A 210,383-nucleotide genomic window follows, 5' to 3' on the forward strand; every position below is an offset into this window, starting at 1 on the left:
CATTTCTGCCTTTGAAATCCCGGTAATATCCGGGACGTATGGCAACCCTAGTCTATCTAGCCTACTTCTGTCTGCTGCGAGTGGCCGCTTCCCATGGGTACAACAACAACAATTATTATAATAATACTTTTCCTCAGCCACTCTGGGAGGGTTACTAAGTCAAAGGCTTTCCCCAGCCCCTGCTTCCTGATGTTCTTTTACTTGGAGATGCCAAGAATCGAACCTGGGACCTTTCTGCGTTCAAAGCATGAGCTCTAATTCTAAGCCTTCCTTTAAGATTTGTCCTGTTACCATGGGGAAATCAGAAGGGGGAATGGAAAGGCAGATGTAAAGCAACGCCACAAAACAAATAAAAAGCTATAGGCTTTGTACCAGAAGTTTATTAGAAATTATGTGATTCTGATAATTAGGACAGGAACTTAATATATATATACTTTCCTTGACAGTAGGGACATTTTGAAGAAACCTGTGAACATAGGAGGCTGTGAACATGTCTTATGCCTGTAAGTAATTCCATACAATGCTGTGGTGCAATAACTCTTCTTCTCGCTTATTGGTGAATGTTGAAGATCCTTTCTTCTTCAGTATGCTTTTAGTCATAGAATCATAGAGTTTGAAGGGTGCTGCAATGCAGGAATCTCAAGTAAAGCATCCATGACAGATGGCCATCCAGCCTCTGCTTTCTGTGTTCTTGCTTCTTTTTTAAAATGATCTGCTCTTCTGTCTTTGGTGTTTTTTGTTTTTTTTATTGCTTATTTTAAACTTTTATAAACCACACTGTTTTAAAAAGTGGGATAATTGTACAGGAAACATCAATTCACCCTACTTAGGAGTTAATATTTGGAGTCTGCTGGGCTCAGTAATGACTGTTGGATGAGTGTTCTACATTAGGTGCAATAGTTTGCTGTTGACTAATGAATTATATATATTTGTGGTTGCCTGTGAAGTTGGGCCACTTTCAGACCAAAATAATTGACATGTTTGTTTTAAGAGCTGTTCTGGGTTGCATAAAAACATGCATACTTTTAAATCAATACAGGCTGATCCACTCCAACTTCTCTTGGATAAGGCGTGATTGATAATTTTAATTGATAATTTTCTTGATTAGCTTCCGTCAGGATTTAGGCATAGTTTTGGCACATGAACCGCCTAGGTCACCTCTGTGATTTTCCTTGATCTTTCACATAGCTTTCAATACCCACAACCTCCTATAGAGGCTGCCCTTAGGGTGGTTCACAACATCTAGCCATGTAAAGCGATAGTTTTTGATAGTAACCTTTGGTAGTGGATCCTTGTTCATTTAACCTAATGCCCATACAATAAAAACCAAAATGTCTTACGCCATTTGATTTTTGTGGGGATTCTTTAAAGATAATGTGTAATATATTTATCTGAAAATTATGGTATCTGTTGCATCATCAGCCATAGTTGAAGCAACTGTCAGTTATAAAATCCACCACAACATTAGGATCTGAACTTCTGAATCTTGAGAGTTTTTTTAAGTGAATAAAACTAAGCTTCAGGAAAGGAGTTCTTGTTTTCAGTTTTGCTGAGCTTATATTAAAGGGAAATGCAGTCATTGACCTGCTCTGATATGCCCTCATATTGAAGTGTATATATTGGTTTGCTCCCTGTTGTGTGGTGCAGTAACAAGTGTTTTTGTTGGCTTACCTTTAAAACATTGCAGGTGGATAAGATCTCCCTGAGGTCCGGATTATCTGTTTTGAACAGACTGCATACTTAGAATCTGATTCTAAAACAACCTATTCCAGTAAGCAGATGCTTTGGGAGAGAGCATAGAGGCTGCATTTTTCTGTAACTGCACATAACATTGCTTTCATTTTACATGTATGTAACCAAGCACAAATCCTGGGTCACCTCCTCTTCAGTGGCAGCAGGTTAATTGTGAAGTTGGCAGACAATCATGTGTCTTGCATGCCTGTAAAATATGAGGACTTACAGGGTGCTCCATTTCTAGAGTTTGCAGTGAAGGAACAGGCAAAAACTGAAAGCAAACAAGTAGATCTAAATCACTGTGCTTGCTGTATGGTTTTTAAAGCCCAAATCATACCTTGGAACATAAGCCGTGTAGTTAGCACAAACCGTGGTTTGGTGTGTTGTCTGAAAATTGAGCTTATGTGGCCTGTGTGTTCCTTCTGCTTACCTTATTTTGCCGTTTCTGCCCATCACAATGTTAGATCCCCTTTAATAGAAAGCTGTAGCTATGGAGACTTTTAAAAGAAACAGCAGTAAGATGCATTTTTGTTGTTGTTTAAATGAGCCTCCAGAAGTAGTAAACTAAAAGGTTGCAATTAAACATTGTCTATAAGGCACCTGGCAACATTTATCCTCACATCATTTGTGGAAAGGTTCCAAAGTGACTCCAGCTGCTGAAGCATCTTTTTGGCCTTATTGGTAAAGTAGGAGAGGAAACCTTTACAATGTCCTTAAACTGGTGTGAGTTTGTAAGCTTTGCTGGTTCCATAAGTGGCACAGCAGTGGGCTGCATTATAAGTTTACAAAGGCGTTATAGGTTTCCAAAGGCATGCAAACATAAGTGAATGCAGGGGAGTTTATATTCTGGGGTGATGGGATTGGGTTATGCAGCCCCACCCATGTGATTTATATCCTCTAGCTGCTGTGGTTGCCCCCATTAAATTGTCTGACACATTTCAACATATGTAAGCATGAAAAGCTGTCATACTTTCAGGTGGGCCCCTGATCTATCTTGCCCAGGCTGGCAGCATCTCACATTGAACTTGGGCAGGGGTTTTCTTCTCAGTCCTGCTACCTGGGACTCCTTTTAAATAGGAATCTCTGGGGACTAAATCTGTGAGAAGCATTCACACTACCACTGAACTGTTTTCTCACTATTCTTGAGTTATTTTTAAATTACTCTGGAAATAGTTCTAAAATGTTCCACAGTGCTAGTTCCTTGAGACTCTTTAACTGAAGTTCTCTTGCCCCTTTCCATGTGATCTGCACCATACAAACTGCTTAATTCCTGCTTTCCTTCAGTTCCCCAATTCACTTGGACTTATCACCTGATCTAACAGAGTCTACAGTGCCATTCATGGTTTAATTCCCCCACCTCCCCACCTAGTTTTTACCTTTCTTGGAATGTCCCACCACAGTGGCTCCTGCTTCCTTCTTTATTCACATCCCCTTGACTCACTTTGTACCTTTTCTCCTTCCTTTACTGCTTCTACCAAGGCTCCTTGTGTTGGAGACTTGAGTGAGGGAGAGAACAGAGTGTGCCATATGAGATGGCAGGAGGAGTGTGTCTTAAATTGGCCATTTGACTATTTAAATATTGTTGAAATTAGTCAATTCGTAGAACTATAACATGCTTTCATAGATTTGCTCCAGTGACAAAGACCCGGATTAGGTAACTGGTATGGAGACAGATTACATTTTAAACTATTGTAATCCACTGCTGACAGGTGAAAATATCATGCAAATATAAATATTTGTGTGAATAATAGAAGACTGAGCAGTCGTCTTGGCTTTTATCCTTGGAATCCAGGGACAGCCCAAGCAATAACAATTTAAATGGTATGGTGGTTTAAATGCTATCCAACTAACAAAATGGACTTGAATCCACAAAAGCTTATGCTATAATAAATTTGTTAGCCTCTAAGGTGCCATAGGACTCTCTGGGTTTTATGTTTTGCTTAAAATGAAATTAAACAATGGCACATGGAACCAATAAAGACTTGTGGGGGGAGGGAAGAAAGTTAATTTCTTCCCTGCTCCCTGGCATTGCATGACACTCCCAAGGGTTTCCCACTCTTCCAAGAGGCATTGCCAGGGGTCCAAAGGGCTGCACAGAAGTGAGTGAATATCTGTGTGTGGTTCCATTTATAATACAGGACAGAGAGTGCCTAAACTTCAGTAAAAGTGTGCATGGAATCAAGCTCTTGTAAGGCATAGAAAGCTCCCTTGCACTTAAAGTTTTAGCATTGATCCATCTAGCTCAGAAGTATCTGCACCAAGTATAGGGAATATTTTTTCAGCCCCTTCAGGGCACACTGTGTTCAAGGCAACCTTCTGGGGGGCCACTTTCCAGTGGACGGAGGAGCCAGAGGCAGAGAAGTGGGCTGATCAATATATGTGAAATTTTCCTTTGTATAGTAAACTAGTCTCATCACACTTGCACATTCATCTGCATCCTCTATCCAGGAAAGCAAAATGCACTATTGATGCTCAAGGGCAAAGTTTCAGCCAGGCAAAGACGCCCCAGAAGGGTTCATAGTGCAGCCAGTAGAGAGTGTGGCCCTGGGGAGACTCCTGAGGGCCAGATCGGCCCAGAGGACTGAGGTTTCCCCATTCCTAGTTTATACAGAGGAGCAGCGACCCTCCAGGGTTTCAGTCAGGCAGTCTTTCCTATCCCTACCTGCAGATTTCAGGGGTGGAGCAACGGCTCTGTCCCAGTAGAATCGGCAGTTTTGCCTTTGCTTTCTGATGGGGCTACTGAGGTGTGTGTAAAACAGCAAACTACCTGCTTAACACTATTCGTCAATTGATTTACTGATGTATTAATCCTCACATGTCCACTAAAAGAAATCTAGATCGCTGAAGCAGGGGAGGTGATTTGGAACTGAGACGTATGGATACATTTCCCACTATATGTGTCATGGAGACTCTTTCCAAATCCCAAGTATTGGCATTTAGCTGAAAGCAAAACTGTTGTCTGATCATCCCCAAGATAAATTTCTTAACCCGTAGTTTGGCTGTCTTCCTAAGGGAGAGACTAGCATCTGGAAAGAGTGGGGGAAGGAACTCCTGACCTCAAAAATCTCTTCTGAATCAGCAGACAAAGATCCAACATCCAGCCTTGCTTTAGAAGAGACTGATTTTCGTTCCCCAGGTGTCTTAAAGAAATGATTCTAGTGTGCTCTTCTCATGGTTGGAAGAAGGTAGCTTTGGAGAAAATATAACAGCAGCAACAACAAAAGCTCTTTTTATGCTGTTTCCTCTTATTGAATACAAATGATAGTCGAGTCTTCCACAGGAGTACGCCCTGAACACTGCTTAGGGTAGTTAAGTCAGCTGCAGTTAGTTTTCCAAACCAAGTCAGCTGCAGGTCAGACCGAAATAGTTTTGCTGCGGCATAAACTGTTAATGTGCCTGGAGAGGGGCGGAAAGTAAGAGGTGACTGATGTATAAGAGGAGAAGTGTGTGGAAGCAACAAAACGGCAGCCGCTGGGTCATAAGGGGTCTCTGAGCACTGGGTAACCTTTTCTGAGGCTTGAACAAAGCTGGTCCCTGCAGCGCTGCAGTTTGGTCAAAGGTAACTTCTGAAAGCTGCCTATGGTTAGCATGCATGACATGCCACCTGAAATTTAGTGCATTCTGACATTTGAATATGCCCTTGAACATCGGTCTTTTAAAAATCACTGTAGTTGTACCAGCAGGCTCTAACAGAGGTCATTTGTGTTGTCCAGACTTCCTCAAGAGGCAGGCCTTGCCCTATAAAAAGAGAGAAAAATCCTGCTTAAAATCCAAATAAAAAGTGGATCTCTTGGGAAGCAGAAGGTGATAACTGCTGGTGCAGTTTGTTCTTTTTGCACTGTGGTCATTAGAAACTTTCTTTGGCGCAATTTTAACCCATTCTGTCTTGCTCTGTCCCCAGGTTTCAGGACAGTAGTTGTTCTTCCATGTTTTTATGGATGTTTCAGCACTCTTTGTATTCTCTTCTGACCATCTGCAGTGTCCTATAAGTTCAACATTTCCATTTCTTCAGTTTCCTCTTGTATATTATTTACTCTTTACTATTATTGTAGTTTTCTCTAGTCCTTTACTAGTGTATCTGTGTTGTTCTTGGACTTTGTCTAGCAGGACTGAACACAATGTTCTTTATGTGCTGTTGTTGGTAGTACAGAATACAGCAAGATGTCCCTGAGATTTGACCAAATGTACTGAGTAGAATTTAACATATTGATATTGTTTGTTTTATTTTCTTCCATTTATACCCCACCTTTCTTCTGTCATGGAACCCAAGGTGGCAAACCAAGTGGCCACTGATCCAGGCACTGACCAGACCCAGGCCTGCTTTGCAAGGTGTTTGACACATGTGCTTTTAGACCATATCCTGCGTCATCAGTTTTTGTGATTTCACTCCCACTCTGCCCCCCACAAATGGTTATTTCTCTGAGTGCAGGGATCCATTTGTGTGCCTATTAGTTGCTCCTTCTAGCTCACAACATGTATGAGTTATCCAGAACTTCAGACAGAAAGGAAAGGTAATTAATTCTCAAAAAATTGTATAGCTCAAAGATGAGGAATTTGTGCCCTCCATATATTTCTGTCATCTTCCCTGACCCCTGGCCATAATAACTGGGTCTGACAGGAGTTGGTGTCCAATAATAACTGGAGGGCCAAAGGTTAGCCATCCTGGTATAGAGCAAGATTTATTGCTAAGGCAAATATTTGATTGATTCTGATAGGTACTCACAAAACTGTTAGGCTATGATCAAGCCAAAATTAAGCACTTAAAGTCTCATGGAAGAGTATTAAGCAGGTGCTGAATGATTTCAGCAGGAGAATTAAGTGTTAATGAATTGGGCTTCCCTGCCAGCTTCCCCCGCCAGCCAGCCAGCGGGCAGGCTGCTCCCTGAGCTGCTCCCATTAAAGAGCGCACGGCTCTTGCGGGAGGTGGGGGAAGTGACAGAGCGAGGCTCTCTGACTTCCCCCACCTCCCGCAAAAGCCCCCAAGAGCCGCGCTCCCTTTAAAGAGCCACGCGGAGTGTGTGTGTGGCTCTTGGGGGGCTTTTCCCCAAGGAGGGAGAAGGGCTGCCCTTCTCCCTCCTTGGGGAAAAGCCTGCAAGCTCCATGCGGCTCGTGAAAGGGAGCGCTGAGCAGAGCCGGGGATGCATACGGGCTCTTCTCATCGCTCCCTTTAAATAATATTTTTTTTCTTGAATTCCCCCTCTAAAAACTAGGTGCGCCTTATATATGGTAACTTGAAGCACATTTATCCTGCGGTATGACTGTATTATATTCTTGGACACCATTCTTCTTGGATGGATGCTTGGTAGAGTTGTAATGCTTAAAGCCTACTTCAAACCAGGAATTATCCTCCTAATTTGTATTTGACCCTTAACCATGTTTGGGTATCCATACTTTAACATTTTAACTATGATTAAGTCTTATATTTTCATAGGGCCATTGTCACAGGCTGGATAATCTGTAGCCAGATAAATTTGTTAAAAGGTGCATGAAATATGTTCAAATCACTGCTTTCATAATTTATTGCAACCTGTTATTTAGTCAGATTTTATTAGGCTCTTTTAGCTATTGGGCTCTTACTAGCTGGAAAGATGTGGTTTTCGCTGGTTTATAACTTATTCCAAATGTCTGCTATCTTATCCAGCATTACAGACAAAATGTAAATAATTCATTTATTTATTAAATTTATATGCTGCCCTCCCTACCAGAGGAGCTCAGGGTGGCAATGATTGCCTTGCTTTGCCATATTAGTACTTCAGTACTTACATAAGACTTCTCTTAAGCCACCTATCTTGAAAGCTGTTTCCAGTACTCTGTGTGAAAATGTTTTTGCTCATATCTGATTTGCAGAAATTGTGTGGGTGACAGCAGTGGAACAGCCTGCCCAGTGTGTCACGTGCCAGCCATGGTACAAGATGTGAAAGTAAACAGGCAGCTGAACAACATTGTCAAACTGCACAGCAAACTGCAGAGTCTGTGGGGCAGGGACTTATCAGGTAAGTGGAAGGATGGCTGTTTAAAGCATGTGGGGCAGGCACATTTCTGAAACGCTATTAAATGTGAGATCTGGACATTTTATAGCAAAGTATGAACCTCATCCTCCTGAAATCCACTGAGATCTTCGTTAGAATAAAGGGTAAAGGCTAATGCAGCATTTATACCTGCAGTTCACTAGAATCTCTGTTGAAGTTAGATGAAAATGTCACATTTTGCAGATGTGTGGGGGCCTATCTCCTGGGGAAAAAAAGCTTAATAAAACTATGGGGCTTCTGTATTCTCATCCTTGCTTAAGGTTCTGAGGGTCAGTTTTCTCATTATGTATTCCAAGCATGGGCCCATTCCTACAACACAGTGCCCTGTTTTCATGATCTTGAAAGACCTGTGGTTAGGTAAGACGTGCAGTCTGCTTTCTACAGAGCTTTTTATTGTAGAGTAGATGTTTGTAGCCCTGTGCCAGGGAACATGGTTTGTAGGTAAATTGAGTATACTTATGCATATTTCCATGCCATGTTTTCTGGTTATAAAATTACATTCATGAACAAATATTATTCATTTGGAGACCAGCAAACATAGTGCGAGTATTGGCTCTTAGAGTGCAGTCAAAACCAGAATCTGTTCATATAAAGCCTTTTCAAACATTAGTATTGAATGCAGTTCATTCAGTGCTCTAATCCTAGAGGATTGTTCCCCAGGTTAGTGCTTTCCAGATGCTTTGAACTACGGCTCCCATCAAAACATTCTGATGCAGCTGCTAAGATCACAGGCCATTCATTACTGTTGCATTTACATTGGATAACTGGCATTTGTATTTGGTAAATTCCCCCTTCATTTGCCCACCAAACTCCGTGTGTGGCCTTAAACTAAGTCGCTTTCACGGTAATTGAGGTAGAAAGGAGTGTACCTACATTGACATGGGGAGATTACAGTGGTACCTCGGGTTAAGTACTTAATTCGTTCCAGAGTTCCATTCTTAACCTGAAACTGTTCTTAACCTGAAGCACCACTTTAGCTAATGGGGCCTCCTGCTGCTGCTGCGCCGCCGGAGCACGATTTCTGTTCTCATCCAGAAGCAAAATTCTTAACCTGAAGCATTATTTCTGGGTTAGCAGAGTCTGTAACCTGAGGTGTAAGTAACCTGAAGCGTATGTAACCTGAGGTACCACTGTAATTCAAATGCTGGCAAAAACACCGTTGCTGTGCTCTCTGCCAGCCAGTGTGGCACTTCCTTGCCCTGAGCATGTTCGCATTGTGGCAGCCTTGCCGCCTTGTCCTTGCGCATTGCCCATGCGCAATGGCAATACAGGCCACCAGATGCCAGATGAGTGCTGCTGCACCACCCTGCTATTGATCTCCGCACTTGCAGAGTGCACCAAGTGTTGGTTTGGATATTATTTTAAATGGAAGTGGCTAATTGTGTAGCTCTTCAGCCCTAACAAGCAAGGCCAGTCATTGGGGGTCGTGGAAGCTGTAGTCCACTGGTGTCTGAACAGCCACAGGCTAGCCTTTCCAGATTTTAAAATGGCTAGAATAGTAGCTTTGTTAATCAGTTTCATCAGAAACGAGAGTTTCTGTGTGTCAGAGTCCAGTTGAGCAGATGCAAGTTCTTCAGTCCTGTAATATTGTTGTCAGGATGGACATGGGGACAGGATATCAGCCACAAGGTGTGGGTCCTTGTTCACGTCCTCATTTTCCAAGTGTGATATGTGCCCTTCTGCTTTCTATGCTGGAAAATAGTTTGGTTTCTATGCAAAGGAAGAAAGTGCAAATCTGGCATCAGAAAAGATAGCATTTTAAAACCAATAGGAGAACATTTTAATCTCAAGGCTTTCTGCTCTTAACCAGCATTCGGCTAGAGTTCCTTGGTTTGAACATAATGGAACAATGGCTTAATAGAAATCAGAAGCTTTGCACAGTGATGCAAAGTCTTATACCATGGTTTTATGAAGACTCATATAAATTGTCAGAACCAGTTCATGGTGAGTGCAGATCGGAGCCAACCGAGCTCCACTATTTTTTCTTTAAAGAGCAACTATTACTTGCAGATTTGCTTATGTTGAAAGTGTAATTCCGGACATAAGACTGAATCAGATCCCCCCCCCCTTTGTTATTAAATTGCATGGTAGACCCTTTTATTAGTTTCTTTCTTCTTGAGTAAAAAATATAACTGTCCGCTGGTTCATTCTTCTAGATTGAAAAAAATGCTAGCAGTCTGCTTATATAAAGGTTCACGTGTTACAATTTTAAATTAAATTAAAGGAAAACTCCTTCAATGCAACTGTTTTGTGTAGTATCTCATGTATTTGGATGTTACCTTCTTAAGATGACTGGTAGGCAATTTGAAAATTAAATCTTAGAAGGCAAGTGTTAACGAAACCATCTTCAAGTGACAATCAAAATATGTTAATTAAGTAATTGAAAAAGGAAGATTCTTTTTAATTTACATGTAATTAAATTCAGACTAGGGAAGACTTAAATGCCTTTCCTGATGAGCTAGTATTGAACCACAGTGCTGCTGCTTTAGCAAAGAAGGGGTTTGTTTTGTCATAATCTTTACTCAGGGTTTTTGCTGACATATTGAAATCTCTGTCTTGCCAATGCAGTGACTCATGGGAAACCTGCAACAGTGTCTGCATATCAATTGTGGATCCTTTGTCTCACAGAATTGAACCAAACTAGACTTTAGGAAACAATCCTTTGCCTTTTAGGGGTCAAAACAGATGTGATATGGGAGATCCATGATTGAATTTCCCAGGTTTTTATTGCTTTAAGGCAGGGACATGTGGGGGTGTCAGATTTTGATCAGAGCAGCAGACAACACTTGAAGAATGGTTCCAAGTGCTGTTCCTTTATCACTTAACTGCTGCAGCTATTAGACTTGCAGAAGAAAAAAGACAGTGCCATTCTTGAACAAAGAATTTCAGCATGAAATGGTGAATTGCAACTTAGCAGCATGGTGGATAAAAATCAATGATTTAAAAAATATATATATATCAAAAATGGGATTTTTAAAATTTAAATCAGATTTTTAAAAATAAAATGCTTTTGAGGAAAATTTTTTCTAAAGATAGTTTTCTATTTAAGTTACTTTATAGTCTAAAGGCTATTCATCAGGAAATAAGGATTTGTTTTTAATTATGTAGCATGAGGCTTTATATGCAATGTTTATTTATTTATTTATTTTTTGGTAAATGAATTCCATTAATCCATTCACAATGTCATGTTCTTCCAGAGGTTTCTGTAAGATTATTTGGGGCAGTTTTTCTAATGAGAAGATATTATCACAGACACTTGTTTTTGCAGTTCTCGAAAGTGTGAATTTGTGTCTGCAGAGATAACATGCCTTTTCTTCACAGGAAAAAACCTTAATCCCATTGTTCCTTTGCAAATTTATATACACAAAATCAGCCCCTTACCTCTTATATGCTAAGTTCCAAGAGGTTCTGTGAATAGATGGTTTGGAGTGGAATAGATCTGCACAAGTAGCTAAGTGTGAAGCAGTAAAAAATGAAAGTGCAACCTTGTGAACAGAATACTCCACAAGTCTTGGGATCTTTGTGTAATAATTGTGCAAGTCAGTTGCATGTCTGTGCAACTCAGGCTTGAGGCAAGTGCTGAAGGCACTTCAGGGCTGCAAGCCTCTTCTCAAACCCACTGGGTTCCATCAACTGCACTAACACTTAACTGTATAGAATAGGCACCTGAATGTAGAAGCAAATCCAAAGGGGTGTTTTTGGAGGAGGAAATAGTAACTGGGATCTTTAAGTCCTTGGCAAGACCTTGAAGTGCTTGCCAGTCAACTAAGAAGACTGGTTCACTGGTTCCAGGCTCTTCTTCCCAGGGCTCGCCGGACATTCTCCAAACAATAAAGTCTCTACTGGGAACTTCAGTCCTGCCTGCAGCAGGAATCCCTGAAGTTCTCTGCTCCAGTCCTTGGTTCCCCTTTTCCAGCTTTCCACCAGCCTGTTTCTCCTCGGCCTGCTCTTACTGCAAGCCTCTTCCAGCCTGGGCCTACCATCTGTATCTCTCCCCCCCCTCCGAAAAAGGAAGGCCAGTCTCTCCAAAGCCAGAGCTGCTGGGAGATATAGCCCCTATAAACAGTTAACTTATTAAACCTTACAATAATTTCATAATTATCTATGTATTTCTAATAGTATAACCAAATCAGTAATTTTTGATATAACTCTAGAAACTACTCTGAACAATTATTATTCTGAAAATAAAACCTTCATCTTGTTGTAAATATTAAGATTATACCAGCAAGAAGGAATCTGTAAAAAAATTATTTAAAACAAGTCTTACTGACTAGTGATTTAAATCGTGATTTAAATTGATTTGATTTAAATCAAATCCACCCTGCTTAGCAATAAGTTTGGTTCTATCATCTGTGGCTTTAATCATGATAATGGCTTCCTATCACACAGCAGGGTTTAATTACCTTACAAATGCTAGGATATTCAGTTTATCAGTTACTGTTGTGAATGGTTACTGTGTTTGTTTCACCTTAACATAATTGTCACATTTCATTTTCATGTGATCTGTTTTTTTCTTCATACTTGTGTCATCTGAAAATATCACTATACCTGCTCTCTGAGGAGATCATTCCATGTGTCTAGTGAGGTACTGTATTTTTCACTCTATAGGACACACTTTCCCCCCTCCAAAAATGAAGGGGAGATGTGTGTGCGTCCTATGGAGCGAATGCAGGCTTTTGCTAAAGCCTGGAGAACGAGAGGGATCGGTGCGCACCGACCCCTCTCGCTCTCCAAGCTTCAGGAAGCTATCCGCAAGCCTTTGGAGCCTGGCGGGAGTTCTCGCTGTCTTGGCTTCTTTGCTCTTTGGGGCTTGGGGGGGTTTCTTTATCCCCCCCTAAAAAACCTAGGTGCGCCCTATGGTCTGGTGTGCCCTATTGAGCGAAAAATACGGTAGATTCCCATCCACAAAAGATCATGCCATAATGTTGATGTTAGTCTTTAAGGTGCCACATAACTATTATGGTTTGTAAGAAGTGGGAGGGTGTCAAGCCCAAGATTATAAATTCAAAAGGGAAAAGAGCCCAGGGGCTATGTCTTCCTTGCTTTCCATTTTTAACTCTTAATCTTGTGAACAAATTGGGGACAGAAGTAAGGCATAGGACTTTAGGAGGTAGCTGGCACAGCAAGCTCTTAAGGCCATTTTTGAAATGCATTTCCCTATACGTTGCCTGTGAGCTGTGATCATCACTAGCAATTTTCATTTGACTCTGTTCTCCTCCTCTTTTCTATGTGCTCAAGTCTTCCTCCCCTCCCTAAATGCATGGGAGAAGGTAAACAGCCCTCCTAAATTATTGTCATTATCGGCTTTGTCATCCCCGAGAGGAGCGAGGCTTTTCGTTCCACTGTCTTTGACAGCATCCTTTCCAACTGAACCTTATTACCTGCATTTACTCTAAAGTGTATAATTACTGTAATTAAGGTGGGTAATTAGGAAGAACTTGTTCAATTGAGGGACATAGTATGTGGCATACTGGAGATAAAGAACTCTGATTTACAGTAATGCTTTCTTCAAAAACGAACTTCCCAGCTACTTTAGCAGACTTTTTTTTTTCTTGGCTCAGTGTACTTTAAAGACACGCAGTTGTCTGCTGTAATCTTTCCTGACCACTGCTTATAGATGATCCTACCATATTCTTCATAACATAGGTTTACTTTCACTGAAGAGCTAAAAGGAAAGCTATTTTCTTTTTAAAGCATGCAGGTGCTGGCCATGTGCTTTTAAACACATGCTGGACCAGGTGTACAGGGCAACAAATTGGACATTGCGGAGGTGTGTGTGTCCCAATTTGGCTGTTATCCAAAGGTGGTGATTTTGACCCCATTTCTGTTATGGATTGCGTGGTGTTGCATGTGTATGATAAGAGTTTTCATAATGGCTCAAAACAAGTGTTTGAATAAGCTGGAAAATCCTCATAATTTTTATTCCCCTAGAGCTGAATGCTTAACATACGAACTAATCATTCTGTCATGAAGGTGCTAATGTTGTGCAGATGGTATCAAAGCACTTCCCTTTGGTTTTTAATAAGGGACTAGTTTGTCAAAGAGATTTCTCAACTTCTGTTCTGAAAACTCATAATAGAGAATAATTTCAGCAGCACGCAATGTGCATCATTATATTCTTTTGATACAGATTAATGATAGTTAAACTAGATTTTCTAATTGCTGCTTTTTCCTCTATAGCTTGTTAGTGCATGACAGGAAAACTGTGGATAAGCAGCACTATAGCTATAAATCTTTTTTGATCTCAAATTTTATCTCATCTGAAGTATCTATCCTTAAGCGTTGTATCAACTGAGAGCGCAAGGAACCTTGGTTCACCTTGTAGAAAATAATTCTGCTTCAGTTTGGGTAGATATTCTTCTTGTACCATTGTATGCAACTAAATATTAAATACAGTGGTAGCTCGGAAGTTGAATGGAATCTGTCCCAGAAGTCCGTTCGACTTCCAAAACATTCGGAAACCAAGGTGCAGCTTCTGATCGGCTGCAGGAAGTTCAGGTTCCAAAGAACGTTTGCAAACCAGAACACTCACTTCCGGGTTTGCAGCGTTCAGTTGCCAAAACGTTCAACTCGCAAGACGTTCAGGATCCAAGGTATGACTGTATATGGCTAATATGTAGCGTAGCAGTATAATGTAGTTGTGCTTTCTTTGTAAAACAATCCTGTACTATGTTAAGATTGGTATGTTTGTGCCCAGTTCTTCAAGTCCCTTGATGAATAAATGCTAGAAATGAGTCTTGACTAAATGCAGTGGGTTTAGTCATGAATTTAGAATCCATTAAATGCATACACAGTTGGAATGCATATTGAAGGGCCCAATTGCTTACTTTCAAGTTGATAGGCACCACCCTTCTAAGTGGGGGTGTAGCTCAAACTAAACATAGTGATTTCAAACTCATCTCTGTTCCACACGTCTAAAGTACAGAGTGGAGATTAAATCTTAAAATAGTGAAGGGGTGCTTAGGCATTCAGAGCCCTCTTTCCTGGTCTCTTGTTTTTCCTCCGGACATTTTCTCCCAGCTAGGTTAGTATCAACCTGATTGGAGCGGGGAGGGGGAGGCGGAATGGGCTTCAGAGGGTGGTCTTCAGCGGGGTAAGAAGACAGGAAAAGATTCATTCTCTTCCCCCCACCCCCTTTTGTTTGTTAAATCACACTACCTTCTTTAGATATTGCAGTGAATCGTAACCTTAGTAGAACCTTTGAAGAACATAAAAATTGTCTTGCTTGATCAGATCATCTAGTTGAATTATTCTTTTAAAGAATTGCATACTGCATTCTTTTCCACCTGTGAGCATTTTAGAATGCTGAAAAAGCACACCAAAACTGCCAGAAATTTTGAATCCATGGGGGAGGTCAGTTTTTTCTTGGGGTTGGGAGGTTATCCAGTCAAAAGTGACTGCTAACAATAATAAAATTACGGTATGTGGACTGTAGACATGTATGTGTGTCTGTAGGTGGATTTAATAATATACATAAGAGATTTTCAGAGAGAGTGTTCCATCCCTTGAACCTTGTGTAATTACTTTTATTTTATTCCTTTTTAGTGTTCTGCTCTTCTGCCCATTTGAAATATCTGAATTCATTCATTGCAGCAGACTATGGCCTATGCTAACCATAGGTTAGACCTTGTAGCTTGCATTTTCAAGTGCATTGTGGGCACACCACGGTTTAGAATTGGTTTTGTGTTGTTGTTGTTTTGCTTCTCCCCGCCAAGGCACTTTTATAGCTAACTTTATGTTTTATTAAAATGTCCAGAGTACTTTATTATAATATTATAAACACAAAAAAATTCTCAGCCTCATAAACTTCCTCTTGCTATTGTTCAGCAGCCTCTGGGGGCAGAGCAGTGGCTTTAGGTATTGTATAGTGCATCTTGTAAATTCAGTTTTGCAACTGGCTGTAGCCTAGGGATTGCCAATTTGGCTGTTGCACCAAACCATAGTCACAGTGCTATCCAATGAATACCCATTGTATTCACTGGAGCTTGGTCTCAGGAGAGTATTATAAGACTTCATCCTTGGGCTTCTTTAGCTAAAGCTTGGCATAGTGTCAGGACTGAGCCAGTGCACCTGTAACAAAATGTATAAACCTATTGTAGAATAAACTAATATGCAGTTAAAATCTTGAAGATGCTTCCTACATTCTGTGACTGGTATCCAGCTTCTCTGCTTGCTTGCTTCCTTCATTTGTGGAATTGTTGAAAGCCCTGCTTATAATCACATACAAAGCTGAGCTGGTATGTCTGCAGTAGCAGTTTTTCCTTCCTTCCCTGAGCTATTTTATTTCTCTCCTGCTTCATGAATGTGAATATTTATATCAAGGTAAATATTTTGCAATTAATCTTGTTGAAGTGTAAACAGAGAAGCTAAGAGTAAATATCATCTGCAGAGTGTATTCTTTCCCAATCTGTTGGCAATCAAAGCGTGTAGATGCTATTGTTCAACTAAAATTAGATCTAAGATTTTATTTGGATGGAAAGCTTCCTGGTGAAGAAAAAGAATGCCTTGTCTCCAGCGCTTCTTTTTGTTCTGTCCTGTGGCTTCAGGCTAGCTGTGTAGGATTTGTGCTTTAATGGACTAGCCTTGGTATACCACTGAGGTACTTAGATTTCTTTATTAATTGGCCATCATCACCTGAGGTTATTTTTCTTCTTCTTGGAGTAGGCAGTGACTGATTGGTGCAACATCCTCTCAGCCAATGCAGTAATTGGAGAAGAATGAGATTTGCATTCAGTCCATCGTATTAAAGAAATTCCTGTAAGAGCTCAGGAAAGTTGCAGTTGTAATGCCCTGTGCTCTGTTAATTTTCTCTGCAATTTTTCATTTGTATTATGGCAACATGGGTTTTTATCTCTCCCATTGCAGGAGCAGTTATGCAGTCTATGCCTCTGGTTTCATGAGAGGGTTAAAAACCCATTATATTCTAAAAAAGAAAAATACAACTGGAATTTTAATGCTGTGAGGTAGAAGTAATGTTAACTGTACTTAGTCTCAAAGGGCTATCATTTTTAAGTATTACACATTTTGATTTGCACGTCCCTGTTCCCAGAATGTTAAGCAGCTAAAATCTGCCTTAGAAGAAAGGATATGTCTTGATCCTTTAAAAAATATTCTATATCAAGATTCATTTATATGTAGTGCATGATTTCTTAAAATTATGATGTGGGGGGACGGGACAAGTTCCCTATAGTGGCACATTTAGTTGCAAGCTTCTCGTGGATGCAATTTTTCTGCATTTTGTGTCCATCTTGAGTCAGCTTATGGATCCTCTTGGAATAAGAGTGACAGTGGGTCAGTTCAGAGGCATAATGCGAAAACATGGCTTTTCACTTCAGGCACAAACCGTTGTCTTGTGTGTTGAATATTTGAAGCTGCTTTATACAGAGTTAGACTATTGCCCCATATAGCTCAGACTTGTCTGTACCGATTGAGAGCATCTCTCCCTAGGTCTTTCCTTCCTCTCCCTGGAATTGCCAGAAATTGGACCTGAAACCTTCTATATGCATAGCATGTACTGTGCCACTGAGCTAAGGCTCCTTCTCTTGGTTTGGAGGGCGATCACTCACCAGAGTTTGATGGTTCAAATGTAATGCAAAACTATGGTTTGTTGTGAACCAAATTGATTGGGAGCCGCCCAGAGTGGCTGAGGAAACTCAGCCAGATGGGCGGGTATAAATAATAAATTATTATTATTATTATTATAACCAGGGAGCAGGCAATTAAGCAGAGTATTAGGGTGGGATGGCAGTGTGTGACTGACCTATGTATGGTTTTAGTGTTGCATTTGAATTGACCTTGTTTGCATGGGTGAATTGTGCCAACTTTTTGCACAATGTCCACAAAGGAGTCTTAATTGTGATTGGTTTGGTGTCTGAATTGACTGTCTGAAGTCACTGTTGCAACTCGCTAGCCTACCAGAATAACAAACCATGGTTTGAAAAAATGAAGAAATTTATTGTAAATGGAAAACTAGTAAACCATAGATAGATGGATGTATAGATGGAAGAAAATTTCAGAATTAATAAAGCTTTCCATCTGCAGTCTGAAGTGGGACAGCCCAATCACTAGTTTGTCACCTCATTGAAAACTATACCTTAGTGTTCCAGATTATTTTGAGTTTAAACCAGGCCACACACAGTGTTATAACGGTTTTTTTGTTTTTTGTTTTACTTATTCCAACTTCCTTTGCTAGGTTCAGGGGAGAACCTGTCTGACCCTGGAGATGCGGTTTGTGAGACAGGAAATAAGAAGCAGCAACTAAAAGAGGACTTCAATCCTCGTAGGAAGAGCAAGAAATTGGCCATGCAAAAGAGACCAGAGAAGACAGAAGAGGCTGTGAAGGGCCAGGATGGCCAGCCTCATGCCCCAGCTTCCACTCATGATTTTTGTCTCTCCCCCACTCAACAGCCTTTTAAAGAGCAAAAGAACCCCAATCTGAAAAAGCTGAGGAAGAAGACTTTAACAGACATCAGCAGCCAGCCGAGATTGCTCAAAGAAAGACAGAAAAAGACCAGTGGACATGATGAAGAGAGCACAAGCGAAGCAAAGGTGGTGTTTTGCAGTCAGTCATTGGATATCCCAAGTCCAGACCCCCAAAGCACATTGGAGCACAAGTCTGTAATGGGGGCAGAGCTTGCACAGGGTGAGAGTGAAGTCATTGTGGATGCCATTGTGAAACTTACAGAGAAGAGCAGCAGGGATAACTCGTCTTCTTCATGTGGTGTTATGGAGGAGAACATGAGTTCTGAAGAGTGCCTCCTCTCTAGAGGGGAAATGGCTCCACTAAAACGTAGAAGGCAACAAAGCAGATTGCCTCCTCCTTTACACAAACAGCCCAGCAGGAAAGAGCATAGCACCCCTGGAAGTTTAGCACTGCTGGAGGTGTCCCCAAGGCCATCACCCAAAGATTCCCTCGAGGATTCTTTGCCCACCATTGACTGTATAAGGTGTTATCCATCTATACCATCTGCTAGCTCTTCACCAACAATGAGAAACTCTGAGGATGCATGTAACCCAAAAGCCTCCAAAGCAGCACATCTGTCCAGTACTGCTTATCAAAAAGAGGCACAGCTAACTGAGTCTTTCTCCAGGAAATCACCCAATAGCCTGCCAGCCAAGAGAAATCATAAAGGGGAGACTTTGCTCCACATCGCTTCTGTTGAGGTAATGTAAGCTTTTTGATTCACACACTGTAAGAGCACTGTAAATACTTTGTTTCCATTTTATATAGCAATTGCAAAATTTATTTAGCCAACTTTATTAGCTGTATTTCTGTTTGGAGTGCAGGCTTCTGAGTTGCACCATTCTGGAGGATTAGCAAAAATTCTGTTGTCATCATTTGTGTGCTGTATATTCATGTGAAGCTTATGGTATACTGCATGGTTTGTGGTTGGAGGGGGTGGGAATGCACATCAGTAGAAGATGCACAAGATTAAGGGACTGAAAGCTACAGCAAACCAGGCATGCTCCAGTTCAATAATTAAACCTGGAAATAACTGAAATTCCAAAGGAATGAATTTTAGAGAAGAGTGAACCAGAGGAAAACCAAGGAATGGCTTGCATGGTGTTTAATAACCCCCAAACCCAGGCCTTGTTTTTCTGAACAGAGTATCTCAACTTGTGTGGAGGTTGTGGGGCTGCAAACACTGTCCTTGTCACAATGTCCCCACAAGGGCTGACCCTGCCTTTCCCACCTTCAACTGTTCCATGTTGTGTGGGAAGGCCAGAAGAAGGTTTATTAAATCTACTTGTGTGAGCGATGCAGGGTTTTTGATGGCGGCGGGGGGGGGGGGGATGACTTATGAACACTTCCTTCAGACCTTCCTGTTCAACTCTGAAAGGTCAGAGGTGGTGCAGATGTGCATAGGCCTTGCTCTAACTTCCCCGCATACATTTCCCCTACATGAGTTGGGATAACCTGTTCCGGAATGATGCTAAATTTATCAACTGATCAGGCTTGGAGAAACCTTTGTCTCCATCTATGATCATCAGGAACGTTAACTGGGTACTTAAACCCAGTTTGCATTTTCTTTAAAAAATGAATGTGCATATGGAATTCACAGAATTCCATATTGGGTATTTGTAGATTTTGGATGGTTTGTCAGTGTAGCTTTGTGTGAATGACATATGGGAGAAGTGAATAGCTGTAGCTCCAGAAAGGGGAATAGATTGTTGTGATGAATGCACATGCTACTTTCCTTTAACCGAAGCCCCATCTGTCTAAATGAATTTGGTGTGATTGCTTCACAATAAATATACATGTGGATTTTATCATAAAAAACTATTTGTCTTCCTTTTCCCTCATGTCAGTATAGCATTTTTTACCATGTGTTTATGAAACCAAACTTTTCACTTTAAATGGAAGTGGAAGCTGCATGTTATTGCATACAAATTCCCTATCTGAAATCACTTATATTTAATTAGTCATTGGGGGACGGAATTGTATCGATGAGAGTGCTTCTGCTTGGAGGGAATTGCTATTCCTTCACTTCATTGAAATCAGCATTTTCTTCATTAAAATGCTGTGTGCCAAGTATCCCAGGACTCTTTCCACAGGGATATTTGTGAAGGAGATGTTGAGCTAGGTTGTTCTGAAAAACTCACTTAGCTTAGCAGTTTTCTCCTAATGAGAGTCCCTTTCCTTTTCAGATTCACAATAAGTTTGTATATTTTAAGGAAGCAAGTAGTTCTGGTAGGAGTGAGATAAAGCAGTTAGGTTATTATTCCAGTATTCAGCTTTTTTGGGGTGGGGGGGGGGGAGAATTCACATGGAACTAGGTGGCAAACAAAACTCGGTTGAGCTTTTCTGCCCTTCAGTGCACCTCTTCATATTTCTAAGTTCTTTATAAAATTAGATTATTATTATTATTATTTAAAAATTGTATTCTGCCCTATACCCACAGGTCTCAGGGTAGTTACAACATAAAATCACAATATAAAAATGCAAAATACTTAATAAAAACAAAAACAAAAGCAACCCAATAACCTGCCCCCCCCCCCCATTTTAAAAGGGCATTGAATGTCAATCAGCCAAAGTCCTGGTTAAAGAGAAACATTTTTGCCTGGTGCTTAAAGGTGTCTAATGTAGGTCTTTTTGTCCAGGACTGTACAGATGTTACCTTGAATGTGTGGAAGGAAGGACAGCATATGCTATCCTACCCTATCACACACAGGTTCAAAGTAACTTCTAAACAATTCAATGGACTGCTTTGTTCAGTTGTGTGTCTGTTGATGTTGAGACTTCTAGTTGGGGTCTTCAGAAACGTGACTTCAGATGATTCCTATATCAAAGTTTGAAGGTTTGGAAATGAATGGCAGGCTTGTGACATTTGAAGTAGGTTTATAACTAAATTTTTGGAGAGCAAGAACTAACTATAGTTTACCAATATTGAAGTAACCTGATTAGTGCCACACAGTGAAATCTTGCAGAGGAGGCATGCCTTCCCACTTGACTTAGGATTTGTATCTCGAGCAGATGCCTAAATCTTGCCCCTCCCACGGTACATTGGTATCATGATTCACACCGTCACTAAAGAAAAAAATCATTAAAAAATCAGGTCTCCTCTGGGCCTGAGTCTTACATATAATCGAGTGCAGGAAATATCAGCCACAGTAACAAATGTAGTGCCCCACCCACTCTGGGTAGCTTCCAACACATACAGTATAAAAACATAATAAAATGTCAAACATTAAAAACTTCCTGATACAGGGCTGCTTTCAGATGTCTTCTAAAAGTTGTACAGTCATACCTCGGGTTAAATATGCTTCGAGTTGAGCGCATTCGAGTTGCGCTCCTGGGCAAACCGGAAGTAACGGAGCGCGTTACTTCTGGGTTTTGCCGCTTGCGCATGCGCAGACGTTCAAAATGATGTCACATGAATGAGCAGAAGCGACGCACAGAATGAGCAGAAGCGACGCAAAGCGACACACACATGCGCAGACGCACCATCGCTAGTTATGTTTACCTATAGATGTGAACGGGGCTCCAGAACAGATCCCGTTCGTATCTAGAGGTACCACTGTATAGTTATTTATCTCCTGCAAGAAGTGAGGTTACAGGAAACCAGGCACAGGGCCTTCTGGGCAGTGGTGCCCTCCTTGTGGAATGCCCTCCTATCAGATGCTTTAATGAGAAACTGTATGTGTTGGAAGCTGCCCAGAGTGCAATTGTTGTTGTTAGGACACAGTTTGGGTGGGCATGCATCATTTCCCATGTATTCACAGCCGCTAGAGGGCTGTGAAAATTTGTGTTCCTGACTTTTTAGACTCGTCTACTCCTGTACTATCTGAAACCAAAGGGGCACTTTGGTTGCCAGATGTGAAATATCTTGGTATTATTTTAAGCTCTCCCACCACACTACACACACACACACACACACACACACACACACACACTGCACATAGAATAAAATTGCATGATACTTAAGCATATGCCTGGTCCTTCTATTAAAGTAAAGGAGTTGGTTGTTGAGGATTAATATTCATGGAAGGAAATCTAGGTGCCCCATTGATCAACTAGCAAAAGTATTTTTCTTTCCTAGTAGTTTTCCTATCAAAGTTTTCTGAATTACTTAACCAGTCGTGTTTCTCGATTTATCTGTGTAATGGAAGCAGTATTGTGGGAGGGTGGATGAGAATTACACTTATTTCTTCTGGGACTTCATTAATTATCAGGATAAATCCATATTATTTTCATTAGGTTGTAGGGCTTAATACACCAAACTTAATGAAAGTTAAATGAGTTGTACATTTTGGACTCTTAAAAGAGAGTATTAACAGCATTAGGCATTTAAAATTAAGTATGTTGTGTTGTTCCAGATCAATTTAAAATGGAATTGCGGGAAGGTCTTTCCCATTTTACTACTTTGACACTCATAATAAACATCCTAAAAGCACATTGGCTCTGAAAAAGAATCCTAGAGTTAGATGAGTTTGAAGCTGAAATGCATTAATAAATTGAAACAAATGTAGCCATTTGCCTAGTAAACTGGAATCCATGTTTTTTTTATGACCCACCATACTCATTAAAGGTAGAATAAAATTAGTTAAATACAAACAGCAACCTCTTGTACTTCATGGGGTGAAAATAATCAAAGATAGTTGGGAAAGCTCTCTGTCACAAGCTTAGTCAATTTTAATTATCCAAATGTCATTCCCATAATTATCTTAATAGTTTTTTTTCTGATAAGCAGGGAGTTAGTTTTTGATATAATACTTTGCTGTACAGCTTTAAGTTAAAGAAAAGTTAAAGTTTATATCTCAAATGATATTGTGTGTAGATTTATATATCAAATGATATTGTGTATAGATAGTTTGTTTTAGGGTATTATGTATCCCCTGAGCTGAAGGAACACATTTTGAGCCCCTGCTACCTAAGGTATAGCTCTAAGAGAGGCAATGATGGTGGAAAAGTTTGTTTGGAGTGTCACTCGATATGTTTTGAGTCCTTATATTGTGCTTGGTCACTCCGAGTCTGCTGCGGACACCGTAGGTGCAATCCCTGTGACATAGAATCATAGAATCATAGAGTTGGAAGAGACCACAAGGGCCATCGACAAGCAGGAAACACCATCAGAGCACTCCTGACATATGGTTGTCAAGCCTCTGCTTAAAGACCTCCAAAGAAGGAGACTCCACCACACTCCTTGGCAGCAAATTCCACTGTCAAACTGATCTTACTGTCAGGAAGTTCTTCCTAATGTTTAGGCTCATGTTTAATATTCCCCAGTGTCTTTAGTTATTCTCATGCCCCTGCCCATTACCCACCCAATAGGAATAAGGGATGTGAATGACCCCCCCCCATCTTCACCCTATAGAAGCAGGCCCCATTATACTGCTGACGTGTCCATGATGCACCTTTCTCTACCTGCCTAACCATTGTGACTGCCCTCCCCTCCCTTGACAGATAGGAGCACATTTCACAACTCCATCATTCTGTGGTCCACATTTTTAATTTGCTAGTAGAAGTATGTGTATGGGATAGCATACATAATCTACATCTGTGTCACAGTTAAGAAAACAAATAATAAAAAAGCATGTACACCGACACATTTTAGAGCATTTATTACAAACAGCATTTTTGCTGCATCTGTTCATTTACATGTTTAGAAAGAGGCATTTTTACAGATAGGCACTGCAGCATTTTTAGGTACTCATGTGCATACAGTCCCCTCTGGTCATAAAACAAACCACATTGTGGTGTTGAGAAACAAACACATGCATTGTAGACCTAGAAAACTCAATTCTCCAATAAAATATTTATGGTGTCCCCACTTTGCTATGAACTCTATGTGCTTGCACCTTTTTAAAAAAGTTCATTGTGGTATACATGTCAAATTTATTCTATAAATATTGAGAAAATAACACCCTTAACTATCTTCTGAGTCAATTCGCAAAAGTTATGAGAAGCAATGAAAACTGAATATTTTAGTCACTTGTGCTTGTTTTTTCTGCTTCTTCATAATGTGCGAAGAGAGAGGACTTTAATATCTTGTTGCAATAGTGATGTATTTAAGGGTTGAGTACCATTTAAGTGTCTCTTGTCATTTTTAGGCTACTATGTGACAAACCAAGATTCTCAGTTACAATTTCAGCCTTTTTGAATCAAAGCAACATCTAACAGGCAGCTTAATGTATCTATAAAAGGAGCAGAAGGCCCATAAATGTAACATAGCACTCTCGCTCCCAGTTACTGATGTTTGTGCCCCATAATTTTATGCACTTCATTCACCAATATTTACTTTCATTTGAGGGTAGGTTAACAGCTTTGAGGGTGGGTTAAAGCCTCAGCACCTAGGACTTGCCGATCGAAAGGTCGGCGGTTCGAATCCCTGCAGCGGGGTGCGCTCCCGCTGCTCGGTCCCAGCGCCTGCCAACCTAGCAGTTCGAAAGCACCTCCGGGTGCAAGTAGATAAATAGGGACCGTTTACCAGCGGGAAAGGGGACGCAGGTGGCGCTGTGGGTTAAAGCCTAGGACTTGCCGATCGAAAGGTCGGCGGTTCGAATCCCTGCGGCGGGGTGCGCTCCCGCTGCTCGGTCCCAGCGCCTGCCAACCTAGCAGTTCGAAAGCACCTCCGGGTGCAAGTAGATAAATAGGGACCGCTTACCAGCGGGAAGGTAAACGGCGTTTCCGTGTGCGGCTCTGGCTCGCCAGATGCAGCTTTGTCACGCTGGCCACGTGACCCGGAAGTGTCTTCGGACAGCGCTGGCCCCTGGCCTCTTAAGTGAGATGGGCGCACAACCCCAGAGTCTGTCAAGACTGGCCCGTATGGGCAGGGGTACCTTTACCTTTACCTTACCAGCGGGAAGGTAAATGGCGTTTCCGTGTGCGGCTCTGGCTCGCCAGATGCAGCTTTGTCACGCTGGCCACGTGACCCGGAAGTGTCTCCGGACAGCGCTGGCCCCTGGCCTCTTAAGTGAGATGGGCGCACAACCCCAGAGTCTGTCAAGACTGGCCCGTATGGGCAGGGGTACCTTTACCTTTACCTTACCAGCGGGAAGGTAAATGGCGTTTCCGTGTGCGGCTCTGGCTCGCCAGATGCAGCTTTGTCACGCTGGCCACGTGACCCGGAAGTGTCTCCGGACAGCGCTGGCCCCTGGCCTCTTAAGTGAGATGGGCGCACAACCCCAGAGTCTGTCAAGACTGGCCCGTACGGGCAGGGGTACCTTTACCTTTACCTTTTAACAGCTTTCTGGGATGTTTTTAATCAACTAAGATGTCAGGTGTGATCCCCCACAGCTGCTAATGAGGATGAGCATTGAAACTGGATGAGATCTCCTCTCGCTATAGACACACGCACCATTTTAAAATGTGTTCTAGATAGTTAAACCAATTCAGAATCTTAATACAAGGTGCGCTGCCTACCCAAAGATCATAAAACAACTGCCCCGATCCACTTCTAAATATAGCCTCTGCTGTAATCAGGAGTGTGAAGGGGGCCAAATATTTAAACTACCCCATTCTGCGCACCCCACCTCCAGCCCCTTACCCCTTCCAGCTTTCTTTCCCCACCCCAAGCTTATCTTGCTGTGGTGACAGGCTATCAATCCTCCGTGGCCTCTTGAATACTGCAGTGGCAGCATCACATTGTGCTTCTTTAGAAAGCTTATTTTCCATGCTAGGAATTTAGGAACACTGTGGAACTATATTTTGTGCAATGCCTGGGATGCTGCCTCTGTAACATTAAGTACGGATGGAAAAGATGCAGAGGGACCGCTTCTCTGCTGCAGCCTTTGGGGAGATTTGTGGGAAAGAGGTGCCTCTAGTGGTGGGCTATGTGTTCCAGCAAATTCATGACCCAGGCCCATGAGTTTTTTGAGTTTGTGCTTTGTCTCAAAATGAATTCAGGGTGTGTTTGAACTAGTAAGTTTGCCATTTTAGGCCTCTGAATTCTGAACTTTAGTTTCATTGCAGGTTAGAGGCTAACCCAACTTACCAGCTGTCAACTGGCCAGCCATTACAACTCTCACTTACTGTCCTGTTCTGACTGGACCAACTGTTTGGCAGCCAGGTGCCCTCTATATATTTTGGATAAAATCTTGCATCAACCCCAGCTAGCACAGATGGCTGGGGTTGTCATTTAAAACATCTGGAGGGCATCAGAGCAGTTCATTTCTAACCTATTGATACTTCATTCTTACTTGTGGTGTCTCTGAAAGCCACGAGGAATTTGAGGAGGTTGCTTCTCTCCTAGTTATTTTGTTCATTTGTTTTTGTAGTGCATATATAAGAAGAATCAGGGGAGAGCCAGTTGAACATGTAGGGGTGTCAGGCTCTATGTCAGGAAGGGGCTGGACTAATATGTTAGCAGTAGACTGTCAGATGATCTCCTGAATTGTTTTCATTTCTAACAAGCAGCTCATTGTATGTGCCAGATGAAGGCCTGATCCACATTTCCCCCATGGATTTGAATTTCAACATGCGTAATATATTCCATCCTAAGGAAGCTGAATGTATTTTGTTAAAGATGCAAAATGAAAAGGGATGGCTCCTGGGAGAGCTTTTGCAACTTCTTTGGCCGCTGCTGACATTTTCCAAAAGCAGCAGATGGAGGAAGTTTAAGTGACTCTTGCTTCTGGGTCATATCTGAAGGGGGAGATGTGCCCCCTTCTCTGGAGATGTGCTTCTCCTGCTTGGGAGACAACTTTCATTCTCCACCCCCACCCCCACCATGCCATAAAGTGTTGTGTAAAGCAATCTTATTGCTTCTGCAAAACAGCCACAATAGCCCTTAATTTCAACTTGAATTTCACACAGCTATGTTACTTTACCATTATGGACAATCTAGATTTGATTGAGTAATGGTTTTTTCCGAAGCTTCTTTTGTTTAATGTTAACTACCATGTACAGGTTAGATGACCCAAGGTGTGTGGTTTCTTTCCCCATATCATTTTTGGAAAAGAAGCTCCTTTTTGTTGCAGCCTCTGAGATGTGATCTACTCATAATGCAAGCACAATCACACACACACACGCACACATCCACACCCTGCTATTTATGCACATTTAAATGTATCAGCATCTACCTAATATAAAAATTAAAATAAGTTATTACTGAATACTAATCTGCAAAGTGCATATCAACATTGCAGTCCATATCTGAGCCTAAGGGAGCCCATTGGAACTTTCCACAGCCCTCTCCAGGCCGCATTACAAACACTTCCTGAAATGGGATGAAAAAGCCATGTCTGATATTTTTGTGCGAAGTTCAAATGTATGCATGATGAGAATAATGACCAGATGATAATATTTGGCAATAACAATTCTTGCAAGGCAGTAGCATGTTAATTTTAACACCCCTAGTGGGAGAGAGGGGTGTATAGGGTGATAGGGGAGGGCTAGTACCTCTGGACTAAGGTATGCCATGCTCCTTCTGGAGTAGTCTGTCCACCTTTGGTCCCTACCTTGCATTCAGCTCTCACCTTTGGCTCCTCGAATCTGTAAGCATGGAGCAGTGGCCACACCTCAGGAACAGCTTAGGAGAAGGAAAACTCTGATCCTAAGTCCTGTTGTCTGGCTGGCCCAGGGCCTCCATACACACTGGCCAGGCTTGCACCCCAGGGAGGTCAGTTTGGTGCTGCGAATGCAGTCGTTTGACTTCAACCCCAGAGGTGCACTCCACTGTCTCTTGAGACTGATGGATGCCAACAACAGTAGAGGGAGAAAGATCTTGTGTCTCTCAGTTGCCTCAAACTGTAAATTAGCTTTGCATAGATGTTGCAGACAGCACCCTTGTGTTTCTTGACCTTTGACCCCACAGTTAGCATCTCCCCAGCCCTCACTTGTATTGTACATATATGGCAACTGATTATACTTTTAATATATCTGATGACTAGCCAATGAAAAGCTGATGCCACAAATCTGTTAGTTTAAGGTGCCCCAAGCTTTGTTTCTCTTGTTTCTTGTATTCTGCCTACTAAGTAATTTATGTATTTTGCCTAAGGATGGAGACAGACCTTGTATTTCCAGAGATGGACGATTGGCCACTGTTATGCTTCTTGTTCTAGCAGGCCTTGGTGCAACATAACATCTATATGAACATCACTTCGAACGTTTGCTACGCTTCTAGCATACCATCTTAAGACTGTGACCAAATGCAGTCTTCAGCTTTCTGGCTTCAACATCAGCAAAACAAAAATTTTAGCACCAAATTAGTCTGCTTACCATAAAGCCTACTGAAGAGTTCTAGAGAACTCAAAAGCTTGCACATTATTTTGTGATATTTTGATTAGCCCAATAAAGGAATTGCTGTAATGTGGACTTTCGCACAATAGCCTGTTTCTTGGTGTAGCAACTTGATGCAACTCATTTGGAATTTAGTTCTCTTAATTGTGGTTGTAGTATTTGCTGTTAACATGGGTTTTGAGACACCCTTGATTAAAATAAATCCTATTTGTGCTTAATAGCTTTTGTTTAATATTTGAATAGTTTAATTCATTAAGAGCACATTAAAAACAGAGTATTTTAACTCTCACTATTTTATTTGAAATGGAGATAGGACACGGGCTTGTATCCATCGTCTACAGGAGCAGAAAACAGGTCATGCAACCAGTATATTTCTCTACAAAAAGGGTACCTCCTGACCCATCCAGGATCTCCCCTGGACTTTCCCCATCAGTTTTGGGTTGTTGTTGTTGTTGTTTTGCTTTTCTGCTACATTCATTTCCCATCACATTTATAGTATTTGAATATTATATATATGCTTGTGTGTGTGTATATATATGGTGCTTTTTTCTAAAAAATGTTTAGGGGTACTCTCATTTTGACTCAAGAAAATCAGCATTTTATAGTTCAAATCGGGAAAAATAAATACAATGAATGGACAAAAATACAAAGATTCACAAAATGTTTAGGAGTATGCGTAGCCACAGAAAAAGCACTGTATGAAAATACTTTTAACTACCTTTCACCAAAGGGGAAAGAGCAGTAGACAACAGTTTGAAGGTTGTTTTTTAAATAAAATAAAATAAATCCACACAACACAAACAGTTTAAAATCAACAAATGAGCATAACAAAAGGCAACAATGCCAAAACACAAAATAAAATCAACCCAGAAGATGAAAAGACAATTCCCAACAAATTTGTTGGAGTAATATGTATAATAATCATGTATGGTAAGTTGCTGCTGCTCTTATTTTTATTTGCTCATAAAATGCCCAAGCTTTTCTAAGTGCTGTACACACATTGAAAGATAAAACAGGCTTAGAGTGATACAAAAGGAAAAAGGGAGGAAGAAGGTGGTTAATGGCTCCTTATTGCAGACAAGTGAGGGGAGCTGAATCTGAGAGGCGTCAAGTAGGGAGTTCATGCCTGAGGGTCATTTTAAACCTTTTAGAATTACCACCACCATTTTTAAAAATTAAACATAGATGCCATCTTTGTTTTCACTGATTTGATTGATTGGTGCAGGTGCTACTTAATTCTTCCTATCGTAGGTTGAGAGAGAGGCTAGGTGCCTTCTGCAGCAGAATGCAAAAGTGTTTGTAGGTAATAAGCATAGTCATTACTTGAAAATGTAACGCTTATCCTGCTTTTTGGTTCCCCACTCCGTGCTTCAGTTTATCATGAGAATATTTTGTTCCATTATCGTAGGATGGAAATGAAATTATTTGGTTAAAATAACTGCCAGTAAGATAAGCAGTGCTGCCATCTCACTATGGATAGTCACTGAAATATTAAGCAGAAACTATCTTGTTTCCTCTGCCTATATTTTTAATCGTGCAATCTGGCTCATTGCTTAATGTGTGCAAACACTTCTGTGGGTATTCTGGATTGGGTAGGGTTTTATTGGTTGGGGGGGGGATACTTTGATGAAAGACACTTAATTTTATGACAAACAGTGAAATGACAGTTGATTTTAACTTGGTGAAGAATACATCTATGCTAACCTGCCCAGTTAGAGTTCTGAATTATTGGAACTGCCAGAAGTGACACTGGGGTGATTCGTACAGTGTGGATGAATGTTGATTCAACCCATCAATTGAGGTGGGTAGTCCAAAACATTAGGGGAGCATCAGGTTGGCAAAACGAGCAATACATGCCTCTAACTTGGAACCCAAACAATAATAATGTTGACTGTTCTTCCCAGTTAATTATTTTGTTCATTTTTTTAATTATAAAAAATAAGATCCTTCTCATTCAAATAAGCTTCACTTCATGTGAGTTTCCATTCCCAAGTGTGGGGCAAGGGTGAGAATTGCAGGTGCCAGTCTTTTGGGGCAAGTGAACCATAAGCTTGGAAGTGTGGGATGGTGCCACTCCAGTGAGCCCTGTGATACGTAAGCAGTCCTTCGCCCCAGTGCCTTTGGGGGCTTTGCTGTCAGGAGTCTCAGGCAGGAGTGCACACTGGAGATTATATTGGCCAGGTGTGTGGGGCCATGCAGCATCACAATCGGCATTCCCACACATTATGCTTGTGCTGGAGTGTTGCTAACCCTGTTTTACATCAGAGGGAACCAATAGTCCATTCATATGTGGCTCTTGGACTGATTTCAAAAGCCCTCTCTGCAAGTAGTTCAAACTTGTAGCAAAAGGAATCTGTCCACTAGGAGCTAAAGGGGTGACAGAAAGAGGGGGACGGTTGCAGAATAAGATGCCTACTTGCATGCAGCACCTGACAGATCACCCTCAGTGTAATTCAGCCCTTGCAGAGAAAGGTTTGCCACCTGTGTTCTATAGTGAGTCTAGGTACCCATCTTTCCTCTCTAAACAGTGGAGATCTGGCTCTTTCTAGTATTCGTTGCAGTGTTCTATGTAACCTGAAAGCTTGTGTCCTTTTTCCATCAAATTATTTTTGCAAATAAAGACACCTTTCACTGAGTGTAGAGGGGAAATGTTAATACTAAGAGGTACAAAAAAGAAGATACTGTAACAGTTTACAAATGCGGTCACAAGGAGACAGTTATAAGTAATTCTCAACTTTTCATATTAACCGATTTGGCGGGGGGGGGGGGCTGGAGTTTTGATTTCCTTCCTGACAGGTGCTTTTTTGTGTTGCATTTCCTTGAGAAATTAAATGTTTCCCTCTCTCCTCTCCTCTAGGGCGATCTTTCTGCTGTTAAGCACTTACTGAAAAGTGGAGCAGATCCCAATGTTAAAGACTATGCTGGATGGACTCCACTGGTATATATCAAGTTTTCTAAACATGTTCATTCTTTTTCATTCTGCGCCACTTTCCTTCTCTCTCTCTCTCTCTGTTGCATTTCAAATGGAAAAAGTGGCTTTCAAATGACAATGCCTTGGCTGGTATGATTTCCCAGGAAAAAATCATGCTGAAGCTTTGCTGGATTTTAATTCAGTACTCCAGTAAACCAGCAGTTTGGGATATGAGGCAGCAGGCTCATTGGTTTTAGAATAGCATGGTTCCCATAGTTCACAGCCAGAGTCCCATGGATATACCAATCTCTGGTGTAGCCAGACGCTTTGGATGGATAGGGGACCCGCAAAGATGAAGACGTTCATTCATGTGAGGCTTCGTGTGTGTTGGCTACACATCAGTTCCCCTTCAAAACTAGCGTACAGAGATTCCCTGCTCTGCAATTTGTTGTTCCATAAGCTTTCCCAGACTATGGTCCACTTCATGAGATGGACCAACGGGGCTAGTGGGCTCTAGTTTGCAAAGGGTCATGTCACGGTAAAGGCTTTATAACCGTCTGTTTCCTACTACAGTAGTCTTTGTTGTGTTTGGTGTAAGAGATTACAGTAGACTAGCTTTCTAGAACTTCGAGTCATGGGTAGCCCATCTGGTACTCCCATCAGCTGCACTACCCTAATGAATGGTCAGTTGTGATGGGAATTGTAAGCCAGCAACAGCTGAAAGGTATTATGTTGGCATCAAAGGGAGAGCTTAAGTAAAAAGTACTTGGTCCTAGGAAACACAGTGTTGAGAACAGTATCTACAAAGGATGTACTGATGGTTTTCGTTAACAACACATGCTGTTGTTATGTTTTCAGATTTTCCTTGTACTGGAAACAATTTTAAAAGGAGATTCTCAGAATTCTTGCAGATATGGCTGGTTGCTGTAAATACACTCAGTCATCAAGGACAGGGAATAGGCCAGTTTGGACATGATTATATCCAGTGTTTTATTATGTACCTGAGCCGATGGATTTCTGTGCTCCCCAGTTAGAGAGGAGTTCACAAGCTTTTAATTTCCAATGTCAGTTAACCACAGTTTAACATTAAGTTGTCATTAATCGTAATTGTGGCTAGTTAAAACAATCTGGTCTCGTGGGTTTGAGGTTGGCTAATTTAACCTAGTTAAAGACTAGCTGCAGTTGTCTTGATTCAGATGTAACACTTAAGTGTGGAAGGGCAAGCTTCCAAACCTCCTCCTCCTCCTCCTAGCCATGCCAGAGGAAGAAGGAAGTAGAGAACAGGCGAGTCTGAAGGTCACTGCATCTCATTTCTCATAACAAGAAGCCATGGTTTATCATTAACATCCAAACGAGGCCAATGTCTGTGACAGCTGATATACTTTTGTATTGCAGTTTCAAACTCAAGGGAAATTGAGTTTAGAAGTAGTCTGTGTTCATCATTGCTAGCTGTAAAAATCCATTTATGATGGATGTTGTATTAAAATGACTTCATTTTTACTGCCAGACTGAGCTCGTTCACATACCATTCCCATCATTTATGTAACAAAGATTCCTAAAATCGATGACCTTTAATTGTTGTAAGCTTCTTTGAGAGTAAATGTAGTGATTTTTAAAAAAATTCCTTTGAGCAATTCTCATGCATTGTCATGGAGATCAAGACTCACTTTTTAATAATGCAGGTTCTTAATGCTTTCTTCTGTGTTTTCCTCTTATCCAATTCAACACTTAGCATGAAGCTTGTAATCATGGACATAAGGAGGTCGTGGAGTTGTTGCTACAACATGGGGCACTCTTGAATGCGGCTGGGTATCAAAATGATTTGCCGCTTCACGATGCTGTCAAGAATGGACATACAAGTATTGTTGAACTGCTGCTTCTGCATGGAGCTTCTCGAAATGTAGTGTGAGTACATGAGAAATGGATTTATCTCTGTATTTTCAAATGAATGACTGGAGGCATATCATTAGCTCCTGGTGTTCAGGAATCTTGGGGAACCTACCACCTTTATTCTGAAGTGGTAAGCATGACTGAAGTGCACTGCTTCATCCTGCAGGTAGAATGTTTTCCCCTCTAATTAAAAAAAATCCTATACATAGTAAGCCAGGGAGAAAACTAGGCTTAGAACAATGCCGTCATCCCCACCTCAGATTCAGGTAGGTGGTCTTGTTGGTCTGACGCAATTGGAAAAAATTTAAAAAATTGTCCAGTAGCACCTTAGAGACCAACTAAATTTGTTCTGGGTATAAGCTTTCATGTGCATGCACACTTCTTCAGATACACTGAAAGAGAAGTCACCAGACCCTTATGTGACCCAGACATCGTGGGTGAGATTCAGCTAACAAATCCTGGTAGCAGCAAGTGCAAGGACTTCCACTAACACAACAGGGCTCTCCTCCTCCCATGCCATCTGAAATTTGTTCAGGGGTGTGTGCCAAGAGAACCCCAGAAGAGCGCACAGGGGGAGGTGAGAGGGGATTGTTCCATCTGGCAAGCTGAATTCCTCCCCTCACTTTCTGTGTGGTGGGAATTTGTATGGAGGGACATCTCATCATGTGGACACTCGGCTGTAGTCTGAAAGTGTATAGCCAAGTCACAGGCTTACCCCTTCAGGGAAGAAAAACCTGACAGGAAGTTGACTTGCTGGAAGCTTCCCAGGGACCTTTGTCATGTTATTAGTTTTGCTTGCTTTATCCCACTCTTCACCTGGAGAAAAAAAGGCTCCTGGAGTGACTTACAGAGGTCAGAAAAAAGACAATCCCTGCTCTCCTCAGACCTGCAATCTGAAAGACATAACACAGAAAGAAAAGGTATGGGGAGAGATGAGGAGGGAAAGCAAACTCCCTTTCTTCAAAGGGAGATGAAAGATCTGATGGAGGGGTTCTGTTTCGTTTCTCTTCCTTAAACTTAGAAAGCCCCAAATGTCTTGCACCTTAATATTGCTTCTTACCTGTCCCTGTTGAGGAACAATATGCTACTTCAGCCTGCCTGTGCTGTCATCAGGCTCCCTGCATCTGCAAGTGCCTGCACCACCAGAGCCAGGCTCTTCAAATAGCAATCTAGCTATTTTAAGAATATCAGGCCTTCAGGTACCTTTTAAAAATGTGTTTGTGCTTTTCTAGTGTGTTTATATAAATTCTTAGTACTTCTGTATGCTTCTTCATTTCTGATTGTGGTGAACACTGTGCCTGAGAAATGTTTCAAATGCAGGTTTTGAAGTGACTTCTCTTTGTGGTCGCCTCTTGGTGTCAATGACCAGCCTGCATTTGATAGCGCCGCCCCCCCCCCCAAGACCTAATTTCTCATTAGTGGTCAGGAAATAATGCCTCCTAAATGCCATATGTAAGTGATAAAGAGCATATATATATATATATATATATATATATATATATATATATATATATATATATATGCTTTCGTAGATTTTCACGGGTACAGGAATGCAGGTTTTGGTGTCCTCGGGTGTCTTCCCGTGTAAAAGTTGGGGTGTCTATGCGACGTTTCGACGAGGTCTCACTCGTCATCTTCAGGCTGGTGCTTTCGGCTTCTTGTTACTGGAACAGAGCAGGATCTCAGTGTTTGAGTTCCTATAAATACTGTTGAGGGGGTGTGGTGTATAGCCTCCAATGTTCTGGGCAGAGAGGAAGTTCCCAGGCTAGTGTGCCTTTTCTTCTTTTGTTCCTTAATTACTTGAGGGATATCTTGAGTGATTTCTTGAGTGATATCCTGAGTACCACTTAGGTGGGTCATTAGGTACACGGGAAGACACCCGAGGACACCAAAACCTGCATTCCTGTACCCGTGAAAATCTACGAAAGCATATATATATATATATATATATATATATATATATATATATATATATATATATATATGCAGGTTTTGGTGTCCTCGGGTGTCTTCCCGTGTAAAAGTTGGGGTGTCTAGGCGACGTTTCGACGAGGTCTCACTCGTCATCCTCAGGCTGGTGCTTTCGGCTTCTTGTTACTGGAACAGAGCAGGATCTCAGTGTTTGAGTTCCTATAAATACTGTTGAGGGGGTGTGGTGTATAGCCTCCAATGTTCTGGGCAGAGAGGAAGTTCCCAGGCTAGTGTGCCTTTTCTTCTTTTGTTCCTTAATTACTTGAGGGATATCTTGAGTGATTTCTTGAGTGATATCCTGAGTACCACTTAGGTGGGTCATTAGGTGTGGATTAGTTGCTAAAGTCTTTGTGTCTTGACCTCTTGAACTTTGTGAAGAGTTTTTCTGAGAAGATGGCTGTACTGCACTTAGTTGTGCTCCGGCTTGGCTTCGTGTATAGGGGCGAGCTGTGGTTTTGTGGCCTGTGTCAGCCAGATCTGTGTAGGGATTGCAGGGGGGTGCAGCATCCGGAGGTGCCACCATGGTTTGGCTACTGGATGGTGTCTGTAATTTATCTGTGGAGAGGGTCTGGGTTTGGGTCTGGTGTGGTTGATTGGTGATAGCGTTCTGTGTGCCTCTGGATCTGGTGTCAGTTTTTGTGGGGAGGGCTAATTTCCAGATGTCTGGCAAGCGGGATGTGTCGTCACGCTTGTTCATGTTGTGAGGGTGTTTCTCTATCTCGATGGCTTCCATGATTATTCTCTTGTGGTGATGTTCCATGTTAAAGAGCAATTTGGAATCTGCAAAATTAATTTCGTGTCCTGTTTCTTTCATGTGTTGGAAAAGAGAGGAAGTTTTTTCTTCTTTTTTGACGGCATTCTTGTGTTCTGCGATACGTGCATTTATTCGTCTGTTTGTTTGTCCAATGTACATGGCTGGGCAATTTGTAATTTGGCCACACGGGAAGGAAAAACTGGATAGCTTCCTCACACATCTCAACAGCCTACACCCCAAAATACAATTCACTATGGAAATAGAAGCCAACAACCAACTTCCCTTCCTTGACGTCCTAATCTACAAAAAACCTGATGGCTCCCTAGGACACACTATCTACCGGAAAAAAACACACACCAACCGCTACTTACATGCACAATCACACCACCACCCTGCACAAATAAACTCCGTAGCCAAGACTCTCATCTCAAGAACCAAACGCCTGGCTGACAAAGACCACTTGACAACTGAGTTACAGAATCTCTCAAATGTGTTAATTGCCAATGGATACCAGCAAAACAGGGTTACGAAGCTAATCCAAAAAGAAACACCCCCCAAAAACCAAGACACAGAAGAAAACAATGGCATGGCCCTCCTTCCTTATATCAAGGGCACTACAGATAAAATTAGCAAAATCCTCCATAAACACAATATCAAAACAGCCTTTTGCACCAACCAAAAAATAGCCAATATCCTCAGAAACCCCAAGGATAAAATCCAGTTGGAAAACCAAGGGGTCTATGAAATACCCTGCAAAGTCTGCCCAGCCACGTACATTGGACAAACAAACAGACGAATAAATGCACGTATCGCAGAACACAAGAATGCCGTCAAAAAAGAAGAAAAAACTTCCTCTCTTTTCCAACACATGAAAGAAACAGGACACGAAATTAATTTTGCAGATTCCAAATTGCTCTTTAACATGGAACATCACCACAAGAGAATAATCATGGAAGCCATCGAGATAGAGAAACACCCTCACAACATGAACAAGCGTGACGACACATCCCGCTTGCCAGACATCTGGAAATTAGCCCTCCCCACAAAAACTGACACCAGATCCAGAGGCACACAGAACGCTATCACCAATCAACCACACCAGACCCAAACCCAGACCCTCTCCACAGATAAATTACAGACACCATCCAGTAGCCAAACCATGGTGGCACCTCCGGATGCTGCACCCCCCTGCAATCCCTACACAGATCTGGCTGACACAGGCCACAAAACCACAGCTCGCCCCTATACACGAAGCCAAGCCAGAGCACAACTAAGTGCAGTACAGCCATCTTCTCAGAAAAACTCTTCACAAAGTTCAAGAGGTCAAGACACAAAGACTTTAGCAACTAATCCACACCTAATGACCCACCTAAGTGGTACTCAGGATATCACTCAAGAAATCACTCAAGATATCCCTCAAGTAATTAAGGAACAAAAGAAGAAAAGGCACACTAGCCTGGGAACTTCCTCTCTGCCCAGAACATTGGAGGCTATACACCACACCCCCTCAACAGTATTTATAGGAACTCAAACACTGAGATCCTGCTCTGTTCCAGTAACAAGAAGCCGAAAGCACCAGCCTGAAGATGACGAGTGAGACCTCGTCGAAACGTCGCCTAGACACCCCAACTTTTACACGGGAAGACACCCGAGGACACCAAAACCTGCATATATATATATATATATACACACCGTATTTTTCGCACCATAGGACACACTTTTTCCCCTCCAAAAATGAAGGGGAAATGTGTGTGCGTCCTATGGTGCGAATGCAGGCTTTCGCTGAAGCCTGCAGAGGGAGAGGGGTCGGTGCGCACCGACCCCTCACGCTCTCCAGGCTTCGCACACCTCTCCGCAAGCAGCGGGAGCCCAGCGCTGGGCTCCCGCTGCTTGCGGAGACTTGCCTGCATGCCGAAGCCTGCGCGCGCTGAGCTCAGCGCGCCCAGGCTTCGCAGACCTCTCCGCAAACAGCGGGAGCGCTCCCGCTGCTTGCGGAGAGTTGCCAGCATGCCGAAGCCTGCGCGCGCTGAGCTCAGCGCGCCCAGGCTTCGCGGACCTCTCCGCAAGCAGCGGGAGCGCTCCCAGGCTTCGCGGACCTCTCCGCAAACAGCGGGAGCGCTCCCGCTGCTTGTGGAGACTTGCCTGCATGCTGAAGCCTGCGCGGGCTGAGCTCAGCGGACCTCTCCGCAAGCGGCGGGAGTGCTCCCATGGCTTGCAGAGAGCTGCCTGTTTGGGGGCTGGGGTCGGGGGAAGCTCGAGCCCTATTTTCCCCCCTTTATTTCCCCTCCAAAAAACTGGGTGCGCCCTATGGTCCGGTGCGCCCTATGGTGCGAAAAATACGGTATATATATTGGCCAATAACTAGTAGAGAAGATAGGAAGAAAACAGAGCACATAAAACACATTATAATACATTAAGTTTACTATTAATTGAAGAGTTAAAACAATGTAAAATACTAAAATACATATATTAAAATGGTATAATTATATAAAAATGTTAAACTAGCATGCTTGGTGGCTAGTTTCCCAAATAGTTGAAGTCACCTGTACTACTTCTGAAACTGGCCCTAAGACCTTTAGAAGTATGTATTTATTGGTTTGGGATTTACTGATAGAAGGCTGTGTGTTTGTGGGTGTGGGTGTGTTTATGCGTGCACATAGATATGTATTTGAAATACAATTTTAGGTCTGAAAATAATTTTAACACAAACGATAGGAATTGCAACATTACAGTAGCGACATAGAAAGTACGTAGGTTGAGAGGTTAAAACGAGTTCTCTGAGTACAAGACCACTTTCAGTTTGCACCCCTTGGAACAGCAACCCTTGGTGCCATTAGCCTAAAACCGGGGGAAGCAGATTGTGATTTATTCAAAGTAAGGTAATAAAAAAAAAGGGTGCTAGGTATGTCTAAACTCTCTGATATACCTAAAGTAGCTCTCTGGATCCCAACCAGTATAATAACTTGCATGCTTATATAGGCTTTAAGCACGTGCATCTTGTTTTCCATGAGGAAAACCAAAATGTCGATTCGGGAACTTAAATGAAGAGAGCAAAGATTAATTCCCCACCCCCACCCCAAAAAAATCTTATTCTGTAAGAAAATGCCAGAAGGCAGATACACTCATACCTCGGGTTACAGACACTTCAGGTTGCGTTTTTTTGGGTTACAGATGTGCTGAAACCCGGAAGTACCGGAACAAGTTACTTCCGGGTTTCGGTAGTCGCGCATGCGCAGAAGCAGTGCTGTGGGTTGCGAATGCTGCGGGTTGCGAACGTGCATCCCGCACGGATCACATTCGCAACCTGAGCATCCACTGTAATGTATGTTTCTCTGGAAATTGTCAAGTTTTAGTAACTGCTTTCCTAGTTTTTTAACCTTTTCTCCATTTAGCAGAGATGTGAAGCTACAAATAGAAAATATTATATGGACCAGTGGACCTATTAATTGCCCTGTTGGCCTAGTTAATTTTTTTAAAGTTAATCTCCTGCACATAGCTAATTCATATTTTATAACTGGATTTTTTTTTATGTGTTTGCTCCCTTGAATTTCCTGTCTGTCTTGCTTCACAGCCAGCCAAGTGACGTGAAAAATTAGCTCTCTGCATTTGCAATTTCAGTTGCTCATAAAGGCTTTCACTCAGATGGACTCTCTTGCCAGTTTTTCCCCATGCACAATAAGTTTAACAATGGTAAAAGCTGTCTTGTTCCCTTTTTTCTGCGTAGAATAATGGCTTCCATCCAATGCAAGTTTGAATTTGAACACAGTCGAGTTGTTGGGAGCATTTGTTTAGGACCAGATAGTGCTTTTTACAACAAATCTGAAGAAGGAACCTCTTCCCTTTGCTTGGAAACTTTTTGACAATCCTTACTTGTCTTTTTCACTTGACTGTACCTTGCGATTCCATATATCATTTGGCCACAGTTTCTATCCCCTTATGGCCATGGACTTTTATCTGCTTGTGGCATAGCTGCTACGGAGTTACTATTGTGTGGAATGGGGAAGTATTTTCTGCAAAGTGGTTCATATGTGGTGTGAGTCCATTTAAATCCAGCCAGTGAAATCCCATGAAAACTGGAAAATAAAATGGTGGCCCGGTTCAACTCTGTTCAGTCTGCCCCTAACCTTAGTGTTGTGAGATCATTTTGTCATCTGAATGATCATTCATAGATCCCTACCTATAAATTGCTGTGCTTCAAAGCGGGGTGGCTGGTTGGGTTCTTTCTGACGTAACAAAATCAATGAACTTGTCCAGCAAATGTTTTATTCATAGTTCTTAAAGTTGCTGCTAGTTAATAATATTCATATTTTACCTTCAGTCATAGGCAATACATGCCTTCCATGGCAGCTTTGTTGACTTCTCACTCACAATGCTATTTTAAAAATGCGGCTCTGAACTGCAATACAAAAATCGAACACCAGAGATTCTCCTAGCTTAAGGGGCTACCTTTAGCATTGGCCAATGCTAGGTTTTTATTAGGAAATATATACAAGATATTTCACGTAGTAAGTTCACTTTGTGCCTAATTCCTCATGTAATTACATAAAATTATCCTTAATTGCTAAACTGAGGGTTGAACTGAACACCTCATTCTTTACCGAATAACAATATCCTACCATCTAGGCAATGTAATCTTCCTTGTTGGCCTTGTGTCCTTTTCATCTTACATAGATTACTGAGTCTTCATCAATTCTGTAGTCTTATAGGACACAGTTGTTGATAATAAATGTTTTAGAATGATTTCCAAGTTGAAGCAGACTTCATTCCATTGATGTAAACAGGTCTGCTCTGAGTATGATCAACACTGCATATTATACTTAAATAAATATAAATATAAATATTAAAGCATGGCTTTGATATTGTGTGTTTGCCTGCTCCTTGCTCCCCTGCCATGACAACTATGTGAGGTATGGTAAGCTGTGTGTGTGACTGGCCCAAAGTCACCCAATGAGTGACTGGGGATTTGAACCTGGATCTCCTCAGCACCTTGACCACTGCACCACACTGATTCCCTTAATTCTTCTCTTACTACTTTTTACAAAATATTTTGCACGATTTAAATAAATCTGACAAATATACCTTCAACGGCTTGAGCACCAGAGCCTGCCTGTAATCTGGGAGCATGGGCATAATTCTGCTTGTGGGGTCCATAGTGATTCAGAGTATGATCCGAAGGCACATGAGGCTGCTACCTTGCTGAAGCTAAGCAGTTGTGGGTCTGGTCAGTACCTGGATGGATGGCCGCTCTGTATGCTGCTTTGGGTTCCAAGGTGGAAGAAATAAAATAAAATGCAAAATGGGTGGTGTTTACTTGGTAAGTGTCTGGATCAAAATGTCTACTTAGACAAGTGTTTCTCAAACTGTTGTTGGACCACAACTCCCATCATCCCTAGCTAGCAGGATCAGTGGTCAGGGATGATTGGAACTATAATGCAACAGCAGCTGGGGACCCAAGTTTGAGAAACACTGAGCATCTGTGGATGCTGCAGCACCCCTGCAGGTGAAAGTATATAGAATCACAGAACTGATCCTTTTGGCCTTGTCCTCAGTGGGAGCTGCTTTCTGAAGCTTCAGAGCCAGTGTGGTGTAGTGGTTAAGAGCGGTGGACTCGTAATCTGGTGAACTGGGTTTGCTTCCCTGCTCCTCCACCTGCAGCTGCTGGGTGACCTTGGGCCAGTCACACTTCTCTGAAGTCTCTCAGCCCCACTCACCTCACAGAGTGTTTGTTGTGGGGGAGGAAGGGAAAGGAGAATGTTAGCCACTTTGAGACTCCTTAGGGTAATGATAAAGCGGGATATCAAATCCAAACTCCTCCTTCAGGCCCCTCCTCCAGCTGCTCTGCGAGAGACTATTAACAGGAGATGTTAGGGATTAAACCCTTCTGAGCTGTGGTCTCTTCCTTCACATGTCAGGGATGGTGTTAAGCCAGTGCTCTTATATGTAAACTAATATTTGCTTTCTCTTCTGGGTATGTCATCTGAAGTCTATTATAGCACTTGATGTTAAATATAGCCCCTAAATTAAAGTGAGGCCAAATGACTGTGCTGGTGATTTATACTGAAATAGAGGCAACACGGTAGTCCTTAGTGGTTTGAAACTCCCAAGAGTGAAAAGGATTTTAAGCACTGCTGTTTTCATCAGACGCATTTATAATATAACCTGCTCCCGTCTTACTGATGTCACTGGAGGCTGGCAACGCTGTGAAATGAGATGTGAGCCAAGTCCTAAGTAAAATTGTTAAGCAGCAGCCGAGTTCATGGGCTGCTGCGTGTGCTAGAAGAGCAAACAAGTTGGTGGCTGAGCTGGAGCAGATGGCAGTGTGGATCTTTGGGTGGTGGTCTTCCTTTAGAGCCCCATGCCTCCAAGCTCAGTCAGAAAAGGAAACGAGACACAGCCCAGGACCACTTGGGAATGAAAGCCACTTAAAACTCTTGGGCAATGTTCTAGAAAATGGTTTTCCTTTTTCTGATCCAGTGAATACTCTTTCTGTATTTTTAAAGCTTGAATTCCCACCATATCAGAAGTTCCAATCAGTGTATGATGAGTGTGCAAGCAGTAGATCATTGGCAAGGACTGGCTTAATTACAAAGTTTCAAGCTTGTGTACCACCTCCTGCTTTTTATGGTGAATGCAGCCGCTTGTTATGCTAAATCCATCTGTCCTAAATTTAGTGCTTTAATTGGGTTTTCATTCAATTTTGCTGTAAACTGCATATTAAGAAGGCAGAAAATATATAGTGCAACTGTTTCCAGATAGTTAAGAGTTCAGTCACAACCCTTATTTACTTGAAATCCATCTGTCCTTGTTTTATTAGTAATATATTTGGTCACAAACCTGTGGATTATGCTGAAACAGAAAATATGAAATCACTTCTGATGCTCCCAGCAAAGAATGACTCTTCTACTACTACTCGGTGTCCAGAAGTAAGTATTAAAACCTTTTTTATTTTATTTTTAAAAACTCCTTTAAACTGAACTTTGGAATTATGTTTTAAACTTAGCTTTATTGATTGTGTATAATGCAGAAATTGAAGCACTCAAGGCACCTTTTAACAATAAAGGCCACACAAAACTAAAACAACAGAAGTTAGGTGGCAATCTGTGAAGCAGAAGCATAAAACCTCATTTAAAATAATAGCCAATCAATAAACAGAGTAAAAAATTAACCAATACAGGGGTAGTAATAATATAAAAGCATATTAGGAACAGGTAAAGTAGCTAAATACTAAGGGGAATAGCATAGCCAATAGCAGCACTGTGAACGCAAGAGTCATAAAATTCCACACAACTGGCAAAAGTGTTTTCTTTGCTAACTAGGTCAAAGCCATCACAGAAATGACCCAGTGGACTTTCTTTGGCAATGAATTCCCCCCAAAAGCTTTCTTAGTCCACTTACCGACGTACTGTATACATATGTTTTTAAAATCTTTTTTGGCAAACTGTCACCCTGAAAGAAGGTACCGTAACTACTTAACACTGTTCCATAGAAGTTTCAGTATTTGTTCACCAGAAGACTGCCCCTCTGATTCACCACATGTGGCTAAGAAAATGTCAGTTCAAAAGACTGCTGAATGCGCTCCTGTCATGGAGCCCTAGATCCCGATGAGTTAGTGGACGTTGCCCCAGTGGATACATCACCCCTCTGGCCCTAAGAGAGAGCTGCTGTGGTCTGTCCTTATGCTGCCAACAGCAGTTGTCTTTAGGTGCTGCCTTTTGGGGTTTGGAAAATGGGACCGTGGGATGAGTGTGCTAGCTCCATTCCACCATTTTTTCCACCACCATCAACTCATGGAGGGCAACTGTGTGAAGTGGGGACCCTCCCATCATATGTGAAGGCTCGCTGTATGTTTTGGAAAGCTGGCGAAGTTTGTACCTTCTGTTCCCCACAGGTACTTTTTGAACTTGGAAATAAGATATTGCCATAATACATATTCCTCTCTGGGAAAGTATTGATAATTTATATGCCATTTAATGCCATAACAGACAATACTATTTAATGGAACAGTCCAGTAAAGTGGAATAGTGGCTTCATAGCTACTTGCAGTGTTGGTGTGATATCTAGCTACATGCAGACAAGTTTCAAAATCACTTACCTTCAAAATGACTACCTAGGATGTGAGAAAGCAAATGTAATGTGTGAGGTTAGGTGCTGTAAGAATCTGCACGAATTAGATTCTTTTATGTACTGATAGAGGGGTTAGCCAGCTTCATTTTTTAAAAAAGACCTGCACAATTTCCTCATTTGCTTAAAATGATCCAGTTCCTTATGTTACTATACATATATTTATCATTAAATGCTCATGAATGTGTCCTCATATGAACTGGAATCTCCATGAATGGAGTTGCCACAGGTCACAGAACTGCCTGCAAGAAGCGACAGCTGTATCTGTGGAGAGCCTAGCTTGTGCTAGACATTCTCAGGGGAGGCAAAATTTATTCTGCTCAGGTCTTTACACGAGGGATGGTTACTGTCTGCATCCTGCCTAAACTGAGGCTTCATGACTGATCGGGAGCCATTAAAAAGGTGATAACACGTAGCAGCAAGGCCCAGCCACGGTGTATTACAAGAGCTCAGCCATAACATTGTACACAATTATTTGTATTTATGTATACAGTACATGTGAAATGAAGAAAAAGGCAGCACTCAATAGCTCCATTTCTTACATCTTGCAAAACTATTTTATTTTTCTTACCATTGAAATGACATGCGAACTCTTAGCTACATCTATATAGGCACCAGGCAAAACCATTCCTCTTCATTCAGGCCTTGGTCTGGCTGAGCAATCTATGGCCTGTAAAATGTGTCTGTGGAGGTTGTTATTATTAGTTGTTGTTTTGTGATGTATTTTGAATTTTTATACCGTAAACTGCCCCGCAATCTTTGGTTGAAGGGCAGTAAAGGTAAAGGTACCCCTGCCCGTACGGGCCAGTCTTGCCAGACTCTGGGGTTGTGCGCCCATCTCACTCAAGAGGCCAGGGGCCAGCGCTGTCCGAAGACACTTCCGGGTCACGTGGCCAGCGTGACATCGCTGCTCTGGTGAGCCAGAGCCGCACACGGAAACGCCATTTACCTTCCCGCTAGAAAGCGGTCCCTATTTATCTACTTGCACCCGATGGTGCTTTCGAACTGCTAGGTTGGCAGGCGCTGGGACCGAGCAACGGGAGCGCACCCCGCCACGGGGATTCGAACCGCTGACCTTTCGATCGGCAAGCCCTAGGCGCTGAGGCTTTTACCCACAGCGCCACCCGCGTCCCAGAAGGGCAGTATATAAATGTAATTAATAATAATGCACCTTGATTCAATTACTGAGGACCAGGTAAAATTGCATTGGGGACCAGTCGTTGGCTGTCCCTGGCTTACACTTCTGCCTTCTGGTATGGGTGCATTTTGTCTCATAATTTTATGCTGATTTTCACAGGCAATGGAATCCAGCATCATGTGAGAGACTACAGCTCTTGCAGTGGGATGTCTCCTTCCTTTCCTACTCCCTGCAGCTCGCTGCTCTTCCCGAAATCTACTCTGGGTCCCCCAATCCTCCAGAGTAGGTTTTGGTGTGTGTGGAGAAGCAGTAGGAGGAACACAAGCAGAAATCTGTTCTGCTCACTCACAGACACCATTGAATTTCACCAAGACATTTTCACATATCTTCCTATTAAAATTGTTGCTAGGTTCAGAAGGCCAGCTATGTAAAACTTAAATGACTGGAAACTGCCATAAGACCCTTTTTGTCCCTTTAGTGCTGCATTGTTAGATTTCATCAATATTTGTTTTTCTGTCTGTTTACGTCCTGCAGTGCTCCCATGAATTATGTTCATGTCAAAATAGTTATTTCTTATTTAATAGAAATGTCAAGTAGAGATTAGTTGCTCCTTCAAAAGGAAAAGATGCTGGCTTTATGTAGGACTTGACGCTTTCCCCTTTTTGTCCTTGCAAAGCAATTAAGCCTAAATCAGCCGAGAGAAGGACCTGTTGTTCTCCTTGGAAGTGGTCTTAATCCAGTTCAGCAGCAATTGTTGAGCAAGTTGGCAAAGGTTCTGAAAGCTAGAATATGTACGGCATTTAACAGCACAGGTAAGTTTTATGACTGTCTCTGCCCTTTTTATTTAAATTTAGTTTGTTCAAGGACTTAAGAACCTCATTTTCAAAATGTTAATTGAAATATTAACAATTAATTAACAAACAAACAAACGGGGGGTAGTATTTTGTTTGCTATTATATGATATATTTAAATTTCCCTTTGATTTTCAGCTGAAGGGCGGTATATAAATTTAATAATTTAATAATTTTAGTTAAACAAACAAAGGGTCCTTAACAGCCACAAACGTTCTAATTTCTGAGGACATTTCCTCCCTTTCCTTGTGTTTCATACTGGTCTTTGAAAATGCCCTTTGTACATTAAGGAGGATATGCAGAGAGATAGTAGGCCAAAGTTCATCTCTCAAAGACCTCCTATCTCTGGGCAATTATAGACAGGGTTTAAAGTGTAGTGGATTTTTCATCTCTCGCCCGCCCCACACTTTGGGCTGCTGGTGAAAGGAATATTTCCTCCTCTTCTGCACCTCTGGAAGTGCTTTCTACTCATAATTGGCAAGCTTGCATCATGGCCTATGTAGAGCTTTTTATTTAGACCTGGATTTTATGAACTGAAAAAATAGGGGATATATATTTTAGCTGTATTTGCTTTACAAAATGAGGGCTGCAATCTTATGCACGCTCTCCTGGGAGTTATTTCTGAATGAACATGCATAGGATTACACAGTAAACCCAGAAAAGCTCTTTGCATATGTCTAGTTGGTTCCCATCCTTTCCCGTTTTTGTCATTTCTATGGACCATATTCAACTAAATTGTTGCACTAGCCGAAGCCAGCACAGTTCCCACGAGTGCTGTGGGAGCTCCTCCCTCTCCTCCCCACCTCCCCATATCTACCCCAGAAGGTCAGGAGAACCCCCAGAACAGTATGTTGGGCAGGGGGCAGAGGACTAGGGAAATGGTTTCATCAGAAAAGCAGAAAGGCTTGTGCAGATGAAAAAAATCTTACTGCTACATTGAATACCTGAGTTTCAAAATTCCTGTGAGCCTTGCTGCATGTGGGGGCTACTTTTTGGAGAAAGGGAGTGCAGCCCTCGCCCCCATAGAGCAAACATGTCATTAGTTGGACGTTCATCTGCGCTGTGTCTTGTAGTATACAATTGGCCCATATGATGCATTTTAAATAGTCTTATAAAGGATTGCATACAATAATTGTGTTTCGGAAGGAAGTACTTCCGGGTGAGTATGCTTAGCCCATTCAAAATTTTTCCAAGTATGAGTAATGATGCCTGCGATAGGATTCTAGTTTTGTTTTGTTTCAATTCTATGGGATGAGTACTTTCAGAAGAAGGATGTACATCGTTATGTTTATCATTTATTGGTTACTTTTTTAATGTCCCGCTGCATTTAAAAACTTGTCTAATAACTTAATTATGGGCTTCTGAAGAGAGATGTTGAAAACCTCAAAATAATAGCCAAGTTCCAAATGGCTCTGTGCGATGGTCTCCTGATGTATGGCAGCCCCCCCCCCAAGCCTTCCCCCCAAGGTCAGAGAGATCAACTCCCCATGGGGTGCAGAAAGCAGCCAGCCTAGAAAACTATTGGTCCTCTCCCTGTGCACTATTTCTCCACTCGTGTGTGAGGATGTTTTGCCATTGAATGGCATTTTCCTAAGGACCTGAAATAGCAGCGGTGACTCCTAAACAGAGATCTGACTTGCATCTTACATTTTTTTACATGATATGTGGCTTAAGTACCGTATTTTTCTCTCTATAAGACACACTTTTCCCCTCCTAAAAAGTCAGGGGAAATGTGTGTGCGTCTTACGGAGTGGGAGGCTCCGCCCAGCGCTCCCTTTAAAGAGCCACACACATGCTCCGCGCGCTCTTTAAAGGGAGCACGGCTCTTGGAGGAGCCTTCCTCCCACTGCCTGGGAGGGGCTGCGTGCGGCTATCCCATAAGCCAGAACAGCATGAGGCTATCCCAGAAGCTAGATTCCTCTTGCTGTTCTGGCTTCTGGGATTCAGAATATTTTTTTTCTTGTTTTCCTCCTCCAAAAACTAGGTGCGTCTTATGGTCTGGTGTGTCTCATAGAGCGAAAAATACGGTAGTTAATATTACTGGGGCTTCATATAATCTGTCTTCCGTTTTAGTGACACATGTTGTTATCCCTGAGAATTCTACATGCAGTACTATGAAGTGCATGCTGGCTGTTTTGACTGGATGCTGGATCTTGACATTTCAGTGTAAGTAACCAGATGGTCTTTTGACAAAAAATGTACATATTTTGACATAAGGGGTAAATACAATATGAATACATCAATAATGCTTTAAAAGCCTGGGGTTCTTTGTTAGGTGAATGACAAGAATTCAGTGCTAAATGTTACTCCATCTGTTGAAAATGTGTAGTGCCTCCTATCATTGTTAATGGAATGCCACTGAGTTAATCAGAGCTTTTTGCTTGTAAGTAGGGAATGCAGCTGTTAACTGCTTGGTTTATTAGACATTTGACAGCTTAAGGGGAAAAGAACGAAAATACAGTGGTTCCTCAGATTACATACGCTTCAGGTTACAGACTCTGCTAACGCAGAAATAGTACCTCGGGTTAAGAACTTGGCTTCAGGATGAGAACAGAAATCATGCGGCGGCGGCGCAACGGCAGCAGGCAGGCCCCATTAGCTTCAGGTTAAGAGCAGTTTCAGGTTAAGAACGGACCTCCAGAATGAATTAAGTACTTAACCCGAGGTACCACTGTAATGAATCTGCTGATGAGCGGAACATCCCGGAGGCTGAGAGCTTTGCTTCCACCTGAGGTTGTTGGCATCTGCCTGTCTCAGGAGACAATCGAAGAGGATGCCTTCAGGAGTAAAGTCAATCTATCAGAGCATTACAGCACATGCTGTGGCTGAGCAGGTTCTAGATGTAAGTAGAACTGCTTTTCTTCCTATATCTTCTTTTTTAGCTGATGCTAAAGATCTGACTGCTGTTTTCAAATGCCAAATGAGCACCACCCCTTTCCATATTAATTGCTCTGTCGTTTTCATTATTGATGGGCTATGACACATTGAAGTGCAGTTTTTAAGATTCAGGGTTACTCCTTTGAGTTGCTGCCCGAAAAGATTTGGCACACAGTTTAAATGAGTGAAGTTCAAGATTTTTTAAAGAACAGTTTAATTGAACAACATAGAATAAAAATAAAATGTGAAAAAAGAAAAGAGAAAAGGTATACTACATCATTATAAGAGTTAACTATTACAATTCCATATATACTTACCTAATAGATAGGTATCATTATTATCTGAATGCATATATGTTTATTTTAAACCTACTATGTTTGTATAAATGCGTTTCAGAGGACATTATTCTTGTCCATGAAAAGTCTATGTTTATAAAACAATCTCTTCATAAGTTGCAAGTGTAGTCATATATTCAACCCATTGATTAAATGGAGCTGTACACATTTTTTTCCAGTGCATCAGTCTTTTGACCATAGTGTGGTGGTGGTGGTGTTGTTGTTAATAATAAAAACACATTTAAAAAGCCATAGATTGTTTAATCAGCCCAAGGCCTGTTTATCGAGAAAGGTTTTTGCCCAGCGCCTAAAGATACATAAAGATACATATTAAAAAATATAAAGCGGTATAGAAATGTAATAATAATAATAATAATAATAATAATAATAATAATAATAATAATAAAAACAGGGAGTCACTGCACAAAAGTCCCATTCTCATGTTGTCGCTCTCTGGACTCATGGAGGGGGCACACAAAGAAGGGCCTCAGCTTGGGTCAGTCATATGGAGAGAACTGGTCCTTGAGGTATTGTCCTGAGCCTTTTAAGGCTTTATAGGTAAAAACCAGAACTTTGAATTGGGCCCAGAAACTATTTGGCAGCCAGTTGGGCCAGGATCGGTGTAATATACTGAAAACATCTTGCATCGAGCAACCCAGCTGGCAAATTTCTGCACCAGTCATGGATCGGTGCCTACCGATCTTGACACCAATGAAGTGGGGAACTTCAGGCCTCTCTCCAGTTCGTAGATGGAGTGTGGTACCACTTTCAAAAAATGCATCCAACATAGAGTTTTATACTCATTTAATGAGATATGGATTTACTTATTAGTCCAGTTCTTAATATTCTCAGCTTAGTAAGCAACATGCTACTTTAAAAAGTCAGTGATTCTCCTCCCTGGTGGGAAATGTTAGGAATAACTCATGGGGTCTGATGCAGCTAAGTGCCTGTAATTAACACCATGGCTCCATCTGTTCCCACCAGTCTTTGTTATTAGTCTTCTTCAGAGTCATTACACATTAAAGATTGTTATAACAAATAATTGGACTCCTGCTGATGAAACATTTGTCTAGGAAAAATGGTTCCCCTCATACTCTTGCTTATTTATCATACCTTCTGTTTGGCAATTGCCAAAGTCCACTTAGACATAACTGAGGAATAAATCTCATCAGAGTGCGCACACAACATTTTATGATCCAATCTTAAGACTTGCTGTGCCAGCAAATAAGTGCTTGGGAAAGGACATAATGGGTGCTGCTTAGAGACACAACTTGCCTAAGTTTAGTTGAAAGCAATAGGATTCCAGCTGAATCCCTTGGTTTCATCCAGAACCTAATGTTTCCTAAAATACTTTCAAACAGCACAGCACTCTTAAGTCACCACATCATGCCAGCATGTCATGGACATCAGTATCTGCAAGTGTTCACTATTGATTTTTTCCTGGTTTGATACTGAAGAACTCATTTAAACAGTGATTGGAATGCTGAAGCCAGGGCATTAAATGAATACAGTGGTACCTCGAGTTACAAATGCCTCAGGTTACAAACGTTTCAGGTTACAAACTCTGCTAACCTGGAAGAGTTACCTCGAGCTGAGAACTTTGCCCCAGTATGAGAACGGAAATCGTGTGCCAGCAGTGCAGCAGCAGCAAGAGGCCCCATTAGCAAAAGCACGCCTCTAGTTAAGAACAGTTTCAGGTTGAGAACGGACCTCCAGAACGAATTAACTTCATAACAAGAGGTATCACTGTACTGGGGTGTGGGGAGAGAGAATACAGGAGCCCAGTGTTTATTATGGCTGACCAGGCACATGTTATTGTATAGAATAATATCTGAGAGCCTGTGCATGATCAGGACTGTTGTTGGGCGCAGCCATGGATTCAATGAGGGCCAATAAAATGAGCTTGAACCCTGGGAAGATGGCGGCACTGTGAGTTGGTAGTTCCCATGTCTGGGAGTTTGGCCAGTTGTCTCTTCTGCCTGAGGTGGTTCTTCATCTGAAAGGAGAGGCTTGGAATGTGTGGGTGCTCCTGGATCCATTTTTATCACTGGAGGCTGAGGTAGCCTCTCTGACTAGGAGTGCCTTTTGCCAGCCAAGGCTGGCATGCTAACTACAGTTGTTCTTAGGCAGTCCTAGTCTGGCCCAGTGGTTTATGTTTTGACATTGATGATTGCAATGTGCTCTATGTGGGCTACCCTTTCGCCTCATCCAGAGGCTTCAGCTGGTGCAAAATGCTATGGCTAGACAGTTGATGGGAGCAGACAATCGCCAGCAGATAGCTCCAGTGTTTAAAACCTTGCACTGGCTGGTCATATGCTACAGGCCCAGGTTCAGGGTTCTTGCATTAGTTTAGAAGGCCCTTGAGAACATGATACCTAAGGCTCCACCTGATTCCTTATTCCCCTGCTTGGTTATTGAGGTCTTCAGGGAAACTACTGTTTGGAGTCCCCACTGGCTCAGATGCATATGCATTCAGTACTGTGGGCCCAATTTTAGGGAACTTCCTTCCAATCAATGTCAGGCAACCCCCCTTCCTGTCAAACTTACAGTATCTTACAGAAGGCTCCATTTTTATTCCAACAGGCATTTTAACTGAGTTCCGATTTTACAATTTTAACTGATTTTTATTAGAAGTGTCTAAATAAATAAACAAACGAATACATTGAATTAGAGCCATCAAAATATTTTTGATAATTTGGGGATCCTGGAACTGCCAGGGGAAAAAAAGATATTGAGTAGCAAAACTGAACTAGACCTCAGATAGAACTGAGCAAGGTGGGCCAACAAGACAGCTCAGTGTTTGTGTTAAAAATGGAGCACGGCTCTCTGGAATCAACAGGGCCAGGGACTTCAGTGCATTCCAAGTCTACTTTTTCTGCTCCCTCAGTCTCAATTTTGCGACAAAGTTACCTTGGCTGCCACTAGCATAGTCAGTCCTTTTTTTGGATGAATGAGCTTCTGCTGGAAGTGTGGCTTCCCCTCCAGTGAGGCACAATGGTTGCATCATATCCTAATCCTCATGGATTTGGATCATGAATCAGTGAACAGTGGTAGAGTATGTTTTGTGATTCCATTATCAACACTAAATGTTCTTAGCATGTGATTAGATGTTGGAATGGAGCCAATGCTTACGGTTGATTTAACTTAACAAATCAATGCTTGGATAACTGAATGCTGCAACTATCTCCAAAATCTCATAGCTAAAATGCAGCCATTATTTAAGAATTTCTTTTTTAAAGAACAAAACATCTTACTTGCATTATGGGCACCAAAGAAGGCTGCTGGTATTATAATTTGTGCTTCTGATCACCTTCCTTCTTGGCAAAAACTCAGCAATGTGTGAAGCTTAATCTCAACCTGGATGCAGTAGAATAATGTATCCTGTATCCTACCCTTAGCATAGTCCCAGAAATAGTCACAACAATGAAATAATGGGAATGAATATAGAAGCCATGCCTCAAGGCAGCAGAGGCCGACGACACTGCCACAAATGAATTTATGTGCCTTTAGCAGTATAGTAGTTACTATACTGCATCAGGGTTACATAGAAGTAGTGAAGAAGAAAGAAGTTGAACCTTTTGTATGACCTGCTGCTTTCCTATCCCAACCACGGCCAATCCAGTGGTCTGCACCCACATGTCTCCCAAAGCTTCTGAGCTCAGAAGTTTCTCAGCTGGAGCCAGAGTGGGGGAAATTGGTAAGACTCCCCTTGTGCAAGTAGAATTTTATAGCCAAGCCAGTTAACCCTTACATTGCTACCATGATTCATACCAGACCTTTTGCTTTTCTTCTTGAACAATGTTTGTATGATACGGAGACAGTACTGTATAAAACACCAGTGCATTCATTGCCTGCAAGCCCTGTCAGCTAAGCTGACCCCCACCCTTCACCATTATGCAAAACTGAATTATTTAAAGTTGATTTCTAATGCAGCAATCCAAACCCATCATCTGTTCAAACATAATTCCTCTTAGGACTAATTATCTGAAGTGCAAAAAGAATCAGTGTGCTAAAAATCATGATCAAGGCCAACTGACAGGTTAGGAGAGTTTGTCCAGAAATAGAAATCCAAAAGCAGACCTAGCCATCAAGGGTGGGCACTCGAGCTCAGGTACACACACTTTGACTTGCAGTTATTTCAATGCCTGTAAAGATTTTTCCAAAACTATTCACCTATCTTCTTTGTTTAGATTGTGTTATGTCCCCTTCATAAATCCCTACTCTTGCTAGTCCTGGATCAAGCACAAACACCTTCCCCCTCCATTTAAGGCCCTCTGTGACACTGCCCACACGATGGCCATTCACATGGGAATGTGAAATATCTCAATATCTGCCTGCTTATGGCATTCTCTTCTTAAGCTTCTCAGGTCCCCTTCTCCATCAAACAACTCTGCTCTTTCTTTGCTGTATGTCTCCTAGAGCCACCTACATGATGCTGCCGCCTAATCTCTTCCCTCAAATCCTACTTAAAATAAAATAAAAACCCTTTTGTCGAGAAGCTTTTGACTTACCACTCAGCCCTGAGAAAAGTGTTGTTGTGGCTCAGTGATGGAGCATGTGCTTTGTATGCAGAATGTCCCAGGTTCAATCTCTGAGTAGTGCTGGGCTATTTAAAACTCCTGTCTGAAATCCTGAAGAGCTTTGTCAGCCACTCTTCTACTGCACCAATGTTTTGACTTTGTATAAGGCAACATGCAGTGTAACAAAGAAGTTCTTCTACTCCCGCTATTTATCCTCTCCTCCTTCCTCCCTTCTTTTAATTTATTTTTTATTGAAACTTTTCAGCATAGACTGCAACAATTGCTTGACATAAGGTCCTTCTTTCAAGCCAACCATATTCCATTCTGTTCCATATCTGGTCATTCTGTCAGGGTTTGATTTTTGCCTTTTGTTTTCAGGATGACTTTTCTTAGTGTTGCCATCGCTTCCTACAGTTTTTTTTTATCAGCATAAAATAAATCACTACATTTCCTCCTCTGTCCATCTTTTCTTCCAAATTTCAGGGGTAGATGCCTGCCTGAAGACGGGTGCTCGGGAGCAAGAAGAGAAGTATGAAATAGATGGTGGCCCACGCCAAGGCCGACTGAACAAAGAGCAGCTGGTGAGAGCTACTTTGTTAACCTTCAAGTTTGTTTTTGTAGCCCATATGATGTTGTTGTAGCCCTTTACTATTTTCCACCTGTGCAGGCTAAGGGAAGTAAAGGTGTATACTTTATTCCAGCACTTTCTTTTGAGAAGTAGTGTATAGCTGCTAACCAAAGCGATTTTGACCTGTTAATGGATTTCTGTTGTCATATATGCTGCTAAAACTTTTCAGTGCTTTCAAGGTAAGTCTGGGAAACATTTATACAAGATGCTGCCAGAACCACCAAGAGCTGAAGCTTTCACCTTTCACCAACCCTTGGTAGCCCAGGGGTTTTGGTTTAGTGTTTTTGTCCTGGTAACACTCAAGTACCAGTTTTCAGTTCTTACTGAGAAGAAATTGCATCTGAAATGGGGAAATACAGCTTAAACCATTTCCTATTTTGCTTTCCATTTGGTTATTTTCTTGGTTGTGAAATCTCTTGAGAGTACTTTGTAACCCTTTTTAGTTAATTATCTGTGACTAGAGGCTAAGATCTGGGTGGTTCTTTTTCATCAGTGTATGAAATTCCGCTCTTCGCACTCTCTGCATGAATTCCCAACAACAACCATTTCTGTTCTGATACTCTATATCAGGCACGTCCAACTCCCAAGACACAGTGAGGGCAGTGGGGGGTGGAGACTTTAAAGTTGTTTTTTTATCACATGATCAATTGGCATCCCAAGATCAACCACAATCATCCAGGGATCTACCTGCTGATTGCGGTTGACCGATTGGACAACCCTGCTCTATATTGTAACGTTTGTCCATTCTATCTGTCTCCCGCCTTTCCCACACCATAGCACAACTCCTCTTCATGTTCCTAGGGCTGCTGAGACCATGATATCTCCTATTGCCCTTTTCCACCACCCTCCTTGGGGTTTCCTGTCAATTAACTCCCCTATTTAATATAACGCTCCCCGCAAGCAGTTCTTAGTCCTTGGCCTCCCTTACCACCCTTAGGCTCCTGCCTCTTGTCTCCTCTCTAACTTCCTTTCAACGGTATTTTCCCCCGGTCAATCTGACCTCATTTTCCAAACAAAAGTTGCGCTGTTTGTCAGTATTCTGTTGCTGAGCAATTGCGTTCCTGCTAAGCAGTTACTTTGCAACCATGTCGGCTACATCAGCCCGTGGCTTGGCAGAGTGACAGGTGGGCAAGAGCCAGCTGCTGTTTTTAAGACTGTTGCTCATACAGAGTATGATGGGGGACTTGACTTTGGACATCAACACACAGAGAGAGTGAAAGATGTATTGTAAGGAAACGGTATTACAGCTTCCGGTTTTTAAGAATATGGCTGTTTGTTTGTGACCAACTCTTCATATTTCCCCCCTTTCTTTATTTCAGTTACCAAAGTTGTTTGATGGCTGCTACTTCTATTTTTTGGGGATGTTTAAGGAGCACAACAAAGATGATCTGAAGGAATTGGTGAAAGCAGGTGGAGGACAGATACTGCTGAGGAAACCCAAATCGGATAGTGATGTGACACAGACAATCAATACTGTAGCCTATCATGCTGAGATTGCTTCTGACCAGAGTTCCTGCACACAGTATATCATCTACGATGGCTCTTCTAACTACAAGCCAGAGAAAATTCGGCAAGGAAAGGTTTGGGAGGCACCGTCTAAGTGGCTTATAGACTGCGTGGTGTCATTTCGGCTATTACCTGTTAAGAAATAAAAAAATCCAGCATTGTGATGCTAGAATCTTTAGCTCCGCCCTGCTTTTCAGACAGATTGAAATTATGTACCTCAGCCTAGAAACAACTATTAAGCAACAGATTCACTTCATTTATATCATGATTTTGGGGGCGGAGGACACACATTCCAGATTTAGTTAGACTTGATACAATTTAGACCCCTTTAGTGGCAGACTTTTTTTTTTTAAAGGAGAATCAATTGAAATGTTAGTTCAAGTTAGGATTCTAATAGCAGTAATATTTAAATTAAAACCTGAGTTTGTGCAGAGGTGAGAAGGTATGGCCCTCAAGTTGTTGCTGGATTCCAGCTCCCACCAGCCCTCGTGGCCAATGATCAGGAATGATGGGAGTTGTAGTCTAGCTGAAGAAGTTGTAGTCCAGCTGAGTTGTAGGGCCTCAGCTTTTCCATTCCTGAATTGAAATACAATTTGCATGCAGTTTATCATAGCTGGTTTTAATAATAATAGTAGTAGCAGCAGAAGTAGAGTAAATTTCTGAGCACACAAGTCAGTTTAAAACTAACATTTTTAAGCCTTTAGCACATGTCTGCACAAAATATCTCCTGTGTGCTTACTATTATGGGGCATATTCTGAAATGATGGTCATTTTACACAGAAATCCTGTGTTTGCCTTTTAAAACCCACCAGTATCACTTTGGCTGCTCTAATCTCTTTATTAGATAAAGCGCTGCAGGCAATGATATAAACTACCTACTGAAACAGTTGTTAAAGCTTTTCCCCCTGTTTTGCTTATAGTGAAACAGACACTAGCATTGCTTTTGCCGAATGTTTAAATGGGTTATTCTTATGTTTGTAATCATGATTTCTGTGTTCTTTCTTATGCTGCGCTTATGTTCAGTATGTCATCAGTGATAAATCATGACTTGAAGCATTGCTCTGTGAGTCTTTTTGTATGTATGAATGCTGTGTAAGTGGCAGGTTGGGGGAGACAGGCAAATCGCCCCACCATCCTTCCAGTCATCTGCCAATACTGAAGTAAATCCATCTCCACTCCAAGACCCTGCTCATTTGGAGAGTTGCTACAGCTCAGAGCTGTCACACCACAAGTAATGCTTGACAACCTCTGTGCATTTTTGGGCTTAGTTTTAGGGGAAAGAATGAGTGCAGCGTCTTCTATACCTTTTCTCCCTTTGATGCCTCATCCCAGAGAGCCTTTCATTTACCCTGAGCTGCTATGGAAGCTTCTGAATCCAGAGCATAATCCTTAGGCAACATTCATTCATATGGGTCCCTGGTGAAACCTGTATCTAGGCTTTACTAAGTCAGAATATAGGTGAGAGCTCACATAGAATCAGAGAATTGTAGAGTTGGAAGGGATCCTGAAGATCAACTAGTCCAACCCCCTGCAATGCAGGAATATGCAGCCATCCCATATGAGGATCAAACCTACAACCTTGGCAATATTAGCATGTTTTCCCCAGCATTTTTAAAAAATAAATCCTGCACACAGGAGACTAGCATGTTGCAGAAGGCTAGGGTAAAACTGTTCTCCCTGACATACTAGTTCTTTATGTGCAGGGAAGTATTCAGTCCTGTGAGTTCCCATCTGCAGTTAGAAGACAGATAGGTTAATACTCTCAATGAGAATTACCGTATTTTTCGCACCATAGGGCGCACCGGATGATAGGGCGCACCTAGTTTTGGGAGGCAGAAAACAAGAAAAAATTATTCTGAACCCCAGAAGCCAGAACAGCAAGAGGGATCTGGCTTCTGGGATACCGTGTGGCTGTTCTGGCTTCTGGGGTAACCGCACCAAGCCTCTTCAGGGCAGCGGGATGAAGGCTCCCCCTGCCCAAAGAGGCTGCGCAGGGCTAAAGCAGAAGCCAGGACAGACGCGTCGCTGAAGAGGCACTGCGCCTTCTCTCTCTCTACCCAGCGCCCCTCCTTCACAGGAGAGGCGCTGGGCAGAGAGGGAGAAGGGGCAGCGCCCTTCAGCGAAGCTGGAGAAGGAACAGAAGGAGACCCTTCTGTTCCTCCTCCAGCTTTGCTGGACAGGCGCGTTGCTGAAGGGGCGCTGCGCCTTCTCTCTCTGCGCAGCGCCTCTCCTTCGCAGGCTGCCGCCCCAAGCCTCACGCGGCCGGCAGGACCTCCCGCCGGGCGCGCAAGGCTTGCAGACACTCACCCAAGTACGGGGAGCCCTCTGGAGGGCTCTCTGTGCTTCGGGCAACAGGCTGCCGTCCCAAGCCTCGCGCGCTCGGCGGGACCTTCCGCCGCTACACCTGCGTACGCGATAAGTTTATTCTGTCACTGTACAGAATAAGCTTAGTTTTACCAGTGGTTTAACTAGTGCTAAGTCACCCTTAAAAATATCAGAGTGCAGTGTATATACAGTGCCTTTTTTTGGAAAAGAAGAAACAGGCTCCTCATTTGTGAGGAGGAACAAGTAGTTTCTCAGTCTCAATCTAACTCCCAGCAGGAGGTCAAGTCTGATGTATCTGAGAAGTGTCAGTGCCTGCTGGGAAGAGAGAGGAGGGGCTGTACCATGCAGCATGGTGATGTTGAAACAGCAACAGGTAACAAGGTGCCACCTATTATTCAGTGCAGCATTTTGTGTTAACTTCTTTCCAGTTCCAAAAATGTGCATGCTTTGTGGCTGTGGCAAGTTGTTTGTATGTGTGTTGAAGATTTTAGCATGGGAGGTGGGGCTCTTTTGAACTAATGCCAACTATACTTAAGGGAACAAGAGATGTTGTAGCTTTCTCTTATTATGTAAAATCAATTTTCTGTTGTAACACACTTGAGAGGTGAGTTCTCTCATTAAGAGAACTTAGAATTTACAACCTATGCATGCTTAAGGAACCAATGTGATGATGCGCACACTCTGAATTTCAGAATCTGGCCTTTTGATACAGAACCTTGGCAGCTCCTGCAGCATACATATAAAAACTTTCAGCTTTCAAATAGAATTTTTAGACACGTGAAAGCATTTTCTGCTTCAAAAGCTTTTCATTTATCAGAGGCAGCCCATTGTTTCCTACAGGACGTGGCCCCACGCACTGCCCTTTCGGCTGGCATAGTATCCACCCAGTCACAAGGGCGCATGGCTATGGCGGCTCAGGATCTCCCCCAGCCTGGCCCCATCAAGCCCCTTCCTTTGGTTGGTTATGCTGGGTGGATTGTTGGTAGGTGTGACTTCTACACGCCAGGCGGCCTGTTGCCAGGTAGAAGAACTTCTGCTGGAAGGGTGGGGCTTACACCAGTGTAGCTTCCCCTCCAGTGAGGGCCCAGTGATTGTACCATGTCCTAATCCTCATGGATTTGGACCATGAATCAGTGAGCAGTGGGAGAGTATGCGCAAACCCAGTTGCATGTTATTAACCGTTCAGTTCTCACCTCCTGCAATTCAGCTTAAGCTTCACAGAAGGTAGGTTTTGTGGAAGCGTTTGAAGGGGAAGAGAGGTGGCAACAGTAAACACTGTTAAGAACAATTGAGCCAACTACTTGTTTCCACAGTCTGTAAAGTGGTTGTAAGGACTGTAGCAGAGATGAGACTGGGAAGACTGCACTAATTAACAACGTGAAAAGGCCAAAATCATGTTTTGCATTTTACAAATTGCATCTGCTGTTGTTGAAACCCATCAGATAAATTGTCTGCATGGGCCAAGAAGAGCCGATTATTTCAGCTTTTTATTTCCTCATCAGTCAGGTGAAGGGCAGCAGCGTTGTCAGCATGGAGTCTCATTAGTGCTGTTGACAGCGGGGTACTCCTTGGTTGCCGAGACAGAGAGCTGCCTTTCAGGATCTACCAGTCTCAATGCACTGCTATCACTATGAATATTCATCCACTCATATTTCTCTGCAATTAAACAGGTAGAAGTACAGATATTCAAACTGAACATCCACTAATGGAACTGGAAGAGCAGGCCACCCCTGATAAACCAAAGTAAACTGAGGACAGTACAGCATGCAACCAACACACACACACACACACACACACACACACACACCCTATACCTTGCTTGCATTCATCCATGAAAGACCAATTCTTTCCCCTCAGCTTCTTTGGCACCCTGTCTTCACCACTGAATTTATTGGGGGAGAGAAAGGAACTAGGGCTTGGGTCTCAAAGCAGCCACTGAGTTGGGTGAGTTTTCTTTTCATTGCAACCACCACCACACACACAAATCCCAAAGAAAGCAAGGGGGGCAAAGGGAGGAAGGGTGCCCTTCATTTCTTTCCCCAGAAGCTGTTTGCAGTTTCCTGTGTGTTACACTAAAGTATGTGAAATTGGAAGACTAATCTGCAAATCTACACTATCTAAAGTGATATTTGGATATGTGAACACACGCACAAGCACCCACTAGGGGCTAAGGGCCACTCCACGTTCCCACATTCCCACATTAATCCCCAGAGCTTCCCTTTCCCACCCCATTAACTCCTTCTCAACCCCATTTCTGGCCATGTCTCTTCTATTCTGCACCCCTTTCTTCACCTTCACATCCACACCTATGTCTCCGGCTTCTCCTCCTTTTGTGCAACCACCCCTTTAAACACAAGCCAGCCCCCATGATAACCTCCTGCACCTTCCCATTCTGCAACTGCTATGCATAGTTTTCAATTTCTACCCAGTTATGAAGCCCCCATCCCTGCCCATTCTGCAGCCCCTTTCATACTCCAGGTTTCAGCTTCACTCCCATTTCCATGCTGTCGCCTCCCTCTTTTGCAGCCCTCCTTTTCCTTCTCCCCTCCTTCCTTTTATGTGAAAGCTTCTCATTTCTTGCTGGATCAAGGGAATACTAACATGGCCGTTGGCGATGCTAGCTGGGATGGATGGGAGTTATAGTCCAACAACATATGTGCTTGTTTAAATTCTTGCAAGCAGAAATGTAGCAGAGCAAGGAGAGAGTGAAAGTAGAACATGCCTCCCTGATTTTATGTTTCCATTTAAAAAACAATGTGATGCCATCACCTGCGGTCTAATGTGGTACAGTCCGTTCTACACTTCACTCAGCTTCATGGTTCTAGTAAAGTTCCAAGAGAATAGCTGGTGGCCAATTAAGTTACATTCATCCCTTTCTTGAAAACATTATTTCTCCTAAAACTATCGTTAGTCATGAGGCTGAATCACGTTTTTTCTTTCTTTCTTTTTCCTTTTTAGCCTGGAGGGAAATAGATCTCTCTCTCTCTCTTTTTCATTTTACAATATTTGATCACTTTCAATGACATGTACCAAGAGCAGAGTAACTAAAACCAGTTATAATTAGACCTCTGTGTGCAATTAATAATGCCTAAGTGAACTATGAATGCTCATCAGAACACCCCTATACTTATTAACACAATTAAAAATAGCATGCTTTGGTGATCTGCAGTGATAATGATGCAACAGAGTTCATGAGAAATAGCCCCCCAAGAGTTCTTTTCCTACTGATGCAAACTTAAAAGATGGTGGCGTTCCAATGGCAAGCTTTGTTAATCTGTACAGCAGATGAGTCAAACAATACCATTTAAATATAACCACAGTCATTAAACCAGGTGGATACCATGTACTAGAGAAGCACATCCTTTCAAAAATCTAATTTGAGTAGTTTACGAGCATTTTCAAATTGGTCTATGGAAAGGGGACACCTGCCAGCTGAATTGAAAGCAAACAGCAATTTCAAGGCGCTTGTTAGCAGTGCATGAATCAAAGCAATCATTTCATCTGTACATTGTTGAACTGTGCCAATACTTTTACTTGAATTTTGTCCATTTGTCTCCCTTAAATGCACTTAGAATTCTTTTTCTAAAACTTTATTATGAACTTTACAAATAATTACAGAAAATGACTCCTTTCAAACCTTACATGTCCATAGCTTGCATTCCGGTAATTGACAAAACAGCAGCCCCCCTTGGACAAAATTTCTGTCCTATTCTTCACCCAACAAGACAGATGTGGCTGGACCCTTTGGATGATCACTAGCAATTTTTGCTTGCCATTCTCAGCTCATTTTTAAAATAAATATTAATATCCAAGAACAGGCATAGGCAAACTCAGCCCTCCAGATGTTTTGGGCCTACAACTCCCATCATCCCTAGCTAACAGGACCAGTGCTCAGGGATGATGGGAATTGTAGTCCCAAAACATCTAAAGGGCCGAGTTTGCCTATGCCTGTCCAAGAAGCTTGACAACCATTCTCCCTCTAAGAAATGCTATGTTAAAAAAAGCCTTTTGCGTGCGTGCGCGCGCGCGCGCGCACACACACACACACACACACACTGCAGTACTCATTGGACTCTCATTATTGATCCAAATTTAGCCCATTTTATCATTATGGGCTGGAGCAAGACTCTACCTTTAGGCTTCCTGTTTCTTTCTATCTTTCTCCAGAGTTATTTCAGCAGCAATCAGCATTTTTGCCAGCCGGCACATAAAGTGAGTAGTTTTATTTATGTCCATCCTACACCAAAAGATCCCCTAAGGGCTCTCATGCCTGGTTGTCACTGAGGTTTTCAAACCTGTGCCCAGGTGAGAAGGCACCACTTCAGACTGTGGATGGGACCAAATGCTCCTCCATATCAGGTTCTTCCCCTAACATGCTAGTTTTCTGTGTGGGGATATTCTGTACAGAGGAGTATTTATTCATGTGACTCCCTGCTCTGGAAACTGAAGCCAAACAGCCCAGACACAGCTTCATCCACCTGAGTGACAACTAGGGAGCATTTATGTGTGTGCATCTTTTAATGCAGTGGGAATTGCCGTGAATTAGACCTACTCAAAGGTAAAAGTAAAGGCACCCCTGACAATTACTGTATTTTTCGCTCCATAAGATGCACTTTTTCCCTCCTAAAAGGTAAGGGGAAATGTGAGTGCGTCTTATGGAGTGAATGGCGCTGCGCAGAGAGGGAGAGCTACGCAAAGCCCGTTCAGCGAAGCGAGAGGAGGAACAGAAGGAGCCCCTGGGAAGGAGAGGTGCTGCGCAGAGAGGGAGAGCTGCGCAGCGCCCCTTCAGCGACGCGCCTGTCCTGGCTTCTGCTTTAGCCTTGCACAGCCTCTTTGGGCAGGGGGAGCCTTCATCCCGCTGCCCTGAAGAGGCTTGGCGCGGTTATCCCAGAAGCCAGAACAGCCACACGGTATCCCAGAAGCCAGATCCCTCTTGCTGTTCTGGCTTCTGGGATTCAGAATAATTTTTTCCTGTTTTCCTCCCCTCCCAAACGTGTTGTGGATTCAGGATAACTGTCTTGCGGTGCAGTGAAGCAAACTAGCTGGTGATGGGGGGGGTGTCATTATTCCTTCTAGGGTGCTTTCAGTTGCAAAAATGCAAGTCAAAATGTGAACAACAGCAGCAAGTCATGTCTGTGGGGGTTTTCCCCACCAACATTCCAAATTTTGGATGTATTTGGATGGAAGGATTTGGGGCTTAGTCTTTGCAGAGTACAGGGACGCGGGTGGCGCTGTGGGTTAAACCATAGAGCCCAGGGCTTGCTGATTGGAAGGTCAGCAGTTCGAATCCCTGTGACAGGGTGAGCTTCCATTGCTCGGTCCCTGCTCCTTTCTTCACACCATGCATAATTTCACACACCCCTGTTGTGTAATCCTTCTTACCCGCCCCTCCTCTAAGCTACAAAGCCTGAGATGCTTTTAGCCTTTCCTAGTAAGAACACTATTCTACTCCCTGGGTCACTTCAGTTGCTCTTTCAGGTTTTTTTCTAAGTTGTCTTAGCAAAGACTAAAGGCTTCTTCTACTATTCTTAACACACTAACATAATTTCGAGTATAACTTGCACATGTTTCCTTAACCCCTCCACCCTCATTACACCTCAGTTCACCTTGGCTTGGGGCACTTTGGCAGACTAATTCTCAAGATTATACCACAGTGCATCGTTTCTGGACATTTCCTACTAATGCCTTTTACATTTGTAGCTAGTATCGGGAAATCTAGTACCAAAAGGTTAATGTATATCCATTAGTTTTGTTAAATGTGCTAGTAGGAGACAACCAATTTCTGTAAATTCATTAGGCCTGAAAAGGCACATGAGGCGCTTGAAATCTGAAGTGCTATTACCTCCATCTTGCCTGAATATCAATGGAAAGCATTGGTTGTTTTTTAAAAAAAGATATTGAAGTATTAGTCTCTAGATTTCACAGCAAGGGAAACCCGATTAATACTAACTGCAGGATACTCTGATGTGGGGCCTTGAAAAGGCTATGATACCAACAGGGCAAGAATCAGGGTTATGGTCTCTGGATTTCTGGTATCTGCTTAGATACAGTAATGCTAGTTCTAGCCCTGTCTGTCTGTCTCTTTATTTAAAGCATGTTTAGCCTGTTCTTCAGCTGGAAAAGCTTCCAGAGTGGCTTCCAGATCAATAAAAACAGGATAGTCTTCAGTCTTACAATCTAAAAAGACACTGCACAAAAGGAAAGGGGATTGGGAGGGAGGAGGAAAACGGCAGCAAACCCAGCAAACTCAGGCACTTAGTTACAAAGTATATTTTCCTAAGAATGGGCTGTCATACATTCCCAAAATGTTCGCTGAACCTATATTGATGAGGCAAGGATGGTGAAATCTGTCACGCCTTGACAGATGGGAAATGGCACCGGATTCTCCCTCTGCTTCCTGCCTTGGTAAAGCAATAGCTGCCCATAAGGCTCCCTCACTATACAACACTCACATGTTTTGCTCCCTCCTGATTGGTAAAGATTTGTGGTATGTCTTCATCTTCTTCGAAACATCCTGGACATCCATGCAGTCTGGTATGCCAGCTGAGAGCTTGCACAGTATAGGCCAAGAGAGGTGGGTGGTGTGTGTCTATGTGTACACCTGTATCATTATTATTTCTCTCTGAGCCTTCATCTGTATTGTAAACCACCTTGTGATCCTTGGATGAGGGGTGGTGTTGAAATTTAATAAACAACAACAACGGCAACAACAATGTCCACTTTAATACATTTGACTGCTTACTGCGAAGACCTGATGGAATAGTATCCCACCTGCCCAGCTGCTCATGTCACAATACAAAGCATTTTGAGCTAAAGGGCATCAGAGGAGGCAGAAGAAGCATAAGCTTAGTGATGTCTGTTGTTTCAGCTTGCTGCTAAGCCCTGCTCCCATGTTAAATTAGTTGTGGGGTCACTGGTCCAAGGGGGAGGAAGGGCAATGTGGTGGCAGTCCTTGCATGCCAAGCACTCACCTTAAAAAAAGTCTTTCAAAATGGTTGCACAATTATAGGATACGAGAACAATGGAATTTTCATTTTGTTTTGTTTACAATGCTAGGTTTGTGTTTCCTTTCTACCCCCTCTTTTGCCTCCTTTGCTTCTTGTGGGTGCTGACGGGGGAAATGGCTCAAAGTGCTGCTGGCACAAGGCAACCCTCTCCTGGAAGGCAGAGTCACAGTGCAAGGTGCTCAGCGCATCGTTTATGCAACCAAAGTGTAGATGAGCACAAAAAGTGACATTACATGAATCCAGTATTCAGGACAAATATGGTTGTGAAAGTGAAGAAGTGGAAGAACACGCACTGTGTGTCTCATTAGACATTGAGGATGTAATCACATGTGTCGACTTCCCATCCTCTTCAGATGCAGCCTTTGATGCCATGTGACACATACATCACCCAAGCGATGCATTTCCCTCCAAGGAACATGGAGTGTTCTCTTGTATCACTTCTCCTCCTCCTCCTCCTCATGCTCACCCAGTTAAAAGACTGATTATCTAAAGGCACACTCCAGAATACTGCATTTGGAGAACTGGAAAGTGGTGGGTGGGTGGGGTCCCTGGCAAATTATTTTTAGGCCCCGGCAAGCAGCCCCATGAACATGGGGGTGGGGGCTGCGATCAGCCCACCGGTGACCTCTTTCATTTGGAGAAACCCTTGCACGCTTACAGAGGGGGAGTTTTCTCCTTGGGAGTCTGCATCTGTGGTCCCTTAGGAGCTGGTGTTCAGCTGTGCTTATACAACTGGGAAGGACCCCTGCTTGAAACCTCAAAGTGTTTCTGCTAGAGAGACAGATGGTCTGCCTTGGTTTAAGGGAGCTGCCCACACACCTATGTTTCTACTCTACTGGATACTCCCAGCCCTGCCTATTTGCCCGTGCCGGGCACTCTAGACAGGGCACGCTGCATAGGACGAAAGGCTAAGAAAGGGACATGTCACGGGGCACCCCTCCGTGAAACTGCCAAGGTCTTGCCATTAGTGCACCACAGTGAATGGGTGTCACTAAGAGGGTGGGAGGCTTGGGTTCTTGTCCAGTAGCCTACTGACTTCACTTCAGGCACTGAGGAACATGTGGCCACCCAGATGTTGCTGAACTCCAACTCCCACAGGCCTCAGTCAGCACGGACAATGGCGTTCCAGCAACCCCTAGAGGTCACATGTTCCTCATGCCTGCTTTACTGATTTATCCTACTTCCTCTGCCTAAATATTGTTTCCAGCAAGGCAATACCCATAAGGTGTTGTTGCCTGCCACCCCAATCTCTGAGCGGTGCAGGATTCCAGGACTTCCAAGCATTTGCCCAGAATTGTGTTCCCTTTTGGAAATGAGGCACAGCAGAGACTGTGGTGTCTTTAGGATATATAGTTCATTTACACATATACGTATACAATCTGAGCCTAGGGTGGACGGGCTCATAGCATTAACACCCCAAGAAGGCCTTGCTTCTGTCATAGCCACAGCCTTGGATTCAAGCAGAAAACCAAATATTCCCAGGGAAAGCTTCCTAAAGCCAGGGAACTGCCCCTGATAAGAGCCCTTTCCCCAGTTACTAGCTGTCTCACCTTGGGAGGTGTTGAAACTCCCAGAAATGGTCCTTACAGAAGGATCTTTTAAGTAAGAGCTGACAGGTTTTTTTACAATGTCAGCCTCTAAGTTCCTGTCATGGACCATCCTATAGGGCCTATGTACAAAAAAGAAAGAGAACCAGAGCTCTTGTGTTAACCTTGGAGATTCAGGATGGCTCAGATTCTGGGTCAAGCCCTTTCTCTCTCCTTCAGAGGCAGCAAGAAAGAGCTCCTTGCAGCAGCAGGGTGCTGGGCAGAGTTCCTTAATAAAATAGCCCAAATCTCTGAGAGAGCTCCTAATTTCTGTTTTAATATAAATAATTAGCAATCGAGAATACTTTCTTGCCAAACGTAATTTGTTCATTTTGATTTGACCACCACAGTATCATTTTAATTATTAATGGTCGTACCTCTTTACAGTCTAGATGTACTATGCAGTATTTCACAAAATAATGAAACCTTCGTAATAGAAGGCTTCATGTCAGCTATTAAATCTTTACTGAGAAAAGGGACAAACTGCACTTGGTGTCTATGAATTATGAAGAGAACAGACAGGCAAAATGTAGATTCTTGCTTAGCTTGACCCTACCTATGTTGTCTTTGAAATTCCCAAAAGCATGTCTTTCTGCACATCATTTCAGTAACTAGCAGTTGCAATCAAAACCCATCTCTCCAGAACGTGGAGGGTACAACTTTTGAATTTATTTTATTTCTTTTCTTTACCAGGTTCCTTAAGCACCCTTCATCACGTCCAGCAATAAGACAAAAAATCATAGACATGGAACATTAAGTAGCAACAAGACATTTCCTCCAAAGGCCTGAAAGAACAGATGTGTTTTAACTTGCTGATAGAGCCAAAATGTCTCCAGATGGAGGGAATTCCGCAGTCAGGGTGCCACAGCAGAGAAGGCCTCCTCCCATAAAACTGTGCTGCAGGCAGGGCTGGCCCAAGACATTGTTGCACTTGAGGCAAACTACAAAATGGTGCCCCCCCCCAAGAAGGGGTGAGTGAAGATCTATATCAGGAACAAGGTGGTGGTGGGGATAAAGAGATGATGATAGATGATAGATAGATGATAGATAGATAGATAGATAGATAGATAGATAGATAGATAGATAGATAGATAGATATAGGTAGACAGATAGACAGATGATAGATAGATAGATGATAGATAGATAGATAGATAGATAGATAGATAGATAGATAGATAGATGATAGATAGATAGATAGATAGATAGATAGATAGATAGATAGATGATAGATAGATAGATAGATAGATAGATAGATAGATAGATAGATAGATATAGATAGATAGATGATAGATGATAGATAGATAGATAGATAGATAGATAGATAGAGATAGAGATGATAGATAGATAGATGATAGATAGATAGATAGATAGATAGATAGATAGATAGATAGATAGATGATAGATAGATATAGATAGAGATGATAGATAGATAGATGATGATAGATAGATAGATAGATAGATAGATAGATATAGATAGAGATGATAGATAGATAGATAGATAGATAGATAGATAGATAGATAGATAGATAGAGTGTAGAGGAGTCTGCTGCTGAGGAGGCATCAGATCAGCCTCCAAAGAGTGCACCACGACTGTTGCTGCTACTGTGGCAGCGGCAGCAGCAGCAATGCATTGCCTTGGCGGCTGGATCTGCTGCCCCTGTGGATCCTGCCACCTGAGGCAATTGCCTCACTTTGCCTCATGGCAGAACCATCCTGATGCAGGAGTGACCATAGCTGGAGCTGAGAACAGACACTCCTTGCCACTGAGACCACCTGGATCTCGAGCGACCATGTTGGATCATCTAGGCATATTCCTAGAGAACAAATGGGCTTTGTCAGGGGATGGCATGACTCTGTCAAAAGCAGGCTATCTATCCAGCCACCACTTACTAGTAGTGCCTCCATCTTGTCAGGATTCAGGTTCAGTTCAATTGATGGGAAAGTTTCATTAATTTCTTCTTTAAATTTACTTTCAGCATTTTGGAACCATGTGGACCATGCTGTGTACAACTTTTGTTGGACAGTGGGCCATAGATCTCTTTGTGCTTATGTGGTGTGGGGTGTGTTTCACAGAAAGGCTGAAGTAGCAGGTTGCCTACCCTGCTCCTCCTTCAAGTTGTTTTACCAGCGGCGTATTCAGCTGCCACATGAAGTGGCCTTCCACATGCCCCAGCGCCTGTCTGTAGGGCTCCTCCATGACAGTTGGGAGCCTGAGGCAGTCAAGATGTGTGGCTGGAGAGGAGCATGCCAGGTAGTTGTGGTTTGGTGGCAGAGGCTGGGGCTGGCAACTTCTTCACATCTGCTTTCAACATATGAGCCTTAGTCTCCAAAATCTTACCTGAACCTACCTTATACCACCTTATACTACCTCAGACCACCAATCAGTCTAGCTCAGAACTGTCAACTCTGGCGGGCAGCGTCTCTTCAAGTCTAATGTCTGAGTTCCTTTCACAGCTGGAGATGCTGGAATTGAAACCTGGGATCTTGCCAAGGCTGGCCCAGGGCAATTTGGCCTCTGAGGCAAACCACAAGATGCTGTGCCCCTGACCAGAGAAGAAGGGTGAGGAAAGATCTGCATCAAGAACAAGGGAGAGAATCAAATGGTTGAACTGGGAATCAAAGGCCATTGTTTGGTGGTGGTGGTGAGGAAGAGGCCTGCTCAAGATAATGCTGGGTGGGTGCATGCCCCAGGAGACCCCAGAGGACAGCCCCTGCCATTTCCTCCCTAGGGATGGGAGACCACCAGCGCCTCCTGTTCTCTGAGAAGTCACTGTGGAGGCAGCAGATGTTATGGAGGAGGCAGCAGATCCAGTCTCGAAGAAGCGCACTGCAGGCATTGCTACTACTGCAGTGGCAGCTGTGGGTGATGTGTTTCTTGGAGGCTGGATCTGCTGCCCCTTTGAATTCTGCCACCCAAGGCACTTGCCTCACCTTGCCTCATGTGTGAGTCGGCCCTGGATCTTGTGCATGCAAAACACAGTAGATGAGAGGTGTGTGTGTGGGGGGGGGTGTGATGTTTCTAGAGAGAACAGCCAAGGAAAACAAGTCACTAAGCTATTACTGCCATGAACTTGGATATGTGAATAGGATATTTAAAAGGGAGCATGGCTCTCTCCTCAGCAATTGCTAGGAGCATTTTAGATGTGGCAAAACACCTAAACAGAAAGCACTTCTCATCACTGTTACTGACTGAAAGTAGATGTGTTTCACAAAGTGGGTGCACATCATCCATGTCACCATGTGGCTAGTCTCAGTTTTGCAGCGCTTGTGACATGCAGGTTACATATCAAATCCACTTGTCACACAGTATGATCTACCTAGGACTTGCACATAAATTCCCTGTTGGTAAAACAATACATGGAGTGCCCTGATATGGATAAAAAAGAGCCAGCAAAGATCTTGGCAGAGTGCTCTTAATAACTTGTGGGCTTTTAAAATCCCTGTTTGAGCATGGAAAATGTAAGTGACCTGAGAAGACATTAGGAGAACTCAAAATACAAACTGGTAATTTCCCCAGCAAAATATATCACTGAGTGAAAGTTTTATGTCCTCTGAGCTTACTGTATTAATTTTATGCATGAGTGCTTTATTTTTGCCACGTGAGATATATCACTGGCTTACTAAAGCAAAATGTCATTTGCCCCCAGAAGGGATTTGGCCACTTACACTTTGTCACCAAGGATCACTGCAGAGAGATAATGCAGGGCTGTGACATGCAATTCCTCATATGTTTATTAAGTGATTATATATCTATAGCTATATCTATGTGTTTGTTTTGTGTGCGCAGGGTTCACAATCTCAGAAAGAGATTTTTAAAAACAAGCTGTTATCATCATGCTTTATTTTGAGTATGAATTCAAGAGAGTATCTCCGGCATTCCAGCCCTGCTACGCATCACCCTACACATGTGACTGCCAGGGAATGAACCTGTGATTTTTCTAGACGCAAAACAGTATTCTACCACTCAATTATGATTCACAGGGCTGCACAGAGGCCATAAAGAAGGAAACAGAATGATTCTTACTTGCAACTGCTCTTCTCTCTATGCAGTCATGCAAGTTGCCTTCCTTCCTTGCCATAAAGTGCTTGTTAAGACCATAGCATCATTGGTCAGGCCACAACTTTTCCTAATAAATTCTTAGCTTCACAATGCCATTCCCATACCCATCCTTCTATTTTAAAAATATCATTACATCAAAGGAATATTTTTATTAAATTTTATTAAATTGTGTATTCCAAAAGGTGACCAATAAATTCCAACTTTGAGCATACTGTTTATGCTTATTACACCCCTCCTTGCCTTAGAGTGATAGAATAATAGAACTGTATAGTTGGAAGGGACCCCAAGGGTCATCTAGATCAACCCTGTGCAACTCCGTGGAGGAATCTCAACTAAAACATCCATGACACATGGCCGTGCAACCTCTGCTTCCAAACCTCCAAGGAAGGAGACTCCACCACCTCCCAAGGGAGTCTGTTCCAATGACAAATGGCTCTTACCACCAGAGGAACACACAGGCTACCACTAAGCTGTTGCTCTTCACCAACGACAAGAAGATGGCAAAGTTTGGAAAAGGAATTTTAGTAGAAGCTACCAAAGCATTTGGATATTCTTGTCACTGCTTATCCCGAACTTGCATGCCCAGTTTCAACCCCTGCTGAGTTTTCTTATTGACTCCAGCAAGAGCAAAATCTAACCTTAAAATCTCATCTTTTCTGAAGTAGGAACCTCATTTACTTTCATGCCATTATGTTAGTTCCCTTGGCCCTGCAGCCATATGAAAGAACATTTTAATACCTTCTTGTTTTCTAAAATGTTCAATTTCTTTCCCTTTCCAGAACACAACTCCCAGGAGTTGGCGTGTTCCGAAAGGAGCTGTTAATAGCTTTTAATGATAACGGAAGGGCTGTGATAACTCTGGGTTTCTCTATAGCAGGGCCCCCAAATTGCTGACCATTGATCCCGCAATATGCATTGGCTTGAGAATGAAAGTAATTTCCTCTTTTTGATGTTCCTTGTGCCTTACAGAGATGGAAAATGTCTGCTAATGCATTATATTTCTAGGCTTGTTTTCATTCCATCTCGTGAAACGTGACACATTATACCATAGGGAATCAGCTCCATGGTGAAATCTCCTTAAATGAATCTGTGATGAAGTGACAAAGGAAAAGTCAAAGAATGAATTTGCTTCATACACCAATTCCCATCAATCCCAGCATATGACAAGGAAATGTAACAACTAATGAAACGGAATAATCTACCCTTGTTAGACGCTTCGTCTTAGCAATTGATGTCTAGGGAAAAGGCATGCAACTGACAAGCAAATCTCTATATTGGTCACCAATCCATCATGACTGCCCCTTGAATTATAACAAGTCTGGATTGGGAATGCCATCATTCTTCTAAAGGCCACATGGAAAGATTGGCTACGCAGCGTTGTATGACCAACTTAGGTCAAAATCGTGGCATCCTCCAGTTTTGAATGAGATATATGACACTTCCAGAAACAATCATTGCATGCTGTGGTTCAATCCTTGCATCTTCAGGCGGAGCTGGGAATGTCCCTTGTCTGAAACCATGAAAAGGGGCCACTAGTCAGTGCCGAAAATGCTGAGCTAGGTGGACCCGGGGCCTGTTTTGGTGTAAGGCAGCTTCCTGTGTCTCAGTGGCCACTTGCTAATGCACAAAATTGTCCCCCCCCCCGACTTCAGTCACCTGTTACCATTGTGAAATCAGGGGGTTGACAGCTGGACAGCTCCACCCACCTGTCAGGTTTGGCCCACAAGGCTCTGGCCTGCAGAGTCAAAAGTGATTTGCGCAAAATCCCCTGTATGATAGAGGATTTTGTGAAAAGGATTTTTATTAGCCTGCTCAGTCCTCTGGCAGTTGGACACAATCTGTCTCCCTGAGGCCTTCTCAAAGTTTTATAGATTTACTAAGAGCGAAACGAAATTATGGCCTCCAGCATTTCTAGGTCAGTGCCATGTGTCAAAGGAGCTTAGCCTTTGCCTTTTGTGGCACTCTCAGCAAAGCCTACCTACCTGTCTGTCTGTCTGTCTGAAGGGTAAAGCTGCCCATCAATAAATATTCTCTGGGTGACCTGCAAACAAAACAGTATTAAAAATTCAATTTAAAATCAATGACGGATGAGTAAATACAGCCCCACAGCTTGCCAATCCTTATAACAGAGACAACATAAAATAGTTTACAGCCTGGATTTAAAACAGAATTAAAAGATCTTGGTGAATAAAAAGGTCTTCCCCTGATGTCATAAAGACCACAGAGGTCTCAGGGTATAGTCTGAAGGCATCAAACTGAGCACCTCTGGGGCTGGTCAGCGTCCAGATGGCAGAACTCTTAGAACTCACATGGATGCCACCTTGTGCTCCATGAGGGGATATAAATGTTAGAAAATAAAATAGAGAAGATGTCTGACGGGCGTCTCTCTGTGGAAGCCACTCCATATCTACCCAAAAGGCAGTCCAGTGTGGGGCAGGTGGCTGAGGCTGGGGGAATAACACTGAAGGCCGAATTTGGCCAGCTGACCAGAGGTTCCCCATTGCTGAGGTAGGCCTATGCAGGAGGCAATGTTCCTTCAGGTAACCTGGCCCTAAGCTGTTTAAAGGTTAGTGCTAGCACTTTAAAACCAGCACTATAAATCCCTTTGTCGATACTGTTTTCTCATTAAGTAGAAGGAGCCTTAAATACTTCGTTGTGCAAGCAGCTGTTTGGGGGATAGATTAGGGAGGCAGTGGTGGCTGAGGGATGGTGTGTGTGTGTTTTCAGATAGCAAAACAGGCTTCATTTCAAAAACATGTTACAGATTTAAATGTCTGCAAAGGGGGGAAAATCAATGCCTGCCTGTTACTTGTCTAGATGTAAAATTAGCTGGAATCTATGGGACTTTTAATAATCCATGACAGTAACCTTGAGTCTTGTGAAAGTGAGGGAAAATTGAAAGCCAGGACTGATACATCTGCAATTGAAATTGGTCCCAGTGCAACCCTATTGCTCTCAGATTCAGCTCATGCTGATAAAATAGCAGAAGACACATAATACAATGGAAAATTGGCTCTTTGGGTATCATAGAATCTAGCCTTAAAATTGCCTTAAAAGTGCCTTAACCTTGGCCTTATGCTTCCTACGGGTCCTGTTGCTCTTGCTGGCATAAGTACTGATACTACCAAGTAGCATATTAGATTTTCCTTCTGAGTAAAATTAAAAATGAAATGTTCAGGATCCTGTTGATTCTTGTATGTTCTGTATGCATCTGGTTGAACTGAAAGGCTTGAAAAAACATGCAGATTTCAATACACAGAGGTAACATTATTTTGACACCATTTGTGCAAGTGTGAAGTGTGTGTCTGTACATGCTTCTTTGCAAATATGTGTGCATAGCTATCTATACGTATACACTAAGTCACCCATTTCTGTTTATTTTTATTTTATTTCAGAGCAACATTGCAATGTGCATATTAATCAGATAACAATCATATAACTCAGAAACTATGCAGAGGGTTCCTAGTTAAATATCAATGGTCACTGAATATCAATTGAACTTCTGGGTTTTACCGGTATATGTTTCCAACAACATGGTCCCCCCCTCACTGGAAGGACAGATTGTGAAGCTGAGGCTCCAATACTTTGGCCACCTCATGAGAAGAGAAGACTCCCTGGAAAAGACCCTGGTGTTGGGAAAGATGGAGGGCGCAAGGAGAAGGGGACGACGGAGGACGAGATGGTTGGACGGTGTTCTCGAAGCTACCAGCATGAGTTTGACCAAACTGCGGGAGGCAGTGGAAGACAGGAAGGCCTGGCATGCTCTGGTCCATGGGGTCACAAAGAGTCGGACACGACTAAACGCCTAAACAACAACAACAACATGGTCCAGCTAATAGCAGATGGAGCTTTAATTGGGAGGGCTTGGTTTCACTCTCTCAGTGCCACGCCTGTAAAATGGGAATAAAAATATCCTACCTTATATGCTATTGTGAAGAAGAACAGTATAAACATTTTAAAGCACTTTGAAAATTAAGGGGCTCAATCAAACCCTAGAAGTCTGCCGCCTTCCCTTTCCCTACATAGGAAGGCTGCTGACAGGCAAGAGAGAGTCAAAAGGGGGACACTTCACCCATATGGAGCAGCACCCAGAGGGCCGAGGAGGAACCTTGTGCTGGTTGGGTGACAGGATCATCTACAAAATTTGCTACAAAAATATTAAATAGTAATACAGTGGTACCTCGGGTTACATATGCTTCAGGTTACACACTCCACTAACCCAGAAATAGTGCTTCAGGTTAAGAACTTTGCTTCAGGATGAGAACAGAAATCGGGCTCCAGCGGCACAGCGGCAGCAGGAGGCCCCATTAGCTAAAGTGGTGCTTCAGGTTAAGAACAGTTTCAGGTTAAGTACGGACCTCCAGAACGAATTAAGTACTTAACCTGAGGTACCACTATAGTGCAAAATGAAAAACAATGACTGTTCTACTTTGTGCTATCCATGTATTACTTCCGCCCCGCCTTGGACACTTCAGCCTTTGTAACTGAATGGGTCGATTCTTGGAGACAAGGCCCTCCATGTTCCTGCCTGTGAATCTGGGAGTATCTACTGTTGGTTGTCTGAACATGCCAAATATCCAGCCTCTAACTATGAGAAGCTGCCGTGCCCTCCAGCTGATGTCCTGAGCCATAAAGCTGCTGGTGAATTGATGGTCCATTGTCTTCTGCTGCTTAGCTAATGGGCAAGGAATAGCTGAGCAATTGAGGGGGGGGGGAGGTTTCATACCTCTCCTCTTTTTTCAGCTGCTCAGGTGATTGGCAGGAGGAGCTACCACGTCACATTAAATTAGATAGCGGACTGTTTGTGGCCTGCAAAGGGTGGATTGCCCACTTCTGAACTAGAGGTAGAAACAAATGGCGTGTTTCTTGGCACCTGAGGCAGACCCCAAGATGGCATCTCACTCACACAACCCTTAGCCTGAATGAAGGAGAGGAACATCCAGTCACATGGGCTTCAACTGCCCTGACCCAGGTGGACATATCTCAGTAACAACTTGGCATTGGATTAGTCAGCTGCCTCAGAATATTCAGAATGATCTGAATAATGCGCAACATTGTCATTTCCATCACTACTGCTAGTGACATCATCATCTCATCTCATATATGTGCCTGGGACATAATATGCTCAGAAACATGCAAAAAGTAAAAGAAAAAGCTTTCTATAATGGCTGGCCTAATTTCGGAAAAAGCTTGCTTTTTTGTTCACAATGAACTTGTCACCTTCTCTGCGGAAATGCCTTTCTAAGGATTTCAAAGGATTCCACCCACTTTCATTTTTTTTTTTTTTTTTGTGTGTGTGTGTGTGTATATATATATATGCAGGTTTTGGTGTCCTCGGGTGTCTTCCCGTGTAAAAGTTGGGGTGTCTATGCGACGTTTCGACGAGGTCTCACTCGTCATCTTCAGGCTGGTGCTTTCGGCTTCTTGTTACTGGAACAGAGAGTTCAAGAGGTCAAGACACAAAGACTTTAGCAACTAATCCACACCTAATGACCCACCTAAGTGGCACTCAGGATATCACTCAAGAAATCACTCAAGATATCCCTCAAGTAATTAAGGAACAAAAGAAGAAAAGGCACACTAGCCTGGGAACTTCCTCTCTGCCCAGAACATTGGAGGCTATACACCACACCCCCTCAACAGTATTTATAGGAACTAAAACACTGAGATCCTGCTCTGTTCCAGTAACAAGAAGCCGAAAGCACCAGCCTGAAGATGACGAGTGAGACCTCGTCGAAACGTCGCATAGACACCCCAACTTTTACACGGGAAGACACCCGAGGACACCAAAACCTGCATTCCTGTACCCGTGAAATTCTACGAAAGCATATATATATATATATATATATTTGGTGGCGATGAACAAAATTCAGAAAGGTTCTTAGAGAGAAGTTAGATGTATTAGAATCACAAATACACCAACTGAGTTATTTTAGGGTATGGCAGAAGGCCTGCTATACGCGTGTATCTGAAGTTATGCATCAGACAGTGGAAATTTTCTGATGCAACACATAAGGAAAGACAGATCCCCTTCCCTTTCTATAGAAAGCCCCTGACCATAGAAGCCTGCTGAGACATCTCCCAAACCAATACAGCCACCCAAATCTACACCGTGGGCTCCCCTTTTCCCCACCCCCAATAATTCAGCAAATTGTTAACAGAAGTACCTTCAAATTCAACCTAAAGGAATACCCTCACCCCAGCAGGCTATCTGACTGGAACATTTGAATTTCCCCCACCTCTTGGAGAGCTCCCACCCTTCACAGAATGATCTAATGTTCTTAGTTCTTTGAAAGATTGGCAGAGAGTCCTGGCCAGAATCTGCAGCCATGAAAGCGGAGGTGGATCTCCATTCACCTGCCTGTCAGCCATTTCGCTGTTAGGTTTTCTGATAAGACGCCAAGTGAGCCTCCCTAGGGAGAGCATTCCACATATCCCCATAGCCACCACAGAAAAGGCCAGTTCTCATGTTGCCACCCTCTGGGCCTCTCATGGAGGGGGCATATGAAGAAGGGCTTCAGATGAGAGTTGCAGGGTCTGGGTTGGTTCGTATGGGGGAGGCGGTCCTTGAGGTATTGCAGTCCTGAGCCATTTAAGGCTTGATAGGTCAGAACCAGAAACTAATTGACAACCAGTACAGTCAGGGTCCATGCTCAAACCATCTTGCCCCAGAAAGCAACCTGCCTGCTGAATTCTGCACCAGCTGAAGTTTCTGAACTGTTTTCAGAGGCAACCCTTCATATAACACATTGCAGTACTGTAATCTAGCCTTGAGGTTACCAGAGCATAGACAACAGTAGTTAGGCTATCCCTGTCCAGATAAGGGTGCAGCTGGGCCACCAGCTGAAGCTGAAGCTCTCGGAGCCACCAAGTCCACCTGAGCCTTGAATGTGCATTAAATATAGGGAGTGTATGTAGCCTTGCTGGCAGCACTAAATGGCCTGCCAGTACAGAGAAACCACAGGGTTGGAGTTCATCAGCAACCTAACCCAGTTCTGTATTAGGACAGGTGTGGGGAGCCTGTGTCTCTTATCAGCCCAGTCATCATGGCTGGTTGTCAGTGAAGATGGGAGTTGTAGTACACAAGTTGAAGGCCACAGGTTCCCCTTCTCTGTGCTAGGAGGCGAGGGCTTGCTAGTGCTGTCAAATGCTGCTGGAGGGACAGCCCAGCGTAGAGCATGGAGGACTGCAGCTCTGTGCCACTCAAAGCTTCCCTGGTAGATTTCAGCGGATCATGCTGGCATTCAAAAGCACATGAGAAGGCTGGTCTTTTGGCAGCCATAATTGTATATGCCTCTAATCAAATGTATTATTTTCATCACGTATGGCATTACTTTAAAAGGCATAAGGGGAGAGCGTCCAGCCTCTTTGCTTTCTTTTATTTTTTGCCCTATAGGGCTATCTGACTATAATACTAATAATGGTAATAACAAGTGTTTATATAAATGTTGTGAATGTTCAAAGCACTCTGCATAAATAACTGTTAATCTACCAGTGGCACCTGGTTGTTAACCAGAAGGTTGGTGGTTTGAGCCCACCCAGGAACAGCTGTGAGCAGGATTCCTTCATTGCAGGGGGCTGAACTAGATGACCCTCAGGGTCCCTTCTAACTCTACAATTCTATGTAGTTGGTGGATAACAAATTGGTCACTCTAAGGGATACCAAGCCTCTGGTTGAGCCCATTTTGGATCTCTTCTGAATGTGCCGGAACTGCTGATTTGACCACAGTCTTGGTTTTTCCAAGGGAAATCCTGGCAGGGTGGAAGTTTGGTCAGGCCCTAAAAATCTCTGCTTTGAAGTGAGGCTGCGCTTTGGGAGTGAGGTGTGTGGAGAGAAGAGGATCAAAAGGGAATGGGAAATCTTTGTTATTTCGCTCCCTTGCACAAAGACAACAGGCAGACAACACCAAAACGCTAAGCAGTATGGATGAAAAGCGCATTTATGCTGAGAATTCAGTACCTGGTGCACTTTGCTGCTTCCCGGTTCATTGTCAAACTGCATTTGCTGCTGCAGCAGCAGCAAGCAGCTCTCCCCTTCCCCGCTGACAGCTAGAATGACTTGATTCTCAGGCTGGCCAGATGAAAGGGAATGTGTGTCATGATCCGGCCATGGAGCCAGAGCACTTGGTGAGTCAGCGACCTGCATAGGGAGCCAAGTGGCCAGTTTCCAGGGGGAGACCGGAGAGAGCTGGGAGGCCTCCGGGCCCCAATGGGCTGAGCCTGAGAGAGCCTGCCCTCAGGGCCAGAGCTCCAGCTGCAAGGGCCAACAAGGGAAATGAAAGATATGAGGAGCAGGACCTGAGAACGGGGTAGCCCTGGCGTGTATTTGCTGAATGAGTGAGAGGGTTGGGAAAACACACAAAAGTTATCATCAAGGACAGGAGTCCCAGTTCTAATTTGGGTCTTTCTTCAAGTGGGAAATTTATAAAACAACGACAATCAAATTTTTATTATAAGGGGTTATTTTTGTAACCCACTATGGGATTGATTTTAATGAAAAGCAGGCTAAACGTGGCTCAAATAAACAGAGTGGCAGCAATCTGCCTGCTTCTCCATGCAATTAAGTGCTTGATTTGGCCTGGGAGAACAATTCAAAGAGCCCTACCTCTGGTCTGCAGTATTAGTGGCAGACTAATTAGTGCAGTATTAGTGGCAGACTGCTGTTGTTGATGCAAGCTACCCTTTCTCAGTACAACTGTCTCCCACCTGGAATAGGGGCATAAGGGGGAACTGCACCACAGGGTTGTTGTATTTTTTTTTTTAATCAACTTATCAACCCAACTGTTGTGTGCAGATAATTTACCAGAGGAAAATAGCAATAGCAGCCATTGGTACTGGGGGTGGGGTGCTAGTCAACATGGCCCCACGGTCCCCTCCACATGTGTATTCAGCTTATGGAGGGGACCCCTGTGTCTGTGTCTGAATATTACAAATTCAGGTAGAAAAGCCACTCTTTTAAAGCAAAGAGCTTGTTATTGTTTAGTCGTTTAGTCGTGTCCGCCTCTTCGTGACCCCCCTGGACCAGAGCACGCCAGGCACTCCTGTCTTCCACTGCCTCCCGCAGTTTGGTCAAACTCATGCTGGTAGCTTCGAGAACACCGTCCAACCATCTTGTCCTCTGTCGCCCCCTTCTCCTAGTGCCCTCCATCTTTCCCAACATCAGGGTCTTTTCCAGGGAGTCTTCTCTTCTCATGAGGTGCCCAAAGTATTGGAGCCTCAGCTTCAGGATCTGTCTTTCCAGTGAGCACTCAGGGCTGATTTCCTTCAGAATGGATAGGTTTGATCTTCTTGCAGTCCATGGGACTCTCAAGAGTCTCCTCCAGCACCATAATTCAAAAGCATCAATTCTTCAGCAAAGAATTATAAAGGAAGTCCATTTAACTGCCCACAAGAATTGACCCACACGCTAATCTGCATGTAGCTTGCTGGTGCCTGGGGGGGGCAGGTGGGGGGCAGCCCAGTCCATGCCACTGAACTGACCCCAGCCCCACCAGAGCAATGCGGGGCCACGCTGAGCCACCTGCCTGCCCCCGAGGTGGCCTTTGGCAAGTGGAGAGGAGCACCAGGCTGGGCCACACTGGGGTTGCCTGTGTGGGTGCGCCTTGTTCGCATCCCCTCAAAAATTGTGTGCTCTAAGTCACTGTCAGGGACGCAGGTGGCGCTGTGGGTTAAAGCCTCAGTGCCTAGGACTTGCCGATCGAAAGGTCGGCGGTTCGAATCCCTGCTGCGGGGTGCGCTCCCGCTGCTCGGTCCCAGCGCCTGCCAACCTAGCAGTTCGAAAGCACCTCCGGGTGCAAGTAGATAAATAGGGACCGCTTACCAGCGGGAAGGTAAACGGCGTTTCCGTGTGCGGCTCTGGCTCGCCAGAGCAGCGATGTCACACTGGCCACGTGACCCGGAAGTGTCTCCGGACAGCGCTGGCCCCTGGCCTCTTGAGTGAGATGGGCGCACAACCCCAGAGTCTGTCAAGACTGGCCCGTACGGGCAGGGGTACCTTTACCTTTACCTTTAAGTCACTGTCCCCCTGGCACCCCCCCACCACGATACCCCTGTTATGTGTCTAAACAAGCATGCTTAACTTTGCCACTCTTACTTTACCGAAAAAGCAATCCAAAACATGCCCTCGATACATTATTCTGTTGGAAATCGGGCCCTCCCAGTAGTGGATGGTGTGACGTGCATAAATGGAAGGAGGGAAAGCTGCCGACGTCCGTCCTCACAGAGCTGTGCCTCGTACCTTCATTATACAGTTTCTGTCATAGGCGGAAGACACACTGCTTTACTGTGGCCTTTGACACCTGAGATGTATCTTTTTAGAACCCACCTTACTTGCGTAATTTAAAGGGTTTTTATACTGTTTTTAATATTGTGTTTTAATTGTTGTGACCTTAGGGTGAATGCTGGGAGGAACAACAACAAGAAGAAGAAGTTCTGTAACCTGTCCTGGGAGCATATGGTGAAGGGCGGGTAAGAAAACTAACTAAAAATAATAAAGTAGCCTTATTGGAGTTCACCGATTGGGTCTGCGTTGCTCTGGGACAGGAGGAAGGAAGTCAAAATGACACCAAGGTTGGTTCAAAGAAAGAGTTTATTCTGCTCTCCGGATAGCAGAAGGCACCTGCGTGGTGAGTCCACAGCAAGTACAAAGAAATGACAGGTTTCATGCAGTTTATATATCCTCCAGGCACCCTCTCACTCCTCCCCTAGGAGCCCAACCACGTCGGCGTACGTACACAGGTTGACATCACATATGTTCCTGCTCTGGTACTCTCAACCATAAAAGGATCTTCCTTCCTGTACTTCTGACCATAAAAGGATATTCCTGTTCCTACTCCTATCTTGGAGCAAGAGGTCACTACTTCCGAGAACATGCTCTGGCGTTAGTCCCAGACTTGGGTCTCTGCGTCATTTGTGGTCAGGACATATGTCTGTGTCTGTTTTACTGGTAAAGCCAAGGCCAGTCTTGCCGTCAAACTGATAAGGGAGAGAGCTGTGTTCTTGTTTTGCATTTGCTCAACGGCTAAAGTTTATGCATTTTAGCTAAGGAGAAATGGGGATTTTGGTGCAGTTTAAAAACTGCCTGCACAGTCAGTTTTGGGGTTTGGGAAACCCATTCCTTCAATAATACTTAATAATAAGAACCCATGAGCTGGCCAGAAATATAAGTGCTCCTTAGAAATAATCATGTATGACCTGAAACACACCCACACCCAAACAATGTACTTGTATGTTTCTGGAGCCTCATTGGGGGGAGTGTTAAAGCAGTTTAGAACTGGCTTTAGTTTATAATGTATTTTGGTCCTGAATATTTTTTTTTGATGGGGGATGGGTCTTGGCTTCCCATGGACAGGGAGAGAACAGCTGATTTCAGGTGTGGGGAAAGCAGCAGGGGCAGGAGAAGACCATTTGCCTTTTGGTCTGTTAAATCCACTACTGAATAATAATAATAATAATGATGATGATGATGATGATGATGATGATGATGCAGCTGTCCAGACTGCTGAGCTCTTAGATTTGGCAATATATGTATCAGTCCCTTGTCTCTTGAGATGACAGCTCTTGGAAGCCAAAGAGAAACCTTTCAACTAGATTAAAGAGGTGCTATTAATTGCTATTGATCATGGGTCAAAAAATTAAATTGCATCTGCAACCACATCTCTGAAAGGTCTAAATGAGAAAAGCAGTTAATGGGTCTGGCTGGCCCCGTTCTGTAATTAATTAAAAGGGATGAGAACATTACTAAAGAGAGAGAGAGAAGATTGAGATCTGAGTGGATAGCTATGGAAGTACCAGAATTAAGACAACTCACATCCACAAAGCAATGTAAATTACAAGTTAATTGTAAGTGGTTTGAGAAGTTATGAAGAGGAAAATGGGCATACCTTTCATTCATAAATTTATTGGAAAGAAGACTGATAAACACCTAAGTGGCTTAGGATAAAAGGTTCCCTACATCTCTTTGGGACTGGCTTGCATCTATTACAGGCAAATGTGCATGGCCAAACCCAAGCGGCCTTTTCCTTCTTTGGGCAAAAGCCATTTTAGGAAAGGGGGAGTTGGAAGGGGGAGGCAGTGGGGAGCCGGTTCCTGCCTGCAACTTCTCTGCTCTAATGTGACCCCCATCAAGCTGCTTGTCTCCCCACTGCTCTGGGGTTCTCAGTGTGGGTTTTGTGACAAGTAAAGCCTTTTGAAATGTAACAAACATGGGGGTGGGTATTTGGACAGAAAGGGATGTTGCCCAAGTTAGGGGCTTTCCCTTAGGCTCCTTTAACTCCACTGGTTCCAGAATCCCACCCATGATATGATGAGGACTGGAATGAGTAAGTTTCCATTTCCTTTTAATTAGTGACCTGGTTATATATATTATGGGTGTGTGTGTGTGTGTGTGTGTGTGTTGTTGCCTGTATTTTTAGAGGAAATGCATAATAGAAAAAAGCAGAAACAAATTTGCAAATGCTAATTTATACATATAGAAGCAACTTTAGAAATCATACTATAATCTAGCTAGAAATACATCTTGCCATAGTGGGGAAGGCCATGACCAAGTGACTTGTCTGCCATAAAAACCAGACCCACCAAGTACCCCTATTTTCCAGGGACAGTCCCACATTTACAGAAGCCATCCTGGTTTCTGATTTGATCCCAGAATGCCCCACTTTTCCTTAGGATGTCTCTATTTTCATCGGAGAAATGTTGGAGGGTGTGGAGTTATGTGACCCCCTGAGCCAAAGAGATAAGTAACTATACAACCTTTAGAAGATATCTGAAGGCAGCCTTGTACAGTGGTACCTCGGGTTACATACGCTTCAGGTTACATACGCTTCAGGTTACAGACTCCGCTAACCCAGAAATAGTGCTTCAGGTTAAGAACTTTGCTTCAGGATGAGAACAGAAATCGTGCTCCAGTGGTGTGGCAACAGCGGGAGGCCCCATTAGCTAAAGTGGTGCTTCAGGTTAAGAACAGTTTCAGGTTAAGAACGGACCTCTGGAATGAATTAAGTACTTAACCTGAGGTACCACTGTATAGGGAAGTTTTAAAATGTTTTATTACGTTTTTATATATGTTGGAAGCCGTCCAGAGTGGCAAGGTATAAATAATAAAATTGTTGTTGTTGTTATTGAATAGGATGCCCCTATTTTCATCAGAGAAATGTTGGAGGGTATGAAAAGCCTTGGAGGAGCTTGCTGGTATTCATCTCTGGCCATGGAGACAGAGCACAGCTGTGTTGCTAGTATCCCTTGATTCACCTCCATGTATTTATCTAATTCTCTTTTAACCACTACCTCTCGTGGGAGCCAATTCCATAGTCTAGCTGTGCACTGTGTGAAGAAGTGCTTTCTCTAATCTGCTTTGAATGCTCCAACATCCAGAGTCCACACGTTCTCATGTTCTGAGACAGGGAAGAAAGCTTTTTCCTATCCCCTTTCTCTGTGCCAAGCATAATTTTATAAACTTCCATTGTCACCTCTTACCTGCTTTTCTCCAAACTAAAAAGTCCCAAATGTGGCAACCATTCTTCACAGGAAATCGCTGCATCAGTCATTTTGATTGCCCTTTTCTGTACCTTTTCCGACTGTACAATTTTCTTTTTGAGGTCAGGTGACCAGAATGCCTGCTGTCCTGGCGCAACTTCAAGGTCTCCCCTGTTGCTCTCCCTTCTTAGGGTTCTCTCTCCTTAAACCAACTTGGACCACACAGCTCTTTCAAATAGAGGACTGTCATATATAAATGCCCGACAGTAAACCTAGGTGACAACTTCTAATTTGAAAGAGCTGCAGAATGCAAAGGATCGATTTTCAACCTTAGGTTTGTGTTATGCAGCCATCATTCTTTAATCCTGGTTCTCAGGCCAAGTGGATTGGTGTAGATAAAATGCATAAGTGCCGGTTCTGAAATCAGGTGCAGACTCTAAATGACTTAAACCTCCTTGCCGCCTCGATGGAAATCTTCTTCCCTGCAATGGGAGGCTGGAAGTGAATAGAATCTGCAAAATCCTGAAATGCTTTGCAAGCACTTTTTAAAACTTTGAGACTTTACATACAGAATCCAAGGATCAGCATGTACACACCAATCCAATGGGCACGGATCCTGCTTCCCCCATTTTGATTTGGAGCCAGCAGCACTCTGTTGTTGCCAGGAGTGAGTGAACATCTGTTCTGCATTGGGAGGCTTGAAACAGTTTTGTTCTTGAAAGAGGCTCACCAGCTCTTGTAAAGTTTGAGGGTACCTGCTTGAATAACTCAAACACGCTCTAGTGGAGCTTGACATTTCTCAACCTTACACAAAATTGTTCTTCCATTTTCATCCACTGCAATCTTCCAAGAACCTCCATTTTCCTATAACAATACAGCAAGACAGCAGCAAAAGCCATTTATCAATCTGGAGTCTTAAAAAACAACAAAAAAACAACAACACCCCCCTCAACAAAGTCTTGTAAAATATGCAGGCATTGCTTGACTCTTTAGCATTTATATAGTGCTTTTGAGCATTCAGAGCGCATAAATAACCCTGCAAATACAATCTGTATCCTTATCCCCATGTTGTGGGTGGGGCAGCGGAGGCAAAGAGGGGCTTGCCAAAGGCTTCCTTGAATTGAAATGGAGGCTTCACAACCGAAGAGTCAGCCTTTTAGACAACAAGCTACACCAGCCTGCAGTGCTGCCCCTAGGAGGCTGCTGACCTTGAGGAGTGGACAGATGCAAAAGGGGACAGGGCTGCTGCCCTTTGATACCAGTGCACAGAGGAAAATCCTAGTGCTTCTAGCTTCCATGATAAGCTACACTTGCTGAACCCCCTAGAATCCACTTTGATTAAATGCCCTCTTTTTCACTGAGCCATCCTATGACCTTGTGGTTGCTCCTCTTTCCCAGCCAGCATGGCCAATGATGGGGGGTGGCAACATTTGGAGGGCTACAGGTTCATTACCCCGGTGTAGACTGACCATTGTCATAGCATTTCATAACCTTTTGGAGGATGACTAGCAGTTGTATGGATACTGCTTAAGTTTGGGGCTTTCATTATAAATGTTTGCTTGTGTTTGCTCAACTGTTCCTTCAACCCAGATGGAAAAAGCCCTAGGGAGGAATTCAACAGCATGCTATGGTGTTTACTGCATAATTTTGCCTTGCCAGATGGAATTGTACTTGCTGTTCTGGCGGTTCCCCTGACCCAATTTCAGGGGGCACATAAAGGAGGTAAGCAGAGGAAGAAGCTCCGTTGTGCAAGCAGAAGTCCTTGCGCAGGGCTTCCACTCTTGGGACTCATTAACTGAATCCTGCCCAACTGAACCTCTTGACAGTTGAGCACAGCCTTGACCAAAACTGGCAGGTATCTTCTATGTAGCAAAGTAGTAGTCCATATTATATATCTCTATCTATCTGTATCAGACTACTGCACATTATATGCTTGGAGCTCCATCTTGACTAGGGCTGCTAAGTCTGTTATGGGTCACAATCCCAAGTTAATCCCATTGCATTCAGCTGACAAAAGCAAGAATTGGTGCAATTGAAGCAAGAAAGCAAATGGCCCCATTGGATAAGGAATAATAACATGAAAGCAAATTGAGATATTCCCTTAAATTGTTCTGAGGATTGTTCTGATAATTGTTCTGTGAGAAATTCCCTTAAATTGGACTTAACCCCTGGATGGTTAAGTCCAGTCAAAGGTGACTATGAGGTGCGGCACTCATCTCGCTTCAGGCCCAGGGAGCCAGCGTTTTGCACCAAAAGCTTTCCAGGTCATGTGCCCAGTCTGACTAAACTGTTTCTGACACAACAGAACACCATGATGGAAGCCAGAGCACACGAAAACATCATTTACCTTCACACTGCAGTGGTATTTATCTACTTGCACTGGTGTGCTTTCGAACTGGTGGGTTGGCGGAAGCTGGGACAGAGCAATGGGAGCTCACCCTGTCACACAGATTCGAACCGCCAACCTTCTGATCAGTAAGCCCAAGAGGCTTAGTGGTTTAGACCACAGCACCACCCACATTCCTTCATAATAACATAAAGACTTATTAGTATCTTATTGAGTCACATTCTAAGGCCATTTTTCATCAATTGTTTTGTGTGGGGCTGTTGACATGGTACATTATTTTCATGTTCTGGAGTTAGGTTGTTGAAAATGTATTTGGAGTTCCAGTGTTTACTATTATTATTTAAAAGATGTATAGTCCACCCTTAGTTGGTACTGATACCTGGTAGTGCACAATCTGAATAGGGGCATCTCTGATTTACAAGGAGATGCTATCTTCTGTTGAGTTATTCCTCAGAGGCACTTTTGCGGGTCTTCAGTTTTCAGGGTAAAGTATTTCTCCAGGATTTCTGAGTAGATTAGAAGCTTTTGTGATTGTGGTAGTGCCTTTGAAAGCTTTCTTCAGTTTCCCTAATACCCAGTAGGCTAAAGAAACCTTTTACATTTGAAACTGAGCAGCCTCTACGGTTAATGTCTGTGATTGGGGATGAACTTTTTGTTGTCTGGGAAACCAACCCTGGAGTGGGATCCCTGCAGTTCACAACAGGGAGGTCAATTGTTTTACCTGAGAGAAATCAGGGAGGGAAAGTGAAAAGGCACAGGCATGAAGGTGGAAAGAAAGCCACAACTCTTCTAATCAGGAGATAAATTACAGTGAGTCTGTTGAGAACTGAGTCCAAGGAGAGTAGTTGTACCTAGATGTGTGGAAGAGACTTTGGGGGTATAAGTAAGTGGAGATGACTGTGTACAAGATGATGTCTCCCTTTGCCCAAATATTTTGAATAACAAATGCCTTTGGGGTGGACTAGGTGACCATTTGCACCTACAAAGTTATGCTCCTGCAGCATGTTGCTATGTGCAAAGCAACTCTCCGTACAAGGAAAATGAAGGGACATAAAACAAATGAGCACTATGCCCTATGGTGGATTTCCATGTGCACACCATCACACCAAACCCACTTTGCCATGTCATGATTCTCACCAAAGAGGTAAACTGGTGATGCTGCTGTACCACTTCAGATTACGAAGCTACATGGCAGAATGGGTCTCCATGCAAACAAACTAAAAACACTATTCATTTATTACTCGTGTTTTTATACCACCTTTAATTATATTCCGAAAGGTTAGGCTAGGCACCTACTTTTCTGGGGAGCAGAGAGAGAGAATTTTGACTGGCGTTCCTCCCACCCTCCAGTTTGATGCCATGCAGTCCAAAAACCACAAGTTAGCCACCGTGGTGAGAAAGTAGACACAAGCAGTCTTCATCAGCATCTTAAACAACCTTCAGCCTTTTTGGACCCATGTTCAGTACTTCAAGACCCACGTTTTAGCATCTATTTGTATAGTGGTAATTCTGCTCTCTGAAGCCACCTTAGGTCAAGCTGCAACCCTGTAGAACAGGTGTGGCTAACCTGTGGGCCTCAAGATCTTGCGGAACTCCAGCTCCCACAAGGCCTAGCCAGCATGACCACGATGTGAGTTGTAGATCAACAATACACGGTGGACCACAGGGATGCAGTAGAGGGTCCTGGCTTAGGGTGGGCAGATGGAAAAGAGGGCAGGGCTATTCCACATTTAACAGTTGTCTGGAATAAGGAAATTTAGCTTGTATGACACCTCCTGAAATTCCCTCTTCTACACAACTGTTACAAGGACACAAAAGCTGTGTAGACATTACCCCAGTCACTTGAAGGCTACCAAACCAAAACATGCAAAGGAAAGTTGCGATGATAGTAACTTTGCAATTTATGCAATATTTTATGCATTTGTAACATCTGTGTTGCTACACAATATAGGTGTGTCAAACTGATAGCTTTTTGTCTAATGTATTTATTTTAACATGTCCCCAAATCAACAAAGAATAATAATGTTTTTATCATATTTAGGGTTGCACATATTTAAAGTACTGTACAAACAGTAGTGATAGCAGTAATTACTCAGCAAACCATTAGTTAGTTTAAATGATTAATGGCACTTCCCATCTTTCCCTAGAGGTATCAAATGCATTCTGCAATGTGGAGGCAAATTATTACTCTGATTAGGCTGCATTAAGGTTAGAAATATGGTCCAGGATGGGAAAAGCTAGCATTATAGATCGAGAAAAAATACTTGGGCTTCTCCTTCACAGTATAAATTTGTCACTGATTTTCAGAATGATCATAATCCAACTATGCAACCCCTAGGGTGTTGTCATACAAGCTAAAGCTGCTGAAATTCCCTCTCCTATTAAAGGTGCAAGAGCGCTCTCATCATTTGCATCTGCCCACCCTAGAGGACAGATGCAGCCCCTATGAATATTCAAGAAATGTAGGCGGTATTGCCAACATGTGGGACACAGGCTGCTAGAGTGTCCGGGAAGTCAAGGAAGATGGGGCTTTTGTATCTTTAATTGTTGTGTAGGAGAAAGAATTTTGGCAGATACAGCTTTTGTCATGCAAGCAGGGATGAGAAAAATGGTGCACTGGCTGAAATTGTCCCCTATTAAGGTATAGAATTCCTGCCCTGCCCAGATTTGGTTACTGTCCTGGCTATAGTAACAAATTTAAAGGTGGAAAGAGAATTGGAAATAAGGTTTTGTGGATTTGATCAAAACCAGTCGGGGATATTCATACTGAGATATTTTGCTTCTTTGTTTTCCTGTTGCAATTTTATTTTGAGCTGTGCTGTAAAACCAAATAAGTGTTTAATTGCATTCTCTCCTGCTTCTCCTAGTTGACAGTAGAATTTTTGTCAGTGCAAGTATGCAGTATATGGGTCACATACGGCAGGAGGCAGTGTTTTAAATGTCTAGACCCCAAGCTTTAGAGGTAAGAATTGAGCCTGGAAAGGAATAGGCAACTACTTTGATTAATTTTGGCACAGCAATCAAAGCTGGTAAAAGACACCTGGAATCCCCTTTGCCACCTGAATAGCTCTGGATCAAAGTGTGTCCCAGACTGCAGACTCAACTCTTCGGGGGGGGGGGGGGAAGGAAGGGTAATGTCCAAAACAAAGCAGAACCCCAATTTCCAGACTGATCCCTCCCAGGAACCAACCGTACCTCCATAATATATGGATTAAGTTTATTTTATTTGTTTTAAGTTTCAGCTTGTTTCATCCCATCCAGTTCTTCATGGCCAATTAGGTTGTGATTGTTTTAAAACAAAATAGCAGGGAAAATCATGAGGAATTGGAAGCATCAGCTGGTAGGTGTGGAGATGATGAAAGACACCAGAGACATTGTTTGCTGGATAACACACTTTATATTTAACAAAATAATTTTTAATAATATATTTTTTTTCAATATTGTATTCTAGAATCCCATTTTTTTACAGTAGAGTGTTTGTTTTTGTTTTCACTAGTTTTCAGGCACACTATTGTTTAAAGGTGTAAAAAAAAAAATCTGGCTCCTTGCTGACAGGCACCCTCTTAGCAAAAGTCCTACTAAACAACCCCCTGCGTTTCAGCAACTGTTTGAGTACACAAGTTGGTCTCTGCAAGTGGGATTTGGCATAGCTGAGGCTGGGGGCACCTAGCTGATGATCTGGCCCTAATGGTCTGGCTTGTGTGCACTGTTTGCCCACCTGATGCCCTCCAGATGTTTTGGACTACAATCCTCATCAGCCCCACCCAGCACAGCAGCTGATGGCAGTTCTGGTCCAAAGTACCTGGAGACCATGAGGCTGGTGAAGGCTGATCTAGAAGCTTAGCCCTGCCTTCCTCCCACCATCACTCCCATATCATGGTATTCATTTGCACACCGACACACATGCTTTGTAACCTTTGAAATTGTTTGACTTAATGGGAAAGTATGTGCAGAGGGATTGAGGTCAGGATCTGCCAATCATATGATTTTCAGACAGGGAATAACTCCCCTGAGTCACCCTGGGTGGGCAGACTTGCAAGCATGGGTTGAAGGCACATGACAGAGCATCATTGCTAGAGCTAAGCAGGTCTGGGTCTGGTTAGTGCCCGGATGGAAGAATGCCTGAGACCACCTTGATTTCCACTACAGAAAGGCAGGATGTAAATGAAATTAATAACCTAACTTGTTGGAATGGTTAAGAAGCATGGCCGGCCCCTGCAAATTGCAACACCATTTCTGGTGGGTTGAAGTTCACACTGCGCCAGGGAGCCATTCTAGATGATTTCTAGATGTTTGCAGCTGTATGAATTTGTGGTAAGAATGCACGGTCATTCAAACAGGGTGGTGTAAGTGTAGCTAGGTTGTCGTTTGAGGTATGACAAATGAAGTGCTTCCACAGCTTTACGCAATCTGGCAGTCCTGTGCAGAAGCCAGAAACCATATGGGACATGACCTGTCTGCCCTTAACTGCACAGTGCAAGAGCCCTGACTGCTACTGACGCTATCCAGCCACCCATGTATTTTGATGGCCATGAGGAGGGGTAACTAATGATCTCCATCTCTGCCTCTCTTATCTTCATCATGCTTCAGAGAGGGTGTGCAGGATATAAAGACATTGTCTCATCAGGGAAGTGTACAAGGTGCAGACCCTAAGGTGGCTCCTGTGGTTGCAGAAACCCACCCACCCATTCAGAAAAACAACCTAGTCCAATCTTTCTGGGGCTGAATCATGGCAGCTGCACGTTTATAGGTTTTCCTCCCACATACAAAAACCTGCTTGCATGCCTAAAGTGTGATGGCTGGGACAGAACCCATCTCCCTGGCATGCTGGCTTTCTGCTGGTGCAGGGAAGCATCTATACTGGCCCTCTGAAGTGGTGTACCTTGTGCTTTTCCTTAAATGTGTAGAGCAGCCCTCAGAGAGGCACAAAACAGGGGAAATGGTGGTATACAAGAACATTCAGGTCCATTTTCAATTATGAGGAGGGTGCTCTTTTCCTTGGAGAAAAAAATGGTAGTGTTTTGCAGTGACCCCTGAAGTGGTCAAATTCCAGGAAAAGGCTCTTTGCTGCTACTCACAGTGGTCCTGCGTAGCAGTTGGCACTCTCCAGCTCCAAGAGTAGCTGCTTTCTAAAACTTGCTTTGTGGTGCGTTCAAGCTTCTGTGCCTCAGTAAATTATTTGGACAGCTCTTAGTGTGCCTGTGCTTTGATGGATCCCAGCCAATTGCATTTTTTCTTTCAGTTCTCCCCCCCCCCCCGCACGCGCCCCGCAACCCCAATAGGACATGGTAGTTCCTTAATAATAGATGGGCCGCTATACTTCATGGCTCCACTTAAGGTTTTCATAGTGTTTCAAACGCCTAGGTATGTCATTTATTTTTTATTCCAGGGAATGAGAATGCTCAGGCCTGCACTGGTCTTAGCTCACTTGTGTGCAGAAGGGGGGTTGGGGTTGGGAGAATGAACAAACCACAGAATGCATTTCTCAGTGAATGGCAAGTGTGGAAATGTTTCTTTCTGCTCTTTGTGGACATGAATAAATCACAAAGGGGGTGAGGGAGGAGGGAAGCAGCTCATGAATGATTTACAAATGCGCATTTGTGAATTAATGGCCACAACAGCAAAGTGCCAACTTTGCTGCAAATTGGTGTATTAGAGAAGGGCTGCCTGATATGATGCAGGATGATGAGGGCCAATGCTGGCTCTGGCTGAGGAAATAAACTTGCCAAGCATCCAGGGAAGCTGTCCTCAAGGCACCTTGAAGTCTGCCTCTTTGCCTGCCTAGCAGTGCCCTTCCCACACCAGAACCCCTTGCTCTCTGCCATGGGAAAAGGTTCTGCAGGACAAAACCTGCCCTCGTGGTCCTCTAAATGTAATGGAACGAAGCACCAGGTAAGTGCTACTGAAATATAGGAAAAGTTGAGATGGGTGAATTCATCAGTTTGGCTTTCTCTCTGTTTCTCATTTTGGTTTGCCCTGTTTCTGGGCATATATGCTTTTTTGAAGTCCACATGGAACTGCGTAGGCACATGTCCAAAAACATGTACATGCACATCTCCCATCGTATGCATATTTGTAACTAGCTTTGCCATTTAATGCATCTTGCAAGTAATTTCCCCCTAACAGAATGCATTTTTGCAGGTTATTTTGGTTATACATTCTTTGGCTGCAGAAACTGTATTGCAGATTTCAGAGAAGTCCAAATTTCAAAGGGCAGCTGCATTTTGGTTTAAACCCCACTGCTGTCCCACTGCCTCCCTTACTCAGGTTGGGAAGCAGCAATGGCAACAGTGGGTTCTGGCAAGATCTCATGTGCTCCATGAGTTCTTGCGAGATTTCAGTGATATTTCATGAGCTCGTGCCAGAAACTGGCACCACTTCTCTGCTAGCAATGGCAGCAGTAGGGAGCAGGGCATCTGCTGGAGCGCTGCCTCTGGGGCTTCTGCCACCCAAGGCAGCTGCGTCACCCTGCCTCATAAGTGAGCTTGCCCTAGCAGGATGAAGTGACCTGTCTCAGGCACACCTCTAAAGAGCAGAGGAAATACCGGTATACGAAGTCAGGAATTGGTGTCCAATATGATTCTTTAAAGTGTTGACTTTAAACTGCTTTAGGCAGCCAAATATCTTGGGTGGGCACTGGGCGATCCTATCCCATGCTGCCAGCTGTCTTATGTTGACTTTTGTGCTGGTTTTGGCAGAACTTCTGTCCTGGTTCATTTCATTGCAGTCAGTTTTGCTAGCAACCCTACCTTTGTTTGCTGGGATTCTTTTTTTCCTCTCTCTCTCCATGTTTTGCCTTCTCCTGTGGGATATATCATAGCTTGCTTGAATCACCAGCACTGCTCAGTGAGACACGCATTTAGGGCTACCAAATACATTTATGATTTCAAATGTATTTCTCCTATGAGCAGAATAGGCAGGGCAGAATTTGGTGGGAGGAGAGCGTTACCAAATCAACTGGGTCACGGGTGGACCCTGGCAGGAGCTAGCTTTTGAGATCCAAATACTGGTTACCTGCCAGAACCTTGTTCTGTTGTTCAGACTTGGCAACTTCACCCTCTGATAGGTGTGCTATGAGTATATGAAATTGCCTTATGCCAAATGGGACTGTCGACCCTTCTAGCCCATAATTGTCTACTCCGGGGAGGCCAACATGGTTCCCCTTAGATGCCCCTGAGTTGCGGCTGATAGGATTTGTAGTCCAATGTTTAGCAAGCCCCATGTTGGCTATTCTTGGTCTACCCTTTTATTTTGTGGTTTTATATTTTGATTTTATTCTGTGAACCGCCATGAGATCTCCAGGTATAGGGCAGTATAATGATGATGATGATGATAATAATAATAATAATAATAATAATGTAGAAGACTTTCTCAACTCTACGTCTCAAAAGACGTTTGAATGAAGTATTAGCTCATGCATGCAAAGCATCTGCACTATTCTAAGCCTCCCATTCCCTGACCTCCTGCACTGCAGGGTCTGGTGTGCTAGAAGCGGGAGGGCTCCACTTTAAGGTTAAAGGTTTGGTTTAGTGATCTTTTTACTGCACCCAGGATTACGTGGCTGTAGTTAACAGCACATAGGTTCAAAAAGCCTTCTTCTATGACTTGATAAACCTTGGGGGGGGGGGCAGCTGAAATCAATGAAAAGATTACTGAGAAGAGGATGCCCTTAGAAAGGGGGAGGGAGAGCTCTGAAGATGAAACGGCATTCTTGCTTGCAGGGTGATGCATGACGCACACTCCAAAATGGGGGAAAATTGCTTGCTTATGTGTGAGCAGCTGCCTACATGCTCCCGACCTGCATGCCAAATCTTACAAACTAATTTCTGTGAACCAACCAACCAAGCAACCAACCAACGAATATATAGTTAGAAACAGGCCCATGTAGAGCTTGTCTGGGTGGGAGTCTTGTCTTGTCATGACAGCGTAAGTCCAAGCGAGGCACCTGGCCAGCTGAGCACTCTGAGGCCAGGGGCATGGACCTGGTTAGAAACAGAAGGATGTGACTTGTGGGGAGGGGAGAAATGCCTGTGGGACTGGACTCATTCAAAACTTAATAACAACACTAACATTGGAATGGTGTAGCCCCAACTGAAAGAAAAGACCAGGTGGCTAGGAAGTGAAATCAAGGTGCTTATTGCATGTTGTGTGTGTATGTGTGAGAGACAGATGAGGGAGAGAAATCATGAATGGTCTGGCAGTCATGGTGAGGAATGGTTGGATCTGTCAATTTTGGTTTCTCTCATTTTTCCATTCTCCACTCTTCTGCATTAATTTCTGAATCTTTTTAAAGTCTTCATGAAAATTCACCAGCATTTTAATGCAAATTTCTCATAATACACACATTTATATGCAATTTTGCCCAATATGCACATTGTTGCAAAATAATGTGATTCATTTATGTACGCTATTTTCACTAATATATGTGTTTTCAGATGCATTACATAGCTGGAGAACTGCACTGCAAAATTTGGAGATATGTGGATTTCAGAGGGTAAGCATCCTTTGAATAGTTTCAGAAAGTGCCAATTAAGTAGGTTCCTCTCTAAATTCAAACGGAATTGGCTTTCTCCACCATCCCTTATCATGGCTTAATGGGGTTGGAGGCAAGACAATGGCAGCTATGGCCTACTGGAGAAATGTGGTTTGTTGAAGCAAGGTGTAAAGGTTGTATTTTAAGCTGGATCTAGTTCCCAACAAAGCAATCCTACCCACAATCAATTGATTTTGAGGAAAACACAACTAATATCCCCTCCATCTCTACAAACATTTGCTGCAGGCTTACTTCTAGTCCTCCACAAACTTGGGCCCTAAATACTTGCCTTCTGTTGCAAAATTGTCCTTCCCACTTAGCAAGATCATCCTACTCTGAGACAAGAAGAAGACCAAGCGCATTCCCAGGAACACAAATCTCTCTCTGTGGAGCATGAGGCATACCTCACCAAGCTCTTAAGAAAAACTGTGGGTTATGTTAATTGTGGACCTGGTTCCAACCTGTTCCATGATGCTGCAAGCTAGCTGTTGCCACTAGGCTTTCCAGAGTGGCTTTGGCAATTACAGGCTTTGGACACTAACATGTTTATTCCATCAAATATTTTACTGCCGTACAAGAAAATGCCAGCAAGCAGAGCTGTTTCCTATTCAGATCTGCTCTTGAGGAAGAGCAGTGTGCCAAAACCTGGTCTTACTGAATTAGTTCAAAATGCCGCCATTACCTTCAGTGAATGCTGGAAATGGCACACAGAGGACCAGTCTTTGGAGGCAAAACCTAGATGATAGTGAAACAAGGTAAATACAGATATAACTCAGGAAAACTGCAGAGAAAATTGCATTTTAGCTCTGGAGGAAATCAACATTGTATTACATGGGATTGTTTACTTTGGTTTCAGACATCACAGATGGTCAAACCAATCCCTTATGTGAGCCTGCTGAAGTCCCATGCTTTAGGAATTTGGGATGGCGTCTATTTTCCATAGTTTCCCCCTTAAAGTACTGATGAAGAATGTAACGGTTAGTCATGGATGGAAACCCTATCATTGATGTTTTCCTGTTCCAACATCATTTCAGATTCAGGTGGATAGCCGTGTTGATCTGTCATAGTCATAATAAAGATGAAAGATGAAAAAATCTTTTTTAATAATTCCAGTGGCACCTTTAAGATCAACTAAATATAAGCTCTGAGACCTTTAGGTATAATATCCAAATTTTTGCATTTGGTTAGAAATAAAATATCAGTCTGTACCTGTGCGAGTTTTTTTTTATAAGGTTGATGGACTTCCATTTCATGCAGCTCAGTGTTGTGCCTTCCATAATTACAGATTCAGGTGGATAGCCATGTTGATCTGTCCTGCCCTTCTCTGTGGAACCAAGTGCCATAACAGTCATCAACAGCTATAAGGTTGAAGCGACCTCTGCTTCAGAGTATCTGACAAAGTGTGTATTACACACAAAAGCTCATACCTTGAAAGCTTATATTTAGTTGATCTTAAAGGTGCCACTGAAATTATTAAAAATATTTTTTCACCTTCCATCTTGTTATTTATTACAACATCATTTCATTTATTATCCCATAAAACCTGTTGACTGCAACTTTCAATATCATGTAACTTGGTATGTGTGGGAGGGCAAAGAAGGTGCCATTATTTCTGGAGTCTACCTATAGCGTCTGGCTACATGCCTCAGGTGGGCTTCCTCTTCCCTTCTCTGATAGTCAAATAGAGGCTGGGAGCAAGCTGGCAATGTAGAAATTTAACGTTTCTTCTCCCCTTTCCTCCCTCACAGAGCCTACAACAAAATAAGTGGAGTGGGAAGAAACAGGAATGCAACATAAGGGGAGGCATTAAGGTATATGGAGGGATGTCAGTAAGTGCTGGCTTTCTTGAGTCACATAAACTATTTCAAGGACATTGAGGTTATCTACCTATATACTGGTTGCCTGACACTTTAGACTGTATCCTTTGTCATTATGGTGTATACATTTCTTCAATTCAATTGTCCCCACGTGGTGGAGAAAGCATAACATATACAGAAGGCTCCTAGGGTGCCTGGTTGCTGTATATCTGTGCATCCATTATATTCTTGAAGGTCCTCCTTCTTCCTGCATCCTCTCTCCCACTGGTTTTAAAAAGTGCATTTCATTTCTGAACCATCCTCATTTAACTTGCGCGTTCCAACTACCCTGGCTCCGAGGAAAAGAAAGAAGATGTTGAAGCTCACAAAACCATGAATGATATTGATGTCACAGATGTGAAGAGCTAAAATGAGCTCTAACTCAGTTGGCAGGTTGGAGGAAGAACCTCTGTAGGATGTCCTTTTGCTAGCCATCAATCTGTGCTGCTTGCCGTGATAGGTTAAATATCTATATAGGGAGAAAACTTGCCCATTAGTAAAATATTCACTTTTGTTAAACCCTTAAAGGTTTTGCTGGTGACCCTATTGCAGCTGGCAGATTTAACATGTGCAGTGTAGAAGCCGTTACATTGGACACACACTCCTTGTTGCTTGGGATTTTGCCCTATGCAGTCAGCTTGCCTTGGCATTCACGTTTGGAACACTGAGCAGGCTTCCACCAGTCCCCGTTGTGGCAGTGACAGATGTTGCACTCATCCACTTTCACCTCGATGCCAGCCGGAATGATGGTGGTTCCTGCAAAGCAGTTTGGACCTGGAAATGTACACACATAAATACATTAAACAGTGAAGCAGATTGGGGAATATGGATATCTTTATGCTGGGTACAATTCAGCCAAAAGTGGTTCACTTTTAAGCCCCACTGATAACAGAGCGCAATAGTTAAGCCCATGCTTAATTCTCTTCCATTGAAACCAGTGAAAGTTACAAGTGCCTTACTTGGGCGGTATTGAGCCCACTGTGATTACCACTGAATTGGACCCCCTGCCCCTTTGTTTGTGCCTTGTTGTCAGGGTAGCAATAGGGCAAATGCCCCCACCCATTTACATTCAGAGTGGCAGCACAACCTTACTAAAATAACAGTGCTAGGACAACAGTCCTCCACCACACCTCAGAGCAGCAATTAACACACGGGGCACATGACATACACCTCTGTGCCAGCTGAAGCCGCTGCCTCACTCTGCCTAATGAACAGTCCTAGGCAGAATAACTGATCATTAAATGCTTGGCAGCCTTGAGCTCCACTGTTCTCACAGCAGAGTGTTGTTTAGGGGCAAAGCTTAAATGCGAACCAGTCTTTGGGTTGGGCAATGTGGTCACAATTTATTAAGATGAAGGTCAAAATCAGGGCTTTTTTTCAGGGGATACTCAAGGACACGCAGTACTGGAACCCCTTTTTGTTGTTGTTAAAAAGTGTGGCACATACTGTAACAACTTCACGGTGAGTACCGGCATCTATTTTTCTAGAAAAAAAAGCATTGGTCATAATTACAGTGCAAACATCTCTTTCTAAACCTAATACTCTATCTACTTTACTCATGATCCAACACCCATGGAAGCAGGGAACAGTGGAAAGGTTCCATGTACCATTATAAACAGTGTGTTGACAAACAGTAGAAAATCAGAAAAAGACTGCTGAGCTGGCATCTAAGTAGACCCTAGACCATATGGTTTCGATCAGGGTCCAAATGCATGAATGAGAAAAGAAGATGCTTCATCACAGACACATTTCCATAGCTGCTAATGGAGCATGTACTCCAGGGGTCAGCAACCTTTTTCAGCTGTGGGCCGGTCCACTGTCCCTCAGACCATGAGGTGGGCCGGACTATATTTTGAACAGAAAAAAATAAACGAATTCCTATGCCCCACAAATAACCCAGAGATGCATTTTGAATAAGCACACATTCTACTCATGTAAAAACACACTGGTTCCAGGACCATCCACGGGCTGGATTTAGAAGGCGATTGGGCTGGATCCGGCCCCCCGGGCCTTAGTTTTCCTACCCATGATGTACGCCTTCCTTGATTGCAAACAGAGTATGGTGAAAGAGTGGCGCAGCAGAAAACGAAATGACGAGGAGCAGGTCTAGAACTATGGGTTCCTGGTTTCTTCTTATGAACAAGGCTATCATGAAACGCTGGCAAGCAGGAAGTGGGACATTACAGAGGCCACAACATTTACCATCACTTTGTCGTTGAAAAAGAATGGTGTTTGATGTCACGCTAAGGTGATTTTCCCACTAGCACAAGTGTTTATGCTGGCCAAATGGAACAATCTCTGGACCCGGAGATAATCCTCTGAGTCCCTTCTTTGTGTGCCTCCTCCATGAGAGGTCTTGAGGGTGGCAACACGTAAACGGACCTTTTCTGCAGTGGCTCCCCATTTGTGAAATGCTCTCCCTTGGGAGCTTCGACTGGCCCCTTCATTAGACACCTTTAGGCGCCTGGTGAAAATGTTCCTCTTCAATCAGCCCTTTGGCTGATTAACATCAAATGCTCTTTTAAGTGTGATGTGGGAGGGGAGAGTATTGGTTTGCTGTTTTTCCCCACTATGTATTTTGTGGTTTTTATTTTGTAATTTCAGTTTGTGAACCACCCTGAGAGCTATGGATGAAGAACAATATACAAATTCAAGAAAGAAGAAGAAGAAGAGGAAGAGGAAGAGGAAGAGGAAGAGGAAGAAGAAGAAGAAGAAGAAGAAGAAGAAGAAGAAGAAGAAGAAGAAGAAGAAGAAGAAATCTCTCCCCCCCCCCCCGGGAGGGTGCAGAGGTCACAAGCAAGGAGTGGGGGGCGGAAGGCTATTGCACTAGCAAGACTCATTGTACTGGTTTCTGCTGGCACAACAAATTAGTTGAGTATGACCCAATATGTGTTGGAGGGGTGCAGTTTCTGAACTTTTCTTTGAAATGTGTATGGCCAGCATCTTTACTGTGATCCTGGACCAGTTATTAACGGCATAGCTGGTGAGAGTGGAACTGAACGAGCTGCAGGATGATCATGAATGTGAAGTCAGTCCACAGCTTTCATGGGACATCTTACCACTTTTTAAAATATAAAAACAGATTTCTAGGTCCTATCATTGTAGAGAAAACAAACCAAGCAGAGGAAAATCATATGGAAAAGCACAAAAACCAAAGCTTAGGGTAGGGCTTCTTTTAGCACCTCCCCCCCTTCTCATTTTCTCTGTGCACAAGTTGCAGACTGTCAAACTCTCTGTTTGCCTTCCTATCTATTCTTCCAGGCCTCAGCAGTCTATATATTCTGCAGATTTTAATTTTCACTCAATTTGGCAGGAGAGAGGAAAAGAGAGCAGGAAGTATATCCTACTTTTGCCATTCATTCTAGTTGCAGAATCTCAGCTTTCAGTTGCAGAATTATGATTTACAGTATAGGAGAAGTCTAGCTTCCCTTTTGTCTGGTCTTCCTCCAAATTCTCTCTGTATATTATGTGAATAAAGTTTCTTTTCTCCAAATGGTTTTAGGAGGAGAAATCTAATAATGAACATGACACATACTGGCAATTTACAGTGATTGCACCCCTATAGAAGTGCTTGCCTACTACAGTGAGAGAGGTGGGGTCAAACTCTCTGGTGATGGAAAAGGGCACAGCTCTCCCAAAATCTCTTTAGAGCTGCAAGCGGGGGGTGGGGGGTGGAATATAGTCCCTGAAAGTGCCTCCTTCCTTCCTTGGTTCCTGCGCTTGTTATTTGAGAACAATGAATTATGTATGGCAGAAATGATTTATTCATACTCCAAACAAGATTTATTATGGATTTTTATTTTATAAAAGAGATTTCTCTAATCTGCTTATTATCTTTCCCCTCCCTCGACTCCATTTATTTATGAGAAAATATCAAAAACCAAACCACTTCTAAGTCAGCAGGAATTTGTCTCTCATTCTCATAAAAGTCTTACTAAAAACAATGGCCCAGATGTTTTTATACATGCATGCTATGTTAATCTCAGACTCACGTATACATAATTGCACTGTGCCTCCGTTAATTCCACAACAAATACAAGGGGAATCAAAAGTAGGAGTTTGGGCAATGCTATTTTATTTATGACTAGGAGCACAGACTGAAACCTGGTGGATCATTTAACTGCTGTTCTCCAGCGATTTAAATCTGCACCCTACTGACTCCCCCTTTCCCTGGCCTAATCTAAGTGCCAACCAGATCGTGGGTGATATTCATCTCTCACTGGAGATGGGTAAGCAGCTGGAGGGTGGCACCTGTGGCCCTGGCTGGTGCCCACCAATCATAGTGAGCAGGAGGGACCAAGGGTGTGACTCATGGGGAGGCAGGTGGAAGACTAACTTGAAGGTCCAGGCAAGACCAACTTGTAGGTCCAGACCTCACAAGTGCCATTTCAGCTGCTCCAGGAGTATCCATACTGGACGATTGTGCTGTCGTTTTGGCATATCTGGCACAAAGGCAAAGAAACAAATAAAAAACGAATAAAATTTTGGGAGTACAAACTCATTGTTAGAAGCCATATTCTGTCTTCTGCAGTGTGATTACATAGAGATTCATAGGTTCACCCCATAGTGACTCGATGGCCCTTGTGGTCTCTTCCAACTCTATGATTCTATGATTCTACTTTCTGAGAAGATAGGCCCTGCCCCTGAAGCAGTTGCAGAAGTCCAATTCCTTTCTCGTTTACATTTTGGAAATGTATTTACACTCGGGAGAGTTGTTTACATTTCTCTTCTTGCTTTTCTGGACCAAAGGCAAAGGAAATGATGATGGATTTCACACTTAGCCCCCTCTATTTTCTGCTCAGAATGCTCACCTGTAAATGGAAACTATTACAGGCAAATAGTTCCCATCTGCTCTGTCTAAATTGTAGATGAGCCTAAATTAGAGGTGCCAGTCTGTTTAATGGGGAAGCAGATCCAAAGCTGTGTTTAGCTTGGTCATACTCACTGGCCTCTGTGCGCCTCTCCCATGTACTTTTGTGAATGGGGTGGGCTGACTGTGGTCTGCTTTCCACGCCAGAGGCATTTACATTTTATAGCATTGGAAACCCATTTCTTTCATCTCATTAACTTTATGATCACCATGGGCTTTATTAGTGCACTTCTACAAGAGCCCAGGTTTTTTAAAAAAGAAAAAGAAAAAGAAACCCCCACCGCAGGCCCCAAGTCTGAAGTTGCCAGTTTTAACTACCTCAATGCAATTTAGATTGCTGTCAGCCAAGATAATGGATGGCTGCTAGATACTGTTCACATTAAAACGATGCCTTCTGCTTTGCTTATAAGCAGCACAATAAATTTTGTTCCCATTTGTATTGGCTTTTACAGCCCACCCACAATAAAACTGTGTGAGTAAGACATCCCCGGGTAACTGTCAAACCATCTTTCTGGGCTGCTTTGCACATATCCATCAGTTCCTGTCCAAGTGGCAGCAAACATATTGCTCAGCACTCTGTCTTCTGCCTATTGTTACAAATTTTGCATGCCCCCCCCCCTCTCTCTGCCAAGTGGTGGCAAGAGCCCAAGGGCTTCCAAGCACTTACCCATGGTCTGTATTCCTTTGGAGAACTGAGACACAGCAGAGACTGTTGTAGCTTTAGGAAATATGGATTATTCGCCTATTTCCACCTTCAGCCTCCATGGAGGGAGTCAAGATCTTACAACATGGTCATTTCAAGAGGGGCTTGTCCCTCACAGAAGGAGAGCCTTGGGGTCCAAGACCTCTCTCCAAGCCAGCTTTCAGCATTTGTTGTCACCTCAAACACACACCCCATCACCTTGGCAACATCTGTCTCCCCAGGCCAAATAATTCCTCTCAGATGGCCCATCAACACCTTTTGTCATGTTAATGGATTTGATCTTCACTAGGCCAGCCAGGGTGGTTTGCATAAGCCAGCCCAGGGATTCCTTGTCTAGCACAGCTCTGCAGCTTGTACTGGCATCCTTTCCCCAATTAATCAAAATCCTACCATTTATTAATTTTTCATGTTTAGGGGGTCCCCCAAAATCTATAACAATATTTTTGTGTGTGGTTGCTTTTCAAGGCATCAGTCACTGGCCCAGATTTTCACACCATACATGAGTTGATCACAGAGTAGTGTTGTTGCCCTATGTGTAGGCCCTGTTATGCAGAATTTTTCTTTTTGCCTGAAACTTTTGGCCAGGAGTAATCCCAACTGTTTCACCACATTTCTCATTTTGCCCATGAAATGTCCTCATTTCAAGAAATTAAGGCAAAGGATGCATTTTCAAGGCAGTTTAATGCAAACAAACAAACAAAAGAAAAACATACCCTGAAACCATATACACAATCTCATTTCTGTACAGTGGAATCTTGGGTTACGTACCGTCCTCCTTATGAACGCTTCGGGTAACAAGCTCTGTTAACCCAGAAGTAGATGCTGGGATTAAGCATCTGATAATATATCAAGAGGGACTGGTTGAATCTTTAGTGGAGTCCCAGGGAAGCATTACTTATGTGTAGGCTGCACTTTCAGCCCTACCCCTGATGTGAGAACTTCTATTTTTATCAACCACACACTGTTTGTGGGTGTCTGTATTGAAAGGTCAACATACAAGTTCCTCCTCATATGTTGGGCCTACGCAATTGGTACACCCACACAAGTAAATATACCAATTGCATAAGACAGGATGTGTGGTGGCCTTTTTGGAGAGAGACGAGTGTGCTCAGTGTGTGGGTGTTAAAAGAAGACTTGGTGTCAAGGGTATGAATAATGTGTTCCTAGGACTAAAGTTAATGGAACTGAGCCAAAAGTAGCCCTCCTTGACCCTGACACTGGGGTCACCAAGGGCAGAGTGCCAGTCCAGCTCTCACTCCAATGATACCCCTGAGTGCATGCTGGACAGGGGGATGGCTTGAGTGCTTGGTGCATACATGGATATGTGAGGGTGTGGAGTAACTGTGATTACCTTTTCTCTGCAGCCACTAACAGCATGCAGCCTCCAGCGGGATTGCAATGAGGCAATGCAGCTCTCAGGCTGAAAACAATTCCCCTCCCCCTTGCACCAGCAGACTAGGCTAAAAATGACCTATACTGTGGTATCTCAGGTTACAGATGCTTCAGGTTACAGATTCTGCTAACCCAGAAATAGTACCTCGGGTTAAGAACTTTACCTCAGCATTCTAGGCAATACATTCATCTTAATAACAGCAATTCGGCCTAACAAGGAGAGTCTCAACCTTGACCATATTTCTAGATCTTTCTTTACTTCTGTCCAACATTTTTCATAATTATCCTTAAATAAGTTCACATTTTTAGATGTTAAATTTACCCCCAGGTACTTCACTTTTTTCGTTATTTTTATTTCAGACGTTGCAGATTTTGGATAAGATGGACTGTTTCAAGAGGTGGCAGAAAGACATATCTAAATTTGTCTGGCAGGGCAAAAAGCCCAGAATAAAATTTAAGATTTTAACTGATGCAAAAGATAGAGGGGGCTTTGCCCTGCCAGACTTAAGACTCTACTATGAATCGGCAGCTTTTTGCTGGTTGAAACACTGGCTACTTCTTGAAAACACAGACATTCTGGATTTGGAAGGGTATGACAATAGCTTCGGTTGGCATGCATATTTATGGTACGACAAGGCAAAAATCTATAAGGGTTTTAAAAATCATATTGTTAGGAAAGCATTATATATAATGTGTGGACGCGGTACAAAGATTTATTGGAAAGTAAAACTCCCAGGTGGTTGTCACCAATGGAAGCTAAGGAGGTGAAAAAACTTAATATGGACTCTAAATGGCCAAAATATTGTGAAATTTTAGAATATGACGGTGAAAAGGTTAAATTACAGAGTTATGAGAAATTAAAGTCCAAAGTACGAGATTGGTTGCATTACCATCAGATAAATGAGACATTTAAACAGGACAGGAAAATAGGATTTCAGAAGGAGAGGTCAAAGTTAGAAACAGAATTGTTAGAAAGCGTGTTCTCATAAAAGAAAGAGCACGTGTTGCGGATGGGGCCGAACAAAAACCTATTTAGTTGCTAGGTCATTGATGGCAATGGGCCTGGAGTTTGGTTGATGTTGTTACTGGGGTAAATTTGATGTTGCCAAGTTGGGGGTGGGCCTAACGGCTATATATAAACAGGGTCCACAGCTTTCTCTTTCTCTTTCGCTGCGGACATCGGATCTGGTGGACATCGGATCTGCACACAGCGAGAGTTGGTCGTATAATCCTTCCTATTTTCCCGTTTTCTCTTTTCCCCTCAGTTGATTATTATTTATTTTCCTCATTATCCTAATTTTGTTCTGTTTTGTTTTGTTTCTTCTCATTTAATTACCTCTTATTGCTTACCAGTCTCTCCTGGCCCAGGGTTGGCTCACGGTCCGGTTCTCGGCCGGGCCCGAGGACGCGGGCCAGGAGAACTCCCTCTTGTTCCCTTTCCCTTCCCCACGAGGTCCTGTGGGCACCAGGGGATTGCCTACGGCCTAGCTTGGCTCGGCCTGGGCCTTGCTCTCTTCCCCTTGCCCCCCCCGCATACCCTCCCGGGTTGTCGGAGTCCCGGGGAGGCCCTGATCCGCGGGTGCGGCGTGCCGCGCCGCGCCTGGAGTCGCCCGCCGCTTCGGGGCCTGGGGGTGCGGGGGATTGTTCCGCGGCCGCTGGGGATTGCCCCGCGGCCTGGCCTGGCCCGGCGCGGCCTTCCTTTCCCCCCGGCCTCCCCTGCAGTCCGCCCCCATCTTCGGGGGTGCCTGGAAGAGGCCCGATTCCCGGGCGCGGCGCGTGCGCGGGCTTGTAGGCCCGGCGACCGCGCTGCGGCGGGAGCCGCTGGCTTGCGGCGCGGGGGGCCTGCGGCCGGCGGGGGTCGCCGCGCGGCTGCTTGGGATCGCCCCGCAGCTCGATCGGGCCTGGCTGGGGCCTTCTCGTTCCCCCCCTGCCTCCTCCGCATTTCGACCCGGTCCCCGGGTAGCGCCGTAGGAGGCCCTGATCCCGCGCGCTCGCGCGCGCGGTGCCGGTGCGCCTCGGGGGCTCCCGGTTTCGCTGGCCCGTCGCTTGGCGGGGCCTGCGGGTGCTGGGTCGCCCCCACGGCCGCCGGGGGCCGCCCCGCGGCCTGGTGCGGCCTAGCCGCGGCCTTCTTTACCCCCTCTCCCCACCCCCTTGAATTTGGGCTTAGGGGACGCGTGGGGGACGTCTGGTTGGCGCGGGCAGCTTACCCCCTATTGCTGGACTTCGCTGGCTGCTCAGGGGCCTGGCGTCTGGCTGCTGAGGGCGCCGGTGCTTGCAGGCGGCTGTAGGCCTTGCAGCCTGAGGCTTTTGCCTCCTTGTAGGGCCTAGTGCTGGCATCTAGTGGCCAGGCCTTGCAATTGCAGGCCTAGCTCGAAATTGAGTGGCGGCCTCTAGTGGCTGCAACTGGAAAGGCAGTGTCTAAATCCTCAAATTACTCTCTTTGCCTCCCGATACTGGTGACAATTTTCCACTGTTTGCAATTACTGCTGGAGTTTAATTTAGCGTCTAATCTTTATTTCAGTGATTTAGTTCCTGCTTTCTGTTATTAAATTTTATTAATCTGTAATTTATTTATTTATTTTATTTTATTATTTTCGGACTTGGTCTTTATTTTACTTATTTATTTAATTTTGCTCCAGTAGTAGGTATGGCTTCAAAGAAAGCAGCAAGGAGGCCTGGTCCTGCCACATCTGCAAAGCGCCCTATTAAGGGCCCGTCTCAGGCCTTACGTTCTCCCGAGCCTGGCCAGTCGTTGAAACGCATCCAATCCATGGTTTCTAGTTTGGCAGGCGACCCGCTGGCTTTGGCAAGGGTGGAGGCAGAGATGGATGGGTTGATGCATCGTTGCTCAACCCCGTCGACATCCTCAGCGATTCCAGCTCCTCCTGTGGGTGCCTCTTCTCCAGCATCGTCATCCAGTGAAGATGAGAGAGTATATTTGTCAGCCGAAGGTTTATTACCTGACGTGCGACCGGCCCAGTCCCCTGCCCTGCCTAGGCCACAGGTTATCACGCAAAGGGGGAGGGGGCGTACTAGGGTCGGGGCCAGCAGAAGGGCTTCGACGCGGGGCCAGGTTGGTCGTGGTTCCCCTGTACAGCCCTCCGCGGTACCTCGTTCTATCAGAGGTCATTCACAGGTTGTTTTTTCTCAGTCACCTCCAGGCACGGTGCAGCAGGGTGATGCTTCGGAGTCTTCTGCGGAGGACAGCCTTCCTCTACCTCCAAAAACATCTTCTGGTGGGCTCCGCCGCCGCAAGAAAAGCTCCAGGAAGCGCGCCAAGAGGAGACGTAGAGGCACCTCGTCTTCTTCTTCAGGTACTTCCTCCCAGAGTTCTAGTAGTGATGAGGAAGCGTCCCTTAAGCTCTATTGGGGGTTCGGGGAGACCTCGGGGCTTCCTAAATGGGTGTGGGAGCGGAGGGCCAATTCCCATCGGGCCAAGTACGGGGCGGTACAGGATTGTCGTGATGGGGTTCTGGTGCCTGACGTTAAAGTCTCCACCAATTCTGCCAGGGATATCATCCCTGGGGCCCACCTGTCTGCTAAACTGAGGTCCAGGATCCTGGATGGCCGCTACGTCGATATTTTCTGCCTTGCCCCTCCGCTTGAAGGTCAGGAGCCTTTGGACAAAGGCCTGCCGGTGTCTAAGAAGCGGCCAGCCTTGTCAAAAGCGGACAGGACCTTTGAACGTTGGCTAGATAGTTTCCAGGTCTTTGCTGGCGTCGTGTCCGCAGCTTATCCCAGGAGATCCCTGCATCTGTGGGTGTATCTGTCCATTGTCCGTTCGGCCTTCACAATGGCCGGGGAGTCTGCTGCGCTGGCCTATGATCAGAATTTCAGACGTAGGGCAGCCAAAATCCCCACAGCCCGCTGGGACCGAAAAGATTTGGACGTCTGGACCACTTACGTGGCCCCCCGCATTGATAAGAAGGTCCCCGACTCGCAGAAATTTAGGGTCGCCCCGGCAAGGTCGGGCCGCAAGCCATTCTGCTGGGACTTTAATAAGGGGGCCTGCTCACGACAGTCGTGTAAATACGCGCACGTGTGTGAGAAGTGTTCAGGGAACCATTCTGCATCCACTTGTGCGGGGGGCCGCCGGCCCTTTCGAAGGGGGGGGGCTCCCAACAGCCCCCAAAAGTTGTTGCCCAGGTCCCCGCCGCTGGAGCTGGAAAGTAGTGTCTTATGCTCTCTGGCATACACCCCGGTACGGTTACAACCGTTACTATCTTTATTAGAGTCTTACCCTGATACCAAATCGGCGTCCTATTTGCGTGAAGGTTTTTCTTTAGGTTTTAGAATCCCGGTGGTTTCTTCCCCGGTGGCCAGGAACCCTGTTAACCAAAAATCGATCAAGGATTTGCCAGAAGTGGCGCGCAAGAAAATTGAGAAAGAACTGGCTTTACGTCGTATGGCTGGTCCTTTTGCTGCCCCCCCCTTTCCCAATTTGCACATTTCACCTTTGGGTATAGTTCCCAAAAAGGCCCCGGGGGAATTCCGCTTAATCCATAACCTCTCCCATCCCTCAGGCACGTCAGTAAATGACGTGATTCCCCCGGAGCTCTGCTCGGTGAAATATGCTTCCCTTGATCACGCGATCAAGATGATACGGAAATTTGGGCCGGGCGCCTTAATGGCAAAATGCGACATCGAATCGGCCTTTCGGCTGCTTCCAATCCATCCTGATGATTTTTGGTTGCTGGGATTTCAGTTTGAAGGAGGATTTTACTTTGATAAGGCTATGCCCATGGGCTGCTCTGTAGCCTGTGCGGCTTTTGAGTGTTTTAGTTCATTTTTGGAGTGGGCCCTGCGTGACAAGACCGGGCTGGGCGGAGTCACGCATTATCTCGATGATTTTTTGGTTGCCTCGGCAGGCAATACGGGGGACTGCGTGGCGTTGTTGCAGGCCTTTGCTTCCTTAACAGAAGATCTGGGCGTCCCTTTAGCGGCTGGAAAGACCGAGGGTCCTTCTACGCAGCTGACTTATTTGGGTATCTTATTGGATACCGTGGCTCAAACCTCTAGCTTGCCGCCTGAGAAGATTACCAATTTGAGAAAGATTATCAGGGATCTTATGCCCTTAAAGAAGGTTACCTTGCGGCAGCTTCAGTCGTTGCTGGGCCACTTGAATTTCGCCTGCAGGGTGGTCTCCCCGGGGCGGCCATTTTGCTCCCGTTTGGCTAAACTTACCGCGGGCTTACATGCCCCGCATCACAGGGTACGCCTTCCTAGTCAGGTGCGGGCTGACCTTGATATTTGGTTGGAGTTCCTGGAGGACTTCAATGGGGTGTCCTTGTGGCAGGAGACACTGAACCTGCGCAACGACTTCCAGGTGCATTCTGATGCTGCGGGATCCTTGGGGTTTGGATTGTTTTGGGATGGCAGGTGGTGTGCTGAACGCTGGCCCCCCACCTGGCAGGGGCAGGCTATTACTCGGGACCTAACATTTCTTGAGTTTTTTCCCATTGTAGTGGCAGTGCACTTGTGGGTCGAGCATTTCAGGGATCATCGTGTTTGTTTCTGGACTGATAACCAGGCGGTGGTGAAGGTACTGGCCAAGCAGTCTTCACGATCCCCTAGGGTATCTGCCCTTCTACGGGCCTTCGTTTTGCATTGCTTGCGTTTTAATATCGTTTTTTCTGCTCGTTTTGTCCCAGGAATTTCTAATGAAATTGCTGATGCTCTGTCCCGTTTTCAGATGGAGCGATTCAGGTCCCTGGTGCCAGTGGCTCGAGACCGTCCGGAAATTTTCCCGGATCATCTCTGGAACCTTGGCAGGACTTAGTTATACAGGGAGTAGCTGCATCTGTTGCACCCTCTACCTTGAGGTCTTATAAAAAGGCCTGGGCGGATTTTTTACTGTTTAATGGGCAGTCTATTGTGGAAGTCACCACCTCCCATTCCACCTCTCAGGTGCTCCGGTATTTGGCACATTTGTTCCAGAAGCGGCGGGCGGTCAGGACCCTACGTCTGCACTCTGCAGCAATCTCATTTTTTAACAGGGCGTATTTTGATAAAGATCCGTGTCGGAAATTTGTGGTCCGTAGGGCTCTGGAGGGATGGGGGCGACTCACTCCTTCTAGGCCCGTCCCCAGACGCCCCATTACATATGAATTGCTGGCACAGTTGCGGTCCAAACTGCGGGGCATCTGTTGGTCCAAATTTGAGGCTCGTCTATTTTCTGCGGCCTTTTCGTTAGCCTTTTTTGGGGCCCTGAGAGTTGGTGAGGTTGTCCTCGAGTCCAAAAGGGATGGAGGATCGAGGGGCTTACTGGTGGAGGACGTTAGTGTGTCTGCAAGGGTCCTGCTGGTTAAGGTTAGGAATTCAAAGACGGACCAGCTAGGTAGGGGCGCTGTTCTTACGCTCCCTGCAACTTGTGAAAGTGGCCCTTGCCCGGTCAAAGACCTTACGAGGTATTTAGCATTGCGCCCCGGTGGTGAAGGGCCCCTGTTCATTCATGAGAATGGCCGCCCGCTAATGAGACACCAGTTTTCTAGTGTGTTGCGCAAAGCTGTGGCGGCCTGTGGCCTCCCGGCTCTTGAGTTTGCCCCTCACTCATTTAGGATCGGAGCCGCTACAACTGCCGCCCACTGGGGTTTATCAGTAAAGAGGATAAAGGACATGGGGCGTTGGAGATCGGATGCATTCAAAGCTTATGTGCGGAGTTAATGTGTTGTCTGTACTCACATATGTGTGTTTTAACCCTAGGTCGAACTGCTATCCGTATCTGGATAGTAGGGCACAGTATTGTGCACTGGGCCGCGGAAAGAGCTCGCCAGTCTGGACTGGGTGATGGCCTGGGATTCCCGCAGCACGTTCAGGTGTCCTGGATCTGCAGAAGGGGGATGCTTTGGTGGGAATTCTTACCTCTCATGCGAAGGCGTGTCCTCCAGTTTGGCCCTCCTTCGGCGATCGTAGTGCAGCTCGGGGAGAACGATATGGTTTCTTCTTCCTGCTTTGGGCTGCGTGCTGCTATGTTACAAGACCTTCGGGAGCTGGCGGCACTGGTGCCGTCGGCTAGGTTAATTTGGTCACAGTTGCTTCAACGCCGCATCTGGCGGGGTAGTCATTGCCCAGATGCCACTGAACGCATGAGGAAGCGAATCAATTCCGCGGCTAGCAAGCTGGTGGTGACGTTGGGCGGCTGTGTGATTCCGCACCCTCTTATTTCTTTCAAGGCGGTTGAATTTTATAGGGATGATGGGGTGCATCTCTCTCCAGTTGGGAATGATGTGTGGTTGGATGCCGTTGTGTCCAGGTTGAGGGTGTGGTTTGATTTGTGAGTGGTTGGCGGCGAGCGTAAGGGCTCGAATGGCGGTTAGGCATTGGTTAAAATTGGTTGGTGGAGGGGTATGGATTGGCTGTGCCTGCCCCTCCCATGCTGCTGCTGACGGGTATTCCGTTAAAGGAATTCTGAAGCTTACCATCCCCTTCGTCCAAACCCTGACGGCAGGGTGCGGGCCGCGTAAGCTTCAAGGAACAAGCGCGGAGTAGCTGAGGGCCTGAATCGCAGCTCCAGCTGACTCTGACCTTGTTCCTCCGGGACTGACTAGGGAGTCAGTGCTGTCCCCCAAGGCGGGGGGTGACAGCTAGTCATAACCAATGCCTAAGCAACCACTCTCAATTTGTATGGAAATAAAGTTGTGGCCAAAAAATTATGCCAAAAAAAAAACCTTAAACAAAAATTATGTGTGATGTCTGAGTTATTGGGGAAGGGTTTTTGGGGGACCTCAGCACGCAAAGCGTGTTCTCATAAAAGAAAGAGCACGTGTTGCGGATGGGGCCGAACAAAAACCTATTTAGTTGCTAGGTCATTGATGGCAATGGGCCTGGAGTTTGGTTGATGTTGTTACTGGGGTAAATTTGATGTTGCCAAGTTGGGGGTGGGCCTAACGGCTATATATAAACAGGGTCCACAGCTTTCTCTTTCTCTTTCGCTGCGGACATCGGATCTCCCGCCCGCCCTCCCTTGTTTGGGCTTCGCTTTGACCTTGCTTTGCCTGTCATGGGGTCGCTCGCCTTGGTGCGGGGGCCCAGTAGGAATTTTTCCAATTGGCTGATTAGTGCGTGCCTTTTGGGTTTTGCCTACTGCTTAGCAAATCGTCACAACTTGTAAGGTTGGCGGTTAGGCATTGGTTAAAATTGGTTGGTGGAGGGGTATGGATTGGCTGTGCCTGCCCCTCCCATGCTGCTGCTGACGGGTATTCCGTTAAAGGAATTCTGAAGCTTACCATCCCCTTCGTCCAAACCCTGACGGCAGGGTGCGGGCCGCGTAAGCTTCAAGGAACAAGCGCGGAGTAGCTGAGGGCCTGAATCGCAGCTCCAGCTGACTCTGACCTTGTTCCTCCGGGACTGACTAGGGAGTCAGTGCTGTCCTCCAAGGCGGGGGGTGACAGCTAGTCATAACCAATGCCTAAGCAACCACTCTCAATTTGTATGGAAATAAAGTTGTGGCCAAAAAATTATGCCAAAAAAAAAACCTTAAACAAAAATTATGTGTGATGTCTGAGTTATTGGGGAAGGGTTTTTGGGGGACCTCAGCACGCAACCCAATACCCAATACTAAGAATCTGTCAAGAATGTATAACTTGCTGTTGAAATGGAATACACAGGATGAAACGGTGAAATCAGCTATGATTAAATGGGCACAAGATATCGGTCATGACATTATGTTTGCGGACTGGGAACAGTTATGGACCACTGGTGTTAAATTTACGGCATGTAATGCCTTAAAAGAAAACATAATGAAAATGATCTACAGGTGGTACATGACCCCAGTCAAGCTTACAAAAATTTATCATTTGCCCAATAATAAATGCTGGAAATGTAATGAGACTGAAGGTACCTTCTACCACCTTTGGTGGACCTGCCCGAGGATTAAAGCCTTTTGGGAAATGATCTATAATGAAATTAAGAAAGTCCTTAAGTGGACCTTTCCTAAGAAACCTGAGGCTTTTCTCCTGGGCATGGTGTGCCAATTGGTGTTGAAGAAGGATAGGACGTTTTTTATGTACGCCACCACAGCAGCAAGAATTCTTCTGGCAAAGTATTGGAAGACGCAAGAACTACCTACTCTGGAAGAATGGCAGACAAAGGTGATTGACTTTATGGGACTGGCAGAGATGACCGGCAGAATCCGTGACCAGGGGAAAGAGGCAGTGGAAGAGGATTGGAAGAAATTCAAAATATATCTTAAAAACTGTTGTAAAGTTGAGGAGTGTTAAGATGTCAAGGAATAAGAAATAGAGAATTACAGCTGTAACTTATAAGTTAAAGAAAATTTAATGAAAGGGAATCAAGAAGTTAATTGACTGGAGGAGTTGCTAAAGAAATGTAAAACAAGGATGCAGCGAAAGGGAGGTATGGGGAAGTCAGGGGAAAGAAGGTACATGAAAATAAGAGTATGAAATTATACATGTATAAATGTTTGTATGTCTTTGTTTTGTGCTTTGTTTGTTTTTTACTATGTGTTTGGAAAATGAATAAAAATTATTTTTTTTAAAAAAAAAGAACTTTACCTCAGGATGAGAACAGAAATCGGGCGGCAGCAGCGGGAGGCCCCATTAGCTAAAGTGGTCCCTCAGGTTAAGAACAGTTTCAGGTTAAGAATGGACCTCTGGAACGAATTAAGTTCTTAACCTGAGGTAGCACTGTAATTCTGTGCTTAGCCCAGAATACTGGGCTAATTTTTGGTGAGGTGATAAACCACCACAGACTGTACACAATTCTCTGCCCCTAGAAAACTAGTATGCCAAGGGGAAAACTCAGCTAGAAACCTTTCCTCTGACATGCTACCATTTTCTATATGATTTGTGTTTTGTAAGGTGGAGCCTTCAGTCCTGTGAGTTCCCATCTGCAGTCTGAAGTGGTCCAGCTCAGGCACAGATTTTCTACCTCAGTGAGAAATGGGCCCTTGCTGCAGTGCTGTGATGCCATTCTGATTAGGCAGACACATCTCCCGCTTTTAAATGCCTTGGGTCAAATAATCTAGGAAAGGCAATAACTGTTTGTAGTTGCTCTGCGAGCAGCCAAGCCAATTACCTGTGCCACTTTAATGAGAGGCATCCTGATTGCTTGCCAGATTGCCAACAAAAGGAGGCTGTAGTAAGGTTCCAGCTGTCATGTGTGGGGGTCTCGGGCAACAGCTACTCAGCCAGCTCACTCGTCCCTGGGATACTGAGAAAAATCCTTTTCATTAAATCTAAGAACAAAAAGATTCCTCTGGAGATCACATGAAGACGGAAAATAGGGGACAGAAGAGGAGGAGACTGTATTTTCTGTGGTTGCCCTCAGGCAGGCTGTTAATTATTTTATTGGAAAATTCAATATTGCTCAGACTCCCACACACAGTTGAAGAGTTCTCTTGGCACTTAAAACTGTGATTTGCTGCATTGGCCTCCATTTAACTATGCCAAAAGGAATAAAGGGAGGAAGCTGGGATCCTTTTTCTCTTCCCCACCCCCTCCATTCTGTGACAAGAGGCTGAGGGAAACCTCTGCCTGGCATATACTGGCGCTGCATGCCTTTGCACCCGTTGCCCGCCTCTCTGTAGCAAAGCCTCACTACCTAAGGAGGCCTTTGGCCATGTCTCTGGCACCGAATGTTGTGGGGGCCAGATGAGACAGTATTCCAGGCCCGCCAAGCTTCTGTCGTGATCTGGATGGAGACGGACATTTGACACAGCAGAATCAGAGAGGGTGGTACATAGCAATCAATTGGCATACTGCCTGAGGCATATATTTTAAGGACTGGAGCCCAGTGATTAAACAGAATGCAAAAAAGGGGCAAAGGGCTAGGCCAGGGGCCTCTAACCTTGCCAGAAAAATGGACACATGTCCCAATGTTTTCTTTTATTCTACCATCTACTCTCTCCCCCAACCCCTTGTTTCTGTAGTTGTGTTTTCTCCTGCCTGGCACTGCAGTGGTGTAGAACGGGTTGCCAGCACCCAGAGCCAAACGGGCAGGGGGTGGATGGGAGGGAGTTGGCATACACATGCTCATTCAATGGCCTAACAGCACCCACAACATGCAGGAGATCACAGCTGCATAGATAAGAAAATTGGAGTTGTTCCATTGTCTGGAGAGGTCATTTCCTGGTTCACACAGAGAACCTATTTTCAAAGGAGCCCAGCGGCAGAAGCATGCAGCTGCACTGAGGCAGCTCCGGGTATTTTGCACCAGGGGCAACCACCCCCGTGCACCCTCCACTACGTCACTATGGCATTGTCCACCCTACAGTGGCCATGTGTCCTGGTTCACAGAAGGCAGGCCTGTCTGGTCCAGGTCTGGCTTAAAGATGAGGTATTCTAAAAAAGGGAGCTCCGGGGCTTTGAGTTTGCCATCAACACATTACAGGAAGATAATGTAGCAATGTTATTTGTGTCCAATGAAATTAGCAAAAATGTATAAAAGTGTATCAAATATCTGTTGGAAATGTAAGGGAAAGGAAGGTACCTTCTACCACATGTGGTGGACCTGTAGAAAAGTAAAAGACTTCTGGGAAATGATATACAATGAATTGAAAAATATGTTTAGGATAACCTTTGCAAAAAAGCAACAACCCAGAGGCCTTTTTACTTGGAATAACAGGGGAGGGAATTCCAATGGAGTTAAAAACATTATTTATGTATGTGACAACAGCCGCAAGAATATTGCTCGCTCAGAACTGGAAACAGGAGAAGAAACCAACTAAAGAAGAATGGATAATTAAGATGATGGACTATGCTGAAATGGCAAAGAGGACCTCGAAGATCAGAGATCAAGATGAGAAAAAGTTCGAGTTGGAATGGAAGAAATTTATAGACTATTTGAAAGACCAAACTATATTAAAACGCTAACAGGTTTGATATAACATTTATGCAATTATATAATTGGAATTAAGATAAATTAGAGAAAATAATGATAATTGAGATACAATTAGATGCATGATTTTTTTTTGTGGGGGGATTGGAATCCGGGGTGGGAGTGGGGAAGTCCATTTTGTTTTATATTTGGAGAAGTATTGAAATGATGAATTATTGTGATTATAAAAACTTTGAAAATAAAATGTTTTTTTTTTTTAAAAAAAAAAGAGAGATTGCCACCAACACTTAGCAGCACCTGGTCAGCAGACTGAAAAAGCACATCTGCTACCTGGCTGGTTCTAAATGTGCGCCTATGCGTATAAATGATCATATGCAGATTGTTCTCCTCTTTTGTCTTTTTTTTGTGAGGTAGTTTTTATTTTTTGGTAATGCATAACTAGCCACCCCTAGTCAATTTCCTGTAATAGTTAAGGAATGTCACACCAGAACTGGGGCTATGCAACCTCCCCTCTCATCCATGAAGCCATGACCTAAATTAAAGGTAGATGAAGGTAATGATAAATATATTTTTAAAAATCAATGGGCTATAAAATAGATTGAGGAGGAAATGGGAGGGTTCTAGGAGATCTGGAGCAGGGGACCACTCTCAATGGAGCCAAAGTTTCACTTAAAGATCAAACCTCCTTAAAGGCTTCCAGCTTCCCAAAATTTATCCGTTCAATCAGCACTAGGTCTACCAGGTTGCCAAGCCAGCCTTGACCATCCAGTGGACATTTCTATATTTAGCTGCCAACACTGCTCTGTATCCAAACCAACAAGCCAGAAGAGGGTCTGCCAGGGTCAATAGTGGCAGCAAGAATCCAAACACTGAATATATAAAATGAAAACCAGGAGCAATGCCCGTCTCTAAATGTGTATACCTAACACCGAAAGATTAAGCCAGCAATGACAACCATTGCCCTCACTTCTTTGTTCCCAAAGAACTGGCAGTTCTCAGCGCCTGCAGCTGTGCAATTATTGGCAACCCTTTCCAAATACCTATGAAGTGGCCAATCCAGAAGCAGAAATGGAAAATGTAGCATGTTGGGATTTAATGTGGAATTGTGCTGTTCCTTGGAGGAGTGGCTGCGGTTGATGGATGGGTATTATGTATTGTAGTTGCACCCAAGATAAGTGGGCGGCACTGTATGTTGTGAAACTTTGCATTTTGTAGAGTTAATTGCTGGGGTGATATTGTGTATAATTTGACACTGCTGCTTAGTGTGTATTCATTATGCATTATGTACTATTAGGGATTATTTATTTCCATTCATTGCTCATTATTATGAATTGTACTTACACAGTCATTTTAATTATTTGTATCGCATGGGTATTATGATATGTATTGACATACATTGTTTATTAGGTGAGGGAGAGTCATTTTGTTGTTGCCATTATTAAACATTTAGGAGTCAGAAACCTTTGCTCATCACTCAGAGATCTACCAATAGGTTACAAACTACCTTGTACAATGTATTCAACTTCTAACATTTTCACTCTGATCCAGAGACTCCTGTTGTGCCTGGGCTTCTGCACTCACTTTGACTTGAAGGACTTAACCATTGAGTGCTCTGATCTGTCTCCACCACTGAAATGAATAAGGAAGCTTCTGCTCTTGCAAGAGGTTTCTTCAGCTGTCAGAACCAGACAGATCTGAAGCAGTCTATGTGTGATTTGGGAATGATTTGGTTTATTACTAATATATAAATATATTAAAGCTTGAATGAACTATTTCTGGGAGACATTTCTCTGATATAAATTATGCCATGATAACAAGTATCATATTATTTGGGGCCATCATAGCAAGAACTATGTCCCCCATGAATCCTTTCAGGAAGCAACCTTGATAAACTAATCATTTCTAGAGCCAAAGAGGATGGAACTGCAACAGTTGATCTAAGAGGAAGAACAGGCAAGTGGTGTCTGTTGTTCATGTCAGTGAATTTATTAGGGTTCACAGAATAACCCCAGTTAATGGGAGCAATTATTGTTAATTATATGGATATTTCAATGCAGACTTTTCTTCACTGCCGTGCACATTTCCCTGAACACGATGCATATTTTTTGGATTGCACATTCTGGCCTTTTGGACACAGTATGCTCATAAGTTATGCCATGTTACTGAAAATTGCAGCGGAAGTTCTAAAAATATTCCAGCAGAGGTTATCATTACTTTATCTACCCTAGTCCTGACTGGTAATAACTTTACATTCAATGGAGGCACACTATCTGCAACTACAAGGCACAGCTATGGGCACTTGAATGACTTCATCTTACACAAATCACTTTCGGGCAAAATTTAAACAAGAGATTCCCCATTGACTGCTGGATATTGTTCCCAGACAGAAACAAGATCACACAGCCAAGGCATCAGGATTTCATCCCCACTCATTTGATGAGTGGTGATTGAAAAAAGGTAAAGGTACCCCTGACCAACAGGTCCAGTCGTGACCGACTCTAGGGTTGCTCGCTCATCTTGCTCAAGAGGCCGGGAGCTGGCGCTTGTCCGAAGACAGTTTCCGGGTCAAGTGGCCAGTGTGACTAAGCCGCAGCTGGTGAGCCAGCACCAGTGCAGCACACGGAAACGCCGTTTACCTTCCCATTGGAGAGCGGTCCCTATTTATCTACTCACACTTTGAGGTGTTTTCGAACTGCTAGGTGGGCAGGAGCTGGGACCGAGCAACGGGAGCTCACCCCGTCGCAGGGATTCGAACTGCCGACCTTTCGATCAGCAAGTCCTAGGCTCTGTGGTTTAACCCACAGCGCCACCCGCGTCCCTTGAGTGGTGATTAAAGCCCCATGCAAAAGCACTCTTTGAAGCAGCTTTCACGTGGGAGCCAATTCAAAGAGGGTCCCGTCCCCCTGCCAAGGCTTTAATATACCTCATGAGCTCCTGTGTGCTCAAAGGCCATCTTAAAGCCTTTTTCACATCTTCCACCTTCCCCATTAAGTTCTGGACACTGGAGACACGGGAGTGGGGTGGGGATTTGGAAAAGTCTTTGCAAGTCTCCTTCCCTCCTCCCTTCAAATCCCTGATGAACTTAAAGTGGGAATTGAGGAGACTTGCAAAGGCTTTTCCAAGTCTCTCAAGCCCCCAATATTTGGGAATTTAATAGAGGTAGAGGTGGGGACGTGGAAAAGTTTTCCTTCTTTCCCTTCTGCCACAGGGATGCAGGAGAAGCTTTCTTCCTCTGCTTTGTCAGGGTTGAAGGAGAGGAAAAAGCTTCACTCCACTACAATGGGAGGGAAGGAAGCCAGAGGGTTTCCAAGCAAAGCGCCAGAGAGAACTTCTTTCTCACTTTTCTGCAGCCGCAATGGGTGATAGGTTGTTAGGTGGGCGGGGTCTGCCCTCTTGTCAATTGCATGATGCCATAATAATGATATATGATTGACAGATGGGTGGTTACACCTTCCTTCCTGTCCAATTTGGCCTGCAAGTCTGATCCTGATCCCTGACCACTTTAGAGAGTAAAGGCGTTCTGAACATTCCAGCTGCAAAGCTCGTGTCACTGCCACTATGGTTGAATACGGTAGGTAGAAGTCCCTGGGACTTTCACCAAGTATAAATCCCAGTATTCTTTCTGTTAAGTAAAAATTGGTATCTGCTCCAAGAAACCACTAGCATGGTAGGATCCAAATTCCTGCTTTGAGGAGACTCCATTGTCTTCAGCTACGTAGTGGATTGTGACTCAGAACTGGATCTTGCCCTGACCCTGCTGGTCAAAGGCTCATCTCCTTTCTCTCATTGGTCCACCAGTTGCATATGGGAAATTCACAAGGAGGATATGAATACAAGAGCAGCCTCTCTACTTCTTATTCCCAGCATACTGCCTCTGACAGTGGATGTAATGCAGAGCAGAGTGTAGGAAAACCGAGAGAAGGAGTGGGGGGGGGGAGAGAGAGCATGCTACAGCTAAACTTAAATAAATAAAAGCTGGCCTGATCTTACAGGCAGGGGTCAAAGTTGCCCTAAGACTGAAACAGAAAGACAACCATAATCTATTTAATTTTGTACTGTCAAAGGAAGCCTCCCTGTTACTTTTTTTTTGGCTCCTGTTTTTTTTTACTCAACAAAGTCTCAAATAAACCATCACAATGCTATTTCTAGCTCTGTCAATAATCAGTGTGCATTCAAATAATGGCATTATTAAAGAAGAAGCTGTATATGTTGGTAACACAATGGGGTAGTTTGCATCCACTGAAGACATTTTATTGAATTAAAAGCCTGTGTATTATTCCACTGAGGCAAACAAACAGGCTTCCACAGAGACCCACTGCAGGTCTTGTTTTCTTAATACACCAGGGAGCAAGCCCTGACTGGATTTCTATACAATCTAGTGGAGGATTAGCATGGACTGGGGGGGGGGGGAGAGGGGGGGAGAAAGAAAACAGTGCCATTCCAAGCAAGGCAGGAGAGCTTCTTCCTTGCACTGAAGTCAGAATAATCAAAGCTCAGGGCTGGCAATAGAAAATCACCAGAGCAGATTTTAGGTTCAACCTGAAAATATACATAGAATTTGAACTGTCCAAAACAGAGGGAAAGGTGGGGGTCAGGGAATGAAGAACACTGGGAAGTAATATGAAGGTCTGGAAAAAGAATGCAATACAAGACACTTTACTATCATACAGAGAACATATAAGCATGTATTTAAAAAAGAAAGAAATCTGAAAACAAGTTTAAAATATTTTTAAAAAAACACTTTCAGCATGTTATTCAGTGAAATGATATCTGTTATAAGAATTTTAAGGTCATATATATATATAACCTTATATATACCGTATACACCACATGTCTGAAAACAGTACAGGAAAAAGTCCTGAAACCATTTTGTTTCTCCCAAACTCACCTCAAATGTTTTTCTGCAAGGAGGGAGAAAATAAGAAAGATATGAATAGGGCAAGCCTGTAACCTGGATACAGGAATTGAGTAGTTATCACAACAAAAGAGTGGCCAGGATGCCCAAGTAATCCAATCAGGTAACCTGACAGACAGGATAAAAACAACGCACTCAGATTTCTGTTGTCCACCCCTTCTGTGATGTATGTATGATATATGGAGGGGTGGTCTTGGGCTCCAGGGTGGGCAGAGCAGAAGTCTATATAAGGGCTTGCACACCTTTGTCCTGGGTCCTCCTCCCTCTCCCACATGTGGGGGGAGGGAGCACCCTGTTGCAATAGTTTTAATAAAGATCAGGCTTACTAGCTGCTTTGCTTCTCAATATTCTCTGGTTGGCCTCTGTGATTTTCTCCTACCAATAGGGAACCTAAAAAAGGACTCTATATGGGCTCTTGGGTACCACATAAGGGAAAATGAGCAGGTTTTGCTTATAACAATTTGGCGAGCCAGGCAACATGAAAACCCCCAGCATACAAAGTATGATGAAGAACAGTAGTTGTAACTGCCACACGTGTTTCAGTTTTATGGTCTTATTCAGTGGCATATATGCTGTATGGGATAAATTGGCAGCTTTTCATTAAAAAAACACACCAAGATGTGTGAAATGTATCATCCATCTTGACTCTGGATTTCTGTGAAAAGTTTAAGCGAAAAATGATTCCATGGTGTGTGCTGCACTAAAATACAACTCACTTAGCTGAAAAGGGAGCTAAAGTGGATTTACAGTTTTGACCAAAAGCAATGGATTCAATTTGGGGTGGGTGGGTGTTGAAAACTACCCCTGGGCAGCTAATGTCTGCTTCAAAGAATGGAACTTCAAATAACAGTCTCTGTGACCATCAAAATATTGCATTTGCAAGCCAACCAAATCAAAGCCACATGGCACCCACATTGCTAAAATAACATTTTAAAATACCACAATTAAAGTATTCTACTTCCCTTTCGTGAGCCCAGAGCAAGCACCATAATTGAGGGCAATTGTGCTAGAACAAGCCTATTTTGTTGACACTAATGCTTCTTTCAAAGTAAAATATGAGTCAGTCCCAATCCCTGTTAGGTTTCATTGAGATGCAGAGTAAATTGTCAGATTGCTATGGCATCTTGGAAGGACTATGTGTGAAAGCAAGCTGGAAGCAAAAGCATCTGGCTTAATTGTCTTTAGAGCACTGAGCATATGGCATTGTGCTGGCATTGCTCACATTTAAGCGGTCGCATGCCAAATGCCATGACAAATCCTAAACGCATTGGCAGGTTAAACATCCCACTCTTACAAATCTCAGGAAAGCCTATAGAAATCAATGTGTTTGCTCGAGGGCTCCACCAGTACAGAACCTGACCTTGGCTGTTGGATTGAATTCTGGTATAAAGGAAATCAAAGAGTAAACACAATGGAAAATCAGGGTGATGCCCTCAGCATTGAATAGTACATTGCAGAGTTAAGAATTAGCCCCGGGAGTTCTTATGGAATAAATCACTTTTGAGCATTAGTAAAAGCATCACAGCCTGGGCCTTGATGTGGCTTTGACCCCATTCCTGGAAGCAAAGGGATTTCCTGCAGCTGAGTTGTTTGTATTCAGCTGTTTTGTTTCTTTGTTCCTCAAACATAACTATTAGTGATATGATGGTGTAGTGTTACCAAAATGTTGAGGATCCCCCTCTCTAGCTACTAACTGTGGCGGACCCCACCTATGTAGACTCTATATATAACCACCACGGCTTATCTTTTGGTTTTTGTGTGAGGGTAAATTTAAATCCTTGGAGACTCAGGCAGACGTGGAACAAATAAGAACAAAGCTGATAAAACAAAGGATGTGTCAGGAGTTAATGTTCTTTCAGGAAACAGTTAATAGGGCTTTTTTTTCTAGAAAAAGAGGCGCCAGAACTCCTCTCCCCCCTCCCACTTATTAATAATTATACTAAATCTAGTGGATGTACAGGCTTCTAAACAAAGTAGTAAACACACAGCTTCTTTTAAATGTCAGTTGCTTAATTCAGTTATTACTTCTCAGTTTGACGTTACAGGTATATAGACTAGATGGTAAATTCTTAGTTCCTTAACTTAGCTGTTGCATAGGTTTTACAGCTTAATACTTTGTTTTTTTTAAAATAATTTTTATTAAGGTTTTCCAAATTAAAACAAATAAAATCCAATTCATAAACTTTTTCCAATATCCAGGACTTCCCCTCCCCACCCCCTCTTGTGTTCCAAATCTTCCAAAAAAGCAATAATATTCAACAAATTCTTATTCCCAAAATACACTCATCATCAATAACTCAATTTATCCAAATTTCCATCCCCTAAGGTCGACCTATTCCCTTCCACGAGTTCCCCCCTTTCAAATATAATACAGATGAAAATAGAATAAAAACAAACAATAATTTTACAACCTTTGGATTCCAAATTTCCCTCCCCTCTTTCCCTGTTGCGTTCCCCCTATCCCTCCACTTCTAGTGTCTTCCTGATGAACCCACCTTTCACTAAACCCACATCCCTCTGGTTCTTTACCGGTCTTTTTTTTTTAAAAAAATAGCATATATTAAACTTCTGGCATTTAAAATTACAGATGTCCAATCATAGAAGGAGTCTATCAAAGGGGGCCCATTTCTTCTATCCAGATTTTTATATCCAGGAGTATAAACTCCAATTTTATATCCATAAGCTTGTCAAATCTGGATATCCCAAATGTTCCCACTCCAATTCTGTCCAGTTCTTGTTGTTTCCTTGTTCTTGTCAATCACTCTCCTCCTTTTTACTTCCCAGTTCCCTCACAGAAATGTTCTTTTTCCAAAGGCTTCTAGTGTCTCTACAGAGGCTTGTTATTCAGGAGCAAAACATTACATCATGTTCCTTTCATTTTTCAACAGATTAATCCATTGTTTCCAGTAAAGTGTAGGCCTCTGTAGACAAAATAATGTTCCATTTCTGCAGTTTCCCAGGAGATTAAAAGTTCTATCCAACTGTTCAAGTTTCCCGTCGAAAACACATGCAATGTCCCTCAGCTCCTCTAGGTGGATTACAATAACAAAGTTCCCTTCCAGATCACATCCGCCAGTCCAAATAACTTATAAATCCTTATTTGAAACAATTTATCTCCAATTTATAACAAATGTAGCCGGCAAAGTCCTCATAACAAAGTCTCAATTTCATTCTTCCGTTTTGACAGCTCTTTGACAGCTGTCAAAACCTCCGTTGTTCTTCTCCAGGCATTTTCACGAATCGCTCCAGGGATTCCGGGGGGGTTACTTTTTAATACAAATTCCACTTTTCTCCTCCAGCTCAATCTTATAAATTTCCCTCGCGAAGTTGCTAGTTCGGCAAGATAAGGTTCTTCTCGATCTTAGTTATCCAGTCCTTTGTTTTGGCTCTTCTACAATTTGGGGGGGGGCTGACTTCCTTTTTTCCACCTCCCCCGTTCGCTCCAAATTCTAAAAATTTATCCCTCTTTTTAGTCCATATTCCAATTACTCACGGGTTCTTCTTTTGGGTCCAAATTTTCAATAGAAGAAGTCAGCGCTCTCCGCCGGATGGCATGCGGCTGCGCTCGGCAGGGATAGCAGAGGACTCAAAGCACCACGCTCCTCCCCGGCACCCGATCCGTAGCCTTTAAAAAGGCTCCTTCACGAATCGAGAGGGCGCTGACGGTGCCAGCCGAGTCTCCATGTCCACGGCCTCCGTGGCCGTGGTTTTTAAGGGTCCCCGCATCGCCGGTGCGGTAGGACCCAGCCCCTGCCGAGCAGGCTCCCTCCGGAGCTCGGAGGGAGCCCGCCATTCGGCGATGGCGCCGACCCGGAAGTACAGTAAATTCTTAGTTCCTTAACTTAGCTGTTGCATAGGTTTTACAGCTTAATACTTTGGTTCTTAAACAAGGTGGTACTTTCTGTCTGTCTCCCAACCTTTTATCAGTGAGGTACTTCAGGCAGTGTAACAGACCCAGGGGATCCCCACACCCGCCTTAACTGGCCTGGGAGTCTTCTCTTTCTAGAAGATCTCTCCCCTCCTGACTGACATGAGACCAAAGGAGACTTTATCCTCACAACTTCTCCTTCTCAATCTCAGCCTCCCAGATAACTCTTGTCTGAATACTTTCTCAAGACACAACACTTTTAAAAATCTGCATAATGTGGACATGGAACAGAACAGAACAGACTTATAAACGTGAACATGTGAAATTGACATGGGCCTGAAACATGCAAATCTCCCTCTTCCCCATCTCTAATTCCAGCATTATGGTATGGCTAAGAACAAGTATGCACATTCATAAACATGCAAAATCTCTGAAGTTCTGCCCTGGGAAGAGATGTGCATCTATACATAAAACTGTAATGCAGAAACGTGAGCAGTCTAGGTAGATCTGACCAAAGGGCTGTCTATTCCAGCATTCTGTTTTCAGAAGCAGCAGTAGCCTCTGGAAACTCAGAAGGAGGGTGTGAAGGTGATCCATCTTATTGTTTTGCAAAGAGCCAGGTTATTTGATCATGCAAATATTTTTGAGCCTGCTTCGGTAGCTAGCGGATAATCCCATGGTTTATTATACAGTGTTTTGGACGTGTCCATCATATCGCTAATAATATGTTGAGGAGTCATGTATAATTTACTCAGTCATGAATAATACAATGCAGCAGCCAGAAAGGCACTGCATGCCTACTGGAACACCCAGCAAAGTAAACAATATCCAAAAAATGTACCTAAGAGCTGAACAGCACAGCCACTCTCTTGGCAGAGTAGCTAAATTGCACCTAGGAAGCCAAAGCTTTCCTTGAAATTAAAACAAAGTCCAAATCCTTTTTAAAATATTCAAAAAGCTTTTACTTGCAGAAAATATATCTAAAGAAGAATGTATGCAAAGTGTTTACATTCACATCCAAGTATGGGCTTAGTTTTCCTTAGATTACAGCTTCTTCCTGAAACATTCAAACAAATGTTTTGTCTTTCTTTCAGTACTTGCACTCAGCCTTCTGGACATTACCCAGCGAGGCCGTGCAGTTCCTTCAGAGAAGTTTCCACGTTCTCCTTCCAGGAGACTTCTCCTGACTGCTTCTTTGGGAGAACCTCAACTTCCCTACTTCTTTCTGTCACACACATTTGCACAGAAACATTAGCACTCCTCTCCTCTATTGTGTTGAGAGAGAGTTCTCTAACACTATCTCTTCTTCAGTGTTTACAGAGATACAGTCACTCACACACAAAACAAAATGAAAAATGTAATCAAGACACCTCCCATGTAACCAAAATGAACCAATCTCACAAGAGTTACTGGGGAACATTCCAGAATTAAACACACAGCAATGCATTTAGGTAAAGGTATCCCTGGTGGCGCTGTGGGTTAAAGCCTCAGCGCCTAGGACTTGCTGATCGAAAGGTCGGCGGTTCGAATCCCTGCAGCGGGGTGCGCTCCCGCTGCTCGGTCCCAGCGCCTGCCAACCTAGCAGTTCGAAAGCACCTCCGGGTGCAAGTAGATAAATAGGGACCGCTTACCAGCGGGAAGGTAAACGGCGTTTCCGTGTGCAGCTCTGGCTCGCCAGAGCAGCGATGTCACACTGGCCACGTGACCCGGAAGTGTCTCCGGACAGCGCTGGCCCCTGGCCTCTTAAGTGAGATGGGCGCACAACCCCAGAGTCTGTCAAGACTGGCCCGTACGGGCAGGGGTACCTTTACCTTTACCTTTATCCCTGCCCGTATGGGCCAGTCGTGTCCGACTCTAGGGTTGTGCGCTCATCTCACTTAAGAGGCCGGGAGCCAGCGCTGTCCACAGACACCTCTGGGTCACGTGGCCAGCGTGACGAAGCTGCTCTGGCGAGCCAGCACCAGCGCAGCACACAGAAACGCCGTTTACCTTCCCGCTATAAAACGGTGCCTATTTATCTACTTGCACTTAAGGGTGCTTTCGAACTGCTAGGTGGGCAGGAGCTGGGACCGAAAGACGGGAGCTCACCCCGCTGTGGGGATTTGAACCACCGACCATATGGTTGGCAAGTCCTAGGCACTGAGGTTTTACCCACAGCGCCACCCGCGTCCCTAGCAATGCATTTAAGTATTCCCAAATTCAGTAAATTAAATCACTATACTTAGCACACTCTGCCTACAGCCAACTACTTTGCCAGCCTTACTCATGGCAACCAAGGTTATTTGCAAATGGGTCCTCAGTGGTGGCAAGCAAAACTGTAGCAAAGGCCTGGAGGCAAAGAAAAGTGGTGGACCATAAACAACATGCTGATTTCATTTGGGGCGCAGTCTGTTTTAAAAAGTTCTATCATGCCCAGAATTGGTCCTGCCTTGAAGCAGACAGTGTCTGTGAGGGTATGTGGATACAGATGAAGACAGGAGCGAGTATTGGGATGGTGCAGACTGACTTGTGAAATGGTTGGCCCTAGCTGGGATGCGAGTGGGGTCATTTGGACTCTGCTTCAGACAGCTAAATGTCTTGCCAGCCCTACTGCCGTTAGGCAGAGTGAAGCTGTTGCCTCAGGTGGTAGATAGTGAGGGCTTGAGAATAAACAACTGTGTGAGCCATGTGGCCTGCCTTGTACCACATCTAGTAACCAAACATCCAGGCTAGCTTGCTGTCTTCAAGAGTGTCAGAGTCAACTGCCCATGGGGGATGCACAGTCTTGGCTTTCCCTGCAGGCAGAACAATACCTTGATCCTTGCCCTGGCCTTTGACACATGAGAGATGTGCTTTCAGATGTGTAGTCCTGTGATCGCAATCTGCTTTAACTGTTTTTAATTTAAAATTGTTGCAACTCACTCTGGAACCTGCTGTTGAAGGACAGGTAACAGATCTAATGATAGTGACGGTGATGAAAATTATGCCTTATTATTATTATTATTATTATTATTATTATTATTATTATTATTATTTTATTCTATTCCCAGGGTGGCTAACACATGCACATAAACATAAAACAGAATTAAAACAGAAACAAACAAAAAAACTAGGGAATTAGAATATTCACATATCGGATAAAAGCAGCAAGGCTATATCCGTCACAGGAGTGGAAAACGATGGGTGAGTGTGCCTGGCTGCTGGCCAGAAGGTTGGTAGTTTGAGTCCATCCAGGGGCAGCTGGATTCCTGCATTGCAGGGGTTTGGACTAGATGCCTCTTGGGGTCCCTTCCAATTCTACTATCCTGATACTATGATTCTGATCCTGATACAATCCCATTATCCCTTCCTGTGATGGTACTGAGAACCAAAATGCTCCCTGAGTGGGTGCACACAGAGGAGCAATTCTGTGGAACTTCAGCAAAGAAATGAAACAGGTGATGTCTCTACAGACTGGAGGTGGGCAAATGTTGTCCCCATCTTCACAAAGGGGGAAAAGGAAGACCCAGGTACCATAACTACTGACCGGTGAGTTTGACATTGATACCAGGGAAGGTCCTAGAACGGATTATTCAACAGTCGGTCTGTGAGCACTTAGAAAAAGATGCTGTGATTACTAAAACCCAGCATGGATTTCTCAAAAATACAAGTAATGCAAAACAAATCTTACTACATTTTTTGATGGAGTTACAAGCTTGGGGAATCAGGGGAATGCTGTGGACCTGGTGTATCTTCATTTCAGTAAGGCTTTTGACAAAGTCCCTCACAATATTCTCATGACGAAGCTGGTAACGGGCATCCAGGAATTTAGGGGAGTCAAGGCACCCACAAACTCATAACAAAACAGTTCTCCACACATATGAGCCAACTCATAGGGTCTGAGGGGTCTTTGGCTGCCCCAATAAAATATTTATGGGCATTGTTATTCAAATAGTGTGTGTGATCATCATGTGATCAATTATGGAGGGTGGGGCTTACCTGCCCCCCCCAAAATCAAGTTGGCATCCCTGTCTCCACAAGTAGGTCTGAGATGAAACCTGTTCCACACATCAAAGGATATAAATAAATACCAGCAAATAAAATACATCCCAATCACTTTGATACTGATCCGCCTGTTTCAAGCACATCAGATTACAGAGTCTGAAACATAGCAGGCTGTCAGCTGCATATTCTCATCTGGATTTCCATTCTCTCTCCCCCAGCCGCTTCTCTTTTCCCCCTTCTATTTGTGACACTTGCTTTTGGCAGGAGAGATCCGGCACAGCTATTTCCCGAGTGCTCTCGCCACCCCCGTTTCAACTGCCAAACAATTCATTCTGGGAGTTCTGTTGTCATCTAGGCAGGTGTTATCTAATCTCACAGACTAGCTATTTCACTTGCTCTGTTCATATCCATTTCAAATTCTCTGACCCACTTACTTACCTGTCTTTTTATAATGGTCTAGATTCCGATCCCCTTATGTGCATAGAAGATTTATTTCCTGGGTACAAGTCACAGCTCTGAACAAACAGAAGGGGAATGGAGATTGGCACAGACTCCATTGTGTTCATTACCCAAAGGTTTTGATTAGTTAATCTTAGTAGCTCCTGTAACTACTCCACCTCAAAAAATAAAAAAAAGGTATTTCATGGCAAAATAAATTGTGCTAATTAAAAACCTATGCTCAGGTTTCTGTATCCCAGTACACCACTAACTGGAGATTATAGAGGAAACATGGAAGCTGGCAACACATTCGAAAAGGATTTGCAAAGATAAAAAAGTGTGTGTGTGTGTGTGTGTGTGTGTGTGTGGAGAGAGAGAGAGAGAGAGAGAGAGAGAGAGAGAGAGAGAGAGAGAGAGAGAGAGAGCAGAGCAGATAGATCTCTTTCTCTGTTAGCATTGTTCCCATTTATGAGTCTTGAAAATTGTGGTGGGTAGGAGCATGGGGGGTGGGGTGGGAAGAAATGCCAAGTTTTTCTTGGCTTGAGATGCTGAAAGCTTCTTTATTTATTTTTTAAAAAGATAATGCCATTTTGATCCAACCAGTTCTCACTAATGTAACACTTAAAAAGCAGTGGATCTTGTGTCTGTCCTCCTGTGATAATCATGAAAGAAAAATTGTTTTTAGACTACTGGAGGAGAAAAAAAATACCATTAGCAAATTATTTTCAGCTACTTCACACAATATTCTTGCAAACCTATAGTACAGAGGACTCAAACGGGGGACGGGGGACGGGGACATAAAAGTGGCTATTTCCCATCTAGGGAGTATCTGTAAAACTTACATTATGTCACATCAGCCAACCCCTCCCAAATATGCTCACTCGACTATCTTCTAAATCGCCAAATTTTACCAGCCAGACTAGGTAAAAGCCCCGCCACCCTCATTTATGATGTCTCCAATGATTCAAGTAGGTTCAAGGGATCTCCTCGATTCCATGTGTAGAGTATTCCAGTTTCCCACCTTCCCCTTGAGGAAATGCCCTGTTCAACTCTCTCATGAACCCTCCCTCATTTGCTGCCCTCTCCATCAGTTTTTGGAGTGGAAGAGAAGGGAAACGCAAGTGGGGTGTTAGGGAACCTCCTCTTTGGTTGAGTAGCTGCTTCATACATCCAGTTTTTATTCTGAAAATGCTGCCACAGCAGCTCTGTTAACTCCCTGTGCATGAGTGTCCAAGAGGAATCCCTGTCAGGTTAAACAACTGGTCCCCTGGGGACAAACTGAAAGACCTAAGGGGAGGGATTACCTGAGACAAAGATCAAAGGAATTGGTACTTGGGCTAGAGGAGGGAGAGGGACTTTCAGGCTAAGTTAGTTATGCTCAGTAGCCAGAGGTATGATAATATAAGTTTCCACCCACAGGACAATAGGGTGGTCTTGGAAGGCAATCAGGACAAGGATCCCAAGTCCAAATGGATGCTGAGTTCAAAGTAGTGAGGTGATAATGGAGTTCCATGTGCAAATGGAGGTGGAGAATCAAATCCTTAAGGGGTGCAAACAATGGTCAGTTTATCAGTAGGGGGAGGCTGGATGCAGAAGCTGCTGTGTCCTGTCACAGATAATTAATAGCCAAATTGAGGTGTGTGCTTACGTTGGCAGTTGCCAAATGGATCAGGTGCAGAGTTGCACATTTGCAAACATATGGAGATCTTGCTTGTCCCAGACATTGGACTCAGCTACGTTAGTCAGAAAACAGTGTTTTAAATGCGTTATATCCAGGTGTGGTCTGACCAAGGCAGAAAAGAGTGGTACTATTACTTCCCTTGATCTGGACACTATTTACCATTGGATTCTAATGGACTATTGAATATTGCTTTATTTATTGGATATAAGTTGTTTATAAGTTGTTTATTTATCACAGGGTTATTACGAGACTAAAGAGGGCAGGGGAGACCATGCACACTGCCCATGGCTTCTTGGGGGAAGGGCGTTGTAAAACATGTAATGCATTAGACTAGGGTAGCCAACATGGTGCTCTCCAGATGTTGTTGGACTATAACTCCCATCCACCCCAGCTAGCATGGCCAATGGCCAGGGCTGATGGGAGTTGTTACAGTTAACAACATCTGGAAGGCACCACATTGGCTACCCCTGCATTTTTTGATGGGTAGCTTTCTGTTCTCTTGACTGCAATGTCATTACCCAGGCTAGTTTGCTGCTCCACACCTGCTGTGTTGGTAAGTGGTGATCAGTGTGATTGTATCCAACAGTGCCCTTCCATGAATGGAAGGAGTCCTTCCATTTGCAGAAGGGTCTTTGATGTAACAAGGCCTCTGCTAATAGGAGAAAAAAAATTATTTGCAAGGATTAAAAGCCCTCCCAAGAATAGAAGGTGCCCGTTGGCTGCACTGCATGGACTCAGTGTGATTATGTGATCAAGATTCTTTTCTGTGCTGTGATTTAATCAGTCTGCTTTTGCATTGGTGCAAACTGGTAACCTATAAGAAAACACACACACACACACTGCAACAAATTACAGTGTGCCTTGAAAACTGCAACAAGCAAAGCAAACACAGTAGTCTCTGAGCAGAAATCCAGAGGTCCAGATTTTTATTTATAAATGGAAAAAAATACAGATTTCTAACTCATAAATAATACCAAGCCATTCAGAATTTCAAAATCTAAAAAGAAGATTAGTTTGCATTCTGTGGAAGCTACATATGTATACTAATGTACACAGGGAATTAACATCTATCAAAATGCATCATTTTTTATGCTTCCAATTAAAAATCCTTACAGCCGGAAGGAGAGGGATATTGTAGGTGTAAATCCATACAGCCATAGGCAAGTTTCTTGCCATCCCATCTGCCACCACAAATGCTAATCCTCAAAACACTGCCACTTGCAAGCTCTGTCTGTTGTATGTAAATATTTTCAATGCATTCCGGGGGATAGAGCAAACAGTAAATGTGTCTGTTCTGCTCTGAAATGTAGACGTGTTTGATTGCGCTTCTATCTCCCTTTTGCCAATGGCTGTCTCAGTTAGAAATGCGTACAAGCCATATGGGATCATAGAAAGCGACAGCGCGTTGTCTACCAAGTAGCACGGATAAGAAAACGGGAAGTCAAGCAAGGCTGAACTGTTCTGGCAAGCATCCCACGAGCAAGAGAGTATTTCCATATCTCTGACAACATGGATTAAATCGTTATAAATCCTCTTAGCTTACCCTCTAGAGTCACTACTTGGAGTTTGTTTTGTTTTTGGGAGGGAGGGAGGGAGGGAGGGAGGGAGGGAGGGAGGGAGGGAGGAAGGAAGGAAGGAAGGAAGGAAGGAAGGAAGGAAGGAAGGAAGGAAGGAAGGAAGGAAGGAAGGAAGGAAGGAAGGAAGGAAGGAAGGAAGGAAGAAGGTGCCGTATATACCAAGCCAAACCATAGGTCCATTGAACTCAGTAGTATCTACACTGATTGGCAGAAGCTTTCCCAAGGCATTTTCCCAGTCCTATCTGGAGATGCCAGAATTTGACCTGAACTGGACCTGGGACTTCTGGTGTGCCAAGGAATCACGTATAACTGCCCCAATAGTATCCTGAGCACATATCATCATGAAGGAACAATAAAAAGGACTTCTAGAGGGGCCCTTTATGCCATTCTGCTATTGGAATGTTTCAATCACCTCTGCTGCTAGAATGTTTTAATAATTTTGCTTCAGTGCTCTTGTTGTTGTTGTTGTTTTCGCAATATTAATGCATTATTAGCATATGCCGCCTGTTTGTTTTATTCTCTGTATTGTTTATTTTTATGTACACTATTTAGATGCCAATGATTCAGTGGCATATCCAGGCCTTAAAAACAAAAACAAATGAATGAATGAATAATAAAAATGTAACATACAAAACAAAATTAAAAGAACCTGACCCCATTCTAGTTCAGACTAGACAATGCCTATCTTTGAAACTGCACCAGAACCATAAAACCAGAAGTATCAGCTATGCTATGGAGTATGTATACCGTATTTACTAGGTGTTCCGCAAGGAGTATGACTTCCAGTGCAAAAATATAAGCATACACAACGTGTGTGGCATAGTGATGAAAGTGTTGGACTAAGACCTAGGGGACCGGAGCTCAAATCTCCACTCAACCATGCAGCTCACTTGAGATCTCCTACTGCAAACCACATTCCTGCAAGAGAAGGCAGGGCTCCTCCGCCTTTAATGGCTGCATGGGAGAGGGAATTTCAGCAGGGGTAGTTTGCATGGCAAGCTACAAGTGCTGAAATCCTCTCTTCTACGCAACTCTTAAAGTCCCCTCCATTTTCCCCTCCACCTTTACTCATGGGTTCTGATCAGTTTTTTCTCAGAAACCTGAATTATGAGTAGACCAGCTTCCCTGAAATACAACTTTGCATACTGCCACCCATTATGGATAAAAGTGTGGCTGCAGGGGAATGTTGGGTATGTTGTATGGAATCACTCTCAGTCCACATGACTGAAGTGGCACACACGTGAGCACCAAATGTGCACCTTAGAGCAATCCCCACAATTCTTTGCAATGTGTAGAGGTTGCTTGGCGGTCATCAAGTTTCCCTTGACAGGCAGCTTGATCTCGAGAAAGGACTGCATGAAGGCAGAATATTTGAAAAGGATTGTCCTATCATATTATATTCCTCAGGAGCCATTAGTCCGGTACATGTGTTTTGATGAAGCTTTGTAAACCGAAGGCAGTACCAAGACCTGATTTTCTCAGACAGCCTCAGAAGTCAACTCCATTTGGGTCTAATAAGTTGAGTCATAATAAGTTTGCATTTCCTAAATGGTGATATGGCTCCCTGTGACACAGACTGATTGTGCCTCAGCTGCTTTACATCGAGAGTGGAATATTAAACACTTGTGTGTTATCATTCTTGATCAAGAGCAATAGTCCCCAAACAAATCCAAGGTGGGAAGGCATCCAGATGGAACAGAATGAATTACTCCTGTTTATTGTTAGCATTCTTGCACAGTGTGAAGAGGAGGTATAACTGGAGGCACCAGTAGATACTGAAACAGAAATGTTGGTGCACAAAAGACCCATAGCTGCATTTAAAAAGCACTTTGTCAGCTTCCTCTGGCAGACAATGCTGACTGGGTGCATAAAAGCAAGCTCCAGGTCATTATCCAGTCAGGTGAAAGACTACGGCATACATTCTGATACATTTTAGGCTGAAAAGCTTCAAATAATAAAAAGTTTTCCTCTCCATCTGATTCATGACGAGAGTTCAGCCTAGTCCAAGTAAGTTTCGAGCAAAATTGCACCAGCAGGTAGAAGGCATTCCCCTAAATCAATATGCCCTGGGAAAGTGAAAATTCCTGCTAGATCGAGGCCAAATTGTCCCTGATATGTATCATCTCCACACACACACCCATGCCTGTGTGTGTTTAGAATGCACAAACGCTGATGGACTATATGGGATTGGCAGAAATGACTGGCAGAATCCGAGACCAGGGAGAAGAGTCGGCGGAAGAAGATTGGAAGAAATTTAAAGACTATTTACAGAAATATTGCAAAATTAATGAAAGAATGATGTCGAATAGAAATTAAGTGGTTTCCAGCTGTAATGCCATAAGAGAATATGGGGGAAAAAAGGTTTAGAAATAGGTTAAAATTTATTGATAAGGATTTGCTGAACTAACAATTTGAATTGGAATACAAAAAAGGGAGGTCAGAGGAGGTCTGGGAAATAAGTTAATGGAAAATAAGTAATGGAAACTTTGTGTGTTTTTAATTATTTTCATTTTTGTATTTTTGTTATTTTTTATTTTTTATTTTTGATTTTTATTGTATTACTATTGAAAACTTTAATAAACATTCTTTTTTTAAAAAAATAGAATGCACAAATGCTGTGGGTGGGTTTGAGGTGGAAGAGAGAGGCTGCTGAGTCTTGGCTCTGCTGGTCATTTGTCTGCTCAAAATTGTCCCAGCACAAGCTGCTTTTCTCTCTGCATGGAAAAAGATATGGGGATCTCCAAAATGTCAGGTCGGGGCGGGGAAACCTAATATTTTGTTCCTCTGTGATTGCAAGGCTGGCTGTGTTGCTCTATACTTAGGATGGGAAGTGCTGCAGTGCAGTTTGCCTTTTCAACTCCTGTAATTATCATGATTTTCACATAGGCTGCTGCGTATGTGAAAGCTGGAGCCTTAAAACTGTGAAATTGGAGCATTGGACAAGGCTGTGGTTTCAGATGGGCTCTGAGGTCTTTCTCTTGAGTCACTGGCATTTTGTTCTAAATTGATGTAGGAGATTTCATGCATCTCTTTGTATACTTGTGTGGGAGCAACTCCCACAAATCCCAGAGAGAATTATTTCTGTGTCAAAATTGCGGAAGACTGACTTGTTCAGCAGATTCACAAGCAGAAAGAAGATGAGCCAAGGATTAATCAGTGATCTTTGAGAGTTAAAAGTGGAGGCACTGTTTTTTGGCATAATTAAACAGAACTGAGCATATTAAAGGTTTAAGGTAGGCTTCACACTGCGTTCCGTGAGCATGAAGAACCTATTGAAAACTATGGCTCTGGTTCACGGCTGGTTCTATTTCATTGTATCTGAACATTTCAGCCATGCAAACAATTGCTGCTTCTATTAATTTTAGTACTTACAGACATAATCTTGTGTCATTGGAAGGCAGGATGACATATCATTTGCATCTTCTTCATGAGTTAGAATTCTATCGTTGTGGAATAGCCGTATTTTACTTCTGACAAGGCAAGGGTAGATATCTGTGATGAAGAGCCAAAGTCACCTCCACCAAGGGCTTGTCTCCCTTAAGGATTCCTATATCCTCCATCACCTCCCTCCTTCACTTCCTGAAGATGATCTAGGCACAGACAACAGCCTTTCCTCTTAAATCCATAAGCTGACTCCTTCCATGTTAACTTCCTGCCTCAGCAGTGCCTATTTTGAACTGCTAGGTTGGCAGATGCTGGGGCAGAGCAACAGCACCTCACCCCATCGTGTGGATTTGAACCACCGACCTTCCGATCAGCAAGCCCAAGTTGTTTAGACCACAGCACCACCTGCGCCCTCATAACTTAGTCTCTGCTGTCCCTCATTCCAAGGACACCAAACCCTTGGTAAGTTCCTGGAACCCCAGAATTTCACACCACATGGAGATTGGGGTGGTGTGCAACAGTATCAAGAAGGCTGGTGGCAGATTTTTGTTTAAATTGTGTGTAGCAAGCAGCAAGGGTTTATCTCCACAGAGTTCTACTGATGCTACAAGTTTCATGAGTGTGTCTTTCCCTCTTCATAAAAGGCAATGCAGACAATGCAGAGAGAAGGCCATGGAAGTCCATGTCCCAGGGCTTTTCTTACACACCTTCTTTCCCTCAAGAGAATTTTGGGCAGTGTAGTTTATCACTCAGAGAACTGCAATTCCCAGCAACCCTTAACAAACTAAAGTGCCCAGAATTCTTTGAAGGCTTTTGAATGTGCTTTAAAGATACAGAACTAAAGGCTCTTTATTGTTTTTATTACTGCTGACTACTAGGCTCACTTTTCTGGTATGCAGGCATGGGTGTAGCCAGGGGGTGGGGGGATAGCTCCCCCTCCCCCATCCAGTAAGTTAAAAACAAATACTTAACTGACTGACCAATTGCATTGCAGATAACTCAGTTCTGCTCTCCCTAACATAAATCCTGCCCCCCCTCCATAAAATAAATTCCTGCTATGCTCATAGATGCAGGAAAATCTCCTAGCTGCAAAACCTTATTCAGAAAATGGCATCCCCCCCCCAAAAAAAAACATTGTCTGTCACTTGCACTGAATAATTGGTTGTCCTCCCTATATCTACTTAACTGCACAATGACCATGCTATTATTTCTGCATTCACGTGTTCACAGAAGCAAGCAAAGAGCCATTATGCAGGCCATCTCTTCCCATGCTTTGAATCTGCTTCAGCCGCTTTCACTTAAGCATGAAAACAAACTGGGGAAAGCAGTGAGCTGAAGGGCGCCCATTGATGAAAACAAGCACTTGGTCAAGAGTTCCATGAATATTTCTGGTTATAATTTAAAACAGAGCTTGTGAAATGTGGGTGTGTTTGATCACTGGCTGTAAAATATTAGTTTTAGGGCTGACAGTTCTAACAACAGTTGTTTTCTTTTCCACACGTTTCTTCAAGCTAGGCAATAATCTTCCATCAGGTTTCCCACTCACAATGAAATGCCCAAAGACAGAAAGGCACTTTGCATTAGGTTGCAGCTTTCTACCTGTGGACCACATTATTGGTTGCACATGCTCACAAGAGTGCTACACATGGCTAAAACTCCTTCATTCAGCATCTAGGGCCAGAAGGTTGGTGGAATTTCCAGGCATGCCAGCTAAATAAAGGGTTGGCAGTGGTAGATTGACCTGTGTCTTGTGATGGGTGGAGGGAGGAGGTCTGCATATCAGGACCTTCAAATCTTCTTCCTATACAGCTGAGTAGCATTTTCACAGCTGGCAGTGCTGACCACCTGAAAAATGTGTGTGCGTGTGTGTGCGTGTGCGTGCGTGCAATCTGCTGCTACATGCAAAGAAGCTGGAGAGTGGAACAAATCTTTCCACCAACCTGGTGCAAAACCCCCCCACCATCAGCCCCTGTCCTTACATTTTGTAGCAGGAACGTACCAGAGAAACAAGATGCTGAGAATTTTCACATTTATCTCAAGTTCTAAGTTTGCAAGGTGAAATGACATTAATGTAGTTTATTTTGTTTTGTTTTATTTATTCAGTCTGCATTAATACGTGGGGGGGGGATTTAATGGCATGTCTCATATTTTAAGTGGGTGATATATACACAGTGGTGCTGGCTGTGAGTCAAGTCAGCATAAAACCAACATTTCCCTCTGCTTTTTTCCACCTACAGCTGTGCATGATATTTTATGCATTTATTTTATCTCACTCATAAAGAGGGCAGAAGCTGTAATGATGCCAATTTCAGGAAGACAGAGCTCCCATCCTAGTGACTTCTTTCCCTTTACCACTCAGCCCACCAGTAGACATCAAACAGCACACAACTGTAACCAGCCCAGTATGAAACGTATGAACAGATGTGGTGGAAAACCCAATGGATTCTTTTGATATTGTCCTATTATAACAGCCAAACACGATGAAACACACTGAGGTCTATCCTGGGCTGTCTGAGAAACTAGGGCATGAGAGTCTTTGATGCCAGCCACATATGCAACATGCCCTAGAGTCACAGATAAGGGGCAACAAAATGGCTGAAGCACCTTCTCTACTATGGCAAGGGGGCAGAGGGTGAAGTCAAGGGGGGTGAACTACCTTTTCATGGGTTTGGTCATGTCCACAGAATGGAAGATGGCAGGATCCTCAAGGATGACCTATGGGGATCTGGCTTCAGGCACCAGGCCTGATGGCAGATCCACTCTCTGTTACAAAGAGGTCTGCAAACAAGACATGAAGGCTGGCAACATCAATCCTGCCATGTGGAAATCCCTTGCAGACAACCACAGTGCTTGGAGACACACAGTCAGGTCAAGCACGCATAGCAGTGACCAGAAGAGGAATGGCCACTGGGAAGAGCACAGAGAGAAGAAATGCCATGGCACACCTGCAGCAGCACAACTGGATGCCTTCCTCTGCCCCAGCTGCAACAAAACATGTCTCTCCCGTGTAGGCGCTGTAACTCTCCAACAGTTTAACTTTACCCCCAAAGGTGTAGTCTCCTGTGACAGATGGATGCCAACAGGCTGGCTTATACCAGGATGCCTCTTCCCTCTCCCACTGCTTTTGTGACTGTCTTTCTACAAAGCTCCAAGCTGGCATAGGTTCAGAGGTATGCTGTGGGAATGGGAAAGCTCTGGATCCAGTGGATCCACACCCAAACTTGGCATGCCTCCTCTTTGTCCTCTCTGGCACTGAACAAGCATGGACTGAAGTGCATTCTATAGCTCCAGCTTAGCAGGATTGAATGGCCAATTCTCCTTCTCACCCCCCAGAGAAGAAGATCCCTGGGGAATCCTTTCATTCAGACCTTCAAGCGACACACCCACAACTAGCACCCCTGCGCCCCCACCTGGTTGGCTCCATCTGAGCCGGTGCCAGTGAACTGCAGTGTCGACAGGGGAAGAGGCGAGGTCTCCAAGAATGCAGCTGCAGTCATCTGGTCAAAGTGAGGGCCTTAAATTTATTTTAAGTTGTGAATATTTAAATTTGCAAGAATAATTGGAGACCCATTAGAAATGACTTGATGTACAAATCACTAGGAAACGAAATAAACAAAAATATATACTCTGGTCACATTTCACTTCCAGGCTGTTACTTTCAGTAACTGGTGCTTCCTAAAATAAATTATTGTAATAACTCTGCTCGGATAATTATATAGCTCATCTCATTATTCACTCTTATTACAATGTTCTTATTTAAAATGCCTAACATTACAAGTCATGTTAATATTTAGGTGCCTTCCATAGTGACAAATTCCAGATGGGTAGCTGTGCGGCAGCAAAACAACAGAGTCCTGTGGCATCTCAAAGACTAGCAAATTTATTGTGACAAAAGCGTTTGTGGTTCAGAACCTACTTTGTCAGATGCGCACATAAATTACTTATGAAAGCTTGTGCATAGTTGAAAACTATGGACTTCGTTGCCCCACCATGTGGTGATGGTGATGGACTTAGATTACTTCAAAAGGGGATAAGACAAATTCAAGGAAGATAAGGCTCTCAATAGTTATTGGTTATGATGGCTATGGACCAGTATCTCCATTCTCAAAGGCAGCAGGCTTTGAATACAAGTCACTGGGGAACAACTATGGCTGTTGGGCTGTAGGTCCTGCCTGGGCTTCCTAGCAGCATCTGGGTGGCCTTGAGAACAGGATGCAGGATTAGACCACCTTGGACCTGATCCAGCAGGGTTCATCTGAAGTTCTTAGGACTCTCTCCCCTTCTTTTGGAACTCAGAGGACCTTACAGAGCTAGTTGAGAAAGACTGTGATCCTCTATAGGATTACCTAGGTGTAAGCCCTACAGAATTCAGTGAGACTTCTAAGTAAAGATGCCTAAGATGGGCTGAAAGTCAGACAAAACGGCATGTATAGATTGTGTCAACATGCCCTCCGGGGAACTATCCGTGTTTGCAAAAACGATTGCTTGGAAAACTGGCTGTCTGACTCCAGCTGCAGTATATTTTGTGTTCTCATTTATTTAACCATTGTCTGCTGTAGTTCTCTGAAATGGTGTCAGAAGTAAATGTAAATGGAGACATGAATGGCTAAACATATATGTTCCAGAAACCACAGTGGCCTCTTGTACCCTGAGGTGCAGGCATTTCTGTGCCTTGGTTACCTCAAGTAAAAAATCTTTATTTCAAAATCCATTTAGACAGCATAGTGATGGATTGTGCCCCATAGCCTAAGCTCCAAAGATGCATTAAAGTTAATGGAAAGACTTTCCCACTGGAGGCTAGTGAGTGGTTTCATTGTCCAAACCTCCTTCAAACAGAATTAACAAAGGTGTTAACGATATCTGATACCCATTCAGGCTGTTGGAGAGTTTCTTTAACCCTTCGGTCCACTCATGGCTTTTTCCTTTGTGAGCCCTTGCCATTTAATTAATTAGATTCATGGCATTCATCTATGGCTTTATTGGAGTGCTATGCAGAGAATCAGGTTGCTAATAAAATGAAATGAGCATATGCCAGTTTTTGTGAGCATGTAGTTCCCTTTTAATTAAATGAGTAGATGAAAGCTGCTGTTGCATCCATGAGCTAATACCGTAATTCCTGGGTTTCCATTGAATTGCAAAGGGCCTGATGTTTCATCATTGCTTGTATTTTGCACAACCATGTTGGGATAGGAAAAGATGTGACTCTACTGGCCTTGGCCATTTTGGCACCTCAATCCAGGACTGCCAGGTCTCAAGATCTGATTTCATTTCCTTCTCAGGGTCTCCAGGTGAACCAAGGTGAACCAAAGTGGGGCAACTCCCCTCCATCAGGCTTCAAGTGATGAGGCACAACGAGGCTCTTTTCTGATGCAGCAAGTGCGGGTCTCTGCCCCACACAAGGTGCCAGTAAGCCCCACAGTTACCAGACCACGATCAAGAGAAACAAGATACTGCACATCAAAATCAGAAATGAGCTTGGGCATACCATTTGATAAAGGGACACAGCAGGCTACTTAGCATATATGGATTAGATGTTGCAGAATAATATGCAGACATGTTTTATGTCAATATAAAAGTGATATCATTCGTAGGCACAACATTGTTATAACACAAATATTATACAATATGTAAATGTGTTGTAACAATGAGCTAGATTTTATGATAGCAATGTAAGAAAAGCCCAAAGGTCAATTGTGGCTCACAACCATTGATAGTCCTATCTTCCACGAACTTTTATTTATTGAATTTATATACCGCCCTATACCTGGAGGTCTCAGGGCGGCTCACAGAATAAAACATGTCAAACTTTGTTTTTAAAGTTTTTAAAGTTATCTGAATAGGTGGCTGCCACTCGATCATGTGGCAAAGTTGTCCTCACTGTGTGTGCTGTGTGAACTAGCACTTTCTTTTTCCCTGGGTGACACACCCCTCAAAGTGGTAAAAAATGGAGAAAAATATATCTCTGTCAATACGATTCATAATATTACACAGTTCTTTCACGATGATTAGAAACACCAGGGAGGAAAATGTGAATGATCCACCAACAGTTAAAAGTGAAATATCCCACTGGTGTTTCAGTGGAAAGTATTTAAACAAGTGCTTGTTTCCTAGTAAAATAAATGAGAATTAAACATTCTTAATTATGACTTCTTTGCACCCAAAATACATTTTCAGTCTGCATTTTCCTCATTTGAAGGCTTTTTACAAAGAAGACTCTGAGATCCCATGGAAAGGGAGATATAAAGTAGGCTTTCCTCCAGCCAATATAATATATTCTCTGGCACTGTATGCTGGGTAAATGAGTCATGTGATCTATGGCCCCTCATCAATCTGGCCTGCTGAATGGAAGTGTTTGCAGTTATAGTATCCAAGAATGACTGGGCATCACAACAAAGAGATTCAGCATCTGACAAAGTGGGCTCTAGCCGATAAAGGCTTATGGCACAAACAATTGGTTAGCCTTTAAGGTGCCATGGCTTTCTTAGCTCTCTGTCCATTCGTGTGAAGCAGTTCCTCATTCCTGGATGGTCCAACATAAGGAAGCAACTGACACTTGCCAAATCCTATGATTCAGAAGCAGAGTGGAACTCCCTATCCATGGTATAGCAGGGCAACACTGTAGTCATGGCCTGATGTGAGCAGATGGTGAAATATGTGCATGATGCTTTTTGGAAGAATGAGGACAAAGTTTTCTGCCTTTGCTGACCATTGGAAGCACCAGTGCAGACAAAAGAGATGCGCACTAGCCAAAACTACCGTATTTTTTGCTCTATAAGACTCACTTTTTCTCTCCTAAAAAGTAAGGGGAAATGTGTGTGCGTCTTATGGAGCGAATGTAGGCTGCACAGCTATCCCAGAAGCCAGAACAGCAAGAGGGATTGCTGCTTTCGCTGCGCAGCGATCCCTCTTGTTGTTCTGGCTTCTGAGATTCAGAATTTTTTTCTTCTTGTTTTCCTCCTCCAAAAACTTGGTGCGTCTTGTGGTCTGGTGCGTCTTATAGAGCGAAAAATATGGTAATTTAGACCAATGAATATCTTGTAGGACTATTTGACCATTTTACATATAATAGATGATGGATTGTCCTCCTTCTGAACCATAGCTATAATCAATGGCGGTTTTAGCATGGAATTCTGTGGGATCTACAGGGTACTCATGGAAGAGTTGTGATCAGCACTTATTCCTTGCAACCATCTGTGTAACCAGGATATTGCTCGAAGAAAGGTTGATCCCTAATGTTGCCTCTGAAATCAAGGAAAGGGTTACAGCAGAGGTATTTCCACAAGGAAAATCACACATGAAAGAGACAAAAATGTATATATGTCAGACACTGAAAAACCAACTAAGTTGGGGAACATGTTGACTTCTGCATGAGACCTTGGAGAGCTTCTTGTTCCCAGTGTACATGGGCTAGATGGAGTAACCATCTGGCTCAATGTTAGTGTTGAAATTTTGAAGATTGAGGATTTTTCAGGAGGTAGGGAGATGTGCACATATTGTGCATACTAAATAAGATAATAAGCACACATAGGCGTGGGAAACATTATGTATTTCACACCTGGGAAGAATCACAAAGATGTGGAATTTGATCAAAGGTCAATGAACAATGAATTGTTCAGGTGTGCTGTCTGATTATTATAAGATTTTTTGGAGTGCCTGCAGCTTTAAAGGCTTGCAAACGAAAATATAAAATATCTAATCAAGCTGCTTAAGTTGCAAACATGCAGAATTGCAGGTTGCTTTGGTGAAACTAGAGGAGTGAAAAAAGAGAAGGAAAAGTGAAACCAGATGTTTCCTGAGGACCAACAAGCTGGGAAGAGTCAAACTTGGTGCTGCCTGATCACATAATTAAGTGATAGGGCATAAGCCTCAATACTGTACAAAATACTGATATTACTAAGAGCTAACATTTCAAAATTATTCTTGCTAGAATGAGGCAACCACAGAGGCTCAGAAGAAATGTGGAAGTGCTGGATGTTGAAATATCAATATCAATAATATTTATTACGGCCATAGGCCCATACAGATGTTGAAATATGTCAGGGCCACTAAATTTTTGTTTTTGTGAAGAGTTTGTTAGGACATGACCTAAGATTGTGGATTTTGGCCAGGATAGTGATTATTTTAGGAAGTCTAGCATGCTAGGATATGAAAAGTAGGAAGTGAAAATCAGGGGTACATAACCTGAAATGAGCTCAAAGTGGAGGGGTTCTAAGTGAGGTCATATATGTGAATTGTTCAGTCATGAACCCAAAACCTTGGCATCATAAATTATTATTGAAGGCTGACATAACCCACTTTGGAAAAGTATAAAAGCAGATATTTGAGATCTTGAAGGGTCTTGTCATCAGAATCCTGGTGAGAGGTCCCACTTCCAAAGGTGCTGAGCACCTTCTACTTTGCTTTAACCTTGTAAATGTTTAAGATTTGGCTGTGTTCTGTTTAAAGGGTGTGGATTGTTTGTGAGCTGTGACCCTTTTGCAAGCTCTTGAATAGTCAGTAACTTAAGCAGCTTTATAGCTCATAGTATAAATGAATTGTAGAGTTGGAAGGGATCCCTAGGGTCATCTAGCCCACCCCCTGTGATGCAGGCATCTCAGCCTAAGCAACCATGACAGACGACCATCCAATCTTCACTTAAAAACCTCCAAGGAATGAGAGTCCACCACCTCTTGTGGGAGTCTGTTCCACTGACAGAAAGTTCTTCCCGATGTTTAGTTGGAATTTCCTTTCTTAAAAACTTGAAGTCATTGTTTTGAGTCCTACCCTCCAGAGCAGGAGATAACAAGCTTGCTTCATCTCTTATGTGACAATCCTTGAGATATTAGAAGATGGCTATCATATCTCCTCTCATTCTTCTCTTTTCCAGGTTAAATATCCCCAACTCCCTCAACTGTTCCTCATAAGGCTTGGTTTCCAGAGCCTTGATTATCTTGGTTGCTGTCCTCTGCACACGGTTTATCAACATCCTTCTTAAATTGTGGTGCCCAGAATTGGACACATTATTCCAAGTGTTGTCTGACCAAGGCAGAATAGAGTGGTACTATTACTTCCCTTGATCTAGACACTCTACTTTTGTTGCCGCAGCCTACAATGACACTAGCTTTTTTTGCTGCTACATCACACTGTTGACTCATGTTAAGCTTGTGGTCTACTAAGAGCCTTAGATCCTTTTTTACATGTACTACAGGCAAGGCAAGCGCCCCACATCTTAAATTTGTGCATTTAGTTCTTTCTGCCTAAGTGCAGAACCTCCCTACTGAAATTCATTTTGTTAGCTTGCGCCCAGTTCTCCATTCTGTTAAGATAATGTGGAATCTTGATTCCGTCTTCTGTAGCATACACTACCCCTCCCAGTTTGGTGTCATTTGCAAATTTGAGTGGGGTGGGGAGGTTAAAAGGGGGAAATGCTTGGTTTAATGTGAATTATTTTTGGACTAGGGGGAGGTTGACTTTTTGTTTATTTGTTAATTAATTAATTATATATGGAGATGTGCAAACTTTGAGACAGCTGTGTTTCAGTTACTGTATCGCTTTGAGAAGCATGAATTAGATAAGATCACACAACAGTGCTGACCATCTCTATTCTGAGGTCACGTTGCCCCATACCTTGTCAAGGTATTCTCCAACATGATTTGTTTTTTTTAGAAAAGAAATGCTTATATGCAGACCTACAAAACTTATTGCTCATTTTCTTTTGAAATCCTTTTCTTTCTCTGCTGATGTTGGCATAAAACAGAAATGTTCCATAATTTAAATCCTGATGAAATCTATTTCCAAAACAGTTTTTTAATGCTTCACTTGAAAAGATTGATGTTTTTCTATTGTATTTTTCAGTGCCAATTAATTACTTAATTCATTAGCAGTGTAACACAAGAGTAGGCTTTGAAAAGCCATGCTTTGTGTAGATGCCTTTTATTATGGCTAATTAAGTACTGTGGAAGGACCTGATTAGACCTCTGAGCATTTCCTTATCTTGGGGGAAAAATAATGCACCCAGTCCTACAATGTATGTAACAAAAGCAGAACTTGACAACTCCGTAGCTATTTATGAAACAAAAACTATAGCGGAATGCACCAAGAAATGCAGTGGGGGGGGGGGGAATCTATACTCCGTATGCCCACTCATCCCCGTGGAGACTTAGCTACAGTAGTGCTAATTATTTTGGCTATTAAGCAGAACATAAAGAAAGCGGTGCATTCAGTGACTGAAATGAACAACGGTGCCAATGAGTAAACGCAGCCTTGGGACAAATTGATGTAATGCTCACTAAAGTTAGGAACAGATTTCCAGATGGCTATTGTACATATGGCTAAGGCTACAGTGGTAGCCAAAAAAGGCAAGAGAGGAACCTTTTCCAAATGAAATCAGCCCCGACCTTGAAACATGAATATTTGCCAGTGTGACAAGTTACTGGATTTGTTCAGCTTCTTAATTTCTCCTGTTTGCCCTTGCTCTACCCAGCTTTTACTATGATCAGATTTAGGCAGATTTAGGCATCATTTGCAGCAAGCACTAAATATTCTTCACAGGGGATGTCATCTTCTGCAGTTTACAAAGGACTTTATGAATCCATCTATTCCCCTGCCGTTGGTTGATTTATTTGTGCAGGGAGACCAAAAAGGAGGGCCTTGAGTAGTGCAGGAACACAGAGCAAGGCAATCACCCCTGGAATGTATTGATTCACAGTTAAGTACATAAAAAGAAGAAAAGGTGAGGCACGTATTACAATTGCAGCAGGTGGCATGTACAATTTTACAATTTGCATTCATAGAACATAATCAGGCTTGTCGAGTTGTGAACTACTATTGTACTCATATATGGAATTCTAGACATTAATAATGTGTCTTAAACCAAGTACGAGTATATTAAACCAAGTGTCTCCACTGAACTGCAAATTTGACATCTGCTATGTCAGAATGAATGGAGTCTCCTGCTAAATTACTGCCCTCCTCAGTTGGAGTCCTGGGGTCTTCTTGGACAATGCAGATTAGGGATTTTCACATGACATCATGACTTTTACTAAGTTCTTAAAGCTACTGCAAGTCTATTTGCAAATGTCTTTGTATTATAGGAGGGACGCAGGTGGCGCTGTGGGTTAAAGCCTCAGCGCCTAGGACTTGCCGATCGAAAGGTCGGCGGTTCGAATCCCTGCGGCGGGGTGCGCTCCCGCTGCTCGGTCCCAGCGCCTGCCAACCTAGCAGTTCGAAAGCACGTCCGGGTGCAAGTAGATAAATAGGGACCGCTTACCAGCGGGAAGGTAAACGGCGTTTCCGTGTGCGGCTCTGGCTCGCCAGAGCAGCGATGTCACGCTGGCCACGTGACCCGGAAGTGTCTCTGGACAGCGCTGGCCCCTGGCCTCTTAAGTGAGATGGGCGCACAACCCCAGAGTCTGTCAAGACTGGCCCGTACGGGCAGGGGTACCTTTACCTTTACCTTTACCTTGTATTATAGGAGTTTATTTCCCATTGGTACAACTGTAATCCTGTAAAGGTGTGGGGCTGGTATACATCTCCCCATTCTCTCATTATAACATCTTGAGCTTGTTACAAATTGAGATTTAACTAAGAGAATTGCTTGCATCTTTGGTTTCATGCAACATGGTCTCCATGTTGTGAAAACATGTTCTATTAATTGCATCTGTTCCTTGCCAGAATGTTATTGTTTTAGGCACATAACTTTTCTTCTGCAGTTTATCTTTATCTTTTCCCTGCCTGTGAATCTATACAGGCATGTAACAAATCAACATACAGTCATATACCAGAAGTGAGGGTTTGTTGTATTTTATGTGTAGGTTCACACGTGTCCCAATTAGGGAAGGGCTGTGGTGCAGTAGTGGGGCACCTGGTTTGTGTGTTTAAATCCCCAGGTCCCACGCCTGGTGTTTCCAGGGCAGGGAAAGCCTCTACCTGAAACCTGGAGAACTGACTAGCCCCATTGAAGTCAGTGGGACTTAATTTCAAGCAAGCACATAAAGATACCATTGCACTCACAGGAAGTAAATCCCATTGAACATAATTGGCCTGCATTTCAAATAAATGTGTTTTGGATCAGTCTGCATATAGGAAAACCTCCCTGCCTTGCGCATCTCTGCTAAAAAAAATACCCACACTGCTGCGCTTTGTAGAGATATAGTTTGCCATTCAGAAATCCCAGAATTGATATGTAAAGTTGAGACTCATGCTATCATTGGCGTTTAGGGGTTTTATTCCTCCTTATGAATGCAGTCAGTTAGCATCTCACCTGGGGGGGGGGGGTGTTGCTTTGAATTCCAGAGCACTGTGACAGACAGCAGAGAGAATAACAATGAAATCCTGCTTTTCTCTCTCTCTCTCTTTCTTTGCTGCAGTTCTGTTCTGTTCTGTCTCTCTGTATGATTCGTTACTATGCCCATGCCTCTTGCTCATTGGCATTGTGTTCTCTGACTGCCACTGCAGTCTGCCTCAATTAAAGAGAGCTGGGTGAGAAAAAGCTCCCTTTGCTACTGGCAAAGTCAGGTCTCACTGGAAGGCAGCTGACTATTGCCAGTGGGGAGACTGATTCAACTTCTTAATGAATACCAGGTTATCAGAGTGTCAGTTATGCATGACCCAAAGTACCACTTGTAACCAATTCAGCACAATGTGTTGTCAGGCAGCAAGACGAATGCTTAACAACACTCCAGTTCTGTTCCTGTTTATCAGTGGCAGACCCTGATTATGGATACCTCTCCCCATTTTGTGGCCCCCATTTTGTTTTTTAAGATCCCTGTTCAATATTTTGTTTAGTGAGGGGCCAGAATAAGATGTGATATTAAATGTGTTTTTGCACTCAGCATGTTTAAAAAAGCATATATTGGATCCTGATAATTAATGGAAGCCATTGGGAGATTTTCTCCCAATGCAAAATAGAAGGCTCAAAGAATGGTTTGCAACATATTTCCTAAAAGACAGTATTTCCCCAATAAATGACAGGATATATATGGGCTGTGACCAACATTGTGTGTATATCACTTCTCAAACCAGCAGCAGGAGTGTACTGGATGCAGAGCAGCAAAGTGGGTGGGTGAACACAGCCCTTGTCTGGCCCTGGGTTGCCAGGCTTACCATTCTCCAGGCTTCAGCTCCATACTGCAGATCAGCCTTCCCCACCTGGCACCCTCCAAGCTGGGCTACAATGCCCATCATTCTTGACTGTGCTGGCTGGGGCAGATGGAAGCTGGAGTCCAAACCTCCACAGGGGCCTTCTCGGACTGGGTCCCATTGAGTTAAATGGGGCCTGCTTCCAATTAATTGTGATTAATATTGAAAGCGAAATCACTGAGTTGGGGGCAGGAGGAAGGAATCTTGCAATATGTGAACACAAAGACACCATGACGTGAATGGCTTGCAATTTCAAATTCCGGAGAAACTCATTTTGAACTGTTGATATCTGATAGTAAGTCAATTATGTTTCTCTAGCATATCTTTAACCAGCAGAACAAACACATTTTTTGGTTTTTAAAATGGCTTAGGGCAGGTGATAGCAAAGTAATTGTATGCAGCATACGGCAGGCAGAGAAGAGAAGAGCCACCAGCCGTGTGCAAAGCAGGCAGAGGGGGTGGAAGCAGGACTCAAACAGTGATCCATGAAGGTATGGGAAAAGGTCACTATAAGCAGGTTCCTATTATGATTATGAAATGTTGGAGGATATGCACCGAACGCACACACAGAACCAGTGGCACAACTGATGTAGCGCAGCAACTCCAAAGCTGTTTGAATCTTGCTTCAGCTCACCAAGATGGCCTTAGGCAAGCCATTCTTTTGTGGCATCAGTCTCTTGCCTTAATCTCCAAACTTTACTGGGTTGTTGTAAGGATCACAGAAATGCAATGTGTGCAAAGTCCTTTCTAGTTGCACAAATGCTAAGAACTGTTAGCATTTAATATACCGCTGCATGGTGGCTTCTCCAAGTGCAATAGCCTGTCATGCAGGATACAGCAATTTTCTCCATACTCCTACAAGCCACCTTGAAATAAATGCCAAGAGATGGCATGGCAGAAATGGCTAGATCCACATAGAATTATAGAACTGTAGAGTTAGAAGGGATCCCAAGTGCCATCTAGTCCAACTCCCTGCAATTCATGTTCAGCTACTGCAGCCAAATGGATTGGTTCTTAGCATATCATTTATGCATTGAGACAAAGGAACTATCTGCATGTTAGTTTTTATGGGAAATGGAATGTCTCCCATGAATATTCTCATAGCTGTTTGGGAAAGAGGTTTTCTTAACTTTACAATTATATTTAATTTCCCTTTGATGCCATGATATTCTCATACTTGCCTTTCCCATTCGTTACCTGCAGCAGGCAGTGTTCTTTATGCTTTGCCACTGACTGCTCTTTGCCAGTTTCAGAGGGTGTTACCCTCCATCTATCAGGTAGAGCATAAAAAGTCCATCTCTGGGCAATAGCAGTGAGATTCACTATCATGAATCCACTATCATGGTCTTTAGCTGTGTAAGTCAATATGCCACTCCACTACCCTAATCCTTAGCTCAGATGACAACTTTACATAGTGTATCCTAATTTGGTCTAAAGAACTATCATGCCCCAATTCATTAATCATAATTTACATCACCTGGGGTTAGAAGCTTAGAGAACAGCCTAGTTAACTTTAAGAACTTTAAAGATCCATTGATTTCAAAAAGGGAGATTCTCACACTGAAATTAATGGGACTTCATTCATTCTGGATCATGATCTTAGTTTTTACTGATTCATGACAACGTGTGCTAGCTGGCAATTTGACAATGTAGCCAAATTCTATAGGGGAACAAAGGGAAATTCAACCTTAAGTCAACTGTTCTGCAGCACCTTTTAAAGTGTATGCTGTGCTTCACAGTTAAGATCTCTCATCCTTTCCCTCAGTTACCTTGTGAGGTAGGACATGCCATGAGATAATGACATGCCCAAGGGCTCCCAGGATGCACTGTGGTCAGACAGAGAACTGAACTGGCCCACTGAGCCACAGGGTGTGGTCTCTTTTATTCAACCAACTTCAGGAAAAGATACTCCCCAACTTTCAGTTTTTCCTTTATGAAACCATGAGGACGTCAACTTCCTACAGCACAAATGGGCAGTACTAAGCCCACCAACCATGAAGTTTGTGGTCCACAAAAGGTTTCAGCATCACATTGGTTCATGACTTTGTCATTCCGAAGAGACACTGTCCATCTTCAGAAGTCTCTATTTAATTGCATTTTACAAAGTGGGGAGTTTTCCTGCTGAATGTCAACAATACTTTTTGAAATTAAAGTAGTAGCCCTTTGAAACACAGGTTCCCATTGTCAAAGGAAAGTGGCTCAAATCCCTGATTACAATCTTTTAGTGGAGTAACATCCACAAAAGAGGCAGCTCCAATAAAAAAACTTTAAAAATATTGAAATGCTAAAACACCAGCCTAGTTCCAAAGGCAGGCCTCTGTTTTTAATCACATTTCCCCCTTCAGTTCTCTAATAATTACTGTTCTGTATTTCCTGTAATGCATTTCTTGTTTGCATTGACATTGCTTGAAAGGTAACCGAAAATTATCTCTCAAGCCTTTTGCCTGCAGCTTTATCACAGCACAGGAGTCTTATGCAAATTAAGTGCAGTGCCTCAAATAAAATAAAACTAAATTTTTTCATTAATATTTGGTGTTTGCTGCCCTGGTCTGTAACCTGGGAGGACACCTGCAATTACGATGCAGTTCTGAGCCAGGCATCTGACTCTGAGCTACAGTGGCAGCTTCCATTCCGTTGCTCCTTTCCTGGGCATTAAACTGCATCCCATAGAGCTTACTCAAACAAGCAGTCGCCGCTCATGTGAGACGCCTAATTGACTTCAGAGGGCTCCTCATGTGGGCAAGAGTTACTCATGCGGCTACTGTACCCAGGGAAACGTGCGCAGCGAGAATGCTCAGGCCGGCGCCTGCGAGGCTCCTTTCAGAGATGCAGATAGGCAAATGCATTGATTTCAAAGATACAGTGTGTTCCTCCCAGACTGAAACACGGCTGACTGCGGCATCGCTCCCTGACCAAAATCAATCAGCAGGATGGCTTACTCTGAGTTCTGAGCTCTCTCACTCTTCTGGTGCTTCTAAATGTAGAAAAGGAAGGAGGTACAGGGTTTTGCTTAGATCATAAATGAGAAAGTACTGCATTCCACAGAGATGTGTATTGATCTGAAAAGGAGAGTGTCAAAAAGCAATGCTGCTGTATACATATCACAAGGCACACAGCTCACTGCAAGGAGGAGAGTGTAACTAAGGCTGAAATGATGCCAACTGAAAACCTGAGCAGAGATTTACATGTATTAGGAGAGCACATAAAAGGCAGAAACCTTCTTTAAACCAAGTGCATCAACTCTAATTAGGAAACATTCTCTCTACTCTCTGGAAGGTTTGCATGTGTTCCTGGACGGTTTTATTTATTCTGGAAGCCTTTTGCCAGTGGAATAAACAAAGCATGTTCTCTCTCTGTGTGTGTGGTTTGTGGATCACTATCAGGGGGCAGGGTATTAGGATGACACTGTGGGAAGACAGGAAGGAAAGGAACCCTCCCCCTTTCTCCCCACATGTGCACACACACAGATGAATGGCAATTTAGCACATTATTGACATGCGACAGAACACTATGTAACTGGAAGCTTTTGGGGGGATTCTGTCAGTGTAAATATTTTTATTCATCTTGACAAAAATGGCTGGAATTATATGACAAAATCCAGTACCCTCCACATTCATTTTCACTGCAATGGACTATGGCAGGAATAGCCAGTGTGAATTCCCAAATGTTTCTGGACTACTATAACTCCCATCTTTCTTGATAATTGGCGATGGTGGCTGAGGCTGATGGCAGTCTAAAGACTTCTCACACTGACAATATCTGAATTATGGGATTTTCAATATAAAACTTGCACAGAGATTGACTGGGTTAGTGGGAGCTGTAATAGATTTTGACAACTAGCAGTATCACAGGAAAAGCCTCTAGAATTAGGCTATATTCCTATTGTCCTTGGGAGGCTATCCCCAAAGGCCACCAGCTGAATCAGATCCACCTTTCTGATGTCAAAGACAGATATTGGAAAGGATCTGATGTTGGCATCCCTCTGGAATAGTGCCAGCTTCTCCAACATATTTTGATTTTTTTTATATGGTTGTTTACTTTGGTTCGAAGCCACTTGATGTATTTTATGAAATAGTGCTATATAAATATACTTCTGAATAAATAACATATCAGCGCTCTGAAGGCCCAAGAGAGTGGGAACCCTAGAGGCATGCTGGGAAATGGCTGGAATCCCAAACTAGGGCAAATTTCTTCTGGGAGCAAGGAGAGGGGAAACATTTCAATAAGTTTTTTTTAATGGACAGAAGAATGCAGAACATTCCTCCACCCTCACTTCTGCTTTGTAGGCTCAAGCCCACCAGGACTTTGCATAAGGCAGTAGAACCACCTTTGGATTCCTCCTCCTCCTTTAGGATTACATCCTTATGTGTAAATCACTGTGTGGGAAAAAGGATGAGCAGAGAGGCATTTTAGTGCATGGGGCAATGTCAGAATCAAAAAGCTCAGCAGAAAAGCACCCAATTCACAAGCTGAAGGTCCCAGGTTCAACATGCAGCTGGAAATGTCCACTTATCTGAAGCCCCGGAGAGCCACTGCCAACCAGGATGGACACTACTGAGTGAAGTGTACCAATGGGTCTGAGGTGGCTTCTTATATTCCTAGCTGCAGCCAGACATGAAAAACACCTAAGGGTGATTTTTCTCTAAACAAAATCATCCAGAAAACCTCCCAGGCTTTGCTCCCTAATGGCTATGATTAGCCCTAGAAATTTACAAATCACTCCTGCTTCTACAAATCACTCCTGTGTCTGCAAATGTAATGTGGGAAGAGTAGATACATACAGCTTGTGGTTGGAGGGATGTGGGAATGCAGGAGAAACATGACAGACCACACACAGGATTCCTTTTGGGAGAAGAGGTGGAGTTGGAAGGCAGAGAAAGAGTGACATGTACGTAACACAGAGAGAAGCAGCAGAACTACAAAACCAACTGCATTTCTTCAACATGAGTCCAGGTGAAATATAAAACAATATAATCATCTCCAGAGTGTGTCTGACATTCTTTTGTTCTTCCAACTGGAAGCGTCATTGAAAATTGTTGGTGCCTCTGGCAAAATAGTTCTTCAGTGCTCTGATGTTGATTTCTGCCAGGCCCGATTGTTCCTCTGTCACCAAAGGAACTGTGCTAAAGCGAGAAGATGAGGCCAAGGGAAACTGCCAGCATTCTTGACCTCAGTGATACCTGCTCAGTTTGAAATTTTGTTAACCTTGTCCACAGCCAACAATTCCTGACTTGAGGCAACTTTTCTGCTGCTGGGTTGAATTATACTGTGTTCATGTTCTCACTTGACACATAAACATATCTCTAATGGTTGTACTCATAATCAAGATAGCATGCTCTTATCAGATGCAGTGAGAAAAAAATGGTTTCTGTGACCATTAGGCCCTAGTTATCCTGTGCAAAATACCAAAGTTTAATGTGTCTATTTTGCTGGGCACAGTCCATCACCTGAAAGTGCTGCCCTCTCCTTCCTTGTATCAGGCTTGCTCCAAGTACTTTGACCCTCCAAGATCATTCAGAGTAGCTCCAGAGAGCACCTCACCTGTTAGAGAAGTCCACAGAAGACTTACTAAGTCTTACCTTGATGCCACCAACTGAATAAGAAGCATTTCAATCATAATCACGCTGCTCAGTGTCTCACTTCGTGAAGTGAGTGACCAAAGTCCTACACAGTGAGTTTTATGAAAGTTTCATCCAAATGCATCAAGATAGCTTAATTTGCTTTGAAGTGGAAGGTGGAATAAATTTCTCATCATATCTAATTCAAGAGTTCATAATATGAAAATACTTAGTCTATGGCTGTCATGGATGAGAGACTTTGACGCTTCCGCACTACTCAAACATATGGTAATGTCCAGGATGAGATTTCAGTAATGATCTCATTTTAAATGGTGTGTGGGTGTAGGGGAGAGAGAGAGAGAGAGAGAGAGAGAAGAGAGGAGAGGAGAAAGACTATACCTGGTTTAGAATTAATGAGTATAGCAGAGACACAGAAGCTGGAAGTGGGTGGGAAACACAGAGAAAACTTTTAAGTGCCTTCTTAATCTTCAGTTTGCCAAACTCACTTAGCTGTAATATTTAATTCATAGCTTTATTACACCCCTCACTCAGCAAAGTCTCAATTTAATATAAAAAGACCAGATCAAACATTCAGCACTTTACATACTAGGATTCCTTTTCCACATTCTCTTTTCTTCCCTTATGGAGAACCCAACAAGAGAGAATTAAATATGTCCTAAATCAAAAGCAAAGCGACTCTGCAGCTTCGCCTGAACAAAATGTTTGATGAACCAGCATCCATACCCACCTCAAGGCTTAAGATGTACAACTGAATCTAAGCATTTAGAAAGGATGGCTCCTTTCTCCTCTAGACCATTTACAAAGGTGAGCTTCAATATATAAAGAAGCCACTGTGGGGAAATGGATGCTGGACTAGGTGAGCCATTGGTCTGTTTCCAGTGGCACTGGATCTTCCTAACAGTATCATCAATCTTGCATTGTTTGGAATGGATATACCTCACAAGGCTAAGGGAACCCAGATTCAAGCTCCCTTACTCTTCTTCTTCCTAAGGTGTCAGAGACCCATCCTCTTTTGAATCTGGTTGGCCCAAATGACACCCTCCACTACTCTCTTCCAATGTCAGCAAGTTATTATATCGTACTTAAAGCAGGGGCTTCCAGACAACTGCTCAGTAAGCCTCTATAAGTCAAGGGGGAAAGAATCCCTGCTTGTGGATTTCTTTCCTACCTTGTCCACTTTTAGGTAGAAACACACATTTTGACCACATCTGCAGCCTAGTTCTTAATGAGGCAGTCAGTCTGTGCCTCGTATCCTCCAGCCTGGTATCTTCTAAGTTCTGGGATGGTCAGTGTTGATTGGCGTTGTTATTCAAAACATCTGGAGGATTCCTGGGGCTTGAGGAAGCCTGTTTTGGTCTGTACAACTTCAAACTCTGGTGGGGGCTCAACATGAGCAAACATTTCTCCATACACAAAAAGTCCTTGCCCAGTAAAGTACACAGGAAGAGGCTAGGCCAAAACCTTCATGTCTGACATGTTGGTGTGGAAGGGTTACTATTTTTGGTACTGAGGAGCATCCAGAGGCATATTGCCTCCAATCCTGAAGATTCCTTTTAGCTACCATGTCTAGTTACCATTACTCCAATCTGACACCACAACCCAATGCCTATTTCCACAAAAGAAAGTCCCATTGAGTTCAATGGCACTCACTCCCAGGTAAGCTAATACCCTCCTGCAAGTTTAGTCCATCTGGCAACTTGAAGTGAGATAGTTCAGACAGCTTTATCATCTCAGTGAGAGCAAAAATGTGATAGGTACACACATGTACTTCACCATCTGTTTCCTAAGTCAAGTTTGACTAAGATGCCCTACAAGACCATCTTCTTCAACTTTGATTCCACATATATGTAACAGTGACAGCTCAAACTTTGGTGTATGTCAACACTGACATTTGAAAGTTGATAAGCCCAAACAGACTTTTTGTACACCTGCAAACTCAAGTCATACTCCAGTGAATCTTGACAATCACCTAAACATAAACATTCACAACTGTATGTGTGAAAAGTGAATGCACTATTTTCTGACACTATTTTCTGGCAATTGTAGATATAATAATGAATTTATTGTGCTTGTAAAGGCTCACAATATACAAGGGGTAGTATTAACTGCAACAACAACAACAAATTGAGTGAAAGAATCATCTGATATTTTTCACATATTATTCTGCATCACTTCCTTAAGTCATCAATATCTAACTATGGCAGCCAAATGGGAAAAGGGGGAAGGGCCCGGGCACCTTTAATGGCCATGCAGAGGAGATAATTAAAGGTACGGGAGCACGGTCCTCTTTGCCATCTGGTCACCACTCCCCACATTTAATCCTAGCAGCTGGCATTTCAATGTGATCTTTCCATCTCTTTGGATTACCTGAATAATGTTATGGGATGGGGTGGGAATAAAGTGGTGACGGCAGCTTTATTTAGTATATTATCAGGTAGGGATTCAAAATGAGTACTAATTGCTGGAGTAGTACTGAGAGAAGACCACTGTAGATTTCATCATAGCACCATGAAAAGTATAAGATCAGAAATGAACAGTTGGTTACATTTCTTTGATTACAATCATGAAAGAAGGATGCTGTTAACTACATTGGATGAAATCTCTGATAAGATGAAACAGGTTTTTGTAAATAAAGCACTGCAAGAGTCATATTTTGCCACTAGTAATGAGTAGTACATTTCAGGGGTGGGTGAGAATTGAAATCCCCAAATTTGGTTGCTTAATATTTGATCCACATCACATTTTTTTTTCCTTTTTTAAAAAGTAATTGCTGACTTTTTTGTTTGTTTGTTTCTAGCGGGATTTCCCCAGGGATCCAAACAACTCTTCAGAGAAGTGAATGAAGTCTTCTCTCATCTCTTGTCCTCCCAAATTTTCAGGGTCTTCTTTATCCTGCAACAGTTGTATATAATCAAATGGCAGCTAAAACATCTCCGAAACATCTTTTCATTCTTCAAAGATTTTCAAAATATTTTTGAACCTTGTGAACCATCCCAGAAATAATTTTGGCAGGGAAATGAAAAAGCTATGAAGAGTTGAGTTTAGTCCAGCAGACAATGAATTACATTGGGATCTGGGAAACTTACAAGTGCAATTGTATTCAATGGGACTTACTCCCTAGTAAGTATAATATCTCCTCTCTAATTCCACTAGAGACTCATATCCCAATCCTACTCTGGTGATCTGCCTTGCACGTGACTATTTCGCCCTGATAATGATGTTCATCTACCACACATTAAGTTCAACAGTACATGGATGAGCCTCATCCCATAGATGGTCATTCTTAAGGTCTCCTTTGCTAGATCAGGATATCACCATAAATCATCCTGCAACATCAATTAACAAGGTGACCATTTCCTATAGCCTATATACCTGAGGATGTTAGTCCCACACCTGTATAGACCAATGATGTACCCATCTTGGATGGATCAGGTACTCATTTACAATAAAATGGGAAAGCAGTCAGATGCCTTGCAATAGGAGTGTGGGATATGTGACCCTCCATATGTTGTTGGATTCAGACTCCCATTAAATCCAACTAGCATGGCCAATCGTCAGTGATGATGGGAGTTGTAGTCCAGCAAAGGTTCCCCACTTGCTTTCCAATCTATATTTACCAAACTGGGCTTGATGAAGCTGCTGCTGTTGAAACTGAATATAAAGGGAAGGGACCATCTGTATTATCTGGTGACTGAAATAAAAAATAAAATAAAGAATTGTCCAGTAGCACCTAAGAGACCAACTAAGTTTGTTCTGGGTATAAGCTTTTGCATGCATGCACACTTCCTCAGATACTGCATGCACACAAAAGCTCATACCCAGAACAAACTTAGTTGTTCTCTAAGGTGCTACTGGACAATTTTTTAAATTTATTTTTGACAGCGTCAGACCAACATGGCTACCTACCTGAATCTGGTGACTGGACACTGCACTTTGAGAGATCCTAAATATTTTCATATTCCATCCCCATAGGCATTAGTAGCTTTACTACTCTCTGCCAGTAGGTTAGACCTGGTAGCTTTAAACAAATATAACTTTGGCTATCTTCTTAAAGTTATCACTATTAGAAAGAAAACAATGTCAGTTAGTACACTGAAGTGTGAAGTGTAGCCTCTGAATAACCAAGTAAAAACTCAAAAGTGGAAGCAAGTCAACTTTTGAAATTTCCACCCTTCCAAAGATTGCTGTAGACTGTATTTCCCAATCAGATGAAATCTTTGATCAGATGAAACAGGTTTGATCTTTGCAAATGACACCAAATCTGTAGAGACAACTAATTTGTCACACATTTGTACCAACTGGTGGTGAGGAAATTCTCCTTAGTGCTTGGCAGGACTGATGCAGGCCTATCAAATGCGCTACATGAAGACTGTGCTGAAGTTACTGCTTAGCCGATGGTATCCAAACATTCTGTCTCGCTACCACTCAGTCTCTTTAGAGAGGAAACTTTGATAAAGTTTGCTGAAGCTTAGGGCATGGAGAGTGCCTTCAAATGCTGGGTCACACACTCCAGAAAGAGGGAGCAGCAGCTGCAGGATTATTGCAAGAATGAGATGGGAGATGCTCCATTTGGGAAACATCACTTAATCCAAGACTCTTAATACGGAAGTGAGTCTGTGGGGAGTCTATGGATTGGCTTACCAGAAAACATGAGGAATCTCCACATTAGTTTACAATTAGGATGGCATGAAATGTCTGCCCAGGTGGACATACCTGTCCATGCACAAAGCTATTTGCCATATAACCAGAGAGTACTGAATCTTCCCCAAGCTTCTACTTCCTCACTCCCAATTATGCTAACATTCACAAAGCCTGAGGCAAAATATTAAAGACACAGAGAGCAATTAGGCAGCCAACCCACATTAAACTACAAATAGACACTCTAATGACAAATTAGGAGTGGCAGTGCATGAGTGGGCTCTATGTGCTTGTCATCATCACACTTGGAACTTTCCAGAAAGGTCTTTCTGAAGGTTATATAACTTCTTACAAAGAATCAAGGAGTAAAAGTATCCTTTAAGGGAGGTGGTGGTGAAGAAGACCAACCACGAATACACATACTATTGATATGTCCGAGTTGCAGAAAGATTGGCCCATAGATCTGTGGTGCTTTGCAAGTATATCCCTATGAAATAATGAGAAGGAGATGTGCTCACAATTAAGGGGCAAGTCAGAATCTCCCATCTTCTTTCAGTTTGGGAAAATTCAGCTTGGGTGAGTTTTTACAGCCTGGCCAGCAGACAGACAAACATAGACCCAGGTTAGATGGGGGGGGGGCATCCTATTCATGATATTCGATTGAGCAAGCAAATACCAGGATTACTATCCATCTGAAGCAGGAGAAGTGTGCACCCAGAGGAGGATGGATCAGGAGATAAGCAGCAGGGCCAAGCAAGGTGAATTATTTAGAGCAGAACATACAGCAGTTGCAATGCAAATGTCAATTTCCAACTTTGAATGCCACAGAGTGACAGCTGGCCTAACCTAGGAAGTAGATATATGGCCAACCCACTAGCTGGATGAATGGACTTCTGTGGTATTATTGTGAAGTGAAATCTTTTAACCTTGAAGTTCCCTCAAGGCAGTGCTTAAGCACTTTCTTGATTTAATTTTGGGGCACACTCTATCAAGCTGAAGGAAGAACACCCAAGAGCTTGCCTTGGGATGCCATAGATAATATTCATAGGTGAAGCAGCATGCAAAGCAGCCTGAGCCCCAAGACAGTCATATTATTAGAAAGATGGGAGAATACGGCTACTCCTACTCAGTGTTAGGTGAGCAAGATATCACTTCTCCCCACCCCCCTTATCCCAACATGTCCTATCTCTGCCCAGTTCTGTAACACACAATGGCTTCAACACCCCTACTGAAGGTCACAAGACCCAGTCACTTGAGTGATCCACCCGTCCACGTCAGGCCACACCACCTCTCTGAGGAGGTCTTAAGTCACTTAGGTCACTCTGTTCGCATCCTGAGGATTTCTGTGCCAGATATGGGCAGCTCATTTGTGTCTTAAATGTTGGTTTTAAATTAATTCAGTAATGAGCAGGAAGTTTATATTTGTTAAGTAAATTAAGAAAGAAGCTTTGGTAAACTATAGAAATGCCATGCATGGGAATAAATTATTATTTACTGTTATTTCTGCCAATGCCCTAAAAGCAGAGGTCATATAAATATTTGTTGCCTATTAAAATAAATGTACATAACAACCACACCTTTTGCTCCTTTTACCAGCAATGCTCTGGCAGATATCAGCAAGAATCTCAAGTGAGCCTTGGAAGGCAGATACAGGAACAGTATTTTCAAAGTCCGTATCAAGTTTGATAATTTACAACTTTAATTATAGAGTCAATGAGAGATTGCCTATGGAACATCTTTCTTCTGTCTGATATTTCATCATGATTCTCTCCACTAGTCTTTGCATCAAGTGATTAATGCAGTGGCCAGGAAGTTTTTCACTGTCAGTGTGTTTTGGTTTTATCTATATTGTAGTGTGATGGCAACAAGCTGAAATTTGCTAAGACCTAAGACTGAAACTACACAAATGGTAGCCCACCCTCATTCCTCACTAGCACACTGGATCCCATTGAAGTTACTGGGGATGTAGCAGAATCCGGTGCACACCCACTCAACCTGCCTAAAGGGTGATAAGTGATGTTGATAGCTGCATAGATGGTCAGGGTGAAGGAGGGGGAAGAGAAGGAGGCAGTTTTATGTTACCTCCTTCCCCGTCCCCACTGCAGGGGGAAATGGCAAGAACAAAAGCCAGTTGTTGTTGTTGATGATGGCATACCCTCCAACATTTCTCTGATGAAAATAGGGACGTCCCATTCCATAATGATAATTTTACTATTTATACCCCACACATCTTACTGGGTTGCCCCAGACACTCTGGGCAGCTTCCAACATATTTAAAAACATAATAAAACATTAAACATTAAAAAACTTCACTATATAGGATTGCCTTCAGATGGCTCGGGGGTCGTATAATTCCATACTCTTCAACATTTTTCCAATGAAAATACAGATATCCTAAGGAAAAGTGGGACATTTGGGATCAAATCAGAAACTGGGATGGCTTCTCTGGATCAGGGACATCCCTGGAAAATAGGGACCCTTGGAGGGTCTGTTATGGTAGTGGGGGAACAATGAGCACACTGCAGCAGACGTTAAGTCACACTTATGGCATTAGTTGCCTATTGGAAGCAATGGAGTGGGACTTATTCACTTAATTACACATTAATTACAATGAACCTTGGTCAAAACATAGGCTTCAGTGAGGTGCTAAACCTTTTCCTGGGCTTGACCACTCCAGACTTTATGCGGTGGCTCACACAATGCGTTGGTCCTCCTTACCAGATAAAACTGCTACAGTACATATGAAAAATAGCATGTCAAAGGGAAGGTGCTAGCTTTTTTATTGCCCTGATATGTTAGTTGTCTACCTAGAGGGTGGGAGAGCCAGAGAATGCTCAAACACCTTCCACTTGCCCTCCCCCCGGTCTTCAAGAACCCTTATTTCAACCCACCCACTCACCAGTTGGGCTCCTAACCTTCTCCCTGTTGCTACCCACCTACCTTGCTTCAAAAACTCTGGTGGGAGTAAAGGAATTAAAAGAAGGGGGGGTTTCCACTCCACACCCACTTCTTATGTGGCTCCTGAAGTCCTGCTACACCAGTAACTAATGTAGTGACTAGAAAACGTAGCTATTCTAGAGCTCCTGATCCCCCCAGGATGTCTTATGGACATTGGTAATTCTTGGGAAACTGACACTTATCATAGCTGTGCTTCAGGAACTAGAGGAAGAAGGCCTGGGAATATTCTAAGATAGGATAGAGGTCTATTACAATAATGATGGTAAGTTGTATTATCATAAGCGGCCATGATTGATAGAGCAACAGGTATTTTGAGGATTATAGATATGTACTTACTTATCTGTACTATATGAGTATATTATGCATGTTCTCTAGGTTGTCTTCATTAAAATTTGTCAAAATAAAAAATGAGAGGAAGGAAAAGAGACTCACTCACTGCCAGAGCAGCAAGAGCAGCCAGTTGCACTAGTGGGTGGCAGGGGTTTGGGGGTAGGGAAGTGTTTGGGTGGTTACTGGGGGGGCACATAACTGGACACATGACTTAGAACAGAAATAGTTAATTTACCAGCTCAAGTTATGATTCACACTGGAGGATTGTTGTTGTGGTGGTGGTGGGGTTTTTAATTAAAAAAATCTGCACATATTTGTCACCTGCTTGAGAACTAGATGTAACTTTTGATGGGTTCTGCCCAACTCCTGGAAGCCTGCACAGTAATCTCACTGGAATTTAAGTAATCTAACTGAACGCATAGTCAGTGGCGTAGCGTGGGTTGTCAGCACCCGGGGCAAGGCAAGTAATTTGCGCCCCCTAACCCGTGGATTTGCGCCCCCTTACCCTAACCCCCAGATGTTGCGCCCGGTGTGGCCGGCCCCCCTTGCACCCCCACGCTACGCCACTGCGCATAGTTACAGGCAATTTGGCAGTGCTCGTTATTCACAGCAGTGTATCCCCCCCCCAAAAAAACCCCTGTTTCTGTTCTTGTTATGACTAAGTCAGGGATCTGCAGAAAGAACCAATCCACAAGATCAGAATTTCTGCTTACGTCGAGCTATTCTGTCATTCAAATCTAATGGCAAAATGCTCCTTTTGTAACATTTCTCCTCTGCTGATTTAAGCAGCATGGAGAGAGAAAAACAAAACAACTTCCCCCGCCCATATAATCTGCAACTGTCTCTACTTACATGTACATTTACATGTCTGTGAGCTCTGATATCATACCCTCTAACATTTCTCTGGTGAAAATAGGAATGTCCTATTCTATCATTATTAATTTATTTAGAACCCACACATCTTACTGGGTTGTCCCAGTCACTCTGGACGTCTTCCAACATATATATAAACACAATAAAATATTACACTCTAAAAAACCTCCCTATACAGGGCTGCCTTCAGATGTCCCCTAAATATCGTCTAGTTCCTTATATCCTTGGCTTGGGGAATCACATAACTCCCACAATTCTCTGACGAAAATAGGGACATCTTAAGGAAAAGTTGGACATTCCAGGATTATAGCTTCTGTAAATCCGGGACAGTCTCTGAAAAATAGAGACACTTGGAGGGTCTGTGATATATAAGCTATGACTTGTAGTCAGAGTTACATAAATCCCAGTGAGCTCAGTGGTGTTTTGGCTGCCAAGGAGCCCCTTCCCTTTGGAATGCAGCCTATGCTGGGCAAAGGAGAATGGAAGAGAACACTTGGAACAATCTCACAGTGCCTGACTGCACTCAGGAGGATTAAAGGCACCATAAAGATCCATCTCTCAATTATTCCAAAGAAAGACTTCTAAAAAACATACATTCCACTGCTATAAAACTACAGCTCCATGATACAGTTCAACAGGACAGAGCTTGAGCACAGTTTTTCCCATGCAAAGGGGGGATAAATAATAGGGATACATTGCTTTGCAAGACAACACTGTGAGAGATCCCTGTGTTTTGGTCTGCTGAGGCCAGGAGTAATCGAGACTCTTACATGTGCCTCCAGGCTATGTGTCAGTGGAGACTAACCCTTCAGGGTGAATAGGGCATTGACCCACCACCACCAACTTACCCCCCTTGCTTTCCTTCTTACAGCAATTCAGTCCAGGGGGTGGCACTGCCTACCAGCTTCCTCTTCCCACACCTCGGTGCTGCACTTGTACAACTCAGCATGGAGGTGGGTGGGGACAGACCTACCCCGGTTGGTTCTGCCTGTCATTGACTGTGGCGCCACCTGCTGTTGGGCTCCCTGACTTCTGCCCTACAAGTCCCAAAGACAGACTCTCCAAAGGTCCCTATTTTCTGAGGGCGTCCCTGATTTAGAGAAGCCATCCTGGTTTCTGATTTGATCCCGGAATGTCCCACTTTTCCTTAGGATGTCCCTCTTTTCATCAGAGAAACACTGGAGGATATGGTATATACAGTATATTTTAGAACAGAATAAATAAACTGAAGGTTTTTCTGTATTTATTTACCCTGCAATAGTAAATAAACTACTCTAGCATCTGTAGCAGACCATGTTAATAAAGTGACCAATATCAGACTCCTTATAAATAATAGAATATTTAATGGATTGCTTAATCTCAAAATGGATTTGGTTTGATCTATGGAATAGCTCAGCTGAAACATCCAGCAACATTTACTATAGATTATGGGGGTAGTGAGTGCATTGGAAGTGAGTGCACTATTTCACGTGTTCAAACTTTCTGAAATGGCACTGGCACACACACACACACACACCCCAATCTCTAACAAAGATGAAAACAGCAGCAAAAAGGGGGCAGACATTTATGAGGGAGTCTTAGGAGAAGATAGGGGCAGTCCCTGGGGAATGGATACTGTGAGTATGTAATCCCCGGGCACAAGCTAAGTGGTACATTCCTACAATCTGACAACTGCTTCAAATCCCATGTGCTGGTAACTTCTGGCTGATCACATGGCTGCAAATTGACTAATCTTTCAGTTGGTTACATCTGTTAAGAGGACATTTTCAGCAACTTCAACACAGCTTGTGTTCACCTCCTCCACCCCGACCCCGCACCTTAAGGCAAGCTTTTGAAATATTTCCTCATTGCAGGAAAAGATAAGTATTGGACCAAGCTGGCAAAGTGTCTTTCGGAATCTTACTGCCCCCTGCCCTGTTCCCTCTTAACATTATAGGACAATAGACCAGCGATGAGGGACAGGAGACCTCCTAGTTGCCTCCAATTCTAGGAATGGGAGAGACATTTTAATGGCACCACTTCATAGTTACAAACAAAATTAAATTAAATGAAGAGCTGAAGATGCAGTGAACATTCCTGTTCACATAAATCTGGTGAAGCCAGACACGCAGAGCCAAGCAATGGGTACTTTTTTTGTAGCCTAGCTCTATAATGTCAATGCTGAATTGAGCCGCTGATTCTCCCTGACTACTAAATAACCCTTGTGATGTGCCTCTTTCTTGCTGGTGATGAATAAGCAGGGCCTATATTAAATGAAAATGTGCCAAGGTAATCCAAATTGCATGAACTCTTCTTTTGGCATGATTTATTCTGTGCTTGCTAGTTACAGGGAAGAGCGAGCCCCTATACAAGGCTGCTGGAATCCCCAGTGGCTTTGGAAACTTCAGCAGGCAGTGCCCACGTGGCTGCGCATATCTGCAGCTGTTTGAACTTAAAAAAACAAGGAAGTTGAAACACATGCTCAGTGGCATATTCTGCCCCTTTTCTGTGTTCCCATAGAACAGGGACACTCCCACAGCCATGTATATAATCATTAGCACTGCTGATTTATGCTGGAAGGAAAACACTGGCAAAACAGTGCTGCTTGCTGCTGCTGCTGCTTGGATTCAGATTCTGGCAGTGCTATGACTCTACAGGGCATAAGCATTGAATGAGGTCTTGTTGCACTGGATTTGTCACCCTCCTGCTCGATCTTTGGATCTCCAGAGCTTACAGGCCTGCTCACAGCAGTGCAGTGGGGGAAGGGGTGATTCTTCAGGTGGTCGTTCCTCTTGCACCACAGTGCAGTGGGCAGGGAGAGATCTTTCTTGGTAAGTTTAAGTGCAGCCTGTGGGAGTCAGGGCCATCACAGATTGTGACAGTTGTGAGCTTGATTTTAACAGAAGGAGGCAAATTTTAGACCATGTAAAAGAGGGAGTTAACAACACTTGACAGACTTTTGTTTCAAAAAGTCACGATGAGTAGGAATAACAACTTGGGGCAATGATTTTGTATTCTATCAGTGCCGGGAAACTTGAAATTAAGTGACCTTTCCTCTTAAGACAGAAATGTTGCACATTACCTGGAGCCATCGTCCTTAACATTTGCAGTGACAAATTAGACGATGAGACTGGAAAGGAGGCGCATATCTCTCTGCTCTCAGATTTTAGCCTTTCCGCAGAGTCTGCCTACTAGATGTACAACTCGATTAAGTGGCTCTGTGCAGCCAGCATGGCAAGCGGAACTGCCACTGACATTCTGCAAAGCACAAAATGGCCATTCAGCTTCATTTGGGGAAATCCTGAGAGATCCTGGGGCTAATTCACAGAACCACTTGAATGAGGGAGTGACACACAAATTAGCATTAGAGCCCATCTAGGACAGTCAGGGATGGCCCTACCATTAGGCAAAGTGAGGCAGCTGCCTCAGACATCTGATTTTTGGTATCGGGAAAGGGAAGGGCTCCAACACTGCTAGTTTATGTTTTCTTTTTTGGGGTGCTCTGGCAAGTCTTCCCTCTTAAAGCACAAGCAGTTCTGACAGCAGCACTGTTGGGATCTTTGGAGCAATCAGAACTATTCTTGTGGTTTCAGAATGCACTATAAATTTCAGCTGCTATCTGCAGGAAGCAACTGGAGGAAGAAGAAGAAGAAAAGGAGGAGGAGGAGCCTCTTTCATAGCTTGAACACTCCAGCTCTGTAAGAGATGCCAGGAGGCTGCAGCTCTGCCTCCAAATCCAGTGGCTTTCCTAGCAGCTGTCCATGAGTGCCTCTGTTTCCCCTTGCCTCGTGGAGGAGGCTCTCCAGAGATCTTTATCCCATGCGCCAATCTACTGGTGGGGCTTCCCAAATGGGGAGGACGAGAGGGGAAAAGGAGGTGGCAGCTTGTTCCCAATGCTGAATTTTCTGTATGGGTGTGGTTGTGTCTGTGATTGTGTGTTATGTTATGTGTGTGGTTATGTTAAAGTTTGTGTGTGTGTTGAGAGTGCGCCTATCTTTGGAACTGTGTTAAATTTAAATGTGTGATCATTGGTCCAGGAAGTGTGAGTTAGGTAGGTTTGCATTAAAATGAAAAACTGAACTAATTTCTTCCTAATCCCTACTCACAAGAGGCAGCTACAAAAAAAGAAAGACAGAAAAAGTAAGAATGACTTTACATTTGTTTTCCTTCGCAGAGCCAAATACCAATTCCTTCCCACCTATCCTGGTTTAGATGGTGTCATTAGTAAAAGTTCCGCCATCACTTGATTGTTGCAGTTGTCACATGAGAAAAATAGAGTGTAAATTAGGTACCAACTCGTGAAAGATGGCAAGACTGGAGGGGGGAAGATGTTTGCTTTTTCCTCTTCATTTTCCCTTTTAAAAATGTGAATCTTCAGGTCAGGAATGCTAGACTCAACAGCTTTCTGCATTAACCTTACTGCTGCACAGCTTTCTGCTCTTGGCCATTTATAATTAAGAAAGGCATAAAAATCAATCTCAGTGTATTGAGAGGAAATTATTGGCCACTTAACGGCCACAACAGTTTTGCAAGCAGGCATGCAGGCATGCTAAACTGCTTAGTGCAGAAAGCACAGCAAAATGCTGAAGGGCTCTTTCCTTGCCACAAAATGACGGTTGTTAACATTAGATTCGTAAGGAACAATCTTTCTAATGGGAATTTGCATCAAACATTGCTCCTGGGATATTTTTTGATACTATAATAGAGAATGAAAATGACATTGTCAGGACTCGGTCACAACCACATTATTAACTCAGACCTGTAATGAATATATTATCTGTGCCAACCCTCAGCTCTGCAGGTAATAACAAAGAGATTGTCTCTGAGCATATCTAGAGTGTGTTTTCCTCCCCTTTGAACAGCCAGCAACACATATTGGAGATAAAGAGCAGGGCTTCAGAGTTGTGAGCTCCAGGCAGCAGGTAAAGGTAAAGGTACCCCTGCCCATATGGGCCAGTCTTGACAGACTCTAGGGTTGTGTGCTCATCTCACTCTAGAGGCCGGGAGCCAGCGCTGTCCGCAGACACTTCCGGGTCACGTGGCCAGCGTGACAAAGCTGCTCTGGCGAACCGGCACCAGAGCTGCACATGGAAACGACGTTTACCTTCCCGTTATAAAGCGGTACCTATTTATCTACTTGCATTTAAGGGTGCTTTCGAACTGCTAGGTGGGCAGGAGCTGAGACCGAACGATGGGAGCTCACCCCATCACGGGGATTTGAACTGTCGACCATGCGATCGGCAAGTCCTAGGCACTGAGGTTTTACCCACAGCGCCACCCGCCACCAGGCAGCAGGTATGAGATGCCAAAAGCTCTCTCCTTAGCAAGAGGCGCTGCCACATGGACTAGGATTTCGAATGGTGTGTTGACGGGGTCACGAGATAAACAGCTAACCTGTGGCATCCCAGATGCTGCAGAACTCAAATCTCTATCAGCCCCAGCCACCATGGCCATAGGTCAGTCAACACTGCTCTTCAGAAATAACTAGAACTAAGCCCTAACAGTCTTTGAAGATTTGCTTGAAGATGTGCTATTTTTGAGATGAATTTGTAAGTCAGCTGTTGACTGGTCCTTTGCAATTCCATCTATTTTACATCCAAGCACTGAACATGTGTGAAGGAAGTGCACAAAAGCACCAGGGGTGTCTGAAAGACCATATTCCCTCATAAGAACCTCATAAGAACCTGTCTGAGATCTTGTGAGAAAGGCCCTTCTCTCGGTTCCTCCGCCCTTACAGGTGTGCTTGGTGGGGACGTGGAACAGGGCCTTCTCAGTGGCTGCTCCCAGACCTTAGAACACTTCCTTATAGAAGCTAGACTGGCTCCCTCCTTGCTGTCCTCCCACCAGCAGAAACGGAAAACTTTCTATTGCAACAGGCCTTTGGGAACCAATTGTTTTTGAGGAAAAGGCTGGTGCTGTGATGTTTTTATTGTTGTCTGTTTCTAAAGGATCTTTTTATAATATTTTAATTCTATTCGTGTTTAATTACATTTTAATTATTTACTTTTTAATGTTTTTAGTTTGTTCTTTTTTTATCTGTGTAAGCTGCCTCAAGTCCCAGACTGAGAAATAGTTGGGATATAAATAAATATAATAATATTCATTATTATAGATATCATCCTAGCTATTAAAAGCTGGCATACTTACTTTCCCTCCCACTGGGATTGCCGGGGTGTGTGTGTGTGTGCAAGGGAGAACTGTCTGGAAAAACAGTCTTCCCTCCTGCTCCACCCTCCAGCACAAGAGCCCTCCTTTCCTCGGACTTAAGGCCCAGGCCACAGACAGCCACCACAAGACAGCAAGCAGCCTGTAGCCCCTCCTGTCTTTCCCATAACATTGAGCAAAAGCCCTGTTCAGTCTACGTATGTGTTAAGGTGTCCCGATATGAACAGTGTCAAAGCTATTTCCCACAGCTGCTCCCTCCAGATACGTGAACCTTATTCTGAAGAATATTCTGTGGCAAAATTCAAAACCATCTGTAGGAGGAGGCTGCAGAGAGGATCCACATTGGGCAAAAGATGCCAGCATTGCAGGGGGCTGGACTAGGTGACCCTGGTGGTTCCTTCCAACTCTACAATTCTACGATCTACAACAAGAGAGCGAATGGTGGGAGATTCCACTTCTGCAAGTCCATAACGCAGAGGCTAGGAAGATCCTTGATTCATCAGGGGCCTTCAAATATAGCGTTATATCATCCTCAATAGATCCCAATAATGTTCATTTGAATCATAGAATCATAGAGTTGGAAGAGACCACAAGGGCCATCGAGTCCAACCCCCTGCCAAGCAGGAAACACCATCAGAGCACTCCTGACATTTACTTCTAAGTAATTCATACTGAAATAAAGGAATAAGCAGGGTTCAGAAGCAGGGTTTTGAATGTGATGTTTTACAGCTCAATTACAGGATATTTACTTAGCACAGATGGAGTGGGATTTTGTGGTGAGCCATGGCCAAAAGAACGGAACAGGAGAAAGTCTGCAGCCGTGCCGGAGGATGGGAGGGCAGCACTCTGCCTTCCAGGTTTCAAAGCACAAATAGCAGCTCCACTTTAAGACTGCATGTAACAGCCACCCCAGCGTGGCAAACAGCAGCAGCAAAGCCACCCCCCGGCTCTTCATTGATGCAGGGACAGGCAAAAAGTGTCACACAATTGATAGAATAGAAGCCCCCGCTTACTGGATGACTTTAAGCCTCAGAGGCTCCTTTCCTTGGCTTGAATATCAGTCTTGAGAATGCCTAATGTTTGCCGTTCTTTCCCCCACCCTTCCACCAATGCCTGTCACTTTGTACTGTCATGGCAGTTTCCCCAACGTATCTGATGGACTTCGGGGAGGAGAGGGTAGGGAGCGATTGGAGCCCTGCTATACTCTAGATAACGTCCCTGAGGTGTGAGAAGGGCCAGTTGGGGGTCATAACTGGGCTGTGAATGAAGCAAGCTCTCTTGCAGACTCCACTTATGAACTGAACCAGTATTGTCACCCAGCATTCTTTTCAGACCATACTGAAGATGGTTCTAATCATACAGAGCAGTAAAAGTAAGCTTCTGGTCCTCATGTTTGCTAAGGCATGCAAGGAAATGTTCAAGCTGTCTCAGCTACAGTTTGAGGCTTAATCACCTTATTCCAGGAGTCTGGCCATTACTTGCCTTACCCAGTTCCTTGCAGCTTCCCATTTTCTCCTACTCCTGCCACTCTTTCATGCCTCCTCTGCCCCGGGGCAGAAGTAAAAGCATAGTGCTATCTGGCAGCTTGACCTCTGTATGTGGAGCATGTGTTAACACTGGCATCAGGATCTATTATCCCAGCAGCCATGAATCAGATTGCTCTTAGCCAGGGCTGGATTTAGGTTTGATGAGGCCCTCAGCTCCTGAAGGCAATGGGGCCTTTTATATGTCCAGCTGTCCTTTGTCAACAACAGATTGTCACTGGTTTTTTGTGTTGAATATATGCTATATGGTAAGTTATGGACCATTTGCACATGTTGCCCTGCTACCAATCCATGCAGAATGTAGGCACCCTATATATAGAAACGAGCAAACCAGTGATATTTTAGGGAGCAGGCGGGGCCCATTACTTACATTGTAGGAGCCTACACAACACAAAGCACTGTTGCTGTATGTAGGTTTTATTTTATTTGTTTTTTATCTCAAATTTTGGAAATGGACATCCAGGTTTCCCCACCTTATTTTTTTGGACCCCCTCCCCCAAGAGAGTGGGGCCCTAAGCTTGTTTAGCTTATATGTAAATCCTGCACTGCTCTTAGCACAAGCTTAGTCCCAGCTTTTCTTAATGAAGTTAAGCTTCTAAGTGGTGTACAGAGGGTGGTTTTTTTTAAAAAAAGAGAACACACACACATTCTTTTTTATGTATTGAAAGCTTACCATTTTTGCAGACTGGACAACACTGTTCTGGTTCATAGACTGGGTTGACACATTCAGGAACGGCACAGTCTGCTACAACACAGTGAACTTCATTGCTGGGCTCACAGCGACACCATTCACATGGAGAGGGCTAGGAACAAAGCTCAAATTAGCCCATTTTTCCCCCTTCTAGTAGCTCCATCAGTTAGTATTATTTATATCTCAAGACATAAAACCCACTTAGCTTATTCATTTGACAATATGGCACATGCACATAATGTAACAAAAATGAGCTTTACTTTATTGACAAAGTTCTGACAGTTCACGCTTCCAAGGAGTCAACAAAAGTTCCATAGCAGGGAAGGGTGTGTGGACAAAAATGCCCCTTTCTTCTCCCGCCACTGCAATACTGACCAGATAAAGGGTTAGGATTTCACCATTGTTGTTTGACACAAAAGCCAGCTACTCCAGCCTAAAGGAACACGCATATGTCCTGAGGCTGGGAGGACAAATTAACACTGGGCAAAGCCACGCCATATACCCAATGCACAATCATCCTGGATACTGTAGCTCCCCCCCCCCCGAGCGAGAGTTCCCAGCACCCTTAAGAAAGCACAGTTTCAATGGTTCTTTGGGGGAAGTCATGTGCTTTAAATGTGTGTTGGAAGTGCCTTAAATCTATGGTGTGGATCTGGCCAATATTGAGGAAAGGCTGGAACAGAACTTGCAGTTACATTTCCCATAGTTTTCATACCTGCATTTTAGACCTGAGCTAAAACTGCAGAAGGACCACAAGTGCTGTTGCCGTCTGCTGAATGGGGCCCAATTCTACTTTGCAATGGGCAGCTGTGAGCTGCCTGCCATTTTAAATTCCCTGCAGTGCTATATTGGATCATTGCTGGAAATTCCAAGTGGCCAGTCCAATGGTCTCGATCTGCTGCAGAGTGCAGTGCACTGCTGCTACCCACTGCTAGTGAGCGCATGAGCATGGGCCCTGACCTTGGTGGGGGGCACAAGTTGTCAGGTAACAAAGCAGGTAGCACTTTGCCAGGGGCCACCTCAGACCTGGAGCTGGCCTGGCTAAAACAAAATTCCCTGTCTCATTTTCATTGCTGTACAAAAGCTCCCCTGTTTTCAGTGGAGTGCTGACTATGCACTTCAGAGTCTATTTTTCTTCCAGGTTCTGACACTAGAAGCATGGGCATAGCCAGGATTTTTGTTGGGTGGCAGGATTTTGTTTGCGGGGGCCAGAACCTCAGATTTTTATTGATTTGTGGGCTCCCCCCCCGGCTACACCCATGACTAGTAGGCTGGTTTTTAAGACTTCAGAGAACTATGCACTCCCTGATCAAGTCAGCAGGGAGATTGGCTTAGCTGTTAAACAAAAAGTTCTTTCTAATTGAATATGCAAATTCTCGTATGAGAACTAAAACTCACCAAAAATTCCCTCAGCTCTACATGTCAAACTCTTGGTTATTCATAGAAATATCTAGAAATTAGATCTGTAATAAAAACCACCTTATTTGCTGGTGCCAGAGTTTCCCAGACATGTAACGTCTAGTGGTGTCCAAACTTTTTTCAAAGAGGGCCAGATTTGCTGAAGTGAAGGGCCGTGGGGGCCGACCAAAATTGTTTGAAATTGTTGAGGGTTTTTTAGGATTTTACCCCAGGAAATAAACTGACACAGGGGCCGGATTAAACCGACTGGCGGACTTTGGACATACAGGATGAAAATGTGTGACTCAGTTTGAAAGGCCCTCTGCCTGGACTCTTTTCCAGTCTCCAAACCCTTCCGTTGATTATGTGCAGATACAACTCGTCTCATCTAAATTCTCCGGGCTGCCTCTGTTGCTTTGCAGGAAGATAAGGCACCTGAACTGTACTCCAAATTGAGTAACCCACATAGGGGCATAGGGTGTAGTAATGCCTCTCGGGGGGGGGGGAGTGCACACGCCAAGTGTGCATGCTGGGGGATGGGGCAGGAGGAGCCCACCCCTCCAGCCCAGCCCTCACCGCCACCGCGCAGTACTGGCACGCTTGAGAAGCTCACTTGGAAACACAGGCAAAGCAACCCCTCCCTCCAGCCAGCCCTGTTTCTTTGGTGGGCCTCACTCGCCTCCCGGGAGACAGAAACATGGGGCTCCAGTGGGGCACCCTCAATGGATGGAAGCACTTTGCACATATTTCTACATGCTCATCCTGTTTCATGGTCTATTGACCATCGATGGCAATGTACCAAGAGCTTGTTTTCACAATCACTACCTCAGGATAGTTATCTAAGGATCCCACTCTGCCTGATGCACTTTACAGAAGTAATAGCTCTACTGTTTTTTTAAATTTGTATTTTTCTAGAATAATGTAATATGTATGGGAGGGGATGCTTCAAATCCATACTCAGCTATGAAATCCCTTGAGTGACCTGGAATTCTAATATCTCAGTCTAACCTACCTCAAAGGTTGTTCGGAGGGTGCTCTGATCTATCTAATATTGCACAGTTTTTGCTGGGACAGGTCAGTCTGGAAATGACATTGTTCTTGCAGCTGACTGCACTCTTGTATCTAGACCAAGGATGTAGATGCACCACAGTCAATGTCTACCTAAAATCACTTTAAAATCACTTTAAAACATTAACACTTACTTACAAAAGTATTGTAAACAGGTTAATACATTGGTAGGATTTTAAGAACACTTGTAAATTTAGAAATAGTGTAGGAAATTTGAGGTAGAAAAATAATTTGGAGTAGAAAGCATGTGCAATTGAAAAGGAAATTTAAGGAACCAGGGAGAGGGGGAGGGAAGTCACAGGATCTGGAGATTTGATATTGCTTTTATGTATATTTTTCTTTGTGGTTGTTGTGTTTGTTGTTGTTTTTTATTTTTGTTATCTTTGTTGAAAATCTAATAAAAATATTATAAAAACAAAACATTAACACTGGTGCCATGAACACAGTTTAAATTAAACTGGAACACAAATGAAGAAGGGGCGAATATATATATTATGGCTTTACAGTTTTTGAATGGTGTTGCTTTCTCTGCTTCATGAATTGCAAAACAATGCTAAAGTCTTGCAGACATAAAGCTCTTTGCAGTTCACCTCAGAGATGCTCCATATGTCTGGAATCAAACAATCTGTTCCTAAGAAATTCATGCCTGCCCTGAAATGAGCTAATTAAAGCTTCGCCTCCTTTGTCTCAGTGTCTACAGTCTCTAATCCTTATCACCATTCTGTTTCCTTGTGACTCTGGCAAATTAGATAAAAATCAGTAGTCCTTAAGCAAAAGGAGGAATCTGTGGGAGGTGGATCACCCTGTCTAATTATCATTCTGATTCCATGTTCCCTTTGATTTTTGCCATAGAAAATTATCACATACAAACACACACATACACACACTTTAGTGACTAAAACCCAGGGATGCTTTCAGCAAGTTTCTGTGATATAACAGAGACCTTCCTTTATTAGCACATCCTGTGGGATTTCTTTTTCACCAGAATATTACACTCGTTTCAGAGATGTCAAGAAATGTCTTGCAAGTTTCCAGTGGTGCTACAAGCTAGCTGCATATTCTGGGGATGGAAGAGCATCAAATAGATGTGGAAAATGCCCCCGAATGACTTTGCTCTGAGTAAATGAGACATGACAGATGCATCTTTTTTGCTTCTGTGGTGTTAGTGTTACCTGAAAATGACACCAGAGAGAAATAGGATATTGTATGACACTGAAAGCAACTGTCGGGATGAAAGAAAATCACACCACTGTATGGCATAAAGAAATGTTCAAATCTTTGGAGAAGGAGCATTTTTGGAACCAGTTCTGGACCTTTTCTCTCCATTTATTTTCCACACCATCAAATCTTGAGCTGTTTTCTTGTGCCGTGCAACCAAATAAATCTCCCCCCACCCCGTTCCAAACACATACGATTTTCTCACTCTAGAAAATTTTTCCATCATCCATTTCCAATATCATTGCTTAAAATTATGAAGCCTTTGCACAAGAATCAATACATGCCCTTATCACTCTACTCCCAGGCCTCAAGAAAAAGAAAGCTGTCCCTCTCAAAGGCTTTCATAGGTCCTAGGCAGAAGTTAAAGACGTTCAGCACCTTATAAGAGATAACAATTGTCCAAATGTACTTAATGACGCACACCTGGATCTCACTCACAAGTAGTCACAGCAGCTAATAGCTGCCAGTTGGATGGAAAAGGCTGAGAGGTGATGCTTTCCCCCCCAAGAAAAATAGGTGTAACACCACAGTAAGTAACAACTCGGGGCAGCCCTGAAGAGATGCCACACACAGAACAAAATGCTAGGCTGCGGGAGGGTCTCCTCCACAGACTTGAAGCAGCCCCGCTGCAGTCAGGAACCTAAATTGTGTGACATGTCACATATGCAACAGCCTTTACTGTACTGTAGCTTCCCTTGGGGAGTTCTTGGACTTAATCCACAGTTCCTTTAAAGAGTCATCTTGGACTCAGTTACATTAGTAAAAAAACAACCACAACCTGTTTTATATGCATTATAACACTGTGACACCAGATGGTGCTGTGGAGTCCTGTCTTTCATCAATGTGATTTCCCTTTCTGAGGTTTACAAAGCGTTTTAACTAAAATGCTTCTTTGATGTGTCTAGATCCAGCCCTTGCCTTTGCTCAGCTAAGAACTCTGTATCATGGATACTTTGCGCCAATTCCTTGCCATCATTTTCTCTGTGCTCAGCTGAGGTGCGAGTTTGGATGAAAGTTACCTCAGAACCAGTGTCCCTTAATCCCACCGCACCCCTCCTCACTCCCTGTCAAAGCCGCCATATATCCTCCTGTCCACATCCTCCTGGACTCTCCAGACCTGCAAGACCTTGGCTGGTCTCTCAGGCTGGCTGTCATCAAGGTCTGTGGGCAGGTTTTGACTCTTTAACCAATTTAACATTTTTAGTTGAAGGTGTATTTCTAGTCTTCTCCAATTTTGGAAAATAAGTCCTTTCAAAACTAATCAGAAAGGGTTCTATATCATTATGCCTCTGGTATCTGGGAATTTTCCCCTGTTCCACTGAGAGAACTTGTCCACTTCTCTGTGGTGTGAGCAACTCTGCCCAAAGCTGTATCTCCTGCATTTTAAAGCTAAACATTTCTTTTTCATGCTCCCTTTCTTTTTCCTTTTCTTCTACCTGAATTCTAGCTAATTTTTCTCTTTCCTCCACCTTGATCTTTTCGCTTGATCTATTTGACTTCTAGCCATCTCCAGTTCCATTTTCATCATTTCTAACTCCTGACTGGAACGCAACACGGTCTTCCTTTCTAACTTACAAGGCTCCTTCCTCTAGCTATAGAAAGCATATTTTTATGTGTATAAGATGCCCCCATGTAAAATATGACCCCTATTTTTTTGAACCCCAGATTAAGAAATCAATATTTTAAACATCAAACAGAAGAACTTTGATATTTTATTAAATATTCAAAGCACCGGCACCTTGGGCTGTGTGTGTGTGGGGGGGTACGCACAGGCAGCAAGCAAAGCAGGTCTCACCAACACCCGATATTCCCCAAAGTTGTGGCGCATTCTGGGAGGGACAGTGGCTCCAGCCCCCCTGCAGCCTCCATGCTACCCTATAGCCACAGGGCTGATCTGCAGCCCCTGCAGGCAGAAATGGTAAGTGAAATGATTGGCAGTTCCGGCAGCTTCTTCGTGGGAAGGTAAGCAGTGTTTTTTAACCCCTGTGCACTCATACAGAGCGGGTCTGTATGAAAGCAGGTGGTCTTTCAGATAGTTGAGGTCTATGTTATGTTAGCGGTCCTGCGTGGGAGAGGAGTCTTTGCAGTGTAGCCGATAACATGCATAGCACTGCAAAATGCAAGCTGTGTTTCCTACCATACAGACCCAACTTCATATATCTTAAAAATAAATAATATTTTGTGGGCAAAAGAACTCCTGGCTCTAAAACCACAGGGCCACACTCTAGGTCCAAGAACTCCAATTAATCCATATGTATTTTTTATGCTGTAAACCACCTTGTGATCTTCAGATAAAGGGAGGCATATAAATGTAACTTTTTTAAAAAAAACCAGAGCTGTTTTAATTATATTTCCACTTCAGATCTGCTGTCCCAGAATGACATGCAATCACAGTGAAGGGTGTGTCATTTATGCAATATTCACTACAATGCAAAGAGGCTTTTGCTGTCCAGAACTTTCTCATTCCCACAACAACCTTGAAAGGGAGGTCAGAATTATGTCCTCTTTACAAGCGGGAAAATAGGTGAATGGCCCAAGACCACTCAGTGAATCCATGGCTGTCCACTAAGGAATCCTGTGACTGCCCCGAAGACTGAATCCTAAAGACTGAAGTTCAAATCCTCCTCCAACCACAAAGCTCACTGGCTGAGCCTCGGTTAGTCACTGTCTCTCTGCCTTACCTATCTTGGGTTTCTGGGAGGATAACATGGCAGGGAGAACCATGCTTGAGTTCCTTGAAAAAGAGCTGAGCTATAAATGTAATCAGTAAATCCTCTGTGAAATGAACTTCATGAACCAATTAAGAACAGCATGCAGGGATGAGACTAGAATGAATCCTTCCCCCGACACGTTTATTTTCTATGTGAAGTGTGTGTATGTGTGTTGTGGGTGTGTTTCAATTAAGAATGATCCAGCGGGGCAGTCAACCATGCAACCTGAAGTGCTACATCCCCAAAATGCTTTGCTGCTTGACTCTGCATAAACTAGTCTTGACTTCTCATTCGCACATTCGGATCATCAATTAATGCTACAATAAACTAGAAACAAACATATATGTACGAATGAGTGCACACCCTGATACAAAATGTATTTCAATCTATATACATTTAATTGTGGTTTAAAATGTATCAGAGCATGCTTTTTTTGCCAGATGAGTGGCCCTTTAGTCCCATAATCCCTTCTTAATATAGCAACTGGTTTGAGATACATTAACAGAATATATAACAGAACCCCACGGTTCTGTTCAAGTTTCTGCGAATCTCAGATTTAGACCAAATACAACGGGTTTCAAAAACAGGCTCTCAGAGAATAGCTCATACCTTTCAGGAATTTGTCTAGACTGTGTCAGTAAATGCCAAAATCTTTACCATGGTGCACATGACACCTCCCCAATAATAATTTAAGTTTGTTGGGTGCAGATCCTACAAAGTTTTCTGTATTTCTTGTGGTATACAAAGATAGTAAATATTCCCACCCTGTGCTTTTGGGAGAGCAGCAAGTGAACTGGGAACTTTGATCTTCGTAAACCTCCATCATGTTTGCCTTTAGCTTTTTCTTCTCTGAGCCAAAGAGATCTCATATTTTAGGCTCTGCCTATGAGGAGAGCATACCCTATTCTTATTCATTTGTATTTTTCCTTCTAGGAAAAAACGTCCAGTTGAATTATACCACTTTTTAGGTCGGACAACTAGTGCATGCAGTATGTCAAAGAGACTCATGACATACTTAATGGTCTCATGATATTTTCCATATTATGCCTTAATTGCACTAATTGTACAGTTGCATTTGTTTCCTAATTATACTTCATCTGCCATTTGACAGCTGCAGCATATTGCAGTTCTTTCTCTTTCCTAAACCTTCTGCTCAAATCTGTGCTGTTTGCTATGACAGGACATCGGCAGCAGATCACTTTGTTAGTAACCACTGGATTAGGCTCACAAATCTCTCCTGAAGACAGGCTTTAGAGATAGGCTAAAGAAATGCTTTATCTTGAAGATATGGTTCAGTGGAGCTTACTCCCAAGGAAGTATGTACAGGATTGTAGATTGACAAACAATAAGTCCTTCATTTCTATGAATAGGAGAAAGTTACTGGCTGAAGAGCTGTGAAATGGCACAGGAACTGGTGGGGAGGGATATACCTCCATCTCTCTCTCTCTCTCCCCTACCCCCAATTTTCATGTCAACTCCATCTGTTTTAATTCCCTTTGGACTTCTCGTCCTCAGCTACAGTTCAACTCCAGCTGCCATGGCTGTTTCCTTAGCATTCCCAGGCAAATGTCACACATGGGTATGTGCACACTGTGAGGGTGAAAAGGTGTTTTTCATAAATTGTGTATGAATAAAGGTGTTATGTTAGTATTAGGGGTGTTCTTTCCATATGGTTGGTTTTGAGTTCCCCAAGGTATCAAACAACAGCATTGATGTAGGTTTGACGCTGTTCCTTCGGTTACAAAACAGATGTTCTGACACACTGTGTTATATTCTTATAGGGATATGAAGGATGCCATTCATATGTAGCAGTTATAGGTGATAAATGACACTTATACACAATACTAATGTTCAGGTATATGTTGAATCTCCTATATGTGATTCACTAAGATGTTTTTAAGTCACAGGAATAGTCTGAGAACCAAATGTGATCTCATTTTATAATTGATGATATATTTGGTATGTTTAACGGGTCTGAATGGAGTTATGAATGGAGATATGTCTGAAGGAATGAATGAGAACCAGATGGTTAGTGGCTTTGAAGAATTAAAGATAAAGAACTGAAGAATTAAAGATAAAGAACTGATTGCATTTCAACACATAGGACTACTGAGTTGAAGGCAAAAACAGGATGGACGAAAATGGACTGCAATACAAAGAACCATCATTAAACTATTGAATATTGCGCCAGCTGAACAGGATGGATGAACTAGTGAACCAGTTACTGGATTGCGCAAGACAAGATAAGCAGAATGACAACATGTCTGGGTGAAATAGAGGACAACCTGTTCTTGAAAGATGATTGAGACATGACGGTTCTTAGAAGACATGTTGAAAGAAACATGCTATTCATAAAGACAGTACGACAACATGCTAGAAACCAAGGTGTTTTCAACTATAACTATTCATATCTATTTAAGGAATCAGCATGACGACAGCTAGTCCAACCCCTGCAATACAAGACAATGTAGCTATATGGGGACCTGAGACTATATAATGGCTGGGAAACCCAGGTAGCATCACATGCTGTCCTACCTGCAGGAGGATGCTGTCCAGAGACTCATAAAAGAACCTGAACAATTCTTTTAGTGGGTCCGACCATCTGGTAGGTATGAAAGGAATGAATGGAGTGATGAATGAATGAATGAATGAATGAGTCCTTATTGCTTGTTAATCAATAAAGGTTTGTAATCTGAAGGGAATTGTGTCATTTTGTCTTTCTTGAAAATGCTCTGATAAAGGTAAAAAGAGACTAAACTCTGTTTTTCATGACACACACCAGCCAACACTGCCATGTTTCAGGAATGACTGGTATCAGGGCTTGAAGGTGTCTCAGTTATAGAACAGCAAGACCCCTTGGAATCATTCTGCATGTTTGCACTGAGTGAAGCTCAGTTGGACTAATACACACCACCAAACATATCTATAAGAAAGAACTATAATGTACTTTTAACACTCAGAAGTGCTACAGAAATGTCCTGCATCATATTTATGCTTGTGGCAGGGAAGTGAACTGAGCATGCTCAGGAAGCAAGCAAGAGAGATGAACAAGAGATGAATGCAGTCTAGGGGCAGCTCATTTGTTGTTGTTGTATATTTACTGCCAGGCAAGGGGGCAGACACCTGTGGGGTTTTGTGCCTCAGGTGCCAATGTACTTTGACCAGCCTTGGGTACTCTGTGGTACACTTGTGGTGAGGGTACCACCGAATGCTTTGCCTCAGGCAGCAAAATGTCTTGGGCCAGCCCTGATACTGCCCTTCTTCCTGCAGTTCCTTAGTTGGATAAGCAGGGAAGGGAATTGGGTGGTTGTCCAGGACACTACATGGACACACACACACAGAGAAAATTCCCAAATCACTTGCTGCTCTCCCAGTGACACAGGAGCTGGCAACATCTTTAGGCTGAGGGCCACATGCCAGTGGTGGGTACGGTGTAGGAATTTTTGGGGGTATTTTATAATATAGAGCCCTGGGAGTGGCGCCCAGATGTGACTCTTACAGTAGGCCGCATTAACGCCACACAAAAGCCAGAGGTTTCTACATACCCACCCCATGCCTCACTAGGCAAGCAAGAGGCCTTACCACAGTTTAAGAACCTTCCAGCCAGCCAAGCAAAAGCACCCAAGGAGGGCATGGAGCAAGGAGAGAGAGAGAGAGAGAGAGAGAGAGAGAGAGAGAGAGAGAGAGAGAGAGAGAGAGAGTGTCCTGTGAGAGAAGGTGGTCTTGGGACTCTTCCCAGCACCAGGCAGAGAGCCTTGAAGGGCACATTCCTCTCCCAGGCCTGAGGTTCTGCATGGCTGTGATAGTCTCCACACCTTTACCCTTCCCTTTCCAGCCCACGGATAAAGAGCCACTGGCAACCTTTCTCTAGTCACCAAGAAATAACAAAATTTCCCACTATAGGCACTTTCTTCTGGATCTCTTAATTGGTCTGTTATTGTACGTTGGCCTCTGTTATCATACGTTTCTGCTCCCAAACGCTGAAAACCCAGAAGTAAATTCTCCGTTTTTCAGAACCTGAAAGTCCAACACGGCTTGAGTGCAAGAAGCTCTTAAACCAATCAGAAGCTGTGCCTCGGTTGCTGAATGTTTCAGAAGTTGAACGGTCTTCAGGAACGGATTACGTTTGATTGACAACCAAGGTTTGACTGTATTATGTTTTTCTATATGTTGGAAGCTGCCCAGAGCTGCTGGGGCAACCCAGTCACATGGCTGGGGTATCACCACCACCACCATTGGATAGGATGTCCCTATTTTCATCAGAGAAATGTTGGAGGGTATGGTTCGCACGTCTGCAGTGTGTGTGTGCTGTGGAAGGCGAGGGGGCTCAGTGGCTTTTTGCTCTTCAAAATATGGCAACCCTAGGAAAAGCTGTATCTCTTGAACCATCCCTGGTTCTACACATGGCGTGAGGTTCTGCTCTCTTGCCCCTGGTTGTGCCCAGTGACTTGTTTATTCTAGAATTTGTCAGCAGTGGATCCACAGAGAACATCTTTAGCAAGACCCCTATGCAGAATCCTGCTGGGCCAATTCTGAAAGAGGGTTCCAGCTGAAATTCTGCTTGATGTTAGGTCTCAGGTTTGACCTGAACTTCCAGGGTTTTTAAGTTTCCTTTTCCTGCTCTTTATGGGAAAGTGCAATAACACAAAAGTGAAGCACTTGGTTCATGTGTTTCAGATTGCGTATTTGTGGGAGATTTCCTGTTTTCTACTTGTTTTGCTCTTCTCTTTGAAAGCTGAAAGGAAAATGCATGGGTTTATATGCTCCATTTTTTTGTTTATTTGCTTGTTTTTCTTTGCTAAGGAAAATCTTAATAAACTGTTCCTAAAAACAAGAACAAGAAAAAAGAGTGAAGCAGTTGACTATTACATTATTATTTTTAAAAAGATCATGTCCATCCTCCTGATTGATTTCCACTGCAGGGTTATTGCTTTCTTGGCCATGTCATTTTGAAATATATTTATTTAATACATTTACTTACCATTAATGGAACACTCATATAAAGCCGATGTGTGAGCCTGTAGCGTAAGCGTGGCAATATTGGTGGGAGCATTTATTTTGTCTCCTTCCTTTTCCTTCTGCCTTCCTTCACATGCCACACTGATTGGGAGCATATGATCTGATCCATTTCGAGGATGGGTTTTCATTTTTAGCAGGTTGTTGATTCTTTCTGCATCTCTTCCCAAGTCAGCCAAAGTTGTCTTAACGCACCAGATTCTACTTGACACACTTCAGCTGGCTGCCGGCAGACAGGAGCTGACATAGCAGATTCCATTTGCTGAGGTGACTATGGATTGATCTCCCCCAGAGACTTCTCACCGTATGTGCCAATAAACCAGTGAACACGTTAACATGATACTTGCTGGATAGGAGGGTTGTAGAGAGATGGTGTGACTTCTTGTACTTCTTCAAACAGCAATGCGTCCAATATAGACTCACCCCTTCTGTCGCCTGATCTCTGCTTTAACTGAGCCTCCACCATCCTTCTTCCAAAATATCCTCCCTCTCTTTCCTCTCCCTGGAGAGGCTTTTCTTGACACCTACTTCAGACTTCCTTTCTTTTTAAAACATTCTCACAGGTTTTAACCATCAAGGTCTCCTCTATCATTGGTTTTAGCTCTCCTAGGTGGTTTTAGCCGTTTTATATGCTAATCAATTAATTTGCTGGAGGATGACAATTGTCTATTCTTTTATGGTGCATTAGGTTTTAATCTTGATTTGTTTTAATTTCTTGTATTGTGATCCCATTTTGCGGATAGCAGCCTGCATCCCGAAGCCTGGGGCGCGCTGAGTAGTGCGCCCTGGGCTTCAGGCAGATATCTGCAAGCCTGGGGAGCCCGGCGGGAGGATAGCAGCCTGCTCTGGGGGCTGGGGTCAGGGGAAGCTCAGGCTTCCCCCGCCCCAGCCCCGCGCCTGTGTGTGGGGGAAAATAAAATTGTTTTTCTTTATTCCCCCCCAAAAAAACTAGGTGCGCCCTATAGGGACGCAGGTGGCGCTGTGGGTTAAAGCCTCAGCGCCTAGGACTTGCCGATCGAAAGGTCGGCGGTTCGAATCCCTGCGGTGGGGTGCGCTCCCGTCACTCGGTCCCAGCGCCTGCCAACCTAGCAGTTCGAAAGCACCTCCGGGTGCAAGTAGATAAATAGGGACCGCTTACCAGCGGGAAGGTAAACGGCGTTTCCGTGTGCGGCTCTGGCTCGCCAGAGCAGCGATGTCACGCTGGCCACGTGACCCGGAAGTGTCTCCGGACAGCGCTGGCCCCTGGCCTCTTAAGTGAGATGGGCGCACAACCCCAGAGTCTGTCAAGACTGGCCCGTACGGGCAGGGGTACCTTTACCTTTTTATAGGGCAAAAAATACAGTACTTTATGGTGATAAATAAATATAAAACCTTTACTTTATTTTATAGATCTTGCACATTTTAATTATGTATCCAGGCATAGTAGAAATGCCTAGTGTTTGTATACTGCCAGTGGAGAATCATAGACTCAAAAGCGCCCCCCCCCCCAATACCAGTGCACTGACGGTGCAAGAGACCTACTCCTATTGCATCCCTGATAGGTGGCCATACGGTCTTTGCTTTTAAACCTCCAGAGAAGGAGAGTCTATCAAGTAAGATCATCTAAGACTGATCTTTTCCACTGCTGGATACCTCACACCTCCAGGAAGTTATTCCTAAGGTTTAGTTGAGACCCTGTTTCTTGTAATTTAAACCCAGACCCAGAACTATCTTCTGGAGCAACCAGAAACACATCAATGTGACAGTTCTTCAAATATTTAAAGATGATGGCCACATCACTTTCCCTTATTTAAAGATACTCAACTCATTCAGCTTTTCTTCATAGGACTTGACGTATTCCATTTTGCTGATGTCCTCCTTAAACCACGTTGCCCAGAACTGGATTCAAGTTTTCCAGATGAGAACCAACTGAAGCAGCATTACTTCATTCTGAACAACTGGATGATGGCTTCTATTCACTCCACCATTATGCTTTTTGTTTCAATTGCTTTCTCTTTTATCATATTGCCATGAGCTTTTATTCTGTTCAGATACATTCTTGCCACCTGACACCGTGAAGTGGGAAGAAATGGCTTTATCAACTATTAGAAACTTTTGAGATTTTGAAGAAAGGACTCCAAAGGGTGTCATAATGCGCTGAATCATGTGCCATTAACCACATATTTATGAAAAAGCCCTGTACAATATTATAAAAACAACCTGCATAAAACAATGAAAACAGCAGACAAGGAACAGGGAATGTGGATACAATCCAGGGGCAGATCAGGTTCCAGTTGCTGGGCCAGCTGGGGTAGGGCAGCTAAAAGCAAGTTGCATTTGCAAAGGCAGACACTTCCTGCTGGCTCTGGCACCTCTAGTTTCCAGCAGGTACTACAGTTACCTGCAGCCCAGGATCTCTTAGAAAAGATTGTTCTGGAAGCACAAGTGCATGACTTTTTTGCTCTTCTTTGGTGCTGCAAGAAAGCCATTTCCGAGCCTTGGGGAGGAGAGGGGGTTGCGGGCTGACCCCTCCCACATGCGCGGGGGCTGGATCTCAGCCCCCGCGAGACCTAGGGAATCCCTGGGCGTGCCTTCCCCCTGCCCGCCAATCGGCGGGCCGGGGAGGCGTGGCCTAATGGTATTTAAGGCCAGGCACACCCTGGGACTGCCCTCTTCACTCTTCGGCAGCCGTGAGGTTTGTATGCTTTGTTGCAGGTCTCTTCCAGTTACTTTGCAGGACGGGCTGCGTTTAGGCATTGACAGGGGTCAATTGTTATGCAAATGGACGGGGGGGGGGGGAGGAAATGCCATCACCTTCCCCCCAAGGAAAAGGGTAGTCCGTTAGAGGACTCCGTGGGCGTTGTCTTGTCCGAGACCTAGTAAGGTAAGGGCCTCCGGCACGCCCCCGAGCGGTGACACCCGTGGGATCCTAGTTGGCGTACTTCAACAGGACCCCCACGGTTAGTGTTCAACCCTTCCCGGTCACCATGCCGGGTAGTTGATAGGAGCCAATGCCTAAGGCCAATACCTTCAATTCTGTAATCAATAAAGTTGTGGCCATTTACGCCCATTAACCTTAAATAACGTGTCCTGTGTCTTTATTTCCTATGGGGGAGGGTACTTGCCACGCAAGACACATGCGCACGCACACACACACTGCCATAGGTAGAGGTGGAAAAGGGCTTTCTGCATGATTTGTTAACCCTGTAGCTGCCACAGCATCAAAAGCTTCTGACCACATGTAAGTCTCCTGTGTGAACCAGGCTGAATTTCAAAGCACATTGTACTTCTATTAATATCAGCGGAAGGAAGCTCACATTTAGCACTCTCCCATAGAAATGAATGAGCATTTTGCATGCTTCCCTTGGGGCGAATTGTGCTCTGTATTCCTAATTGTTTCACACTTTTATGGTGAATGTTCTGGGGTCACTATTAGCTAACTTCAGAATTGAAAAGTCATGCATGATATAGCTGCTAATGCCTGTTTTAATGTGACTTACACTGTAATTAAACCAGCTTGAGCATTAGGACAACATTCTCTGCTAGCCCTCTCTAATTACAGCCAACAGCAACAGTTCACAGTGTGAAAAGAATTCATAACTTATTTCCAGGAAATAAACAGTAGGAAAATTTTGCTTGTCAGTAGAAGGGCACTTCTAGTTTTACTTTTAAATAACAAGCTTTCATTCCCCTCATAGCATAGGACTTGCCACACTTCTCTCACAATAACTGAACCTTCCCCTCCAGCAGGGCAGTCCGACCTCTCAGAACAAACGGGCCACAAGAGTACTTTGGCACAGAACCCGCAGGCCACGGACTGAATGAAAATGTCCATATTGTAAATTAATATTCTTTAAATCAATAAATTTATTAGAATATATATAAAAATATACAATTAATAGATTTTATATCTTTATTTATAAAAGGAAATTCAATACACAAATAGATATGTGTGCTTTCCTTAACAATGCAGATATTGAATCCTTGTCAGAATAAAAAGGTGAGGTATGACAATAATAATAATAACAATAATTCAGAAGGCTTCTAGTCAAAACGATTCGAGCCTCTTTTCAAGCCAGTAAATAAACGAAAGCCTGTGATGATGAAGAATAGTGCACAGCACTGGGTATAGGGGGCGCTGGGGGCTCCAGCCCCATCAATATTTTGAATCAGGGCCAAGGCACCCCACTATTGAAGGGGGCAACACCCCCTGCCAGAGCCCTTGGGGCACCCCACCCGGGAGCTGGGAGGGGGCTGGGAGAGTGAAAGTGAAGGTCGCCCTCTGCGCATCCCAGGCATTCTGTGGGGAAGATGCAGCGCTGTGCCACAGTCTGCCTCCTTTTCCCTGCGTGGGGAGGAGGAGGAGGCAAAGTGCAGCGCTGGGCTCCACACTCCACGTCCTTCTCCCCGCGGCATGTCCTACTGGGTGGGACATGTAATGCAACACCACGTGATGCACCCCCCCCCCAATGTGGAAGGCAAGTTGGTGCCCCTGGTGCACGGGATGTGCAATGGCCACTTCACCCTCCTCCCCTGCCTGACAGTTGCCTTAGTCCTGCAGCACGGACCACCATCCCCCTCGCAAGGGCTCCATCCATGCTGTGGCCAGGCTGCCTTCTCCAGAAGCTGCCACCTGTCCTGGGGCCTGCAGGGCCTTCTGCTCCTCAGAGAGGGACAGGATGATGAGCAACTCTCGCCTCGTCCTCCTCCTCTGCCAAGTGAGGAGAGGCCCCTCAGTTGTGCTGCCTTCTAGACTCCCTTGGCCAGGGAGGGGAGGGGGAAAGCCCACCATTCTCCAATTGGCAGGAAACCAGTTGATGTGTCCCCCCACTCCAGAAAATGCATGGCGGGGGGGGGGGGACCTGTGCCAGCTGCAAAACACATGCACACACAAGTATAGAAGGGAACAGAACTGAGCTCAAAGTGCCAAGGACCCCAGCATCACACCCCCCTCTCCCATATCACAGCACCAAGCTCAGAATGAGCCCATCATGGTGTCCCGGCCCATTCACCCCTGCCCTCCACCAGCCCGGGAGGCTGATCCTGCCCCCTTCCTTGCCATTGCCCGCTCCCTAACCCACCCCTGGGCAGTGTTTGGGTACTCTCCTAGCACCCACATGCCCCATTTCTAAGTGCAAGGCTGTAAGGGGGAGAAGAGACTGCCCAAGACAAGAGCACCCCTGGGAGAGGAACCCCCCCCCCCGCCCAAAGGAAAGGAAGGTGCTTTAGCATGGCAGAAGGCAGCCACCGGTGACAGTACAGCACATTCCAGGGCTGCTTGCCCAAGGACCCAGGCTGGGGGTACAAGCCTCCAAGGGGAGGGGGAGGGGAGCAAGGCAACACAAGGCAAGGAGGCCATGGGACCCAGACTCAACATTGCCTTGCAGGTGCCCCAGAGCAGTTCAGCCCCCGCCACCAGGCATTTGCCTCCCACCCTCCAGACCCAGCCATGGACAGGAAGAGCAGAGGGGCAGCAGCAGGGCCCCCCGCCTGGGGGGACAGTTTAGGGTACACCATGGCACGCCACAGCCAATCAGGAGGAACCCACACTACCAAAAGTGTAGCCACCTTCCCATCACCTGGTGCACCTGAGATATTGGAGGTTCCAGGTGTGGCAATGTTAAAAATAACTGCAACAGATCTAGAGCTCTGTCTATCAGTGATACTAATTAATGGCAAAAAGACACTCAGGTGGTTGAAAGAGACTGAAAACCCAGCAATATGCAGGAGCTAAATGCCACTCTACCTAGTATGGCGTACTTGGGGGCTGATCACACAATACACCCTTTTATGCTCTTCCTCCTCCTGTGAGCTTTGATGGAATTGTATTTTATGCAGATACATCAGCAAGAAATTCAGAAAGAGGAAAAATGAAGCATATCAAAGTGTACATTTATACCTGTAGAGTAGCTGTAAATATTAATGATGGCCAGGACAATAGCAATTCTTAAGGGGGTGTTTATTGTAATGGTAATTCCAGCTGGTGAATGTATAGTGGGAAAAGCGTGGTGAGCAAGCGGATTCTGAAAATGAAAAAAATGAATGAGACAAATCAAGGGCAAAGGGGGCTTTAAAATTAGAGCCAAGACAGAAGCAGATAAACTAGAATAGATGGTTCAGGAAAAAAGCCATCTAACACAAGGCGGCACTTATTTAAAGAGCAGAAAAGAAGACTTTGATGTCTGCTTTAGATTGTCTCTGATCTCGGATAGAATAGCTGGGGATTGAAAGGAATCTAGTGCTCCAGAATTTGAGATTTAGTAGGTGTTAAAAACTATCCAAAAATAGATGAGTTAGTTTCACCTTCACAGCAGGCATGCAAGTTGAACTGATGATAAGAGAGAAAAAAGGGTTGTTTGTTTATAAACTGATAAATGCTAGCTGAATTGCTAGCAAGAAACATATTTTCACGACTCACAGAAGTTACTGGCTGTTTGAATTGGCTAAAATTACTGGCTACACTTTTGAACTGACTACACACACTTGAATTGCCTTTACTTATTATTATAATACTATTGTCTGCCCTGCTCCCTGGACTGAGAGTGTGTTGCGGCCATCCCCCAGCAACATACAGTTATATTGTCTTCCTTGATAACTCCAAATCTATGTAGCTGGTGGGCTTGTCCTATATAAGAGGCCAACCTATTAAAATAAAATAAAAACATTTATCCCTAAAGATGTACAGTGATTAAGGAAATGAGGTCTATCCACACCTCTTCCTTGAATAAAACTGAAGACAGATAAAGAACAAAAATTGCAAATGGTGCTCAGAACAGCAGCCATTGTGTGTCGGGTAACATAGGCTTATACTTCATTGTTGGCAGCACATTATTTAAGATTGGATTTATGGAGCCAGTTTAAATATAGTCTCCAAAATATCATTTACGGGTGTTTCCACAGACAGCCGTCTCTTGTTTGAGTGAATTTAGGCAGAGGGTTCCCACGCTAAGCAGGTGTCCTCTTCATTTTTGCTCAGAATACATGAAGGAGCATCTCCACCCCCATCGTTCAGCCCGGACACTGAGATCCAGCGCCGAGGGCCTTCTGGCAGTTCCCTCCCTGCAAGAAGTGAGGCTACAGGGAACCAGGGCCTTCTTGGTAGTGGCGCTTGCCTTGTGGAATGCCCTCCCATCAGATGTCAAGGAAATAAACAACTATCTGACTTTTAGAAAACATCTGAAGGCAGCCCTGTTTAGAGAAGTTTTTAATGTTTGAAGTTTTATTCTGTTTTTAAGGTTCTGTTGAATGCCGCCCAGAGTGGCTGAGGAAACCTAGTCAGATGGGCGGGGTAGAAATAATTTCTTCTTCTTCTTCTTCTTCTTCTTCTTCTTCTTCTTCTTCTTCTTCTTCTTCTTCTTCTTCTTCTTCTTCTTCTTCTTCCATGTAGGAACATGATGCATCCAGTTGAGCTGGAGCTTCCTATGCCTTGCTGGCAAGAACCAGCCTCAGGAGGAAGAGGAAATGTCTTCTAGCTCGGCCCAGAACCATTTCTTCTTTCGAAGAATTTTAAAGCATTTTGGGGTGGATGGAAGATAGCATTTGGGACTTCTTTATAAACCTGCAAGTGGCGCTTGGAATAGTGCCAGGTGCCTGGGAAATACAGCTAAGAAGACCTCTTCAGTGCAATGCATGGCTGCGGCCTAAAACTTTGAGGCTACAACAGGAGATAGTCCCTTGTTTCACTATGGACGCTTCTCCCCCCCCTCCCCCCGGGAAATCCACTTTTTAGTACTCATTTGCAGCAAGTGACAATTCAGGTTTTCCAAAGATTGCCATTTGTTCCAATTTATTGCTAAAGAGCAGGTTTTCCCTGAGGAAGAAGTGGGCCAAGGGGGAAACTGCTCAGCCCTGTGCTTTCTAGCCATGGGACAAGCGGAAGTGTGGACAAGCCCCACGTCACACCACTGGTCCATCGAACACAGAGTGGCAGTAACTCTCCTAGGTCTCTGGCAAGGATTGTTTCCTGCCTCATATCCAGAGGCACTTTCAAGTGAAGATGCCAGGGATTGAACACAACAAGAGCCCTGCTGAATCAGACCAAAGGCCTCTCTGATCCAGCACCTTGCTCTCACAGTGACTAGCCAGAAGCAGGACATCAGTGGAATGGCACTCTCCTCTCTTCTGCTTCCCAGTAATGGATATTCAAAATAAATTTAACAAGCCTCCCACCCTTTCCGCTGATCTGCCCCGCTTCCTTCAGCTATTTGGAGTAGCCTCTTTGACTGCTGCATATTCCTCTCACCAGCAACAGGCTTAATGCCTTTTCTGTCTTCAGACGCTGATTCTCTCTGCCCCACCTTTCTCCCTATAGTTCCTTCTTCATTAGCTCCTTTCCTTCCCAGGTGTCTGCTTCTTCTGCTTTTCTTTTCCTTAGGACATCTCCATCCTCTGCACTCCACCCACCAAAATAAGGCTTTGTGGTTTTGTCCTTATAATGTGTAAACCAATGTGCTCTAAAGGCCCCCAAGCCATATTCATTTATTCATCAATTTTCTCAAGGCACAACACAACTTCTTGGCGAGCATTTCAAATTCTGCAGAGCCTGAAGTATCTGGTTCAGAAGAACATTATATAAGCAAACCTTATATAATTCTGTGCAAAGGGTCTGAATTTCATGAAAACAATTCTTGACCTGATGACCCATTTAAGCAATCAAAAAAAAAACAACAAAAAAAACCCCATGCACAAAATTTGCATTGTCTCTCTCCCTGGGTGGATCTCTGCTTTTGAAGGGAGGAAAAGGTTTTATAGGATTTTGATAATTCCCTTGTGGGTCAGAACAGCTCAGAACCCTTCTTCATTTTTACAACTTACCTTGCTGTTGCCTCTTACTACCTTCCAGTGGGGTGCAAAAACTAGAGAAGCACACAGAGGGCAGAATCCAATGCTTACTTTGCCTTAGCAGAAACTGCTTCTGTTCACACAAGTTGAGGCACCCAGTTTTTGCAGATTCTTCCCTACCTACTTCAGCCCTCTGTGCCCTAGCTCATAAGAGCCCCCAACTCCCAGGAGCAACCTTTGGGAGGTGATAAGTGGATAGGCAGGGAATCACAGGAAACTAGCTGTGAACAGAAGCACTTCCACTAAAGCAAAGTCACCATAAGATGCACACAACCCTACATATGACATGGAATACACATTAGGTAGCTGATCTTATTTATGTAAGATTTAAAAAATGATTTGGGCTCTTAATAATGCCCTCACCTCACCCCAAATGTTGTATTGTATTATAACGACCAATTCTACTTGAGAGCCAGTGTGGTGTAGTGGTTAGGAGCAGTAGTCTCGTAATCTGGGGAACCGGGTTCGCGTCTCCGCTCCTCCACCTGCAGCTGCTGGGTGACCTTGGGCCAGTCACACTTCTCTGAAGTCTCTCAGCCCCACTCACCTCACAGAGTGGTTGTTGTGGGGGAGGAAGGGAAAGGAGAATGTTAGCCGCTTGGAGACTCCTTAAAGGGAGTGAAAGGCGGGATATCAAATCCAAACTCCTCCTCCTCCTCCTCCTCCTCCTCCTCCTCCTCCTCCTCCTCCTCCTCTTCTTCTTCTTCTTCTTCTTCTTCTTCTTCTTCTTCAATTGCAAGAGAGGCAGCTTCAGTTTGGATGGATCAGTGATTGCATGGATTACAGATACCGGTAGTTTTGTTTGTATGTTGGTTGGTTGGTTTTAGCAAAGGATGGTCTCATCTGCTGTTTCATCCTTTGCCTCTGTAAAGTGAATATGATAGCTGAGCTCCACAGAAAACTCTAAGGAGACTGTGAGCTGGGCTGCCACCTTTCTTTTTTAATTGTGGCTAAAGCAATAATAGAAATAGCATGTCCACTTGAATTTTTCAACCTTTATATTTTTGGGACCTGATTTCCAAACTATGAAAGCTAATCGAAACTGGGGTTTAAATTGGTCCTTAAACACCTGCTGGGTTCTGCTACAAAAGGCATCTCATGCCAAGGGTTCCGTGCAGTGCAGTCCAAAATGGCAGTAGTCAGAGGGCTGAGGAATGATGTTATAGTTTTGAACCAGGCATACTACACTGGATGGATTGCATTGTAAAAGAAAAGCATTAGGTATCAAAGTTAGTGCAGAATCAAAAGTTCTCTAAGTTTGAACTGCCTTCAAATGCCTTATTTCTTTCATTCCTCCTCTTAAAAAACTCCAGCTACTCAGATCATGCACTGAAATGTGATGATATGTCACTATGCAGCTAATCAGAATCAGAACAAATGCAAACAATGAAATGGAAATGCATAACACATTGCAGATGACACCAGACTGGGAGGGGTAGCTAATAAAGTGTAAGGATTCAATATGACCTTAACAGATTGGAGAACGGTGCCCAAGCTAACAAAGTGAATTTCAATAGGGACAAATGTAAGGTTCTGCACTTAGGCAGGAAGAACCAGATGCACAAATATAAGATTAGGGGGGCACCTGGCTTACTAGGAGTACATGTGAAAAGGATCTAGGGGTCTTGGTGGACCACAAGCTTAACATGAGTCAACAATGTGATGCAGCAGCAAAAAAAAAAAAAACAACTAACTCTATTCTAGGCTGCATCAACAGAAGTATAGAGACCAGATTAATAATAATAATAATAATAATAATTTTAATAATAATTTATACCCTGCCCTCCCCAGCCAAGGCCGGGCTCAGAGCAGCTTACAAGCAATAATAAAAACAAGTTGAATGATTACAACTTAAAAACAAAATTAAAATACAACATTAAAATATTGAAACATTAAAATATTAAAATGTAGCCTCATCGCAGGAGGAGAGGAAAAGAAAAAAAGAAAGAGAGGGAGGGAGGGAATCAAATTGGCTCCAAGCCAAAGGCCAGGCGGAACAACTCTGTCTTACAGGCCCTGCGGAAAGAGATCAGATCCTGAAGGACCCTGATATCATGAGGCAGAGCGTTCCACCAGGCTGGAGCCAGAGTTCAAAAGGCCCTGGCTCTGGTTGAAGCCAATCTAACTTCCTTAGGGCCTGGGACCACTAGGGTGTTGCTATTTATGGACCTTAAGGCTCTCCGTGGGGCAGACCGGGAGAGGCGGTCTCATAGCTACGAGGGTCCTAGCCCGTGAAGGGCAAGGGAAGTAATAGCACTGTACCACTCTGTTCTGCCTTGGTCAGAAAACACCTGGAGTCTGTTCTAGATGTGTCCTGTGTCCAGTTCTAGATGCCACAATTTATGAAGGATATTGACAAGCTGAAACATGTGCAGAGGAGGGAGAGCAAGATTATCAAGTATTATGAGGAACAGTTAAGGAAGCTGGATATGTTTAGCCTGGAAAAGGGGAGATTGAGAAGAGCTATGACAGCCATCTTCGAATATCTCAAGGACTGTCACATGGAAGAGGGAATTAGCTTGCTTTCTCCTGCTCTGGAGGGTAAGAGTCAAACCAATAGCTTCAAGTTAAAAGAAAGCAGATTCCAATTAAACATGAGAAAGAACTTTCTGACAGTAAGAGCTGTTTGACAGTGGAATGGACTTCCTCAGAAGGCTGTGGTCTCTCCTTCCTTGGAGGTTTTTAAGCAGAGGCTGGATGGTCATCTGTAATGGATGCTTTAGCTGAGATTCCTTCATTGCAGGGGGCTGGACTAGATGACCCCGGGGTCCCTTCCAACTCTGTGAGTCTATGATTTTTGTTCTGCAGTTCCAAAGTTATGCAATTTCCACTTTTGCTCTTTTAATCTAATTACTTTGGCAGCGAATACAAGTTAGGATTTATGGGAAGTAAAATCTTCAGGTAAAAAGTAACTATAATTTTAAAAGGAGGATTGGCTCTGCTGGGAAGCCAGCGCCATTGCCTTCTCCTCCCTTGCCCATCAGCTGCCAGTCGCCATTGCATCTGAGGGAGAGAAGGGGAGCAGAGCCCCTCTATCAGCTCTGCTGAGAGACCAGCAGGATTTGGCTTCTGCCCCTAAAAGCATTGTAAAAATTACTAGTTAACTTTATCTATTTGCGAGTGAGTTTTGTTCCCCCTCTTCCCTCTTCAATCCTTTTCCCTTTTTGTGTTATGTCCTATAAGTCTGTAGGCAGCTGCAGATTTGTTATAATTAATCATAATCTGTAATATTTTTTGGTTGAAGAGCAGTATAAAAATATTTTAAATAAATACAGAAATAAATTACTCTAATTTAGGATTTTTGAATTATGAGTGCCCCACAACCAGCGTTGGACATCAAGCAAAACATATATATGTCCCTTTGAATTATTATTCAGTTAAATACCATCTACTGCATTTTGTGAAGGTTTTGCTTTTTGTTTCCATTTTTACTCTTCATTAATCCTTCCTCACAATCTTGGCATTCTTGTTTTTGCCAAGATTGAAATACCTGAAATCTAAATTTCAAGTTTTTGTGGGGCAGCATCTGGAAATTAGATTTTTTGAGATTGGCACACATTCCTTCATACCTTGAAATTCACTTCAGAATATTTGTCTTCAGTCTCACTCTGTAGTAAACCACACCTTGGATTATGCTGCAGACTTTTAACAGCTGCCAATATTTTATTAGCTAGGAAATGGTGTAGTTCTTGTGCACCATGTGAACTGGAAGAGCAAGTAGCTCTTTGAAAACGACAATAAAGATAGACAAAAAACATAATATTTCCTTTTTCTATTTTTTTGCTATTCTTTTACAAAACACCCCCCAATAGCTTATATAGTGCCTTGGACTGCAAACTTATCCCCATGCCTGGAAGTAAGCCATAAGACTTACTTACATATGGCATGATACACATAAGAGCCCACTGTTTGTTTGTTCCTGCCCTGACATCATTTTTGCAAGTTAGGTGAATATTATCCCTCCCTACTTTGCATTTGGGAGGTGAGGACAAGATAATGGCAGCCGGCCATAGGCCACACAGTGAGATCACCACAACGGTGAGATTTAAACAAGAGGCCACTAACATGCACACCACTGGCCAGTTAAAATCTTGGAAATTAAAAACATACCAAACAAAAACAAATGCCCAAAATCTGAAATGCACATTTTAAATTACTTTAGGCTCTTATGGACAAGAATTATGGCACAGACGTTCTTTGGTGAAAGCAACAAGAAGGCAATTCACAATTCAAAGGAGGTCCCTTGCTTTTCTCCTGTGGCTGGGTGTGTAACAAAACTATATATATATATATTAAAGGCAAATTGGAGCCAAGATCTCTTAAATAGTTGTGAATGATTTTACAATGACCTTTTAAGAAGTGCCCCATATGGTTTTGTCTTGAGATCTCTTCCATTTAATTTTTAGCTAAGTGATTTGGACAAAGGGCTAAACTACCGTCCCCAGAGATAGAGAAATGACATAATGACAGCAGAGGTTAATGACACTATAGAGAATGCAAGAGAAATACAATCGGATTTTCAAAACCTTGGGCGATATGTAAAAATACTGCCATGTGAGAAGTGAGTGTTGATAGCTTTGAAGTTTCTACCCAGGAAGAAGCAACACAAGTGGCAAATGCAATTTTGGAGCATATATTAAATGGCAGAAATAGGACATGGCAAGGACTGGAGGGCAGGATTAAGAGTCAGAAAGTAATAGTTGGGGGCCAGGCTTTGACACCACTGGAAATACAGAGCAATTTTACTGCACATACTGTGCTTAGTGCTGATGCCACTATATAAATAAGACTGACCTGAGAGAAATCGTGCCAGAAATTAATTGCTGGGATATAGGCCGAGAAATCACTGATCACTATTATTAAGTCATAGCATTAAAGAGCAGGGGAGAGGAAACTGTGAGCTACGTGTCCTTATAAACATCATACAGAGTAAGAGGTGATGCAGAGTAAGTGTCCACAAGACTTTAGCTGGAGGTAGGGGGCTGCATTAAAAACAAACAAAGAAACAATTCCTCCTCCTGCACACTTTTCATATATAGCAAAGCAAGAGGTGGGAGCTTCCCTGTATGCTCACTAGATACACATGGTATTTTATATACATGGGGGGGGGGTGTCCCACAGAAGCCTACTTCCGCAACACAAGATTGAAGATGATACAATATTGCTCTTAAAAACGTAAATAGCGCTACCATGCCAGGGTGGAACAGAAGGTGGAGAGGGGGACAGTAACTCTCCGCCATGACTCTGGTGAAAAAATGCTGCCCTGACGCTGCTATTTGCATTTTGATGAAAGCAAACAGCGGTTTGTGTGTGTGCTTGCTTGGGTGATCAGAAACATAGTGAGGGAGGGTAGAAGGGTGAAAAAATTCTTCTCCAGCCCTTGTGGTCTCTCCCCCCAAAACACTCTATGGCTATAATTTTACATTTTTAAATATGTGTATGTTTTAAATATGTGCATTCACTTGATTAATGTATTGTCGAGTTGCTGTATTGTCAACTTAATTAAGTATTGGCAGGGAGGAAATACAATGTTCAGTCTTGAAGCATGTTTTTTCTCTGCTACGTTGCTCTACTTTTACTGTACGACTGGGAGGGCTCTGACATGACAGCCAAGACGGCCTTGGAAGCTCTGCAGTCCTTCTGGGCTCCAGGAGATGCAGATGAGATGAAGGAGAAGTTCAGGAAGGGGCTGGACAGGAATGTGTTTGGTCAACTCTTGAGAGGTTTGTTTATATTTACCAATCACATGATGTCATTGGATATAGTGCTTGGAGATAGATAAACAGAAACTTTATTTGTATCAGCCACTAGCCACAGCAATAAGATAAAATATACTGGGGATAGAGATAAATAGTTAGCTATACAAAGTTCACATCAATACAAATGACAGAATTGATACATGATCCTTTTGCCACAATTAAAACATTTGATAATAGTGTTTTAGAAACTACATGAGCAGAAAGAAAAAAATGGAAATGTGGGACTCAAAATGCCGAGATTTTCTTTCCTTTTCTTTCCATCTGGTCTGTCAGTTCAGGGCAGCTATTCACCTTCAACTCTTGTATTCCTAGTAATACTGAGTTGAAAGTGGTTTATTCCTGTGCTGGTGAGGTCTGAGTCATGCCCTTTCTTTTCCTATAGCTTTAGAGCCTAATATGTTTATTTTTAGCTAATTATATAAAATCTGTCATTGGATGGCTTAATATGTCACAGTCCTTTAAACAATTAGTAGGATAATTATATACTTTGCATTAAATTAATTCACAGACACTTCCCCCAGCCTAGATATCAGCACTTTCCTGTCACTTTTTATCAGTGCCTACATTAAAATTGCTTACATTAAAAATATGTGGGAATTTTGTTCACAGGCTAAGAGCAGCACGGGTACCTTAAGAGCAGAACATCACAGGCAAACATGTAATCAGTATCTCCAGATACAAAGTAACGCCATGTTATGCTTATGACGTAGCAGCTGGTGATGACTGTCCAGCATGGACCCAGTGTCTGTCATTGGATGACTGGCGTCTAAGGCTGCACTTCCAAAACAAGAAAGGCTGCATCCTTGAATTTAAGCATTCTTGCATTCTATATTTGGATTTAAGCCAGACAACGGACATCATGGATGGCAATGTGATTGAATTGGTTTAACAGTGTTGCAAATCCAGCTGTCTACTTAATTTCAGTGGAAGCAATACTGCAAAAAAGAGAGAAAAGAAGGGGGGGGGAGAACAAGCTTGGAGGCCATATGCAGGTTCTGCCGTAGATGGATCCTCTCTCCAGTCCAGGTGGCTCAGAAACCCTCTTTTAAAAGCAATAATCACACTTGTGGTTATATGGCTGTATTTAGTTCCTTTTGCCCTGCTGAACGGCTAGTCAGAGGAATGACTGCTTCTTCAACAGGGCTTTGTGTGCAGCTTTGGACAATGAATGTATTCACACTTGGATTATGTGCATAAGTCAAGATGAACAGAGCTACATAACTAGAGGAACATTCAATGTGGGACATGTGGCACTTCTTTTTTTACTGAACTGCCTGCACATTTGTAATCCAATTTAGCTATTAGAACTAGTTTATGCCAGAAGCAGAGATGCTATGATAGTCCAGCAAGTCCAGTATCTGAAGCAATTATTGCAGTTCAGCTGCTGTGTAAATTATTCTTAACCTTCTTTTTGTCCTATTCTGAGTTACTGTCCATTGGGGGGGGGTGTTAGGGTTGGATGTGCAAATGAGGTGGGGTTTAAAAATTCAGATATGCATCCAAATGTCCATCTGAATGTGCATTCCACTGAGACCAAAGGACAACCTTTGAACATATTTATGTCATCAGCTCCTAAATGCAAGACTGAGACACTGAAGCTTTCGAAGACCATGGGCCAGGAAGGCTAAAGCTATATATAGGGATAGATTTTATACATCCATAATGAGTACTGTGGCCCACAAGAAGACCTCAGCAGTGCTGGCTAGGAAAAGTGAAGGCACGAAAGGTGCAGTGAATACATTGCAATGTGTCACTGTTGAAGGATGCACACTCTGTCCCTTATATGGCCCCTAGGATGGGTTTTCCATCACCAGACCATCACCACTGCTACGCATGATTATAATGCTGGATTTCTGTATGATATAGAACCAATGCCTAGACAGATACTTGACTACTATAACAACACTAAATAAATGGCTTACTTTTTATATAGGTACTATTCTAGTTATTGTCTGACATGCCCTTCTACTTGAATATGTATTGCTTTTATCAGCCATGACAGAAATATAGTAAGTCAGTAATTTCAGACACTGTTGCATAGGCAGCGTCACTGTAATTTTGCCAGGAGGGAGATAATAAATCATACTTTTCCATTTGACTGATGTTCTGTTTCTCTTGTCTGGTTTCAGCAGCTGAGTTCTATCTGGCATTGTTCATCGTTTCTCTTATTAAAGGATATGGCACATTATTGAAAATGCTTTTGTGTGCAAAGATTTTCAAGCAGTACATGAAATTATAGAACACATAATGAAAAGGCATCATTGATCCTGGTTGCAGGGGGGTTCACCATGCTCCCACCCTTGGGTGACTTTATTAGTCATCATTTTTGTAAACTGAGAGCAGCTTAACGTTCCTTGTGACGTGCACCACTGGCCAGTCTACCTAGAGCCAAGAGGTTTTCCTAATGTTTGCTTAAGCCTTTATTAACTTACTTTGAGCTGAATGCCTTCTAGAGCTCAGCACAGAAATGATTTGAGCATTTCTTCCACTCAGTAAGCAAACTGGGGAAGGATGTGTTTGGAGGAAGATGAAAGAATTGCCAATATTCTTAAAGATTTCTAGTTGCAAGGTTGTTGTTGTTTTTTAAAAAAATCTACTGTTAGAAAATAAAGCACCTCTAGCAACTTAAATTAGCCAATTATGTAGATATCAGTTTGAGGAAAATAGAGGACTGATATAACTCACATACATCCAAAAGACATGTTTTCTGATATCTGACTCAGATACCTTGTTACTTATAAGACTACCCTGTTTGCTGTAGAGAAATTAGGATACAGAAGGATGTAAATTGAATTATTGTTTTGTGTTGTGAATACCATTTGATGTGGAGATATGCTGAGTTATAGAAGAAGCAAAACATTCTCCTCTTGCCCAGTGTGCAGACTGATATTTTTCAACATGTAACTTTGAAGTGATTTAGGGAGCACTGTGTAGACTGGATTTCATATGATAGTTGTGCCTTGTGGAAGGGATTTGCTTTCCCCCCTGCCCCTTATGCTTCCTGCCCACCTGAAATGATAGATTCTGGCTTACTGCAGACCTTAAAAACAACATTTCAGTCTTGAAGACAGAATGGATATGATATTTGCAAGTAAGGCACCACGTAGTATGTGCTTTCAATCTTTGTCAGAAGGGGGGAGGGAGGAAAGAGAACCCTGGCCTTAGATAATTTAGGCGCTGCTGAAATGCAATAATTCACAAGTGGAAAGCAATGCATATATAATGCAAACCTTCTTTAATATAATTGCATTGATTGAAACCTGTTTAAGGAGAATCAACAAAGGAGCAGATGCCTAGTATTCCCAAAACAAATGTTCCTATAATTAATAGATCATCAGTGCTTGACAAGGTTATTAAGACAGCTATAAAAGACCAAACGCAATAGTCAAAACTGGCCAGAGACTTTTTTATACTTATCTGGCAACAATGGCTCTGCATACACAGACCCCCCTATTTTAAAACTGTGGTTTGCCACCCTGAGGCATAAGAACATAAGGACACAAGAACAGTCTGCTGGATCAGGCCAGTGGCCCATCTAGGGCAGCATCCTGCCCTCACAGTGGCCAACCAGATGCCTGTGGGAAACCAGGGAGCAGAGCGTGAGCACAAGAGCCCCTCCTGTGGTTTCCAGCAACCACAGGAAGCCTTGCTGCCTCCAAATGTGGACACAGAGCACAGTCAGCATAGCTAATAGCCGTGGAAAGCCTTCTTCTCCATGAATTTGTCCAAGCCTCATTTAAAGCAATCCAAAGCTGGTGGCCATTGCTGCCTCATTGGAGAGTGAGTTTTATAATTTGACTACACACTGCATGAAGAAGTACTTTCTTTTATGTGTCCTAAGTCTTCCAGTATTTTATGAACTTTGATCATGTCACCTTTTACTCGCCTTTTCTCTAAACTAGGAATTCCCAGTGCTGCAACCTTTCTGCATGGGGCCCACTCCATCCCTTTGATCATTTTGAGGTGAAGCAAGCACAACTGTACACAGTATTCCAAAAGCAGTCACACCATTGATTTGTATAATGGCATTATGATATTGGTAGTTTTATTTTCAATCCCTTTCCTAATAATTCCTATCATGCAGTGTCCCTATGTCACAACTGATGTACACTTGGTCAACATCTTCATTGTGCTATCTACTGTGACCCCAAGGTCATTCCTGGTCCATCACCTCCAGTGCAGACCCCATAAGCATATACATGTGTCAGGACTGCCTCCAGGTCCCAGCTCACAGAGGACCAACGGCCAGTTGATTTAATGTACAAAAGTCTTTATTGAAGTTTAGGTTCCATTTCAAACCCCAGAGCGTGCAGCCCTACGTCTTGACTTCAGATCGGCGAAGTCCCCTCTGAATCACTACCCCTTCCGCACCAGTTTAAGATCCTGGCCCGGCTCCACCTCCTCCGCTGTTCTTTCCTCCTCTGGGTCCCTCTGCCCCCTGGGGTTTCCTCCCTTCTGGACTCTTCTGACGCTGACCCTCCTGAGTCTTGCCCTTCCTTCCAGCGGGCTTTAGGACCTGGCTCCCCATCCGGGCTACCTGCTGTGCCGCTCGCCTGTACATTTGAACTTGGCGCGCGCACCCAGCCGGTAACCTTCCTCCTGACCGTTCCCCCGCTCTCCGATGTGGGCGTGGTCAACCCTGACTCATCTCCTCTCGCTGGTGGCGAGAACACTGTTCCCGATTCCTGGGACTCCTCCCCCCTACTGTGCTCTGGTGGGGAAGCTGGTCCTGATTTCCACCTGCTGCTCAAGGAGTCCCCGCTGGCCCCTTCCTTCTGGGGCTTCCCCTTAGGCACCCCCCTCGCCCTGGCCATGGGCGCTCCCTTCTGTGAGTCTTCCGATTCGCTGGTGAGACTCGTGGAATCTCTCTGACCACTGTCACTGCCTACTCCCCCCTCGGATTCCTCCTCCTCGCTCTCCATTTGCTCCCTCTCCTGTGTCTCTGCTCCTGAACCCCTGACAACATGAAATTCAGGTTTCTTGCTCCAACATGCATCACTTTACACTTGTTTTCATTGAATTGCATTTGCCATTTTACCATCCATTCACTGAGTTTGGAGAAGTTCTTTTGCAGCTCTTTGCAATCTCTTTTTGTTTTAACAACGCTGAACAATTTGGTGTCATTAGCAAACTTGCTCACCTCACTGCTCACTCCTAACTCTACATCATTTATGAACAAGCTGAAAAGCACAAGTCCCAATACCAATCCTTGAGTGACTCCACTTTCTACTTCTCTCCATTTGGAGAACTGTTCATTTCTTCCTACTCTTTGCTTCCTGAAACTTAACCAATACCTCACCCATAGCAGGACCTCTCCTCTTTCTCATTAACTGCTAAGCATACTCAGGAGTCCTTGGTGAGGCACTTTGTCAAAAGCTTTTTGAAAGTCCAAATACACTATGTCAGCTGCATCACCTCTATCCATACGCTTGTTTAAACTCTCAAAGAGAGTTTGTGAGTAAGAACGTTCCCTTGCAGAAGCTGTGCTGGCTCTGCTTCAGTAAGCCTTGTTCTTCTATGTGTTTGGTTATTTATCTTTAACATACTTTCCACCAGTTTTCCAGGGACAGAATTAAGCTAACTGGCCTAAAATTTCCTGTATCTCCCTTTTAAAAATTGGCATTGTTTTGGCTACTTTCCAGTCCCCAATATGGAGGCTGAACCTAATGACAAGTTACATATTTTTGTTAGAAGACCAGCAATTTCACATTAGAGTTCTTTGAGAACTCTCAGGTGGATGTCACCCAGACCTAGCAATTTGTCGGTTTTTATTTTGTCTATTAGGCCTAGAAGATCATCTCTCATCACTACTATCTGTCCTAATCCTTCAGACTCTCCCCTTGAACTGAGATCTGCCCTATATCCTTCATTGTGAAGATAGATGTGAGATTGTAGCTTCTCCACAATCTCTTTATCTTCCTTTACAACTCCTTCGACTCCAGCACTATCTACCAGGCTACTGAGATCATGAGCAACATCCACATCCTTTGTAATAGGAAGGCAATTCATGCTGCTGTCTGTATGTCCACCACATATCCCTAATGATTGAATCACCCAATACCACAATCGCTCCACCCACTGGACAGGTATCCTTGGCATGAGAGAATACATTATTGTCTCCCAAAGAATTGGTCCCTTCTAAACGAATGCCTCTCTCTTCCTCAAGGTGATGTTCTCTTTCCTTGAGACCTTCATTCTCCCTGATAGGAGGGGAGCTGCCATCATGGGAGTGGCACCAGCTACCACATTCCCGAAGGCCTTCTCCACTCCCTCTCTGCCTCTTTTGCACTTTCCAGCTCTGCCACCTTGGCCTCAAGGGAACAAGCTTGCTCCCAGAGAGCCAGGAGCTCATTGCACCTCTGACATACCCATGACTTCTGCTGCATGGAGAGATAATTATATATATGGCGACAGGTGCAAAACACTGGAAAGCTCTCATGCCCCTGCTGGCTTTCTACTTGCCTGGTTGCTGTTGTTTCATTGTTTCTGTTACCTAACTAAGAGTTGGGGATTACTTTGGGCAGAATGCGCTGCCTTGGCCTCTTCACCCTGTTGCCAAACTCACGCGTCTGTTTAACTCACCTTGATAAGCAGCCAGGGCCAAGTTACTTTGTCAGCTGGAGCTCATGGAGTGGGTTCCCTGACTAGCTGGTTCAATCTGCACATGTTGACAGAAACCACTTCCCTTATAGGCCTCCCCCCCTTTCTGTCTAATATTTAGAACTGGGGTTTCCCTTTCTAATTTAGTCTATAACTGGTAAGCTTTTTAACACCATGGTCCTTTCCCCCATCTTTATCACCCACCAATGTAGATATTTGTTTAGGGAGATTTGGCTCAGTTTTCTCCCTTGGAAACTTAGAACTTCATGCTGGTTTTCCAGGGAAGAAAACAAAACGCCATGGAGCAGGGAAGAAATGCATAACTGAAATGGGCCTCTTGTTTCAAAACAAAAGCTGAGTTCAGGGAAAGTTTTTCAGCATCTTGAAGATGAATCATACAAAACAAATCCAATATAATAAATTAGCTGAAATCCTCCACTGAACTGGATAAAGCAAAAAATAAAAATAAAATAAAATAAAATAAAAAATGCTGCCACAAACTCTCCCATGAAACTGGATGAAGCTATTCATTCATTATCTTCCAATGCAAACTTCATACACTTGAGACTGAATGGAATTTAAAATGAGAGCTTAGAAGGCAGTAGCTTTGGATCAGGTAACAAAAGAGGGGTGGTTTTTGTTGTTGTTGTTGTTCTGCCTCCGCTTAATTTGAATTCAGTTCATGACATTATTATTACAGTCATAGCTTGGTTGTCAAACGCCTTGGAAGTGATTGTTCCGATTTTTGAATGATTTGTGGAAGCCAAATGTCTGGTGCGGCTTCCGCAGCTTCTGATTGGCTGCAGGAGCTTCATGCAGCCAATCAGAGGCCGCACTTTCATTTCTGAACATTTTAGAAGTCGAACGGACTTCCGGAATGGATTCTGTTCAACTTCCAAAGTACGGCTGTATTATCATCATTGTCATTATTATAATTATTATTACTTTTTATTAAATTTGTATATTTCTGTTCATCTGAAGATCACAGGGTGGCTCACAACATCAAAATACAAAATGAGAATACAAAATACATAATAGTAAAAGAAAAACAAACCAATAAGCCCCCTCCTACAAACACATTTTAAAAGCCATAGAATGTTAATCAGCCAAACCCGGTTGAAGAGAAAAGTTTTCACTCGGCGCCTGCATTTATGTAATGTACTGGTAGGCATCAGGTGAGTCTCCATGGGGAAGCATTCCAAAAACAGGAAACCTGCACTGAACTCATAGGTTTTCACATAGGCTGAGTTCACAAGAACTTGGGTTTGAGCGTATATCACATTAACAATTAAGGCCACTGAGACATGAGAACTAGTTGAAGGAAGCGGGGATATGTGAAAAACAACAACACTCCATTTCAATTAGCCTTTCACTATACTTTAGTTGAGATCCCTGCATTGCAGGGCTTTGGACTAGAAGACTCTACAATTCTATGATTCTATGAGGAACCTCAAAATTTGCCTCAAAACTTCGCTTTAGCTGCAATTTGGTGTCAATGTGAAATATTTCATTAGATGTATAAATATGGCCATCATCCAAAAAAATTCTTTGGATGCTCTTTACACAAGCAGGATTCTCCAAAATCACCTTGATATTTTTCTTTAATATAGATTAGGGTTACCTGTATACCCAGCAGCTCTTCCTAGCTGGAGTAATTTATGAAGTAAATGAGCTCTTTATACATTACTAGCAATGGGCAAGCCATCTCTATCTTCATTCAGACTGAACTGGGCCAAAATAACTCTTCAGTTTTGTCCAGCTCTGTGGTCCACAGACAGGAACAAAAGAGCTGGCATTCAACACTGCAGAATATTGTTCTGAGTTGGGAGAATCATATAATAATTGAATTGTATAGTTGAGGACTACAAAATGTAAGGACAAATAGTAGGTCATACTAGAAAGAATTATTTGAAATTTAACACTGTTAATCACGTCTCCCTTTCCCTTCAAATTATGTTTTATATGTGAAACATATTTTAGTGGCTAAGTAATTCCACCAATTGTCAGCACTATTCACCTCACCCTGATGAAGAACACTAGTCCCCACTAAAGACAACAAACTAGAACAAGGAATGAGTTTAGCTCACACTGTCTTAACATTGCAGTAAGATACAAATAATTTAGGAATAGGGTGAATAATAAAAGTCTTCATTTATTTTTTACCAGTTTTTATACAATTCCAGAATGGTTTCTTTGTGACTGTTTAATGATAAGTTGCAACTATTACTGTGGCACCTTCACCTGCACTGTGGTAGGTCAATGTTGTTATAATCCTCATCTTGCAGAGGGCTAAAAGGGAGAGGCTGGTTAAAGGGACATTTTCAGTTGCTGGCTGACTGACACAGGATTTAAAGCAAGGAGTTCATGAGTTGCAGTTCAATCTCTTGGCCATTCTGACTCTTGCCTCATGGCTGGTACAGTTAACCACAAATCACTGGTCTCCTCTCCTGAGTAAGACTCCAGTCCTCCTTCCCCCAGTGCACACTAATCCGTGTCCTGCCAGTTCCTGACACCCTACCATCACCCTGACACCTGATAGTCTTTCAAAAATGCAATCATGGGTAAGCTGTGCCACATGTGTGGTGACTTCCTACACAGATGTGGCAATCAGCACCATGCTATCCCAAACTGCACAACAGAGGGGTTTTGATGGGATGGTGACAATTTCTGGAGCAATGCAGAGAATCATTTGACATGAACAGGTTGCCATGTGGGGCAATCTTCATGCAGCTGTGCTTTCATGGGACTATTATGCTGCTAATAACACATGTGAATTTGGACATTCAAGCTTTTCCAGCAATGTTGCTAACAATTTAACTGATGCCAGTTACTTTGACTGAAGTATTCTATGGATAAGATGGGATAAGCTCCACCCGGCCATTCTATTTCCTGGAGTGCCTTAGCATCTAAGCCAAGCTTACATATGGCTCACATAATCAATTATCAGAGAGTGGGCCTACTGGTGAACCTAGCAATATCCCAAAAGTGGATACACATATAGCATCCCTCCAGACATGTGAGCAGTCCTGACCATTCCATAGTATGCAATTCACATGGAGAAACAGAAGGTTCAGTCTAGCAAAGTTGAGTGCCTTTAAATCCTACTTATTTTAATGGGAGAATACTCCAACTGAAATTTCATTCTTCTAACCGATTGTTGTTAGTTGACCTTAAGTCCTACTTGCAGTCACCATGTTCAAGGGGTTTTTTAATGGTCCATGTGAATGTATACACAGTGTGGGAGGCAACTATATGTGGTGTGAACAGCTCTTACTATTAAGAGATCTCACATCTGTAATAACAAGTTTTAGGAAAAAAAAACCTAATGAAACGCAGTCAATAAATCTGAGTGGTACACGTTGCTCTTTTGCTCCAGCAGGGGCATCTGTTAACAGAAGAGGAGGGGTGGCAATTTTTACAAGTTTGTCCTCCTTCCTGCAGTCCCTCACCCCACCTCAACACACACTCTGTTCTGGTGGGCCCCAACCACCCAGAGCAGATTTTCAGGGGAGACTGTGGAAGGCAGAATTGGAAGTAAATGCTTCCCTTTCTGTTCCATTAGCGGACACCAGCATTGGATATACAACCCCATCTTTAGAAAGATAGTAAGACAGTAAGAAAGGTGAGGCCCTGTGATTATTGCTTTTTCTGGGCTTTATATGGGTTTTATCATCTTTGCACTAATAATAGCAGTTGAAAAGGCTGAAGAACCTCCATCTGAGGTCCAGAAAAACTGTGGATGGGGTTGAGGAAAAATCCCTTGAGCTAGATGGACCATCAATCTACTCTGAACAGGGCAATTCATTTTTCCACTTCGTAGGTACTCATTTCCAGACTTACTGAGGCTGTTTCATGCCTAAGGTTACATGTATGAAAAGATTTGCTTCATGATAATTGGAGCCTAACTACTCAAGAGTGCTCCAGTTGAAGAGAACTAGATCTTCAGACTGTCAGAAAAGGCAGGGTGATTTCAGTCACAGAAAGTAACCTAGGCATTCATAGCAGTCAAAACTAATTCCTGCACTAGAAATATACACCGTACTTCAAGCCATTTAGAATATAACCCTATGATCCCTGAGAAGGCATTTTAGAGGCCGCTGGATCCATTAGATCTCATTTTCTCTATTCTCAGAGATCTCATGTTGGGAAGATCAACTATCAGTCCTGCTTCAATGTCAGAGTGAAAAGAAGACATTCTGGAGAGGGTGTTGCCTTCCTGTTCTCTCAACAAGCTCACAAAGTGGGGTGGGAGCAAACTATGCCAGTCCTGGAGCTGGAGTACTCCTTACCAATGTTTTCTTGGGGGGGGGGGACCTTAACAAAAAATTAGGAGGGAGAACAAAATGCCATTAGTGCATTGGGAAATATCGTTCTTCAACTTTCGATTGTCCTTCACCTGCGCCTTTGGATTGCTCTGTAAACAAGTGGAATGGCAATGGGGTCAGCCTTTCCTGCATAATTATAGAATATGAATCACCTCTTATCAGTTTTGTTTGTTTCCATAGGCTTGGAGTTCTTCAGTCCACCATCTTATTGTGGATCTTCTCATATGTTTACCCATCCTTGATGAAAAATGGAAATACTGTGGCCTTGATCCAGAGAAACACAAGTGAAAATGAGGATGGCCTAGCCCTAGAGTGACTTTTCAGCACCTCAAAAAGCTCCACTTGAGCACTTGGGGACCCTCTTGAATGAGGTGTGGTGTGATGTGAGGGGCTGGGGTGGAAGGGGGAGACACTGAAAGTTGGGTGAAAACACCTTCCATGAGCAGGAAGGTGCCTGCCTGATTTTTTGCCCATCCATCCTTTCCCCACAGCAACATAGCCCACCTCATTTATAAGAATCCTCCAACCCTCAAGAGAGAGGGCTGCCAGGAGAAGGGAGGTGTGGGGAAGTCATTTGAGGTCAGTTCCACTTCCACTGACACTTCTCCACTGGTACAATCATTCTAGGCTAACCTGCAAAATTGATTGTTTCTTTTCTGGTGTTCTTCATTAATACTAGATACAGGTCAGTCAAAGTGCTTAATTGCTGGTTATACTCCTTTGCAGCATGAAAGCTACAACACGTTTTCCAAAGGAGGTAGATGGACTTGTACATATCTCTAAGGAGTCTCATATTTTGGAACCAAAACAAGTTAAAATCTGACACTGAAGGTAACATGCTAGTTCTAATTATCTCTAATGCACCTCCTATTCCCACCCACCTGACAATGACAACACAGAAATTGGATATTTATTGACTAGCATGCCACATCTTTTCCCAATATCAATTAGACATCAAATTAATGCATGATTTTTAAAGTACTATATGTATTTCTATAGATGTACATACACAATGAAATAAGGAATCAATGAATTAATATGCATTGGTCTTACCTTAAATTCCTCCAAGATTTTGTAGCTTTTCCCATGGTATTCACAAAAGTTCCTCACTTCTTTGCATTCCGGACAGCATCCATTGTGTTCTACTTTAGTACACTTTGGGTGGATTTTGGGGCATTCTGGTTGGTCACAAACAGGTCCATCCTCAGTACAGACACATGGACAGTTGGAATGCCCTGGAAAAAACCGCTCTCCCAGTTTGTATACAAAACCACTGTCATCCACACAACCTTTCCCTCGATAGTCATCAAATATCAGATTATTATCATTATTTGAGATTTGATCACCTTCATCAGCAGGGTAGTCTTCATGGTTGAAGGCAGCTGGAGTGACCAAACTAGGAATTAGCAACAGAAATATGCAGGCTTCATGAATATGAAGAGCCATCCCCCTCCTCAACTTCTGTATATGGTCCTAATATCAGATATACACAGATGCTTCCATGGAGAGGCCAGAGTGGTGGGCTGAAAACAAATATTTTAAATAGGTACAATTTGAAACATATATAGCTATATAGCAGCTGACAAACATTAATTGATTAGAAATCCTTTCTTTTTATGAACAATGGGGTCAAATCATTAGGTCATGTATGTAATACTAGCATAATCAACTGGAAATACGTGTACATAATTTGGATAATCCTCAAGCTATATTGGCTCTGTCTAATGCCCGGCATTGGTTGTTCATCTAACTTCATCTGGATAGCACGCACAATGTGTAACTCAATATAAACATTCTCCTGGTTAAATTAAACAACGTTCACACAACAGAATGAAAGTGTATAAAGCAGTGTATTGCTAAATCTCAATGGATG

The 210,383-nt window shown here is 43.5% G+C and overlaps 2 protein-coding genes across 4 annotated transcripts in view; one reads left to right on the forward strand and one right to left on the reverse strand.

Annotated features, from left to right (window-relative positions):
• The window catches only part of BARD1 (BRCA1 associated RING domain 1), a 57,725-nt gene extending 722 nt beyond the window's left edge, over window positions 1-57,003 (forward strand). Inside the window, 10 exon segments of the mRNA XM_081917834.1 lie at window positions 447-503; window positions 7,582-7,727; window positions 17,956-18,926; window positions 31,301-31,381; window positions 33,087-33,259; window positions 42,784-42,892; window positions 45,905-46,040; window positions 48,153-48,245; window positions 54,295-54,392; window positions 55,759-57,003. Coding sequence (XP_081773960.1) covers window positions 447-503; window positions 7,582-7,727; window positions 17,956-18,926; window positions 31,301-31,381; window positions 33,087-33,259; window positions 42,784-42,892; window positions 45,905-46,040; window positions 48,153-48,245; window positions 54,295-54,392; window positions 55,759-56,091 — 2,197 coding nt within the window. The 3' untranslated portion in view covers window positions 56,092-57,003.
• A 40,095-nt stretch (window positions 57,004-97,098) lies between these two features.
• On the reverse strand, window positions 97,099-210,029 carry VWC2L (von Willebrand factor C domain containing 2 like). 3 transcript variants are annotated; one of them, XM_081899083.1, is made up of 3 exons: window positions 209,564-210,029; window positions 171,578-171,707; window positions 97,099-97,906 (listed from the first exon to the last, which is right to left on the reverse strand). In XM_081899083.1, the coding sequence occupies exons 1-3, from the start codon at window positions 209,954-209,956 to the stop codon at window positions 97,758-97,760; spliced, it is 672 nt and encodes a 223-aa protein (XP_081755209.1). In that variant the 5' UTR covers window positions 209,957-210,029; the 3' UTR covers window positions 97,099-97,757. The 3 variants fall into 3 exon arrangements, with proteins under 3 accessions (XP_081755209.1, XP_081755211.1, XP_081755210.1); XM_081899084.1 differs by lacking the exon at window positions 97,099-97,906 and adding an exon at window positions 156,492-157,309; XM_081899085.1 differs by lacking the exon at window positions 171,578-171,707.
• Between the last annotated feature and the right edge of the window lie 354 nt (window positions 210,030-210,383).

Source organism: Podarcis melisellensis, assembly GCF_964234715.1.
Source record: "Podarcis melisellensis genome assembly, chromosome: 1".
In the NCBI taxonomy this organism is placed as follows: Eukaryota; Metazoa; Chordata; class Lepidosauria; order Squamata; family Lacertidae; genus Podarcis; species Podarcis melisellensis.

What these genes read in the sequence shown, in the direction of transcription:
- VWC2L (XM_081899083.1), bottom strand. Translation starts at nt 209,956, where the DNA reads ATGGCTCTTCATATTCATGAAGCCTGCATATTTCTGTTGCTAATTCCT. An exon ending in AAATCTTGGAGGAATTTAAG is followed by an intron (nt 171,708 to 209,563) that starts GTAAGACCAATG and finishes CTTTGTTCCTAG; the next exon opens with CCCTCTCCATGTGAATGGTG. An exon ending in TTGTCCAGTCTGCAAAAATG is followed by an intron (nt 97,907 to 171,577) that starts GTAAGCTTTCAA and finishes GTACATTTCCAG; the next exon opens with GTCCAAACTGCTTTGCAGGA.